Consider the following 288,358-nt stretch of genomic DNA (forward strand, 5'->3'; position numbering starts at 1 on the left):
CTGTCTTCTGATGTCTGAGAGAGATGGAGCGGCAGCAGGAATATGTATTCAGAGCGGACCTGTTCTCCAGCACACTACATGACACTGTGTGTAATATTTAAGTCCTGCAGGCTGGAGGACACGTTGGAAAAAGTGTCCCGCTCCCAGTGTCTCATTCACCTTTAATTAGAATTTAATCTCACTCTGGTTTGTTTTAGCTGATGAATCCTTGTTATGCCACAGAAGACACAAAAAGACAAAAAAAGACATAAAATGACAAAAAAGACGTAAAATAACGATAAAAAGACACAAAATTAATGAAAAAGAAATAAAATGACAATAAAAAGACATAAAATGACAATGACAAGACACCAAAAGACAATGACAAGACACAATATTACCAACAAAAGACACAAATAGACAAAAAATGACAAAAAAGACAGAAAGACGATAAAAAGACACAAAATTACCAAAAAAGACATAAAATGAAAATAAAAGGACACAAAATGACCAAAAAACCCACACAAATGACAATAACAAGAAACCAAATTATCAAAAAAACACATAAAAAATACACAAAATGACCAAAAAAAGACACAAAAAGACAGTAAAAAGACACAAAATTACCAAAACAGACATAAAACGATAATGAAAGGACACAACATATCCAAATAAAACCCCGCAAAAGACAATAACAAGACACCAAATTACCAACAAGACATGAAAGGACACAAAATGAACAAAAAAAGACACAAAAAGACAGTAAAAAGACACCAAATTAACAACAAAAGACATAAAAAGACACAAAATGACCAAAAAAGACAGTAAAAAGACACAAAATAACCAAAAACGATATAAAATGATAATAAAATGACACAAAATGACCAAAAAGGACATAGAATGATAATGAAAGGACAATAACAAGACACCAAATTACCAACAAGACAAAAAAGACACACAATTACCCCAAAAGACATAATATGATAATAAAAGGACATAAAATTACCCAAAAATGACATATGATAATAAAAAGACACAAAATGACCAGAAAAGACATAAAATGATCAAAAAAGACACAAAAGACAATAACAAGACACTGAATTACCAACAAAAGACATAAAAACACACAAAATGACAAATAAAGACACAAAAGGACAATAAAAGGACACAAAATTACCAAAAAAAAGAGACATAAAATGACAATTAAAAGACAACCTCACCTATAGGACCTGATCATTACTTTTTTACTTTGACTTACTGGATCAACATTTTGAACCTAAAAAAAAAGTCAGAAAACGCTGCTGAAGGTTTGACAGCGGGACGATTCAGCTTTAATTAGACTTTAATTTAATCTAACTCTGGTTTGTTTTAGTTGATGAATCCTTGTTACGCCACATTAACATCACTTAGCTGCTGTAGTTTCTATCCAGTGAATTGTTTCATTATTGTTTTTTAAATATTTCTTCTTGTTGTTATGCTGTGAACGTTGTTGTTGTTCTCGTAGCGTGACCTCATCATCGAGGGGCCACTGCTTTCATTTTTAGAATAGAATACAGACTCATTTAAGATGATTAATTCACAGTAAGGTACATTAATCTCATTTGCCTTCATTCATTTTTATAATTGGCCTGTTTAATCATCAAAATATTGTTTTCTAGAGCTGGAGCGAGTATCTATATGCATATTTAAGACTAAATAAGTAAAGAACTGAAGTGTTGGATGGATAAAAAGTGGAGAAATCTTGTAAGTCCTGTCATAATAATGACAATATAAACTTGTTCTATGAAGCTATACAGGATAATTGTGTCTGACCTTGATGTGGGGGCGGCTGTGGCTCAGTTGGTAGAGCGGTTTGCCCCCGACCGGAGGGTTGGTGGTTCGATCCCTGACCGTCGAAGTACCCTTGAGCAAGATACTGAACCCCCAAATTGCTCCCGATGCTGTGTTCATCGGTGTGTGAATGAATTCCCAATGGTGGCACCGTTTAGGATAGCCTCTGCCACCAGTATGAATGTGTGTGTGAAAGGGTGAATGAACACAGTCTTTAGTGTAAAGCGCTTTGAGTGGTCGCAAAGCGACTAGAAAAGCGCTATATAAGTGCAGGTCCTTTTACCATGTTGCTGCTGTTTTTCCTGCAGGTTTGTTTCCTCAATAATGTCAGAAACACTTTATCCAACATGATGTTAGACAAACATCAGTTTTTACTGATTATAATAAGACCTCAGCATGTTTTCATCCTTTTATATTTTCATTATATCAGAGGCATTAATTGGTCTTAACCCACCATCCAGCCAGCAGGTTTAAAACGTGTGTTTTCAGATTGTTAAAAAAAAAATCCATCGTTTATCATAGAAAGAAACTGTAAAAATAGACATTTTCATCCAAATTTTGAACTTTTTTGGAGGTCAGTTACGAATATTTTCCATTACAAAAAGTGACCAAAAATGTGTTTAAATGTGGTAAAAAGTTGATATTTGTGTCAGAATCTCGTTATTGTATGTGTGTCATTTAAAATAAAGCTTTTGCACTAACCAGATCCTGTGAAAAACATCACGTGACAAATATTCACTAAACATCTGTTTACACAGAGCAGAGAGGACAGGAGAGGCTGTTTACACAGAGCAGAGAGGAGAGGACAGGAGAGGCTGTTTACACAGAGCAGAGAGGAGAGGACAGGAGAGGCTGTTTACACAGAGCAGAGAGGAGAGGAAAGGAGAGGTTGTTTACGTAACAAGAACAGTTGTCGTGAAAGGCCATGATGGCTATTATTGATTTCCGGTGGACGTTATTATCAGCAGCTGGAAAACAAAATGAATGCAGAGAGACGTGACGTACCTCTGAGCAGCGGACTCATGTGAACGGGGTCATACTGAGAACATAATTTGAAGGTACAATTACTGGAAACGAACAGCATGGTGATTAAATTCACCTGCCTGTCAACAGGACGTACAGTACAGGAACACGGAGATCCAGCAGCACAATAACTGCTCAAAAGGTTCACTCGTACCTCAGCAGCTCCGACTCTGCTGCGCAGCTGCACTCAACGAAATCCAACAGCATATTGACAAAATATGCTCTCAAGCACAAATAATAGGCTGCAGGCAGCTGCTCATATGTAACTTTTTGCAAACAGCACAAATCACATGGAATCTGAGGGACAGAACCGTCACTCTGTCTGGACTTTGTTTGGACAGAAGGAGCCTCTTTGACCATTTTTTCCACTAACAAAAAACAGAAAAATATCTGAAAGCTGCTGTGTGGTAGAATCTACGCCCAACAGAACTAAGTTTTTAAAATCTGACAAACCGAAAAACAGAACTTTCAAAAGGACAAAAGTGGATATTAGCCAACATTAACTTGTTAACAGCCTCTGATAAACACAGAGTGCTAAAATAATTAAATTATATCTTTAAATCGGATAGTTTTAGTTAGAAACAGGCACTTTGTTCATGTTTCAGCCCCTGGTTTTCTGAAAGTTAATGTTAAATAGAGTTTCTGGATTGTAACTGCCGATATCTTGCATTTGTTTCAACTTTAGTCCTCTTAAAGCAGAGTTATACAGCATTCAACTTAATTAATTAGTTCAGAAATCATTGTGATGTTAAAATTACCTGTTTGGGGCAAATTTCAGCTTCCTTTCCCCCCCCCGACTGTCTCCTGGTGGAAAACCAGCCTTGCAAGATCTGTACTTGCATCCCAACATTGGAAGTCTCACAAAAATGAAATGCTTTAATTCGTCATGGCTGATCCACCAAAAAGACCTAAGAAAGGGTGTTCTGCGGAGGAGGTGAGGTAGAGGAAAAGAGCGAGGGACTGCTCACAGAATGAACCTCAGTCGGTGAGAGCTACAGGAGGCGGAGGGATCCAGAACAGATGCTGACCTGCAGATTCTACTCATGAGATTCTAAGTACCTCTTCGTTTCTGCTTATTTCTTAGCTCCAAACTACCAAGTATGCCTTTAAAAGTTCAGTTTTTCTGTTCATCAGAAACTAAATGCGTTTCTCAATTACAGCAAATATTGAACATTAGTGCAGCAGATTAGTATAAGAAATTGTTCACTTTGGTGTACAAGCATTACATTTGGTACAGATACTCTCTAAGGGCCATTTTTTTTAAATTAATAGAATATTAATTATTTAAATTGTTGAAATGGTGATGCAAGCATAAAATTAGGCAGAAATACTCTCCAAGAAACACTATTTTGGTAAAAGGTATGTGCCACTCAAAAACTTGCCAGGTATATCAAATCACATTGACACATTAAGTGTGTGGCATACACCTTTTTCCATGAGAATGTTCCTTGACAAATATTTGAACCAAATTTGATGATAGCATCACCATTTGAAAAATTGAGGATTCAAGAGAAATGGCGGCCATCTTGAAAAATGTTTGCCATCCTGAATTTTTGAGGGACAAGCACCGTTTTACAAAAAAAAACATTCTTAAGAGAGTATTTTCACTAAATGTTATGCCTACATCACTGTTTTAAGGATTGACATAATGAGCATGTGACAGAAATAGCGGCCATCTTGAAAAAGTGGCCACCAAGTTTAATTTTTGGGTGGACAAAGCCTTTTTCCAAAAAAGTGTCCCTTAGAGAGTACCTCTGCCAAATTTCATGCTTGTATACCAATTTGAACGATTCTCTCGAAATATGCCATTAATCTGCTGCACTACATTTAGTTCATAGATTAAAGGTGATTTTATGTGAAGACTTGGCCCGATCATGGTCACCAGTGAGATGTTTATGTTTATATTTCTCAGATATAAGTAAGTAGATGTTCCTGTGGCTGTTGTTGCCTTCTGATCAGCTCCGGTCCTGATGTGGCGTGCACCTGCAGCTTCCTGCCATCATTTGTGTAACCTCAGGGCCTCTTCAGCCCTGATGAAGAGCTCTCTGCTGCTCACGTCCACCGCTCCGACAGCTGCAGGAGACGCTCACAGCAAAGATAACAGCCATCCTCCGAGGGGCTGCAGTGGGCCTGGAGGGCCTGGAGGGCAGAGGAACGTAAACAACACGACTCGAGGAGAGAAAATATGGGTTGAGGTGTCTGTGGAGTGCAGAGCATCGAGCGGACGGAGGAGTTGAGGGAAAGCATTAATGAGCGAGTGATGAGATGACAGCAGCTCTTCTCTCTGAGAGCAGATTAAAGGGGCGGACGGTTTGTGATGATGGAGAAGGTGATTCATATAAAGAAGGACAGCGTGAAATAAATTAATAAGATGCTCAACAATCAGTCATTCAGCTGCATAAAAGACTCTACGAGTTATTCAGCCCCTAGACCATGTTTCACATTCTTTTTATTCTAAGAAAACTGTTAAAAAGCAACATTTTTAAAGCAATTTCTCACCTTCCAAACCGTCCTTTTAAGAATTAATTCTTGTCAACTTTTTACTTCGCTAATCCTCCTGAATTACAGACAGCTTATAATAGTTCCTGCTGGTTTTATTTGACTTTTTCTGAGGCTCTGTGATGTTTGTCACTGATACTGGATGTCTCGTACAGTGGAGGTGAATTAATTTTGATCCATGTTGCACCTAACAGACCTCTCTGTGGGCAGATTTTTGTGGAATATTTGTGGTTTTTAATAAAAACCTGCAGTGTCAGAAGGGTTTTTGAGACAGATTGTGTTTTTTTTTTATTTCTTCAGTTGTAGTTGTTTTTAAATACCTATAAATATATTATGGTGACTTTATGAAGTAGAGAAGGTGCAGTTGCCCCTACTTTACTCTCCTTGATGAGTTAAGTGTCACGACTGGTGTGCTCCCACTGCAAGTTCGTCACTAGTTTTATTTAAATTGTGCATAATGAATGTGTGTGTGTGTGTCTGTGTGTGTATGTGTGTGTGTGTGTGTGTGTGTGTGTGTGTGTGTGCGTGTGTGTGTGATGGTAAATTGCGATCCAAAAAAGGGGAAAAATATGCACATATGGTCTCATTTTTGGGTCAGAAAGTTCCCAAAACACTACAATATTTCAGCAAAACACACACACACACACACACACACACACACACACACACACACACATACATCAGTACTAACAGGTTAAAGGTGAACCCTGTGTGACAGTTCGACATGTTGAATAAATCTGGTTTAGTTCACCTGTTTCACAAAACTCAGTGAGTCTATGATGCGTCTCACTGCACCGTTCACTCTGCTGCTCTCTAGTTTTGTCTGTAACATCTGATAAAATCCAGATAAGCACTAAAGCTTATAATAAATGTAAATCAAACATACATACATAAAAAGGTCATTTTAAATCTGTAAATTAATATTACAACTTTCAGTTTTTATGATGGATAGATAATACATTAATCCCGTATGTGAATTTGTTATGTAACAGCAGCATATACGCAGCAATAGACGGTGTAAGATTAAAAAGAAAAAAGATAGAGTAAAAAAAATATAATAAATAGAGGTATGAAAATAGGGGTATTTATTGCAGTAAAACTTTAAATTGAATGTCTATATAAAAAAAGGAAATTGTAAAAAAAGTGCCACTTTAATCATATTAAAGTAAAAATAATTATTCTATAGATATATATTTTAAAATACAGATATTTACTATATATTATACATGTAAGGGCCAATAAGGGCCAGTTCATCAATAATAATTTAAGTTAAAAACAGTTAAAAATGAGTGATAATAATTTAATTGTAATTCATGCAATGCTAAGAGTATGTTAGTTTAAAATATACAATAAGAAATGTTTAAAGGGTTAAAAGTGTTTCTATGCCTTTACATTTTACATTGTGATGTCACTATATAGTGGTAACTATGGTAACTGACTGTGTATCTTATGTTTCGTTTTTAGTCAGAACATGGTGGAAGCAACACAGTCTTTTGACCGTGCGTCAGGCTTGTAATTTACTTTGTTGTTTTTAAGTAAACATTTTAAAAGACAAAGAAGTTGTCATGTCTCGTCGCTCGCGTGGAAAAAGTTTTTTTAAAAAGTGTTTTTATTGACTGACTATAGAAGTGGCGCAGTTAAGAAGGAAGACCAAACGGAGTGCCACTACAATATATATTTACGATATATTCTCCGTGTTTTAAAATGAATTATCTATAAAAATGTCTTATGGATGTTTATTGTTATTTGACTGTAACGGTTTGGCAACTTTTGCTGTGAGACTTTTTACAGTTTTTTTTTTTTTACATTTTTTTTTTTTTACAGTGCATCTTTAGATATTTTCCTGCAGCAGATTCTAGACAAAGTCTTTTTTTAGGTCAGTTGTTGGCTCTATTTGACCTAAAAGGACCATTCCAGGTTCAATAAATGGCAACATTTACAATAAAAAGTCCATAAAATGACATCCAATAATATTCCCCTTTGATTTAGAGGGACAGTTTGTTCTGGAGGATTTCAATATTTCACTCAATTAAAATGTGATGCGACTTCAATCGAGTGTCGAGAGAAAAGTGTAATCTCACTATGGAGCTGCTGAAGTGAATTTAAAAAGGGATTATAGGGACATACGGCTCCGAGTGGGAGAGATATTATAATGTTTTTATATATTTTCGTCTAATATTTCACAGTGTAGGGGATCATTTTATGCACAGAGTGGAGAAAACAAAAATTTAATCATTCTGTTTTGTGAGAATACAATATTGTGTGTGATCAGTGGCGTGCGTATGGTGGCCCTGAGAGTTCACAGCGCTGTAACTTAATAAAACACATGCAAATACACAAAACAGAAGCAAATTGAGAAAACATTTTTATCAATTTGACAACACAAGCTTCATTTAGAACGCAGCATTTAGAAAACACTGTAAAGACCAGAACACAACACAATAAGAAAAAGCGCTGCAAATAGACCACAACACAACATAATTGTTTCCAGAGGACACTTAAAAATGATGCACATGTCTGGACACGTATGTGATATTATCAAGTTATTTCAAGATAATGATACTTTCACATTATAACGTTATAACGTTATAGCAGCCGATCGATATGCTATGATTGGCCTAACGTTAGTAGGCTATCGATCGGCTGCTAACGTTAGCATGCTATCGATCGGCCGATAATGTTAGCACGCTATGATCGTTATAACGTCAAATTATCATTATCTTGAAATAATGTGATGATATCACAAGCGTGTCCAGACGTGTGTATCACTTTTTTGATTTTGTTGTGGTTTATTTTCTTATTGTGTTGTGTTGCGGTCTTTGCAGTGCGTTTGCTAAATGCTGCGCTTGTGTTGTCAAATTGATGAAGATGTTTTCTCATTTTGCTTGTGTTTTGTGTATTTGCATGTGTTTTCTTAAGTTGCAGCGCTGTGAGCTCTCAGGGCCACCGTACGTGCATCAGGAAACACAGAATATTGGGCCTAGGCGACACTGGCCCACCCATTTAACTCACTGGCCCACCCAGCCAAGTTTGATAAAAACATATTTTGTTACAAAAAATATAAACATGTATGTAAGATAGGAATTAACTGTATAACTGTATTTATGGTTGCCTTGTTATGTGTGCGTAATTTGTCTTCTGATTCAAACGGAACTAATGAATGAAGTTGTCGGAGGCCTCCGGAACATAATTAATTAGTTCCTATGGTTCTGACAGGGAGACTGGGCTGCTTTCTAGCTAGTTAGCTGGCTTTTCAGCTGATGTAGCTAATATTAACAGCCCAGCAATGGCTAAGCAAAGTTCGTTAACGTGTTATTTTAAGAAAGAAAGAAAAAGAAAGCAAGAGTTGAGGAAGAAGATGGGCAACTGCCTCCATCAACCGAGTCCAGTCAGCCCAGTTCTTCGGAGTCATTAACCCACTAGAAGGTTAGCCTGGACCCGGTGGTTAGCTCTCCGGGGCCAGTGTTCTCTCCCAGTCAGCTTAACGCAGGTTTATCCGCAGATCTGTCTGCAATTGATGAAGCACCTTCACAGCCAAATTTGAAGGTATTTCCTAGCGCTGTCAAGAATGGAAAATCAAGGTGATTCTCATCAAATGGTACGGACAGTTTTCTTGGTTGGAGTACAGTGTAAATAAAGACGCACTTTATTTCACATTTCCCCAGCTTGTCCTTTGAAAAAAAAACCTGTGACTCTTTGGACTATGGTGAGATCATCTCTGTATTCAATACAAAACCCAGGTGATTGCGAATTGTTTTGTAGGTCATGAAAGCAGCAAAAGGTAGGCCGTTTGCTTTATATTTTGTTGTTAAGGAATTTCATGTTAACTAATGTTGTGATGTGAATAAGCCATATGGACCGACTGTCCTTAATTGTTTTGAGTAGCTTATATTTTTGCACAGAAGCCAAATTTCAACCAGACGTCATTGTATATGGTCGATTTATTTATTTATTATAAATGAAAGCCTGTCTTCACAATTCATACACCTGCTGGTTGTTTTCAATCTTCGATTTGCTTTTCCGGCAAATTTGTATGATCGGTGCATGTTCTGTTGCACATGAGCTGTCCGTGGTACTGAAGCAACACTTGCCGTTAAGTTAGTTAAGTTTGTGAGAATTCTGTCTGATGCAGGATTATGTCATGCTGCGCCTTAACACCTACTGTTTGGGTTTATCTGTAGTCTGCACTTCATGCAATAAAATGATTTACTGTGCCGTGCGATAGAGCCGATAGGCATGTTTTTGTCTTTACTGTTGTATTGTTTACAGCCTTTATAGAGCTCTGTTGGGAGAGCTTGTGTTATCGGCAGTGCTTTGCTGTCATTTCCTTTGTAATGCATAATGTTGCAAAGTAAAACAGTCACTGTTAGTGAAAATAGTCACAATAAAAACAATTGGAGAAATAGGCCAAGTGAACCATTTACTTGGCAGCTTGAGCTTTTTGTGCCACTGAACATTACCCTACGTACAGTTTGTCTATATTTGTCATTTTTATAGTTCTAAATTTTTACGAGTCCCTTTTCTGGGAAAAGATGGCCCATCCACTTTTGTACTGGCCAAACCGAAATATTATATCTGCTTTCGCCACTGGAATAATATGTGATATATTTCCACATTAACCCGGACTTCACAGAACACAGAGCAACTTAAATAATAACTTAAACATGGAGTGGAGCTCCCTGCTGAGTGCTGTCTTATTAATGAAAGGTCCGACGCACAGAGATGTCTCATTATTTTTTCACGTATATCTACAGAGAAAATGAAATCTCCTCCCGAAACCTTTCAGCCTCACCTTCCCGTCGGAGGAGGAAACAATCATCAGGACGGGAGGAGCGTTATCAAGGCTCAGCGCCTCGTTCACAACTCAGCCGTCCTCTCACAATTTATTCAGCTCACTGAGGAGAAGAGAGTCTTATCTGAGAGGCAGAATAAAAGGGAATTAATGAGAGACACGCACACACTGAGCTCCAATCAGCTACTCGGACCGTCCTGATGCTCTCCAGCACTTTATTTTTCCTTCTTGTGACCCTTTTCACAGTGTCTTTAAATCTAGCAATAATCGTAATCTTTTGATGAAAGTTTCCATTAAATGGTGTCATATTTTAGTCATGAGATATTAATTAAACTGTAAATTATTTACTAATTAAAAGGACTCGAGACTTTAGTCAAATTGAAAAAATTTTCTTTTGATCTCTGCTTTCCACAGTTTTATGGCACATTATCCCTCTGAGGAGTGTGAGCGAGAAAAGACTTTAAGGTTGGCTCAGTCTGTGGTTCTTCAAGGTTTTTTAAATGGAAACTCCCACTCAGAGATGTGGAAATCATAGCACTGAATATCCTGCTGTGGACGCTTCGTTAGTCCAGAAGTCACACAATAAAACAAACAAACTGAAGGCGGTAACGTCAGAGCAGCCACTCCTGTGTTCTGTGAAGTAAAATGACTGTTTTTGTCAATGGAGTCTGGTGGCTTTGAAGAAAGCCTATATAACGGCTTCAGTCCCTTGACTTAAAGAGCTGTCTGAGGAAAGTAAAGTGGTGAAAATACTGTTAATATAGCGACACTTAAACAGATTTTTGTGGTGGCTGAAATATGTGTTGCTGCAGCTCTATTTACAGCAGGACAAATCGCTCTCTTCAAAGCCACCAGACTCCATTGACAAAAATGGTAATTTAACCATTCAGAACACAGGAGTTGCTCTTCATTAGTGCATGCTAGTTTGTAATTGGTATTATGAGACCTACTGTCTCTGATCTGAACTTACATGACGTCCACAGCAGGACGTTGTTTAGCTTCTACAAACAGGGAACTTACTGACAGCTGTCGCCAACACACACCTGCTGTGGATAAAGATATCAACGTAGCAATGTCATTATTCGGAAAACTACGTCAGGTCACATGGAGGAAAAGTTTTTAGAAGGGCATTTACACACAAACACAGCAAACAAAATGTGAATGTTTGAATTTGACACATAGAGAATACTGCAGCGCAGCTGCAGAACAGTTTACTTTTTTATGTACTTATATGCACTTATATAGCACTTTTATGCAAATCGCTTTACACTGCAGACTGTGCTCATTCACCCGTTCACACGCACATTCATACCAAAACAGTGCCACCATATATGTATATATATATATATATATATATATATATATATATATATATACATATATATATACACACATATATATATATATATATATATATGATTTTTGCACCATCCACATTAACAAATGTCATCAGTGTTCCTTCTCTGTCTGTCTGCTGCTGAACAGAGAGAGTACAGCGGCTGAAAACACTGAACCAGACAGAAAATGTTCTCAAAAACCTGAAGTCTTGGTGTAAGTCTGTGTAAAGCTGCAGAGTGTGTGTGTTTGTCACTGTGAGTGGCTCCTCTCACTACATATTCAGTAATTAAATCAGTTTTAAACAGACATTTTATTTGCAGGATGCAGGTCGTTCAGTCTAACACTGATTAATTCTGCACAGAGATTTTTAGAGGATTTAATCTCAGCTGCTACTAAACTATAAGGAAAATAAGTATGCATTAGATTTGCATTACTTTGATTGACACATTGGAGTAATAATCCCACCTTTGATTTTTTTTGATTTTTTCATATTCTTTATTACCGCTCTGACATTGTCTGACACCAACAACAACCTAGAGAAAATGAGAAACACAGGAGCATCTATCATCCTCTATAAGAGTTTATAAAAGCCCAGTTTTATCAGACAGGAGTTTAATGTGAACATACAGACGCCTTATCAGCAGACATCACAGAATGAAGCCTCCTCACTTTACATTCATCCTGTTCGCTCTGCTTGAATTTCAGCGTTATCGGCCGACGCTGGCAGGAAATCTTCTCCATGTGGAGTAACAAATTGAAAAAAGATTGAAACCCGCCGTCGCCCTGAACAGCAGCAATAAATGAGTCCGGAGGAAGCTGTTGGACTTATCAAGTAAACTAAACACAGAGGAAGATTTCTGACGGCCATTAAAGGAAATATGAACGAGCTTCACTAACTGTAAGCAGCGAGGTTTCTCCTGACGGCAGCAGCTGCTTTCAGCTAGCTGATTAATGTGCACCTGCATTTATTTCTTCTTCTCATGCAATCCTTATATTACCCAAAACTAATGAAATATGGTGATATACCTGTTTAACCCTCGGAACCCCAACAAGCTATTTGTGTTTTATGCTCTTTTTACATTCTCTCTGTGTCCTTGCGTTCCACTGGAATAAATATAATCTATATGAATCTATAAGTCCTGCAGCTCTATGGATCAGCACATTCATGGCTAGAAGTGGGAACATCTAAAACATGTCTTTACACAGTTAGAATTAATTCTTAATTGAAATTAATTTAAACGGAATTTATATATATATATATATATAAACACTTTGTCACGAATGTTGTGAAAACAACAAACATAAATCATAAAATTACCACAGAAAACCCACAAAAAATGACCAAAAAAAGACGTAAAATAACCAAAAAAAGATGTAAAATGACCAGAAAAACACACATTATAAAAAAAAGACACAAAATGACAAAAAAAGACCTAAAAAATGACCAGAAAAACACACAAAATTACAAAAAAAAGACACAAAAGACCTAAAAAAAAGTCGCTTAATGACCAGGAAAGACACAACATTATGAAAAAATACACAAAATTAACAAAAAAGATGCAAAATGACCAAAAAGGCCTAAAATAACTAAAACAGTTTCCTCCACATATTGTAAAATTTGAAGTAATGTCATGTTTCCAGCCTCTCCTGTCCTCTCCCCTCTGCTCTGTGTAAACAGATTTTTAGTGAATATTAGTCATGTGACCGTTGGTCTCAGCAGAATTAAACATGTCTTCAGTGTCTCTGAGGAGCAGAATTTAACAGGATCTGGTTAGTGCAAACGCTTTATTTTAAATGATGCATGTAGAATAAAGAGATTCTGACACAAATATCAACATTTAACACAAGTTTTGATCACTTTTTAGAACGGAAACTTTTGTAACTGATGATCCGTTCAAGGACCGTCAGAAAGTTCAAACTCTGACGACAATTTTTTTCTTTCTATGATAAAAGGTGGATTTTTTACAAACTTTTACAGAAAACAGACTTTTCAAACCCGGCAGTGAGATAATATGAATTTTCATCACATGTGACAGGAAGGTTAATGTTTCGATTCCTGTTGCATGTTCTGATGATTCGTCCAAGAGAGTTTATGACAAGCATTGTAGTCAAACCGTCCCTGATGAGAACATGAACATCATGGATACAGAATCACTTTAACACAGTTAGAAACTTTTTGCAGAAAGTTGTTTTGTTTGGATTGCAGCTTTTCAGAACCATAACTCCGCCCTGTTGCTACAGTTTACTGTGCAGCCTGTATTTTAATGTGTGTGTGGAAGAAACACCTGTTCTTCTTTGGTGCCAGATCCTTCTCCTGCAGCTCCTCTCAGCTCCTCTCAGCTCCTCTCAGCTCCACTGAGGCGGCCCTGACCCGAGAGGCAGATGAACAGATCAGGATTGGATCTGATATAAACCTTGCGTCTCTTTTTAAACCAATTTTAACCAATTATACATTCACTCTGACGTTAAAGTCACCTTCAAACTTTAAAACCCAATGAAACAGCAGCCCCCCGTGAGGCTGAAATCTGTCTATAAACACAGCAGAACAAAACTGTGCATGAGAAATCCAGAGACAGCTTTTCTATTCTTAGTTCTTTAAATTGGTGCATTCTGTGCAGTGTTTTACTGCCTGATTACATTAGATTAGGTGAGATTGTAAATTGGATTGTCACTGCACAGAGCTCAGGTGCAGACAAACAAAATGCAGATTAGCATCTGAAGTGTAGAGTGAACAAAATATAGAATAAATAGAATTTAAAATAAACAGTAAGGGGGTATGAATACAGTTAGAACATATATACTAGGCAGTGAAGTTTCAAATATTTTGTGCACTGTGTTCTTGCAAGTTATTCTAACAGTACACACTATAAACTAAATAAACAGCTGCAGATATAATATGACTATGGAGTTTATGCTGTTTTTACAGATCTGTAGAAGCCAAAAGTCATTAATTTTGTGTTATGCAAAATATGTATTACTGCTTGAACCATGCAGTGACCCTGACTCCCTGGTTGGGAATCTTTACTTTAGCATGCAAATTAAATATTTTAACACATGTAAGGTAGCCCTGAACTCAAAGTAAAGCTGTAGTAGATGTCAGCAGTTTTGTCATTTGTCATTTTGACAATTTTTTGAATCATTTTTGTCATTTTGTGTATTTTTGTGTATTTATTAGTCATTTTGTGTCTTTTTTGGCAGTTTTGCATTTGTACATGAACCAAAAAGATTTTAACCTGATGATGGCCCTAGATAAAATAAATGATTCTAATATAAATCTATCAAATAGTTGTTAAGCTGACAGACATTTCCATAGCAGTGGCTGCAAGATTTATCCTCTCTTGGATAAATATCTGAATCTATTTTCATACTAATCCATTAGATATTTGTCAAGATGTTTCTCTCTGAAACAAAACATATATGTTAACATTACATCAACATCCCAGATGGATATCTTCCAGAAAGATGGGGAGCAGTTTTTTAGTTCCTTCATAGAACAAAACAAAGCTGATTAATGTTTCTCACCTGCGGCTCAGACTGCAGAGCTGCTGTTAGAGTTCACAGAGGTCAACATCCACATTATACAACAATCTCTGTGGTAAAAACAATATTATCATCTGCAGCAGACAGTTTACTGTAAATAAACATGCCCTTTAACCTGCAGAGTGCCCACATAAAGATAAATATGTTTAATTTTTCAAAAGCAAAAAAATGCTTCAATGCTTTCATTTTCAGTAGCATAATAACTGAATTCTCCAGACAGATAACTCTGTTTATCCTGCAGTCTTTGCTTTATAAACTCTGAATTTTGTGTCTTGTTTTGGTAATCGGGTGTCTTTTTTGTCTTCTTTTGGTAATGTTGTGTCTTTTTTTGTGGTCATTTTGTGTTTTTTGGTGTTGTTTTTTGTCATTTTCTGTATTTCCTGTAGTGTTTTTGGTACTTATGCATATTTTTTTGGTACTTTTGTGTCTTTTATGATCTCTTTGTGAAAGTCCTGGGTTTGTTTGACCCTTCCTGTTTGCATCAATCTTCTGCTGGTTACATTCAGACACAATAAAGCAGGTTTACCAGTCACTAGAAGTCACTAGAGGCTAAATAAACCTGGAACATAATAAACAATAAATTCAACAGATAATATATCAAAAATAATATTTTGACCAAAAGAAAAATTATGTAGTCTGAAGCCTGAGTTTATTGTTTTTGTGTCTATGTGTCAATTTGATTTCTTTTTGGGTAATTGCGTGTTTTTTCCGTAATTTTGTGTCTTATTTTGGTAATTTGGTGAGCTTTGGTTTTGTTGAATTTGAGCTCTGTCAGCACTACTCTAAGGTTAGGGCCAAACAGTTCCTGATTAGGCTCTAAAAGACAGTTTAAAGTTTAAAGAGGAAATAAATGTAAATGCTGGAAGTGAAGTAGTTAGGAGAACGACGTGACTACTGGAAGTGACATAGTTCAGTAAAAACCTGATGCAGGAAGTTAAGAGATGTTTGAATAACATGCTGCACTTTGGTAAAACATGGACACCAACACTGCTCTGCTGGATCAGGGTATTTTTTTGGTCTTGTAGGTCATGTATGGGTCTCTTTTGTTCATTTTATGTATTTTTGGTAATTTTGTGTCTTTCTCTAGTCATTCTGTGTCTTTCTTTTTTGTCCTTTTGTGTCTTTTTTTGGTCGTTTTGTGTCATTTTGTCTTTCTTGGTTGTTCTGTGTCTTTTGGGTAATTTTGTGTCTTTTTTGGTCATTTTATGTCTTTTTTTGATAATTTGGGGGCATTTTGTGTCTTTTACTTGTCGTTTTGTGTCTTTTTTTCGTCATTTTGTGTCTTTTTTGGTAATTGTGGGTCTTTAGGTCTTGTAGTCCTTTTGTCCTGGTGAAAGTCCTCGTTTGTTTGACCCATCCTCCTCACCTCCCTCCCACCCTAACTGACACTTTGTGCTTTATACTCCGCCTTGCCGTCATTCACAATTACTACGGCTGCTAGAGGCACCACTAACTCCAAACGGGAACATGGGGAAGGATTGGTGATCATATGCAGCAAGATTAAATTTTGGCGTCTGTATTTCTAAACTGAAGTCAAGTTATTTGTATGCAGATTGAAGATGTTGAGCTGTGAAAACGGTGCTCGTCACATGTCACGTTTCATAGGAAATCATACAAACTCCTTCATGAGCAGACAGTCTGTCTGTTTTTTGCTGCTGGTTTCCTTTAACTGTGACCTCAGATGTTTCTTTACTGCAGCTAAATGTAACCAAACAGAGGCGCATCAGGGAGCTCGTCTGAAACATTTTTGTAACAGTAATGGTTTGGGAAGCAGAACTTCAGAGGAAAGAGTCTGTCCTGTCTGTCTGAGGTTAAAAGGCTTTCTCACTCAATAATTTAGGTTTTCTTTTCCTAGAAAATATTTCACCCACAGAACCTCAAAAGCTCTCGAGGATGAAAGGAAACGTTTTCTGAAAGGAGAGGCACTTTGTGTTCTCCTTTTCAATAATATTGGCTTTTTAATGAAAAGTAGGTGACTGTAGAGTCTAATTAATCACCTAAAAGCCTCGAGACAAAATGTGTGCCGTCTGAATAATTGATCACAAACCTGGAGTCCGGAAGTGTGTGTGTGTGTGTGTGTGTGTGTGTGTGTAACCTCGGGGCAGCCGAGTCATAATGCATCAGGTGATTTAAACATTAAAACTTCAAAAGAGGAGCAGAACAAAAGGAGGCAAATAACCACAGAGAGAGAAGAAGAGCTGAGATCTGACAGAAACATTTTTTATTCAAACGAAGCAGAGAGAGTCCTTCACTGTGACCCGGGGCTCAGGCGGACACTGTTAACACAAACTTTTCCTGTTTACAGCAGCTACATGCACAATTTATCAGGACATTTGAGATTAAAGAAAGCCTAAACATGTGTATATTGTTTGGGAGAAACATGATGGTTCATCCTGTAGTGCAAATGGTTTAATTTGCTGTAATATCAAAATTTTTAGTTTCTATTTTGTTACATTTTCCGACACACATGATATGTTCAAGGACCGTTGGACAGTTGAAGACAATAATGTCTGGTTATACACTTTCTGCCTTGGACAAATGTGTCTTAATTGCTCATTTTATGTCTTTGTTTGTAACTGTATTTTCTTTTTGTTGAAATATCATAATTTAAAGCTTCTATTGTGTTACTTTTGGAAAGTTGAAATTCAGACAATAATGTCTTTTATTAAACTTTTACACAAATGGTTTTGCAGGGTGATTTTGTGTCTCTTTTTATTTCATTTTGTGCCTCCTTCTGGTAATTTGCTGTTTTTTTGGACATTTGGTGGTTTTTTTGTGTCATTTTTTAGTCTTTTTTGGTCATTTTACATCTTTTTTTATTTAATTGGCTGTCTTCTTTTGGTCATTTTGTGTCGTTTTTTTGGCATTTATATTGTCTATTTGTGGCAGCTATATGCACAATTTGAAATATTGTTAAAATATCACAATTTAAAGCTTCCATTTTGATACTTTTTCTGACAGAAGTCACACATGGTGTGTTCAAGCACTGTTGGAAAGTTGAAACCAAGACAATAATTTAATAATAAAATAATAATAAAAATAATCTGTCGATGAAAATGTAAAAAATAAAATAAAAAATAAATGTTTTATTTATTTCAGGTTTTGGTGTCAGTGGGTAAAACAGAAGATTTAGGACTCTGCCCCCACTGTGACCTGTAGATATATTATAAGGTATTTATAACCCTGCAGAGGCTTCAGGTGTTCATTAACGTGTAACATTAATATGTAACTGTGAATAACTCTGTTGAGTCTGAGCTCTCTGTCCACATGTGAGGCAGGAAGTTAATTGTTATTCCTGGAAAGTCATTGGAGTTGCTCTCTGTGACCTTTTACCACTTTTTTAATGATTGATTCTCTCTGGAGCTCTGCAGAATAATCACGGACGAAACAAAACACCGGCAGCTCAGCGAGGTGAGGCATTAACTCTGTGGAGGAACCAAACCGTACTGGAGCAGTTATTCTGTTCTCTGGTTAAACGTGTTGTATTATAATGAACGAGTACTTAACAGAGTCCAGCTGAGGCTGATGGAGCTCTGTTATTTCTGCAGCTTTTAGTCATTAAATCACCTGATTCAGTCCATCCTGAGGGGACGTCAACGTCTGAACTAAGTTTGATATCAGTCCATTAAATTCACACGACCAGATGCTAAATGGTGAGATTTTGGACAACAGAGTTGTTGGAGGAGGTCACATTGTCACAGTGGGCGTGGCCTCAGGTACATTATTATTTATTCTATGGCCACTTTAGTCCTCGTTTTACTCTTCTTTGCACTTGTTTGTTATTTGTCCATGTTGACTGCATGTTTAAGGACTTTTATGTTGGTCCGTTGTGTTTTTCCTTTTCTGTAATTTATATTCACATCTTTTGCTTCTGTATTTGCTGCTGTGACGAGTAAATTTCCCCATTGTGGGATCAATAAAGTATATTCTAATCTAATCTAATTAAGTCAAAAACTCTGCATGAATATTTAGGATTTTAGTTCGTGAACTCGAAAATAAAACACAGCGACTTTTGTTGTTATGACCCCCACCAAAGGAGTTAAAATATAATACTTTATTAACAAATGATGAAACAGACAAAACAAACCAGTAACAGACATGAAACTACTGAAAGAAATCAAAAAGGTCTGAAGGGCTGGCAAAAATCAATAAAAGACCAACTAACAATGGGACAGAGAGTCCAAGTGAACGCCAGAACCATAACCTAGTAGAACAAGAAACAGAAACAAAATGTTGAGCCACCAGTCCCTCCAGAAAACAGAGGAACCGAACCAAACAAAAGGCCTGATCACCAACTACAAGCTGCTGCAAGGTGGAAGTGAGGATGGAGGACGTAGCAAATATATGTGACAGTGTGTAAATCAGCCATTATTACATAAAATTCTGCAAACCACAGATATGTTTATTTTGTCATTTTTGGTCATTTTCTGTCTGTTTTTGGTCTTCTTTTGTAAATTTGTGTCTTACTTTGGTAATTTGGTGTCTTTTTTGTAATTTTGTGTCTTTTTTGGAGTCTTTTTTAGTCTCCTTTTTTGGTAATTGTGTGTCTTCTTTTGGTAATTTTGTTGTTGTTTTTTTTTGCGGTAATTTTGTGTCGCTTTTTGGTATTATTTTCTTTTTTTTTTTTACTTTTTTGGTAATTGTGTGTCTTTTTTGGTAATTGTGTGACTTCTTTTGATAATTTTGTGTCTTTTTTTTGGCCCTTTTTGGTAATTTTTGAACAACAAACATATTGAATATTGTCACTAGCACCTATTGATGCACTAATAGCTCTTATTGCACTATACCTTGATTGTTTGCTTTTACTCTTCCTGTAAGTCGCTTTGGATAAAAGCGTCTGCTAAATGACTAAATGTAAATGTAAATGTAAATGTAAATGTAAATGAATATGAATGTTTCTGAACTGCTCTGTGATAACCACAACATGTTGTAAACATGATGATCACTATTATAAACACTTTGAAGAGACTTTAACAGGATAGTTTTTGCAGTGAGGTTGTGTGAGACAGTGTGTTACTGCAGGAGATGATGGTCTGTGTGTTCCCAGTTTGGAGAAGGAGACACTCCAGGCAGGAAACTGCAGACGGGGTCACAAAACATATTTTAACCACCTAAACAAAGGCCCACCCTGAAGATGTTCTATCTGTTTATGTGCACGCTATATTAACAATATATCCACTGATTTTTGTTGCTATCAACTGTTTCATTTGGCCTTACTTTCTCTCAGCTGTAGAACTTCCATGTTCCTAAGCTATGTAGATCCACTGTTTTGCTCCGAATCCATAAGAGACAAACAAACACAAGAAAATAACTTTAGTACTGCAGTGTTAAAGTGTTTTGAGTGGTCACAAAGACTAGAAAAGTGCTGTACAAGTGCAGTCCATTTACTGTTTAATGGGACAAAACACAACATCAGGCACGTCTCCACCAGCAGGACGAGAAATCTGCACGTCTCCATCTGAAGTCCTGAGCTGGTTGGTCTCTACCACCTGTTTGTCTCTTAACATCATTCTTCTTCTTGGTTTCATTTAGACACAAGAAAGCAGCTTGACCATAAAATCACAAGAGGCTAAATAATCCTGGAACATAATATACAATAAATACAACAATATTTAAAAAATAATATTTTGACCAAAAGAAAAATGTTGTAGTCTGAAGCATGATTTTATTATTTTTGTGTCTTTGTGTCAATTTTTATATATTGTTTTGGTAATTGGTATATTGTTTTGGTGTATTTTTTGGTAATTTTGTGTTGTTTTTGGTAATTTTGTGTCTTATCTTGGTACTTTGGTGTCTTTTTGGGTAATTTTGTGTCTTATTTTGGTAATTTGTTGTCTTTTTGGGTAATTTTGTGTCTTGTTTTGATACTTTTTGGTATATATTATGGTCATTTGGTGTCTTTTTTTGCTCATTTTGTGTCTTTTTTGGTCATTTTGTGTCTGTTTTTAGTCTTTTATTGGTAATTTTGTGTATTTTCTTGGTAATTCCGTGTCTCCTTTGGTAATTTTGTTTCTTGTTTTGGTAATTGGGTGTCTTTTATGTCTTTTTTTGGTAATTTTGTGTCTTCTTTGGTCTTTTTGCGTCTTTTATGTTCTCTCTGTGAAAGTCTTGCGTTTGTTTGAGACATCCAGTTTGCATCAATATTTTTGCCTTTTGACTTCTCTTGATATTATTTACAACAAACAAACTACACTGAGTTTGGGGAATTAGATTTTCCTCTACAGTCAAGAGTGTTTTTAGTTACATCCAACTGTATAACTGGTAGCATAAACCTATGTTTATACATTGATTACCAATAAAATTAAGTTATTTCAACTAATTTTCTGAGTTTCAAGATTTTTGAGTGGGGGGTTTATTTTCCTTATGAGAAAGTTATATCTTAACACGACTCAAAATAGCAGTGAAACAAAACAAACCTCATAAATTAGCTGCTGATAAACAAAGCAAAGACAGTTCATGACTGTTGAGCACAGACTTTCTATTTTCTAATGTTTGTTAACATTTTCTTAAACTTACACACATTAATACTCTTTCTCCTGCTGGAGAAAATGTCTTGAAGCTGCCCGGTAACACCTGTTTGAGTTATAACACCTGCTTAAATACACTTCAGAAAACTGTTTGTTTACCATCTGCAGATCTCAGAACTCTGAAGTGAAACAGATCAGTGAGAGCTGTAGCTGTAACGAGCTGATGAAGTGATAAAAGAACAAAGAAAATAGCTCTTTAAGAATATTTACCCCAGAAATCCTTAAACATTCTTCAGAGTGCTGCAGAATAAACTCTGCAGCTTTCTCTCTCTCCTCCATCAGTTGCATTGATTAGTGAGTAAAGCTCGTGTTAAATTAACTTACAGGTAGACGATCGATCAGCTCTGACAGCGGTACAGTGTGTGCAGCAGGAAATTATTTTCACATTTACCGATCTCAGGGCAGCTCAATGGGACAATCGATGCAGGTGGACGAATCGTAGGTGAAGAGTAATTTCACACTCCGCTTCGTCTCCATGGTCACATCCTGTCATGTGACTTGTGGAAGAGTGAGAGCTGCAGGCTGAACTCTTACAGGAGGAAACTGATCCTGTTATTAAACAGTCACTCCTGCTGGAGGAAATGTTAAAAGGAGCCTAAACTAAACTACTGCTAAATATTAGGCAGCCTGGATAACGATATGATTCACTAAACATCACATCAACGTGTACGATGATCAGAGGTGTCAAGTAATGAAGTACAAATACTTTGTTACCTTACTTAAGTAGAAATTTTGGGTATATACTGGAGTAATTACTTTTCAGCTTACTTTTTACTTCTACACCGTTCAAAAAACACACACAAAAACCCCTATTCAGATAAATTGCTCCATCCAGATAATGTGAATGTGATTGTGGTTGACTCATCTCAACTCAACTCAACTCAACTCAACTCAGAGAGGTAAGGCGGGGCGAGACCATTTAAAGATTTAAAAAACAATAAAATAATCTTAAAATGGACTCTAAAATGCACAGGCAGCCAGTGGAGGGAGGAAGTATAAAAATATACCATTCGGACACCCTATTGGTTTGAACCATCCATTGTACCTGCACCACTGCATCACTCTTCAGCGAGGGAAGCAGATGTATGTAGCCTAGCACCAAGATGTCCCTGGTAGAGACAAGGCTCTTAAGTGTCACGCACTGAGAGTGACAGTCGCTCATTTGGGTCTTTTGTCAAACACTCCCACCACACATTGTATTTCTCACGCATGAAAATGTATTGTGTGACGTCCACTAAGTATCACCATTATTTATGCAGTGGAACATAACTCAATCAGCCAGTCCAAAAATAACATACCGCTACACATGATCCAATTAGAAAAACGCATTGTTATATCCAATTTCTGACACAACTAAAATGTGTTCATTTTCAATGGGCATAAATGGATTTGAAACAGGTGCATCCCAAATGTTTCAACATTAACATTTTAATATAACATGATAGTCATTATGGCTTTTTTGGGGAGGTGGGATAGTGCACTATAGGCCCCATGGCCTAAGCTTTTGTCCTTAATGGGATTTTTTCCCTTTACATGACTTTTACCTTTATACTTTAAGTAGTTTTTAAACCAGTACTTTTACACTTTTACTTTAGTAAAAAGCTTGAGTTCATATTTCAATGTCTTTTTAAACCCTAGTATCTATACTTCTACTTGAGTAATGAATGTGAATCCTTTTGACACCTCTGACAATGAGTCCTTTCAGTCGTGTGAGCATTTATTATCTCAGTCCATCCATCCATCAGTGATCTGTCTGACTGTCATGTTGAAGCTTGACTTTTGCTTGTTTCCTGCTGAGCTTTGCTGCTTTTGGTGATATTTGTTTCTACCCTCTGATATGACCGACAGAAACATTTCCTGAATCATCGCTGCTACAGGTGGCAGGAGCTCAACCGAAATGGGTCATTTAAGAAAGTAACACCATCACACTGCTGCAAAACCACGCAGCTTATTGTCAAACTGCTGCATCTCATCTGAACGCAGCCTGAAGATTTTTACACACAGGGGGATATTTGAATTCAATACAATTCATACTAGCAGCAATGCAAATTTGTGATGGTTGCAACATTTATTCAATAAAAGGTTTGAATATATTCAACAACTAACCAAAATCCAACATGAACCCAAAGCAGACTGCAGTAACTTCACTTTGACTGTGATACAGTGTAGCCTTGTATTTATTCATTATGTTGAATGGTGAAGACAAGAATTATATAAATTACAAGTTTATTTGATAGGGAAATTATTATCTAGATAGTGATTAAGTAAAAAAAAGTGAGAAAAAATTATATTAAGACTAAAATACAACATTACTTTATGATATTAAGACTAAAATACACAAATATTTGAATTGAGTTGTTAAATACACTTATAACAAAATCAATTTAAAAATGTTTATTCACTGAAAACAAAATAGCATAAAAATTACATCATCAATACATGTAGAAATACGTGTCATATCACTTACCTACACCTATAACCTGTTTGGCTGGCCAGTTAAAAAACTTTAAAAAACTTTAAAGCAGTTTTTCTCAGTTTTACCCTTTGCGTACTTACTGCAGTTACACTTTGTAGGGCAGTGTAGCTGTAGTGAAAGAATTTGATCATCTGAACACGCTGAACACGTTCTCCATGTTGGCTTGTGTTCACAGACAGAAAAATAACAATACACAAATAAAGATTGGTTTTACTCTGTATAACTTCTTAGTGCGAGAACAAATCAAGAGGTTTGTAACTGTTCAACACTTCCTACTCATGTACTCCATCCACTCTGTGAGCCTCTGTGTGTTATAGTTAAACCCGTGTGCAGTGTGTTGGGTCGCAGCAGCAGCAGCTTTGTATCAGCATCAGGTGGATTTCTGCTGTAATATTCTCTGCAGCCGTGTCTGTTTGTGTTGTGCACGATCCTCCGGCCGTCCTCTGTCTTTGTCTCAGCCAGTGTTTCTGTGTTTCTGTGTTTGTGTGAGTGGCGTGAGCAGACGAGTGAGGAGACAACTTTGATGTTCAGTGAAGCGCTCCACTTCAAAGTTGTTCAGAGCTGCAGGATTAGCCCAGGAAGGAGATTACTGTAATTGGGGACCGCAGAGGTGGAACAAAAGGTTCTTCTGTCTGTCAGAGAGGTGGACACACACACACCCACACACACACACACGCACGCACGCACGCACGCACGCGCACGCACGCACGCACGCACACACACACACACACACACACACACACACAGAGGTACAGTAGAGGATGTTAGAGGGGAAATCCACTCGACTTGAACCCAGCTCTTTTTCATAATAACGTAACATTTCTCTGGATGAGTACGAGGACTCTGCAGCAGCTGGAGAACCTTCTGTGTTTATGCGAGATGAGCAGTCTAGTGTTTGTGTAATCACATTACTTTCTGCAGTAGGATCATGTTTTCAGCTAGTAATGTTTAATTCAAAGCTCCACTTATCAGTATTTTTTACATCAGCAATGCATCAAATAGCAACTGTTTTTCTGTCTGAATGAATTTCACGGACAAAAAGATTATTTATTAATATTAAATTAAGATATATATGGACAGAAAAAGAAGAATAAAGGATTTCAAGTTAATGCAACATGATTTTGTTACCCAGGAGATTACCCAGTTACCTCAAATCAAGCATAGGCATGGCAAATCAATTGAAACTTAAACTCCACTGAGCTTTTTAACCTCTTTTAGCTCCTGGTTTTGGTTTCGCAGCATGTTTCCTACACAGTAAAAAAAATCTGTTTAATTTAAGGTAAAATACCGGCAGCTGTGTTTGCTAGAACTTTACTGTAAAAAATACAGTGAGTGGGTTTTCTACTGTAAATTTAAATGTAAATATCAGCAAAAACTGGGTAATTGTGTCCTTATTGTGACAATATGGTAGTTCTCCTTTAATTTACATGAAAAAAATGTGTATCTACAGTTTAAAAGCTTTGTACTATTCCTTGATTCATAATTAAAACTCGTGTACTACTGTGATATTTAATTTTAAATTTTAAGCCCTCTTTCTGATGCAATATGACAGTGTTTTACTGTAATTTCTAAGAACATTTTTGATATAAGTTCATGTCTGATAAAGTTCACCAGCTCAGCAGCAAACAGCACACACAGACAGAAAAAAGTGGAACATCTAGCAGCTAGAGAGGCAGATATTTGTCTCAGGAGATGGTGGAAATCAAACCAGAGCATTTTTTAGGCAAAATGGATGGACAAAACCAAAACTACTATTTTACTGGTGTTGGTGAAGGATCTCAAAACTTCCACACCTCATTATTACATCTCTAAAAACTTTTCTCTGCATTCAGTACCAACACATAGTGGTTTGTCCTTCATGAAGCGTTGTGGAGAGAACGTTAGTCCTAAATGACAGTAATACAAACCTGTATTTTACTGGTGTTGGCACTTCCTCCTCTGTAGCATCTAACAGCATCTATTTTTGGTCTTTTTTTTGCCATTTTGTATCTTTTTTTTTGGGATGATTTTTCTGTCTTTTTGTGTCTTTATTGGTCAGTTTATGTCTTTTTTTTTAACTTTGTGTGTTATTTAGGTAATTTGGTGTCTTTTTTGGTCATTCCATGTCTGCATGGTAACACCTGTTTGAGTTATAACACCTGCTTAAATAAACTTGTGAAGAGTGTCTGTTTTAGAGGATCATCATCCATCTGCATATCTCAGAACTCTGAAGTGAAACATAAGAGTGAGAGCAGCTGTAATGAGCTGATCAAGTGATGAAAGAACAAAGAAAGGAGCTCTTTAAGGTGTTGGCACTTCCTCCTCTGCAGCATCTTACAGCTATAGTCAATCGATCACTTGGCAAAAAAAACTCAACAGAATTTTTCTCTCTTTGCTGAGAACGTCTCCTTGACTTTCTCATTTTACAGTCAATAAAACATGTTTCTGAAAACTTTTGAGGAGAGAAATAGACATTCCAGACACAGACATCTTGATTCATATTTGATCAGAGCTGCTGTAAGTCTGACAGTTTGTCTGCAGTTCACCAGCCAGTTGTGTCATCGACATGATTGACAGCTGCGTTTGAGGCTACTCTGCTCTGATTGGTCGTGATCGTTCAGGTGCGTTGGTTTCCTGCAAATGTAATTTATAGGCAGTGGAACATTATCTGTCTCATCTATTACTGTCAGGATATAATGACAGTTTGAACAGAACATGTAGCACGGCTGATTTTGATACAGGAGGCCAGAGTTTATGTACACAAATCTGCAAATATTGTTTGTCTTTTTATGAGATAGGTCTCCCCTCAAAAACAACGGTATAGGGCGTTTGTACAGGCATCGAAATACGACTCATGTTTATGTTTTAGGCTTTCCTCCACTCCATCTTGCTGACATATTTGTAGTTACGATTGACAGTGATGTGGAATTTAAACACTTGGAGAGGGAGGGGAGATGGACGGGTCAAACAATTGGAGGACTTTCACCAGGAGACGTAAAAAAAGACATAAAATGACACAAAATGAACGAAAAAAGACAAAATGACCATAAAATACATTAAAAATGACCAAAAAAAGACACAAAATGAAAAAAGGAAGATATAAAATGACAACAAAAGACCACAAAAGACAAAATGAGCAAAAAAGGACACACAAATTACCAAGAAAAGACAAAATGGCACAAAAAGACACAAAAAGACCAAAAAACACACAAAAGGACAAAAAAGACACAAAAACACCAAAAAACACACAAAAGGACAAAAAAGACACAAATTTATCAAACAGAACAAAAGACACAAAATGACAAAAAAGACCAAAAGAGACCAAAAAAAGACAAAATGAGCAGAATAGACATAAAATTACCAAAAAAATACAAAATGACAAAAAAAGACATAAAATGACACAAAAAAACTAAATTGATGAAAAAAAGATACAAAAAGACAAAAAGTGTTGGTGTCCCATGTGAGGAGGAGGAGGAGGAGGAGGAGGAGGAGAGAGAGAGGAGGAGGAGGGAGAGGAGGATGAAGAGAGAGAGGAGGAGAGAGAGAGGAGGAGGAGGAGGAAGAGGAGGAGGCAGTAAAACCTGCCTCCTCCTCTGTTACTCCTGTCTTTAGGAGTAACAGAGTGATTATTGTTTCTGTTTCTGTCTCTCTCTGTTTGTGCAGCGAGCTGTCGAGGTGGTAAATGTGTAACGATTTCTAATTGTTGGCCTCGCTGTGGAGATTATGGGCCGAGGTACTGGATGAGTTCCTAAGTGGTTTTGTGCTGCCTGGCTTCCCCCCAGCAGACTGTTCATGTGTAAATATTCACAGGAGGAGCACAGAGCCAGGTGGAGTCTGAGCTCACAGCTGATCCTGACATGTTCTTACTCATGGAAGAAATAATGAGGTGACAATCAACTTCTCCCCTGCTATTTCTGTCAGAGAGTTTCCTGTGTGCATATTATCCTCACAAAGTCATGTTGCACCAGTTCCAGCTTCTCTCTAGAGATGTGAGCAGAGAGGAGCTGTGGGGTCAAACCAGCCGACAACAAGCTGCAGGTTTATGTCGGCTTTTGTTTATGTTTGTCCCCCTTTTTGCATTTGATAATCTCACTAGAAGAGCACTGAGAAAAGTGAGTGCACATCTCATGATGTCAATAAAAGTGAAAAATTATTTGTGTCTCTGTGATTTAATGTGTTCTCCTACGACAGCGTATTAGGGCCAAATTTGAAAATATAAAATGACGATGAGATTAAAATGGCAAATCTACGAGAAAAAAGTAGCAGATTTACAAGATTTAAAGTGGAAAATTTGCGAGAGAAAAAAACTTGCAGATTTAGTCTCGATTAAGTCTGAAAAATTGTGTTTTGTCTTTGAACACACCACATACCCAGCCACCTTTCCGGGCGCCGTCTGTGGTGTGTTCAGGTTCCGTGACAAAGATAAAACACTATTTCTCCAACTTTTTTTCCCTCATATATTTTCCACTTTTTTCTCGTAGATTTGCCACTTTAATCTCATAAATTTGCAAGTTTTTTCTCTAAATATTACCCCCCTCCCCCGGATCTTTTTTTTTTTTTTTTTTCATACTTGGCCTTAATAGGCCTTCGTACTTATGCTGCATCCTTCAACCAGGTTTCATATAAATCAGGCAGGTAGTTTTTCTAAAATCCTGCAAACAGACAATCTAACCCAAAAACATGACCTCCTTGTTGGAGTTGGATAAGGCATTTGGATTTTTATAGCGACAGGATTTCTCCGTGACCACGTTTAATTATAAGACTGTCAGCAAGTTGTTTGTTCTGTATGAACACTGTTCTAGCAGCTGAAGTTTTTTGTAGTTTCCCAAATTTTAGTCTTGTTTTTGCAAAATATTGTATCTCAAGATTTTATCTGTGTCTCCAACTGAACACCAAGTATCTTTTTAAACACTGAAGGATAAACTGAGCAGTTTTATTTAGATTTAAACAGCAACAAAACATTTGAGTTGGAATAGAGACAACACACACTGTGTTTTACAAGTTGAACTATACTGCCAAGAGAAACATGTTTAATCATTTTGATGCCCTTTCAGTTTATAGAGGTTAAACAATCTGAGCACAGGATTTATGTTATTTATAGCAACTACCAGGAACTTTATTCTGTCCGAGCTGATCACAATCAGGGAATTCAAATCAATTTTAAAGGACAAAGAAATCGCTTCCCTTGGTCAGTGTGACTGCTCCTTATAAGTTGGTTACTGATGCTCACTCAGTGTTATGGTGATGCCTGTATTTGTATTTAATGTTTGTGATGATTGTGTTTAACTGTGTTTGTGGACAAAACATGACATTCTGTGAGTCATAAAAATCTTCATCTGGCTGCGAGGGCATTTGTTTTGCTGCTAGTGAAATAAAGCTGGAGGAGAACTTTCACCTCACAGCAGGACGTCGCAGTTTTGAATCCTGCTCCTTCTGTTTGCAGTCTGAATGTTTCTCATCTTGTCAGCGTGGGTTTTCTCTGCATCCTCCAGCTTCCTCCAACAGTCAGCTGCAGCCCAGGTTTAATAAGTGACTCTAAATTGTAGAGGTGGGTGAAAACATTGATACAGCATAGAATCACGATATTTTGTGTGGCAATATTATATCATTGATCCCTGCCAAGACAATGTTTTTGAAGGCCATAGCGGGCTCACAGGGGATCCTGGTATCATATGAAACTAGAAGATGTCAGGAATCTATATGCATCATGTGGTCAGGATGTATCGTGTCGGGAAGTTGTGGAAATAACACTGCAAAGTTCGGCTAAGTTTTGTGGGTTTGTTTTTTAAAAATATATTTTTACATTCAATCTAAAGTTTTAATGTAAGAAAAACAGTTAATCTGCCTTCAGAAAAAAAAGTAGAATTACCAGAACAAAAGTCAAAATGACCAGTAAAAAAGTAGAAATGACAAGAAAATATGTATACATTATCTTTTCTGTTGATTCAGAAACATTTTCAGCAGTGAAGCTTGTTGTTTGTGAAAGTTTGATAAAATGCTGCAGTTGTTGTTCAGTTCCGTTCAGTTTGACTGAATACTTTGTTGGTCAGTCTGTGGGTTTGACTCTCATTGTGGAGAAATAAAAAGACTGAAGTGAGATGAATACACTGTGAATTTTCTCTTATTAAACAGTTAAACAGTTAAATTTCAATATATTGAATCAATACTCACCATATCACACAATGCTTTAAATCACAATAATATCGTATCGGGAGAATATCGTACCGTGGAGTCGATACATTGATTCACACTGCAAAAAAAGATAAAAACACTAAATCTGAGAGAAATTATCTTGCTGCATGGACAGATAATTTCACTTGACAAGATTTCTTGATTTAAGATGGTTAAATCTAGAAATAAGCATGTTAAACACTTAAAATAAGAGATTAACTCTTAAAACAAGATACATTATCTAACACTTCTAAATTTTTTTTTTTTTAAATCTTGGTAAGAAACAAATAATTTGCAGTGCACCTCTACTAAATTGTCTGTAGGAGTGAATGAAAGCGTGAGTGATTGTCTGTCTCTCTGTCTCTATTAAAAAAACATGTTTCACAGTGTGTTTCAAATTAAAGTACATATGTGACACATCAATTCTCTTCAGACAAATATTACACTGTCATTGTCCCTTTTAGGTATTCTTTCTATCAGCCATAACCACAAAATACATAATCAAAAATAAAACGTAAAACATAAATAATCTCCTCCTGCTTCATTTTAACTGGAAAACGTTCGACTCCAACTGCCAAACTTTACCTGCTGTCATCATTTAAAGTCATGACTTCAGCGTATTCATGAAATCTAAATGTCAGGAGTGTGCTGGGCGGTAAAGTGACTTCTGGGAAGTAAAAGCTCGCCGTGTGTCTCAGGTGATGCTGCAGACGTGTTGGTGTAATGACGGCGAGACAGGAGATGCATCCTGCAGGCGGCTGCTGCTTATTGAGGTGTGACAGTAACACAGTCTGAACAGCCCACAGCTTCACAGAATCACTTAGTGGAGCTGTTTTCACCCCGGCCTGTGATCCTGGTGTGTGTGTGTGTGTGTGTGTGTGTGTGTCTGCTTAAAGCATCTGAGTAGTGTAGAGTGAGATTTCCCTCCAAGCCTGTTTGAGATTCATAGCTTTAGAATTGGAGTCTAAAGTGCAGGGCGGCCACTTTTTAAAAGCAGGCACAAAATCTGGCGCCTGTCTGGCGTTTATCCTCTGGAGACCCACTTAAAAGTTTTGGGCTTTTCAAAGTTTGGCATCTAAAAAATCAGCCACAACAACAAGAAACTGTGTGAGACGGAGCATGTTTGTTACCCGAGCAGCGAGCAGCGAGGACGCTGCCCGGCCTCGCCAAACATTATCACTGCTTTTAATTAAAAACAATCTCTGCTGTTGGTGTCATGATTGAAGACCAACTGACCTTCAAGGTTCATGTATCCTCAATTGCCCGATCTTGTCGATTCGCCCTGTACACATCAGGAAGATCAGACCTTACCTGACCGAGCAATTGACACAACTCTTGGTTCAGGCCCTTGTGTTATCCCGTTTAGACTACTGTCTTCCTGCTGCACCAACAAGCCTCTGCAGATGATCCAGAAAGCGGCTGCACGTCTGGTCTTCAACCAGCCCATCAAATTCAAAGCCTTGTCTCTTGCCTACAAAATAGCAACGGGCACAGCCCCTTCTTATCTGAACTTCTTGGTTCAGATCATAGACTGTATAAAAGGTTCAGATTCACAAACCCTCCCGTCCACTATGCTCCTCGAGTGAAAGACACCTGGCTCCTCCACCGCTGAAGGACTCTGCGTTTCAAACCAGACTCTTCTCCTCTGTAGAGCCGCGGAACCAACTTCCAAACTCCATCCGTTCTGCTGAGTCCTTCTCAATCTTTAAGAAGAGACTGAAGACCTACTCTTTACTGAACACCTTCACTCTTGACCTACACTGATGACTACGATAAGTATCACACTGACCGCTCTTGCGACCTATAAAGCACTTGTGTTCTAATGGACTCGAATTTAACCCACAGCACTTACTCTTGCTATGTTTCTTGACTTCATCCTTGCTTGTGTTGTATTACTCTCATTTGTACGTCGCTTTGGACAAAGTGTCTGATAAATGACATTGTAGAATTGTAGAATACATCTGAAACTTCTGGGCGCTGCCCGGCCTCACCAGCTCATGTTTTAAATCCCGCTCTGCTCTGTTCTGTGTTTCAGGGTCGGCCGTGTTCGTGGCTGCAGCTCTGTGATGCAACACAGAGGAGAGAAACCTGGACGTGGATCTGTGGAGCGAAACACGTCACACCAGCTGAACTGCACCAGGTAAATATGCAATTTATTCAGATGGATGTGTGGCAGTTTGTGCATGTAGAGTCAGTTGTTTCAGCCTCAGTTCAGGTGAGTTCAAGTCTCTGCAGGTCAAATGTGAGCTAAAGTTGGTGCACATTTGAGAAATTTATTACATTTAAGATGTTTGCACCAATAATCTTTCAGTCTTTTGCTCATAATGCAGGAAACATGCATGCTGACGTCCTGTGCGTGTCTTTTTAAACTGATGTTTGGCTGCAACTGAGTCACTCTCTGAATCACTGACTTCTGTCTCCCTAAAAGCATAAAACACCAGCAAAACAATCAACCACTGTATTTTTAAAATCAGAGGAATTAAGTTGATCCACACTGTTCACTGTAAAAAAAATCAGTTTAATTTACGGTAAAATACCGGCAGCTGTGGTTGCCAGAATTTCACCGTAAAAAATACAGTGAGTTGGTTTTCTATTGTAACTTTTAATGCAAATATCAGCAAAAATTTAGACTGAATAATCCTGTTATTTTAGGGTAATTGTGTCTTTGTGACATTATGGTATTTATCCATTTATTTTACATACATTTAAAAAAAATAGTTGTACACTATTCCTTTATTTACGGTAATTAGGTGTCTACGACAGTGATTTACAATTTTTTATTTCAAGCCCCACTTCTGATGCTATTTGACAGTGTTTTACTGTAATTTTTACAAACATTTTTACACTGTTTATCAGTCAGAGCTCTGGAGTCGGCTGGGGATGCCCTCTTCCTTCCTGTCACAGTCAGAAAATAAGAGTCAGAAAAAATGTTGAATGGTCGATGTGTGTGTTCAGATTTTGCTGTTAGTCAATTAAGAGAACGCTTAAAGTGACATATTTTGCGCTGTCAGGGTGATTCAAATTAGCAGTTCAGTCGAAAGTTTAGCAGAAAGAAACAATACACAACATGTACGTACAAAATGTCAATAATAATATTAATCCAGCAACAACAAGAAGCTTCTCCTAGATTTGCAGGGTGGTTTTCTGTTGTGTCAACTGTCTGATTTGACAACAGCACACGCATTTTCTTTTCTTCTACTTTTATATTTTCAACAGTTTTGTGGCACTTTGCAGTCATTTTCTCTGTCAGGATTCCTTCAGTGTTGATGGTTCAGCAGCAGAATTCTCCTCAGAGGTCTCCTCCTCTCCACAACACACACACCTGCTGATTAAAACCAGTAAAAACACTGAATAAAGCAGTTTGATGTATAAAAAAATAAAAATCAGAGTTTCTCTGGTGCAGTTTGGTGCAGTTTGGACGTCCCTGAGGGGCTGCGAGCCGAGCTGCTGCTAACGTTTGTTCAGCTTGTTTCTCTGTTTTAAAAAAATAGATAAAAATCCTGCAAATTGCAATTAATTGCAGCAACAGCTGATCCTGGAGCTGCAGAATCAATTCACAGCTACTATCTAATTACATTACAAGCAGTATATTTGGAGCTGGGGCTTTACAGAGTGATAAAAACATTGCTCACACTTGTTTCTCCCATTTGTAGAGTTGATGAATACCAACAGGAAATGTTTCCAGAAGCATTTAGAACAAAGTGAAGTGTTGGACAGGCAGAAACATTATTTCCCTCTGTGTATTTTTGAGATGAAGCTTCTCTCAGACAGCTCTGCGTCTCTGCTGCTCTGCTGCTGAAGCCCGTCATCACTCAGTGAAACACTCCTCCTGACAGGAAGCATTGAGCTCAGATCAATTTGAGAATTGAAAGCCTCTTTTTCTCTTTTCTCTCTGTGTGAAATATTATTGGTAAGTGACCTGCTACACAGCGATTGCAGCACTTTGTTTTGGGCCTGAGTCAGATGAGTTTCATTCTGTGTGTGTGTGGGGGAAGCTGCTGATGGATACTGTGCTTCTTCACAAACACTGACACATTTCTGCAGCCCACAGGCTCTCTGAGAGTTGCAAGCGATGCACTTATTATGTGCATCTTAATATACGACGGGAAGATTCCCATCTCTCCTCTGCTGCTGCTTCTTATTTCTTTCTCTTACTTTTTCCTCTCCTGGAACTGTGATTCTTTACGGTTAATGGTTCATGTGTTGGCAGTCTGGCTTTAATTTAACTGAGTGAAACCTTAAACGCAGAGTGTTATTATTCACAACAGACGGAAAATTAGTTATTGATTTTGAAAACGATCGTCTGATATTTTCCAAGGAAAGTTCAATTGAAGTGACCGTGGAGGTCAGATCGAGGAAAACAGGAACTGAGCCTTTTACATTTTCTATTAAAAAACTTCCATTCAGAAAATGCAATCAATACCACAGAAATAAAAAAATATATGAGGATTAATACTAATATTACTCCAGATGTTTTGTGAAGTATTGGGCCACTGCTGAGGTAATTTTACCATGAAAAAATCATATTAAATTCAACTCAAAATCAAGATTTATTTTAGTAAAACCATGTCACATGCTTTCACTGGGAGGTTCCATTAATAATAATGATAATAATAATAATAATAATAATAGTAATAATAATAGTGCTAGTAGTAGTAGTAGTAGTAGTAGTAGTAGTAATAATAATAATAATAATAATAATAATAATAATAAATAATGATTAAAGAACAACAGTTAACATTACATCTTACACTACATATTAAATATATGAAAACAACAATAAAATAATGATAGAAGCAATAACAATATATATTTAATATATAATAAAATCACTGACAGACATCATAACAAAACATTTATCAGCTAACACCAAATACTGAAACATAAATATAAATATAGTAATATTGATTAAGAATGATTTTTTTGTTACAAACTGAAGTGATACACACAATGTTTTTCCAGCAGGACCGTTACCATGGCAACTACTGCTTCTCCTCTCTCTTTCTCCTCCTCACCTCTGCACTCTCTCCTCCTCTCTCTCCTCCTGCTCCTCTCTCCACTCTCTCCTCGTCTCTCTCCTCCCCCTCTCTCTCCCTCCTCCTCTCACCTCTTCCTCTCTACTCTCTCCTCCTCCTCCTCTCACCTCCTCCTCTGTCTCCCTCCTCCTCCTCTTTCTACTCCTCCTCCTCTCTCTCTCCTCCTCCTCCCCCCCTCCTCCTCCTCTCTCCTCCTCTCCTACTCCTCTCTACTCTCTCCTCCTTCTCTCACCTCTCCTCTCTCTCCTCCTCTTCTCTCTCCTCCTCCTCCTTGTCTTGCAGTTGCTAAAGTTCCTTTACATGTTTCTAATCAGATTCACTGTTCTGATATAAACCTTGACTAGATCTCAGATATTCCACTGCTGATTTTTAAATATACACTACAGGCCAAAAGTTTGGAAGCAAGATCAAATTTGTACAAAAAAGATCATAGTTTCATTGGTGTACTTTGCAACAAAATAAACATGATTATTATATAAAGAATCACTTATCAGAATACATTTTTACTATAATTATCTGGTATTTGGGGTTTTCTTGTGTTGGACTCTGTGTTCTCTAAAGTAACCTCCTCTGGCTTTAACAACAACATGGCATATATGAGGCATTTGTTCCTCAATTTTTTTAAGATATGTGCCAGCAAGCTTTCTTAAGTTCATCAATGAGACACTGTTGATTTGTGGGGTGCACTTTTTTTTTTTTTTTTACATCATTTATATATTGTATCATCTTCTGTATTTTTATTGTCTGTTTGCCCTTTTTTAATGTGTGACATTTTTATTTTATTATCATTTTTATTGGAGAGCACTCTGAGCTTCACCTCCTCTATAAAAAGGACTCTATGAATAAAGTTTATTATTATTAATTCTGACGTCAGAAACAAAAACACCAGAAGAAATATTCTGACATCTGAACTCCAGTTAGAAGCAGATTTAAAATCCTGCTGCTCTCTCACTAAATAACTTTATTTATACAGCACCTTTCAAACATTAAACCATAAACAATAACACAGCAAACACACAGAGCAATAACAATAAAATGATAAAATCCTAGATGAATAAATAAAATTAAATAAATATGATTAATAAAAAAAACAAGCTCATGTCTAAACAAATTAAACCATAAACCAAGTATGGGAGATATAAAATAAAAATAGAATAATCAAAGGTGAAGGTAATAAAGTCAAATCCAGCCGGATCGTAACAAAAGTTGTTCCTGTCTCATCAGAAGTTGCTTTTCTTGTGTTTGATGAGAGTTTGCTCCAAACTTCTGTTGCATAATAACAGAAAACGTATTTTGGCCACATCTGGCCCGTTGGCCATGAGGCTACCCAGAAATTAGAAATCAATACAAGCGCAGTGCTTTTATTTTGAAGCCGATTTACGTACATATGTACGTGTGCATATCCACCTGCAAAGAAATTTGTTCCACAAAAAACACTGAATTACCTTGTGAAAAACACTTATTGCTTTTTGCATTAAATTAATAAATTGCTGGTTTACTGCAGAACATACTTGCTCTATATTGTTTTTGTTGTTTGAATGTATGTTGTGTTTAAAAATAAATGGAAACATGACATAATAATTGGAGCTTTCCTGCTATATTTGACTCCACATTAACATAGTCTTATCATAACATGTACTCATACCAGTAGTAGCTCAAAACCAAATAATTTACTGCATTTTATAAAGCGATGAATATTGAGCAGAAGGCTGGCCCTCCGCAGCCTTCTCAGTGTCTCATGTGACCCCTTGGCAAAATTAATTGCCCACCCCTGGCCTAGGGTGGCCAATAGTTTGGAACAAACTCAGAGATGCAGTCAGAGATTTGAAGCCATTTAAGGCCTTAATAACAGGTTAAATACTGATTTGCCATATTTGATTTCATAATGAGCTAAACCGTAAATAGTCCCAACTCTTTATATACAGTAAAGCTTGACAGGAATCCTCAAGGCAAACTTTGGTTCAACTTTTTGGCATCTTCCAAAGAGAAGAAGAGTTAGACTTTTGTAATATTTTGTTGTTTATGTTATCATGTCTTTTTCAGCACCCAGTCTGAGTTTACAGCAGAGGATCCTTACAGCAAACTTTGGTTTCTTCTTTATTTTCTGTGTGAATGAGAACAAACAACAGGTGCTGAGGCTGTGTTGGCTCACAGTTTGTTTTGGTGTCCAAATATGTGGGAGAAAAGATTTGCGAGTGCAGCTCCAGCAGAGCGTCCTGCGGCTGCTGCGACAGGTGAAATCTGCATCTTGTTAGTGCGTCTGCGGCTTAAAGGCTGACTGGGATCAGCTCAGGATGTGGTGGCTCGTTTGTTTGATGCTGTTTTGTTTCACAGATCTGACTCCTGCACTGGTTTTATTTCTGGATCTGACCACCTGTTGGTTTCCTGTCGTACCGACCCATTAATGGCGTTCACCTGACTGGAGCTGTGGCTGAGAACTTCTTTATTCATCTCCTTCTCCTTCATCTTTAAGCTCCTCCAGTGGCACAAACACATCCTGACACCTCCTCCTCTCTCTCACCCTCTCTCCCCCATCTCTCCTCTCTCTCCTCCTCCTCTTTCTCTCTCCTCCTCCTCCTTCTGCTCCTCTCTCTCCTCTCTCCTCCTCTCTCTCTTTCTCCTCTCTACTCCTCTTCCTCATCCTCCTCCTCTTTCATCTCTCTCCTCCTCTCTCTCTCTCCTCCTCCTCCTTTCTCTCCTCCTCTTTCTCATCCTCTCTCTCCCCCTTCTCTCCCTCTCTCTCCTCTTCCTCTTTCTCTCTCCTCTTCCTCCTCCTCCTTTGTCTCCTCTCTCTCCTCCTCCTACTCTCACTCCCCCTCCTCTTTCTCCTTCTCCTCCTCTCTCTCCTCCTCCTTTCTCCCCTTCTCCTCCTCCTCTCTCCTTCTCTCTCTCTCTCCTCCTTCTCCTCCTTTCTCCTGTTCCTCCTCCTCATCCCTCTCCTGCTCCTCTCTCTCTCCTCCTTCTCCTCCTCCTCCTCCTTTTCTCCTCTCTCCTCCTGTCTCTCCTTCTCCTCCTCCTCATCCCTCTCCTCCTCTCTCTACTCCTCTCTCCTCTATCTCCTCTTCCTCCTCTCCCCCATCTTCTCCTCCTCCTCTCTCTTCCTCTCTCTCTACTCTCACTCCTCCTCTCTCTCCTCCTCCAGGACCTTTAATTGATAACTTCTCTCCTCTTCCTACCCTCCTCCTTCTTCTTTAAACTCCTCCTGTCGTCACGTACACATCCTGACTCTGCAGAAAGTAAAAACATTTAGAATAAATGCTGATATTGAGCTGAATCTCTGTCAGACCTGTTGGTTTGCAGCTAACCTGCCTCTTATTCTAATAGCGTGCAGAGAAGGGAAGCAGCAGAGTTTGTCCTGGCTGAACCACCTTTATTATTGTGTCCCGGCCCAGTGGTCAGAGGTGACTGACAGCCGTTTTGGTGAGAGGGGCCAAGTTTCAATTAGCTTCTCCCCCGAGGAGGAGAGAGGCTGCTCGTCTCGTCTGCACAGAAACCTGCCAAGACCACTTTCATCTCCCCAGGTCCAGCAGAGAGCAGGAGGAACACAGTAAAACTCTCCTTCAGATACACTTCCTGATTCTGTTTCAGCGCCTGAAAGCTTCCCAGCAGCTGCTGGTGTGTTTTTTTTAATCTTTCGGTCCATTTCACAAAAGCATCTTAAGGCGAAAAACGATCTTAACTCACAGACTTAAAATTGTGTTGGAACAGCCTGCAGACAGGGATGTACTGTCTGTTAACGAACGATGTCTGCATCACGTATCCGGCGTCTGTGAGGAGCGTCTGCAGGAATAACGAAACCAGGCTGCAAGATACGATTTACACACTAAGGTAGAGGCAGGAGCTTCAGTTGGATTCTGACAACGGCCTCCATCATCTCACAATCGTCTCCTTCTGACCAGTTCAACAAATGTACCAATAAATTATTTATCTGAAGAGGACGAGAGCTGTTGGACGCCTCTGTGTGTTTAATCTTCTGGAGTGCTGGTGCATGACTTGTTGCTAACTGTCAAAACCTTCAGCAGTGTGTTTCTGCCGTCAGCTTCCCTCTAAAGTTCTGCTACAAACTCCATGAGGCCAGTTTATGTTTGATGATGATGGAACAAGTCAAACCGGAGATAAGGTCAAATATATTCAGGATAAAATATAGAACTAGATGTCCTCATTTAGTCTTTGTTTTTTGGTAATTTGTGTCATTTTTTGTAAGTGTATGTCTTTTTTGGCAAGTTTTGTGTCTTTTGTGTCTTTTTTTGTAATTTGGTTACTTTTCGTAAGTTTGTGTCTTTTTTGTAATTTGGTGTCTTTTTGTGTCTTTTTGGTAATTGTGTGTCCTTTTTGGTAATTTGTGTCTTTTGTGTTTTATTTCTAAGTTTGTGTTTTTTTGTGTAATTTGATGTCTTTTTGTAATTTGATGTCTTTTTGAGTATTTTTTTTGTATATTTGTGTCTTTTTTGGTAAGTTTCTGTCTTTTTTGTGTCTTTTTTGTAATTTGGTGTCTTCTTGTGTCTTTTTTAGTAAGTCTGTGTCTTTTTGTGTCTTTTTTGGTAAGTTTGTGTCTTTTTGTGTTTTTGTAATTTTGTGTCTTTTTGTGTCTTCTTTTGTAATTTGGTGTCTTTTTGTCTTTTTTGTAATTTTGTGTCTTTTTGTGGACATTTTTTTATGTCTTTTTGGTAATTTGGTGTCTTTGTATTGTCATTTTGTATCTTTTTTTGGTCATTTAGAGATAAGGTCAAATACATCAAGTATAAATATATAGAACTAGATGTTCTCCTTATTTTACCTCTTATGTTAGATTTGGAACCAACATTTTCAATTCTTCACTGAGCATCATTGAGTTCAAATTTTATGTTTTTGTCTGGGGTTTGGTGTTCAACATGTGGATCCAGTAAGTCAAAGTGAACAGATAATGATCAGGTCATATTGGTGAAGTTGTGCTGAAAAAAATGATCCCAACCTGGCGTGAAAAACATTTTTTAGGGTTAGGATAAGTCAAAGACGGACAAAATAGCCCAAAACTCCAAAGAGTTAATGGTGACTGTGGATTGGCTCTCAAACCAGTGTTTACTGTGTGTAAATTATCCAGCTGTATTGAGTATTTTTCTGATTTAGAGACTCTCACCTGCACAAACATTTCAGTCTCCATCTACCAGTCTGCTCTTTAAATTATCTATTTTATTGATGTTTTTTGAAACTATTTACTTTCACGATTAAAGCAGCTGCTTGTACATGTTTCCTTGCATGCAGTAATAATGTCACTTCACAGGACATTTAAGCATCAGAACTAAAAACTGTAGCGATAAACGGACAGAGGAAACACAAATAAACTTTTAGCTCCTAAAGTAATCAGTAAAGTTCTGCTGCTGAGTCTCTGTTAATGGGAAACACTCACCTGTCAAAAAATGAAATATGGCTCGTTGTTATGTTCATATTTTGCAGAATGTAAATAATATTTTCCTTATTAATGAGCCTGCAGATATAACTGCAATGTGTGCATCACTTTTTGCAAACCCCCGTATATATATATGACTACATAATTGTCTAAATAACTGTGTATTGCACCGGCAGGAAGTTCATTTGAATGAAGTTTTTCCTGAAAATGTCTAAGAATGCTGAATATCCCAGGTTAAGACTTTTGACATAACTCAACATATAAAATCAGCACATGAGATTATAATTAGTTATTTAATTGCATCACTCGTAAACCAGCCTTTATAGGTGCATCGTATTAAGTGAATATTGAACTAGGAGAATGCTGCATCACTGACTTTAGATCAGGTTTCTATTTGATCTAAAGTCGAGGTTTCTGCTGCATGAAGATGCTGAAAATGCGCCTGACCACCTCATGTTATGAGGTGCAGCATGTTATTATTATGAAAATGCAGCATGTGTCAGTCTGAAATGTGTCAGATCAGCTCTGAGTGTCTTTTTACTGATAATACTTCACACCTCAAGGTAGTAAAAAGAAGAGAGAGCTCAGGAGAGACCTCATCTCTGACATCAGAGGAGAGACTGATGCAGGTTAAACAGAGAGAGTGGAGGATGGAGGATGAGAAGTCGAAGGAGTGTTATGAACATTTTGGCGTGCTGTCTCGTCAACCAGACCTCCAACCTAAATGACAGAACAGACCATTTGTCAGCACCACCCATAGACTCCTATGAGCGTTTGGCTGCTCACGGTACGGAGCGGAGCATTCTAGAAATAGCACACACGTCATTCTACAGACATGTACGGTTCACTGCTGTAAAAAAAGCTGCAGTTTCTGTTCATTTAGGCTACAGAACCCCTGAGCTAGGTTTAGGGCAGAAACCTTCCTGGTTCGGCTCTAAAAGACAGTTTAAACAGTAAATAAATGCTGGAAATGCTGGAAGTGAAGGAGTTAGGAGGATGACGTGAGACATGGAAGTTACGTACAACCCCAATTCAAAAGAGTTGGGACTCTGTGTTGAATGTAAATAAATACACAAGGCAATAATTTTCAAATTTCATAAGTGAGGGATTTTATTCCCAATAGAACATAAACAACATATTGGATTTTGAACCTCAGACATTTTATCATTTCATGGAAAATATCGGCTCATTTTGACCTAAAAAAAAAAGTTGGGACAAAGGCAACAAAAGGCTGGAAAAGGAACTGATACAAATCAAAAACATCTGGAGGAGCATTTGACAATGAATGAGGTTCATTGGCAACATATCAGTTACATTACTAGGTATAAAAGGAGCATTTCAGAGAGCCAGAGCAACTGATATGTTCTGATATGTTCTATTGGGAAGCTTTTTGAGAATTGCAAATCATTGCATTCTGTTTTACTGTTGAGATACTGCCTCAAGTGAAGGAGTTCAAGTATCTTGGGGTCTTGTACAGCAGTGAGGGTAGAACGGAGTGTGAGATGGACAGGCGGTTTGGTGCGGTGTCAGTAGTGATGCAGGCGTTGTACCGGATCGTTGTGGTGAAGAAGGAGCTGAGCCGGAAGGCAAAGCTCTCGATTTACCGGTCCATCTATGTTCCAACCCTCATCTATGGTCATGAGCATTGGGTAGTGACCGAAAGAACGAGATCGCGGATACAAGCGGCCGAAATTAGTTTCCTCCGTAGGGTGGCTGGGCTCAGCCTTAAGCCTGATTTCCACCGGGCGCGTTACTGCAGCGTCACGTCAGCGTCGCGTATGCCGTTGCAAATAGGTAACACTCTAATCAATGAGAGCATTTCCACCGGGCACGTAGCGTAACGTTACAGCAGCGTCACGTCAGCGTCTCTACGCGAGCATTAGGTAGGACTTCTATTTCTCCGCGAGACGCTGCCAAATCGCGTGAATCTCAACAGAGCAGATCGCACCAGACAGGAAGTCCGACTCAGAATCAGCGTAAAACACTTCTGCCCCTTTCAAAATAAAACACAATACGCAGTTCATGCAGCCTAAAACTACTTCACATCAACATTATGTTATGACCGGGGCACCAGATCAGCAATCAATTAATCAAAGGGTCTCAGAGGATCGGCGACACAGACGACAAGAGACTGATTGTTGAAGTGGAACATCATACAATCATTTATGACATAACATATTGTTTTTATAAGGATAGATGGTCAGATCAACATATCTTTCACCTCAGAGAAGCAAAGTAAGTTGGTTTTTGTTGTTGTTGTTTACTTTATACACACAGTTTATCCATAGACTGTATAAATAGAGTTTAAAGTTTATCACGGGATCTTGTGGTCTCCCGTATGGTCAGGATTATCGCGTGATCTCGTTATCTCGCGTGTACACGGCCGGCTCGCTAAACTGACGTGCTGCTGCTGTAACGCGCCCGGTGTGAATTGACAGACGCAGCAAAAACGCTGTGGAGACGTGCTGCTGCTGTAACGCGCCCGGTGGAAATCCCCAGTAAGGTCGCCTTCACACCTATCTCGTTTGGTCCGGACTTTAGGACTTTTCAGTTTGATCCGAACCTAAATTCCAGGTGTAAAAGGTGCCGCGGACCATGGTCCGCACCAAAGGACCAAAGTTTGGTCCGACCAAAAGAGGTGGTCTCGGTCCGGACCAAACGAACCAAGGTCCGAACCTTTTGCAGTGTGAAAACAACTTTTTTATAGTTCGGACCTTCGTATCAATGACTTGCTGAATTACAGTACAGGAGACTCATCTTGCGAATACCAAGCACTCTCACGTATTGCTCATAAAGCTGGTGCTGCTGGTAGCAAAAGACCAGCAAAAGTATTTGTTGCGGCGATCTGCCTGGAGGTGCAGCTGCGTGTGTGTGACAGCGGCCGTGCTGCTGCATGCGCGCGACGCCGTGTGCGTTGCTCCGCGGCGCGCCTCAGCAGGTGAGCACAGTCACTAATCAGCGGGAAGGTACAAACATTTATTTGTGTGCACAACGGAGCTGAGGACAGCAGCAGAAACCTTTACTGCCACAAGACTGAAATAAGGCATGGGAAAAGGACTCAAATGGAGTAAAAGGTTCCTCGCTGGATTCATTTTGTGTAAACACGTTAAGGAAGTAACACTGACGTCAGATGCCGGCCGGCCTAACAACGCAGCGTAACCAAAACAAAATGAGACGCGGAAGTCCACAGGGAGATGACGTGTCCAGTAGAATTGTCTTGTAAATGTTAGAGCGTACAGCTTTTACAGCTTCTACCTCTCACCCAGGTTCTTTTTCCTAAACTTGGTTTACAAAACACTCAGGACAAATGAATAAAGTCAACCATTTATTGAAAGAATCATAGCCAAATGCAATGCTCAGCGCTGGACTCTGCCAAGTGACCCCAATGGCATCACAGGACAAAGTGCTTACAAGCAACTCTGATGTCACACATAGCTTCTTGGATTTTGGCGAAATCCCGTACAATGGGTGGGCTCTTTAACGCAATTGGTCAATTTGGAAATGATATGCACTGGTTACCACCCATTAACCAAGCATCTGGGGATTGAACATCTCACTGATTAAACTTTATGTGTGTGTGTTGTTGTCTGCTGAAGCTTCACATCCTATCCTCTGCTCCCCCATGTATACCTTTCCTGAACTCTGACCTCTCCTAACCGTAAATGACCAGTCCTGTCAGTGTATGACCCAGTTCAGGTCAGAATTTTAAGTCTCAGGCAACCTGAATGCCCCAACTCCCACATAAAGTCTGTTATTCCTTTTGCACTGTGAAACCAAAACTAACCGGACCAAATGTATACAATGTAAAAGAACACGGACCTTGGTTCGGACTTTCAGGTGTGAAAACGCCCTTAGAGATAGGGTGAGGAGCTCAGACGTCCGGAGGGAGCTCGGAGTAGAGCCTCTGCTCCTCCTTCGAAAGGAGCCAGCTGAGGTGGTTTGGGCATCTGGTAAGGATACCTCCCGGGCGCCTCCCGTTAGAGGTGTTCCGGGCACGTCCAACTAGTAGGAGGCCAGAATACTGTGGAGGGATTATACCTCTGGTTCGGGAGAGGGACGTCTGGAATGCTCTGCTTAGCCTACTGCCCCCACGACCCGGCCCCGGGTAAGTGGAGGAAAATAAATGGATGGATGGATGTATTCTGTTTTTATTTGCAGCGTACCAACTCTTTTGGAATTGGGGTTGTAAAAAGTTATTTACTTTTGTTTTTCACACTGGACACGAGCCCCTTTTCCTGGTGAAAGTATGCTGTTTGTTTGACTGTCTGAAATGTGTCAGATCAGACCTGAGTGTCTTTTTACTGATATAACTTCACACCTCAAGGTAGCAGAAAGAAGAAAGAGCTCAGGAGAGTCCTCATCTTTAACACTGGAGGAGAGACGGAAACAGGTTAGATGGAGAGAGTGGAGGACGAAGGATGGAAGATGGAGGATAGAGGATGGAGGATGGATAGAGTAGAGGATATAGGATAGAGAAGGGAGGAAGAAGAGAGTGGAGGATGGAGAGAGTGGAGGATTGAGGATAGAGAGAGTGGAGGATGGAGAGAGTGGAGGATAGGTAGTCAAGTGTGATGAACATCTTGGCGTGCAGTCTTGACGCTCTCAGCTGGCGTCACCATGGCGATTGGTCGGTGGAACCACCTGCAGCCGGATTAAAGGGCCTCTCTACCTGCTGGACGCGGCGCTGTGTGTTTTGATTTACTGCCCGCTGAGTGTGATGTATGGCGTAGGCGTGTGTTTGTCTCTGTATGTGCACATTGTGTGTGTGTGTGTGTGTGTGTGTGTGTAGGTGTTAAGGAATGGAGGGAGCAGATGGAGGCAGATGGCGACTCCTACTGCTGCAGTAAAATGGCATCTCATTACAGCTCTGCCAGTTTAATCTGCTACCAATAAAAAAAATATTCTCTAATAAAATAAGAGGAATAAGGCGGAGGGGGGCGGGGGGAACAGGTGGCGGTGGGAGGAGGGGTTGGGGGGGGGATCAGTGACGAGATAACAAGAAGCAGACTGACGAGGAGTGGAGACGTCTGTGACTACAAACGTCCAAACAAAACGAGGAGAAGTTTATTTTAACTCACCGACAGACTCACCGCGGGAAATTTCCTTCAACAGAAATATCACACATTACAGAAGTGTCTCATCGCTTCTTTATGGTCATCTGTGTCTAAATGGCAGAACACAGTATGAGAAGGTTTATTATTTCCCCCAAATTATCTTTACTCCAATCACTTTTATTTAATGTGTATATTAACCCTCTGAACCCCAACTAGCTGCTTCTTTTTACATTTTCCTCTCTGTGTCCTTTTATTTCAATGCAATATATAAAATCTATAAATCTATAAGTCCTGCAGCCTCTCCTGTGCTCTCCCCTCTGATCTGTGTAAACGGCCTCTCCTGTCCTCTCCTCTCTGCTCTGTGTAAACATATTTTCAGTGAATATTTGTCACGTGACCGTTGGTCTCAGCAGAATCAGTCATGTCTTCACAGTGTCTGTGAGGAGCAGAATTTAATGTTTTTAACAGGATCTGGTTAGTGCAAACGCTTTTTTATTTAAGATGACACATGTAGAATGAAGAAATTCTGACACAAATATCAACATTTTAACCCAAGTTTTCATCACTTTTTGTAACAGAAATTTTCATAACTGATGATCCTTTCAAGGACCATCGGAAAGTTGAGGGTTAACAATCTGTTTGTGTTGGTTGTAGAGATCCAAATACTATATTTTGACGATTTGATGAGTCCACTCACTCATTGAATCCACAAGAGTTTCAGCTTTCCAGTCAGACCGATCTATGCAGCTCACAGACTGTTTAGGGACCCTAGGATGCACAAAGATTCACACACAAGAGGACACAATTTCACATTTACTGCAGGAGAAAAACTGCATGTGATATGCAAAACGTGGGCATTAAGTGATGCCTGACTTATGCAGCTCACAGACTTTCAGAATGCAGAAATATTCAAATACATTAGGTAAAAAAAAAAAATTAGTAATGCCTGAGAAACTGCTGGTTTCTGCCTCAAACTGCTTATAATTAATTGGGTAAGCCTGTAAATAGAGGAGACTCATTGGTACCAAAAGAACCCATTTATCTTCAATAATCCTCGCTAAAACGGAGGCTCATTTTGGAGCGTTATTTCTTCCCCCTTCCTGACAAAATTACAGTTTATAAAGTAAATAAATCAATAAATAAAATAACATTTTTATTTGATGGTAAAATTAAAACAGCAGATCTGCAGCTGTTCTTTGAGTAACTTGTTGGCTTCATTTTGACATCAGCTCTCTGCTTTCACCGGAGGGGAAACAAACTTTGTTACATCTTTGTTGAGCTTTCTTGCTGCTTGACCTTCTCGTTTTACATCTGGGGGTGGGGTCTGGAGCTGCTGCTGGAGCTGCTCCCGGGGCCCCATAGTTACTCAGTAATGGAGGTGGGAGCGGACCAGAGTGGACTGGAGCGGACCGGAGCCGCCCTCCCAGGTCTTTATTACAGCTTCACTTTGGGAAGTCACAGCCCAGTAACCGTTCACCTCTGCTGCTCCGCCAGGCTCAGGAAATGTCACCGAGCCACAACACACAGACCTGATATATCACCACACACACACAAACACACACACACACACACACACATATACACACAGAGACGCTCAGCGCAATGACTTTTCTAAGGAACGGATCAGAGGGCACGCAGCCAATACAGAAGCAGAGAGAAAAGTGCTTCTGTAAATGGAATAAAAAGAGAATATTGGCTAACTGTCATCAGAGAGGAAAAGTGTCCTTGATAAAGCAGCTGAGAGCTCTTATTTTTCTTCTTCTTCTTCTTCCATTCTCTTTGTCTCTTATTAACTTAGGTGCGTGGGCACACACACACACACACACACCCACACACACACACACACTGCAGGAAACACAAGAAAGAGAGAGGCTGCAGGTCTCATCAGAAACGTTCAGTGAGATGATATCTGATACAAAAACATAAATAATGTGCAACACTTCACATTCATGCTCCACAGAAGATTAATTAGTCTGATAACAGATTATCTGACATGTTGTGAGTTGCTGGTGTAGCAAATGACCATTCAAGATAAATATAGATGAAATATAGATCATGCATTTTAGAAAAAAAGGTGACAGACAAAAGGGTTACACATATTACAGTTGTGTTTTATCTGTGTGATTTGTGCATGAAGATTCTCGTGCACTTTATATTGTGATGCGAGTTGAGCTTTCCCTGAAAATGTGCTGAATTTCTTGAGTGAATTTCTTGAGTGACTTTCCATCGTTCGTGTCCCATGTCAAACCAAAAGTAAACATTCAAAGTCACATTTTTATGTTACAAACGTAACTACTCCACTTCCAGCATTTACTCACATCTATTTATTTATCTTTTATAAGTAAGACAAAAAATGTAAATTGACCAAAAAAGACACTTCACCAGCATTTACATCGTTTATGTCCTCTTTAAACTGTTTTTTAGAGCCTAACCAGGAACTGTTTGGCCCTAACCTTAGACAAGTGCTGATGGCGCACAAATTCAACCAAACTGAGGCTTTTTTTTACAACAGTGAATCTTACCGATAGGGTCGCTGCTTTGAGAAAACCTCCTGTGTATCATATGCACACAGGATTGGATTTTGGTGTATGCCTTGCACACATAGACTATGAATAATGCACGTAGTCTGCATATGTCCTCCATTGATTTGAAGCATCAAGTTTGGCGTTTGTCTCCATGTTTGTTTGTTGAAACCAGAAGAGACCATATCTGGACTGTGGAGGAGCGAGGACGGGTGTATCTAAACAAAAACTGTTAACACTAAAACTAAATGTTTGTTACTTGGTCATTTTATGTCTTTTGTTGCTCTATTATGGCTTTTTTTTTGTGCTAATTTTTGGTCTTTTTTGTAATCTTGTTTCTTTTTTGCTCTTTTGTGACTTTTATAGTAATTTTGTGTCTCCTTCTTCGTATTTCTTTGTTCATGTTTTGGTTATTTTGTGTCTCTTTTAGTCATTTTTTCTCTTGTTGCTCTTTTATGACTTTTTTGCGCCTTTTTTGATATTTCTTTGTCTTTTACCAGAGAAAGTGAGCAGTGACTCCTTGGAGTCTTTCAGTCCAACCGAATGCTTAACAAGGCATTTTTAAAATAACGAAATGTTGAAATAAACTGTGATGACGTAAAACTCTGTGAAAGGGTCAAAGTTGTGTTTAGATGTCCACCTTGTCGTGGATATGCATTGTTCTGCTTTTATCCTGATGATAGCCACCTGTCAATCAAATCATACCCTGCTTTATCATCTGTTTTCTTCTGAATGGGACCATTATTTACATATTAACATCAGATTGCCTTGAAGAAGATAAACTAGAGATTGAGACCAGAATGTTGCCACCAGAATGTTTTCTGAGGTAATAAATCAGTTGAGAAGTTGTCTTAGTTTGTGTTGAGATAGATAGGACCGGACGGTGGAGAACCCTACTGGATGTTTGACAGAATGCATGCTTGCACTGCTTTTTCACCGGTCAACCTAACACCAGCAGCTGGAAACACCAAAATTCAATTTAAACTTTTGACAAAAACTTTTGACAATTTAAGAGCTGATATCTAGACCTTTTCCATGGTTTTCTTGATAATGATTTTGGTTATGATCAAGAAAACCATTGAAAATGTCTAGATATCAGCTCTTAAATTAAACTTTTATGATCTATATTTGTTGTTATCATTATATTTGTCCAAACAAATTTACTTTAAGTTGTAACAGGCATTAGGATAAACAGGAAAATTGAAGAAAACAATGGTCTAATCATTTTTTCCATGACTGTATATGGTCAACAGCAGATCTGCCTGCAGCCTCTTCTCAAGGTTCTTTTTTTTAAAAACTTTTTTTTAATGTTAAACCAAACATTAATCATAGCAGAGTATTTTTACGGGAACATGTCTGCAGGGAGACTTTAAGCAGCTAATTGAACTCTCTTATGTTGATGTTTTCTCTGGTATAATGAGAGCTGCAGCCTGTGGTCAGATTAAAGGTGAATGTCTCCGCCCCCTGACCTTAATGCTTCAATGTCAAACTAACTTCCGTGCAGGAAAACACAAATTCCTCCCACTCTTTATGCACAAACAGAACATTTGCATCTGGAGCTCGTGCGTCTGCAGCAGCATCAGCGCCAGCTGGTTTCTGTGTGTGACCTGCGGTTCATAGAGAAAGAGTCGCTGCTCCATCTGCAGCTCGTCTGCAGAGACTCTGGGGTTTGTTGATATGCAATCATCCGATCATGAAGGGAGGATTATGTGTTGTTCTGGATGCCGCAGGCAGCCGAAGCTACGATCTCATGGCTCTCCCAGCAGACCCGCTCATATGCAAAACACTGCACGCACACACACACACACACACACACACACACACAAACACACAGTGTTAATTCAGTTCTTTCAGCCTTCGGTTGTGACTCTGTAACTGCTGCTCCAGGAGACATTCTGCATGTTTTTACTCGTGTTTTCAGTTTTCTCAGGCTGATGGTTCATAATTTAATGATTCAACTATTTATAGTATAGTATCTGTTAGTATAATCAATATGCAACTGCTGTTTTGGACCGGTATCGTAACGACGGTGATCAATCTTTATTTTTTTAAGGTATTGAGAACGATTAGACTCACAGGAGATCACAAATAATAATTACAATAATTTTTGAGCATGTCTATTAAACAAACCTTTGTGAAACAAGAGATGAATGTATACAAACTTGTAAAAATGATGATGAAAACATACATCAAACTGTATTTTCTCTCCTGCAGACGGAGCGTTGGTGATGATGATCTGTAGTCGTATTTCCATCAGTGAATTTCTCTGCACATTTTGCAGATTCTCATGAGAAAAGATTGATGGAAACATTGTTTTCCTGTTTCTAAATGGTAATCATGAAACAGCTTGTTTCCTGATTTTGGTTTTCTCATTTCAAAATAAATATTTTTTGGCTGTAAAGGTCACGGGATGCTGATACGTTCAGATCGGAGCAAAATCGCCAACTTGCTTGAAGTGTCATTATCTTGATTCTGTCGTGTGGATCTGCTGAATGTGTTTTCTTTCATGTACTAAAGGAAAAAAACAGCAACACACGTTTTGAAGATTAGAAAAGCTTGATGGAAACACCAAAACTCGAGAAACTTTCTAAAATGTGCATAAAAAACACCTCAATCTAGCATAAAAACATTTGTCTTTAATGCTCTAAACTGGAGAGCGAAACCTTTTCTGAATAAGTTTTGAAACATTTAATGACAGACTGATCAGCTGTTTCCTCTGACATGAAGGAACTATTAGAAGTTGAATCTAATTCCTGAAGACTTCTCTCTATTTTCTCTCTTTTTGTTTTTGTTTTCTCTTCTTCTCCTGTTTCCTGACTGATTAGCCTCCAGCCACACGTCACACTGCCACCTGCTGACCAAAGGACGTTACTGCAGCTTTGTTTATTTGCGCTGAACCAGCTGATGGAAACTCACTAATTCACATTTTCTTTAATGACACATTTCAGAATTTCACTTCAAAATTTGATTCGACTTTAAAAGAAACACCGCTGGTGATAACTTCCAGGTCACAACAAAAAAAAAATCAACCAAACTGAGAAATAACATTTCAAGAGACATATTTTAACAACTTTTCAAAAATTTTTGTATTAATAAACACAAAAGACAAATCAGGAAACAGCTATTTTTTCTTTATTATTATTTAAAACAAAAATGGAAGAAAAAAACGGTTGTTTTCTGTTTTGTTGTTTTCTTATTTCTAAATGGTAATTTTGATTTTCTCATTTCAAAACAAATAAGCCAGATAAATCTCTCCTTGGAGCAAAATTTCTCCTATTTTCACCATTTTCACTTGCTTCAAGTTTCATTTTCTCGATTCTGTCGTGTTGATCAGCTGAATATTTTCTGTTTCATGTACTAAAGGAAAAAGAGGAAAATTTTTAAATGATCTTTGTGTTATTATTTGTGTGATTAGGTCTTAATGAGGCTGACTGAACAGAACTCAAACAGAATCATCTGTCAGACGGAGATATTCACGTTTTATTGCTCAGAGATTCTGAATATTTTTAAAGTGCCTCTGATGATTTAAATTTGGCTCCACTAATAATCCTCATCCATCCACGGTGGCTTGTTTAATTCTAGTGTTTGGCCCCAATAAAACATTCATTATCCTCACAAACTCAAAAACAATGTACAACCTACAGACACGCTGATGAGACAGTTAGTAACTGTAACGCGTCGGAGCTTCATAAAGAAAAAGTCTTTAGTTTGTTATCTGTGACAGAAAACATAATCATTCATGATTAAGGAGAACTTTCAACATTTCCATATTTTGGATTTTCTCTCCTGCTGTAGGACTCAGGTGCAGTTTTTCACTGATGGGCTCTATATTTCACTGTTTTAAAGCAATTTTAAGATAGAAAATCCTCTAGAAATCATAAAGTAAAATAAAGTTAAGGTTAAAATACGAAAATGTTCTCGAATGAGGCCCAAAAAATGCATGTAGAACATACTAAAGGGCAAACATCAGCACGCAAATATTATTATTATATATATTATGTTTAAAAGAGCATATGTGTTTTATTTATTCATTTATTTATTTATTAAAAAGTATTTGCTGTAATTTAAGATTCAAGACCAAGATTGCTCTTAATGTAGAAAATAAAGGGTATACATTCAGCAAATTTCTAGAAAATAATTTCCTTTTTACAGTGTCAGTCTGTAAGTACAAACAGAGAATGAGAACAAACTGAGACAACAATGAGAAATTCATGTTCAAGATCAAGTTCTCTACTCAAGCTATTTATAAGAATTTATTTTAAAAAAGAAGTTATATTGAGAAATTTCACATTCACATTATAAATTGTCTCTGTTTTTAGCTCTCTTTGTACCACAGTCTGTGCTGTAATATATTTTTAATAATTCCCTGATTAAATGTTGTTTTATCTGCAACTTTGAAAAAATAATTATAATAATTCCAACCTCTGTGGGACAAATTTGCCTAAATCCAGGTCCAATAACAATAATAAAAAATAATGATGATAATAATAATAAGAACAAAAAACAGACAGACAGCAGAATATTCCCTTTGTTCCTCCATCAATATAAAGTGTTCAACAAGTGTCTTTTCAGTTCATATTATCAGCTTCATGTTTGTTAAAATGTTAATAATAGATATTTAACGTGACAAAGAAATGTACTTACTATATAAGCAAATTATTTTATGCACAAAAACTAAAAACTAAAAAAAATGTAACGATGGGAAAATCTGAACTTCAATTCTGATATTCGCATCTGTTTCTGACACATTTTCATCCAAAGTCTCTTTCAGTCTTTGTCTCAGCTCAGCGTGTATGTGTGTCTGTGTGTGTGTGTGTGTGTGTGTGTGAGCAGCAGTGAATAATTGATGTGTGCGTCTGGCTCTTGACTTGTGTCTGCCATCGGAGTTGAGTTCTTTGATCGCAGGAACCTGCCATTGACACACTCACACACACATAACACACACACACACACACACACACACACACACACACACGCACGCACACACACACACACACACACACACACACACACAGACACACACACAGATCGTATGTTAAAGATGGTAATGAAAGGCTCTGCTCTGCCATCTGGCAGCTCATCAAATATTAACGTTGTGTCTGCAGCAGCACATGCAAAGATGCTGAGAGTGTGTGTGACGTGAGTGTGTGAGTGTCTGATGTGTGTCAGTGTGTGTGTGTGTGTGTGTGTGTGATGTGTGTTCATGTTGCATGTGACAACTCGTCCTTGTACTTGTAGAAAACTTTAATGTAACCTTGGAGACACAATGGGAAGAAGAGAGACAGAAACAGTCGTGACACATAGAGACTTTCTGCTCTCAGAGTCTGTAGTTTTAAAACTTCTGGTCATTTTGTGTCTTTTTTGTGTGATTTTGTTTCTTTTTTGGTCATTTTACATCTTTTTGGTCATTTTGTGTCTTTTCTTGGTCATTTTACATCTTTTTTGGTCATTTTGTGTCTTTTTTGGTCATTTTGCATCTTTTCGTCATTTTGTCTTTTTTGGCCATTTTGTGTCTTTATTTGATCATTTTACATCTTTTTTTGGTCATTTTGTGTCTTTTTTGGTAATTTTTTGTCTTTTTACATATTTTTGTCATTTTGTGTCATGTCTTTTTGGGTCATTTTGTGGGTTTTCTGTTTTTTGTGTTGTTGTTGTTGTTTTTTTTACAACATGCAGGAGACTTGTGGACAGTTGTTTATATATAAATTCCATTTTATTCCAATTTTTTGGCATTTTTTCTTTTTGATGATTCATGTCATAAATCAAAAAATATTGCAAGAATATGGAAAATAAAAATCTGGAGGCGTGGAGTGAGAAAATCAGCTGACAGACCTCTTTCACCTCGCCCCTGACTTGTGTGAGTGTGTGATGTGTTTGAAAGTGTGAGTGTGTGTTCATGCTGCATGTGACAACTCGTCCTTGTACTTGTAGTAAACTTTAATGTAACCTTGGAGACACAATGGAAAGACAAGAGGCAGAAACAGTCGTGACACAGAGACTTTCTGCTCTCAGAGTCTGTAGTTTAAAAACTCACTCTGACTTTATGTGTTTAGAAAATATTCATGCAAACCTGCAAACTGTATTTTTAAAGAAGATCTTTTGTAATTATCACCTCAATATTTTGCATCTCAAAGATTTTATAATTACAAGATCTGCATAATAATGAGAGAAGTGTCTAAAGTACAAGATATTTTTGATCTTCCGTCATTAAGGCTCTCTGGGATGTTTTCTCTTAATAATTACATGCAAAGTTATAACAAGACATATCTGTGAGAAAACATCTCCCTTTTTATTTCCTGTGAACTCTGATGGCTCATTAGCAGGCAGCTCATTTGCATGTCTTCTCTTTTGTCTTCTGACTTTCTCCTGAGCTGCTGCAGCGTGTTTACTGTGAGCTGCAGGAACATTGGGTGTGTGCAGAAGTGAAATTCTGTTCTGTTTCACGGAAAGCAGTTTTTTTGTTTCCAGAAACACCAAACACATGGAGGCAGCGTCACGTTACTCACGTTACACACGCACACACACACACACACACACACACATACACACACAAACACACACACACATGCACTCACACTCACACTCACACACACACCTGCACACTGCAGATAGTTTGTAAGTCCTGCAGAACTCTTGCAGGTTTGGAGTTTGTTTAAGATGCATAAAACATGTCAAAATTATCTCTTCTTGCAAACAACAGCTTGTTGCAGACTGGATACATCAGGGTAATATTGAGACATTTGTCCAAAAACCTTGACTTATGTCCCTTATTAAATGACAAAATAATTTTGCATTTCACATATTATCAATGAAACTATCCTTTAATCATTAAACAACCTTGAATCTGGTGTTGCATTATACAATCTATTGCTTAAAACCAGAGCAATATAACTTTAAAAAAATAATTGTAAAATGAGAGGCATTGCACTCTGACATACATTGACTTTAAACTGTGACATATGTTGCAAAGTAAGATGTGTGCTGAAAGCAGCCTTCACCCTCTGAACCCCAACGAGCTGTTTCAGGGTGTTTTTTGGTATTTTTTACATTTTCCTCTCTGTGTCCTTGTATTTACCTGCAACATATCACATCTCTATAAATCTATAAGCCCTGCAGCTCTGTGGAATCGGCACAATCATGGCTAGAAGTGGGGAGAATTCAAAAATGTCTTTGTGCGGAATAACAGTTAAAATGACAGAAATCATAATAAATAATAAATAAATGCAAGTTTTATTTCACCGATTTTGTTTTCCAGTATATTTTCCAAATCATCCCGAAAGTTTTTAGACTCTTAGATTCTCTCCTCAGAGGTAATTACTGTGGAAACAATTCAGAGAAAATATTCAGAATTATCAATCAGTATTTAGAACTGTTATGTTTTAGTTTTGGGGGATTAAAATAACTTCAATTTTGGTTTTTAAAATTAAAAAAAACTTTAAAGAAAAAGATGAATCTGTGATGATATGTGTCAAAAAATACATCACCAAAGTTTTAAATGCAAAAGATGAAGAAAAGAAAACCTGCAGAAAGCAGAAGGCAGGTCAGAGGAGGTTAATTATATTGTAAATGTGTGTGTGTGTGTGTGTGTGTGTGTGTGTGTGTGTGTGTTTCTACAGTAACCTGCTCCTGAGGACAGTTTTCCATCTGTCCTTTAAGAGTCCCATCTGACCTTCGACCCCCCCCACCAACACACACACACACACACACACACACACACTCATCACCTTGTGTGTGTGTGTCCAGTACCTGTGAGGCTGCTGCTGTGACAGGCAGCACATATGGGCTATTTGCATATGAAGTCTTTTCAGCCTCACCTTGAGTGTGTGTGTGTGTGTGTGTGTGTGTGTGTGTGTGTGTGTGTGTTTGTGTGTGTGTGTGTGTCTCAGTTGAGTTGAGCTGCAGCTCAGTGAAAGTTGTCCTCGTCTGATTTTTTTCCGTGCTCTTATAAAAACAACTTGTGTGAATTATTTATGATCTGCGGGTTTTTTTGCTTCACCTTCTTTTCCTGAATCTAAACTCTCTCTCTCTCTCTCTCTCTCTCTCTCTCTCTCTCTCTCTCTCTGTGTTTCGTCATCTTTTTTAACCTTTGTTTTTGCTCTGAACCTTCGTCTGACTATCATCATCACCTGTAGCTCTCTCAGCGTTATCTGTAGCTGACTCAGCATGTTTCAGCTGAGCTCTCTGATTGGACATTTGACATAATAAATGCATACAGTATAGGCAGGAGAGGCTGTTTATAATACTTCAATATGTACAATATGTGGAGAAAACTGTCATTTAACGTCTTTTAGGTCATCTTGTGTCTTTTTTGGTCATTTTGTGTCTTTTATTGGTCATTTTATGTCTTTTGGGGTCCTTTTTTCTCTCTTTTGGGTCATTTTGTGGGTTTTCTGTGGTAAGTTTGTGTTGTTTTTACAACATCCATGACACTTGTGGGCACTTGGAAAATGTTTATATATAGATTCCATTTTATTCCAATTTTTTGCATTTTTTTTCTTTTTTCATGATTTATGTCATAAAACAAAAAATATTGTAAAATGATGACATGACAGACTTTCGAGCTGCTGCAGAATTAATCAGCTGCTAAAACACCTGTGTCTGTGCCCAAGGAGCCTGGAGTCAGCGTGCATTGTGCGTAATGTAGTCTGGGCTCTGTCAGGAAGAGGAATGGAATAAATGCAGCACAGTCTGTTATGCTCTCTCAGTGTTATCTGCAGCTGACTCAGCATGTTTCAGCCAAGCTCTCTGATTGGACATTTGACCTAATAAATGACTGATGTCAGTGCAGGTTTTAAAACAGGTTACGTGCATTTCTGCACAACTTGCAGCACAACAGTTTGTCTGTAAAATGAATGAAAGCTACAGAAACCCTGCAACACTTCTCAGGATCAACTGAGAACAAAACTTTGTCACTCAGAACACGATGACCTAAAAAAAAATACACAAACTTTTTATAGAAGCAAAGATTCTTTTACAGCAAAAAGCATCTTTACTGCACAGATTGTGTTACATTCTGCAGAATGCTTCAGTGCACTAAACTATAGTCACTCCAGTAAAAACATGTTCTGTATTTACAACTCAGAGAGAAGTGAGGACGCTGTAAATAAAAACAGAATGTATTAGATTCAGAGTGGATGTGTGGGGCTGAGGGAAGACTTGGGATTGAATCCAAAAACAGGTTGATCCAAAGCTGAAAATAAAAGAACTTTGAGGATTCATTTGAGAGGAAACACCTTCTAGTTTCTGCAGTTGTTGAATGCTTTTGGCCTCTTGTGTAGACACTTTGATGCTTGCTCTCACCTTTGCTTACATTTTTCCTGCAGATTTTTTTTTGCTTTTCTTCTGTAAAAAACTACTTCCACTTTTTTTTGTCATTTTGTGTCTTTTTTTTGTGGTCATTTTGTGTCTTTTTTGGGGGTTATTTTCTTTTTTGAAATTATTTAAAAAAAAGAAAATAACATTTTTTAGGTGTTTTTTGTAGGTCTTTTTTGATCACTTTACGTCATTTTTGGTCATTTTACACACACACACACACACACACACACACACACACACACACACACACACACACATTGTGTAGCAATATCATATTTACAAATATAGTACATTTCAGAAATTCAGGTAGCCTTTAGGTAGGTAGACCTTCTGTAAACTAGCTATGTTTTGCATTGAGGTGATACTTGAGGCTCGATGTGTTGCGGTGATATGTGAATTCCTTGTTGCATAGCTTGCACACAACCATGCTCTTATCGACGCTTCCATCCATTTGTTTTTTGTAACAAAATGTCCCATCATCCACGGGGCCAACCAAATCGCTCTCATCAGCTTCTTCCTTCATGTTCACTGTGGTTTGTTGTTGTCTGAACTCATGAACACTAGTTGGTGCTCCAGTATAATCGGTCCTCCTTAAACTCATCCAGTGAGAAACGTTCCGCGGTGCAAAAATAAGTGCGATTAAATTGCGTAAATTTTTTTAACGCTTTAATTTTTGTGTAATTAATATTATATATATATATATATATATATATATATATATATAAAATAAACATTCAGGAGACTTGGGGGCACTTGTAATAGTGTTTACATATAAATTTCATTTTTTTCCAGTTTTTGGTATTTTTTTCTTTTTCAATGATTTATGTCATAAAACATATCGCAAAGTTATTGAAAATCTGGAGAAGTGGAGTTAGAAAGTGAGCTGACAGACCTCTCACCTCGGCTTACAGTTTTCTGCAGATTTTCATGCTTTTCTACTGTGAGAAACTACAAGCAGAGGCTGAGACAACGTCCCAAGTTTTCTGGGAATTATGGTTATATATTCAGTAAAGTAGATCTCTGTTTATTAGCTCCTTATATGAACATTTTCAGCAGATATCAGCCTCATATGTCTGAGTAAGAAGGTACCTGCCCCACCTACTATACCTGCAGAAGGTCGTTATCACACCATTAAATGAACAGTCACAGTTACATTTAGTTTAGATGCAAAAACCATGTGGTTCCTAACGGTCAAACGGTCACGTGACAAATATTCACTGAAAATCTGTTTACACAGAGCAGAGAGGAGAAGACAGGAGAGGCTGTTTACACAGAGCGGAGAGTAGAGGACAGGAGAGGCTGTTTACACAGAGCGGAGAGGAGATGACAGGAGAGGCTGGAAACATGACAATACTTCAATGTGTACAACATGTGGAGAAAAATGATTTGGTCATTTTACATCTTATTTGTCATTTTGTGTCTTTTTGGGGTCATTTTGTGTCTTTTTTTGGTCAATTTGTGTCATTTTTTGGTCTTTTTGTGTCTTTTTATGGTCATTGTGTGTCTTTTTTGGTCTTTTTTTTGTCATTTTGTGTCTTTTTTTCTTGCAAAATTACTGAAAATAAAAGTCTGGAGGCGTGCAGTGAGAAAGTGAGCTGACAGACCTCTGTAGCTGTTGCAGAATAAATTACCTGTTAATTAACTTTAAACACCTGAATCTGTGCCTGAGGAGCCAGGAGTCAGCATGCATTGTGGGTAATGTAGTCTGGGCTCTGACAGGAAGAAGAATGGAATAATAAATGCAGAGTGCGACCCTGAGTCAGCGCAGTGTGTTATCAGTGTGTACTTGTGTTGTCTCGTAGGTTTCATTATTCACGCCGTGTTATCTCGGAGGCCGTTCGGTGTCTGATCATGTTTATTTATTCTCTCAGCTGTTTAGAAAAATGACCGTCTATGGTGTGTGAAGCTCTTCTAACTGCCCCCCAAAGGTCCTGGCTGATAACACAAACAGCTCCTCCTCTCTCTGCTCCTCTCTGAGGCAGTTCTCAGTATTATTCAGAGAAAAAAGAGCTCCCGAGTCGCTCTGAAACTGAACATGAAAAGATCATAAAGCTTCCTACACATGAGATTTATTTCCTCCTGACTTCTCTCTGCTGTTCCTCAGACTTTGGACTGTTTGTCTACAGTCTCATGTTCCTGTTTGTTTTGGCGCATTATTCACCTCTTCACCGGAAGAGATCGTTAGTCTCAGTGAAGCTGATAACTCAGGTTCACTTAATGGTTCTTACTGTAATAACCTCACAGGATTCAGTTTACTTTTTTCTTCAAGTAAAAACTTTACATTTAATGTAAAATAATAATAATAATAATAATAATAATAATAATAATAATACACCATAATACATCATAATTGTAAAATAAAACCTATAAAAAGTCTGGCAGCAAAAGTTGCCAAATATTTAACGTCACATTAAAATAAAAAATAAAAATAAAATTGGTTATTCTACAGAAATTTACTGTGTTATTTTACAGGGTTTTCCTTGTTTTTTTATTAGGTCCAAATGACATAAAATTACTTTTTTACAGTGTAGTTCAGTAACTCAAAACATCATCAGAAAGTTAATTATTGACCAGCCTGTGTCAATAAGCCATCAAAGATAATTTAAAGGTCATTTCAGGCTCAAGGTTAAAACTATTCAGGCCCTAACTGCAAACTATCAACTCTATCTGGCATATTTTCACTATGTTGCTCTAGCAGGAAACATTTGTACTAGAAAAGGTAACTCAGTAGAGTTCAGATCTCCAGCAGACGTTCGCAGAGCTCTGATAAACCAGACTCCATTCAGAAAAACATCATTTTAACAGCAGCGTTCTTGTGTTCTTGGAGACAGACCTGACAAAGCATCAATTCGTTAATATAACTGTTCAACAATACATAAAACTCCCTAATAAATGACATCCATTGATTTATAGCTTTGATTGAACAAGACTCCGTTCAGAAAACCATCGTTTTAACAGCAGTGTTCTTGTGTTCTTGCAGACAGACCTGACAAAGCATCAATTCAGACTTTTTCCACATCAGCATCATGTTGTAGTCATTTCAGCATCCTTTAGATCCATTAAATCACATTATATCTCTTTATTTTGGCTTCATATTGATGTATTAGTGCTGTACCAACAGTCATCCAGACACAGCTCCTTCAGAAGATGATTAAATTCCTTCGGATGATATTATTAATCCAGACATGATGCTGTATCTGGGACTTGCAGGAGAATTATTTCAGACATAGAGCATGACAGAAAGCAACATGAATGTTTTTGTTGTTTACACTGCTGTGTCATGATGAATAGACACAAATTTGTTGGACAGTTCCTCTCAGCGAGTCCCCAGAACTGTTGGGCACAAAAAGGCCAATAAATGTACTGAAGAAAACTTTGGGTTCCTGATTAAACTTGCTGAGTTGGGCTCCTTTGGTTTCCTGATCAAAGTGTGCAACATGATATTGGACAAAAGGTTTTGACTCAGTCTACAGTGTGAAATCTCTTTCATGCACTTCAGTCAGAAAGTGGCAGAAGTGTTTCTCCAGCTGACTGAGCCTGAATGAGAGACTGTCTGCTTTTATTAGAGGGTGAATATCTGTGATTGGCTCCCGGTGTGAAGCCGAGTCTTTGTCTGAGTCGCCACAGTGTCTCAGAGCGAAAGAGAGAGAGATAATAACATAACAAAGCCCTCACCTCCACAGAGACTCAGCAGCTTCAGGGGAGCCCCATTAGAATAAACCAAACGATAAGAAATAAAAAGAGAACTACTTACGACATATTGGAAAGAATCAACCAAAAAGCCAGAGCAAATTAAATGCTGTTTGACCTTAAAAAGAGAATAAACAGTGTACAGTAGAAACCTGACCTCTGAGATGAACAGGACATCCTGAAGAACAAACAGTTCACCCACTAAACTCAACATGAGGCCACCATCTGCACCCAGACACCCGAGACAGACAGTACACTCACAGATTAAACAAAAACAGTTTAACAACTTAATTTTATAAGAGAAACTTTGAAATAATATTCTTTTATACTTACCAGCTGTATTTTGACCCTTTTTTATTTTCTTCCGGAGGCCGTGGTGGGCTCAATTTTAGGAATATACTGGAGATACTGGTCACCAGTATGAGAGAGAGAGAGAGAGAGAGAGAGAGAGAGAGAGAGAGAGAGAGAGAGAGAAAGAGAGAGAGAGAAGATCAGACTTTATTTATCCAGCTCAAGATAAAGACACATAGATATAGAAAACAGAAAAAAGAATTAAAAAAATTAGATATATACATACATTCTATATACATTCTATTCAAACATTTCTGCTATTTGGCATTTTTTAATATGTTTTGTGTGTGTGTGTTTTCCTGAGACAACATTGCATTTTTACAGATGTTGCACATTAGAGAAAAATATTTTTAGCATGTTAAAAAAGGTTATTGTATGTAGTAGTATGAACATCAATGAATAAATGTATATAAGTGGTATATGACATAATATAGAAAAAAATAAGGCCTGATATAGGCCTAAAGAGGTTTATATTGATGTTATATTCTGGAGGGTTTAAAAAAAATAATTTTTATCCATTCTTGGTATGAATAAAATTGCATAATTCAGAACCAAATGTGTGTAACAAATAGCATCAACCCAAAAATTGCTGCAATAACTTATGGGACATAGTTGTGGTGGACTTCTAATGAAAAATATGAATGTTATGAAACCTTATACACCTTAATATGTTTCATTAATTTATTAATGATTTAAGTCATGTTTATATATATTTTGACCGGAACAACTTCGCACACAGTGCTGAGCTGTAGAGGTTCACAACGTCTATGTGGCATTAATAGTTGCCCTACTATCTCCACCTAAACATCCACTGCCCACAACCACCAATTCTCCATAAAAAAAATGACTTTGAAAGATAAAAGGTTAAACAAAATGTTGTTGTGTTTACACAGTTCTTACTTATTTATATTAACATTTTTAAAATAACTTGTTAATCATAATGTTTCAGTTTTTCTTCACTACTTAATAGAATAGCACATAATGGTTGTAATCCCTAAATTGGACTTTTTATTTGGATTTTTTTTTTAATTATTCAATTGCTTCATGGTCTTCATTGTTGAATTACTTTTTAACTTTTTAATATTTTACAAAAAATAATGCTTTTAAAGATATAACGTTATTGTAATGGATTATTATTATTATTATTTATTTTTTATTTTTATTATTATTGTGAAACTTAAACTTATTTCCCCAGTATGGTTGAATTGCTGAAGTATCACTATAAAAATTATTTTATTCATGTATATTATATGTTATGTAACAGAAATTCACCGTATTATTTTAAGTCTTGTTTTTTACTGAATTAGTGCAAATGCCATAAAAAAACTAAATTTGTAGAAACCTGTAAATTATTATATTGGGACATTAGAGTTAAATTATTATTATTATTATTATTATTATTATTATTATTATTATTATTATTACCATTGTTATTATTGTTATTATTTGTACAATATTATTCAATTATTTAATGGTCTTGAATGTTTAATTACGGTAAATTCTATGTAAAAAAATTATATTGCTGACTGTAAAACTTTAAATGTAATGTAAAAAAAAGAAATTAAAAAGAGATCCTAAAAAAACAAAACGCTTAAAGGTCTGGCAGCCAAAGTTGGCAAACACAAACTATCATGTTAAAGTAAAAAAAAACTTTAGTTATTCTACAGATATATTTAAATACAGACATGTGCCGTATATTATCTGTTCAATACAACAGAGTATTAGGGCCAGATTTAGAAAAGAAAAAAAATTTGTAAATATTGAATTAATTAAGAGAATAAAGTCAAAAATATTTGATTAATAATGAGAATAAAGTCGTGAATATTTAATTAATTATGAGATTAAAGTTGAAAATATTGAATTAATTACGAGAATAAAGTGGAAAATATTCAATTTATTATGAGAATAAAGTCAAAAATATTTAATTAATTAAGAGATTAAATTAATTACATTTTTACTTTACTTTACTTTTAATTACGACTTTATTCTTGTAATTAGGTAAACATTTATAACTTCAATCTCATAGTTATTTAAATATTTATTTATTCTATTATTTTTCATTTTCTAATTATTTTTTATTATTATCATAATTAATTAAATATTTTTTACTTAATTCTCGTAATTAATTCAATATTTACGACTATAATTTTGTAATAATGTTTTTTTTTCTAAATGTGGCCGTAATACTCCGTCGTAGTTCAGGCACTGTTGTGAAGTTCAAGTTCCGATAATAATGCCTCGTTTCTTTCTGGGACAAATGGTGGATATATGGCAGTTTTTAAAAGAAAACTGACGGACTAAAAAATCTCTTCCATGTGTGAGATGGTGACTGAAAGGTTTTCCAGTAATTTACCGGGAATTCTGTGTGAAAGAGATTAAAGAGAGAGAGGGAGAGAGAGAGAGAGAGAGAGAGAGAGAAAGAGAGAGAGATCCTGGCTTGCTATTGGCTGAGCCGTGCGGGGGGCGGGGCTTGTCCCGGTGGGGGTGGTGCTGCTGCAGTGTGTGTGTCTCATTCTTCAGGAGGAGCTGAGCAGAGACAGCGGAGTGTTTCTCCTCTCAGCGCCCGGCTCATGAATGAACAACACATACACACACACTCACACACAGAGACGGGACTGTTGAGACCCGCGGACTCGGTCTGACAGCGGCGCCGTCCTCTCTCCTCCAGCCCGGCCAGGGTGCACCGTCTTCGGGCTGCTCTCTGCGCGGACCCTCTGTGTTCTTCCGGAGCTCCGCCACCTGGCTGCTGGCTGCCCGCCCCGCTCCGCTCCGTGCTCTCTGCATGTGGGTGTTCGTGTGAGCGTTGGAGGACAGTTTCTCAGAGCTGCTGAGAAACACACACACACACACACACACACACACACACACACACACACACACACCTTGTGGATTGGAGGCTACGCAGTGTTTCCCCGTGTTTCTGGATGGATTTTTGATGGTTTACAAACCCGCTGGATTAACATATGGACTGACTGAACTACAGTGGAAGTAACAACCTCCAGATCTACACACACACACACACCACACACACAGGTGAGACACATTTTTCACTTTGTGTCGCTGCAGGAGAGAAAGAAGCAGTTTAAATCTCTGCGCTGTGATTCTGCTTTTGATGGATTATGTGCATGTCTCAGTGTGTGTGTGTGTGTGTGTGTGCGTGCGTGCGTTTCTGTGTGTGTGTGTGTGTGTGTGTGTGTGTGTGTGTGTTCTGGGGGGAGTGGGGGGGGGGTCTGAACATGGCTCAGCGGATAAGAATGTAGCTCAGTTAGACCTTAGCCAACACACAGGTCACATGGACCTGACACACACATCAACACACACACGATTGTACTCTTATAGAAGAAATTATTTTCAATCTAAATATTTCTGCGAATAGATAAAAGAATAGAGATTAATTGTTTGTTTGCTTGCATGAAAAGGCTTTAATTCGCTGACATGTTGAGGTTCTGGCTGATGACCTAATTCCTCTTGGATGCATTTTAAATCACAAAAACAAACATGCAGCAGCTGTAAATGTCCTCATGACACTGAGACCAGCAGGTAAATGTGGACACACACACACACATCATGTTTATTCACAGATTAAAGAGAATAGCAGGAGAGACTGGCGGGGAGCAGCAGATAACTGAATAACTGCTCCTTCAATGCTTGGACTGTAAATTCAACATTTTTGCACAATAATCTGAACATTGTGTCATTCTCACTCTGTTTTATCAGACTTACTCTTTTTGACAAAAGTGCATGTTTCACTTACTGATTTGTCCATTCTGGGTTTATTCAAATTCTCATGTTTTTTAATGTTTTGCTCCCATTAATGGAAAGCAACAGTCATAACTCTGAGGCAGTAAGCGTATTTTAAACAGCTAAACTTAAGGTTTTTGCACATTTTGTCTCCTCATGAGGAGAATATTTGTTGCTTCTGATGTTCTGGAAGGTTTATCGGATGAAACAGATAAAGAAGGGTGTGGATTTTCATTGTTTCAATAGTTAAAACTGTCATTTTTCAGCCCCGGTCCTGTGTGCTGTGCTGCAGTGAGATGTTCTGTAGCTGCTCGAGGTGTTTGAGCTCCTCGCTGTGTGAACTCCACCTGCAGTCACAGAGCTGCCCCCGAATCCACCAGGACTAAAGTCTGTAGGATTATAATGTTGTTTATAGTTTGTTTATTCATAAGAGATGAATCAACGCTGACATTAAACATCAGATGTGCAGTGGAGTTAGCTCAGCAGCTAATGTTGGCGTGACACAGAAATATGTCCAAATATTTCAGAGGACAAACATAATCATCTTCTCGCTGGACTTATTTAAGGCTCTGCACACTATTATTAGCTGGATATTGATATTGACTGATGCATTTTTTTTGTTATTGACCGAAATGTTTCCCAAAAAAACTATAAACGCATCAAGTGTTTGCTCACATTCTTCATCTGCTTCACATTTTTTCTTTGATTTAAAGACATTTTGCCGTTTTTAGATCATTTCTGCAGGTAAAGTGTTTGCACTGCTGCTTTGTTTGAACATTTTGGATTTTCGTCAAAGCTGCTTTATTCATTTTTGGGCCACACAGAGGCAGTTTAACAGACTGTAAACACAACACTGAGCTGTTCAATTCAAATCAATCAATCAAATGCTCTTTATTGTATAGAGTCAACTATACAACGAAATTGGGAGTGCCACTGCTTAAGGTGCATAGTTAAAGCAGTCATAACAAAACAAACATGATGAGTAAAACATTTGAAATACAGTAGAACACTGAGCTGAAACGGGGACAAATACAAGGACGTGTGATATAAATAAATATAAAAATAGATAATTTACCACTAAAAATTACAAATGGTATAGACAAGGTAGATAGTGTGTTGCACATATTTATCATATTGCACATATCATTTTTATTACACAATGGGGCATTTAGAATGTAGTTTTTGTATCCTGCTTTTTTATTATCCTTTGTGGGTGTTCATGGTGAACTCTTTCTTTTAGCTCAGGTTTTGGTCTGATCATGGCTGATCAGCCCATGCACAGTTACCAAAAAACACTTTCTGCTGCAGGAAACTTGAAATCACATACTAGCATCATGCCTACTCCATCATCATTATGCAGCTAAGCATGTGTTATTTGGATAAACTGGCCATATCAGGAATCTAAATTCTCAATTTCATGTCTGAAAACATGTTGTATGAGACATTAAGGATGTGTAACCTGACTCATTCTGGGATGGTTGAGTGTGTACAGTACGCACTATGCTGTGTGAACACACTATATACTCAGTTTTACGTCATATTTAGAATGGTAGAGGAAAATATCCCACAAAGCTACAAAAGGTCTGAAAAGCTAATTTGTGAAAACTGTTTCGTTTGTACAGGCAACAAAATACGACCTATGTTACCATTTGGAGTTAGTGGAGTCCTCTAGTGGCCATAGTGATGATGACTGATGTCGAGGTGCAGTTTAAATAAAGGAATTCACACTCTGGGGAGGTGGGTCATGTGTTGATCCATTATTTCTGATATGCTGTGATCAGACAGCTGTTTAAGGCCAACCTCCATGGTAAATATTACATTATTCTGATCAGTACGTTGATGATTCTGCAGACTGAAAGTAGCTTTAGCTCGGTGTTAGCCTACAGAGAGAAGCTGAAGGACACCAGGTTCATCTTCATGCTCTGATGGGACCTCATGATTTGATTAGGAGCCTCAATCTGCTGCGTTCTGCTTCGTTTCCTTTAATTGGGTTTGATCACGTTCACAGTGAATCTCTCTCAGGAGGACCGGTTTGTTCTGGTCCACACCAGAGAACGACTGAATCGTTCAAGTGACCATACCAACCTGAACAAGGATTTAACCAGCAGAGTTTGATTGGAACAGACTAAACGTTGGCTTCTGAAATCGTCTAGGGCTGCAAAATTCTGTAAATTTTCCAAGTAGTAAACTTTCAATGGGAATATACAGGAAAAAAACAGGAATTTACAAAATTGAAGATTGGCAAAATTGTCATACTTAACTCAACATTCATGTTCAATAAAATAATTATAATAAGTTGATAAAGTTCTAATTACAGATAAATATATTGAAATGTTCTTTTACATGGATGTAAAAAATATATATATATGTTTGTGTTTGGATATGATATTTTGTTTAAATTACCCCCTAATTTCCAGTTAATTCCCAAGAATTCCGATTCCCGATTTGGAATATTTCCAAAATTCCCCAGCTTAATTTCCCATGGAAAGTTCCTGGAAATTTACCATCCATTTGCAACCTAATTCACAAGCCACTGCTTTGTTTCCTTTAATTGGGTTTGATCACGTTCACAGTGAATCTCACTCAGGAGGACCGGTTTGTTCTGGTTTCACACCAGAGAACGACTGAAGCGTTCACAAGTGACCAAGCCAACCAGAACAAGGATTTAAACCACCAGAGTTCCACTGAAACGGACTAAACTTTTGGTTGTGAACAAGCCTAGTGCTGCGAAATTTAGTGAATTTACCAAGTTGGAAACTTTCCATAGGAATAAGCCAGGAATTTACAAAGTTGAATGTTGGCAGAATTTAAGAGTAATATTTAACTCAACACTTATGTATTTGTTGTTTTGATTGTTTAAAAAAAAAAAATTAAAACTTGTTTGGTATGATACAGTTCGTTTAAATCATCCCCCAATTTCCAGTTAATTCCCATAAATTCCCATTCCTGATTTGAAATATTTCCATGAGTCCCGTCTTTACTTCCCATGGAGAGTTTCTGGAAATTTACCAGACATTTCCACCCCTTTGCAACCCAGTACACAGACCACCAAACAAACCGTAATAGGGATTTAACCTGCAGAGTTTGATTGAAACGGACTAAACTTTGGGTTGTAAAAACACCTAAGGTTGCAAAATTCCCTGCATTTTCCAAGTTGGAAACTTTCCATGGGATTAAACCAGGAATTTACAAAATGAATGTTGGCAGAATTGAAGGTAATATTTACCTCAACATTAATGTTTTTGTTGTTTGATTGTTTACTGAAATAATTAAATCTTAAAGATAAAGTTCTACTTGCAAATAAATCTATTGGAATATTTATAAGTTGTATTATTTTGCATTGTGTAAACAAAATGTTTATATATTATATATTTGGATATGATACAGTTTGTTTAAATTCCCATTTCCAATTTGTAATATTTCCAATATCCCCTTAACTTCCCATGGAAAGTTTCTTGAAATTTACTGGAGATTTTCTACCAATTTGCAACCCGATTCACAAGCAACCAAACGAACCGTAACATTTTAAGAGATTTCCTTAATTGTCATTGTATTAAAAAAGTATACAACAAAATTTACATGTGCTTCTCATGTATTCATTCATTAACCTTAACCGCTTATCCGCAATCGGGTCGCGGGGGGCTGGAGCCTATCCCAGCTGACACTGGGCGAGAGGCAGGCTACACCCTGGACAGATCGTCAGACTATCTCAGGGCTGACGCATAGAGACAGACAGTCACGCTCTCATTCACACCTACGGGCAATTTGGAGTGCACATGTAATAAATAGTCTAAAAAGATAAATAGTTTAAAGGTAAAAGATAAGTGGCGATGGATGCAATGATGTGTTATCGTCCATTTAGGGTGAGTGTTGCTGTGGGATACACACTGCTCCTATGTCTGTTTGTCCGTGATTTGTGTGTTCTGTAGCAGCAATTTAACCAAACTGCAGCCTTTTTTAACATATAATGACGTGTGAGTTATTTTTAGAAACACTCCACTCATATGTGTTGTTCTGTGTGGTGCTGACAATCTGTCCTGTCGTTTAGGTTATGTAGGAGATCTTGTTGTCAGTCACTCTGAGGGAAAGTGCTGAGTCAGGAGATAAATCTCTGTTTCCGTAGCGACCTTTCAGCTTCTATAAAATATTGATGAGAGCAGATTTTATTGCCAGAAGGCTTCGTACAAAAATGTATCAACAACCTAAAGCATCTGCTCTAAACCTCAGGACCACAATATAAAAACACCCATCGCTTAGAATAAACATCTGCATGTTACACACACACGCGCACACACACACACACACACACACACACACACTCTGCTCCTCTGTGGGTTTGGTTGTAACAGCTGTTCTTCTCTGACACTCTGCTGCTGCTTCCTGTCACTCTAACTTCCCGTCCTGAAAGAAAACTCTGCTTGTTTTCCCATTTGGCAGCTGAAATGCATCATGGGAAATATCTGACTCTCTTCCACTGTGGAAATGTTTAAACTCAGACATTTTGTTTGCTTCTCTCTGTCCCTCTTTCTAATAACGGCGTGCATGTTTCAGAGAGCAGGATTTAAATATTCATCACTTGTTAGAAGGTTTGCCATCGCTGCAATGTGCGGGGACGGGCGCCGAACCCTCAGCAGCAGCACTTGGCCGCAGCCGCCATCGCCACCGCCGCCACGACTGACTCCACACTTAACCCGTCCAGGCAGCGTAAAATCTGATTTAGGAAATGAGAAATTCCATTTACATTCACTCGGAAATCCCTCAAGTGTGCGATTGGAATTCCTGATGACTCGCCTTCACACTGCACACTTCACCTCCAGCACTTTATGTTAATGTCGGTGGAGGGGAGCGATGCTGTCAGGGCGCCGCCACAGCTAGAGCGCCGCCACAGCCAGGAGGAAGCTGCATGTGGGCAGTGAGGAGCTGATGGGCTCGACCGATACCGAGTGTTAGAGGCCGATATTGAGGATCATTTAAAGGGTCAGCACTGGTTTTACTCCTGAGGACGAAGTAACATGTCATGAGGAGTAAAACTACTGATACTACTGATATTACTACAAATAATACTACTAATACTGTTGATACTACTGATACTGCTGATACTACTGATACTACTACTACTACTACTACTACTACTGATACTGCTGATACTACTACCACTACAACTACTACTACAACGACTAAAACTGCTGATACTACAACCACTACAACTACTACCAATACTGCTACTACCACCAATACTACCGATATTACTACCACTAGTTCTTCTACTACTTCTACTAGTAATTCCAATACAACTACCACTACTACAACTACTGATACTGCTGACACGGCTGTGGCTCAGTTGGTAGAGCGGTTCGTCCAGTAACCGGAAGGTTGGTGGTTCAGCTACATGTCGAAGTATTCTTGAGCAAGATACTGAACCCCAAATTGCTCCTGATGCTGCATTCATCGGTGTGTGAATGAATTCCCAATGGTGGCAGGTGGCACCAGTGTGCCCGGCCACCAGTATGAATGTGTGTGAATGAGCGTAGTGTGTAGTATAAAGTGCTTTGGATAAAAGCACTATATAAGTGCGCCCCATTTACCATTTACCCCCATTTACTACTACCACTACTACTAATACTACTACTAATGATACTACTACTACTACTACCACCAACACTGCTGATGCTACTAACACTACTACTACAACTGGTACTGCTGATACTACTGCAGAAACTACTATCACTACTACTGCTGATACTACTGATACTACCACTACTACTAAAAATATTGCTGAAACTATACTGCTGATGCTACTGATACTATTTCTGATGCTGCTGCAGTCGTGTGATCTGTTTAGTGACAGAGTTATTTCACTTTGGGCTTCGAGTTTTTATGTTTCTGCACAAACCTGCAGGTTTTCGAGTCCGAAATCGGTGGCTGTGCAGGGGTGCACACAGATATATTTATATATATATATATATATATATATATATATATATATATGTATATAAAATTTTTGTTTATTCGTGCACTTTTTCTCTAATTTATGGCTCAGTTTATTCTGTGTTTAACTGTTTGTATTTTTCTATGGAGTCAAATTCCTTGTATGTTGCACACAAACTTGGCCAATAAAGCCGATTCTGGTTCGGATTTTGAGTCCATAACCACTGTGACATCATCCTTTGGTTTGTTGATGACTGTTTTTTGAAGTCTTGAGTTTAGCCATTTTACTGTCGCCTTCCTGATTTTTTGTTTCGGAGCCACAATCATTATGTTTGGACGATATGGTGGAGCTGAGTTATCGACTGGAACTAGCAGGGTTAAAACATGACCTTGCATACATTTAATTGTATGCAAGGTGCCAGAATGAATACAAAAAGCATGAAAACAGAATGAAAATATATCAAACAATTATCCTAAATAGTGCTTTGTAGAATCCTTAAAAAGATGGCAAATGTGAAAGTTTGAATGAGGCAACTCTATGAAAAATGGACAGATTTTGAGTTTGTTCATTATATTTACACCAGGGCCTGGTGTCAATTCTTGTGCCAAGTTAACTTAATTAAAATGCCAACGAGTCAATTAATTTGCAAATTAAAATTGTACCCATTGCAAAACAGGTCTATTTGGCTCTAAATGGACTATATTTTACTAAATGAACACCATGCTGTATAAACTAACCATTGAGACCATAAACTCATTATGAGAATGTTTACTGAGGTCACAAATCAGTTTCTCATAGACTTTTATACAATCTGACTTCTATCTGCAGCCAGTAGAGTTGCCCCCTGCTGGACGTTAGAAAGAATGTATGCTCTGGCTTCACTTTTCAGGGCTGGAGGTTGCCTTTTGGAAAGGATGCTATCATGTTGCATAGTGGGAAATGTAGTCAGTGCTTTGTCTAACTGATGCTCTTGTGTTTGAACTGAAAAAGATCCCTGCAGCAGGAGAAAGGAGGCTGAATGTTCAGGTGTCCAGTGATGGAGCTGATAATATCTGTGATAAGCTATCGGTCGACTCTTGCTGCCTTTGTGTGTGTGTGTGTGTGTGTGTGTGTGTGTGTGTGTGTGTGTGTGTGTGTGTGTGTGTGTGTGTGTTTATGTGTGTGTGTTTGAAACAAAAGTGGTCTCGTTGGTGAACATGTGGTGACTCACTCTGCAGTGTATCCGAGCGAATAATTACAGAGGCGTGTGTACACATGTGATTACGCTTCACAATCGATGGTCATTTTGATCGGTCCACCATGCTGTGTGACCTGTTCCTGTTGGTGCCAGATGGCTGGGTTGGTAATTAATCATAAAGAGGAAGGAGGAGGACGAGGAGGAGGAGGAATAAAAATACAAAGATGGAAGTTTAGACAAAGAGAAGAAAACAGCAGATGTCCCATAATTATTCTGCAGAAACATCTGGGCCGGATCAGGTGTGTGCATGATAAAAGAGATTATTTTCAGTTTCTTTTAATTTGTGAAAATGAAAATGCACAACCCTTATTTTTATGTCCGTGTCCGTGTGAAACCACCGTGTGGGAACCTGGGGTCAGGTCAAACAGCTCAGACCAGAGTTTAGAAATGAGCATCTGGTTTGTGAGCAAACTGAACGAACGTGATGAATTAAACAGTTTATGTCCTCCTGGCTCCAGCTAACAATGGTTTTATTATTCTAGTTAGTGATAATGTGTCAGTTATGTGATCCTCTGTGGTGAAACATGTATGAGATGCTCTTTCTGGAGCTGTAAATGAAAGAATGTAAAAATGATTTTCAGTGATTAAAGCATGATATGATGTATGACACACAGGTTGTGTTGTGATGCGGCTGTCAGTGTGTGAGATCAAAAGCCAGACTGTAAATCTTTCCACACTGGAGGAGTTTATGGCAGCATTATAAGTGTATAATTTTAAGGAGTATAATTATACTAGTTGTGGAGTTCCTCAGGGTTCCTTCATGGGATGTGTGATGTTTTCTGATGAACCTCAGCTGAGTTTATTTATAAAAATCCTGTTAAAAAAGTGGGTTAGCTTGAGTCCAGTTGGTGGCATGTCGTTATGGTTTTCCGAAAAGAAGGAGAATAAGAAAAATGAATGCCTGTTTTGAAGAGGGCTGTGGTCAACAACATTATGCTGCATCACCAGGACCACCTGGAGTTTGGGAAATGTGCATGGGTGGAAATTCCAGGCTGATGTGGATCATTAATTGCAGTACTAATGCAATGGCGTGCATGCACACGTGATCAGAACAAGCTGTCTGCAGATGCAGAATGCACAAAATCTGTCCGAACCTTAAGACGGTCAACAAGTAATGAAAAGTTATTAAGTTAGAATATATGTGGTGTTGCATTTAAGTAGTCATATGTAACAATATTGCAGAATTAGTGGTATATAAATATAATTTCTTGGAGACAAGGCTGCCTTTCAGATGTTCAGACCAATAAGATCTCCAATCTGAATGACAGAACAGGTCTATACCACCAAAAACGACTCATACGAGTTTTTCTAGAAATAGCCGACACTGCATTATACATAAACGTAAGGTTCAAAAAGCTGCAGTTTGGTTGAGTTTGTGCTCCGTCAGCACTTCTCTTAAGGTTAGGGCCAAACAGTTCTTGGTTAGGAAAGAGTTCAAAGAGGAAATAAATAACGTAAATGCTGGAAGTGAAGTAGTTAGGACGACGATGTGACTACAGGAAGTGACATAGTTCAGTAAAAACGTGATGCAGGAAGTTAAGAGATGTTTGAACCACATGCTGCACTTAAACATGGGAAACCAACACTGCTCTCCTTGTGAAAGTTGCGAAATTTTATGTCTTTTTTGGTCATGTACATTGTTGTGGTATTTTGGTGTCTTTATTGTTAATTTGGTGTATTTTTATAAATTTGTGTCTTATTTGGTAATTTTGTCTTTTTTTTGGCATTTTGACTGTTCTTTGTAATTGTGTGTCTTTTTTGGTCTTTTTGTGTCTTCACCAACTTATGTCTTTTTTGTGCTCATTTTATGTCTTTTTGTGGTCATTTTGTGTCTTTTTTGTTAATTTTGTATCTTTTTTTGGTGTTTTTGTTTCATATATGTCTTTTTGGTCTCCCACCCTAACTGACACTTTTGTGCTTTAACTCCGCCTCGCTGTCATTCACAATTACTATGTCCACTAGAGGGCGGCACTAACTTCAAATGGAGACATGGGGAAGGGGGTAATTTTTAAGGGTTGGACAGTCTCGTTCAGACGGGGTTCGTCACATTCAGTCAGCTTCTTACACTTCATCCTGCGTCGTACAGGACCAGATATAATCAGACCAGGAGGAGCCAAAACAAGGTTGTCTAGCTGTTGAAGTGTTTACTGAGAGTCTGAACATTACCAAGGTCTTCATCTTACCTTCACCTCCAGAGAGGAAGGACAGCATACCATGGTCATGAACAAATCAAACATTCTTTATGTCTTATACAATATTCTTCCGCCGCACAACCTTGTGAACCGTATAGGAGAAAGTGTGTGTGTGTCTCCAGGTTGAGGAGGTGACCCTGCTGTTATTACCAGAAGAGACATTATCTAACTGCCGTTCAGCTTCCAGTTGGCTGCAGCGTCGGTTCAGTATTTTATTGATCAGTGAGAGCGTATGAATAGTTCAGAGCAGGTTTTTAATCCAAAGCTTTTAAGCCTCTAAAGCTGTAAAGTCACAGATCTACTGAGCTAAAGTTCAGTCGCGCATATAGACTCAGAGCAGGGGAGCAGAGCCGGTCTCACTCTGTCCACACCTATAATAATACTCCAGCAAGCACCTCTACAGCTTATTATTACCTTCACACAGGACATTATGGTTCAGCTTTTTGTTTATGCCCCTTTGTCTGTTTGTCAGCAGAAAAACTGCAGGTGGTTTTCATGAAACCTGGTGGAAGTTTTTAGCATTTTTCTGAGGAAAAAACAAATTATGTTTTAGTTTTTTATCATTGCGAGATAAGACATTTTGTGCTTCATTCATGTGACGTTTGAGTAAACAGACAAATGAGTCCCCAACTGAGCAAATTCACGTCACATTTTTACCATCATTTAACAAACAAGATCTCCAACCTAAACTCGAGAATACGACACAAAACGACACATATTGAGCTGTTTGTACAAGGTTTGTTGGGTCATATTTTAGGGGAGAACAGTCTGCATTTAACACACTGCAGCCATAATAATTATACTGCTAATTATACATTTGTAGAACGTTTCTGGGTATGTTTTCTGTTGTTTTAGAACGTTTTTTTTTTTTATCAATACTAACATGGAAAAGGCTGTAAAGGGCAGTAAGTAAACACAGTCTGTCATTACTTTCGGGCAGTAATTCAGAAGGCACCGTAACTGTAACCTCCAAGTCTGGTTATTAGCAAATAGAGAGCAAACGAAATGGCGATTTTTGTTGGCTGATCCTGAAGTTAGCATCATGGGTCTGTTAGAGTTCTCCTCTGGGATTTTGCATTATTGCAGAAAATTAACATTTCTGATGCTGACATGTTTCGTTCAGCAGGATAATCTTCACAGATGAACTCCACTTTTATGATGTTTGACGCATTAATAGAGCGACAGAGTCTTCAGACGCTCTTAGACAAGCTAACCAGATATTAGACAAACTAGCCAAACTGTAGCCAGATAAATGGTTTATTAACATAATCTGTGAAAAAACAGGAGGCGGACTAGTGAGAGAGTTCCTGTCTATGTCCGGTGTGGTGACGTTTAATGTCCCGACAGCCACTGTTGTCTCATTTAGCCACATGTTAGCAGACACATTTTTTAAGGAGATTCACCAGTGGAGGTATTTACTAGGGGTGTGAATCCCCAGAGGCCCCACGATATGATTTTATCCCGATAGTTGAGTCATGATACGATATTATTGTGATTTTAATCATTGTGCGATATGGTGAGTGTTGATACAATAGATTGAGATTTAACTGTTTAACTGCATTTTGTGTCCACAAAATTAAATTCAATCAAGAATTGTTTTTTCCAATCAGAGAAAATTCTCAGTCTATTCATCTCACTTCAGTCTTTTTATTTGTCTACAATGAGAGTCAAACCCACAGACTGACCAACAAAGACTGAACTGAACTGATATCAAACATGTATGGATGACAACACTTGCAGCATTTTATCAAACGTTCACAAACAACAAGCTTCACTGCTAAAAAATGTTTTTGAATGAAACAGAAAAAAAGACCAACTTTGCAGCGTTATTCCGACAACTTCCACACAAGACATCCTGACACTCAATTTCTACATTATCTCTGGTAAATTTGAAGAAATTTACAATTTAGACAATTTTTTTTTTTGGTAATTTCTACTTTTTTTCTAGTAAATTTAAGCTTTTTCTGGTAATTCTGCTTTTTTCTTGTAATTTTGACTCCTTTTTTGGTCATTTTGACATTTCTCTGGTAAATTTGACTTTTTTCTGGTAATTCTACTTTTTTCTGGAAATCCATACTTTTCTCTTGTGATTTTGACTTATTTTCCTGGTAATTCTATTTTTTTTCTGAAGGCAGATTAATTGTTTTTCTTACAGTAAAACTTTAGATTTAATGTAAAAATGTATTTTTAAAAATGGTAAAAAGAAAAAAAAAAAAACAACAACAAACTTTTAGCCTTACTTTGCAGCGATAATTCTACAACTTCCCAACATGATATCCTGACGCATACGGAGCATATAGATTCCTAGACATCTTCTAGTTTCATATGATACCAGGATCTCCAGGATATTCATAAAAGTGAGCCCGGTATGGCCTCTGGAACGGCAGAAAAGGCAGGCTGTCGGAATGCTAAATATAGATACTTGGCGGCCATGAATTGATATAATGTCGCCATGCAAAATTTTCGCGATACTGTGATGTTTTGATATTTTCCCCCACCTCTAGTACATACTAACGTGTTTTATGTCGTACAACAGAACACGAGCACCTCTTCAACTCGTGTTAACCACAAACCTTATTTCAGCTTCTAACCACCAACACATTCAGAATTTTCATTGTAATTACTGCCACCTACTGACATAAAAGGGCATTACAGGACGTTCAAATCGGTTCTGGTTAAATCATATTTTTGTGATCTAATTCATGACGTCTGTGGAATCAGACTGATGGAGATCTGTCGTAGTGATGAAGAAGTTTATCTCTATAAGAAAGTGAAAATGTGAAATTATTTCTTCAAAGCAGCAACTTTTTCTACTAAAAATTGCATTTTTATGTCTAACTGTCTTCATTCAGTTCTTGGATGATAAAAATCCAGAATAATGACCCCATCACTGTTTTATAGAACTCTCTTCTTGTTTTATTTGATCCTCCTCCTTCATCTCTCTTTCTCTCCGTCTCTCTGAAGAGCTGCAGTGGTGTTTTAACTTCCCCTCCGCTCTGTAACGAGCTTCCTGCTCTATTGTCTGCATTACAGTAAAGTGGACCTAACCATTAAAATATGGCTGATCAATATTTCAAAGCTATATGCTGTATAATATTAATGTTACAAGCTCTGCTGAGTGAGCCTGGATGTACTCTGCAGCTCTTACAGCTGATACTATAATAATACGCTTTATTCTTCCTCTCTAAACCCAGAGACTTCTCCTCCTCCCTCTTCTAATAATAGACATAAAAGTTCTGACTTTTAGGAATAATAAAAATCCAATTTTCTTCACTCTACACTCCGATTTCACTTCCATTAACCCTATGAAGGCCAGCGAGCTGTTTCAGGGTGCTTTTTGCTCCTTTCCCTCCCTATTTTTTCCTCTCTGTGTCCTTGTATTTCACTGCAATACATAAAATCTTTAGGTCCTGCAGCTCTATGGAATCAGCACAATCATGGCTAGAAGTGGGAACAACTCAAACATGTCTTTGTGCAGAATAGCACAGTTAGAATGACAGAAATCAGAAAAAAAGTCAAATTTTTATTGGAATAAAAAGTAATTTATATATACAACACTTTTCACAAATATCACAAATGTTGTAAAAAAAAAAAAGACAAAATTACAGAAAAAAGACACAAAATAACCAGAAAAAGACACAAAATATCAAAAAAGACACAAAATTACAAAAAAGAGAAGTACATGTACATGTGAAGTATTGTCATGTTTGCGGCCTCTCCTGTCCTCTCCTCTCTGCTCTGTGTAAGTGAATATGTGTCACGTGACCGTTGGTCTCAGCAGAATCAATCATGTCTTCACAGTGTCTCTGAGGAGCAGAATTTAATGTTTTGAACAGGATCTGGTTAGTGCAAACACTTTATTTTAAATGACATATGTAGAATAAAGAGATTCTGACACAAATATCAACATTTTATCAAAAGTTTTGTTCACTTTTTGAAACGGAAACTTTCATAACCGATGATCTGTTCAAGGACCGTCGGAAAGTTCTAATTTCGATGATAAGGTCTGTTTTTATGGGGGTTTTTTTAATGATAAACGGCATATTTTTGGCAAGTACATTAAGAAAACATATGCTTCAATGTTGGGTCCAGAGAAATTATAAAATAAAAGTTAATAGTTTTCTTGTCAGCAAATCCAGATCAAAATCGACAATCAGCTGCTGAGAAAAGTCCAACAAATGCTCCGTTTCCTCGTGTTTGTTTAGTGACCAGCTGTTCCAGGAGATGACTGAGTGGAGTTATGTGTGTGTGAGATATTTCCAGTTTATATCTCCTTTTATTTGATATGATCCTGTTTTAATTGCTGACCCGTCTCCAGCAGAACGCAGCAGGGCGGCCTACAGATTCATAATAAGCTGAATTAACAACTATTATGTGCTGATTATGCCCATGGCTGCGTCCTACTGCTCCTCCCTCTTCTACCTCTCTACCACTCTGTTGTTTCCATCCCTCCCTCCTCTCTCTCTCTCCCCCTCTCTGCTAATGGTTTCTCCATTAACCCCACCTGACGGCTGTGTGGGTAATTACAGATTTATTTACGGCCCACAGCCACACACAATGAGAAATAAATAACGTGTTTGACCAAGCAGAAAGAGACATTAGCCAGCCGTGCCTTTCACAGATTTAACCACACACACACACACACACACACACACACACACTGACTTTAATGGAAACTGTTGCCAGAAGGTCTGTCGGTGCCGTCCTGTACAGTTTTGTCTCTAGGTGTCCTTGTTGCGGCTGAATCTCTAGTTTTATTTCTCTGTCTCTGCTGCTCTGCTGTGCTACACAGTGTTTTAAAATAAAATCAATAGAGACTCTGGTGCAGGTGTATATACAGTTTATACTTTATTTAGTCAGAAAGTCACATTGAGATCTGAGTCCTGAGTCCAGAGCTGTTGTCGCTGTTCTGTCTTTTGGCCATTAGGTGGCAGCAGAAACAACTTAAAGACACAACAGTGACATATTATCACCTTTTAAAATTAGGGGAAAAAGTTACAGATCAACATGATGATTCATTAGGAGTCTTTTGTTTGTTTGTGTCAGCTGATGAAAACCTTTTTATGTATTTGTTTATTTGACAGGAGAATACTAGAGTTGGCTATCAGCTCATTTTCATCTATAGTCCCTAATAAAACAAAAGTACGATAAAATTAAAGCTCAGGTACACTGTAAATTTTTTTTTGTAGAAATGACAGTAAAACACTGTCAAATTGCATCAGAAATGGGGCGTAAAATAAAAAATTTATCACAGCAGTAGATGCTTTTAATTATCGTAAGTCAAGGAATAGAACAAAACTTTTAAACTGTTGAAAACACACAGTTTTGTCATGTAAAATTAAAGGAGTTTTTCAGTCTAAATGACAGTTTTTGCTGTTATTTACATTTAAATTTACAGTAGAAAACCCATACACTGTATTTGTTACGGTGAAATTCTGGCAACCACAGCTGCCGGCATTTTATCATTAATTAAACAGAATTTTTTTTTTACAGTGTAGTATTCAAGGTTGTAAAGAAAGGAGAATTAAATTTTCACTAAACAACAATCACACTGAGATGCAACAGGTGTTAGTGTTGATCTACGTGGACATGATCGGGTTGTTTTTAATGATTTAATGCTTTCAACTTCACTTTAAAATCAGCAGAGGTGTGGCATTCTGTATCAGTCCAATATTCTCTCTTTTTGCTCCGTTTTTTCTCCGTCTCCACCACCTGGGCAATTATATGATCGCAATTATATGATCACGATTAGTGATCGCGATAAATTTCAGGTCGATTACGATGATCGGCTGTGAGCATATTTACTTGATCAAACATGTCGGAAATGTGCGTGACAACAGCCTTTCAGAGAAGTAAACAGAAAGACCGAACATGAAGCTAAACGAAGAGCTGATATCAGCAAAATTGATGTCAGCCAGAAATAAGTTATTACTGAATGGAACTTTGTCAAATCTCACAATTTGTTTATTTTGAGTCTTATACCTGCAAAAACGCTCAGTTCTGTAAAGTAGTTCACTGTGTTATTTTCTATTTTTCTACATTTGTTGTACTGTGAAGTAAAACTAGTTTTTATATTAATCTATGCTTTGTGATTTACTTCGTATGTTAATAAAATATTGAAGTAATCTCTAGTTTCTTCAGTTTTCAGTACAGATGTTTTAAAAAATATTGATAGTAATCGAGATTGGATGATATAAAAAATATATATTGTGATCTTTTTTCTTGCCATATTGCCCAGCCCGATTCTGAGGTCAATGTGTCTCTGTAGCTACTAAATGCAGTGTACGGTGGGTTTTTACAGCTTTTTTGTCTGAAAATGACACTATGAGAGCACAAAATCACTTGAAAGTAAAAAAAAAAAAAAAAAAAAAAAAGACTGAAAATGGTTAGGAGCTACAGAAAGACACAAAATTACCTTAAATAAATGCAAAAATGCTACAAAGAGATACAAAATGGCTACAAAGACTACAAATCACCAGAAAAGAAGCAAAACAGCTACAAAAGGGGCTCAAAATGATCAAAAAGAGAAACCAAACATCAACAGAGAGACATAAAACGATGACAAAGATCTGCAAAATAGCCAGAAAATGATACAAAATATATGCAAAACCACTACAAAGGGATGTAAAAAAGGCTACAAAGACACTCAATCACTCAATCACTCACTCAAATTTCCGTGAAACTGACACGGATTTCGCTACAATGCAAGTTAATGACAGTCATATCCCGTGGCTATTCCAACATACAAAGTGATTATGTACATTCACTGAGTGAATATTTAGAAAATAAAACGTATATTTCTCGCTAGAAATGTGATCAAAATCCATTTTTATGCAGAAACTCAAAAAGTCAAAATATTGATTTTTTTCACTAAAAATGAGAAAAACGCCATGTTTTTTGTTCTGACCGCCGGGACCTTGAAAGTCACGTGACTTGGACACAAACCAATAGGAAACCACAGATTTTGAGTTAAGCAAATCTGTGGCTATTTCACGGATTCCTGTGAGACCAGGTTCCCTGTGTGAGTCATGCAAGTGAAGGTCACCTCTAACACTCTGAAGGTCGGGACACAGGATTAGTCGTGACAGGAGGTCGTGAGAAAGACTCAGCCTGGAGCTGTGGTGCTTTCTAACTCTCCATACTAAAGCCAAATACTTACACAAGTGTTTTGAAGTTATTCTGTAACCTGTAACAAGCATAAAAACTGCTGATCATGTCAGGATTTGATGTTAAATTATTTACCTGTGTACAGACAGTTTAAATTAACTGGTTTTGTCTGTTAAAAAGAAAAAAAAAAAAAAAGTCACAGTTGATAATGGACTCTTTATTTCTGCTTTCTGAGTGTTAATTGGAGGAACCTGTTAGTCATATGCAGAGAGAAACGGAGAGAAAAGTATGTTTTCAGCTCCAGTCAGCTCAACCTTTCGTGTTTTTTGTAGTGGTTTTGTCTCTTTTTTGAAACTTAGCAGTGATTTAGTGTCATTTTGTGTCCTTTTGTAGCCATGTTGCAGATCTTTGTAGAGGTTTTCTCTTTTCAGTCATTTTGAGTCCTTTAGAAGCTGTTATGTGTCTCTATATAGAAGTTTTGCATATTTAATGTAATTTTGTGTCTTTTTTGTAACCATTTTCAGTCTTTTTGGGGGTGTTTTGTATTTTTTCTGTTAAATATCAGTGTCTTTGTAACTGTTTTGCATATGTTTAGCGTAAATTTTTATCCCTTTGTAGCCATTTTGAAGATCTTAGTAGACATTTTTGTTGTCTCTTATGCAGAGAGAAACGGAGAGGAAAATATGTTTTCAGCTTCAGTCAGCTCAGTGTGGACATGGTTTTAGACCTGACTCAGTTTGTGATGTTTCCGAGGCCTAAACACAATAAAACAGCTCCTGTTTGTTGTTTGTAGACAGGAAGATTAATGTTGGCTGCTCATAAAATGATTGATGCTGTTTTCTTTGCCTTAAAAAAAGTAACTATTGCTTTCAAAGACTTCCAGAAGCAGAGACGTGTTTGCCCACTTTTTTAATCTGTTATTTTTATTTAACGTGCAATAATACATTTGGCCTCATGCAAGAACAAACACATTAGATCTCAAGTGTGTACAAGAACCTGCTGCTTCTGAATTTACATTTCTTTTAGACTCAAACACTTTACCATGTGTAGGCATGTCAGGCTCTAACTAAAGGACTGCATGGGTCTCTTCTTGTCTTTTCTGGTCATTTTTAGTGTCTTTGTAGCAGTTTTGCATATATTTAGCAGGCGGCAACCTCCGTGCCTGAGCATGTAGGCCACCAGGAAGTGCATAAAGCCTGCAATTCACCGGAAATTCCAGTAGTGGATGCTAAGTTTGGCTGCAAAAGAAATCTGCCCATTCATTTCAGTGCTAAATTTGAAAACTTCTCACTTGATTTATTACCTCAGAAAACTTTTTCAGGGACAACATTATGGTCTCAATCGCTAGTAAAAAATCTTCTTCAAGACAATTTGATGTCAATAGTTCTAATACTGGCCCCATTTAGAAGAAAATAGAAGATAAAGAATCGTATGATTTGGGGCGTGGCTACAGGTCACTGACAAGACGAGCCGTCACCAGGAGAGGAGCAGAGCAATGCGTATCCATGGAAACGTGTCAATAAAGTTATATATAACGTTATATAGATAGAAAAGAGGACGTTTACCGATTTGATCTCATAACTTTGACCCTTTCACACTGTATTTTCACTTAATGACAGTTTATTTGAACGTTTTGTTCAGTAAATATGTCTTGTTCAGCGTTTGGTTGGACTAACAGACACTCCAAGGAGTCGCTGCTCAGTTTTCTGAGGTAAGAAAGATACATTTTGTTTTTGTTTTTTTGCTAGCCAAAACTAACATCCCAGTTAATGCTCCAATTTATGCTAACATGAATTAGCAGCAGCTTCTCTCAGTCGGGTTGCCGGTGTAGAGAGGCTGTAGTCAGTGTCGTCAGATCCTTCGTGCTCCGCCACAGTCCAATTATGGTCTGCTCCGCGTATCGGAAACAAGATGGCGACGCAAGATGGCGACGAGTGTAACGCTGAACTCGAGGCTTCCAACAGGCAGTCCACAAACCAATGGGTGACGTCACGGTGACTACGTCCATTATTTATATACAGTCTATGATATTTAGAGTCCTTTCTTGACACTTTGTGACTATTTTGCAGATCTTTGTCATCATTTGTCTATTTGTTGATGTTTTGTTTTCCTTTTTGGTCATTTTGAATCCCTTTTGCAAGCGTTTTGCGTGTCTTTGTAACCATTTTGTGTTTTATGTGTCTTTGTTGATGTTTGGTTTCTCTTTTTGGTCATTTTGAGCCTTTTCGTAACTGTTTTGCTTATTTTCTGGTTATTTTTAGTGTCTTTGTAGACATTTTGTGTCTCTTTGTGGAAGTTTTGATTATATTTTGTATCTTTTTTGTGCCTTTGTGGCCATTTTGCAGATCTTTGTTTTATTTCTCTTCGTTGATGTTTGGTTTCTCTTTTTGGCAATTTTGAGCCCTTTTGTAGCCGTTTTTCTTCTTTTCTGGGCTTTTCTGGTAATTTTTAGTGTCTTTCTCGCCACTTTGTGTCTCTTTGTAGAAGTTTTGCATATATTCAGCCTAAATTATTGACAATTTGTAGCTATTTTTTTTTTAGATCTTTGTCGTCGTTTTATGTCTCTTTGTTGTTTCGTTTCTCTTTTTGGTAACGTTAGAGCCCTTTTCGTAACTGTTTTGCTGGTCATTTTTAGTTTTATTGTAGTTGTTTTGTGTCTATTTGCAGAAGTTTTGTATATATTTTGTATCATTGTCCGGCCATTTTGCAGATCTTTGTCGTTGCTTTATTTGTCTTTGTTGATTATTTTCTCTTTTTGGTCATTTTAAGCCGCTTTCATAGCTGTTTTGCTGTTCTGGTCATTTTTAGTGTCTTTATATGTCTTTGTAGACGTTTTGCGTATAATTAATGTAATTTTGTGTCCTTCTGTAGCTCATTGTAACCATTTCCAGCCTTCTCTGTTTCCTGCATTTGTGTGAAGCCTACACACGCACACACACACACACACACGCACACGCACACACACACACACACACACTCATCAGGATGTCTCTAGCCTAATCCTCCCTGTGAGGAGTCAGATTTGTGTGTTTGTATCTTGTCTTTTCTTGGCGTCTCCTGACTCAGATCCTGAGCGCGCGCACACACACACACACACACACACACAGACACGCCTGCTAATAATCCCTGCAGCTCTGATTGTTTTCAGGTCATTATCTGTTTGCTGTTTGTGCTGCTGAGCTGTGTGTCACGTTTATGATGGCCAGTTCTGAGGATTAAATGTTAACCAGTGAGCGAGCCTCTGCGCTGTTTGGATGTTTATCTCTCTGTTACTTCACATTCATACACACTCCGCTCTGATTTACTCTGCGTCGTTAACACCTCCGCTGATGGGAGTTTTACTGTTATTTATCCAATCAGGAGCCGGCTTGCAGAGCCTTTCTGTGGTTTAAAGACCTGCTGACGTTCAGAGATTGATGAGATTCAAATAAAATCTGAGAATGATTCTTTGTTCCTCTGAGTGGTTTGAGGTTCTACTTTTGTTTTTATTTCAGCTCCAATAAGATTTTCAGTTGATTGCATGAAAAGTGACAGAAATAGTCGTAAAAAATGAGTGTCAGATTCTTAAAGTTACAGTAATAAAAACCGCAGAAAGCTTCAGGTTGTTGCTCTCATGCATCAGAAGAACCTTTCTCCTCTCTTCTCTCCGAGTCCTGTCCTCCTGGGTTTCAGCCCGTATGGCTGAAAACTGAAATACAGATATTGGAGCTTTAAAATGTTTTTTTCATGCTTAACCCTTTATCGGGCAAAGAACTATATTTGGTAACCTCAGTGGATATCAAAATGAGGTAAAATCTGTGTGAAAAAAGTCACAGATTTAAGAGAAAAAAGTGGGAATTTTTTTTTTTTTTTTCTCGTAGATTTGCCACTTTAAACTCCATTACCATTAATTTTAGATTTTTTTCTCATAAATTTGTAACTTTTTTCCCAAAATATTACCCCCCTCCCCCGGGTCCGTATGTTTTTTACACATTCTGGCAGTATGTAATATCCTCCAATATTCTCTAGGGTTGAAATTTGGAATTTGCAAGTATTTCAATGAGTGCCCTTTTAAGGGTTAAGGAAGGTTTCTTCCTGTCGAGCATGAACAGGATTCTTCCTGTGGGATCTAGCATGATAATCCTCCAGTTAACCTTGAATATTAAGTGGAAATTTTAGCCTGATGGCAGCAAAAACATCCTAAGGTTGACTGCAAACTGCAACAAAACTCAGAGATACTGTTTGTGTCTCAGTAGCATTGTTCAGGTGAACAACAACTCAGTTTATTTTAACAGCTCTTTTCAGGCACTTTGAGTCAATGTTGTGTCTCTCTTTGGACATTTTGTCTTTTCTGGACATTTTATTGTCTTTGTAGCCAATTTGTGTCCAGTTATAGAAGTTTTGCATATATTTGGTGTAATATTGTGTCATTTGTGGCCTTTTGTTGATCTTTATAGCTGTTTTGCATCTCTTTGCAGATTTTTTGTGTCTGTTTTTTAACGTTTTCTGTTTTTCTGTCATTTTTCATGTTTTTGTAGCTGTTTTATGTCTCTTTGTTGAAGCTTTGCAGAGATTTAGCGTCATTTCATGTACTTTTGTAGCCATTTTGCAGATCTTTGAAGACACTTTTTGTCTCTTTGAATTTTTGAGTCCCTTTTAGAAGCTGTTTTATGTCCCCAAGTTTTAATAAAGTTGGTGTATTTTTGTGTCCTTTGTAGACATTTTGCAGCTCCTTGTAACCATTTCGTCTTTTCTGGGGGGTATATATATATATTTTTTTTTGGTAATTATTAGTGTTGTTTAGCTGTACATATTTAGTGTATTTCGTGTGATTCTGTTCCCATTTTACAAAGCTTTGTTGCTTTATTTGGTCTCTTTGTGAATGTTTTGTTTGTCTTTTTGTGTTTTGTGTTTGTGTTTCTTTTTGGTTGTTTGGTCTTTTCTGGTCATTTTAAAGTCTTTGTAGATGTTTTGTGTCTATTTGTAGCGGTTTTATTTTGTGTAATTTTGTGTACGTTTGTAGCCATTTTGCAGCTCCTTGTAACCATTTTCAGTCTCTTTTTGGTGGTCTATTCTGGTCATTTTTAGTGTGCTTGTAGGCACTTTATGTATGATGTTTTGCATGTATTTAATTTAATATTTTATTTAATTTTGTTTCCTTTTTGAGGCATATTACAAAGTCCTTTTTTGTCATTTGTTATGTCTTTGTAGCAGTTCTGTCTCTATGTGGTCGTTTTGTGTCCCTTTGTGCTGGTTTTGCATCTTTGTGGTTGTTTGTCTTTCCCACAATAAATATTGTTGTGATATATTAAACATTATAGGATCCATCTTGTGGAGACCCTGATGTCAGTGAATCTGATGTAAATCTGACTTGCAGCTGTTAAATCTCTCCCTTTGGATGTTCAGATGAACAGAAACATATTTACTGTCTGCTGCTCAGTGTGGAAAATAATGAAGAAACAAATCTGCTGTATTGAATCTATTATTAAAGATAACAAAACAACATTTACCTGGACAGAGAGAGAGCCGCAGAGAATTCATGTGATCCTGTGTTCATATCTCATCTCATCAGTGTGTGAAGGTGTGATTGGATGGAGGATGAAGCCTGACCTGTGTGTGTGTGTGTGTGTTTCTGCTAGGATCCTCCACTTCAGTAGTTTTAGTTTTAGTTAGTCTCCAGTTTAACTATAATCAGCAAAAAGTTGTTGTGCAGACGGGTCCTCTGTGACTCAGGAACATCTGCAAGGTCTTCACCTTACCTTCACCTGCAGACACTCACAGTCCTTCACAACAAACCACAACATGAGCACACACAATAAACAAACCTGCAGATCTATGCCTGTTTCATGATTCAGGCTGCTGTTTGGCTGAAATGTTCCACTGTTCTCAGGAAATCTTCTGAGAAAATCAGAGGTGGCAAATGAACCCAATCATACAAAGCTTGTATATATTTAGTGTAATTTTGTGGCCTTTGCGGCATTTATGCAGATATTTCTTGCCATTTTTCTGGTCATTTTTAGTGTCTTTGTAGCCATTTTGTGTCCTATTTTTGTGACAAGTTTTGCATATATTTAAGGTAATTTTGTCTCCTTCTGGAGCCATTTTCAGCTCCTTGTAACCATTTTAGTCTTTTTTGAGTGATTTGTCTCTTTCTGGTAATTATTAGCATCTTTGTAGCCATTTTGTGTCTCTTTGTTGAAGCTTTGCATATATTTAGCATCACTTCTTGACACTTTGTAGTCATTTTGCAGATCTTTGTCTTTTTGTGGGTGTTTTGTTTCTCTTTTTGGTCATTTTTTTGTGCCTTTGTTGCCATTTTGTGTCTCTCTTTGGGTGTTTTGTCTTTTCTGTTCATTTTATTGTCTTTGAAGCCAATTTGAGTCCATTTGTAGACATTTTGCATATATATTAGTGTCATTTGTAGCCTTTTTGCAGATCTTTCTAGCCATTTTGTGTCTATTTTAAAACGTTTCGTCTTTTTCTTGTCTTTTTTTTGTCTTTTTGTAGCTGTTTAATGGCTCTTCGTTGGCACTTTGCAGAGGTTTAGTCTATTTTTCTGTCCTTTTGTTTTGTTTTTTTTTCTATTTTTTTGTCTCTATGGAAGTTATGATTCTCTATTTTGAGTCCTAGTAGATTTTTTGTGTCTCTGTGGATGTTTTGTGTCTCTTTTTGGTTATTTTAAGTCCATTTTCTATGCCTTTGGATCTGTTTCTGGAAGGAGAGGTCAAATGAATCAGGGTTATTTTTTATTATTTTGGCCTAATATGACTTCTGTTTGTGCCTGAATCTGATATCTTTTCTGGATTTGAGCTGAAAACAAGCAGAGAATTAATCAGGAAGATAAATTACTTTGTTATTGGAGAGGATAAAGATAAAAACCCACTAACATGTAGCTTCTGTCTTCAGTGGGAAAAAGTTAGTCATCATTCATTCCCTGAACAAACGACTCTGCAGAAGTCTTTATCGGCTCCAGTTCAGATCAGCAGAGATGGAAACATGACACTCTGCTCCAATTACTAATTTTCTCTCTGTTTCCTGCTCGATGCTTTGACTCTTTGTCCTCTCAGCCACAGATTCATTCCGTCTCCGTCCAGCAGCGCTCCAATATCGTTCCAAATTAGTTGGCACAGAGTTTGAAACAGAGACTGAAGTAACATTTATAAATATGTAAAAAAAAAAAAAGAATAACTACTGAAACATTTTCACTGTCCTCCATGCAGCTTTCTGCTGTTTACTAACCCTGAAAAACACAGAAAGGTAGACTCCCCTCCTGGCATTTTAAGTCCGTCGCTTGTTTTGAGCGGCTTTTACCTGCATTAAAAATAATAATTTAGTGGGAAAAGGGCATTAAAAAAACCTTTTAGAAACCCATTTAAATGTTCATATGCACTTTAACAAACCATTTCTGCTGCATGGCGTGATGAAATCAGATTCTGGTTGATTTTAGTGTCTTTTTTGAGCCACTTTGTGTTTATTTGTAGTAGTTTTGCATGTATTGTATTTAGTGTATTTTTGTGCCTTTGTGACTGTTTTCCAGATATTTGAAGCCGTCTTTTGTCTCTTTGTAGTGGTCCACTGATACAGGTTTTTTAAGGCCGATGCCGATACCGATACTGATTATTTTGACATCAGTCTTAACCGATTCCCGATATGTGCTGCTGATTTTTTTTTGGCCGATTTTTGAAGCCGATATTGCCTTTTCTCCCTCCATTTACATGATAAAAATGGCACAATGATAACAAATGTTACACAATTCTCAATTTAAACACAAAAAGAAACATTTATCAACAAAACAAACAAAACATATTAACAGTTGGATAGCAAACAATGTGTTTTCTTTTTTCCGGTATCAGCACCCAGCTCACCAGCGAATGACAGATGCTGCACCGAGCCTTGCCTGGTGTTGGCTCAGTGAAATGGGTTAACTGATCAGCTGATTTGTCATTTCATGTCCCTTTGTAGCGATTTTGTAGATGTTTTTTGTCTCTGTGGAAGTTTTTTTTGTGGTAATTTTGAGTCCCTTTAGAAGCTGTTTTGTGTCTCTATGTAGACCTTTGCATATATTTAACCATTGTAACCATTTTCATTGTCTTTTTTGTGGTGTTTTGTCTTTTTCTGGTAACTATTAGTGTCTTTGTAGCTGTTTTGTGTCACTTTTTAGCTTTTAAAAAAATATATTTGGTGTATTTTGTGTGCTTCTGTTCCCATTATGCAGATCTGATTTGTTACCTTTTTTGTCACTTTGTGCGCGTTTTGTTTCTCTTTTTGGTCATTTTGAGTCCCTTCAGCAGCTGTTTTGTGTCTCTTTGTTGAAGCTTTGCAGAGATTTAGCATAATTTTGTGTCCTTCGTAGCCATTTTGCATCTCACTGTTACCATTTTCAGTCTTTTTGGGGTTTTTTTTTCTTCTTCTGGTAATTATTAGTGTCTTTGTAGCTGTTTTGTACAAATTTAGTGTATTTTGTGTGCTTCTGTTGCCATTTTGCAGATCTTGTTACCTTTTTTGTGTAGCCGTTTTTGTGTCTATTTGTTACTGTTTTATTTTGTGTAATTGTGTGCCCTTTTGTAGCCATTTTCAGTTCCTTGTAGACATTTTTTTGTCTCTTTTAGTTAATATGAGTCCATTCAGTAGCTGTTTTGTGTCTCTATGTAGAAGTTTTGCATATAAGTTTTGTCCCAAATTTTAGTTAGTAAACTGGAAGAAATATAAAAAAATATTAACAATTTAAACAAAAGGAAAATCTAATTGAGGAACATTATAAACAGTGTAGACAGAGTCAGCAGTTGATGCAGATTTCTGTTCTTGGAAGTTAAATGTCAAATTGTTCTGTATTTTCTTGTTCTTCTGTGAAAGGGCAGATGAAGTGTAGAACAGCGCTGAGAGTTGTTGGGGGTGAGCTGCTGCTAATGTTCTGTGTCCTGCGTGCTGCTCACATCAGGACGGCTGAGTGTCGGCCTGTGGAGGGGGGGCGGGGGAGGGAGGGGGAGTCCTGCAGGGGAATGTGAATGCAGCCTGAGCTCGGGGAGGGGCCGGGGAGGGGGTAAGGTGTTTGAGCCTCGGGGGGTGTCGGCTCTCTGCAGGACACTTCTTTTGTCCTCGTCGTCAGCCTCTTCACATTCAGACGCGCTGTTAGAGAGAAACATGAACTCAGAGGATCAGTGAGGCTCGGGGTGAAGAGCTGTATGTAACACTGATGTGTCTCTGCTGAGGTAAGACTTTCAATCACAACAGTTTTATGTCAGTTTTCAGTTTGTGTATGATGTGACTGCAGCACAGAGATACAAAAACAGAAATGTGATCAAGATATGATATTTTAGTTTAGGATATTTTCCGTGCCTAGTCCTCACATCATATCACTACATCACATTTCAGAGTAGATGTCTTTTTGTCCAGTTGAAGATCAGACCTCTGGCACAAAAGACTCACTGAAGGATAAAGTTGGCGTTTTAGAGTTGATCTGATGACTGACAAATACTGGAAACAACTCAAAGAAACTTCTACCTGATGCCTGATTGATGCTGTTTTTTGGGCATGATATGTGTTTTTTAGTTTAAACTACATAAACTATAGAGAATATCTGTTATTAATTTATATTTTGTGGTGTTTAATCAGCTCTGGATGAGCAGATCTGTAGGCTCAGTGCTTCTTGGTCCTGATTGGTTAAATGTTTTGCACATTGTCTTTGATTTTAAGAAGTTTTAGCGGCTGAGATGCACACAGAGTTTGCTGTAGTTTTGCGTCTCATCCAGTGTGTGGTGGACTGTCGTGCATAGTCCTCACATCATTTCATTAAATCATCTTTCAGAGTAGATGTGTTTTGTCAAGTTGAGGATCTGAACTCTGGCACAAAAGACTCATTAAAGGATGAAGTTGTTGGTTTAGAGTTGGTCTGATAACTTTTTTTAAAACTTTAAACTACATATGCTATAGATAATATATGTAATTAATTAATATTTTGTGGTATTTTATTTGCTCAGGATAAGCAGCTCTGTAGCTTCAGCGTCAATTTGTGTCATTTTGTAGCCATTCTGCAGATCTTTCTAGACAGTTTTTATCTGAGTTTTCGGTCATTTTGAGTCCCTTTAGTAGCTGTTTTGTGTCTCTTTGTTGAAGCTTTGCATATATTTAGCAACAGTTCTTGTAGCCATGTTGCAGATCTTTGTTTCTTTGTGGCTGTTTTGTTTCTCTTTTTGATCATTTTTAGACTCTTTCATAGCCTTTTGTGGTAATTTCAGTGTCTTTGTAGACATTTTGTATCTCTTTTGCAGCTCCTTGTAACCATTTTTAGTCTTTTTTTGGGGTGTTTTGTCTTGTTCTGGTAATTATTAGCGTCTTTGTAGCCATTTTGTGTAATTTTGAAACTGTTTTGTGTGTCTTTGTTGAAGCTTTGCATATATTTAGCATAATTTCTTGCCATTTTGCAGATCTTTGTTTTGTGTCTCTTTATAGATGTTTTGTTTCTCTTTTTGTCAATTTTAAGTCCCTTTTGTATGCCTTTTGTATCTCTTTTTGAACTTTTTTTTTTTTTTTATCATTTTATGACTCTCTGAAGCTTTGCATATGTTAAGCATCATTTTGTGTCCCAGTGCAGCCATCATACGAATCTGTTATCACAGGAAGAATCTGAATTTAGGATCTACTTCCATTGAAATTATTGTGTTCCTCAGCCAGGTGCTGCCGTGTGTTTTACCCAGAGACAGGTGAGCAGGAACACCTGGTCTCATGTGAGAGCTCTGTGATCGTGTTGCTTTAATGAGCTGTGCATCACGTTGTCAGGCTCCATCATTCACTCCACCAGCTGATAATCACTCTGCGTCCACTGAGACACCTTTTATTCTGGGGACTTGGTGGCAGCTTCCCGTCTGTAAAGTCGACGTGTCAGATTTGTGATTTTTCATGGAAAATAACATTTTGTGCTAATTTGTAATCTGAGAAAAAAACCTCCACACAGCCAGATGTTTGGTAATGAAGTGACTCAGTGTGTGTAAACAGCTTGTTGTTGAGTTTCCTCTGCAGGTAAACTACTTTACTGAATAAATCATTTTCTGACACAGGTGTGTTTTACACTGCAGGCAGACTGAAAGATAAACTTCCAACATGCTGGAAAAAATGGAGCATATAATAGAGTTCAATACAGTGTATGTGCAAGAGTTTATATTTGTCAACTCAAGTGAGAAAAATGTCTGAAGCTGTGTCGCAAAAGCCTTTCAGTAAACGGGATTCTGTGCAGAACTCCATTCAGAAAACCATCGTTTTAACAGCAGTGTTCTTGTGTTCTTGCAGACAGACCTGACAAAGCATCAATTCAGACTTTTTACACATCAGCATCATGTTGTAGTTATTTCTGCATTCTTTAGATCAGTTTATTCACATTAAATAACTTTATTTTGGCATCAGACTAATTAATGCTTACGCATTAATTAGTCTGATGCCACACAATTAGCCAAATAACATGAAAGCATCCCTTAATTTATACCTTAAATGATCTAAATATTTCAGTGAACTTTGTGTTGGTTTTTTTGTGTTTCAGCCTCTTAAAAACTCCTTAAAGTGTCCAACAATCCATAAGAAACAGTTGTTTACAACATTGTTTACACCAGCATTTCTTGTTATGTGAGGCAAAAATTAGCTTCATATTTGGTGTGAACGTCAGAATCTGCAGCCATTTGCAGCAGCTCTGGTGCTTTGAGCTAAATGCCAGTGTACAGAGTGTAGATGTCCTTTTTTAAGCAACAAATCTAATCTGGATGAATCAGAAAACTGTGAAAAGTTGCATCGTTTGTGCAAAACTTTCAGTCTTAACCAAACAATACACAAAATAACCCAAAAAGACAAAACGACGAATGTCCTGCATCACGGTTTTACTCACTTCCAGTAGTCACGTCGTCCTCCTAACTACTTCACTTCCAGCATTTACATCATTTATTACCTCTTTAAACTGTCTTTTAGAGCCTAACCAGGACCTGTTTGGCCCTAAACCTAGATTAGTGTTTTGTAGCCTAAAGATTTTGGTTATTATCAAGAAAACCATGGAAAATGTCTAGATATCAGCTCTTAAATTAAACTCAGCTATTTTTGTTATTATCATCATATTTGTCCAAATGAATGTACCTTTAGTTGAACCAGGTATTACAATGAACATGAAATTGAAGAAAACAATGGTCTTATAATTTTTTCCATGACTGTATATATTGTTACATGTATCAAAAGGTTTTAAATGTCGACGTCGTGCTTCAGTGCTGCTGTAAGTCGTCCCCCGACTCCCCGGAGACGACGTGTCATCCTCCCTGAACGTATTCCGTCTCGTCTCCGCTGTCAGTCCTGCAGCAGCTGAACTCTGCTCCCAACGTGCTTTTATTGTCCCGATGATTGACAGCTCGGTCCTGGTCTGGTCGTCAGGTCTGACAGCTGATGATGGATCAGCTGGAGACGATGTGGTTGTGTCAGATTGAGCCTTTTGTGGCCTTTTTCGTTTGCTTTGTTTCCTCTCTGTGACGTTTCGATAGGTTCGCCTGTTTGTTCTGAGAGCTGGCGGATATCGCTCACATGAATCAGAGTTTAATGACGGAGGAAGAGGAAACAGATGATCCATTTGTTTGATATGATCATGGGCGTAACTTTGAGTTGAACATTGGGGGGAGGTTGAGATATCCGCCTGTGAAGCAGGTCTGAGGACATGCCCTGCATGAGAAAATCTTTAACTAGAAAATTTTGTACATCTATAAGAAAAATGTATCAATCTTGTGCAGTTTAAGAGCTAAATGACAGCAAACACCTCACATAACATTTTTCACAGTCGGGAGATACCGTATTATAGAATCTTTGTTATCCTACTGTGTCATTTTAAATTGCCGTCAACATGCTTTCCACCGCAGCCAGCCAGTGTGGATGAATAGCTGGCTAGGGATATTTTTTTTCCCATAAAAACCCAAATTTGGTGCCTCTCACACATTCTGATGTCACTATTCTATTATATACCTTGATCTTAATGATTGCATTATAACATATGCATATTTTAAGAATTATTTTAAAGAAGAATAAGGGTTCTTGTATATTTTATGTAAATTCTGTGGTCGGGTTCTGTGCTCTTATTTTGAAAGCTGCATGTGATTAGCAACAGGAAGTTATTCAAAACTTGCTGTCTTCATATCACCATGGATACATACACGGGGAGACGCTGGGGGCAGGACGCATGGACAGGTGTGAGGTGGGCAAAACCAAATCTCAGAGTGGGAGGGGGCGCAGACAAACGTCACTATTTTTTTACTGCTAAATTGAGAAAATCTACCACATTGTACTGTTTATAATACTTAACATTTATTATCAATAATTATGGTATAATATTGTGTGGGTTGCGACCCCCCCTAAACCTTTCCAAACATCAATCGTAACATTGTCAGATCAGAAAACGGTTTTATTGTTGTAATAGTGTTTTGAAATGGCTGTGACGGAAATGCTTCAGTGTTATTTTAGACATTATAAATGCAATAAAAGTATTTTATTTTGAAGCAGCTTTTAGATATAAAAACCCAAACTTCCTCTCTTTGTTAGAGTGATGGATGCAGTGCAGACATGACAGACAGTTCTGCAGAGAGACTCGTGTTGACACCAGATCTGTCGGCTGCTTCACAGAGAAACGAAGAGAGAAGAGTTTCTCTCCTCTCAGGCTGCAGCAGTGAACACTTTTACCATTAAAAACTGATTTAGTGACTAAAGTGAGAGCTGTTCTCTCTAGTGGATCTCCTAATCTAGTTTCTCAGTTTCATAATTACCTCCATCAAGGAGCTTTGGTTCGGTTTGTTTGTTCGTCTGTCAGCAGGATCAGAGGAAAACGGCTGTCTGATTTCTATGAAACTCATTAGAAGTGAGCAGCGGAGACCAAGAAGAGTCCGTTAGATTTTGGAGTAGATTCGATCATGGGGTGCGCACAAAAATTGATTTTCACTTTTATTAACATTGCAAGATTGGGCATTTCTGCTGCATTTACTTGGTGTCTGAATAATAAGAAAGATTAATTCCCAATCATATTTTAATGTTCACTTAGGACACCAAGGTGGACATGATGTTAGAGAGTGTAAAAACAAAGTGGGAATATGGAGTATGAAGAACAACAAAGTCCACTTCAGCTAGGTGTGAGGGGAGCTTTATGGGTCAAACAAACAAATAAATAACTTTAACTCAGGAGATTGCCTAATGTATCTTAACTACCAGAAGTGAAGTAGTTGCGTAGCTGACTTAAAGCGCAGTGCACGGAAGTTAAGTCCATTTATCAAGCTTTTAACCATCTGTTGTAACACCTAACCATGCACTCTTTTCCTAACCTTAACCAAGTCGTTTTGCTGTCTAAATCAGACCAGACTGCGACTATTTCACAACTTTAAAGATATATTTTAAAGGGATACCATGAAGTTGGTGTAAGAGATGTGGAGCTCCTTCCAGTGGTTGAGGCGAACATTTTTAAATTCCCATGTGGGTCTATTTGAGGGTAAAAACATGATTTGGTGAGTTCTTGTTGAAACGTGAAAATGAAACGCTGGACTTTCACCCAGTTTTTTTACATAACTTCTATGGCTCACGTCGTCCAAAAAAATACCAAAAAAGACACAAAATAACCTTAAAAAAAAGACATACAATTACCAAAAAAACCCCACAAAATGACCAATCTCCTGCATTACGTTTTTACTGAACTATGTCACTTCCAGTAGTCACGTTGTCTCCTAACTACTTCACTTCCAGCATTTACATCATTTATTTCCTCTTTAAACTGTCTTTTTGAGCCGAACCAGGAACTGTTTGTCCCTAAACCTAGATTAGTGTTTTGTAGCCTAAATCCACAAAAAAATGCAGCTTTTTTACAGCAGTGAACCGTACATGTCTGTATAATGATCTGTGCTATTTTCTGTACCCTGAGGCACCAAACGCTCATAGGAGTCTATGGGTGGTGCTGACAGACGGTCTGTTCTGTCGTTCAGGTTGGAGATCTTGTTGAATCAGCTCATGCTAAGTATTCTCTGGTTTATTAAACCGATTTAATTTCTCTGCGGATAAGATACGGCAACTAAACTGCTGTAAGTAAGGAACAACCAGATGTGCATTTATTATCCTGTTTAGATATTTAAGATACAGAAATGTAACTTTGTGCTACTGCAGTGTTTATATTAATCTGACAGATGTCAGTTCAGACTGTAATGTTGAGTTTCTCCGTCCAGGCTGCTTATTGACACAAGACGGATGAGTTAAATAGTTAAACGGCTCACACAGTGAGGTCTGACAGCTGCCTGGAGGAGAAGATATAAAGTATCTGATCCGTCTGTGTGTTTGTGTCGATGATGGAGGACAGTGGACGCTCTGAGTCTGTCTCCTCTTGTTGTTGTGTCCCAGGCTGTCAGGCAGCAGCCTGAGGCCGCGCACTCAAACTTTTATGATCTCTCCAAAAAGTCACTCAGCCTGATCGGTCACAAGTCTGAGTCCCTGAGTCTGAGTCTCAGACATCAGATCTGTGAGTCTACCACAGTGTTGGAGTTTAGATTATCAATTTTGAAGCGTTTTCAAGTCATCTTGTGTCTTTTTTGGTCATTTTGTGTCTTCATATGGTAATTTTGCATCTTTTTTGTCCTTTTTTGGTCCTTTTGTGTGTGTTTTGGTCATATTGAGTTATTTTTTTTTGGTCATTTTGTGTCTTTTTTGGCAATTTTATGTCTTCATTTCTACATATCTAACCAATGTTTTGGCAATTTTGTGTCTTTTTTTGGTCATTTTGTGTCTTTTTTGCCCTCTTTTATGTGGTCATTTTGCTCAATTAACATCTTTTTTATACGTTCTCCTGGGTGAGAATCCTAGGGTTTTTTGACACATCCACCTCCCAAATTCTGCGATGTTCAGGACCATCTAAAACCTAAATATGGGTCATATTTTGCTGCTTGTAGTAATGATCTGATCTGCTCCCCGCCCCCCCCGATCCTCCGTGAGAATGATCTAGGAGGAGGAGGAGGAGGAGGAGATGCTGAGTCAACGTGCAGGGTGACAGGAGGAGCTGCTGCTCTCTGTGGGTGTTCCTCCTCGCTCTGCATCTTCAGAGTCTCAGTGACGTTCAGCTGGACATAAAGAGGATTTTAGAAAACCTTTCTCAAATTATTCAGAGAGTCGAGTCATGTAGGAAGCCACACGTCATGTTTTCATGCTCTGTAAACGCCACACACACATGCAACAGCTCAGAAAACACACATTTAGAGATGCAAATACTGTTTTAATAGTGACAATTATGGATTTAGAGGACTAGAGTTTGCTTCTTTGGTCCGCACCAGAGTTGGTTTGAGTGTTCACAGCAGCAGAAACCAAACGGACTATCAGAAAACCTGCAGAGTTCCTTTAGAGAACAAATGATCCCTGATTTAGATCTCTGGAGCCCACCTGGTGTGAGTTGAGTTGAACTCTGTGTGGATATATTGCTGTGTTTATGTCTTCTTGAATATGTGATGCTGTAATGTTACTATTCACAGTCAGTTACTTGAGTCTATTTTTAGCTGAGTGATGCTTGTTGTGGTGCTTGAAGCAGCAGAGTAACATAATGAACATATGAGTGTCCTCCTGTCTGTTTTTATCTGTGTGTGGGCCGCGGCTCGCTCTGCTCTACCTGCTCCTACATGATGCTGCTGCAGCGTGTGTGTCAGGTGGAGGTGTGTGTGTCTTTGTGTGTGTGTGATGAGATGAGATGGTGATTCGTGACTGTTGTCTTTCCTTCGTACGGCCGCTCAGGTTTCCTCAATATCTTTGTCATGCCAGTGTTAAGCACCGGTTTCTTGATCGGGAAGCAACTTACAGCTAATGGGCCTGATGTGGCCTAACCAGGTCCTGGTTAGGCTCTAAAAGAGTTTCAACAGTAAATACATTATGTAAATGCTGGAAGCCCTTACGAGAATGGCCATTCTCCTGCTCTTAGTTCATGTTTTTTTCTGTAATTTTGTCATTTTTGGTAATTTTTTGTCCTATTTTTGTCTCTCTTTTTTGGTAATTTTGTGTCTTTTGGCCATTGTACGTCTTTTTTGTACGTGGAGCCAGTACCCACCACCACTTCAATTTAACTTCTACATAAAACAAAATAAAAGTAAAGAAGTTATAAAACAATAAATAAATTAATATAAATATTTCACAGTCCACCAAGGCATTTATTAAAGAGTCTGATAGTGAAAAAAGTTTCAGATATCCTCAAGCAAACTTTAAACTCCAGTTAAGATTTTAAAGATTCATAATAATAATCTTTATGTATAGAGCACTTGTGAAATATTAAGAGGACCTGAATAAAATATATCAAACATGGATCCTGATAAATAAATGTAATTAAAAAGCCCAAAATTAGGATAGGAGAGGGATTAAAAATGAAAGCACCCTTCAGAAAGTTACTGTATTAAATTACATATTTTTTCAGGTTTTTTTTTTTCAACATTAAGTAAAAATTCCAAAAAAAAAGTAAGTCATTTTTATAAGAAATATAACCTTAAAATGGAAGTTTAATTCTGCTCTCAGTTTATGTCTTTTTAGGTAATTTTGTGTCTATTTTGGTCTTTTGTGTCATTTTTTGTTTGTTTGGTTTTTTTTTGTGTCATTTTTGGAACTTATACATTCTCCTGGGTGAGAGTCCTGGGTTTCCACCTCCCAAATTCTGCGTCGTTCAGGTCAGTCTATGTGAATATAAGTCGTACTTTGCTGCTTGTAGAAACGATCTATTGGCTCCTTTTAAACGGGAGACCAGGCTGGTTGTTTGAATTGATGGTGCAGCCATTAAAAAGATGCACTTTAAAGCCTCTAACAGTGTGAAAGTGGAGCTGATGTGATCTCTGAACACTCGGCTCGGCCTGCTGAGATCAGCATGAAGACGTGTGTTTCTTCATTTTCCATGATTGATGATTTCCCTCCGCCCGGCTTGTTTTTCCTTCTAAATGACGACGCGCTGCAGAAAACAGAAGAAAAATGAGCTGCGGTCTGAAAATGGTTGGTAACTGGTGATTAAATTTTTTTCCAGAAGCTCAAAACACAAAACAAAGTGCTCCAACAGTAAAACTGACTGGATGCTGGAGTTGTTTCCATGAGAACAGAGATGTGTGTGTGTTGTGGGTGTTTCTGTGAGACCACCTGTTTAACTTAAACAGAATAAAGTTTGAGGCAACAGCAGCTGCATCTTAAACTATTTATTAGATCCCATTCGTGTTTCAGTGCAGAAACTTTTACTGAAATTATTTAACACAAATATGCAAAAAGTTAACCAACTCTGCTGCAGACAGAATGATTCATCAGTAAGCAGGAGGAGCTGATTTAAATAGATGATTTTGCGGTACACCTGAGCGATTATATGATCACGATTAGTGATCATGATTAGTAATCGTGATAAATTTCAGGTCGATTATGGTGATCAGTTGTGAGCATATTTACTCGATCGAACACGTCAGAAATGTGCATGTCAACAGCCAATCAGAGCCGACCTTTCCTGCTCCACTTGTGTTTGTAAGATGCTGGAGAAGTAAACAGAAAGACCGAACGTGGAGCTAAACGCAGAGCTGAGGGCAGCGAAATAGATTTCAGCCATGACTTGGAGCAATAAACCAGGGAGGAACAGGTGAATGTTGGGAAAGAGCAAAGGAAATTACAATCTATCAACATTCACAGCACGGCAATTCACACACAGGTATGGTGCATTGAATAGCTAGTTAGTTTTTCGGTATAGATGCTTTAAAACTGGCAGTTTACAAAACAATATAAAAAGTCATGATAATAATCTAGATTGGACAATATGAAAAAATATATTGTGATACATTTTTTTGCCATATCGCCCAGCCCTACTTTCTGGAGAGTTGAAGCACATGGATGCTTGTAAACAAGATGGTTTCTGGTGATTCTAGGTCATATTTTCCTGCACAAAACAAGAACAAGAAGTTTGAGATGTTTTCATGTTGGTTTAAAAATGCTAGATGCATTTTTTTGGTTACGTGCCTTTTATTAAATGATGATCAGGCAGTTTGGTGCAGAATCTGCAGTGTTATTGGTGTTCCAGAGCGTTGTGGTCCCTCCCATTGGAGGTTTTCTGGGAACTATTATGTGACCCAGAACACAGTGGAGACATTGTAGATCTGGTCAGGCGTGGGAACACCTCAGGGCTCCCGGGAGGAGTTTCTGTAGAGGGAGAAGTCTGGAATACCTTGTTTACCTGCTGCCCCCGTAACCCGGCCCCAGATTGGCTGATAAAAATGGAAGGTCGATGATGGTAGTGGGGGGTGTAGGTGAAGAATTGACAGGAAGTGAGGAAAAGAGATGCAGATGTTGCCAGATGTGACATGGTGACTAACTAACTGCAGAAATGCAAATTTTAAATCTATGTCTAATCTATGGACGGCAAGAAAAAGGAAATAAACACATTTTAAAATGTGTTCAAATATGTTTTTCTCCTGCACACTTTATCATTTGAATGGGTAATCTACCAGCACAATTAACCTTTTTATCGTTCAAACGATAAAATGTGAAAAATAAGTGAAAGATTAACGTCAGAACCTCAGATGACATCTTCAAATGTCATATGTCATATTACATATTTTATTTTTTTATGTAATTTTTGGTCTTTTTACATCTTTTGTTGGTCTTTTGTGTCATTTTACGCCTTTTTTAGGGAATTGTGTGTCTTTTATGGTCTTTTTGTGACATTTTTGGTCTTTTTGGTCATTTCACGTCTTTTTTGGTCTTTGGTGTCATTTTTGGTCTGTTCGTGTCATTTTTGGTCATTTTACGGCTTTTTTTGTCTTTTTGTGACATTTTTGGCCATTTTGTGTCTTTTTTGGTCTTTTTGTGTCATTATTGGTCATAAACTGTCTTTTTTTTAGGGAGATTTGTGTCCATTTTGGTCATTTTATGTCTTTTTTTGGGTAATTTGGTGTTGCGCGAGAAAAGCACCACATTTTTAACATTTAAGAAGCTGGAACATGAGAATGTTTGACATTTTTCTTCCATTGATAACAGCCATTATCACCTGTTATTAACGTTGTTGATCATTAATTTCTGTAGCTCAACTTAACCACCAGTCACCTCACCAGCTCAGCTCTGATTTAACTGTTCTATCCTCATGTTTGCTTGTTGTAAAGAGCAGTTTAGTGAACCTCTGAGCCTCAGAGTCATGATCCAGCCTCGCAGTGACTTCCTGTTCGGTCAAGATGCAGTTTACTTTCCCTCCATCAGAGAAGAAGAGAGTGACGAGGTTAATCTGTGTGTAAATGTCACAGCAGCTTGTTTACGTGTGTGTGTGTGTGTGTGGTCTGACCTCTGTCACACTGATGTGTGACTGTATTGTGTGTGTGTGAGCGCCTGCTGCAGTTTGTCTGTAAATCACCAGCGTTTGTTCTTTTCTTTAGTGGAGAAAATGTGAGAAACTGAAAAAACCTGTCAGATAAACATGAAGTCATGAGTCTGAATCACCGTCTATGCTTCTGAACAGGAAAGAAGGAACACTACACTCTTTAAATATTTTTATTTTATTTAAGTACAAGCAACACATTTGATAAAAAGTAAGATTCTGTGTGGTGGAAGAGGAAAAAATTCTTCTGAAGTTATTCACCAAAATAAATGAGACGATTTTGACAAGAAAAGACAAAAAAACAAGAAAAGTTTTTTGATTATGGAGAAAGTTTTTCACATTTCATTTTTCTATTTGACATTTTTGACAAGAAAAGAAAAAAAGCAAGAAAATATATTCCATTTTTTTAGAAGCTTTGCTACATTTTATTTTTCCAATTTCACGTTTCTTTAGTTTTTGTCCAATTTAAGATATTCCATCTGAATCAATCAAAACTTCATTACCAAGTGTAAAATGTTTGAAGAGTTTAAACTCCTCTGCAAAAAATCTCAAAATAGAATTGGGAGTTTTTCTTGATTTTTCGTGAGCTTTTCTGATTGAAATAAATAAATGAATCTATGTTTTATTGTAATTTGCGTCAGTGATTCTTCTGTCAGATCTCCCGTGAACCCGTCTGTCTCCTGCTGGAGGTTTTCTGATGCGGCGGTTCAGTCTGAGGTGAAGTTTGTGTCTCATTTCTGAGCAAATCCATCTGTCAGAAATCTCTCACTGGCAGAGTCTCTGTTCAGAGCGACATTAAACAGTTTCAGAGGTGAAAATATCAGCTGAAGGTGAACAGTCAGTCACAGTTTCTGCACTCTGCACTCTGCAGGACCAGATGTGAGTTGAGTCTGTCTCTGTTTGGCAGATTTTCGAGATCTGGAAGTTTGGCTGATGTGGGATCAGCTGTAGATCAGCTGTGGGCGGGCGTTCATGATGAATCCTTCAGAAAGCATCAGATATAAACAGCTGCTTTGCTGAAACACTGTGGCTCACCTTCTAGATTTTGTATCTATTTATCCTCCATTTATGGAGTATGTCTGTTTTGATACGATACGATTTTGGCCAAAATGAACTCTAGCACCCAATAATGTGACACTTTCCTGAAATAAAATGTGCACTTAACCCGTTCAGATATTTAATAAACCTAATAATCTAATAAAAAACAATGCTTTTGTTTGTTAGTGTATGCAGACATGTTGACATCATAATACTGTAATTGTCCTGTAGCCTGAAGATACAAACATCTCACACTGATTTCATGATCTGAAACTCTTGGACTTTCGTCAGTTGATTCAGTCTCCGTCAAAATTAATTCATTAATTAATAAATTTAAATTTGAAATGATGAAAAAAGCTGACCTTAATACATTTTATCACATCATTAGTACAGTTATTTCATTATTGGGTTATTTTACATTTTTATTTCGATTAAGTCTGTTTTTTCATGACATTTTCAGGAAATGATTGAATAACTGGGTACTTCATGGCCCCATAAAGTAATTTAAAAAATGTGAAATTAAAGATTATAAACCACAACTGTAGTTTCTGTCAGCAGGTTTTAAAAGTTTTATAGGGTGAAGGTGTTGGACACACACACACACACACACACACCCACACAGGTACACACACACACACTGGTCAGAAAGTCACAAACATTACAACTATCCTCAGTCAGCAGCCTGAAAATATAAAAGTGAGCGGCTTCTCCACCCGACCTGCAGGCCTGAACTCAGCAGCTCCTGGGTGGAGCAGTGTGTCTGTGGTGTGTGTGTGTGTGTGTGTGTGTGTGTGTGTGTGTGTGTGTGTGTGTGTGTGTGTGTGTGTGTGTGTCGTGGTGTATCAGGATATCTGGGAGCTTGTGGTGTAATGAAGCGAGCAGCGATGCTGTGATAACCTCATTATTCTCCACCGCTCGCTCCAAAATACTCTGCCAACTCCACCAGCTACTGAAGCAGCAGAGAGTCCACGGGTTAATCGTGCATGTAGAGAGTGTGTGTGTGCTGTGTAAAATGTTTATGTTGCAGAATTACGTCTGAGTGTTTTGTACTCAGAGTTTCAGCAATTTATTTTAAAAATATCAATAATGCAGAAATAATCCTGGTATTAATGGGATTATAAAATATCACAAAGTCCAGGAATTCTGTATCTTGCACATGGAAACATGTTCAGCAGTTCTTTGGATTTTTGTCCATACTTTTTTCTCTATTGAAATAGTTTCTGATCTGGCTGTTTGAAATGTATGTTTTCTTGAGAAAATCACAAGAAATCCAGCGTTTATCGTAGAAACAAACTGTTAAAACCAGCATTATGGGCAGAGTTTGACCTTTCCGACGGTCCTTGAATGTGTTATTTAAAATAAAGCGTTTGCACTAACCAGATCCTGTTAAAAACATTAAATTCTGCTCCTCAGAGACACTGTGAAGACAAGATTGATTCTGCTGAGACCAACGGTCACGTGACAAATATTCACTGAAAATCTGTTTACACAGAGCAGAGAGGAGAGGACAGGAGAGGCTGTTTACGCAGAGAGGAGAGGAGAGGACAGGAGAGGCTTTTTACACAGAGCAGAGAGGAGAGGACAGGAGAGGCTGGAAACATGACAATACTTCAATATGTACAATATTTGGAGAAAACAGATTTAGTCATTTTAGGTCTTTTTCAGTCATTTTGTGTCTTTTTTGGTAATTTTACGTCTTTTTGGGGTCATATATTTTTTTGGTAATTTTACATTTTTTGGGTAATTTTGTGTCTTTTGTGTATGTTTTGGTAATTTTAGATGTTTTTTTTGCCTTTTATTGATCATTTTAAACTTTTTTGTTCATTTTACGTCTTTTTTGTCATTTTACATCTTTTTTGGTAATTGTATGCCTCTTAGGGGTCATTTTGTGAGTTTACAACATTCATGACACTTGTGGAAAAATGTTTATAGATAAATTGCATTTCATTACAATTTAAAAAAAATTATAATTATCAGAGAAATTCTACTTTCTTTATCATTTCTGTCATTCTAACTGCACTAATTCTGCACTAAGACATGTTTGAGTTGTTCCCACTTCTAGCAATGATTGTGCTGATTCCATAGAGCTGCAGAACTTATAGATTCATATAGATTTTATATATTGCAGTAAAAAGAGCAATCATGGCCTGAAACTGCGTGTTGGGGTTCAGAGGATTAATCCAGTGAAGCTCAAATCTTTGAATAAATCAGTTTCACATGATCAGCCTGTATATATATCAGTGATGTGTCTCTCCTATATAGAAAGCAGGATCCGCCCCCCTCTCCCCTCGGCTGTGTGCCAGCAGGAGAAGAAGTATATTTGAAGCTTTTAACCCCCCTTGTCCCCCCTTTCTCCTCCCCCACCTCCCACCAAAGCCAGAATCTCTCCCAGAGTCCCTAAACTCATCTAAAAATCTTTCTTATCTCTGCTCCTCCCTCCCAGTTTTCCGCCCAGCAGCAGCCGTGTCCTTGACTCTTTTTTTTACTGTACCGAGATTTGGAGAAACTCTGCCCGAAACATCGAACCTGAGAGCTGCTGCTGATTTCACAGCGAACATGCAGAGAATATGAGAGCAGCCCTGCAGCCTCTTGCTGCTCCGGCCTGTTTTTCCAGGGGAGAGAGATGCTGTCTGAACTCCTCTTGTCAGATAGAAACACTGAGCTGCAGCGAGCAGAGAAGGTTACCTGACCTAACTCTAGATGCACATATTCACTCAGCTTCAGCTCCAACACTGAAGTTTATTCAGTTTCTTGAATCTTAAATTAAATGCACAATATGTCATTTTCTACCATAACATGTCTCTTATGGAGTTTAGTGACATTGTGGCGTCTTTACAGTCACTTTCTCTGTCAGGATTCCTTCAGTGTTGATGGTTCAGCAGCAGAATTCTCCTCAGAGGTCTCCTCCTCTCCACAACATACGGACCTGCTGATAAAACCAGTAAATACAAAGAATACAGCAGTTTGAAATAAAAAAATTAGTGCAGTTTAGTGCTCACAGGATGGCCTGTGAGCTCAGCTGCTGCTAACGTTTGCTATGCTTGTCTCTCTGATAACTTCACATCCAGACGTCCAAGTTTTTAGTCACATTTTGACGATACACTTAGATTTGGTGGTTTTTAACTGTATGGAAAGTCAGTTTATGAAGCTTCGGTCAGACAAACACATATTACAAAGATGAAAGGATTCTTGTCCGAAACCGAACATACCGAAACACTTGAGCTAATACCTAGTACAGTTGCAGTGGCAGTTTTTCCGATTTTTTTGCTATTTTTTTCACAACTGCATAAATTAAATGTGTGTTTTTTGTGTGCAAAACTGCAATTTAGAAATATGTATTGAACACTGAACATTTTCTAACATTCTTGCAGGCATTATACCAAAAAGCAATAATATTACTTAAAATAAATAAATGAATAAAGCAAAATACTTGTATTTCTTTATGAAAAGTATAGCTTCTCTGCCGTCTCACAGGTCTATTCCTCTTCTTATCAATGAGGAATACTTTTGGTTGCTGAACATTCGCTGCATCCCTTGTTAACATGACTAAATTGACAGATTTATATGGCTTGAACATTGTTGGAAACATTTAGGGTAATATCAATAGGTACACAATTAAAAAATAATACATAAATGTTGCATATTATAGTTTTAAATCAGCTTGTTTAAGATTTGTCTATAAACCAAGTGTCATTATCTTGAGTCAGCTGCAGAAATCTAATTCACTTTCTCATTTCAAGATACCTACACTTACTTCTGGAATTTAACTTCATTGGAGATACTTTTAAAGTGGTGCACAGTGACTATTATCTGTCACCCAGTGCTTTCTGGGACATTGAGACCCACAGATTTTATTAATTAATTTTTCAATTTGTGATAAACAGTGGAAGTTTGATATGAAGTCCTGCAGCAGGCTGGAGAAAAGAGAGACTCACTAACTCTGCACAACTGAGGCTGTTTGCTGCAGTAATGCTGCTGAGTTTTAATACTGTGCACTGTTTTTAATATTAAGGTTTTGACAATGCACTCAAAAAACAACAACAGTTATGTGCACTTTATGGAGTGAACTTCACGTCTGTCGTCTCTGTTCTGTTACTTTCTTCTCGTGACCGCTCCTTTTCTCTGTGGTGATGTAGCAGCTCGTTCCTCTTGACACATTCAGTTATTTTTCACCTTTTTCAAGCGGCTGCACCTGCAGTTTGATCAGCTGATTTGTCCTCTTTGTCGTCTGCGTCGTGTTGCTTTGAAACATCAAAGTGCTGATGGTCAGACCTCCTCCGCTGCTACAGGAAGACGATAATTAGCTTCCAGTCCGCCGTGACTCCTGCGTCTGTTTGTGATGATTCTAAAAATCAAAGTCATTTTTAAATTTATTTTTCTGTCACCAGTCTCTGATCTCTACATGTGTTCTCACCCGCTCTGAGAAAAATGGACATCTGTGCTCCTTTTATGATAATAACGAGTTTATTAATATCTTTTTATGATCCTTTTGGCTTGATAAAGGAAAATAATGTGGATGTTACAGATAGGCAAAGGCTCACAGGTGAAAATAGATTCATTTCACTTCTAGTGCTACTTTGTTTGATAGTCAGACTTGTATATTATATATTATTTGTAATATGTAGATGCATCTCTGCACCACAGCAACACTCTCTGTGTCCGAAGTCTTTGTCCTGCACTCTGTCATGGAAAGAAGAAAATAAATCAGTTTCCTCCATAAGAAGTCTTTCAGAAATTTATTATGCATGATGCTCGGGTTGCAGGTTTTTGCAAAAACATATCTAACTTCTAATCTTATCTAATGTGATTGTTTTGACTGATGTTGCACATAGAATATGATTTATTTATTTTTTGCATCATTAGTCTCACTTTCATTGAAAGGATTTGCATCAAACTAATTTATTTTCTACAGTCTTTAGAAAACAATCTGTTGCCTGGTATTTTGACGAATATTGCACCTCTTGTGATTTAATAATCATAATAACTTCTATTTATATAGCACCTAGAGAAACTCAAGGACACTTTACATGAGATATAACTGAAAGATGGAGAAAGTGTGATTTGGTTATTACTTGAGTCCAGTCCTGCAGCCCAAAACAGAAGGAGCCTCAGTAGAGACTTATAAGGAGCAGTCATACTGACCAAGGGAAGACATTTCTTTGTCCTTTAGAATCCATTTGAATTCAACGACTGTGATCAGTTCAGACAGTTTCAAGTCCTTTTGCAAATTATTCTATGATAAAGGGGCGTAACGAAAATCTTCCTTACCTAACTCAGTTCTCCCTTTTGGCACCTGCATCTGTACAGTATTTTGCGAGCATGGACCATGTTGAGTTTGTCTTTGACACGTGTATGTACACAGGCAAGAGGGAAGCAGCCCAAGAATAGATTTATAGATAAACACTAACCAATGAGAGATAGAAACTAACCAATGAGAGAGCCTGCGAACATACAAAGACAGTATTTCAGCCGTGGCATACAAAGCACAATGATGTGTGTGATTTTAACAGCTAGTAATGAAACACTGAGCACAGTGATGAACACAGTTCAACCTCTTAAGCCTCTGATAAGTTGCATGATGAATTGATGAACTCAGAAAAAGCAGATTTGTCATTTCACAAATGTCTTTGCTGCTGTAATGCGAATGGAGTTATTTGACTCTCCCCTGTTTCTGTTTCCTGTCAGCTCAGTCAGAAAGAGACAGAAACGTGTGTGTGTGTGTGTGTGTGTGTGTGTGTGTGACCCTCCCCCTCCTCCCCCAGGTCGTATTGAGCTTTAATGGCTGCTGTTGTTTGACACTACGAGCCAATCTGGCGGTGCTCCTGCAGCCATCAGAGGGCTGTTAGCACACAAACAACAGCAGCACTCGCTATCAGCTGCAGTGAAAGCAGCCCGGGACCTCCTGCGGTTCACACATACACACACACACACCCTCCTTGATGTGGATGCAGATTAGACTGCCGGCATGCGGGCCGTGGTTGTCTCAGGCTCGGGCTCAGATGAGGCTCCGGGGCAGAGTTTGGTGGAGCCTCTGACAGGCGTCATGTCGCTGCAGAGACGAGCTGCCATCTGGACGGAGCCAGCGAGTGCCAGGGAGGACAAAATAAAGACAAGACTCTCTTTTTTTTCAGGGTTTTTCTCTCCTCTCCCCCGTCTCGCTTCACTCCTCCCATCTGCCTCTCTGTCCTCTGTCCCCCTTTGTCCTCTCAGAGCCTCGGCACACAGTTACCTTCCCAAAAGTCAGACATAATGAGCTCAGCCTGCAGACTGGAAGCCTGTTGTTCTGGTTACAGTAACAGTCAGTCATGAGTTTATCCCAGTAAGTTCTAATTCTGCAACCCTGAACTTACAAGCATTATCCTAAGGATCTGTATGTGAGGATGCAAATGTCTGAATCAGTTGGTTTGGACACTAAACACTTTATCCTGCCGGCTCCAAGTGCACAGGTTGTGTAATTGATTGTGAATAGAGCCGGTCTTTTTCTACAGAATCCACACTGAGCAAGGTTGCATGTTGATGATACAGTCATTGAAAAAATGATTAGACCACCCTTGTTTTCTTTAATTTCTTGTTCATTGTAATATCTGGTACAACTAAAGGTTCATTTGTTTGGACAAATATAATGATAACGACAAAAATAGCTGATAAGAGTTTAATTTAAGAGCTGATATCCAGACACTTTCCATGGTTTTCTTGATAATAATTTTGGTCGTTATTACCATTATTATTACTATTTTTGTTGTAATCATGCGTCAGGATATCGTGTGGGGAAGTTGTGGAAATAACGCTGCAAAGTTTGTTGCTTTTTCAGTTCAGTTTGACTGAATACTTTGTTGGTCAGTCTGTGGGTTTTACTGTCATTGTGGAGAAATAAAAAGACTGAAGTGAGATACATTTTTAATTTAATTTTAATTTAATTTTGTGGACACAAATTTCAGTTAAACAGTTAAATCTCAATATATTGTATTAATACTCACCATATCGGAAATGCTTAAAATCGCAGTAATATTGTATCATAATATAGTACCAGGATAAAATCGTATCATGGGGCCCATACGCTGATTCACACCTTTACCGTTATCAGTGATCTGCAGTGTTTTAACTGTACCTTTTTTATTATCAGCTCAGCTTTCTTGGAAACTTTTGCTCATGGAAAACCAGAAAAGGAGCTGATTTTGTGATGCTGAATCAGGAAAAAGACACAAAGATGAAACAATACTCAAGAATTCCTATGGATGGATGGATGGATACAGTACTGTTCAAAATAATAGCAGTCCAATGTGACTAACCAGATTAATCCAGGTTTTTAGTATATTTTTTATTGCTACATGCAAACAAGGTACTAGTAGGTGCAGTAGATTATCAGAAAACCAACAAGACCCAGCATTCGTGATATGCAGCTCTGAAGGCTGTGCAATTAGTTGAAAGGGGTCTGTTCAAAAAAATAGCAGTGTGGCATTCAATCAGTGAAGTCATCAATTTTGTAAAAAAACAGGTGTCAATCAGGTGGCCCCTATTTAAGGATGAAGCCAGCACTTGTTTAACATGCATTTCTCTTTGAAAGCCTGAGGAAAATGGGTCGTTCAAGACATTGTTCAGAAGAACAGCATACTTTGATTAAAAAGTTGATTGGAGAGGGGGAAACTTATAAAGAGGTGCAAACAATTACAGGCTGTTCAGCTAAAATGATCTCCAATGCTTTAAAATGGAGAGCAAAGCCAGAGACACATGGCAGAAAACGGAAGACAACCATCAAAATGGATGGAAGAATAACCAGAATGGCAAAGGCTCAGCCAATGATCAGCTCCAGGATGATCAAAGACAGTCTGGAGTTACCTGGAAGTGCTGTGACAGTTAGAAGACGTCTGTGTGAAGCTAATCTATTTACAAGAACCCCCCGCAAAGTCCCTCTGTTAAAAAAAAGGCATGTGCAGAAGAGGTTACAATTTGCCAAAGAACACATCAACTGGCCTAAAGAGAAATGGAGGAACATTTTGTGGACTGATGAGAGTAAAATTGTTCTTTTTGGGTCTAAGGGCCACAGACAGTTTGTGAGACGAGCCTCAAACTCTGAATTCAAGCCACAGTACACAGTGAAGACAGTGAAGCATGGTGGTCCAAGCATCATGATATGGGCATGTTTCCCCTACTATGATGTTGGGCCTATTTATCTCATACCAGGGATCATGGATCAGTTTGTATATGTCATGTTGCCTTATGCTGAAGAGGACATGCCCTTGAAATGGGTGTTTCAATAAGAAAATGACCTCAAACACACTAGTAAACCAGCAAAATCTTGGTTCCAAACCAACAACATTGATGTTATGGAGTGGACCTTAATCCAATGGAGAACTTGTGGGGTGACATCAAAAATGCTGTTTCTGAACCAAAACCAAGAAATGTAAATGAATTGTGGAATGTTGTTAAAGAATCTTGGAGTGGAATAACAGCTGAAAGGAGCCCCAAGTTGGTTGACTCCATGACACACAGATGTGGAGCAGTTCCTCTCCCCATGTGTGCTGTATTTTCTCTCTCTTCACACCCTGTCTTCCTGTCCTGTCTACCTTGTGATATTGTTTGTGGGTGTATTATGCGTTCTGGACGGGTTGATGGCTCAATTTCGTTGTACTTGTACTTGTACTCTGTGCAATGACAATAAAGGGTTCATTCATTCATTCATTCATTCATTCATTCATTCATTCATTCGTTATAAAAAACTGTGGTCATACAACTAATATTGTGTATTGTAAAGTCAACAGCAGACACTGCTATTTTTTTAACACACCCCTTTCAACTAATTGCCCAATTGCACAGCCTTAAGAGTGTGCATATCACGAATGCTGGGTCTTGTTGGTTTTCTGAGAATCTACTGCACCTACTGGTACCTTGTTTGTCATGTAGCAATAAAAAATCTACTAAAAACCTGGATTAATCTGGTTCGTCACATTGGACTGCTATTATTTTGAACACTTCTGTAGATGGATAGATGGATGGATAGAGGGGTAGATGGTTCCCTCAGGAAACTGCCCTTCCAGCAGCAGCAAAACACCAATACAGTAAAATAGAATAAATGTTTAATATTAGTATAAATATGCAAAATTAGAGAATGCAAGAGACAATAAATATACAAATACAAGGAAATAATATACAAGAAGAAACACTAAGATATTTACACGAGGGAATACTTAAACAGTGCAAAATTAGTGCAAGATCTCATGATATATTGATGAATGCATGATGTGATCAGATTCAGGCGTGTACTTCCCAGGATGGTCTATGTGTTTCCGTAATGTATCTCAGAGAATCACAGTGTGTTAAGCTTCTATCTGCCTCTCTCCGCCTTTAGCAGCTCCATCTCACTCTGTGATTGGAGAGCGGCTGCTGAAAGGTTAGCAGGCGTGGGGTCTGAAAATAGCTCTGCGCTGAGAAACACAGGAGGCTGCTGGAGACTGTGGGTGGGGGCGTGTTGGGAAGATGAAAAACGAGGCAGCAAATCAAGTTTGAGTTACAGATCTGTGAACATTAAAGCAACAAATGACACAGGATCATACAACTGTGGGAGAAAACAGTGGCAGTTTTTATTTAAAGGGAAATGTCATGAAAAACTCCCTGTTTTACTTCTTGAATACATACGTTTGTGTATGTGGAGTTCCTGCCACCCACCAGCTGTGGAATAAATCAACTCAGTGGGTTTTGTTGCTGCCTCGATCAGAAATCATGTGATTCAAGATCTTTCTTTCACATGAAGCTCATTAGAATAAATGTATACCTCCACCCACGGTTTGAGAGCTACATTTGTAAAGGTGCACCATATATTTAGAGAGGGACTTTTTAGAGTGGGAGGCTTCAAGAGACAGGAGCTTAAACAGAGAGAATGCAGGTTTATTAACCTACCGACCTGCTGGGGAGTTTGGAAAGTGTTTTCTTTTAAAACATGCCAAAAATAAATAGTTCATCGTAGAAAGAAATTGTAAAAACAGACATTATCGTCTGAGTTTGAACTGTCCAACGTTCCTAGAACGGATCATCAGTTACAAATGTTTCCATTACAAAACTTGTGTTAAAATGTTGATATTTGTGTCAGAATCCCTTTATTCTACATGTGTCATTTAAAATAAAGTGTTTGCACTAACCAGATCTTTGTTAAAAACATTAAATTCTGCTCCTCAGAGACACTGTGAAGACATGATTGATTCTGCTGAGACCAACGGTCACGTGACAAATATCGAATGAAGATTTGTTTACACAGAGCAGAGAGGAGAGGACAGGAGAGGCTGTTTACACAGAGCAGAGAGGAGAGGACAGGAGAGGCTGGAAACATGACAATATATCAATCTGTTCATTATGTGGAGGGTTTTTTTGGTAATTTTGCATCTTTCTTGGCAATTTTTGTTTTATTGTGGTTATTTTATGACTTTTTTCCATAGTTGAACATTTTTTTTTGGGTCTTTTTGTATTTTTTTTACTACATTCGTGACACTTGTGGGCACTTGGAAAAATGTTCATATATAAATTTCATTTTCTTCATATTCAAAATAATTCCTCAGAGAAATGTAACTTTTTAAAAAGAATTCTGTCATAATAGCTCTATTATTCTACACATTTTCCAACAGTCCTTTAATGGATCATCAGTTACAGTTGAAAAAAGATGACAAAATAATGTGTTTTGTGAACATTAAAGCATGTAAACCCAGAATACAAGTACATTATATATAATAGGTCAATTTTAAGTCAGTGATGATTTAACACTTAAACATGTGGTTGTAGCTTCTATTGTGTGTTTTTGATGCGTTTGAACATCACATCCTTCATGTGCTGTTTTTGATTGACAGGTGAAACACTGATGAGTGGTAATGACGGCAGCAAAACCAAGATGAAGTTTAGGAAAAAGATCTTTCGATTTCTCTTCAATTTTGACAGAAAATAAACTTTCTGTGCCGTTTGACTGACAGCTCTATTGATCTCGTGCTGATATTCAGCAGTTTTTTCCTGCACAAATCTGCATCTTTTTGCCTATTTGTTATTTTGAGTAGATTTGTATTTGATTTCTCGTATATATTTTTCATCTGACGAGTCATCTCGCTGTCACGCTGCATCTGTCATCTCACACCTGTCTGTCTGTATTTATTTATTTCTCAGGCTGGATTTTCTCCGGAGGTTCCTGCGACTGAGCTGCTTCTCCTTCACAGTTTTTTTCCCGCTGTGGGATTTACATCTGCGAATCTGGTGAGGAACAAATGCTGTTTTTTTTACTCTTTCTTGCTTCAGATGCCACACGCTCCCTCTGCTCAGTGTGTGTGTGTGTGTGTGTGTGTGTGTCTGTGTGTGTGTGTGTGTGTGGGAGTGTGACAAGGTTTTATCGCTGGGAAGGAAAATAAGTGCATGTGAAGTGTAAAAATCAGCGTATCAAGACAATAGCAGGTATGAGTTTGTGTGCAAGGCTCAGGAGGAGCACATGCAGGCTGCAGAGGCTGTTTGCCTCTTTGTTGTTGATTCCTCTGCGTTCACTTTGACGTGACTGGCTTTCTGATGCTGTTATTGCCTTGTTAATACGACACGAGGAGCATAAAACCCAGAGCTGCTTTATAAAAACACCTGGTGCAACACAGAGGTCATCTGATAAATATTGTGCCGTGTTAATGGGGCTTTATGAGGAATTTCAGGCAGTTTTTTTCTAGGTTTTCTCACTTTTTCTCACGTCTTGTGCTTCAGGAGTTACACAAGCTGCAGTGGAAATTATTAATGTGAGCTCCCGGTGTTCAGAGGGGTGAGCTCTCTGAAGAAATATCTCGAACAAATCAATACTGCAGTACATGTGGCGCGTATACTCAAAGAACACCATTGATTCTTTGTTAAATATAGGTAGTGCAGTATTTTGTACTGAAATACAAATTCTGTTTGTCTCTTCCCACCGGGTGGAAAAACAACGTTTGAGCGTCAGAGATGAGATTAGGAACGGTGATGTAATCTCTTTGAGGCAGAAAATAATGATGGAATGGGTGTTTGCAGCTGGAGGTCAACTTCTGGAATTATTAACTCTTTAACTGACGAGATCTGTACTGTGACAGATGTCAGATCATGTTTCAGGGTGAAAGTCTTCAGGTTCTTCTCGCTTCTTAATGAAAATGTCCCCAGCTGTTATATTTGCTGGCAGCTGCAGATCTGTTCAAACAGATCAGGGTTAATCAGCACAAAGAGAGAAGAACACAGAGATCTCACTGAGGGACGTTGGTAACAGATTTACACATGTACAGAAATTGCAGGCCAAATTCAAGGATTTTTTTGGGTAAAAAGCAACGTTGCTCTGTGGGGGTTTTTTGTTTTGTTATTTTGAATAGATTTGCATTTGATTTCACATATTTTTGTATTTGATTTCTCGTGTGTGTGTGTGTGTGTGTGTGTGTGTGTGTGTGTGTGTGATACAAGAGATACAAGAATTAGAATTAAAAGAAACATTTCATATACACATTAAAATATAGGTGAAACAGATTAAACCATAAAATTGTGATGATAGCATAACACGATGCTACATAAAAGCCAGAATAAAAAGATAAATAAAAGAAATAAATACAAGAAATAAATGACTTAATTAATTAATGAATAAATAAATAGATAAACAAATATGCCATCAAGTGTACCAAAATAATATTAAATAAAAAAATACATACATGCATAAAAAAATATAAAAATCCAAAAATAAATGGGAAATTAAATAGTAAAGTAAATAATTGGGGTATTTAATATAAAGAAAAAAAACAAAGAAGCAGATTAAAACTGATATTTTTGTTACATTTAATAATTTTATTCATTCCCATTTTATTTCTAATATTTATTTATTTATCCCTTAATTTATTCTATTTTGGCAGCTTCCATCCTCCAGGTTGGTTTTCATTCCAGAAGTTCTGAAATCATACTAAAAAGTTAGGCACAACTTTTAATTTTTTTCCAAATATTTTGGAAACGTTTTCTACGCCTCTTTCTGGTGCGATGAGCTGTATCGGGCTCATTACTGCCCCCTGATGCCAGAGAGCAGAACACACCTACACTGTCAATCTCAGTTGTTGTTGATATTTTTAATGCAATCAGCAACGAGAATGTTCCACGCACAGCCGGACTTAAACTGGAAAACAGCCCTGAACCCTGCATAAACTATTTTTCATCAATCACTAACAATGTTTGGGAAACAGCCTTGTGCAGGATCGCCATGCGAGCATCAGAGCTTTCTTGTTTGTTGTCCCCAAACGGATCAGATCGTGTCCCAGCCTGCAGACAGAACCAGCAGCACACAGCTCACACTGAACCTCAGTTTGTTTACAAGAGAAAAGGCTTCAAGGATGAAGAGTGACTGGAAGATTTATTAGTTCCCTGTCCTTCCTCTGATGAAGCCCAGAGAACAGAAAGCCTCCAGGACTGTTTGTGATGCAGCAGAGACAGTTTTTGTCTCCTGCAGACTCCTGTAGACCTGGTGGGGGGTGGAGCTCCTGTTTCCTCCTGCTGTGGACTCTGTCAGACCCCCACGTCTCCTCTGCTTTGTTCCACCCTGCTTTAACACATTCACCACAGGGCTTCGCTTCAGATTAGCCCTCATTTAACTTTAATAACCCTCCACACACCCTGCTGCATGCCTCTGTGTGTTCTCGCTGCAGAACGAGGCCATGGTTTCATGTTTTCAGCTGCAGCAGCGTGTGATCCGCTCTCCTTCACTCCTGCAGCTGCAGCAGATTATTCAGAGTTTTAGAGTAAAAGGCCTCTGAAACATGTGCAGCTCGATGCACCGGCTGCTGTCAGCATCACAGCACAGGAAACACAGGAGTGTGTTAAAGGATCCTCTAACATGTTTCTGGAGGCATTTCAATCCCAATTTAACCAAACAAGAAGTATAATGTGGTACCTGTATAGCCTGCAGCTTCTCTCCTGTAATATATGTAGTAAATAAATCCACAGTGAGCTCTGATTTGGTGATTTGCAAGTTCAAAGGTTTTCTAGCTGTGGTGTGGCTTCTGTCCCAAATAAAGTAGTCAGAATGATCTCCTCTTCTACAGACTAAAACAGTGGATTTATGCCTCCACATTTGAAGTTTGAAGTTTTTATTTTGCACAATAATAAGACAAAAAAGAAAAGGATAAAGAAATAACAACAAAAGAAAGGTGCAAGGTAGCGGCAAGAAACCCAAAAGGGCTTATACGGGCCTTTAAAAATCACCCTGTAGTGTTCAGTACTTATTTGTATTCCTGATTAGCTGTGACACTCACGGTTTCTAGAACAACATAGAAAGAGAAATTTGTGTCTCTCCAGGCTCGCTGGTGAACAGGGACGTTACCTGAGCTCTGCCTCAAAGACTAAAATCAGGGAATAAGTCTCCTGTGTGAGTCGATGCTGCAGATTATATGAAAGACAGAAAGATGAACGGCTGCTGTGGATCTCTGCAGGGAGGTGAGCGGCCCTGAGGAGCGCCTCTACTGATTATCTGCGTATAAACATGATATTTAAACACCAAATGCTGCTGAAATATCAGTTGAATGTCATCTAAAAGATAAAAAAGTTGACTTTCTAACCACTTTTATCACAGTTTTAACTACTAACTCAAAGTTTATTGACTCACAAACACTAAAGTTTGACATTTAACTGTAAAGCAAGTTGTTTTTCAGTGTCCAGTAACCCACATTAACCTATTTATATGCACATTTTTGGATTTGCCATCTCTAGATTGAAGGTTTTGTTCAGATTTAGGCAACAAAATCACCCAGTAGAGGTGAAGAAGAGATTGTAGTCGTGTATTATCTCTGACAGATGAGTCAACAGGCAACTGTAAGTCCAGAATTTTTCACCTCAGAGTTTTTCAGAAACATATTTTGTGATATTTAGCTGCAATTTGAGAGGCTCTCTTGTGTCACTCAGGTCCTCATCATGAGCTTTGTTGCTCTGATTGGTTGTTAATCTATGTAGAAGGATTTTTGTCTGCAGCCGTTCGCTTGGAAATCCAAAATTAACTGAGAGGTTCCCGACCAGTGTGGCCACAGTTACTTTGAAAAAGTAATCTGATTACTGATTACTCCTTTAAAAAGTTACTTAGTTAAATTACAGACTACTTGATTTTAAAAGTAACTAAGTTAGATTACAAGTTACTTCATTAGTTACATTCAGCAGCTGCTTTGTTGACTCTAATGTGGATCTACTGATCCAGTGGAGCGTTACTCCCATTTAGCTTCTGTTGTTACCTGTCCAGATATCCGCGGCCTTCTGATTTCTCTCCATCTCTGCATACTCCTTAGCCACATAAGAAGAAAAATATGTTCTGTGAGGCAGCTCATTGATAGTAGGGATCTTGTTTATAAATGTACGAAACAAGGGAGAGTTAACGGTGCTGCCCGACCAACTTATTCAACTCTCCCACTTATCGCTTTTGAACCGAAGTCCAGTTTCGATTGTTTGGAGGGTGGGGGTCCTCTCTGCTTGGCACCAGGTGGGACGTGCTCTTTTAGTGTGTCTCTGCCATGCTGCAACTCTAAATGTTTTTTTAAATTGGACGTTGTATTTTTGAAGGTTGTTAACACTTTGTCGCCACCACAGAGTGTAAAAAGAACCTTTATGTCGCCATCTTTTGCTGACACAAGGTCAAAGTAATGGCTGTATTTCCATCTGGAAAACGCGCATCTCTCTTCCTCCCTCCATTGTTTACGTTTGTGTCGCGGTAGCCTACTACACAAGAGCTGACCTCCTCATGGGGAAACATGATTTGTTGCGTAGCCTACGTCACCCCGAGACTCAAGAAGAAAGCAAATATTTATTATTTAATAATAGTGGGGCGGCATAGCTCAATATATCATAACAATCGTTCATTTTTTGATAAAAGCACCAAATTTGGCAGATGTGTTGATAATTATATTGGGAACAAAACTGGATATTGGGCCATCACAAATTCAGACCCTGGTTGCCCTGGCAGCCATTTTTAAAATGGCAACCAGCAGTTGGTTAAACATTCCTTTCCCACTGGGCCCACGTGCAATAATGGAGATATTCTAGGTCCTGTAACCCTGAGAACCAAATCAAATACTCACTCACACTTTTACAGACTTTACAAAGTAATTGGTCATCACATTATGTAATAATGTTATTATATATTGCAGGTGGAACAAAGGAATGCCAAGGGGTTCCATTTATTAGTGTAACATACAGAGGCAATCTCAACATTTTGTTGCATTTTCTTTAATTTTTTATTGTTGTACATTGTCATAAACTATATTTTCACTTGAACTTTTATGAAATTAATATTTGTGGTGTTGAAAACATGTAACAGCAGCTTGGAGGCGGCCCAGGTTCTATCTACTTGTAACAGCTGGCCGCCATTTTCCAAAATGGCGACCATGGTCATCAGATTGCGAATATGCGACAGCCCAATATCCAGTCTTTTTCTAAATATATTAAGCTATATGTGTACCAAATATGGTGCTTTTATCACAAAATAAACAATAGGTTAGCTATGCCGCCCCACTATAAGGAAAAGAACAAAAAATAGTGATTTGGATAAGTTACTTTAATCAGACTACTGTTTTGGAAGTAGTAACTCATTACTGAAAAAAAGTAGTCTGATTAGAGTAACGCGTTACTAAGTATGTGTGTTATGTTGTATGTGTGTAAAGTGTGTTAGTGGCATCACTGTTCCCGACTTATATGTATTTGCAAATTATTCTGGCGAGGCCCAGCAATGAAACAGGATGTGAAACAGTGTGACACTTTGTTGGTGTTGCAGTAAAAAACTCCAGCTTTGCTCCTGATCAGTCATTATTTAATGAGTGCACAAGGTCACATGTTATCCCAGCGCCGCCGTGTTTGAACAGTGTTTGAACAGTGTCTGACGTCTCTGCTGACAGTTTGTCCTCCTGCCGTTGAACTACATTTCTCATGTTTCTGACATTTGGAAGTGAGGTAAGTTTGACGTTGTTGGACTGACTGTAGAAAGTCTCTGAAACACTTTAACCTTGTGCTTCACCTTCCTTCTTAAATTGAAAGTTCTGGAGTGCAGCGATAAATCACTGTCAGACATCTCCGCTCTAATACCAGCTGACTGTACTGACTGATTCTAAGAACACTTAACTGTGAACTCTGTGTGTGTGTGTGTGTGTGTGTGTGTGTGTGTGTGTGTGCGTGTGCGTGTGCATGTCTGTGTCTGTGTGTCTGTCTGTGTGTGTGTGCAGCTGAGCAGGTAGAGTTCACTAATCACTCCATCACAGCGAGGTTTATAAAAACAGCTCAGGGCGAAGCCAAAACAAAGAGCTAAAAGAGGCTCAAAGGTCCACAGAGCTGCAGAGAGATGTATTTCACATCACATTTAGTCAATTAATTCGTTGGTAAATAAATCTTATTCATAAATGATCAAAAAAGACACAAAATTACCCCAAAAAAAGATGTAAAATTACCAAAAAAGACACAAAAACACAAAAAAAATTACAGAAAAAGTAATTAATAAAAAATATAAAATAAAAATAATAAATAAAAAAATAAAAAATCTAACAAAATTACCAAAACAAGACATAAAAAAACAAAAATGACACAACATTTAAAAAAGAGCCATAAAGTTTCCAAAAATGACCAAAAAAATAAGTCCACATATTGTACATATTGAATTGTTGTCATGTTTCCAGCCTCTCCTGTCCTCTCCTCTCAGCAGAATCAATCATGTCTTCACAGTGTCTCTGAGGAGCAGAATGTAATGTTTTTGGTCTGGTTCTGACACAAATATCAACATTTTAATACAAGTTTGGTCAGTTTTTATAACGGAAACTTTCATAACCGATTCATTCATTCAAGGACTGTCAGAAAATTCAAATTCTGATGACAAATTTTGGCATTTTACAGGGTTTTTTCTATGATAAATGGTGTATTTTTGCAATTTAGAGTGTTGTGGTGAACTCATATTGTCTACCTGCCGCACCTGCTGTGTGCAGAAATGTGACTCCTGTGTCTGATTGATGTGCTCGGCTCACGGCTGCAGATGACCTGCAGGACTGTAATGAGCTTTTACAAGGTGACAGAAACACACACACACACACACACACACACACACACACACACACACACACACACACACACACAGTCCCCACAGTTCCCAGAGAGACAGAGGTGTCCTGACATGTCCACAGGGCAAACACCCACAGTGCCTCACTCTCCCACTCCTGATCCCCTGACCGCTGCCCTCTGACCCCCACCCTGCTCCCGGCCTCTGATTGGTCAGATACGGAGCATGTGATGTGCTGACAGGGTCGTTAGGGCCCCAGGAGGCTGGAGGCTCCGTGTTTAATTAGTTTGTGGTCCCAGCAGAGGGACAGTTTGTGTCCTGAGGGTCACAAGGTGAAATAAAACCCCAAATTAGGGACCGAAACACTCACACGGATCAATATCTGATTAATGACGCAGGTTCCAGTCTTCGAGGGTTCTGCTTGAAGGATGATTTCATGTATTTTATGCTCTGAAAACACTGAGAAACAGTTTTCAGGCCGTGCTTTTTTAAGCATCCTCTGCTGACCTGGAAGTAAACTGACTGCAGGGATTGCTTTTTTAAGTGCTGCTAAATATTTTCTGAGTGCTGTGAAGCCGCTTTACAACTTTTGAAATGCTGTGACATTTAACTCTACTGACTATCGGAGAGATCTTAAAGAATAAATAGATAAATAAATACATCTTTCTTCAGCAGAAACTCCAAAATCTGTGTTGGAGAGAAACTGACTGACAACTGTGTTGTAGCCAAATAATTTATCGCATGCAGATATGCAGCTTTATTGAAACCTTTTCTACAATCAATAATGCAGAAAATCATACAGACTGTCGATATGAAAACAACACGTATTAAAGCCTTTTTTAAATTCTCCATGTTGGCAAAACAGCCTCTTTTTTATACATGCTTAATGACCTGCAACTTTATGGAAAACACTACAGATTTCTGTAATTTTACGTACATTTCCTAATTATCATTATCAGGAAAGATCTGTAAAATTACATCACATTTTACATAAAATTACATTTGAATATGAAAGAAACATGTTAAATTACCTTTAAAAAACTGTAATAATGTCATATTATATTAGTGATAATTACATGTAATTCTAAAGGTAAATATCTTCATCTGATAAATTGTTTGGCTATAACACAGCAAATTTGCCACTTTAAGTCTTGTAAATCTGCAACTTTTTTTTTCGTAGATTTGCCACTTTAATCTAGTAAATTTTGCAACTTTTTTCTTGAAATATTACCCCCCTCCCCCCGGTCTGTATGTTTATTGTCTTTTTTTCATACTTGGCCCTAATACGTCGTTGTAGTGTTGTCATCTCAGCTACGAAAATAAAATGTTCCAACTTAGAAATCATCCTGCACATCGGGAGAATAAGACTCAGCCCATGGAAAAATCTTTCAAGGTTGCCAGCACCTTCTCCTCCTCCTCTTGCCCCACCTCCTCCCCATACGGAGTAAATGATGAAGCTCCTGCAGCGTCCACTACATCTGTTGCGACTGTCGAGAGATGAGAGGAGGAGATTGAAGGAGGGATGAGAGACGAGACGAGATTGAGAGAGACAACATGTGATTCTTCCAGTGAAAGGCTTTTATTAATGGATGTGATCCTCCTCCTCCTCCTCCTCCTCCTCACTGTATCCACTATCACTGCCCACACACACACACACACACACACACACACACACACACACACACACACACACACTCCTCCCCCAGCTGTCAGAGAGATGAATCTCTGTTGGTGGAAGAGAAGAAATGGAGCTGCAGCTCTGCAGAGGAAATGAACTCACAACTATAGTTAATCATTCACCTCCACCTGCTCTCTCTCTCTCTCTCTCTCTCTCGATCTCGCTCTCTCTCTCTCTATCGCTCTATCGCTCTATCGCTCTCCCTCTCTCTCTCCCTCTCTCTATCGCTCTCCCTCTCTGTATCACTCTCTCTCTCTCTCTCTCTCTCTCTCTCCCTCTCTCTCCCAATCTAGCTCTATCTCTCTCTCTCTCCCTCTCTCTTTCGCTCTCGCTCTATCTCTCTCTCTATCGCTCTCCCTCTCTTTATCGCTCTCCCTCTCTCTCCCTCTCTCTATCACTCTCTCTCTCTCTATCTCCCTCTCTCTCCCGATCTCGCTCCCGCTCTCCCTCTTTAGCCCTCTGTCTCTCCCTCTCTCGCTCTTGCTCTGTCTCTCTCTCACTCTCTCTTGCTCTCTCTCGGTCTCTCCCTCTCTCGCTCTCGCTCTCACTCTCCCTCTCCCTCGCTCTTGCGCTCTCTCTCTCTCTCTCTCTAGCTCTCCCTCTCTCCCTCTGTCTCTCGCCCTCTGGTCTCTGACATCTGAGCCACAATCTCAGAATCTGATCCTGGAGCAGTCTGAGTGAACAGCAGCTTCCTAAAGGGACGGACAGAGTTTCTGAGGGTTTCTGAGGGGCCTGATGGGCTGTTAGGGTGAAATTAAATTTCACAGATTTTCTGGATCTGTGTGATGTTGCGTAATTGGTGTTGAAATAGGATGGAGTAGAATGAACACAATGTGAAGGCTTGGAGGGAAGAAGAAGCTTCTCTTGGATGCAGTACAGATTCAGTGGGATGTTTCTGCTCAGAAACGTGTTATAATCTAAACTTACTTTATTCATATATAAACATTGTGATTAATAAATACATTTGATGGAAAACACAGCAGATCCGTCACCTCTCCGTGTATCTGCACAGTGAAGATTTGTAGTTGAAAGAAATCAGCATTGAAGGTTAATAAGACATGTAAATTAGTTTTTAAAGGGTAGTTACTTTTAAATCTGACACTACACAAAAACAAAAAAATGCATCAAAATCAATTTTGTTCTTAAAATTTGACATATCTAAGACTAACATCAATGACATTGTGTAATCAAACTGGCATTTAATGGGTTAAAATGCCAAAAATGTTTAAACATTTTGTAGTTTTGAGCAGGACAGAAGTTCTTTAAGAGGTTTATGCAGAAAAAAAAGTAGAAAAAAATATATTAATCTGTAAAGTTTTTATAGCTTTTTTTTTTTGTTTTGAAAGTGGACATTTTTTTCCTTAATAGTCTTAAAGGGTCTTAAATTAAAGTGATCCCATAGGGTTAAAGAATTAAATCTTAAATTCCAAAAAAATATAACAATAATAATTATTTATTTATTATTATTATTATTGTTATTAATAATAATAATAATAATAATAATTTTAAATAAATTAACTGTATTATTTTACAGGGTTTTTCAAGGTATTTTCAAATGCCATACAAAAGATAAATTACTTTTATTACAAATATTAGCCATGAATTAAAGTTCAAATCTGTGAATTAATATAATGGGATATCATAGGCAATGTAAATAAAAATAAAATTAAATTAAATTAAATTAAATTAAAAAAATGCTAATAAAAGATTTGGTTGTTGGCGTCACTGCGGCACACCTGCTGTTACTCTCATGATAAGTGACGTGTCGACAGAAGCGGCCAAATATATTTCCACGAGCTGCTGACTGGATCTGATGCCAGACAGGAGCTGCAGCTGACGAGGCTCAGCTGGACGACACACATTTAAAAAAAAAAAGATTTCTGGTAGAAATTAGCCAACAAACATAATGAGAGCTGGTCTCAGACAGACAGGGAAATATTTAGCTGCGTTTTAACAACACAAACAAACATGGAACATTACACTTTTATGTGTTTTATTATTCTAAATAAGAAATATTCTGCTCTTTCACATACTCATACTTGTATTTTACATATTTGGCATGCTTTAAGGTAAAGAAAAACATTATTCATCCCATATGGTGTGTCTGAATATACCTTTACTTCTCTGTATCTCTGCACCATTATTGCAGCCTGGTATTAACTTTTAACATTAAATTCAATTACAGTGAATTTTATGTAAAAATACAAAACATTTTTTTTTACAGTGAAACCTTAAATTTAATGTAATGTAATAAGATAAATGCAAATAAAAGGTATACATTCTGTCTGCAAAAGTCATAAAAAAGTTAGAAAATAAACCTTTAGTTCAATCACAGTGTTTAAAAGCTGCAACAAATAGGTATGTAATCTATTTCATCTGACACACACAACATCAATTATTTAAGCAAAATAACAACAGTGGCAACATGACAGACCCCAGACACACAAATTATCTTTGGACAAATCACCTGAAGACGACTTATTCTTACTTGCTTATTTTACTTATAACTGGTGGATTAAATTGATTATGACAATTATCTGTTTGTGTAAAAAAAGAGAATAAAACAGTAAAGACTGTATTAGAAACATGCCGGTGTGGATTAAACAAAAAGAAAAAAGTAATCAAAGGAACATTACACTTTAGAGTTTTATTTTTCTAAAGGAGAAATATTCTGCTCTTCTGCTGGTTCCTTCTTGTATTTTGCATGCATTCTGAATATACCTTAACTTCCCCATGTCTCTGCACCATCATTGCAGCCTGGTATTAACTTTGAACAGGCCTGTATCGGCACTTTCTACTTGTATATCATAAGCAGTGTTTTAAATTTAATTGCAACATTTAAGCTGTAATGTTTTGTCGTTTTAAATGATTTTCAACTGACAGAAAATAGATTAATATCTTGAAACATAACTGACCTTTAACCAAATAATATATTTAAATATCATAGGTTTTTGGTCTTTGTCACAATTCTCCAAATCCACGATTCAGTTAGATTAGATTTTAGATTATAAAGTCACGATTTGACTGTATTTTTCATTTAAATTTTGCAATTCTTCCAGCACTTTTGTGTTTTCACCCAAAAAAAGGACTTTTTTTCCCCCAAACGTGTAAACAAACATTTCTGCTCCACAGTGGAACATTTTTAATCCCACATTTATTCAACTTGTAATAAAACATTTTTTTTTGCATTTGAGAGCAAAACTGTCTTCATTCCACCATTGATTGATTTGCTTTTAAAATCTATTTTTTGATTGCAGAGTGGAAAGTTTTGCTCTCAGACTTATTCTGTTTACAAGAGTAACCACAGACGAGTGGACAAATTAATCTGCAAAATATGTTTTCAGATTTGATCTAGAGTTGTTTTTTAGCAGCTGAAAATAAATTTTCATATTGTTCTTATGTTTCACTGCTGACAGAAATGTTTACTGAAACAACTTGGAAATGATGCACAAAGTGATTAAATGATGGAGTCTGTCAGCTGGAGATGAGCTGCTGCATCACATCATCGCATGAGAAGTCGTCCTTGTGTTGTTGTCCTCGGGGGAAATCTTTTCTACAACACTGTACACATCAACAACAACATGAAAACAAGCAGCACAGTAACAACATACAGCAGCACGTTCACATGCTCACTAATAAACAGATTATATAGGTGCTGATGTAAACAGCATAAAGTCAGTTATAAAAACACAGCAGACTTTTCTTCTTTGTCGCATGTTTACAGTTAATCAGGTTTCTTTTTTTCTTTTGATGTTGTTAAACGTGAGTGGATGCAGTTCCACGTTTTATTTCTGTGGTTCAGTCAGAATGGAGCGCAGCAGCAGGAGAACCATCAGGAAACTTTCTATGCTTGAAGAAAGAAATTAGAAACCTGAACATTGTTCATCTTGTAGATGTAAAGAAGTACGTAATGTACTGTAGAGAGTTCTTCTGGGTTCACTTCTCATAAATTTGTAATTTTTTCTCTCGTAAATTTGTCGTTAATTTTGGTTTGGTTTCTGTATGAAAAAAGGCCTTGGTCTGTTGGACAAAATCTATGAGGGAAAGAGCTTTTTTTTCTCCTGAAGTTGAGATTTTTTGTAAATTTGATGGGTTTTTTTCATGTAAATTAGGGATTTTTTTCTCGTAAATTTGTCATTTTTTCTCGTAAATTTGTCATTTTTTCTCGTAAATTTGTCATTTTTTTCTCATAAATTTGTAAATTACTTTTTTCTTGTAAATGTAAGATTTTTTCTTGTGAATGTGGAAGTTTTATTCTTGTAAATTTGAGATTTTTTATAGTAAATGTAGAATATTTTCTTGTAAAATTTGGGATTTTTCTCTTGTAATTTTGACATTTTTTTCTCGTAAATTTGTCTTATAGATTTCATCTGCTTGAAATGTATTTATTTAAATTAAATCATATTTATCACTTAAAATGAAACCGTACTGTCTGATGTAAAGTCACAGGACAGCAGAGATCTGTTTCTTTGTTTTTTTTTGTTGCAATTTTTTCCAAGGAAATATTGTTCAAACCTGCAGAACTTTTACCTTAAAGTTTGAACAGAGATCCTGAAAGCATTGAGTAAAAGTGTGTATAGTAATGGTAGAACATGAGATGTTGCAGCTGAAGGAACATGGAGACACAAAGCTTCAGAGTAGGAACAAACAGAAACAGACATTAACGGGTCTGGACTAAAACAGAATACATTTCACACATTTATTGCAGCAGAACTGTGTTGAGCCCACTCTGTTCCACCTCTCTGATCCTGTTCAACAGACGACAAGAACAAATATCCACGAAGCAGAAGAATGACGTGTAACATGGTAAAATTGCTCATTGAAAACCATTGAAGACACAGTTTTTGACTTTAGGACGGATGTCATCATAGATGTCCGGTGGCCAGTTTAGGACATTTTCTGTCTGTTACCTCTGCAGCCTTCACTCTGAGCTTTATGGAAACACATGTCCTTTGTCTGTCAGACAGAATCTATGAGGGAAAGAGCTGACACTTTTTTTTTCTCGTAAATTTGAGAATTTTTCTTGTGAATTAAAAAAAAAAGTTTTTTTGTTGTTAATTTGTGATTTTTTTTTTTTTCTCGTGAATGTATAACTTTTTTCTGTGTTTTAGTCGGCTTCCTTTCTTTGGTTGGGACTGTGTTCTCACCTGCAGAGAACCGACTCTGAGAACCCAGACCCCCATTTTTAGAGGAGCAGAATTCTTCTTTGGTCACCAGATTTTAATGTCAATGTTATGTTCTCTGACTAAAGGTAGCGGTGGTGTTTGAGGCTCGGGGTGTCGAGGTTCGTGCAGATTGATCCTTGGGTTTTTATCTGTTGGAGCTCTGAGATTGTCGTCCAGTGAATCTGGCCTTACCACGGTCACTGCTTTGTTATGAAAACTGTTAAAGTGATGAGAAATAGTTTCTAGAAGGACAAGACTCAACATACCAGAAGACATCCTGGATCCTTCCATCCTGATTTATTTGAATAATTTCATTTTCTAACCAGGCTGCAAAACGTTTCTGTTAGATTTAACAAGCTACACCCAAAAGACACAACTTGTCAACATAAAATGTATTTCTTCATCACATGCAATCATGTAGAATAATGTAGTGAACTTCAGCCACTTGAGGTTAATTTTTTTGCTTAAGGACGGTTCGGCATGCAGACACGAGGAGCTGAGAGATTCAAACGTATGTTTTCTTTAAGTGATCACCAAAAATACTTTCTGACTGCCCTTGAATGGATCATCGGTGGTTTTCATTCTAAAAAGTGACCAAAACTTGTGTTAAAATGTTGATATTTGTGTCAGAATCTCTTTATTCTCTATATGTCATTTAAAATAAAGCGTTTGCACTAACCAGATCCTGTTAAAAACATTAAATTCTGCTCCTAACAGACCCTGTGAAGACATGATTGATTCTGCTGAGACCAACGGTCACGTGACAAATATTCACTGAAAACCTATTTACACAGAGCAGAGAGGAAAGGACAGGAGAGGCTAATTCAATATGTGCAATATGTGGAGAAAACTTTTTTTATGACTCATTTTATGTCTTTTTTGTGACATTTTACATCTTTTTGGTCATTTTGTTTCTTTTTAGGTCATTTTTTCACAACATTCAGGACACTTGTGGGCACTTGGAAAAGTGTTAATATATAAATTATATTTGATTCCAATTTTTTAAAAAGTATTTATCAGAGAAATTAATCTTTTTCTTATTTATCTGATGTCAGTCATTCTAACCGTGTTATTCTGCACAAAGACATCTTTGAGTTGTTCCAATTTTGCTAATTCCACAGAGCTGCAGGACATATAGATTTATAGAGACTTTATATATTACAGTAAAACACATGGACACAGACTTGATGAACAGCTGATAGCTTTGCATGGAAACATTTTTTATGCTTTTAATATTATATAGAAAAAGCCAGAAACAGGTGATGATGCTTCTGCAGTAAACTGGTTGCTGCTTCTGTGTTTTTTGTCCCTGTTCTGTTGTGCACACACACTTTGTCCCCAAAGCGAACAGAGAACTGTAGAAATAAATCATCCTGTGACTCTGGACAGAAGCATGTTTCATATTTGAACTTCCTGCAGCAGGGCAGGGACGACTCCTCATATGTGCTGGTGACTTTGAGCAAACTTTTTAAAAACTCCTCAGATGAAGTTCATGTTGTGTCTGCAGGGAGGAGAGAGATTTCAAAAAACAAGTTTTGTGCAAGAAAGTATAAAGGCAGTAGTGTGAGCGATGGTTGAGTCATCTCATCGATCGCCAGCCTGTAAACCCCCACAGATATATTACGCTCTGCTCACTCCGCAGGACATCATCAACCTGCTCATGCTCACCAACAGCAGGTGGATATACACTGCAGCTGATTGCTGATAATAGATTCTGTGCAGAACCTCTGACCCTCTCTGTGTATCTGAATGTGCAGCGTGTAGGCAGCCGGAGCACAGAGCAGCAACAAGAGCTCTCCTGTGTGTGTGTGAGAGTGTGTGTGTGTGCACACTGTGAGTGTATTGTGGTATTATTTATACAGTGGGTGTAGGTGGGCAGCTGAGCCAGAGGGCAGCACATGTTTACACTGAGAGATGGAGAGAGATCCTCTCTGCAGCCATCACACTCTGATCCTCTGAATCTAAAGCAGCAGCAGCGTTCGGCTGGAAAGGAAAAGGTTTTTTTCAACAAGTTCTCCAACATAAACGACAGAACAGTTTGTGTGTCAGTACCACAAATTACAGCAAGGAGCGTATCGCGGTGCGGGCCGGCTTGTGGCACGTTCTAAAAATAGCACAAATGTACGGTCCACAGTTTTAAAAAGGCTGCTGTTTCTGTGGATTTATGTTGTAAATCATTTTAGTGTCCTCACAGGAGTATTTATTGGCTCAAGAAGTGCAGAAATTGTTGTTTATAATTATACAAATGGTAAAGAATGAACATGGTGGCAGAGCATCACTGTGCATTGAAATTCAGAATTTACTTACCTGTCTTACTGTACACATAAAACTGTTAAAACTTAATTTTGATGTAATATATACACTAATTCTGAATTTTTAAAATATTTTATGTTGCACAGTGTCCAAACTTTTTTGGATTCTGGCTTGTCTAAATGGTTTGAGTTTTTCTGATGATTTAACATTTGTGTGGCATTGAAGGGCAGTTAAACTTATATACATATGCCATGGAAAAAAATATTAGACCATTGTTTTCTTCAATTTCTTGTTAATTTTAATGCCCAGTACAACTAAAGGTACATTCTTTGCTGATATCTAGCCATTTTCCATGTTTTTCTTGATAATGATTTTGGTTATTATCAAGAAAATCAGCTCTTAAATTAAACTCTTATGATCTATTTTTGTTGTTATAATTATATTTGTCCAAACAATGTACCTTTAGTTGTACCAGGCATTAAATTAACAAGAAATTGAAGAAAACATGGTGCAAAACATTTTTTTCCATGACTGTGCGTGAAGTCTGTTTTGGTGGTTGGCTTTTTAATTTAAATCTCGAGCTCAGTGTCTGTGGTCTGTGAGCTGTAACTGAAGCTGGACGGCTCGTTTTTAGCAGAAGAGAAGAGGAAGAAGAAGATAAGACTGAGAGTCTGCAGGAGGAGGTGCAGCAGGTGTTTGGGGGAAACCAGACTCCTCCCCCTCCCCTCCACTGTCTCCTCTCTCTATCTCTCTCTCTTTCTCTGGACCCTCCCTCAGTCTGAGAGCTGCCAGCCTGCAGTAACTCCCCCCTGTGGGCCAGTTAACTGACCCCTGACCTCATAACAAGGAGAGAAGTGTTGCTGTTAAGTTGCAGAGGCGTCTGGAGGACAGTCACCTGATCCTCGCTCCTCGGCTGCAGCGGGACATAAAACACTTGTTGTTTTGGTCGGAGCAAACTGCAGAAAGTGTTGTTGACCTACTGACCCGGGTCTGTTAAAGCCTGTTTTTATCTCAGAGGAGGAGTGAAGCTGCACTCTGCAGAGCTGCTATCTCTGTTTCCTGGATATAAAAAGTTAAAGACACCACAGAGAGGACTCAGGAGCAGAGCATCATGGACAAAGTCAAACAGAAACTCAACATTTATGCTCAACAGTGTCCATTTCAGCTACAGTTTGTTTGTTCCAGTCAGACACAGAACCAAACAGATGGGTTATTAGACCAAAACTGATTTTAGAAGGAAAGACATATTACTGCTTTGGGGACCTTACACCATGTTTGCATTTAAAGTTTTATATACTACTAATTAGAGACAGAAAATGTGTTTTGAATGGAATTAAATGACACCTGGATCACATTTTTAACACATATAATGAGGAAATGTTGATCCAAATATATAGTATTAGACTTGTCCAGGGGTTTGATCTCCCTGCAAACATGTTTTAAAGTTTAGTGCATAATTCTGGAGCAATTTGAGAGCCAAATTAAGAGGAGAAAACGATCAAGAAATCTTGTGAATAACTTTATAATAAACAAATTGGATGTATATGAATGTCAGCAGCTGAAGCCTGAACAGACACCAACTGAATAATATTTGGGTTCATTATGAAACTGGCGTGTCGACCCAGACCGTACATTGTAAATGAGGAACACTGGATCAGTCATGGAAATCAGGAAATGTCTTATCAAGCAGCAAAAAAAAGTTGTTTTAGTATAAGTTTGACATTTTGACAGTTAATTTGCCCGACGTGACATCGAACATCACACAGACAGTTTCTATCAGAACGATGTTGTGCAGCTCGAGATTGAGTCAAAATAAATTCCAGTGGGTTTGTGTTTATGGTGATGAAGCAACATGTGCAGCAGAGTGGAAACACACACACACACACACACACACACACACACACACACACACACACACACAAACACACAGGATGTGTTAGATACCTTAATTGTTGGTTTTGGTGTTTTAATTGGATTATTGACAAGAAGGAAACTACAAAATATCTCCAGAAGTTTTGTTGTCTGCTGCTCTGTGTAGCTGCAGTGAGGTGTGTGTGTGTGTGTGTGTGTGTGTGTGTGTGTGTGTGTGTGTGTGTGTGTGTAGCTGCAGTGAGAGGTGTGTGTTGTGTATGTGTGTGTGTAGCTGCAGTGAGAGGTGTGTGTTGTGTGTAGCTGCAGTGAGAAATGTGTGTTGTGTGTAGCTGAAATGAGAAATGTGTGTTGTGTGTGTCTGTGTGAATGTGTGTGTAGCTGCAGTAAGAGGTGTGTGTGTGTGTGTGTGTGTGTGTGTGTGTAGCTGCAGTGAGAGTTGGTGTGTGTGCTCTTTAATTACACTGATACAGACTGAAACATGAAGCTGCACCTTCAGGCCTGCAGGAAGAGACTGAACTGAATCATGTTCAGTAAATACAAGCTACAAGTTTATTCCTGCACGCTGCAGTTTGTTCATCAGGATGAGTTCAGATCACAGACAGAGCAAGTCAACATCAATCACCAGAGGGCTGTTCCATCTACGTGGATAAGGAAAAGCCTGGCTTATTTTGATAAGTCTCGCTAATTTAAGTGAGAGATACATTCCATCAAAGTGGCTTATGTGACTCCCCGCTCAGTAACCATGGTAACTTACACCACTGAACTAGCCTGCTTGGGGGCAGGCTAACTGTCGAGCTTACTTCATGTCACATAGTTCCCGATGGGCGGAAACAATATCCCAAAAGACAGTTCTGCCATGTGTCTGTTCGCGCGTGTGTCACTTTTGTCATGTATGTGCGGAAAGTTTACACTTAGTTTTTTTTATGTTACAGTCTGGTTTAGACCTTTTTTCTCACAATGTGACGAGGCATGAATTTACACACCTATTTCAGTCAATCTGTTGTTTAATTCATGCAACACGTCTCACTGCAGCTACACACACACACACACACACACACACACACGCACACGCACACACACAAACACACCTCTAACTGACCGGGCTGATCTCCTCTTGGAAGGGTCTTGGTGCAGGTGTTTCTGTCTGCACAGAGTTTGATTACTTTGTTCACACCTGCACAAACGAGCCACACCAAGGCGGCAAAATGAGCCAGAGTCTGATTTAGCCGGTATAAAACTGTTTTGGAAGGTCACATATGGGCCTGAAAAGCCTTTTTGTTTTTGGAGTTCCAGTCTTACCATCACATGCAATAGTCAGAATAATACAATTTCACATGAATTACATTTATATTTGTGTCTTGTGTCTTCTGGTTTGTAAAGCTGTTATCAAGTATTTCTCTGGTCACACTGAAACCATCTGATGGCTGTTATATTATATTGCCCTGGAGGCAATATAAGCATCAAAGTTGTCTAATTATAGCGATGTTAGGTCGGAACTGCCTTTATCTTTTTGATTCAAACAGCTCTGTTGTTGTTGCTCATTGAGGAAACACAGCTGACCAATCAGAGCTCTGCAGGCTGGATTAAGAACATAGAAGTTGTGTTCCCTGGGCCAGAGCCAGAACCCTCAGAGACAATGGTGACATGTTTGTATGAGATGTTTGCAGCTGATAGTTGGTTTGCACAAATGACAGTTCTTAAAATGACAGATTTCTGAGCTAACTGCTCGTAGCAGCCGCTGCAGCTTCTGTGTGAGCGGCTGCAGGCTGGAGGCTCGACTCACTGAAACAAAATGACCTGAACATGCACACAGAGTCAGGCTGAACAGCAACACAACTTTCTTTAAGTCCAGAACTGAACAAATCCCTCCTTCTTGTCCACCAGTTGCAGGTGTTTGCTTTATTGGTTAAAGTGAACAATACTGTGCAGGATTGTGCAGAGGCAAGCGAATCCAGACACTTCTTTTTTTCTGTCTCAGAGACTTTTGCATTCCACAGCTTTAAAAAAAAGAAGACAAAGCTCTTCTCTATTATTCCTGACAGTATGTAAGGTGACACCCCTCCTCTCTCCCTCCTGTTTCTCCTTTTTCCACCTTTCTCCTCCCATCTGTCTCACGGAGCTGAACTCGTTTCAGTAAGAGCCCTGAGAGGAGGAAAGAGGAGAGGAAGGAGAGGAGAGGGGGCTGAAATCAGAGCCGTTCCCTCGGAGGTGGAGGCGATTTATGGCGTGTTTGTGCACGGGGGAGGAGGAGCAGTGGGAGGAGAGGAGAGGCGCACAGCTAAGGGAAGGGAAGGGAAGGAACGTAAAGGAGGGCATGGAGCAGCGACAGAGGTTGAAGAATTGGGACAAAAGTCTGCTGAGAGAAAGAAAAGAACTCTGGAGTTTATTGTCGGAGCTCTGAAAGAGGAGGATTAGGAGAAGGAGGGAGGAGAAGGAGAGGAGGAGGAGGAGGAGAGCTGGATCGCTCTGAGCTGCTGAGCTTGGACTTGTAACCACATGATACGATCCGAGAGCGCAGAAGAGGAAATATGAGGTAGGACGACGGGGAAAAGGTCCCTGCTGCATGTTTCTGCCTCTCTGTCTTGCAATATTTTGCCTGGCGATATAATATAGATTCATGGCTGCTATATCGATATTTAGTGTTTTGGCTGGGTCTTTTTTTCTGGAGGCCCTAGCGGGTTCACTTTTATTAATATCCTGGAGATATCATCTGAAACGAGAAGATGCAAGGAATCTATAGGCTCCATGTCGTGTTGGGAAGTTGTGGAAATAACGCTGCAAAGTTAGGTTTTCTTTTTTAAAACATTTTTTAAAATCTATTTTTACATTATATCAAAAGTTTTAATCTGCCTTCAGAAAAAAGTAGAATTACTAGAAAAAAAAAAGTAAAAATCACAAGAAGAAAGTATGAATTACCAGAAAAATTTTCAAATTTACCAGAAAAAAAGTAGAAATTACAAAAAAAGTCAAAATGACCAGAAAAAGTCCAAAATACCAGGAAAAAGTAGAATTACCAGAAAATAAGTCAAATTTTCGAAAAAAAAAGTAGAAATTACAAAAGAAAAAGTCAAAATTACAAGAAAAAAGTCAAATTTACCAGAAAAAGGGTCGAAATTACGAAAAAAGTAGAATTACCAGAAAAAATGTAGAAATATATCTGTGTCTCCTGCTCTCTGATTGAAGACGCTGAAAGATTAAACTTGAAGCAGTAGGAGCAGTGAGAAGGTGTAGGAGGAGGAGGAGGAGGAGGTGTGCAGAGCGTTTGTAGTGCAGATTGTTCTCTCGTCAGCTTTCTGTCTGTTGATTCATCAAAGCTTTTTTTTCTTCATCTCTCCCGCGAGCGCTGACTCTTATTTATCTGTTTTTGCCTTTGAGACGTTCTCTCTGCTGCTGCAGGAGCTGCTGCTCCTCTTCGTGTTGTGATGTCTTACAAGCAGACATGCTGCTTCAGCTTCACCTCCTGTGGTTTCTGCTTCATTCCTCCACGTTTTGAGACATTAGTGTTCACTTTAATACAGTGGAGATGAGTTTAGTTTGGGGCTCAGGGCTGTAAATGACAGATCTTTGTGGAAACAGTGTCCCCTTCTCTCAGATTTCAGATTTCTCTGGATTTAAGTCGTTCTATTGAGTTTTGAGCTCACAAATTATATTCTGTTGACTATCATTATATTGTGGAGTGGGAGGGAAGCTCGGTGCTGCTCTAGGCTTCCTCTCCAGTACTCATGCATACACTTGAGTATATTTTAAACATGTATTGTTTCCTCCAATATGGCAGAACATGCATCCTTCGAAATACAATCTCAGGGAACATTGGAAAAGTTTTGAAGGTTGTACAGCCATAAATTCTGTCTAAAGTTTGTGTCTTTTTTACAATGTATTTGGTTGGAGTGTCCCTTAAAAAAGCATGGTGTTTTTATGTGCTACAAAACATATTATGAGGTAAACAAGCAGCCATTTCATTTAACTTGTTTTTAATCTTGAGAAATCATTGAGGACAAGAACTCATTTTCAGTGATGTGAAAGGTACAATTATAACAACTCAAAAAAGCTCAGAAAAGTTAGCAAGAAAACAAACAAAAGTCACCAACAGAGTGCAGATAAAACAGAGGAGAATGGTTTGTAATCATGTTTTTTTAATACCAGCTACTGCAGAATATTGATGACTGATTAAAAACAGATTCACAAACTGAAGAAACTTCCAGTAAAACTTGCAAATCATTTAACACTCTGCAGCGAAAACAAAATATCAGAGGAGTAGGTGGCACTGCAGATCTGTATGTGGCATGTTAAATTTCACTGCAAATCAGACAATGGCAGAGACGTGTGTGTGTGTGTGAGTGTGTGTATTAATATATTATAAACATGCAGCTGACTCAGCAGTTTATATAGTTGTTCTATACTTTTATTCTTCATGAACTATAGAGACTGTATCCCAAATCGGACACATCTGTAATGCTGCACTTTCCGGTGTTTTCACGGTCATTTCGAATTAGATCGCCACCACCAGTGTAGGTATAATTGATTGATACATATTTAACAATCTACGTGTGAAATTTAATTTATGTACATGGAGATTTACATGTCTAATTACAATACGAAAGTAAATCTGATGAGAGAAAGCAGTAAGGATGCTTGGGCGACACTCAGGCGACGACCTTAAAAGTACATATTTAGTTTTACTGTACTGTATTTCATTGTGAAGGACAGAAGTACGGTCCGGGTGTGTTGATAATGATGTCATTTATTTGACTTACCCAGAAACATCCAATTTCCCCTGAAAAAGTCATTGTTTTACAGCGAGGAGATCTAAGTGTCCGATTTGGGCTACAGTTAGCGCTAGGCTAATTCACCAGCGTTAGCGTCCTTTAGCCGACTCTGGTAAACCCGAGGCTAACGTATGCGGTTAAAACAATATACGGTTGGAAAGATAAGAAAGTAGACTTTAGTTTCACAACATTTAATGAATTGGAAGCTTATCATGATGATTTATGTTAATGTGAAATTTTGATAGAATCTTAGCCGAACGGTGTCCGATTTGTTTTTTTTACGCAAAATATGTTTTAAACACATCTTTAATGGAAGGGAAAGTGAAAGTATTTCTGCCAAAGTATGAAACACAAAGCAGGCTGCTCACTGACACACTGTCCAGTTATTGTTTGCATTAACAGAACCAAATAAATTAGTCTAATTCTGCATTATATTAAACTGCATAGAAGGCACCAGCCCCTCCTCCTCCACATCAACATGTGAGGCATACGTTGCATGCTATTAAATAAACAATTCTTATTTATTTAATCGTTCACATATTGTTTTTTGTGCAGCTGCAGGTTTGAACAAATCAGAGCAAAAGAGAATTTATTCACATGTCTCATTTAAACCGACGAATGCACTTAACTTTATAGTTCGGAAACTCTTATAAGGTATATTCAGATCATGAAAACTTTCCAGAGCATTTTAAGACTTATTTTAAATGTAATTTTCAGCTTCACTCTTATCCAAAGCGTCAATCTTTAGATCTTCATCCTCCAAGATTTCTTACATGCAGAGGTCAATTTAATGTTAAATTTAGTGGGACTAAATTATGGAATACCTTTTCCCATCTGGCAAAGCACTCCATCTCTATAAAATGTTTCAAAAGATGTCTAAAAGCCCATTTAACTGCTGTTAATAACATTCTAATTCACACACAAACCCACTTTTATATCATGTTCATATTTTATTTTTATATTGTTATTTTTGTTATTGTCGTTATAACTTGTTGTTGATGTTTTACATGTGTTTTCTTATCTATCAGTTTGTTATTACTTTCTTATAACTAAGTTATTACGATATATATGACATATATATATGAATTCATATGAAATTATGAAATTCATTATGAATGGCAAACTGGCAAATAAATAAACCTAAACCTGGTTTGTGGAGAAAGAACATCACAACATTCATAACGCTGCACATCAAAGCTCCTATAGCGTGTTTGTTTGTGCACATATAGTATCTCCCCGCCGTTCTGCAGCTTCATGTTTCTCTTTCAGAACTTGCTACATATTTAATGTTTCAGATTTTTGGCCTCAGACCAGAGAGGCACACCCCTCATATATAAACTATATATAATTACATGTTTCACAACCACTAACACTCAGCCTCTGCAGCCACAAGCTAACAAACAACATAAACAAATAAAAGATGCTCACTAAACTCTCCGTCCTGATGCTGCTCAGCGGTTTTGTTGCACAACAGATTCATCTGAGTCTGCAGACAGAGCCGGCAGCTGTGGTGGGCGCGCCCCGAGGCGGGAGGAGAAAATTTCCAAACTTTATTCAGAGCTTTATTTCTTTACTTTTAATGTGGGTAAACCATCTTAAACTAAATATTAATCATAGCAGAGTATTGTTACATTTCTTTAAACCTGCCTGGAGGAGAGCTATTTATTCTATATCTATAGTTTAGTACATTGTTTATTCATATTCACAAAACAGCAAAAAAAAGTGATTCTGATTCTGAACAATCTGAATATTTAGGACATCTTCAGCTTAACACTTGGTTATTTACAAACAATATGACCTTGTTTGCAGAAACTATGGAAAAATGATCTCAAAAGTGCTTTGATTACATTTTGTTTCATAATACAATTATAATAACAATAATCATGCAAAAAAGTTGATTTTTCCAAACCAGCTGTGGAATGTAAGATTAAGATCTTAAATCTTAATCTTATATTCCACAAAATCACTTTTTTTGCACGATATTACCACAATTCTAAAGTCACAATGCAATATTATGGCAATTTTAAACATTTGCGATATCATCAATTGAGATTGATTACAATTGTATTATTTCCCCAGCGCAAAAATCCTGTTTATTCTGATAAGATAATGTTTTTATAGTATGTCACTTAATCAGTTTCATACAGCAATAAAACTCATTCTGATTTTGAACAATCTGAATATTGAGGACATCTACAGCTCAGAACTTAGTTATAAACAAACATCACGGCCTTGTTTGCAGAAACTTTGTTGCACAAATGATCTAAAAAGTGCTTTGATTACATTTTGTTTCATGTTTTTATTCCCAGTTGCATTCCTGAAAAGAAGTGCAATTGTCCAAATGCATACATTGTGCTCATCTCTAGCTTGTTTATGTCTTCTATTTATGATTTCATAAGCCTCTTAAATCAGTCTTAGCTTTTACATTTCACAGACAATCTGCAGGATGAGTTCACAATCCTCTAAACTCGTCGTGATTGATCGACTGACGGATTAGAGAGAAAGGAGCATGATGTTTCACCTGCAAACATTCTCTGTTTGTATTGTGCTGGTTAATGATTAGTATCATGCATGTGATGAATACAAGCAGTTTAAGGTGCAATATGTTAACCCTACAAAGCCAAATGTATCATATTTTGAGACCTCTACATCATCAGTGTGATATTTTTTTTCCTGAAAAACCTGATGCGTACAATCAGAAACATGCAGTAGCTGAATAATCCACTAGGAATCAGTAATTAATGCATCAGAGGGCATAATGCATAATACTTCATATTTTAATTTATAGTAAAACCATGTTGAAAATGTGTGTGTGTTAAATTTGATACATTAGGAACTCACAACAACTTATTTGAAATGTTTTGCATTTCACACATTATGCATTAAATAAAGCAACATAAAGTATTTTCCTCATTCAGGTAAACTAAGTAAAGGTTTAACTGACATAATTAGGTATATTTAGAGTAAAACTGAGATATCTCTCAAACAATTCAAAGAAATACATTTTTTTTTTTTTTTTTGGTGTGTATTTTTAGATGGCAAAAAAAAAAAAATTGAGCATTGTAGATGTGATAAAAATAAACAAACTGGGCAACAAATTGCACAAAAGTACCAGATGTAGCAAAAATAATTCGCTGGTTTCACTGGTGGATCCGTCATTTCTGCATGAAATATTAGGTTTTATATGTTTTTGTTGGTTCAAGAAAAACAAACTGTGAGCAACAAATTGCACCAAAAGACCTGATGTATGATACAAATTAGAATTCATATATGCAAATTGATATTATTTATTTATTTTTTTAATTGTCAGCAGGTTCAATAAACACAAAAAAAAATGTTAAATTTTTTTGCAATTACTTCACGGTTCAGGCTTTATAGGGTTAAAAATAGAGCCTCTAAATCTCACTGTAGCAGCAGCAGCACTGGTGGTGAAATGTCCTGCAGCCATGCATCACCGTGGGCCGGCCCGTGTCTGTGGGACTCTGCTGGGAAATGAAATGAAAAGGTCGTCCCCGGTCACAAAGCCACTAATCCCACCTCAGCTTACTCTGATAAATCACAAAGAAATACACGGCGCAGCCCGGCAGAGAGCGGCCCGACAGGACGGCAGATTAAGTGGAGTACGCTGCCGTGACCTGAAGGAATCAAATTAAAATCAGAAGAGGAGAATCGAGCTAGCAGTCCATTTATTAAGTAGACTGAAAACACAACAAGAGATGACAGGAAGCGCTCAAAGAGTTCTATTTGACTTGTGAGTCTGTGTGATGAAATATGGATGCTGTGAGCTGTAGCTGCTCTCAGATCTGTCTGTTACTAACTAAGAGCAGCAGGTAAACCAGAGTAAATATATTTCACAGCAATACTGTGTTATACCACTGAAATCTTAAGTGTAATTTTTCTGAATAAAACAAAAATCTATCCAATCCACTGTATTTAAATAGCACGTTTCTAGCAAACACAAGGTTTCCAAAGTGCTGCACAAAAAGATAAACAAAATGAATAGATAACACAATAAAAGCACAATAAAAAATATAAGTAGACAATAAAACGTTAAAATACAAAAAGATAAAAAAGTAGAATAAAATAAAATAAATAAAATGCACAAATCTACCAACTTATATCATCTTGTGTCATGTCAGGAGCAGAAATGTGTTTAAATCAACATATAAACACAATATTTACTAAAACAGGGGTAGAGATTTATTAATATACTTAACTTTAACATTATATTGTTGTTGTTTTTTTACGCAAAAGGACAAATTAGGAGGGGGGAAATATTTGTTTGTTTCTCAGAAAAAAATCTCCTATATATATATGTATATATATGTATATATATACATATATATATATATATATGTATGTATATGTATATATATATATATATATATATATATATATGTATGTATATATATATGTATATATATATATATGTATGTCTGTATGTATGTATGTATGTATGTATGTATATATATATATATATATATATATATATATATATATATATATATATATATATATATATATATATATATATGTATATATATATATATGAGATTTTTTTTCTGAGAATCAAATTTGATATCAGCATCATTTTCTAGAGCCACAACCGATTTTTGAGGCCAATGAAATTTATTGATAACCAATTACCGTAATTCTTCAGATCTGGGATAAAAATTGACTATTTTTGTGTGGATTGTGCAGCGATTTGTCACCACTCTGCAAATGCACCCAGAATGCTACTTTTTTCAAACATAAAACCTTATTAACCCTTCATGACCATAGAACAAGTCTGCCAGAGCAGATCTTTATATTTTTACATGCTGTGGTGCCATTTTTGGAGCATTTTTATATGCTCTACATCAATACAACCCTTACATCCAAAATGTTAATAATATGTATTGACTTATGTTTATACTAATGAAATAAATTGCTAAAAAGTGCACAAAAAAACACACAAAAAATGATAATCATTTTTTCTGCTCTTATTTTTCTGGATACAGAAATGTCACAGCTTTATCCTTCAACAGTGTAAATGGAAAAATGTTGCCCAAAATTCTTTCAAACCACAGGAAATTTATTTTGAGTGTGTTCATAACTTAATTATGAGATACACTCATTTTTCCCCCCGCTCCCCGCTGGTTTTTCAGGGTTAACAGAAAAAATAAAGAATAAATAGGAATAAAATAGACAGCTAAATAAACATTGTTACTGTCACCAGCTGACACCATTTCTAAATCACGCCAAGCAACATTTTCTGCATTATATATTGTGGAAAAAAAGGGCACAAAATGCCACATATCAAACACATATACACAGATACTGAGAGACATTTGACACGACAATAATATCTGTCAGCAGATTTATTGTCAGGCTTTAATCCACATGTTCAGTCAGAAGCTCTGTGCTCTTGTCTTTTATCCTCTCTTTTATTTCATTCTCTGACTTGATTTCACCGGACGTAGTTGCAGCACGCTCGATAATTCTTCTGTTTCCAGACTCAGAGTCGAGCATCTCAGAAGCAGCTATTTGCTCTGATTTTAACCAGGATGATGCATCCTGCAGCTGCACTTTCTTCTGCCTCGATACAGTCGGTGAAGCAGCTGACGTAGATCTCATCTCTGGCAACTAGTTTGAATATAGAAGCAGAGGAAGTGGGAGGAGGTTAGGTGAGATTTCCTGCAGGTTGTATGCAGATTCAAGACTTAAAACCAGCAAAAAAAGGTTATTTTTTGCTTGCAGTAACATGCAATGTGCAAGCATGAGAATTAAGTCATGAAGGGAAATAAAAGTGGATTTTCTACACAGATCAGGACGCACTTTATCTCCCATCATGTTAGTTCAGGCTGAGCTTTAGTGCTGCATATTCACAAACTACATCTACAACAAGTAATCCAGACACATTAGTAGCTTTTTAAGAGCTTTCAGAGGTGTTTAGAGAATATTTTCCCCTCTGTTTTCTAAAATGTTTACAGTAGCACTTTAATTCTGGAGCTCCTGCAGTTTTATGCTCATGTGTCGTTTCCTGCACTGAGAGTTTAATGGAGACGTGTTACTCCAGAGGATTCGTTGTGTTTTCACGGTGCAGGACAGAGGAGAAGGTCTCTCCTGCTGCAGAGCTCTGAGCTTTTTGGGGGAGAGGAGCAGCAGCAGAGAGATGAAGCCGAGGCTGAGCGGAAGAAATAGGGCAGGAAGATGCTGAAACATGATAAACAGCATCGCTGGAGGCAGCCAGCTCTAAAGCTACACACACTTTCTCAGCTCTGACTCGGCGGGAGCAGGAATCCTGAAGATGAGGAGCAGCTTTATGAAGCTCCTGAAGGTTAAAGTTTCTGTGGACAGACTGCTCAGTCGTTATCTTTAATCGCCGTCTCATCCCCTGATTGAACAAGATTTCCCAGCAGACCCCGGGCCGAGCGGATAATTACTAATATCAGTATTCAGACAACACGCCTCATCGCCGTCCAGTCGTGATCGCAGTTTAATCGTTATTGATGTCGGTCCGGCAGGTCGCAGCTGCGTGCTGCATTCATGAGATTATTAAAAAGTTAATAGGACATTTAAGCGTCTGCAGACCTCAGGTCAGCCGGACAGCATCAGGAACTCTGTCGTCTCATCAGGACGACTCAGCGGATGTTTTCAGTGTGAAGCTTCCGTCTGTGCTGATAGAGCTGCATATCTTTAATACAATAACTGTAGTTTAATACTCTGACTGGACTCTTACTCATCTGAGTTTAGCATGTTTGCATCTATATTCCACAGCTAGTTTAGGAAAATCATGCAAAATCATGCAAAAAAAGTTGATTTTCCTTAACCAGCTGTGGAATATAATTAGATTTAAGATCTTTATGAAACTCATGCAACAAATCATGCAAAATCATGCAAAAACGTTGATTTTCCCAAACCAACTGTGGAATATAAGATTAAAATTTAAGGTATTTAGGAAATTATTAAAAAATGTGATGCAAAATCATGCAAAAAAAACAACATAATTTTCCTAAACCAGCTGTGGAATATAAGATTAGGATTTAAGATCTTTAAGAAAATCATGCAAAAAAAAATCATGCAAAGAAATTAGTATTAAAAAGTATTTTTTTTTATTTTAGGAAAATCAACTTTTTTCATGATATTATGGTACTTAAGTCCCAATACAATATCATGTCAGTTTTAATTAGTTATTGTTTGCGATAACATAAATTGACAGTTATTACATTTGTATTATTTCCCCAAAATCAAAACACCTGTTTATTTCTGATAAAATAAAGTTTTAATTCTGTCACTTTAATCATTTTCATACAGCAAAATACAGATTATGCATCAGACAGACTGACCAACACTGTCCTCAAATACTGTCATCGTTGAGCTTCGTGATCTGTCAGCTCGGTCAACATCAAAAACAAACGGCATTAAAACAAACAAAAATAATAATAATACTATAATGATGTGGTTGTTTCCTGCAGGGCATGAACACAATTTAATGCACATAATCTGCAGCTGAGAGAGATAATTAGATTACTGCACATAAACATGGAGTTTAATGCAAAACGGCAACTTCAAAAGAAGATCAGTTTTAATGTCTCACAGACACACAGACACAGACAAACACACACAGACACACACACACATACACAGAGGAAATCACAAATGAATGTAAGGAGGAGAAAGTGCTCTGCAGCTCTTGTCTTGTCGCACATGCATGTGCGTGGGTCAGTGTGTGTGTGTGTGCGTGTGTGTGCGTGTGTGTGTGTGCGGGCGCGTGGGTTAGTGTGTGTGTGTGCATGTGTGTGTGGGTCAGTGAGGTCAGCTCAGAGAGTGAGTGCAGTTGATTACCCGTCTCCTCTCTTATCTGTGCACGGCTCTAATGCAGGAAGCTGCTGATTATTCCCTTAATCAGGACTATCTCCTGTGTGATTAGCTTGGTGCTAAGAAGCCCTTCAGTTTGAAATGGGACGCGGCCGCTGGACCGCAGCGCTGCTTTTAGCTCTTAATTGCATTATCATATGTTGGTGGTGCATCCCTGAGTGGCAGGGAGACTCCCTGCAGGTGGAGTCTGTTTCTTAGGAGGTTTCTCTGTTTGTCTCTGCAGCATCGATCACCACACAGGAACCTTTTAGCCACATTTAGTGCATGTTTTAACATAATTTTCCGAGAAATCAGGGTAAGAAAATGCAAATGTATGTGTTTCCGATGAGGGGCTGGACACATCAAGAAGTTTTTTGAAACATTTAGAGTTTTTTTTCCTAAATATTTGCATTTCTCAATCAAAAATGTGAATAAAAACACACAACACCAAATTTAAGCTTAAAATGTTGATATTTGTGTCAGAATCTCTTTATTCTCCATGTATCATTTAAAATAAAGCGTTTGCACTTAAAACATTAAATTCTGCTCTTCAGAGGCACTGTGAAGACATGTTTGATTCTGCTGAGACCAACGGTCATGTGACAAATATTCACTGAACATCTGTTTACAAAGAGCAGAGGAGGTGAGGTGAGATTTACTGCAGGTAATATGCAGATTCAAGACTAAAAAACAGCAATTTTCCTGCAAAAGTTGATATTCCTAAACCAGCTGTGTATAAGATTAAAATTAAAAAGGTAATTTTCAGCCCGCAGTAACATTCAACATGCAAGCATGAGAATGAAGTCATGAAGGTAAATAAAAGTAGATGTTCTACACAGATCAGGACTTTGTCCTCCATCATTTTGGTTCAGGCTGAGCTTTAGTGCTGCATATTCACAAACTACATCTCATTTAATCTGTTTACACAGAGCAGAGAGGAGAGGACAGGAGAGGCTGGAAACATGACAATGCTTCAATATATGGACTTTTTTTTGGTAATTTTACATTTTTTTTTTGTCATTTTTGGAAATGTTGTCGTTTTTGTTCCCACTTCCAGCCATAATTGTTCTGATTCCATAGAACGGCAGGACTTATAGATTAATTTATGTGCAATTAAGTTTTATAATGCAAAAAGAGCTGGAAAAAAAACACCCTGAATCAGCTAGTTGGAGTTCAGAGGGTTAAACTTGTCGCCACCTTCACTCTCAGAACCTTTGGCAGCATGCTGAGCAGAACCGGTGTGATATTCTTTCATTTCCAGCCATTAGACAGAGTTATCTGTTGTGCCGCCCACGCGGCCCGGCCGTCCCTCCCGTGCTGAGGAGGCTGCAGAGCGCTGCGCTCCTCGTCAGCCGACTCTTTTGTTTTTAACGGCTACAATTAGAGCCCAGAAGTGTAAGCGCTTTGTGCAGCTCCTGCAGAATCAACAAAAGCAGCCTATTAAAGTCCTCTTTAGTGGCTCTGTCCCTCACTTTTATCCCCTCGCTGGGTTTATGAGTGTTGGAGGCTCAGAGGCCGATTCACCTCCACAGCTCAGCCCAGACCTTATTTACTCACTCTTTTCTCTCCTCTTGTGCACTTTAATCTCCTCTCTATTGCCTAAATCTTCCTTTATTCTCTTCTCTTCTCTCTATTTCGCAGCTTCTGCATCTTTCCTTCCCTTATCTGCTCCTCTGTCACCATTTCTCTTCTCTTAGTCTTTGCTTTCTTTTATTTTCCTCCCATCTCTGCTGCTTTCCAGGTTTCTCCCCTGTCCGTTCCTCTTTATAACCTCTCTCCTCTTCTTATCTTCCCTCGTCCTCCTCTCTCTCTCTCTTCCTCCCCTCTCAGCACCTTTCACTGCTCTTAACGACATACAGCTCATACATCACCCTCACTAATTAACTCATAAATCATCTCCATGCACTTGGAAAGTTTAAACTCTGGCAGGGCGTCGGAGTGGATTCCTGCACTCAGTTTGATTCACATTTACAGCAGATAATCAGAGTGTTTTTAATCACGAGACACTTTCCCCCCTTGTAGTGTTGTCGTTAACTGGAAATTACATTTTGTTTTAAATCTTTTTGCTCATTATAAATCTTTTGTTTTGTTCTCCTCTGGAGTTTCTGGCTGCAGAATAAACTTTAAAAGTTCGACAATTTGTCTTAAAAGGTCAGAGACGTGAACGCATCTCAAGCAGGTTAAAGGTCTGATCTCCATTTCTGTCAATAGTTTAATCACAGAATAAAGATCAGGTCGTGGAATATCACTTTTGTTTTAGCTGATCATCAATGAAAATGTCTGATTTAGTTTGTTTCCGAGGAATTGTAACTGATTTTTGTTCTTTAACATCATCACGAAACATGGTAACTCAGATTTACTGCTGTTGCTTTATTGAAAAGCCTGTCAGTCACTACTGAGGGCAGCTTTCTTTGTTTTTGGTTGCTGGTTTGATTCCCTTTGACTTGAGTGTTGAGTGGATGTTTTCTGCCACTAGAGTAGCTATTATCTGTTTCTTTAAGTTCATGTTAATTCTTGGATAATTTTTGAGAGCTCTACAACAGCTGCTTTATTCATCTTGAGGTGAACTTGTTTCACCAAAAACTTCTGTTAAGGTTGATGCTTCTAGCTGCTTCTAGCTGCTTCTAGCTGTGTGTGTGAGTTGCATGAGTTTCCTGTGTTGTCTCTGCATGAAGACGTTGTGTTTAAGAGCCGGGACAGTTAGTATGAAAGGTTTTCATATTGATCTGTGGAGCTGCTCAGGAGATGATGACAGGTGATTACAGATCATCATGATGAGCCCCCAAATCTGTAATTGAGCCGTTTCTACATCCAACATTTTCCACAATCATTCAGAAAACATCTGTGACAGGAAAGGCAGCAGAAAAGGACACGTCCACAGTCATGGACTTCTAGAGAAATAATACAAACAATGGTAAAAGAGCTTTGGTGTAAGCCAACACATTCTTGACATGGCTTACAAGGGACTGGTTGAAAGCATTCTACAGTTTGATATAACTACTTGGTTTGGTAATTTGAGTGTGAAGGACAAGAACACGCTTTTCCACTGTTGTTCAGACTACACTTATGTGTATTTATGTTTATTCAGAGATTGTATGTTTTTATGTGTGTTATGTTTGTATCTTACATATTGTAGGAACCAAAGACAAATTTTCACCACGGTGGACAATAAAGTTCTATCTATCGATCTATCTATCTATCTATCTATCTATCTATCTATCTATCTATCTATCTATCTATCTATCTATCTATCTATCTATCTATCTATCTATCTATCTATCTATCTATCTATCCATCCATCCATCCATCCATCCATCCATCCATCCATCCATCCATCCATCCATCCATCCATCCATCCATCCATCCATCCATCCATCCATCCATCCATCCATCCATCCATCCATCCATCCATCCAAAAGCTGATTTGTGCAGAGACTGAGAGAGCTCAGCTGTTCTTAGATCAGTAGAATTTAATCTGAGGGCAGCATTAGAGGAAAGGACATGACTCATTATACTCTGAATGGATCTTGTCTTTGGTATGTAATTTATTGAGTAGATTTCCTATCAATCTTTTCATTAAATGTTGGTATTTGTTCTGAAAGATTGAAAACGAAGGAGGCCAGAGAGTCACCAAGAACACCTGACATCCAAACAAGAAGGGTTTGCTTTCAATGCTAAACTTTTTGCAACATGGAGGGGAGGGGAGGTGGATGGGTCAAACAAACCAGGACTTTCACCAGGAGATGGAAAATTACCAAGAAAGACACAAAATGACAAAAAAGTTGGAAAATAAGACACAAAATGACCAAAAAGATAAAAAAAAATAAGTTGTAAAATGACTAAAACTACTAGCCTGGGTATACCCATACTGCCTTGCGCGCTCGAATTTAATTTCGAACCTCCATCCAGTCTGGCAACCAGGGCCGTTTCTTAGCCCTGTTTTAGGGATCCGCTGTCCCCCGGCTCGTAGCGACATCACCGGCGCTACCGCAACGCCGGTGATCTGGCTACGAGCCGGGGGACAGCGGAGCCGCCGAGAGACCCGCAGCAGCTTGTTTATTGCCCATAAAATCCGTGGATGTGTGTGGCTGAATGACATGAGGAGGAATAAAGCGTGAAAATAAATAATCTTGCAGAAAGCGAGAACTGGACAATCAAAGCAGCAAGCAACACTCTCTCACAGACACACACACAACAAACATCCATTTCTGTAGCTCTACTACGTCATCTGGTATAACTGATACGATTGGCTAAGAGCTACCTACGACGCTTTTGATAGACATTCTAAGCGCCCAATAAACGGCTCCGGAGGATCGTAAACCACACCTCCTCTACGGAGAAATGCATTGTTGGTTGCCAGACTAGACCTCATTTGAGAATAGTCTGGTGTTAGCCAGGCTATAAAATTACCAGAATTTTACCCTAAAAATCCACTAAATGACCAAAAAGGACACAAATGAACCAAAAAAAAATACACAAAATGACCAAAATAAAGTAATACAAGCCAAACAGAGGACATATCATGACCAAAAATGACACAAAATGACCCAAATAAATATGGAAAATGACCAAAAAAGACAAAATTATCAATAAACAGAAAATTAGCAAAACAAAGTTATGAATCAAAAGACATACAATGACTAAAAGACTCACAATGTGAATATAACAAAGTCCTAAAAGGCCAAAATAGTCCTTAACTGTCTCCCAGCAGAGCATAGTTGGTGTCCATGTTTTACCAAAGTGCAGCATGTGATTCAAACATCTCTTAACTTCCTGCATCATGTTTTTACTGAACTATGTCACTTCCAGTAGTCACGTCGTCCTCACGTCGTAAATTATTAGATCACCCTTGTCTTCTTCAGTTTCTTGTTCATTTTAATGCCTGGTACAAATAAAGGTACATTTGTTTGGACAAATATAATGATAACAACAAAAATAGCTGATAAGAGTTTAATTTCTTAATTGTCAGCATCCTGAAAGAGACATATGAGAGTGGACACAGAGCTGCAGATCATTAGTAACAACATTCACTCTGACTGACTCTTAGTGTTTCTCACCTCTTCTCTGTGTTTGAATCTTTGATGTTTTGAAGCTGCAGAGGCACAAAGTCAAGCTGAAGTCTCACCTTGCTCTTTGTTTTTATTTTATCTCTGAAGGTCAACTGTGTTTTGTCTTCTTGTTGTTTTTATCACTGCGTCCTCCAGAATGATCCAGGCATTATCTAAAGTTCATGAAGTATCTCTTAAACACACACAAGGTCATCCAAACAGAAAACTCATAAATCGTTTGGTCCTTCGGTTCTCTTTCAAACCATTGAAACTCTCACAAAATACTATTTTACAACAATTTACTAATAAACTAAACTGGAATAACTATCTCAGAAAACCATGATTGCATCTCTAGTTTCTCTATAATTGACAATTTACAAAATTCTTTTGTGGAAATTTCCTAAAAAATTAAACTAAAATCACAGACGTGTGAAATAAACAGATTAAACAGACTCAGCGCTGTGTGTGTTTGATGTTCTGCAGATTTCCATCAGCTCAGTTCTCATTTAACATTTAACCAATAAAAATCTTAAAGTGCTCAGGAAAAAAGGAAATTTGAAGATCCACAATCCACTAAATAAACGTGATGAATGGACTTTGTGATGAGAACCAACATTGAATCTCAAACAAAAAAATCTATATTTTTTAAGTGAATTAACAAATTGACTTGAACAATTATATATTTATAATTTTTGTCATATTTAGATCTCATGTAATGTTTCGTCACAAAAAAAAATTCAAAATCATGTTTTCACAAGTAAAAATGTTTAGAAATCCCCTATTGTGGATTTTGTGATGAAACAGATGTTTCCAAGGTCAACAACGCACAAAAACATATTTATAATTCAGGAGTGAAATAACAGACTCACTTGCACAAGAAAATATCAATTACATATTTGTCAGTTTTGTCATTTTTAAATCTTGTGAAAACACAAGTTTTACTTGTGTATTTTTTGTGAGGGAACATTTCATATGTAAAAATGTGTGAGAATCACCAGTTTCTGCAGCAAGGTTCCCACCTCAGAGGTTCAGTTTTATATAATAAAACTCCTGAGATAATTGCATAAAAATAACTTCACTGTGACGCGTCAAAAATTTGTGAAACTCCAAGATTACCAACTGGTGTATGTGTTTATGTGTTTAAATCGTCCTGTCACCATAGTTTTGATGATCATTATTATTGTTATGTCTGCAGCATGAAGCGTGGTGCAGGTCGTGAATTTTACTCCAGATGTGAGCTGCTGGATTTCTCCTCTGGGTTGTTTTGTATTAAACTGCTGCACAAAAGTGATGCTTGTTAGTTTCACTTTCACTTGGCCCTGTTTAACCTTCTTCACTGAGACAGACAGAAGTAAAGACTGTTATCCTCTAGACTGTGGATCATTGTGCTGTTGGTTCTTCAGACAGTTCTGGTGAATCCACTGATGCTGCTGCTGAAGTGATGCAGTTTTTTATTTATGCAGACAGAAACAGATGAAACGTGTTGACTCTCAGAGGATTCAGCTTAAAGTTTCCTCCTCAGCGATGTGGAGTCACACTCTGTGTTTTCTCTTCAGGCTTCTGTCTAATTAAAGTGGGATTAATGATAGAGGCTGTAGAACAAAGGGTTCAGGGAGCTTCACAGATCTTCTCTGAGTTCTTCTTCAGGTTTTCACCAGTTTAGGTGTTACAATGTGACACTGTGTGTGTGTGTGTGTGTGTGTGTGTGTGTGTGTTTGTGTGTGTTTAACAACTTTCTTATGAGAAAATGGACACTTATTTCATTTAATTTTATATCTGATGCAACAAGAGACCAGTAACCATCTCTATCAGATGGACAAATAAAGGAAGGAGTGTTGTAGAGACTGAATTAAGAGTTTCAATGTGTTAGATTTTAAATAAATATGTAATGTTCTATTGAGAGAATATTAAAGATATTGAATATGTATAGATACATCCATATTGATAAAATACAATAAAAGACGGAAATATGTTTTTGGATTGCAGTGATTTCAAATAAAATAAATAAATCCAAATAGAATAAATACATGTATACATACATTTTTTTAAAAGATAAATATTGTATAGTTCTGCATTGTAGTGATTTAAATATAGAAAATAATAAAATAAATAAAAATACAAGAATAATAAAGATATAGAATGTGTATATACAAATAAAAAAAGACAAACATTGTATATTTTTGCATTGCAGGGATTTAATTATAATGAGAATGCATAAATAAATAAAATTAGTTTATTAATTAAATGTAGAATATAAAAGATATAGAATTTATATACAGATATTTTAAAAAAGACTAATCTTGTATTTTTTTTGCATTGCAGTGATTTAATATAATTAAAATAAGCTGGGTTCGAATCCGGCCTGAGCTCCCTTTGCCGCATGTCTTCCCCTCTGTCACCCCCTTTCACTCTGTCACTGTCAATAAAGCTTAAAAATGCCTAAAAAGTAATCTTTAAAAAAAAAAAAAGACAAGATAAGGAAAGCAATATATATATAAATATATATATAAAAATAAATAAATATAAATATAAATAAATAAAAATCTCTCTCTCTCTCTCCTCTGTAGATGAAAGGATGCTGCAGGGACCTGACGAGGGACTGAGCCCAACCTGAACCCCTCCCCCCTCTCCTCTCCCGACCCTCAGAGCCCTCAGCGCCGCCGTCCCACCATGAACCTGCTGTGCCGCGGGCGCCTGAAGCTGCTGGTGGCGTCGCTCACGGCTGTCGTGCTGCTCACCTGGCTCTACCTGCTGGCCGGGAACCTGGAGAGTGAGTATGAGACACGTGTTAGAGCGAGAAACGAGGCCACTCTGTTTGCTGGGCCCAACCCCAGGAACTCACTGAGCCGACTGGGTTTATAGAGTCAGAGTGTGATGGATAATGAGCGCCTGCAGCTGTGGTGGTTCAGGAGTCACAGGAATCCAACCAGCCACAACACAAAACATCAATTATCAGACAGTTTTTCTGCAACTCAGCTCAATTTCCCTTCGATCCAACTATTAAGTTCAATTTTTAAACACATGGAGCTGATTTTCTGTTGGTTTGATTTCTCATTCTGACGTCCAGAGCCCGCCGCAGTCAGCAGTCAGCGCTTTCTGTCTGGGTCAGCTCGGAGAAATCCTCCGCCACACACACACACACACACACACACACACACAGACAGATACACACACACACACAGACAGATACACACACACACACACACACACACACACACACACACACACACACACACACACACACACACACACATACACAGTCACAGCTTAGTCTCAGACTAGTCTCAGACTGAACTCCGTAACATATAACTTAATGTTGCAGAACACATGATGCTTTTCTACATTATTCACATTATAGATCCATTACTACACAGGTTTTCTGGGTAGTGACCTGTCAATCAAGGCGTAGCCCCGCCCTAACCCCTTCCCTGCTTTCTTCTCTGTTTTAACTCTAAATGGATCATAATTTACTAAATAAACAACATGCTGCATTGAAGAAGACTTGAAACTAACTATTGAGACCATAAACTCATTATGAGAATTTTTACTGAGGTCACAAATCATCTGACTTCTTTGCACAGAATGCAGGTTTTGGGCACTTCTGCAGTGGATTCAGACCTGCATGTGTCCCCTGATTTATTGAGTTTTGGTCACACATTAAAAAGGTATCAAATCGACCAGCTCAGCCATGACAAGTGTGCTATGACTTTTCTAAGGGTTTCAGCAAACGGTTTTCAACTTTTTCAGCAAAAATATGCCAAAAAATCTCCCCAATGTTACCCTATGGAAGGTCTAGAGAGTATGACATCATAGCTAGAGTGCAGAGAGAGAGAAAAATTTGTCAAATACTAAATTTGGAAACTGCATGCCAGGCGGCAGATGCCACTCTACACTCTAATTTATACATAGAAACGTAGGGAAATTTGTCTTCTCACTCACTTTCGTCTGCTAAAGCTGTCAGAGTTATAGTTTGGGCGTAGATGCGCCACCAACACTCACCTACAGCCTCATAGACCAAAAGGCGGCAAAATTTCTGCACTGCAAAAAAGCAGGGTTTAAAAACAAGATAAAAACACTAAATCTGAGGGAACTTATCTTGCTGCATGGACAGATAATTTCAATTGACAAGATTTCTTGAATTAAAATAGTTAAATCTAGAAATAAACATATTGAACACTTAAAATAAGCAATTAACTCTTAAAACAAGATAAGTTATCTAACACTTCTAAATGGAAGTTTTTTTATATTGGTAAGAAACAAATAATTTGCAGTGTGGAGGAAAGCAGAGGTACCAGTTTCTTCTAATCGCTCTAAAAAGAACAATTTCTTCATTTTTCTTCACAAAACACATATGTGGACATTCGGTAAGAACTCAGGATGCTCAAAGTGAAGTCGGATCAATCATAAAAGCTACAGTTTGGCCAAAAACGCCCTTGAGGGGAACTCTCACCTGTTTTCGCTCTCTGTCAGTTGCTTCACAGGAGCAATTGATAATTGATTTCAGTTAATTGCTCTGCCACATCATGTTATTATGTGAAGTAATAAGATGTCCAACTGTCAGTGTGAAACGTCCTGCAGACAGTTTCTGCTCTAATGTTGCTTTTAAAGACCCATAAACACTCTGATTCGTCATGGTTGGATACAGTATGACTGCAGGCTGCATATGTTTGACTGAGATACCGCACACACGCACACACACACACACACACACACACACACACACACACACACACATTTACTGTACATGCTGATTGTCAGAGAGCAGGAGAGCAGAAAACAGGATTCTCCTTTTCTGATGATCGACTCTTTACTCTCACTGGAACATGATGACTGATGGTGTCACACTCTCACTCTGTAGTGTGTGTGTGTGTGTCTGTGTGTGTGGCTTCAGAAATAACCTGCGTCTATCCGTCCAACTGACTGCAGATCAGATTTGAGTCACTCTATCCTTCCTCTCAGATTCAGATTTGCTTTTTTTGGCTCGACCGAACTTAAACACAATCCTGCCAAAGTATTTTTTGACAGCATTTATGACGCCAGTATAATAATTCATAATGATTTACACATCATATACACTACAGACAGTACACGGTGCTGCAAAGGACATTCATATACTATAAGTGCAGATATTTGAGACTTGCATATTTTAATGATTCTGCTGTGCGACATTTATCTGACAGCTTCTCCACAGATTAAAGAAAAGTAAAAAGCTGAAAGGAGAATATAAAATGCATGACATTAAATTGAACCACCAAACTGCATATGAAATACCTTTAAATAGCTCCATCTCAGCAGCTGCAGCAGTAAAATGCTGCTTATATGTTAAAGCTGCTGTAATAATAGTCCAATCGGACAAAACATATTGATTTACAGTCAGTTTTCTCCTGCATTGTGAGTACTTTTTAAGTAAATTTTGCAGATGATACTTTATAATATTTTAATATTTTATAACTTGAGTCTTCATATAAATCTATCTATCTATCGATCTATCTATCTATCTATCTATCTATCGATCTATCTATCTATCTATCTATCTATCTATCTTAAACATATATAGATATGTTTGTGTACATAAAAAAACAAATATTGTATATTTTTTATATATATTGTAGTGATCTAAATATAAAAAGTAATTAATTAAAAAAATGATATTTGGAGAATAATAAAGATACAAAATATGTATGTATCTATGTATGTATGTATGTATGTATATATATATATATATATATATATATATATATATGTGTGTGTGTGTGTGTGTGTGTGTGTATATATATATATATATGTGTGTGTGTGTGTGTGTGTGTGTGTGTATATATATACATACATTGTATATTTTTGCAATGTAGTGATTTAAATATAAAAAATAAAAATATACATCAAGCAGATAATGTCTGCATCTCATTGAGTCCTGGAAGAAATGTTATGTGTGCATACAAGAATGACTTTTCAATATATATAATAGATCAGGCTCAAGTTTGGTCGATAAAAATGTCAGAAAGTAGTGAAAAATGTTCATCCTCTTTAAATGTTTGTTTTACTCTGTCTTAACCAAAAATATATTCAGTTTTAATGATACATAACAGAGAAAAGTCGCAAATCTGCATATTTAAAATGCTGAAAACAGCATTTTGTGACATTTCTTGCATGGAAATTTCCTTCAACACTTCAGAGTTTTGTCCCTTTTTGACTCATTTTCATTATACGTCTCAATGTTGTTCTTCAACATCACAGATGATATTTCCTGCAGGGTTTGTTTGTTTTATAAGCTGCTGCATTCAGTCTGATTACTAATCAGCTTCTGTGCAGCAACAAACACGACTTTATTTATTTTATAAATATTAATATATGTACATTATAATTTTGCTTTTCTGTCAGTATCAGGACGTTAATACTTCTACTACACAACACTTTCTATTATATTTGGCACAAATGATAAAGAATAAGTGATAAAAGCCTTTATGTAGGTAAATATATGATGAGAATGTGCAGAGCGTCTCTCTGTCGTCTCCTCTCGCCCTCAGATTAGGGTGTGAACATTCCCAGCATGCCTCACTTCAGCTGTGGGCCAGCTGCAGCTCCAACTGGGTTAGAGAGAGGAGGAGGAGGAGGAGGAGGAGGGGAGAGAGAGGAGAGGGAGAGAGGAGGAGGAGGAAGGGAGAGAGAGAGAGGTGGGGAGAGGAGGAGAAGAGAGGAGAGAGAGGAGAGGGAGAGAGGAGGAGGAGAAGAAGAAGAGAGGAGGAGGAGGCGGAGGAGAGGAGAGGAGGAGAGGAGAGAGGTAGGAGGAGAAGAAGAGAGGATGAGAGGAGAGAGAGAGGAGGAGGAGAGATAGAGAGAAGGAAAATAAGAGACAGAAAGGAAAAAGAGGAGGAGGAGGGGAACAAGAGAGACAGACAGTAGAAAAAGGAAAATAAGAAATAGATATGATTAGAGATGAAGAACGTGATGAAGAAGAGGATAAATAGATGAGAGGCGGAGAGGAGGACGAAGGAATGGAGAAGAATTAGAGTAACAAAGAGGGAAGGAGAGGGAAGACAGAATAAAAGATAGGGATGAATAAATTGGGAAAGAAGATGGAAGAAGCAAGAAGGAAAGAGAGGGACGGACATGTTTATCGTAGTTTTTATTCTGGGTGTAATGCTACAGGTAACCCACAGTATGGTCTGTACCTCAGTTTTTGGGCTAGGGTTTTGTTTCGATATATGTTTAAGTTTTTTTCTCCCAAAATGATCTCTTTATTTTGCTTGTCAGGAAAAACTGCATAGGCTATCTCAGTAAACAAATTCTATTACATTACGTCACTGTTTATGTCATCGCCCTCTCGGCTCCTGGCTTTGTGAGCCTACATTGGCATCCAAACACGACATGTACAACACATCTGTGCTGCTCACCTTGATGCTATGGACGCACACATATTATTAGTACTGAACGTGAGATGGTAATGTTGGACTTTTTTTAAGCTAACGCTAGCCCGCTAGCCCGCTAGCCCGTATCAGTCACATTGCAGTTAAACAAATCAAATGAATGAATGATACATGTTTTAGTTGTCTTGTTGGTCAGATAATCGCACTTCGGGTCTCTCCTGGGTTTTGGGAGCAGAACAAGAACAAAACAGCTACTGCACTTTGGAACAAGCCCCCAAAAAACGCAACTCGCAACTTCCAATATTTACAAGCTATTTTTCAAAACAAGAAGCCCAACGCACCTTATAATAAGCAGACCTGTTTTTATATATTTTTTTTAAGGTTTTATATTTTCTTAAATCTATGTATTTTGCTATTTGAACTATTTGTATATGTACATGTACAGTATTGTGCAAAGGTTTTAGGTGTGAAAAATTGCTGTGAAATAAGAATGCTTTCATAAATAGAAATGTTAATAGTTTATTTTTAGTTTATTCAGTGAACTGAATAAAATATACCACGCTTTTGCACAGTTGTGTATAAACTTCAGTTTATTTATATTCTTGCCGGAGTGAAAAAAGTTTTTGAATGAAGCATTTCTGATTCTGATTATCAGACAAGAAGGAGGAAATGTTTGGAACTATTTTCAGCGGCGGATTAATCCACATTTGGTGCTGTAGTGTGTGTGTGTGTGTGTGTGTGTGTGTGTGTGTTCATGCAGGAACATGTCACCCCACATATTGTTCTGTAGCCTCAGGGTGAGCTCGAGGTTAGCTTGTGTGTGTGTGTGTGTGTGTGTGTGTGCGTGTGCGTGTGCGTGTGTGTGTGTGTGTGTGTGTGTGTGTGTGTGATGCATGAAGCTTCTGGCAAATTTAAATTTTCACCAGAATTCAGAAACATCTTGTGAGCTGTGCTCTCTCTCTCTCTCTCTATCTCTCTCTCTTGCTCTCTCTGCGGGTTAAACAAGGAGACGGCAGTGAGCCTCGAACTGTTTCTGTTTCTGTTTCTGTCTGTTAGAAATAAAAACCATGTGAGGAAATGATCTCAGCAGGTTCCAGAGGCTAAACGAGATGTTCCTTTAGTTTCTTCTTCTCTCTGTGGGGCTGTAATGTACGGTGGCCCTGAGAGCTCACAGCGCTGCAACTTAAGAAAACACATGCAAATTGAGAAAACGATAATGATGATTCCACCTTATAACATTAGCAGCTGATCATATCGTGCTAACGTTAGCCGGCGGTCAATAGCGTGCTAGTATTAGCAGGCTAGCAAGACCAAGACCAACACGGTGCCGTTGAGAGAGAAAAATTAAAACATGTTTCATTCATTTATTTGATTTGTTTAAGTGAAATGTCATCGATACGGGCTAGCGGGCTAACGCTATATATCACGTTGTAACATGAAAATATCATAATCATGAAATAACATGATAATTTTAATGTCATAACGTGAAATTATCATTATCTTGAAATAACGTGATAATATCACACATCCAGATGTGTGCATCACTTTTTAGTGTCCTCTGGAAACACTTCTGTTGTGTTGTGGTCTTTGCAGCGCGTTTTCTAAATGCTGTTCTTGTGTTGTCAAATTGATGATGTTTTTTCAATTTGCTTGTGTTTTGTGTATTTGCATGTGTTTATTAAGTTGCAACGCTGTGAGCTCTCAGGGCCACCGTAGTAATAAAAGAAGCAGACTTTAACCTGCAGTTACTGAAGTTTCTGTCCACTTGTTTTCTGCAGAAACGAAAGTGAAAACAACATAAACAAATCATCACTTTTTTTAAGTTGATAATCGAGCAGCTACAGATCAACATGCAGCTGGTGTTCAGTGGGTTTCTGTTTCTCTGAATGATGCTGTGAAAGCATTTGAGATTCACTGGGAACAGAAAAGTTGTAGCCGGACGGTTAAACAGTGAGATAAAATTCACTTTAAAGATAAGATAAGATCAGATCAGACTTTATTCATCCTGCAGTGGGGAAATGTAGTTGTCACAGCAGCTCAAGATACAGAAACATACTGTAGATTAAGAAGACAGAATAAACAAAATAAAAAATTAGACGTACAGTCATGGAAAAAAATATTAGACCAGTTTCTTAAATTTCTTGTTCATTTTAATGTCTGGTACAACTAAAGGTACTTCTGTTTGGGCAAATATAATGATAACAAAAATAATAGCTGAGTTTTATTTAAGAGCTGATATCTAGACATTTTCCATGGTTTTCTTGATAATAACCAAAATGATCATCATACATACACTCGATATACATTATATACATACATTTATGCTATTTGGCATTTACTATTAATACATATTTTTTGTGTTTGTTTGTTTGTTTGTTCTCCTGAGAGTACTTTGCATTATTCAGATATTGCACATTGGAGAAACTCTATTTCAGCATGTTAAATAGGCTAAATAGGTTGTTGCATGTAGTATGAACATCAGTGAATTAATCTATTTAAATATATGCAGAGATATACACAGTATAGTATGACATATATAATATAGAAATATAGAAAGTTCCTAACAGGTGTGAGGAGTTACGGCTTCAACACATATAAATCGTTTAGTTTCTCTTTTTTTATTTTTTTTATTCGCCCTCTCTCCATATCTTTCCTTTCAGACTGCAGTCAGGAAGTTGGCTGCATAATGTGGAATATTTTGGCCTAAATGTCAATAAGCTCTATGAGAAACTGCTGTTTCTCGTCCTGACATTATTCTGTGGGTGTTGTTTACATTGCAGAACAAGTTGTCTCTGCTGCCAGGATTCTGTTTGATTCATCAGTTCCTGTTGTTAGGGAACGTCTTTGCCAAAAAGTTTATTGATCAGCTGAATTTGAGTTGCAACAGCTGCAAATTTAAGGTTTGTCTGCAGAGTTGGTGTCTGGTTAAATCTGAGCGAAATAGTCTCAGTGGCGAAGCGTGAGGCTGAGGGATCTTTAGTCTGAATCAGTGAATTAGTGATAGTGACAGCGATAGTGTTGGCTAATACCTCTGGCTAGTGTAACCTTAAATAACACGGAAACGCTATCTTCATGCTTAGCTGTCAGTTAATAAAGTTTTGTTTTTACTGTTTTCAATGGATCAAACTGATGCGGAAGAAAGAGCTTAAATCTCCGCTTAGCATGCTAATCATGAGATAGCACATCATGCAGTATGCTGCACTAAAAGTACATTAACATGAACCCAATTTGCTGATATACTACATTGCATGTAAGCATCTCATATCAAATGATTATGGGCTTTACGCTAAGCAACACGAATGTCATCCCTGAATTACATAGTAATGCAACATAAGAAGTGAATAAAGCTAAATCTCTGCTTAGCATGCTAATCGCGAATAACAGAATTTGCACATTACAAGCACACCACTACAAGGTCTGCAACTCCATAAAACACACTATTTGAATATTATTGGAAAATCAAACCCTGCAGCGCACTTTAAAACTCAGAAAGATAAATAGGCTAAATAGACTTACAGATGAGATGAGTCAGGCGTGAAAATCCAGAGCGAGTTGGGTTACTGACCAGGTGGAGGCCTATCACACAAGGGGGCGGAGCTCCCCTAAAAGGCGTCCGATCGGAAACAGTGCAATGCTGCAACACGTCCTACGTAAATAATAATGTTTTTTTGAAAAATGAATTCAAAAATCTTCAAAATTGAGGATGCACACCTTCGTGGCATGCGCAAGCCACATACGAAATCTGAGGTCAGTCTGACTAACGGTCAGCGAGATATGCCCTAGACACACACACACACACACACACACACACACACACAGATGCTTCTTGCTTTTATAGGTAGATGTCTTTACTTGTTGCCTCAGTTATTTATTTCAGGAGTTCCGTCCTAGGTAGGGCGGAATATCAGAGCAACATTTAGAAATTTTTTTTTACAATTTAAGTAAAAAATGTTTAATTAATTGCGAGAATAGAGTCATAAATATTTAATGAATTATGAGAATAAAGTCAAAATTATTTAATTAATTATGATAATGAACTCGAAAATATTGAATTAACTACGAGAATGAACTCGAAAATATTTAATATTTATTTTATTCTCGTAATTAATTCAATATTTATGACTTAAATTTCGTAATTAATTTTTTTTTCAAAATTTGGCCCTAATACTCAGGCATATTTATTTATATATGTATTTGTATTTATTGACTTAAATTTGACATCAGAGAGCTGATCAATCTGAGCCGTGTTTGGCCGACATGTTGTTTTATTATTATTATTATTATTATTATTATTATCATTTTATTATTATTATTGTTATTATTATCATATTATTTAATTATTATATAATTATTATTAGATTTGACTGTGATTCAGTGGAGCTCAGTATAGCTGCTGCAGAGTCAGTCTGAGTTACACTTTGAGACTCAAACAGTTTCACTGTAAGTCCACTAAATTCTTATCTTCAGCCTCAGAAACAACTTCATGTTATTCAGAGCTCATGCATCTCTGTTCACACTCGTATTTTTAACGTGTTTAGTAACAAACGTCACACAGCCGGTCTGTCAGCAGAGAGAGGAGGAGGAGAGGGAGTGAGATGAACAAATCTTCAAGTGTGAGACTCAGGAGAACCAACGTCTCTGTTCCATTAACTGGAAAGACACGAGCTCATGCTGAGTGCAGGTTTACACCTCCAGGAGACAGAGACGTTAACAGCTGCTATATTCAATATGATAAAATATTCATGTTGCCTTTTGGTGAAAACATCTGCATTCCCTTCACATGCTACATATATAGAAAAGTGTTCAGTTTGGAGGGTTTTGTACTTGTTTCTTCATGTCCAACTAATGTCTTTAAATATTTGTGTTCACTGTCCAAACCCAAAATATATTCAGTTTAAATGATACAAAACAGAGAAAAGCAGCAAATCTGCATATTTAAAAGGCTGAAAACAGTATTTTCTGATATTTTTGCATGAAAAATTCCTTCAACACTTCAGAGTTTTGGGCTATTTTGTCCCTTTCCATTCTGACTGTATATACCACTTAACAAATGTCGTCTCAGTGTTGTTCTTAAACATCATTATTTGTTTATTTGTTTCATAAGTTGCAGCTTCACATGCTTTATAAAGAGTAAAGTGTTCATTTTGGAGGTTTTTATTCTTGAGCATGTACATGTGCATGCACTGGGCGCAGACAGTGAAATGACAGTAAAATAATATTTATGATCCTCCCCAGATGGCCGCTCCCTCCTCCTGGCTCCCTGTCTGGCCGACACACCGGCGGCTCAGGTCCTGGAGCGAGCCGTGCTGGAGTCTCGGGTCCGAGAGGTGGAGGAAGAGAACCGGCAGATCCGGCTGCAGCTCAGCCAATCACAGGGCACCGCCGCCCAGCCACAGGAGGGTAACTACGGCAACCAGCAGTGGGGAGCATCCGCTGACACGGGACCCGAGGATGGGGACAACACGGCCGAGGAGAAGAACAACCACACGGAGTGTCCTCGATCGCCCACCGTCCAGAAGTGTGAGGTCGGGAAACACTTAATAATACACAAAATAACATATGTTTGTGGTAATTTAACCCTCTGAACCAATGTTTTCTTTCAGCAATCGCCAGAAATCTACCATGTATTGTAGAAAGAAACTGTAAAAACAGACGTTATCGTCAGAGTTTGAACTTTCTGACGATCCTTGAATGGATCATCTGTTTCTAAAGTTTCCGTTATAAAAAGTGACCAAAACTTGTTTTGAATGTTGATATTTGTGTCAGAATCTCTTTATTCTACATGGATCTTTAAAATAAAATTAATAAAGCGTTTGCACTAACCAGATCCTGTTAAAAACAGGATTCTGCTCCTCAGAGACACTATGAAGACATGATTGATTCTGCTGAGACCAACGGCCACGTGACAAATATTCACTGAAAATCTGTACACAGAGCAGAGAGGAGAGGACAGGAGAGGAGAGGCTGTTTACACAGAGCAGAGAGGAGAGGACAGGAGAGACTGTTTACACAGAGCAGAGATGAGAGGACAGAAGAGGCTGGAAACATGACAATACGTCATCGTGTACAATATTTAGGCAATTTTCTGGGCAATTTTGTGATTTTTTTTGTCATTTTATGATTTTTTTTTGTCATTTTGTGCCTTTTTTGTCATTTTTACAACATTTGTTACACTTGATGAGACTTGGAAAAGTGTTTACCATGTATATAAATCTTATTCCAATTTTCAAAACATTGTTTATCAGATAAATTCAACTTTTTTCTGATTTCTGTCATTCTAACTGTGTTATTCAGCACAAAGCTGTAGCTGTGGGATTTAGATTTTTATATGTTGCAATGAAACACGAGGACACAGAGAGGAAAAAACACCCTGAAACTGCTCGTTCGGGTTCAGAGGATTGAGATTGAGTCTGAAGCTTCATGTGTATATTTACAGTAAACACAACGCAGCGTTTCATATAAACTAAGGTACACAGAGCCCGCCGCAGGTTGACAGGGACTGAAATCTGAGGGAGCACACCCATAGCTTTGATGTGGTTTCCAGCCTTTGAGCTCCAACTTTTCAAAGGCTTTTTGCTGCTGAAAAAGCCAATGACGTGAAATCATACATATCTGAGAGGCTAAATATGAAATTTCACATCAGAGGGGAGAGTCAATGTCCCGGCGACTGCTCGGAAACCAGAAAGTGGAGCTTCAGTTTTTTTTGCTTCACAGAAGCAAAAAAACTCCCTGAGACGGATCGCTGTGGTCGCACAGAATCTGTCTGCAGAATCTGTTAAAGAGACGCTGTGATGAAAGCTGTCAGCCCGGGGTGAGAGCTGGAGACGAGTGAAGTGAGATGACTTCTAGCTGTTAAACTTGTCCTGTCTTCTGTCCCTGCAGCTCATCCATGTAGCGTGCGTTTGTGCCGGTCACAATGCCAGCAGAGACGTGGTCACGCTGGTCAAGTCCATCCTCTTTCACAGGTGAGTCGCTGCTTTCATGTTCCCACGCTGAGCTTTCATCCCTCACTGTTTTTTCTTCCTCTCTCTGAAGCTGAAGTGGACCAGAGTCTTGGGAAGTCTTCAGTGGTAGGAAACTGTAAAAAAGAAAATCCTGATAGAAGGATTTTAGAAATGAAAGGATGACCTTTTAATGAAAGCAGCTGAGAAACCCTTAACTCTCTCAACAGCTTTTCTCTCACTTTAAATAAAGATTAACCAGAACGTTTCTCAGGAAGTTGTGAGTGTGCCGGGTACTTAAAGGCTGACATTACCAGTACAAAGTGTTAATATCAGAACCTGAATCTGTGAGGCGTAGAAGCTACATGCTGTGGGTGTTAGAGAGTTTCTGTACTGCCTACATTGTGTGGACTAGAACAAGTTTTGAGGACTTTTCAGCCTTCTTTCAAGGTCTGTTTGAGGGTTAAGAATTCATTTCAAGGTTCATGCTGCAGTTAGGATCATGGTTGGGGTTTGGCATTGTGATGTAGCTCATTAAATATAGAGACTTTTCAGACCCTGTTTGCGACTTTATTCATAAAAAAAATATGGTGAGATGGTAATACTATGTCGAGCGGGGCTCTTTTACAGTAATATCACGCTCTTTCCCAGCAGGTCATTGGGTGGGAAATTCCAACAAAACTGATTTAAATAATAATAATAACTTAAATTTATATAGCACCTTTCAAGAAACCCAAGGATGCTTTATAATTCAATACAGTAGGATGACTATAAATTGGGCACTGATGAGGGGGTCAGTGAGCCAAAAAGTCTTTGTGAAGAGATGGTGCTTGAGAAGTTTTTTGAAAATGTCTAAGGATTATTTAAAACAGGAGAAGGAGTCACTAACACATCCTCCATTTACAGTCACAGTACCAGCACTTAAAATTACCGACCTGTACAAATTAACCCTACATAAACATGACAACTATGGTTAATTTGTACCGGAACATTATAAAAAGAAACAAGAATAAACATCAGAATGAATGGATGAAGCATCATGGGATACCACATCTCTACGAGATCCAAAGTGTTGTAACTATAGCACTATGAATATTTTGAGGAGAAATGTTCTTTTGAATCCAATTAAGCAAGTTGGTGAAATGCTTTAATTCACACAAAAAAAATAATATCAGCCAAATTAGTGGAGATTAATTTAATTGAGCAGTCACATATATAAAAGTCAGACCGTGCATGCACAGTGACATCATAAATATGCAAATTTGCAGATTGCGTTTTCTGGTGACTTTTAGCATCTTTAGGAGCTTTTGTGTCAACTAATTTCATTGGAAAACAATTGGCAACTCTGCTGTAGATGCAGCTGTGATGAGTGTAAAAGGTCTATTAGTGCGCTTTCACAATCCAAAGATTAGTCCGTTTTAGTCTAACTCAGCTGGTTAAATCCTTGTTCCAGTTCGTTTGTGAACTCTGGTTTGGTCCCCGACCTCCTTTGAGAGGGTCTCTAGTACTGGTTCCATTCACTGTTAACGTAATCCGACCAGAATCTGACCAGATTAAAGGAAATGAACCAGAACGCTAACTTGTCATTGCAGAATGGTCAACATATTTCTCACAATAACAGAATATTTCCTTGGTGGTAGATCAGATGGTGGTTGGAGCATCAAGGCTCTCCTTCTCTGGTTCTACAGCTGTATGATCGCAGCACATCGTCTGTGGAAATAATGGATGTACACGTTGTTGACGCCCCTGAGCCTCACCAGGAGCTCCTTCTGACCTTTTCGCTCCACGTTAGTTTGGTGTACACCAGAGCAGATTACGGATGGTATAATCAAACAGACTCCCTTTGTGATCGATTCCACCTTGCTTTGTTTACATTCTTCACCGCCAGCTTTCCAACCAATCAGAAATAATAGTGCGAGTGTTTCAGCCTTCCACCTTCGTACATGCCCCTCTGCAAATCTTTTTTTTTGGTCCGTTTACATTTCTGCTCTGTGAGAGAAACCATACTGAATATAAAAGCAACCAAATGTATCAATTTCACTTTGAATAAGACAAACCAAACTGATTGGGGTTGTGAAAGAGCCCTAAAACTCCTAAAACACAACAGCGGTATAGGGTTAGATCAGAAACACTGTTTGTTTGTTTGAACTCATGTAGTCTCGGTTGTGTTTCAGCCACGTGTTAAACAATTTTCAGAAACTAGAAGCTGTGACCTTTCAGATGAAGCCTCATACATGTATTTAGCCCTCACAGTTCTTCTGTTATAAGCTTTGACTCAAAAACATTTTTTGTTCCAACCCTGACCCTAACTCTCCCCTACAGGTCGGCTTTGAGACGGTTATGAAGATTGCACTTTTCAAATTCAACATTTATTCCAAAACCCAGTCACAGAAATATAATTACCATGTGGGAGACAAAACTTGGCTGAACATGTTGATCTAGATTTCATGTTTGGAGGAACTGAGCAGGACAGAAAACTGTGACGGTCTGTTCTGTCTCAGTTCGTACAGAACTCCTGTAACTCGTCTGTTTATTCCAGTTTCATGTCTGCAACCACAACACTTTTTCCTACATTTTCACTGAAAATAATATATTAGATTGTGGGAAAGAGAACACGTTTTCTTGCAGTTTTCCAGCTCCTGGCCACTCCATAAACACCCCTTTTAAGTCTATGATTGCACAAAAACATAAACTGCAATTTTGTAAAAACCTGCTTTAGTAGCTATCAAAATGGTAATTGAACCCAATAAAGTCCAGAGTCTTGCAAACCATGTATTTGAGGTTTGTTCATGCCATTTTTCCATTACTGTGTTTTGTAATTAATCCCATTTTTCAGAAAAGCTGCATGTTTTGATCTATTTTTTGCACTTCTTGGCAAAGCTGCAAGATGAGTTAAAATATCAAGCATTCTGTCTCATAAACACCCATTAAAAATCTATAACAGACTTATAATTGCACGAAAACATAAACTGCAATTTTGTGAAAGCTATCAAAATGGTCATCGATCAAAATAAAGTCCCAAGTCTTGCAAATCATTTATTTGAGGTTTGTTCATGCCATTTTCCCATTACTGTGTTTTTGGAAATGAAGCAGATTTTGCAGAAACAGTGCATGTTTTAACGTATTTTTTGCATGTCTTGGCAAATCTGCAAGCTGCAAAAAATCGTTATGAAATAGTTATGACAACTATTGGACCTTTGCACATGAGACAAGCTGGAGAAGATGTCAGGGTTTTCTTGCAAATCTTACAGCTCCTGACCACTCCAGCATTCAGTCTCATGAACACCCTTTAAAAATCTATAATTGCACAAAAACATAAACTACATTTTTGTAAAAACCTACTATAATAGCTAGTCTTGCAAACCATTGATTTTTATGTATTTTTTTAACATGTCCTTGCAAAGCTACAAGAAATGGAAGCCCATTTCCGACAGTTATAAAAATAAAAGTAAAAACTTGGCTTTTTTTCTCTCTCCATATTCCAATTATTTAAAACTTTTTTTTTATCTGATAATCTTCAATTTTGTCTTATAATTTTGACTTTTTATCTCATAATTTAAACTTTTATCTCATAATTTCCACTTTTTTATATCATAATTATGAATTTTTATCCTATGATTATGACTTTTGATCTCATAACTTCGACTTTATCTCATATATCTCAATTTTACATTTTTATCTCATAATTTACATTTTGATCTCATAATTATGGCTTTTTTTCTCATAATTATAATTTTTTTATCTCATAATTATACATTTTTATCTCAAAATTATGAGTTTTATCTCATAATTATGACTTTTTATTTAATAATTATACATTTTTATATCATAATGATACATTTTTATCTCATAATTATTACTTTGTATCTCATAATTTTGACTTTTTATCTCATCAGTTTTACATTTTATCTCATAATTATGACTTTTCATCTCATAATTTCAACTGACTTAATATGGAGAAGGGGGAAAAAAGCCAAGTTTTCCTTTTTTTTTTAACTGACGGAAATGGGCTTCCATAGTAAGATGAGTTAAAATATCAATATGAAAGATGAAGAATAATGAGAATAAGTATGACAACTAGTAGACCTTTGCACATGAGACAAGTTGTAGAATATGTTTGCTGTCCTACTTTTGTGTTTTTATGTTCAGGATTTATATGTTGAGCAGATTTCAGGGTTTTGTTGCTGTTTTGTGGATTCCTCCTGACCTCAATCAGCCATGCTCTCATGGATTTGAAACGCTTTTAAAGATTGAACCGTCATGTGGTTGTGTTTTGTTTCTGTGTGACCTCTGCTGCAGTCCCAGCTTTATTTTAAACTGATTTCTGAAAGCTCAACCTCTCAAGGGCGAAGCTTCATGTCTGTCACGTCTTTATCTGTTTAAAGTAGGTTTTGGCTCAGTGGGGTTAATGTGTTTTTTGTTGTAACAAAAACACTAATGCAACATGTAAAGCTGCTGGAGTTTGTTAAAGTTGAATGAGGAAGGAACAAGCTGTTTCAGTGGAACATAATCAGGGTTTTTTTTCCCAGCAGGAACCTCTTGACCTTGACTTCTCGTTTTCTTTTTCCGTTTCTCAGGAGAAATCCTCTCCACTTTCACTTCATCACCGACACAGTAGCCAATCGGATCCTGAGCTCTCTGTTCCAGTCCTGGATGGTCCCCTCGGTGCAGGTCAGCTTCTATGACGCAGATGAACTCAAGGTGAGAGGCCACACACACACACACACACACACACACACACACACACACAGAAACAGAGACACACACACAGATGCACATACACACACACACATACACACACACACACACACGCACACACACACGCACACACACAGACAGACAAACAAACACACACACACACACACGCACAGAAACACACACACACACAGCCACACACACAAACACACAGAAACAGACACACACACACACACACAAACTCACAGAGAAATAGACACACACACACACACACACACACACACAGAAACAGAGACGCACACACGCGCACACACACACACACACACACACACAGAAACAGAGACGCACACGCGCGCGCACACACACACACACACACACACACACATACACATAGGACACACACACACACACACACACACATACACATACGACACACACTCACTCACTCACTCACACACACAAAACCAGACACAGACACACAGAAACACACAGACCAACACACACACACACACTCTCTCTCTCTCTCTCTCTCTCTCTCTCTCTCTCCGTGCTCTGCAACGGGCCAAGGTGAGCCAAAGTCACTTCCTACATTTACCACATCAAAGAGAAACTGCAGCAGTGAGTGGAGTTAAATGTATTTATAAATCTCCTTTAACAGGAGAAAGAGATTCACATCAGAGCATCAAAGAGCCTGAAACATCAATACAGAGGCTGCAGACGCGTCTCTAATTCTAAAACAGGAGGTCGCAGCCCGCCTGTCACATGCTCCGTCACATTAACACATCACAGCATGTTTAAGCTGCAGCAGCGTTCACTGTGTTCCTGCTGCAGGTCAGTCTGCAGGTTAACCTCATTTACACTGACAAGAAGAGCATTTAAGACATTAACATCTAATGTCTGATAATTCTAGAGATGTGTCCACCTCTGTCTGTGTTAAATGCTTAAATAGAATATTAGAAACACCATTCAGTACATTAACACTTTGTCTAAACTAACCACAGAGGGCAGAGCGGGGCGGTCTGAATAAACTCTTATCTCACTTTACTATTATAAGGATATGAAATAGCACCAAATCAGACCTTATAAATAGAGCCTGACGGATATTATCGGCTACCGTATCGGTTATTGATTAATTTCCCCCTCTGGGATCAGTATCAGTTTAAAAAATCACTTCTTAGAAAGGTCTTGTTAAGATCAGGTGTTGGTCAGAAGTTACCAGTTTACAATAAAGGATAGTTCAGGATTGTGGACATAAAGTTGCTTGTCAGAAGTTTTGTGGATGCAAAACTTTTAGTTTGCTTTCCGAGCTCCGGGGTCGGAGTTCTGATCGTAGGATATAAAGTTCCTCCAAGCTGTCAGCTGCTAGCAGCTGCTGTGTGCTGAAATGCACCAAAAATATTTTTTCCTAACAGCCAGCTTCTCTTCTCTTGGGTGCTCCCGCTAAAATAATTGTATACGTTTAAATGTAATAGTTTTAGCTAGAAACTGACATTTTGTCAGTGTTTCAGCCCATGGTTGAATATTGGGGCACTGATTGTTTTCCCCTCTGGTGGGCGTGGAGCTCTGTTTCTGCAGCCGTGAAATAATTTTTCATTTTATCTCAAATCATGGAAGCCAAACTATAGCCCCTTTCATTTTGCCGTTTCATGCTGGGACATTTACAGCTCTGTAACATCTCATCTCCACTATTATTTTTTTCTGCCTCCAGAGGAGGAACATTGGTGGGACTGTTGGAAGCGGGACCACTATGAATGGGACATCCCGGCCAGCCAGGATATTTAACACACACCTCCACCTGGTCCAACAGTCATCCAACCACTGTTCACTGCAGCCGCAATCACTAACTTGGCACAGCGCCTGCCGCTAATTGTAAACAAACCAGCATGCTAACTGTACATGTGGTGTCCGCCGATGATCGTTAACTAACTGCCCTCGCTAACTGTGCACAGAGTGTCTGGTGCTTGTTGTAAACAAACGGAGGTCACTAAATGAACACATGCTGCTGCAGCACATATATACTGTACTGCTACAGAGCTAACTGTGTAGACTATTAGCATTGTGCTTCTGCACAGCACTGCTGCTGCTCTGACGACCACCTCTTTCCCCTCTGGTGGGTGTGGAGCTCTTTTTCTATAGCTGGGAAATTGTTTATCTCAAATTATGGAAGCCAACTTTGTTAGCAGCGACATCATATTGTGAAGTCAGGAGCTGTCAGGTTGGTGTTATAGGTCAGATCCACTCTCTCGTCCAACTATTGTCACCTCTGGCTCTAAACAAAGATGCCGACAGTCACAATGCCAAACTTGAGGCTTCAAAACTGTCTACAAAGTCCAAAACCGCTGGGTGACCTCACAGGACTAACATCATGTTGACACCAGCATGAACGACTGGATCCAGTCACATTTTCATGTCTTCAGATGTTGAAGGACGGTTTGATTCTCTGCACAAAAAACCTTGAATTCAATCAAGTATTCAATTTCACTCTCAGAGAGAAAAACTGAAGAATTAAAGGCGTCTAATTCAAGTGTTCTGAGGTTTCACTCAACAAAACCACAAAAGTGCTAAATTACCAACAAGAGCTTTAGATGCACTGAGAGGTCGCAGCAGCAGGGTTCGCTGTGAAAGCTCGTATGTGAAGCTGTGTGTTGACCGCGGGGCTCACAGTGGATCCATCAGATTCTGAGCTGCTTAAAGTTAAAGGATGGCAATCAGCGCTGCGGGGGTTACAAGCTTTTCTCCTGACAGCAACAATCAGTAATTGAGTCAGACGAGCTGTTGAAACACTTTTCTCCCAAAGTCAAGTGACACTTCAGCACAAAAACACCAAATCATTTATTTTAACGTCAAGTTGATGAATGTGCTCTCGAGAGTGACGCCGATGTAAGGAACGGGCTCGGAGGAGAGTGTGTGTGTGTGTGTGACTCCTGCACATCATCACATTCTCCTCCCTCTCAGTCTTTGTGCTGAACAATGAGTCCTTTGTGCTGTCAGATGCTTCGACCTGCAGCCTCTCTCTTCAGTTTTCATTAACTCACATTAAAGTGCAGAGAAACAGACAAGACTCTAAGCCGATTATATTTGCAGATGATGCACTTATGCAGATCCAATTACTCTGAATCAAGAGAATTAATTAAAAGACACTATTTGCAGATTCAGAAAGAGGAAAAAAAAACACATTGAGCCCCTGCCAGAATATGCTGAATGCGTCTTTGTGTAAACCCACACACAGAATGCTGCTCATAAATACTGAACACTGGATGCAGAGGAGGCTGTAAAGAACCTGGAGGAATGAAATGTTTCCTGTCTTCTTGTGTGTCTTGTGTTGCAGTCCGAGGTGTCGTGGATACCCAACAAGCATTACTCAGGTATTTACGGCTTGATGAAGCTGACGCTAACCAAAGCTTTGCCCTCAGACCTGAGCAAGGTCATCGTCCTCGACACTGACATCACTTTCGCCACCGACATCGCCGAGCTCTGGGGCATCTTCAGGAAGTTCACTGGTGAGACTGTTTATACTATAATAAAGAAATCCTGAATATTAAGTCTGTCAATACAGTGTGAAGACCAGGGGTGAAAGAAGTATTCAGATCCCTTACTTCAGTAAAAATACTAATACCACACTGTAGAATTACTCCACTACAGTTTAAGTTCTGCATTCAAAAGTACAAAAGTAAAACTACAACGGTATCAAAATGTACTTAAAGTATCAAAAGTAAGAGCACTTGTAATGCAGAATGAACCCACTCGGATTGTTTTATATATGCTAAATATATTATTGGATTATTATTTTTGATGCATTTATGTAAGCAGGATTTTAACTTCTAAATCTACTGTTACGAAGTTTAATTTAAAAACATGTCTCATTTTAAATTGATCATGTTTTTATGTTAAATCTCGACCTGAAAAGTAACTAAAGCTGGCAGCTAAATGTAGTGGAGTAGAAGTATAAAGTTACATAAAATGGAAATACTCCAGTAAAGTACAAATACCTCAAAATTGTATCAAGTACAGTACTTGAGTAAATGTACTTAGTTACATTCCACCACTGGTTAAGACTTTGTAGGAGGATCAGTTGTGCAACACAAAGTTTTGACCTGATCATGTTGCTGCAGCACCTTATAAATCCAGTCAGATTGTATTGAGTCCCTTATGCTTCAAATGAGCTCATGACGTCACAATGCATTCAAGAGTTAAAGCAGTTTGTGTAAAATATGCCACAACCAGTTACAGGGAAGTCATACATAGGGTTGCAAAGGGGTAGAACATTTCCGATAAATTTCTGGTAAATTTCCAGAAACTTTCCATGGGAAGTTCAGCTGGGGAATTTTGGAAATTCACAGAATTCTGCAACCCTAGTCATACAGCATATTTAATATATATTTTATATATATATATATATATATATATATATGTGTGTGTGTGTGTGTGTGTGTGTGTGTATATATATGTATGCATATATATATGTATGTATACATATATATATAAATATATAAATGTATATATAAATTTATGTATATATAAAAGTGTCTGCAGTTTATGAGATAAACAGCAAACTAAAAATCATATTTTCAGCATTACACAAATACTATAAGTCTGATTGACATGAAACTTTTTGTGGAATTTTGGAGTTGATCTGTATCACAGAGCAGATGCACAAATTATTTGTTATAGGTCGGAATGCTGGAGACATTCATCCCAATCCCACTTTTCCAACTATTCCTTCTTCTCAGACATTCCAGGCAGCATGGCAGCTATTCAGCATCCAACATTCCAACCTCAGTTTCTACAGATGTTGCATTCTTTAGTTTTTGTTAAAGTTGTGGAAAAAAAGGCATTTGTGCTGCATTCATGTTGTGTCTGGATTATCAGAAAAATGAGTCCCAGCTGGGAAAAGTCTCATTAATGCCTTGTGAGAAACAAATAACATCTAATCTCTGTAGCGCTCATCACAATTTAAAGCTCATGAACACAGCGAAGTCAGAAAAACAACCTCAGGAAACAGATTCCCTGAAGAAACATGTGAATGCACTGTTGGTGGTTTCTGATTGTGTTCCAGTTTCATTTGTATTAACTTGTCGCCGAAACCAAACCAGCAGCTAAACTGTGAAACAAGAGGTTCTCTTCTATTTGTATTATTCATATCGTAAACAAGAGCATGTAGAGAACAAGTATGTAGAAATAATTTTAGAAAGTAACACCTGGAACTTTGAGCTGATCAGAGCTGTTGTTTGTGTGTGCAGATAAGCAGGTGATCGGCCTGGTGGAGAACCAGAGCGACTGGTACCTGGGGAACCTGTGGAAGAACCACAAACCGTGGCCGGCGCTGGGACGAGGCTTCAACACGGGTAACAGCTGCTTCACCGGACAGATCCTCACAGACACATTCTGACGAGTTCATTACAGAGAAGAGGCTGTAGTGGCAAATTAACACAGCTCACAGCCCTGAGGTCAGATTACAGGCAGAGAGCCTCCCAACTTTGATAGAATCAAAAAAGTAGCAGGAGATGTGTTCAGAGGTTCATGCAGCAGAGTTTTATTCTTGCAAAGGTCAAGAGATCATAACTCAATGAGTTCCCTGGTTGAAACCACATGAGACTGAATAAACAGCGTTAAAACATCAGTTTATATGTCATACAATCTTCCTTTTTCTCCTTCTCTCATTGGTGGACTCTCCCAGGCCCCCCTCTTTCAATATGTATCCTTGTAAACATGAGATGTGGTTTACACCCTTTAGGTGATCATACTACTGTGTTTTCTTTGTTAGAGTGGTTTGAGGCTATCAGGCGATGGCTGGGTTCATTTTGCCTGTTTTTCATCTGTGGAGGACTGAAGTTTCTGTTGGTGTCAGCATTTTTACCTTCCATATTACCTTATATGGGCACTAAGACTTCTTGTGTTTTGTTCTTAATACTAGATGAGTTAGGTTAATTTTTCTTTAAGAATAATCCCCACTAATTATGATAACCTTCAAAAACATCCTTTTCGAAGTGATTGCTCAATGTATCTCAGGTTACAGCTCTCAGTATGACACACACTCTTGGATTAAATGCATACACTGTTTTGTAATATTTTCTCAAACAAGGCTGACATGCGAGTTTCCGAAGAGTTTGAAGTCCTGTTTGTGAGTTATTTCCTTCCTTGCTGCAGGCGTCATCCTGCTGTACCTGGAGCGGCTGCGGCGGATCGGCTGGGAGCAGATGTGGCGGCTGACGGCCGAGAGGGAGCTGATGAGCATGCTCAGTACGTCTCTGGCAGATCAGGTCAGTTCACCTTTCTCTACTCTGCGTTAACACTCGTCAAGTCACTTTATCTGCTCGAGGAAGGGCCGACGTGCCAGACTTCATCTTATGTAGAAGAAGACATTCAGAGGTCACCAAACATGTCAATTTATCTTCTGTGATTCGTGAATCTAGACTGCCGATCTCAAAGAAATCTGGCCAGAAGTTTTGAGGAAATCTGTCTTTATCTACTTCATGTAACAAAAAACATCCTTCACACTGATTTATAAAGGCTGCACATTCTGGTGGTGTTTATATTTGGAGTGCAACTTACTGTTATTTATTTTTTATATTTTGCACCGAACTCTGACTCTTTTATATATAAATGTACTTTTTGAACTTTGTATTTCAGCGGCTGCACATCATGTTAAAGTTTTATTTTCTCTTATGATCTGCAAGGTCAATACTTTATATTCAGTAACTTTTTTGAAAAATAAACACAGAAACACCCTTTATAAAACCACACTTGTTGCATCATAGAGTGGTTTTAGAGAAATGCAATTTTAAATGTATTTTCTAGAAAATCACAAATATGCCTGAAAGACCTTTACAGCATAAAAAACCCTCCAAATTATAATATTTTTTGCATTTTTGTTTGTGCATTTCAAAGCATCAAGGACACGAACAGGCAAAGTTAAAAACAAGCTGCAGAGTAGCAAAACATTGTAAATTGAAACAAACAGTATATTAAATCAATACAATAATCTTATAAAAGTTTTAGCCACAGAGACTGAATCAGACAAGGAAAAAACAACAACTTTTAATTTCTTTATTAGTCCCACAAACGGGCAAATTTTCAGTGTTGCAGCAGCAAAAATAGAAAGAAGCATAACTAAAATAACAATAAATAATAAACTACAAGAAATATAAAAATATTTAACAAGTTAAACAAGAAGAAATTTGGAACAATATCTACAATATAGTTGAAATTGCACCGTTACACAGAGATAGTTAGATTTTATTTGTATTCATTAGTTTGTCTCAAGTATCTACATTTCATAATATTGTCAGTGCTGTGCTGTCAGGAGTATTTATGTTTTATACATACAGTATAAATACAGTCTGAGTCTGAAGTGGATCGTCCTTCTGTCACGTCTTTGTTGTTCAGTTCAGTTCAGTTCAGCTGCGTTAAAGTTGTGCAGAATGATTCTTCTGTGATCTGAGCTGCATCATCTCAGTCTGTTTACACTCAAACATCAGGATCTGCAGTGTTTGTCTGTCGAGCTTTGACCGGCGACGCTGAATAATCCACACATCGTCTTTTATAAAAGAGCCTACAGAGAATAAAATACAGCTCAGGGTTGCCAGGGAACCAGAAATATATAATATGGTTTATTTTTCTCGTGAAGAGTCGAGCTGCAGCGTTTCAACCAGGGCAGAGACTTTAATGCCACAATGACTCACACGCTGTTTACTGGTTCAGGAGAAATACAAACAAACAATGGGTATCAGCAGCTATCTGCCCCATCATTAAGGCCTATTCACTCATTATATCACAGTGCAAACACGCCCAGAATGTTTTGAAGCTCCTTTTTACGCATGACTGCAATGATCCAAGTGGCAGAGTTTAACCCCGTAAAGCCAAATGTATCATATTTGATACACAAGTTTTTGAGACATCTACATCATCAGTGTTATATTTTTTTCCCTGAAAAACCTGATGTGTACAATCAGATACATGCAGTACCTGGATAATCCACTAGGAATCAGTAATTAATGTATCAGAGGGTCTCCACTTGAGACATCCAATATATTCAAGAATATTTTTTTCAATTTTGAAAAAGTTAAGATAAGAAAATCCTTCAAATTGTTACTGATACTTCAATATGAATAATTAATGGACTGATGTAATGTTTATTAATTAATATTTCATAACTTAATTTATAGCAAAACTGTGTTGTGTGTATCAAATTTGATACAACAGGTATTAACAACAACTTATTTGAATATATGTCAATTGTATTTTTTCTGCATTTCACACATTATGCATTACATAAAGCAACATTAAGTCTTTTTCTCATTTAGGTGAACTAAGTAAAGGACATAATTAGGTATATTTAGAGTAGAATTGAGGTATCTCTCAAACAATTCAAAGATATACATACATTTTTGTGTGTGTGTGTATTTTTAGATGGCAAAGAAATTGAGCATTGCAGATGTGTTTAAGATAAACAAACTGAGCAACAAATTGCATAAAAATACTAGATGGTTTCACCGGTGGATCCGTCATTGCTGCATGAAATCTTCATATCAGCAGATGTATGATGTTGTGTTACATGGGAAAAAAAATATTCTGTATGTTTGAGGAAAATGTTGAAAGGAAAGTCATAGTTTTAATTGGTTAAAAATGTTAGGTTTGTATGTTTTTGTTGGTTCAAGAAAAACAAACTGTGAGCCACAAATTGCACAAAAAGACCTGATGTATCAAAAATGATACAAATTAGAATTCATATATGCAAATTGATTAAAAAAAAAATGTTTTCAATAAACACTCCAGTTTAAAAAAAATATATATACTTTTCTGGCAATTATTTCATGGTTTAGGCTTTATAGGGTTAAATGCACCAGAGGTTAAAGCGTGCAGCCTAAATAACTCCCAGTCTGACACATACTTTGGCTGCTGTTTTTGCTTTAATGAACCCGACTCTGCTCTTTTAACTGTAAATATGCAGTAAGTGTGTCTGCAGAGATCAGAGAGGCGCAGCGGGTCTCCATCGATTATTTAAATCTCCACGGTCAGAACATGATTTAATATTAGTTCCTGACCGATAAGCTGGTCTGTGTTGATGTACACAATACTGTGCAAAGGTTTAGGCAGGTGTGAAAAAATTCTGAAAACAAAAGAATGCTTTCAAAAAGCGACTCTTTGTCTTTCCCACTACGTTATTCCTCTCTCCTACAGCGCCCATTACAAGTACATGCACATGGTAAATATTTATGCAAATTAGGTGATGACATCATTTAGTGATTTCTAGCGACTTTTAGGACAGCCAATAGCCTTTCCTTACTGAGGAGTTGGCAACACTGGCTATGGACATCACGAAAATCAGACTGAGCCAGAAATCTATTCATTTATTAACCTTATTTTCCATTAATATCATGTATTTTAAAAATGACCCTTCGGGAGCTGAGAGGAGCGTGCTGCCACTGAATGAGTCAGCCTTATATTTGTCCTTATAATTACACTTCATTTACCACCAGCTTTCTGCAAACATTAATGATTTCCCCCTACATATTACAGTTTATATGCAAACGAATTTTAGTTTGCATATTACCTCATTTAAATATGTGCAAATATAACCGAAGCACAGAGCACGCATTTGCTTGGCAGCACGGTTAGAGGTGCAGTTTACTCTTTCCAGGTGATTTGAGTATTACGCTGTTTGTTTTTGCCTAATTTGCACATGTTTAGCACAGTTTTTTTGTGAGTCATTTCTGTGACCATCCACCAGCAGAACCTGAGTACTGCTGTCAGTGTGTTACAGCTGTGTGTGTGTGTGTGTGTGTGTGTGTTCTCTATGTCTGCAGGACATCTTCAACGCCTTCATCAAGCAGAACCCGGTCCTGGTGCACCAGCTGCCCTGCTTCTGGAACGTCCAGCTGTCGGATCACACTCGCTCCGAGCAGTGCTACACCGAGGTGTCCGACCTCAAGGTACACACACACACACACGCAGTGATTTAATGCTGCTCAAATAACTTTAACTAAACACCTTTTAGTGTTAATACTTTAACTAACTTGATAAATATTAACACCAAAACATATTGAGTCACTGAGTTGTCATCCTGCTGTGTGTCAGGTGATCCACTGGAACTCTCCAAAGAAGCTCAGAGTGAAGAACAAACATGTGGAGTTCTTCAGGAACCTCTACCTGACCTTCCTGGAGTACGACGGGAACCTGCTGAGGCGAGAGCTGTTCGGCTGCCCGAGTCAGGCCAGTCCGGAGAGCGCCCAGGTTAGAGACACACACACACACACACACACACACACAGAAAAGTGCGGTCAACAAATATATTTACATGCACGCTGAATTTTACCAGCTGAAGCCGTTATATTTTTTTCAAGGATCCCAAATTAAATTATTCAGTGTGCAGCAGGTTTTTTGGTCGGGTTTGCCAAATCTTGATCCAAATTTGTTTAATTATTATAACTCGTCCTGGTGTGTTTACAGTCTTAGGTGCCAAAACTGGCCCAAGGAGGAGAAACCTTAATGCTAAATAAAAAAAAATATCCAGTCCCAAGAAACAAATGTGGCAGGAAAGACCAGGGAATAATCATCAGAATTTTCTATCTCAAAGAAAAACTCTTCTTGGATGCAAACCAGTAAAAAGTTTGGTTGTTTTGGGTGTTTGTGCACCAGACGTTGACTCTAACCGGTGCTGTCTGTGTCTCACAGCTGCAGGCAGCGCTGGAGGAACTGGACGAGGACGATCAGTGCTATGACTTCCGGCGGGAGCGACTCACCGTGCACAGAGTGCACCTGTACTTCCTGCAGTACGAGTACACGCCCACAGGGGACGACACCGACATCACGTTGGTGGCTCAGCTCTCCATGGACAGGTACACACTGTCACTGCATCGAATCAGCCCTGAAATTAGATTAGAAATGATCCAGGTCAGATAATTAGCATTTCAATAATCAAAACCTGCAGATCTAAAAGTGAAGAAATGATTTAACAGCTTCAGGGTGACTGTGAATCCTGCAGCACTCACACTGACTGAAAGGGATAGTTCTGCTATCCACAGCCGTTTCATTTGGCACTTCTTTTTCTCAACTGTAGAGCCACCAACACACACAATTGTTGCAGAGACTCAAAGTTCAGTGGAAATAGCAGTTTCCACAAGGTCCTTTCAAGGTCAACTGACATTTTTCTCAGTCAATATACAAGCACAAAAGTAAACACCAGTAAACTGAACATGTTTGGGTTTTGGACTGTTGTTCGTCCAACTGTTGCTCAGATGTTTGGAAAAGTCAGCTTGGGCTCTGGCTACCTGTGATGGCTTTTTATTTTTGTTTACTCCAGTATTTTCTGATGTTTAATTTATTAAAATATGCTCAATTGGAAAAAAAATAGGGAACTGATTTCATATTGGAAAGAAATGATAATTTGTAGCCCTAATCTTCAACATCTCCAATAATGCGACTTTATTGCATTATTATCATCTTTTTTTTTGGCAAGACATGCCCTGGGTAGCAGTCAAACACTAGGATCGGCCAGGCGTCCATGCTCACGTGAGCTACTGGGAACCGAATATGTTCAGGTCCTTCCTTCTGAGCGATAATACCTCTTTTCAACCAAGGCAGTTGGAGGGCCAGTTCAATCTCGAACCAGTTTTTGGTGTTTAGACAGCTCTGCAGGAAAACTGGTTCCAGATCGGCACCAACTCTTTGCTGCTCTTGAACCATGAACTACTTACATCAGGGGCTGGAGGCGGGGCTATCTTACCAACAAGACCAATTAAAACCTCTCATAGCGCCATCTATAGCAGCACAAATGTGTTGTACCAGTCGTGTTTGGATGCCAGTGTAGGCTCGCCAAGCCAGGAGCAACATTTGTACGATGTAGTCCACTATTGTTATTATTCGGAGACAAATACCGTGACTTAACGACGTGGCTCTCTAGCCTGTGGAAAGCAAACAGTTTCTGAGACGGTTCACAAGTTGAACCAACTGCAAACTCGTAGCGCAGCACTATGACTAGGTTTGTGTTGGTCCAAAAGCGGTATGAGTTATCCCGACCTCTAATCCAGGTGAATGCCTAACCTCAGACAATCCAACAATGACACGAGGCAGGTCTTGCCATGAAGAAGTAGTGAAATTAATAATCAGGTACCTTTCTGTCCCCCTGCAGGCTGCAGATGCTCGAGGCCATCTGTAAGCACTGGGAGGGTCCCATCAGCCTGGCGCTCTACATGTCCGACGCCGAGGCTCAGCAGTTCCTGCGTTATGCTCAGGCCTCTGAGGTCCTCAAGAACCGAAAGAACGTCGGCTACCACATCGTCTACAAGGAGGGCCAGTTCTACCCCGTCAACCTGCTGAGGAACGTGGCCCTGAAGAATGCCAACACGCCCTATGTGTTCCTGACCGACGTGGACTTCCTGCCAATGTACGGCCTCTACGATTACCTCAGGTACGACCAGCCGCCTTCACAGTGTTCTGTAACCCAGACACACCAAAAAGAAGCAGAAAAAAGCACCGGAATAACTGAGAACATTAGTGATGCTCAGTTGTGTCTCACTAAGGTCAGACAGACATTAACTCTGCATAAGGAAACACAGACTCTCATTAATTTCACTGACACCTCTTTGGACTACAGATTTACAAAATTGGAAATAAAATACAGAGTCATCAGCAAACAAGTTGAACACGTTTGACTCAGCTGGTGCACATTCCCTGCAGGTTAGATGAATATATATTCATCCTGTTTATCTGGTACAGAATGCTGTCTTTCCTCTGTGCCGTGATGTATCTGATAAAGCTTCAGATTCATTGATCTGTTTCTGTAACTGATCAAATTTAATTATCCCTCCTTCCTGCAGCAGTCACACAGCACTGCTCCCAGTGGATCACACACACAAAAAACTGACAATAACTGCACTATAATGTACAAAAACTGTGCAATATGAGTACTTTCCAATAGTTCAATCATGTACGTTATGAGTCCACTTTGCAATATAAATACTTTTCTCTGTGTAATGGTGCAATTTAAACCGTTGAGTCGGTCTATATTGTTCCAGATTTATTCTTGTTTTAATTGTTAATACTTTATGTTTCTTGTTTATATGGCTTTTACTGATGCTTCTTTCTATTATTGCTGCTGTAAGAGTGAACATTTTCCCCGTTTTGGGACTTATAAAGGAATATCTTATCTATCTTAGCACCTGAAACAACACAATATGTGACTCAGCATGGACAACAGTAGCAGAGCTCTGAAACAGGCTGATATTAAACAAATGCATCCATCATCAATATGAGTATACTACAGCTGAGTTGTTTCTGTTTTAAAATGTCAAATTGTTTGAAAATAGGCATGAAAAATGTCTAATGCGTCCATCTTTGTGCTGAGGAATACAGACATCTGCAAACCTTAATTTACCAAATGGAAAATATTTGTTTGAGATTCAGCCCGATTCTGTTAAGAAACATATTCATTCTATAAGCAATTATACCTAGCTTTGTTTTATTTTATCATAATCAAAGAATGTTTATTGTTTGTTTTTTTTCCCCTCCTGATACAAAACGTTGAGTAGTAGAGTAGATCTGCTGCTGAATGTTTTATGTTCTCAGACATCAGAAGTTCTTTTGAGTGTGACTGCCAAAAGCAAACTTTGCAGACAGTTTACAGTCTGCAGCCGTCTGCTGGAGTTCAGATCAGAATATTCTGCATCCAATAAGAGAAATGCAACAACTGAAGAATACCTGAGATAATAAGAGTATTTATTACATCTCAAGATGTATTTTTTATTTGTTTTACCTGTTTTATAATATTCAACATAAATGCAGCTTCTGTATTTACTGTCTGAATCATCTGATGAGTTTTCGACATGAACACTGAGTCCATGGTGTTCAGTTTTAGTCTCACCTGTTTTTCACCTGTGTCTCACATGTCCTGTGTCTGTGCAGGAGGTCTGTGGTGCAGCTGGACATGGCTAACACTAAGAAGGCTCTGGTGGTTCCAGCCTTCGAGACGCTTCGTTACCGTCTGATCTTTCCCAAATCCAAAACCGACCTGCTCCCCTTGCTGGACGACGGGATTCTCTACACCTTCAGGTACGTAAACACAGACAGACATATCAGTGAGTGATGATCAGGGGGGAAAACAGTCTCATCACATCCTTCTCCTCTGCAGGTTTCACGTGTGGCCTAGAGGTCATCTTCCCACCGACTATGCCAAATGGCGAACAGCCACCACATATTATAAGGTGGAGTGGGAGCGGGACTTTGAGCCGTACGTGGTGGTGAGTCGGGACTGTCCAGAGTACGATCAGCGATTCGTGGGCTTCGGCTGGAACAAGGTGTCCCACATCATGGAGCTGGACGCTCAGGTAGAGAGGGCGGGGCTTTATTCTGACAAAGAAGGTCTTCAAAATGAATGTAGGTTTTTTTTATCATGGGCTATATGCTAAACTTTCCAAACAGCAGCCCAACAAATGACAATTGTTGATTCATTTCCACAGGTGGTGTCAGCTGGGAGACGTGTTCGAGCTCTCCTGGCTTTTTTTAGTCTAATAAATAAAGTCTGGCATAGAGTAGTAACACAGTAGTCAACAGTGGTCGATAACCAGCCCACTCAGTGAAAAATTGTTGCCATGTACATTTCTGCAAACCACAGATACGCTGACCTGAAATGGGGTTTTTGTCCCTTGACAAAGTTAGAGCACTTAGAGTACCGTAATTTTCGGACTATAAGCCGCGCCTTTTTCCCCATTTTTCGATTCTGCGGCTTATATAGCGGTGCGGCTAATCTATGGATTTTTACAGCTAACGGCCACTAGGTTACCTCCTAAATCTATGGATTTTACAGGTTACAGTCCACCAACGTTAACTCTATGGGCTCTATGACAGGTCCGCGAGGAGCGGCGGGCTCCAGCAGGAAAAGCTGGAGGCAGGTGTACGTACCAGATCGGCTCGGGGTCCTTCATATACTATTTTAAGTATATGAAGCTATTTTTCACTTGTCTGTGTGTATTTGCGTCGAAAGCTACTTAGTTTGTCGGAGTCGCCGTGCCGTAATCAGCGGCAGATGAAGGACCCCGAGCCAATCTGGCAGGGCGCCTGAAAAGATTGAAACAGGTAGCGCGCAAAAGTAAAAGTGAAACCGAGAGTGGTACGAGAGACAGAACGAGAGCAAGACCGACATTACGAGAGCGAGATAGTTTGTGCAAAGGAAGTTTTCATGCACAAACCATCATTATGGAAAACAAACGTAGAAATGCATATGATGCAGCTTTTAAGTTAAAGACAGTCAATCTGTCTGTAAAAGAAGCTTCCTCAAGCAGCCATCTCTATCCCGACAATCCCCTCTGTGCACGAACCCTTACATATGGTAATTAAACATTAAAACACCTGCGGCTTTTAGTCCAGTGCGGCTTATATATGTACACATCATTCAATTTAGCTGCTGCCGCTTATACTCCGGTGCGCCTTATAGTGCGGAAAGTACGGTAGTTAGAGCTTGTCTTTGGTGATTCATCGAAAATGGCAAAGCCACCACACCTACACCATTAAATGAAAACGCACAGTTTCCTCTAAAAAGATGTCTCAACATGTTGAAGCTTTAATTTCAAATGAATCGGGTGAACTGATTCGGAGCAAGACATCCCAGAGTAAGACCTGAAAAACGCATATTACCGCGGAGTCTCACCACGTGTGAGAAATTTTGGACAGATTGAAAAATACATGCTGAAGTTATTACAACTTCCTGTTTTATGGAAAAACACTATATTACGCCGACATGCCATGCCCACATACTTAAAAAAAACAAAAAGTGTAAACAAGTCATTATCAAACAGGTCTTATGATGGGACTGACCAAGTTTGACTTGATCAGGTCCAAGCTGTAGGAGGAGGTTGTTAATGTACGGAGCCTGGAAATGGCCAAAAAATGCCAAAAATCAACATTCAAGTCAAGATGGCTGACTTCCTGTTGGGTTTAGAGTATGGGTCCAAGAGGCTTTTTGGTGCGTCTCCCCATGATACATACTATGTGTACCAAATTTCATTAGTTTACGTGAATGCTCCCCAGAAGGTACCCTTAACATACATAAATTTCGGCGTCTTGGCCGTCATGCAAGGGGTTGCAACTTTTTTAAATATGATAAAGCCTCCAAAAAGGCAATTCTGTTTGTATAAGTTATAATTAGTATTTCTTATGTGAATAACACAGCAGTCTTCATGTTTTACAATGAGAACAGGCTGCAGCGGTTCAGAAACATTCATATTCAACATATCTTTGGTTTGTGGTTATGTGACTTACTTCATCCAGTAAGTTTGAACTGTTCTCTGTGTGTTGTCTCTGTGTGTTGTTTGAACAAACGTTTGTGAGAAAATAAGTTGTGACGATGAGAAAAAAATGCTGTAAAAATTTAAATCTAGCAGCGCAGCAGATCTCTGAAAGCTGTTCTATATTTAAACAACAGCTTCTTCAGGTTTGTTTAAAAAAGCAGATGAGAAATGAAAGAAACAGTGAAATAAATTTAGTCTCCGTAACCTTTCAGCTGCGTGGGAGTGAATGAAGTCTTTCTAAAAGTTGTTATTGAGATGAGAAAAGACTAAACTGTGTCATTATTTCCTCTCGTCAGGAGTACGAGCTGGTGGTGCTCCCCAACGCCTTCATGATCCACATGCCCCACGCCCCCAGCTTCGACATCTCTAAGTTCCGCTCCAGCTCCAGCTACCGCAACTGTCTGAACACCCTGAAGGAGGAGTTCCACCAGGACCTGTCCAGGAAGTACGGCTCGGCGGCGCTCAAGTACCTGAAGGCTCAGAGGAACATCTAAAGAACCCAGCTGCTGAGAGCCGGCGAGTCCGTCAGCCTCCGAGCTCCTGACTGACGGAGGAGGCCCGAGAGCTCGGACACGAACTGACGCAGCTCTGCGTCGCGGGCCGCCTCGCCGCACGGCGCAAACACTGACGGTAAAGCTTTACAGCCCTTTGGAACTTTCTTGGGCTCCTGTGCATTAATTCTCCAGTCGACTCCACCTCAAAGTGACGAGGACGAGACGCAGAGACGAAAACCCGGATGGAGGGACGGCTGGCTGGGCTGAGAGGGCAGACACTGACAGGACTAGCTTTAAGGCCGGGAAATAACAACCATATTCTTACAACTTGTTCTGACAATCAGGGCTTTTTTCCAGAAGACACACAATGAGAAAGTCTGTGCACGCGGACACCTGGACGCGACGGGACCTGTGTCCTTCCTGGGAAAGATTTAAAAGAGAAGACTATATTTGAATCATGTCTGAGGCCAGTCGAACTGGAGAAAGATTTAAGCCTTATCACTTTCCATGGTATTTACTGAGATATTTAATATTTTCTTTCTTTCCTTTTTTTCAGTGTAAATCAGAACCAATGAATAACCAACATTGGCATTTACAATGTTTTGATTACGACTTTACATAAGAATCAGTTTATTTTTTCCTTTCTATATTTTCTGACCTCTTGAAAAGAAAATCCATCTTGTCCCGGGCGAATAATTTCAGATTTTCTGTGAGCTTCAGGGATGTGCTTTGTGTGTGTGTGTGTGTGTGTGCGTGTGTGCGCGTGTGTGTGATCCAGCTGCATCATATGGCTCGTCTTCAAGCTTACTGATTGTCGTCGATGTCATTCTGGCTTTTTGTCTTGATCACATATTTGTTTGCATGTAAAGAGTTGCACTACATGTTTTCCCGTGAGAAAATAATCTTTTTTTGTTTGTTTTTTCCAACATTCATCAAATCAAATCTATTAATGATAAGAGACCTATCATTACTGATTGGGACCAACTCACCTGACCACTACTGATACCTGACAGTGAGTTGTTGTTGATGAAGCTCTTCGCTCTGAAATTAAACTGCAACTTTTTGGACGAAGAGCAGGAGCTGATTTACTTTCTCGTGTTTGTGCCGTTTCATCTCTAAAGAGTCTGATCACTGGATAAATGTGCCATCTACTGTTCCCCTCACCCTACCCTGCTTTTATTTTGGAAAGTCCAACTGAAATAACAAATCCATATCTGTCTGCAGTCATTTAGTTATAGATGAGAGTTTTCTTTTGCGCTCCTTTAGCCTCCTAACCAAAACAAACAAAAATTAGCACATTAATACAGAATCTGTAGCTACGGGACAATATTTTAGTATCAGAAGCGTTGTGGTTTTGCATTAAGGCAGAGTTTAATCAATATTATCCATGTGGAGAGTAAAAGACGCAGATTGGCTAATGCTGATGACTTAGCTTTTTTAAAAATGATCTGCATTTATATTAGGGTTGGGCGATTTGGCCCTAAAAGAACATTACGATATTCCAGGGTATTTTTGTGCAAACGATATTCTTGATAATATTAGAAAATACTAAGGAACATATAGAGCATTTGACTTCTTAAGTCTGTATAAATAAATAAAAACTCATAAATCTCAAATGTAGTGTAAAGTGCAAATCTCAACAGTTATCAAATACAAAAACTTTACTCTTGACTAGAAAAATGGAAGTATTAGTTAGGTAATTAATGGGAAACCCTTACACATCCACATCAAGAGTAGGAATTTTGACAATATCGCAATATGCATTTTTTTTATCATATAAAAATTATTCCAGCATTATCATGAAGGATACAATATGGCACACCTGTAATTTATATTCAGATATCCGTTTATAGGGATATGCCATGCAGAAATGTCGTGTGAACTTAAAACACGTACAGAAAATACCAATTAAGTTGCTAATTGGACTTTAAACAAATGTCAGGTTCCCATTCAAGTCAAAGAGAATTTTGAAGTGAAATTCTGAAATGTGGCATTAAAGGGAATGTGAATTAGTGAAATTCTATCAGCTGGTTTAGAACGAATAAAGAAAGCTGCAGTAACATACTTTGGTCAGAAGATGGCAGTGTAATGTAGCTGTAGGCTAGCAGACATAACTTGGCGGAAACTTAACATAATTTAGCTTCTTCTTCTTTAAACAGCTGATTGGTCAGTTGAGTTAAATGTTCACTACGTTACGTTACTATTTAAAAAGGAAAAAAAAGAAGACAAAAAGACCTCAAATGAGTGTAGAAACTTTCATGCACATTTTCGAGTTTCCGTCAAATTTTTCTCATGAGAATCTTCCAAATTAGTTAATGGAAACTGATGGGTTCCAAGATTATTAGCCTCCAAAACCAATGGCGACAAGAAGCCACCACCATTAAACCAAACATATAATATTAAAATATAAATAATTTCGATGCTGATAACAGCAGGCCTGTAATTTACAGAGCCAGTCTGTAAAATAACACATTCAGTTGGACTTCCATCTTCCTAATTTTCATTGTTTTAATACATACTTCAAACATATATATGCATTTTGTGGATGGATGACAGTGTTGTTTGATTCCAACACTTCCAGTTAAGAGTGTTTCTGTCAGCACTGGACAAACTTTATCTTTTTTTTTTAAGCTTTAACAAATGAAAAGATTTACTTTTCTTTTCAATGACTCATCTCCTCCCTACCCGGCTCGCTCGCTTCCATTTATGTTAAAACATTTCTGTCCATCACATTGTCTGTTTATTTCTTGATCGTCATCTGCATTCAGACAAAAGGCAAGTCGAGAAGAATTGATTGAAATCTAGTAGAGTTTCCACAGAGACGGAGGCAGATTTAGATGCGAGTGCCGGTGTGTGTACCGGTGTGTGTTACGAGGGCTCTGACAGTTTGTGACTAGTATGAGCTGAGACGTCCTGCCCCCCACCCCCCCCTGCTGCCATCCACGCCGCCCGCCTCCATTGACTTGTTGTTGATTGTGGTAAATGCTAGTGCCTTTGCTGTATTGTGAAACTGGATATTGATTGTACTGTTGTACCGACAGGGCCTGGGGATAGTCAGGCACTCTATTTATTATTGTTGACTCAAATCAATCATATTTTTCTATGTAAGTGCTTTAAATAAATTTGCCCTTTTTTAACATGTGGTCTGGTTTATTTCGTTTTTCCATATTGATTCAGCCTCCTCAACAAACACCGGTCAAACTTTAATTACCGCTCTGGCTTCATTAATGTTGATTTTTGATTAGCAGAACCTCGAGGATATTTAAAATTCCTACCCCTAAAGGGTGAATAATATCTTGGGATATCCAAGAAATTATGTTTACCAAGGTCAGTGATTTTAAGCCTGTGTGAACCTTCCATGTGTATAATTGGTCCAATAAACATTTTCAGATGATTTGGATGAATACAGAGGGTCCCATGATGATTTCTTGTAATTTGCATTTCAACAGTACGAGAACTAATTGGATACATGGATTTCCCTGCAGAGTGTTGAATGAAAAAAAAAGACTCTTCAGGTTACCAACTGAGTATTTCTGAACAAAAGTAACACAGAACATTTTGTGTCTCTTATCCATGAAAAAAAGTGACATTATAGTTGTAGCATACTCTCAAAAGATGGTGGACCCGACTGATGGTTTTCACAATGTTTATTTCCATACAAGCTCCTTATTAAATCCGTAAATCAAGGTGAAACCAACGTGAGAACTGTAGTACAGAAAATAAAGAAAATACAGTTACATTCCGTTCCCACTACTGTATACACAAAGCAATACACAACAACAGCAGGTACGCAAAGTTAGCTTAGCATAGCTTTCCAACACAAAAATAAATATGACCACAAACACTAAACACTCTACCTTGTGCCTCCTTGGGGGGTTGCTATTACAGTCAGCCTTCGCCGTTTTATTCTTGTGTTACCGTCACGGCTTTATTTTCCTTTTGTTTACTTTATTTACTTTAGCTTTTACTGCCTTTACGTCAGCTCGTACCGTTGCAACTGCTTGGTTTTACCGCAAGACACAATACCGCCAGGAAGTAGGAAGAGAGTTAGCGATCCTTCAAAACAAAAGCTCATTACTAACATTAGCTCAAAAACGAACAATAGGCACATAAAAAACAGATGAATTGCATTTTTACCATAAACTTAAATCATGAATAACATTTTTATACCCAAATCATGTTAGAATGTATTTTAAACACACTTTTTAAGGACTTTTTAAGATTTAACCCATACTACAAACACAAGCTGCCCTCTAGTGGACAAAACGAGAAACAGCATTTCACAAAACCAAAAAGTGGTTTGTTACAACTAACCCGGCTAATAATAGGAGCAGGCTATTATTTGAAGGAGGCTTTTATTAAAAAAGAAAATCAGAGCAGCTCTGACCGGCACTTTTTAGAATGTTACACAGCGCATTGTAGCCAGTTACCCAGATGTCAGCCATATTGGAAGCACTGGGATGTAAACAAACAATGAACAGCATGCTGAATGTTCATTTTAAGCAGGATTTAAAATGTCTAAACTACTAAAAAGCCCAAAAGAACGTGCGTAAACGGCGCAACTTTACAGAGAATGACTAGGACAGCGGGAGAAACAACGATATTTACCTACAGTACTAACTCGTGTGGCGAAACTTCAAAATACAGGTGTTGTGTCGAAATCTGTTACCCCGTCAAATGATGTTTCCTGAATGGTGTTCTCCGTAGCATCACCTCCGCGGTAGGAGTTAGGATTTAAGTTTAAGGTTAGGCCTTGTCGAGATAACTGTTTGGGGTTAAGGTAAACTTGGGGTCATGTTAAGCAACTTAAAGGAGGACCGGTTGGGGTCAGGTTGGTGCAGGTTAAGGTAAGGGGTTCACATATCGACGGGGGGGGAACAGACTTTGACATAACACCGGTAAGACACCCGGCTTATAAAAGAGGCTGGCTTTTATTTACTAAAAATTGTTTTTACACCCGGTTACTAAATGAGGCCGGTCATTAATAGGGGCCTGGCTTTAAATTGAGGAAAGAGGATATATCGTTAAAATGTCATTAAAAAAGTCATACGGATGTAAGTCATCCAAATTTCATTAAAAAATGTCATAGTATAGTATGACGATTTTTGTCAACAATGGTCAAATTTTAAAATGCCTAAAAATCTTCGAAACAGCTCAATTGTAGTATGTTGATAAATATTAGAGCATGATATGCCCAGAAATGACAGAAAAGCACCATATTATGGGATGTCTAAAAAAGTTTTTCTGTAACTTATGGACAAACTTTACAACTATAATGTATCAACAAACTATTTTTTATACTACTTTTTGGATTTTTAGGCATTTGAAAATTTGAAAAATAAAAGTATGACTTTGACCAATTTTTCGAAATCCCATAACATGTTGCTTTTTCTGTCATTTCTGGGGAAAAAATGCTCTAATATGTGTCAACAGACTATAATAAAGTCATTTTTAGGCATTTTAAAATTTGACAATTTTTGACAAAAATTAACATGCTATAGTGTGACTTTTTTTGAGGGGGTCAATATTGGACATCCCATAATATGGTGTTTTTCTGTCATTTCTGGCCATACTATGCTTAATATGTATCAACAGACTATAATTGACCAATTTTGAGCATTTTAAAATTTTAACATTTTTGACAAAAATCGACATACAGCATATGACTTTTCTATTTTTGTCAAAATTTTGGACATTCCATAATATGTCTATTTTTCTGTCCTTTCTGGAACATCAATCAACAGACTACAATAAAGTAATTTATAGAATTTTTAGGCATTTTAAAATTTGACCTTTTTTGACAAAAATCAACATATTATACTATGATTTTTTTTCGTTCAATTTTTGGATATCACATAATATGGTGTTTTTCTGTTGTTTCTGGACAAACTATACTCTAATATGTATCAACAGACTATAATAAAGTAATTTTGAGCATTTTAAGGCATTTTAAATTTTACCATTTTTGACAAAAATCGACATACCACATGACTTTTTTGTACAATTTTTGGACATCCCATAATATGGTGCTGTAATTTCTGGACGAACTATGCGCATACAACATGTATACTTCCAGGAGCTCTTATGCGTGTCCTGTAAATCTTCTGTGTTGGAGAGCAGCCCTGCAGCAGTTCTTCAACAATGGCACCAATTACATAAATGTAATATCAGCTCTCCTCGAGCTGTCAGTTCACAGCGGAAAGACAAGCACTTCTTCCCTCCAGGATCTGAGCCACAACTATCAATTATTCCTCAGCCTCTCTGCATGTAGGCCAACCACCGCCATATGTACAGAACAGAGTGTCATTAGACATTCATTCACACACTGTACACTGATTTATGCCGTATATTATTCGCAGAATATGTGACACATGCATGTTAGTGGGGAAATATATACATTAATGGATAGAGAGTGTTAGTATTCCAGGAACATAAGAGCCATGCGGATGAAACATTCTTGGTGACATAAAAAATATATTTCTGTGCATTATAATAATAAAAAGTTGTTATTCTATTTGGAAGATCATAATAAAGCATCAAGTTCTGGAAGTACAACTCCAATAGTGCTTTGAGGAGCCCAGAGCATGTTTACAGTTTGCAAATCTGCAACATTTATTTTCAAAATCATGTTGTATTCAGTAGTAGTAGCTGCTGTTTGGATGCACATATTTTGAACTGTTATTTTGTTACTGAAGAAAAATTGAAAGCAAAGATTATGATCATGTAGAGACTGTCTATTTATGAGTTCTTATTTGACTGAGTTAGGACTGAGTGCTTTTTGGGAAATTTATGTCTGAACTGACCATGACAAGCAAAGTGGCTTTTCAAAATAAACTTCAGTGTTGACAAGAAACACTGACAACTTAATTTATGACAGGGTTGGGTTTAAAAACAACAACTTTCACACTTAAGACATTTCAGGCATTCCTGTATTTTCTGTCAGTTTTGCTCAAAACTGGATGGTAAAGTGTGTATGTCTGTAAAGAGGAGGTTCGTGGGTACCCATGGAAGACTAAATTTGGCGTGTTTTTTGCATACTAGCATGATATCATGATATCTCCACTGTGAAAATGAGCCTGCCTCAGCCTTTGAAGAATGGGAAGTAAACAGCAAATTGAGAAGAGTTGAATTCTTGGTGTTAAACTAGACATACACTAGTAGAGTTAATTGTACTCTGGATAGAGTTAATCCATTATAATTAACTCTCAGTCGATAAATAGTTGTTGTCAAAACCGAGTGTAAAAAGGAAGTGTCACTAAATCAAACCTGTAAGTGTAAATGTTTAAATATTAACTCCGAAATTCTTACTCTAAACTCTGATCCTGTATTTCACACCTCAAGTGTTAACGTCGCCCCCCTACACCGTACAACACTGCTCTGCTGTGTGTCAATCAGTCTGCTGAAGATAGAGCTACATCTCAACTTTTAACGGTTACACTGTTCAGTAAGTACATGAAGTATCTGATAATGTTGTATTTTAATATTAATACTAGAAAATTTCCTCTGGGGGAAATTTTGAAAGGGCCACGGGGGCTACTGCCGGTGTGTGTACACTATGATGAGATTCTTCAGAGATTTCAAACAATTAATACTAGTAATGTTATGATACTATTCCTCTTCAAGTATTTATTTATACAGCAACCTATGCCCTTTAACCTCAAAATGTGTGTGTGTGAAACATTTGTATCTGGAGGAGTGTGCGCGCTTACGCGCGCATATGTGTGTGTGTGTGTGTGCGTGCGTGCGTGCGTGCGTGCGTGTACCTTTAACTGTTATTACATTAAATGACCAGTGTGTGTGTGCGTGCGTGTATCTTTAACTGTTATTACATTAAATGACCAGTGTGTGTGTGCGTGCGTGTATCTCATAGACTGTATAAATAAGGTGTATCTTTAACTGATATTACATTAAATGACCATTGTGTGTGTGCGTGCGTGTATCTTTAACTGATATTACATTAAATGACCAGTGTGTGTGTGTGTGCGTGCGTGTATCTTTAACTGTAATCACATCAAAACATCAAAGCGTGGGGTCGACCAATCAGAGCAGAGCAATCAACGGAATTAACAGCTGTGGAATCTTCTGGCAGAGTGAAAGCAGCCAGAGGTGGGCAGAGTGAAATTTCTGGCCTCGAACAGAAAGCATTTTTGGCAAAACCATAATACCTATCATTGATCCGACTTCACTTTGAGCGTCCTGAGTTCTTCCTGAACCTCTACATATGTTTTTTTTTTTAAGAAAAATGAAAAAATAGCTTTGTTAGAGCGATCTAAAAACACAGTTAAATCTCACTTTTTCTGAAATCTTCCTGCGTTTTTAATATGGGACCCAATGAGGCTGTTGGTGGTTTTGGTGGCGCATCTTTGCGTCGTACGCCCAAATTATAACTCTGACAGCTTTACCAGAGGATTGTGAGTGAGAAGACAAATTTTCCTACATTTCTATGTATAAATTATTTCTGTAGAGTGGAATTTGCGGCCTGGAGTGCAGTTTTCAAATGTATTTTTTGACAGTTTTACCTCTCCCTCTACACTCTGAGCGATGACATCACACACTCTGACACGAACATTCCGTGCAATACACACCCATTATAATCTCAGAATTTCTCCAAAAATGATCATGGTCATTGAACAGGGATTGCTAAAAAAATATATGACCTATCGAAACGTGGATTAATACACCGATACACAAGACTTGTGTCTACTGTTTAAAGTTTAAATGGAGTCTCTAGGTGAAATTATGCCGGAGAAGTAGACGTCTGAAAATCTTCAATTAATGTTCTTTTTTGCTCATTTTCTTTCGGCCGTCCCATTCATTTCAATGCAAAATTTTGGGCAGTTTTTCGTAATAGCACACCGATCCCGATCAAACCGCACGTTTTGATATATAATTTGTAGCGGGACGAAATTGCGTCCGGAAGAGGAATAAGAAGAAATCCACAGTATAACAGTAGTGTTATACTGTGGATACTGGTCCCTACAGCTATTGCTGTATGGGACCAGTGCTCGGTGCGATTGCCCCGAGGCCCTAATTACTCTTCGGGCACCCGGTCATTTTGCAGTGGTGAGCCATGGTATCTTTACTCGTCACGCTGTTACTTACTACCCGAAAAATTGAGTAACGGCAGTAAATGGTAAGTTTAGCTTGACGTTTTGGCTGTGTGAGACGAGTAATGCACTTTGTAACCATAGATATAAAACGTGATAAAATGATGCTATGGTTCAGAGTTGCTAGCTAGCATGCTAAAGTGGTGCTAATGCTAGCAAGCCCTTCGTCCAAAGTTATTTCTACATTTTTTTGTTGTTGCGAAAATAACACAGCTCTTGGTGAAGTATAATATATTTTTTGTCAATAACAAACACACATTGTGAAATTGCGGTTTTGGACAGACTGCTCATGTTTACCGTGCCAAAACAGCACCATGTCTTTTTACTGGGTCACACCGAAATATCACTATTATTTTGAGAGGGGGTTATACTTCTAAGTGTCATATGGTTTATCTTGGGAGACACATCAATGTCGGTTCCCTCAATTACATGAAAGTAACTAACATTATTTATTTCTGTGCCTTATCTCTTTTAAATGTGTACACAGTAAAATCAGCATACCCAAATTAACACTGTGACTGGGGATTTCCACCGGACGCGTTACAGCAGCAGCACGTCTCCACAGCGTTTTTGCTGCGTCTGTCAATTCACACGGGGCGCGTTACAGCAGCAGCACGTCAGTTTAGCGAGCCGGCCGTATACACGCGAGATAACGAGATCACGCGATAATCCTGACCATACGGGAGACTGCAAGATCCCGTGATAAACTTTAAACTCTATTTATACAGTCTATGGATAAACTGTGTGTATAAAGTAAACAACAACAACAAAAACCAACTTACTTTGCTTCTCTGAGGTGAAAGATATGTTGATCTGACCATCTATCCTTATAAAAACAATATGTTATGTCATAAATGATTGTATGATGTTCCACTTCAACAATCTGTCTCTTGTCGTCGATCCTCTGAGACCCTTTGATTGATTGATTGCTGATCTGGTGCCCCGGTCATAACATAATGTTGATGTGAAGTAGTTTTAGGCTGCATGAACTGCGTATTGTTTTATTTTGAAAGGGGCGGAAGTGTTTTACGCTGATTCTGAGTCGGACTTCCTGTCTGGTGCGATCTGCTCTGTTGAGATTCACGCGATTTGGCAGCGTCTCGCGGAGAAATAGAAGTCCTACCTAATGCTCGCGTAGAGACGCTGACGTGACGTTGCTGTAACGTTACGCAGCGCGCCCGGTGGAAATGCTCTCATTGATTAGAGTGTTACCTATTTGCAACGTCATACGTGACGCTGCAGTAACGCGCCCGGTGGAAATCAGGCTTAAGAGTTGATCTTAACACTTTTAAAGTGTCTATATGGGTCCACACCTCAGAGTGTTAATTTAACACTTTTTCGAGTGTTGGTACCTTTACACTGAGTTAGTGTAAATTTGACTCTTTTTGGTGTTAAATTTTAACTCCAAAAAGAGTCAACTCTTACAGTGTTAATTTGGGTATGCTGATTTTACTGTGTATAGGTAGAGGACATAACCACAGAAACTCCTTCATTGTTAGTGTTGGTAAAACCTCTCAAGCTAATATTAAATCTTAACCTAATCTTGGTTTTCAACTTTTCCAATGACAAGGATTAACTGAAGATGAACTTTTAAGACGACATGGACAAGAAGTATTCACAGTGATCAAAACATCGGTGATGTGCTAACTTTATCTAATGATTAAAATTATATGATGTGATCAAATAAATGCAGTCCTACGGTGGCCCTGAGAGCTCACAGCACTGCAACTCAAGACAACACATGCAAATACACAAAACACAAGCAAATTGAGAAAACATCTTTGTCAATTTGACAACACAAGAACAGCATTTAGAAAACGCACTGCAAAGACTACAACGCAACAGAAGTGTTTCCAGAGGACACAAGACTGATGCACTTGTCTGGACATGCATGTGATATTATCAATTTATTTCAAGATAATGATAATTTCACGTTATTTCATGACAATAATATTTTCATGTTATAATCAGGCCAGCACGGAATCTGCCGCGGTGCTCCGACGAAAACTCCGCGGTAATTCCGCGGAATTTTGAACACCTTGAACGCCTCTCGACCCTTCCCCTTTGTCTGTGAATTTACATTTTCCCGCCCCTTGCCCTCGCCCCCCGCCGCCCGCCGCTGTGAATATTGTGTCAGGTGGAACAACAAAAGAAAATAACGTAGTTTTAATCAACGGTAGGCTAAATTATGTCGAAAATCAGATTTACAGCAGAAGAGCTGAGGCGTCGTCATTTATTGACACGGATCACCGCGGCAGACAGGGCATATGAATATGCCAATGATTTTTATGCGGACGGGGGCGTGTTATTCTGTAAAGTGTGTCAGCACTCGGTGGATTACCTGAGGAAACAGACCATATTAGAGCATCTGAAGTCCCAAAGGCACAACAACAGGAAGAGGAGTGGATGTTAAATTCATTTAAATGTGTTGTCACCGTGTTTAGACGACCTCCGGTTGTCACCACAGAGGGCTGTACTTCGAAGCGAGTTTAGTGGGTTAGCGAGCTATGTTGAGCCTAAAGCCAGGCTTAACTGTAATACTTTTATCTGTGATTAGGATGACTGGGTGTGTGTGCTGTGTGATGTCTGGTGCTGACCAGGAATGTCCCCTTTGTGTTACCAGGTACATATTGTGTTTTTGTATGCATATTGGTTCTATTTTTATGGAAATTGTGATTGTAACTGTAGGAAGTACTTGAATGAGCCAGGTCAGTGCACGAGGAGCGTGCCCGTGGATGACTAGGTGTGCGCTGTGCTGTGTCTGTGGCTGACCAGGAATGTGTTACCAGAATAAATCTGAACAAAAGACAGCAAGTGTGGATTCTTCTACATTTTTCAAACACAACGCAGAGTCTGCATAGGTTACAAATGCATCCGCCAAAATCCAGGGGTGTTTCTACACATAGTGACCATACTGGCTGAATGATGTAAATGTTGGAAATTAAGTAGTTAGAAGGACGACGTGACTACTGGAAGTGACATAGTTCAGTAAAAACGTAATGCAGGAAGTTGAGAGATGTTTGAATCACATGCTGCACTTTGGTTTCACATAGGACACCAACACTGCTCTACTGGTGAAAGTCCTGGTTTGTTCCACCCTCTCACCCTCCCTAAGTGCAACTTTTATGCTTTACGCCTCACTGTCATTCATAATTTTTTTATGGCCAATAGGTGCCAACATTATATGCGCACTTTCAATTTTGGTGTATGTAATTTGAAGGTCTAAAAGCTCCAAAGCTGCTAATAAATGGATGTTGAGGTTCAGATTGTTTTATAAACAAGCTTTCTAATATAATTTAGGCCATACACACACACACACACAGACAGATGTCTTTAATCATTTTAGGCGTTTTAAAATTTGACCATTTTTGACAAAAATGAACATACACTTATTGTCCAATCATTGGACATCCCCTTATATGGTGTTTTTCTGTAATTTCTGGACAAACTGTGCTCTAATATGTATCAACAGACTATAATAAATTACTTTCCAGCATTTTAAAATTTGACCAATTTCAACAAAAATCAACATGCTATATAGTATGACGCTTTTTATTTTACCCAATTTTTGGACATCCCATAATATGGTGTTTTTCTGTGATTTATGGACTATTTATGAACTATGCTAATATCAACAGATTATAATAGTCATTTTTCACAGAGACACACACACACATACACACACCTGACCCTAACCTTAACTGAAACCTAATTATAACCTGAACCTTAAAACCAAGTCTTAACCATCAGACAGGCCTTTGAAGAAGTGAGGACCAGCAGAAATGTCCTCACTTTTCAAAAATTTCCTCACTCTGTTACTTTGTAAAAAAAAAGGTATTTTGGTCCCCACTATGTAGGAAGAGCAAGTTTCGGTCCTCACTATGTAGGAAGAGCAAGAACACACACACACACACACACACACAACATTCTAAATTCTAAATGTGACATCATCAAAGGCCTTGATGCTTCGGTGATGTCACATTCTTGATGCTTGATGATGTCATATCTGATGTCACCAACAGAAACACAGTGTTTGGTTACAGACAAGTCCTGTGACAGGACTTGTCTGTAACCAAACACTGTGTGGACAGCAGACAAACAGCCGTCTACAACAGACAATCTGAAGTCTTCAACAGACAAACAACTGTCTTCTACTTACTCAAGTCTACTAAAGGCAGTGCCATGGAAAGATTGACTGCTCTTGAACGTGCTGAAGAGCAGATGGATGAATTGAGGGAGGAGGCCAACACCATGGCGGACGGGAACCTGAAACTAATGGTTCAAAGCAGCAGCTTCTGCAAAAAGTTTGCCCAGGCAGAGGAAGGACTGAAAGACCTGAGAGCAGCTCAGAAAAGGAGTGATGAGACCATCTCAAGGCAAGAGGCAGAGATCGCTCGCCTCAAGAGATGTCTTCAGCTCCAGCAGGAGAAGATGGAGGCCGCCCAGCATCAGATGAGACAGGAGTTTGACAGGACCGTGGCAAGGTATGATGCTGAAAAACAACAAGCCTCTGACAAACACAACCAGAATATCTCTGTGCTGGTCGAGTTCAAGAAGCAGGTAAGTTGGATGAAGGAGAACATCCACCAGAGAGACATTAAAATCGAGGACCTCAGCCAGCAAAAGAGCTTCCTCTGTCAGAAGGTCGAGGAGACCTCAAACCTGCTGAAGAAGAAAGAGGCTGTCTACCTGAAGTGCAACAGAGCCTGGCAGGTAAAATACACCACTCTGGCAAAGAAGACCTGGAAGGAGAAGGTGATGATAGAGGCACGCTCTAAGTCAAAAGTCCAGGTGATGGAGAAGATAGTCAAACACCTGGAGAAAAAAATCAATCAGCTGGAGGAAGACAAAAAGGAGCCGTCAATGAAACCTGTCCAACTGTCTGAGTTCAAAATCAGACTGTTGGAATCAAAAGTCAAACAGCTAGAGAAGGACAAAAGTGAGCTGTCCAAGAACACTCTCCAACTGTCGGAGTTCAAAGTTAGACTGTTGGAATCAAAAGTCGAACAGCTGGAGGACGACAAGAGAGAATTGGCTGACGAACTCAGAAACGACAGGTCCATGAAACAACAGAGCTGGACAGCAAAACTCCAACAGCTGGAGACACAGCTGAAACAAGTCCAGGATGAAAAGGTGGAACAGGACAAGAAGCTGCAAGACGACCTGGCTGAGAGACAACGGAGCTGGGAAGTCAAAGTCCAACAGTTGGCGGACAACAACGTGGAACTGGCCGAGAAAGAAAAGAGGTTAAAGAGCCACGTGACAGATTGCCAGAACATCAACAAAACCCTGGAGGGGAAGATCAAAGAGGCGCTGACCACCAAAGAGAAGCTGGAGAGGAAAGTCCAACTGGTGGAGAACGAGAGGGACACTCTGGCTGATATCTGTCTGTACATGAAGAGGAAGAAGGAGAGAGGGGGCTGCTTTAGGTTCTGCACCAAGGACACGACCGACGACACGAGCGAGGACAGAGAGGCAGAGCTGAAGGAAATGATCAGCCAGATCCAGGAGAAGGAGAGAAAGAAGCAGGAGAAGAATGAGGAGGCTGCGAGGAAAAAGGAGGCAAATAGGCTGGAGAGGGAGAACAGGAGAGGGTTTTTGAGCTGGATACGAAGGGGCACAACATCCTAGCTAGCTTAATCCCCTTTCCATCCCCACTTTCATCCACCACCCTTTCTTCCATCACTCTCACCCTCACCAACTAAGTGAGTACACCCCTCACATTTTTTCAAATATTTTAGTATATCTTTTCATGGGAAGAAATGACACTTTGATATAATGTAAAGTAGTCAGTGTACAGCTTGTATAGCAGTGTAAATTTACTGTTCTCTCAATAAAACTCATCACACAGACATTAATGTCTGAACCGCTAGCAACAAAAGTGAAAATGTCCAAATTGTGCCAAAAGTGTCAATTTTTTTGTGAACCACCAGCATTTTCCAGCACTGCCTAACCTGTCGCATTGAGTTCACCAGAGTTCCACAGGTTGCCACTGGCATCCTCGTCCACTCCTCCATGACGACATCATGGAGCTGGTGAATGTTAGACACCTTTGCGCTGCTCCACCTTCCGCTTGAGGACGCCCCACAGACTACAATGGGTTTAAGTCTCGAGACATGCTTGGTCAGTCCATCACCTTTACCCTCAACTTCTTTAACAAGACAGCGGTTGTCTTGGAGGTGTTTTGGGGGTTGTTATCATGTTGGAATAATGCCCTGCAGCCAAGTTTCAGAAGGGAGGGGATCACACTCTGCTTCAATGTCACAGTGCATGTTGGCATCCATGGTTCCCTCAATGAACTCCAGCTCCCCAGAGCATTCATGCAGCCCCAGACCACAACACTCCCACCACCATGCATGACTGTAGGCCAGACACATTTGTCTTTGTACACCTCACCTGGTTGCCGCCACACATGCTTGACACTATCTGAACCAAACATGTTTATCTTGGTCTCATCAGACCACAGGACATGGTTCCAGTAATCCATGTCCTTAGTCTGCTTGTGGGAAATAGCCAAATTGTGCCCAATTAGCTATTTAGCCACATTCCTGTGGTCTGATGAGACCAAGACAAAGTTATTTGGTTCGGATGGTGTCAAGCGTGTGTGGTGGCAACCAGGTGAGGAGTACAAAGACAAGTGTGTCTGGCCTACAGTCAAGCACAGTGGTGGGAGTGGCGTGGTCTGGGGCTGCATGAGTGCTCTGGGGAGCTGGAGATCATTAAGGGAACCATGGTAAAGAAACTGAGGGTTAAGATGATGGACTGGCCAGGCATAAGCCCTAATGTGAATCTGTGGGGCGTCCTTAAGCAGAAGGTGGAGGAGTGAAAGGTGTCTAACATCCACCAGCTCCGTGATGGAGGAGTGGACGAGGATGCCAGTGACAACCTGTGAAGCTCTGGTGAACTCCATGCCAACAAGGGTTAAAGCAGTGCTGGAAAATGCAGGTGGCCACGCAAAATATTGACACTTCGTACAAAATTTGGACATTTTCACTTAGGGGCGTACTCACTTTTGTTGCCAGCAGTTTAGACAGTAATAGCTATGTGATGAGTTATTTTGAGGGAACAGTTAATTGTGTGATACAAGCTGTACACTGACTACTTCACATGATAACAAATGTCATTTTTTTCAGTGTTTTTTTTCAGTCATCTTCAGGGCAGCACAGTGGCTCAGTGATTAGCACTGCAGCCTCACAGGGACACGTACACCTGTGTGGAGTTTTTATATTCTCCCTGTGTCTGCGTGGGTTTTCTCCTGGTCTTCTGGTTTTCCTCCCACAATCCAAAAATATAAATGTTAGGCTGATTGGACTCTCTAAATTATCCCTATCTATAATCACATTTCACTTTGGGTTTTCACCTGCTTTCACCAGGTATTTTTCCCACTATCCCCTGCTCCCAAAAAACTTTCTGCTAATTGGACATTTCAAATTTCTCCCAACAATACTTTTCTTTTTATCTGATTTCTGTGGGTTTTCACCTGGTGCCTCAGGTATTTTTTCCCACTACCCCCTGCTCCCAAAAAAAAAAAAACTTTCTGCTAATTGCACATTTAAAATTTCCCCCCAAAACAATACTTTTCTTTTATTCTGATTTCTGTGGGTTTTCTCCTGGTGCTCAGGTTTTTCTCCCACAGATATCAACTGTTAGCTAATTAGAAAAAAAATCCATTAAACAATAAAAAAAAAAAACTAAAATACAAGTTAAATATGTCTGTAGAATACATTATTGTGTAACATTTATTTGTAATGACTTAAGCTACACTAAAGCTGGTCTTTAGTGACCACTGGCATCATTTAATTATTTGATATTCTTTCATTTAAAATTTAAATTAAGTACAAACACAATCGATTGCACCCTGTAAACACAATGCAGCTCAAAAACAACACATACACCAACTAATAATAACACATTTTATTTCAACACCCACTTTTCATAACACCGATACAAAGAGCTTTACAGAACAAGATAAAACAGTATAAGATAACATAATGAGTTTTTGTTTAGTTTAAACAAATAGGAAGACAGAGACTTTATTGAGACTTTTTTCAACGGCGGATTAATCCACATTTGGTGCTGTAGTGAGTGTTTGTATCAGCAGGACGGTGATTCTGCAGCAACCTGTCATATGGAAATTTAGGAAACAATTGGGCTTAAACATTTGTGTTTATGTATAGACATGCTTTTATACCAAATAATAAATATCTCTAGAAACTTTACCCGCAAAGTGTTCGAGGACGGATATTTGAATTTTTGATTGTAGTTCCTAAATATATACAAAGGGAATCTGTAAAGGATTTAAATCAGAAACATTTATTTAACTTATGGAGTCTTGAACTGGGACACATGGCTGTTTATGGAAGTTTTTACCCTGAACCTTAAAACCAAGTCTAAGCCCTCGACAGGTCTAATTTTAAATTCTGATTTTGTCGAGACTTGCAGGATTTTCGCCAGTGTTACCTTGAATCAGCATAACCTTTACGGATACTTGCATGTCATGAGGAAAACAAGTTAACCTGGATTTTAATTTCATTTTACTTTAGCTAGAAGTTGTTTATTTGGATGTCCCTTGATAAAACTTTCTTTGCGTAACATAAATGAGCTGAATGATATGTAATTAAGTTAGTATTCTTACCGTAGATGTTGGATTGATACTGGCTTATGATTATTATTTTTGCCTATTAATAACTTCTACTCATAGGTATGATTATCCCAAACTTATTACACTAGAAAATCTGCAGGCTGTTTCTCAGTGCATGTGCATGTAGGTTAACATGTAAAATGATAATCCCCCACAGCGCTATTAAACAGTATGCATTTATTGTTATGATGTGACACTGACGGGCTGACTGGGATTATTATCTGGAATATCAATTAAAAGAAAGAAAGGACATTTTACATTTATTTCTTTCAGTACATTTGTCAATAAATTTAATCTATAGTCTTGGTAACCTGACTTTACACAGCTGACATTATGATCACATTATTTTTCTTCAGAGGACAGCAAAATAAATTCATTTGAAGAATGTTTTATATTTTTGAGATGTGAACCATTTTTAACTTAAGTTACATGAATCATGTTTTTTATGTAACTTGCCGTAATCACGTGACCCTTGTAACTACTTCTTTTCTGGCATTTATGTACCTTTATTTACTGTTTAAACTGTCTTTTATAACGCCTTACCAGAAGTTTTTTGCCATAACCCTAGGGTCAGTTGTTTTACAACATAAATCCACAGAAAATGCATTCTATTTTACAACCGCCAACCGTATGTGTGTGCTATTTTTAGAACGAGCCATTGTACCGCGATACATATATGTGCCATGAAACGCGAGCCGTAATACGTGCAGTAATTTGTGGTACTGACACACGACCTCTTTTGCCGTTACATATATACAAAGGGAATCTTTGAAGGATTGAAATCAGAAACATTTATTTAACTTATGGGGTCTTGAACTGGGACACATTGCTGTTTGTGGAAGTTTTTACCCTGAACCTTAAAACCAAGTCTGAACCCTCAAACAGGACCTTTTGACGAAGCCAACAGAGTGTGAAAAAAAAAAAGGTATCTCTGTGCTCACCAAGAAGTGCAAACACTAATACACACACACACTCACTGACACAATCACACACACACACTCAGATTAAGCTATTTTCCGTCAGCTGTTTCCTGTCCTGACATTTATTGCCACAGCCTGGAAATTGAATTGTCGTCAGCAGTCATGTTGCTTGAATAATGGTCGTGTTCTCCAGTTTTCTTCCACAAAACCAAATACACACACACAAAAAAAAACCTGGGCAATTGAGCATTTCCTCATCTTCAATATGTGCACAGACATCTGAGGCGCTGTGATAATCATCTGCTGCAGGAGAAAAAGCCTCCCGACTGCACCGCTCACTCAGCACTGCTCAGTGATGTACTGTTGCTAAAAACAAAGAAAGTGGAGGAGGAAGAGTTTCACGCTGTTTTCTAACACATTTTAGTCTAAACGTGCACAAAGACGGACTGAGACACTGATACTGTTGAGTGCTGCTTTCCATCTATCCATCTGCTGAATCTGAATTACAAATTAATGATTGCAATGCATGCTTGGCCTTCTGAACAATCCTTCCATGGTGCACACACACACAGCTGCAGAAACATCACCTCTGGGCTAACCCCGAGGCTACAGTACAAAATGCAAATTCCTGAATTCATCAAAGGTCTTTGGGGTATCAAACAGTGTGTCTGTCTGCAGAGCTGACAGGCGGCTCTAAAAACTTTGTAGATTCAAAGTTACAATAGATTCTGATTCAGAAATATTAAACATGGAGATCACCTCAGAACTGCAACATATTCACACAATATATAAACCTAATAAGACAACCTTTAAATCCGTTTTGAATGAACTTAAAACACCAAAATTATCCATCTTGCTCTATGTATATCCTTTATATTATTAATAATTATTCTGTATTTTCGTTTCGCTCCTTAAGTGATTTTCACCCTTTAATTAATGTTTTAACATTTTATAATTATTAAATTTCTTTTTTTTTTACCTAGAATTGCAAAAAATATATGTAAAATCTGGAAAATTAAAGGTGCTTTAGAATGAATTTAAGTCTTTGCTCTGATTGACTGCACACTGCTCTCTCTGAAATCACAAGCAAACATGGACCAATCACAACTTAATCGTGATGTCACATCTCCTTTTTATAGCCTCAAATAATTAATTAAAAAACAAACTTATCAGAAAAATCTACACCTGGAAGATCATTGGACAAGAATAACCTGAAATAAATGAAACTATCTTTGGGGAAAAAAATTGTTTTTACGTGCAGCTTTACGGAAGCGCATTGCATTCACTGGATAAAAAAAAAAAAATAGACACCTTTTACGAGATCAGGATCTCGTAATTACGAGATCCTCGTAAGATAAAGAAAAAGGAAACGTCTGTAAATCCTCTCTTAGTGGCAATGATGGCGCTATCGCAGTTAATCTGCTACTACTACCTTCTCGGTTTGAGACACTGGGAAATACTGATGTTTCTTAAAAATGAGGATGGTATGAATATTAGTTTGTCAACACTGAACAGGCATCTCAAGTCGTTAGGACTGTTCAGGCGGAAAACCCAGTCTGACGTGCTGGATGTCACTCTCTTTCTTTGTGTGGTTTGGTTGAAGTGGTGAAAGTAGCAGAAGCACTAAAGTTAACATGCCCCGTTTTCGTGTTTTTGTTACATGCCCATCTAATTTCGTCGGGATTGAACTATGTTTCGTTTGGGTGGCAATGCTTGGTAACTTCTTTTAGCTGAGTTTCTCCCCGTCATTTTGATATGCTACCTGTTAGGATTGGTGCTTCTTAGCAGACACTGTTCGTCTGTATTGTGCATGCATCTCACGCTGTCCCCCGTAAGGGAGGCTCTCGGTTTGATCTCGTAATTATGAGATCAGGATCTCATAATTACGAGATCAAGATCTCATAATTACGAGATCAGGATCTCATAATTAAGAGAAAAGATCTCGTAATTACGAGAAAAGATCTCGTAATTATGAGAAAAGATCTAGTAATTATGAGGTCAGGATCTCGTAATTACGAGAAAAGATCTAGTAATTATGAAATAAGGTGTCTATTTTTTTTTTATCCAGTGAATGCAATGCGCTTCCGTACAGCTTTCCATAGATGGTATACATATACATACACAGGGCTTGGTGCCTGCCTGGGCTCCACTAGGTGGGTCCGGGTGATAATCTGGTGCACTTCCAAGGTTTCAAGGTTTTTAATAAAGACATATGTATGAGCACTTCTCCAAAACAAATACTGCATAACTGAAAAACTGACATTCTTACAATGACTGAAATCATTAACAAGATCAAAATTCAAAATCCTGTCAAGAATTGTGTTTCGGGGGCGTCGCGGTGGCTCACACTGGTAGAGCGCTAACCATAAAGGCTGAGTCCTTGCTGCGGCGGAGCCGGGTTCGAATCCGGCCTGAGCTCCCTTTGCCGCATGTCTTCCCCTCTATCACCCCCTTTCAATCTATCACTTTCAATAAAAGCAGGAAAATGCCAAAAAAATTATCTTAAAAAAAAAAAAAAAAAAAAAGAATTGTGTTTCGGAGACATTTTGTCACATTTTTCATGAACAATGAAAACTTCTCAAACATCTTGAAGCACAAGAACGCGCAGGAAAACTAGGGTCCTGGCATCTTAGGCAGCCTGGCCCCTGATAAAATCTTATAATAATCAATAATGAATGCATGCATGCTTGTGTGCATGCATGCATGTGTGTATGTATGTATCAAAATAAAATACAATACAAAATGAAATTAAATAAATAAGATACAATACATTCATTATTATTATTATTGTTATCGCTAACCGCTTATCTGCACTCAGGTCGTGGGGGGCTGGAGCCTACCCCAGCTGACATTGGGTGAGAGGCGGGGTACACCCTGGACAGATCGCCAGACTATCGCAGAATACAATACAAAATGAATTAAATTAAATTTTTCTTCCCTCATAAAAACAGTTACACTTACCGTATTTCCTCAGTTTAAAGCCAGGCCCCTATTAATGACCAGCCTCATTTAGTAACCGAGTGTAAAAACATTTTTTAGTAAATAAAAGCCAGCCTCTTTTATAAGCCGGGTGTTTTACAGGTGTTATGTGTCATTCTCTGTAAAGTCGAGCTGTTTATGCGCGTTCTTCTGGGCTTTTTAGTAGTTTAGACCAGTGGTTTTCAAAGTGGGGGCCGCGGCCCCCTGGGGGGCCGCCAGGGGGCGCTAGGGGGGCCTCAGAAAATTGGAGGGAAGATGAGAAAAAAAAAATAAAAAAAAAATTATTTTTTATTTTTTTATTTTATTTTTTTAATAACCATTTGTCCTGAACCGTACAATACGTAAACTGCCGTAATCGTCGGATTCTCAAGTTCAGCTGCAAATTCGGCATGACGACATCATAATCTGTGTAGACCGTTGTTATCAAGCTGCTCTGCTCCTCAAGCTAGCGTGTAGCTAGCTAGCGCAAAATGGACAGGTTTTTGACAACAAAAAGACAAAAGGAGAAGACCAACAGCCCTGCCGTGGAGGACTCGTTTTTTTGTAGCATTGTCGGTGGGTTTGGGGGTCCCCGGCCAGAAGCTAATGCTATTTGGGGGGCCTTGGCATGGAAAAGTTTGGGAACCCCTGGTTTAGACATTTTAAATCCTGCTTAAAATGAACATTCAGTGTGCTGTTCATTGTTTGTTTACATCCGAGTACTTCCAATATGACTGACATCCGGTAACTGGCTACAATGCGCTGTGTAACACTCTAAAAAGTGCCGTCAGAGCTGCGTTGATTTTCTTTTTTTAATAAAAATCTCCTTCAAATAATAGCCTAAGGATAGATGGCCAGATCAACAGATCTTCCACGTTGGAGAGAGTAAGAGTAAGCTGTTTGTTGTTGTTGTTTACTTTATACACACAGTTTATCTCGTGGTCTCCCGTATGTTCAGGATTATATCGCATTCTCGTTATCTCGTGTTTATATGGCTCCAAATATGTTGCCGTTATGCCTGGTGGGAATTGACGCTGGGCAGAGGACGGAGCAAAACCGCGGCAGAGGTGTTCCGCAGACGGTGGAAATCCCCAGTATGGTTGACGTGTGGAAGAGCGCACGCATGGACCGTATATAGCCCTGTTTCGACTAGGGGGAAAAGTGGCCACCGGGAAAGTCTCAGGCCACACCCTCTCAAATGTCCACTCACTCTGCGTGTCTCCACTACAAGTTAGCCCCCAGAGGGATTTAAAAGACTCCAGAGGTGACCTATGGTTTTCGCCATCGCTAACTGTGCACAACGTCAGCAGCTGAAAGCAGCATGGCTAATTATGCACAGCATCTCTGCTTATCGTAAACATAGTGATTGTGAATTAACGGCGCCTCTAACTGTGCACAGAGTGTCAAGTGTTTGTTGTAAAGAAACAAAGATCGTTAAGTGAACACCTCCTGTAGCAGCAGAACACTGTACGGCTACAGAGCTAACTGCCGCTAACGGCGGCTCATTAAGTCGTTTGTCTCCAGTCGCTTTCTTGAAAAATAGTAATGACCTGTGTCTAAAGCACGCTTGGTGATTCGTCTTCTTGTTCTTTTTCTCCGGCAGGATGTACGCTATCCAGCGAAGTGCTGCCCTCTACTGGTCATAGCCAGATCTAACTAACTCGGGGTTTTTGGTGTGTTTTTTAAAAAATGTTTAAAAACATGATATAAACATTTTTTTTATTAATCCCGAGCCGGATTTCCGCCACCTTGCCGGGGGTCTTCAAGCCCTGCATACATACATGAACTTATGTTCTTATGAAACATTCTCTGATATTTTAGGTGAACTTTGGGCTGGATGGACCAACAACTTCTCCAACAAAACGGCAGAAGAGGTTGTGTGTCAGTACCATAAATTACGGCACGTAGGTACGTTTCGCGGCTCACGGTACAAAAAAATTCTAAATTCTTACTCTCATTCATAGAACATATGGTCAGGCGGCCCTATTGTTGAACTATTTCACCCACATCTGTCAGCTCGGCCTCTTAGGTCAAACACACTACATTTTCAAAAAAAAAATGGTATAATTTTGTTTTCACACGCAAACCCCACTCTCCTGGGTGAAAGTACGCCAGTTGATCAACCTATCCACCCCAGCATCCGCCTTTTTAAATTCCCTTCACCATCAATCGGTGAAATATGTCAATATCGCACGTTTTTCGCTGCCTGTACACACGGGAGAACAGGCCAGATGCACAGTCATCCAGCAACAACGTGATTCAAAATCCTGTCCACATGAACACTGGGCTGCAGGTTTGCGGTGGCGCAAGTGGCATTTATTGCTTATTAAAAAAAATAAAAATTTGCAAGTGCAACTGAAGGTGCACACCAGGGCTGTCACTTATCACCCTCCAATTAAGTTTGAGGAAATCCAAAATAAACACAAATTTATTCGAACTAATTTGACCTTTTATGTCTTTGCATCACACTCGCTGGTCACCAAGAAAACTATTTTGTTAGCTAGTCGAGTCTCAACCTAGTCGGCTATTTGATGTCATTGTTAGCTAACGCTAATGTTTAGCTAGTAATTAGTTCGTACCGGTAGCATGGAGCCACATAAACTAAAATGTTTTCGGCAGATAACTGCAAATGGAAACATTGTTCACATCTTCTCCATCATATTCCTGCCTCGCTATAGCGTTTTTATTTATTTATTTATTTTATTTTATGTTAAACCACCAGCAATTACTGAAGTTAGCTAGCTTTACTTAGTTACCTGCTGTTGACAGGGCGCTCCAGTGTCTCCGCTCGGACATCCTTCATGGACAGCATGGCCACCTCCAGGCACAGTAATCCAAATGTGCGAACGTTTGTTATGCATCTTCCACCACGCATAACATGATCCAGGTCAGCCTCCTGACAGCAGATGGACTCCACTATCATGAGCATTGCCGTACAGCAGCCACACCGACACCAGGTAGTGCTGCCGACCTGCTCCGCCCCCCAGACGAGCACCGGTTCGACTTCCTCCTCCTCTCTCTGTACCACTGATCGCGGCACATGCCGTATTGGCTCGAAAGCATAGGCAATTGGATTATGATGTTCAATAGCCCACTCCAAAATGGCGGCGCGCTGTCGAGCTAGCTAGGCTATATTACGATATTAAATAGGTAATTTCTGTGGTTTTATCTATTTTGATTTGAAAAAAAATTAGGCAGGGTGTTTTTTAGTGTATATTTGAACGACACAAGTGATAATTATTGCACGCTTCACTTCCACTTTAATCCTCTCAACCCTCCAGACACAATTTCGTTTCCAACTGTAAGGCGGCACGGTGTCCATGGCCGATTCTTAGCCCAATCACAGAACGGGGAGGGACGGCAAGATTAAGATGCGTACTATTTGACAGACGGATGTTGGAAGGATCCAACATGGCTGCAGCAGACGCGAAGCTCTCTTTTGAGCTAGCAGTAGACAGTGTTCTAGATGGTTTAGAGCGAAAGTTTATTTTAAAAGAAGAACAATGTTTGGCTTTATCACCACCAAAAAGGATGTTTTAGCCTTGCTTCCAACAGGATTTGGCAAATGCCCTAATCTACCAACTAGCCCCGTTATTTGCTAAGCTAATGGGGTTTAGCGAGACCCCGGTCGTTGTGGTTGTGGAGTCTTGGGCGACTATCACTCTTAATAATGGTAACCTCTGACATGCATGTTGTTTTTTTTTGGAAAAATATATGTCTGAAGAGTGTGCATATGTGAAATGTCCTTCTTCCTTCATATATATGTTGCACAAACGGTAATAATCATTCGGCGCCATCGTGTAAACATCAGTCGTCTTCTGTCACTCTACATAAGTCATCTGGTATAATTGATACGATTGTCTTAGAGCTATGTACAGACGCTTATGATAAACATTCGTGCCGCCCAATAAATGGCTCTGAATTGTCTGGCATTAGCCAGGCTAGAAACAAAGAGATTAAACTGGAAGAAAGATGACTTGTATGTTATCCTTTTATTTTAAAAAAAAGTTTTTACATAAGTCTGTATTTGAAAAAAAAAGATTTAATAATAATAAAATAATAAATATAATAATAAATTCCAGCTTGACTGATAAACCACTGACAAACTCTGTTTTTATCTATTCTATTTCTAAATGTAATAGAAAGATAGATTGTAGTTTTGGTGACGGGGATTAGAACAGGACACGATGCAGTTATTCTGTCCTCATGTTGAGACTTTGTGGGTGGAAATCAGGAGACGGCAGCTTTATGTTTCTGCTGCCTCCAGACAAACAATCCCACTGAGATTTAAAAAGTGAAGCCTTAAATACTACTGTACTTCTGGCAAACATATCAAGTTTTTTGAAGTGACGACAAAAGAAATATTATGCTTTCATACCAGAAGGCATCATTTCATAGACAAAGAGACACTTTGAGGAAGACGGAAAATAGGTTTCAAATGTTACAGAAAATAAGTAATATGTGAGATTGTTAACACGTCGAACCTGACGAGTGAGGACAGGAACACAACAGCATCATTGAAGTGCAGGTGAAGATGATTTAACTCTCTGTACAGGCGACCTGCACATGGCTCCACCAGGAGCTGCAGAGGAGGAATAAAACTCCCCCTGCGATCATAACGGCAGTCATTCCTTCCCCTCCATCATAAAACTCAACCCAGGAAGAAATACAGCTCGTCACCTCGTCCTGTTTCTGTCTCCCCTGTTACAGGCAGAGCTTCACCACGCTCAGTTTACTGACTGAAACAAACCGTGAAGTTGATTTTAAAAGCACAATATGTCATTTCTGCTGCTAATTGTCACTAAATTAAAACAGTAACAAAAAACAACAAGATCTCCAACCTAAATATTTGTCAGTACCACCCATATGACATAAGGTTATCTGCAGTTTGGTTGAATTTTGCTCCAAAAGAACTTCTCGAAGGTTAGGGCCAAAAAGTTCCTGGTTAGGCTCTAAAAGACAGTTTTTAGGATGCATTCTTTGTAATTCTGCCCAGCATGTATTCATAAGCTCAGCATAAACTTAAACTTAGGGATTTGTGTAATTGAGGAATAAGACATGTGTCTCCTCCGTTTGCATTTGACGGTGCTAATTTTAAAGGTAACACGTATGCAAATACACAAAACACAAGCAAACTGAGAAAACATCTCCATCAATTTGACAACACAAGAATAGCATTTAGAAAACGATGCAAGGACCACAACACAAGAGAGTATTTCCAGAGGACACTTAAAAGTGATGCACACGTCTGGACATGCTTGTGATATTATCATTTTATTTCAAGATAATTATAATTTAATGTTATGTTAGCGGCTAATCATAGCGTGCTAACATTAGCCGGCGACTGATAGCATGCTAACGTTAGCCAGCGATCGATAACGTGCTAGCGTTAGCTGCTGATCATAGCATGCTAGTGTAAGCTGTTATAATGTTATAACGTGAAATTATCATTATCTTGAATTAACATGATAATGTCACAAGTGTGTCCAGACGTGTGCATCACTTTTAAGTGTCCTCTGGAAACACTTTTGTTGTGTTCTGGTCTTTGCAGCGTTTTCTAAATGCTGCGCTTTTGTTGTCAAATTGATGAAGATGTTTTCTTAATTTGCTTGTGTTTTGTGTATTTGCATATTTTTTTAAGTTTTCTTAAGTTGCACCCTGACAACTACAACAACAACCCAATGAAGATGCTAACGTAGCTGACACAATACAGAAACTAATCAGAACACAAATTTGATGCTAACGGTGTTCAATGACCAACATATAACGTTAGCAAGTAGATACAACTTATATTTTCATTTTCATGCTATCCCAGCTGCAGCCAGACTGTTTTTTCAGTAACTTATATTTTTTACCTAATATCCGTGGCTCACGTCGTCGCCGTAACTACTTCACTTCCAGCATTTACATCATTTATTAATTTATTTGTCTTTTCGAGCCTAACCAGGTACTACAGCAACTTTTTTGTGAACTGTGAACCGTACGCGTGTGTATAAAGACGTGTCCACTCTGTACCGTGAGCTGCCAAACGCTCATAGGAGTCTATGGGTGATGCTGACAGATGGTCCGTTCTGTTCAGGTTGCAGATCTTGTTGAGTTTCCTCCCCGTACTGCAGGACAGGACTCTGTTCTGGGACCTCCCAGGCCACATAAGGGATAAATAAAATGATCTAAAAATAGCTGCACTGATCCACATTTTTTGATGAACCTGTTTTATTGATCGGCTGCTGAGTCCTGAGCTGAGCCGATCGATCAGAGCGATGCTATGCAGCAGCTTCTCTGCTGAGTGCACCTCTCTACTTTATTTCCTCTGAAGTCATTCAAACCACAAACATCTCCTGTTGATTGATCCGCAGCTTCATTACAAGCTTTCTAGTTTCACTCTATAATCAATACACAAAAAATCCCCACTTATTTTCCTCCTATAGAAAGGAAAATAATTTCTTTGCAGTGGACAGATCGATAGTTCTGATGAATATCTGCTGCCTCTGACATGCAATGACATGCCTCAATGAAGCATCATTAACTTCACACTTCAACAGAAAATCAAATGGTTCTTTTTGATTTTTTTATTGATCGATTGTTGCCAGCAGAGCTCACAGTCACACCTGAGACGTGCAGGAGCAGGTCTGACATCACAGCCTGCAGGAGGTGGATTATCATGGAGACAGAGCCGTGTTGAGCTCTTTGTTTGCAGGACTTCTTCCCGTCCCTGTGACGGCTTTATCTCCTCCTGGTCCCGAGCCGGCGTTGAGCATGGAGGAGGTGACGGAGCCACCGGGGCCGGGCACAGGCCAATTATTAGTGTCAGAGCAACGGCAGGATCGATGTGGCTCCGACAAAAACCAACTCCCACCGGCGGCCCAGAGGACGCCTCCTCCTCCTCAGATCAATGGCAATAACCGCTCCTTCCCTTTCTTCTCTCCTCCAGGAGCTCAATAAAAGGGGAGGCGAACACTCTGTCTCTCTCAGCAGTGATTAGGCTCACACAAGGAGAGCAGTGATGTATCTATCATATTTACTTCGGCTGGTTATTGTCCTGTCTGTGTTTTATTGACTGCTTCGGTCTCTGGAGACTTTGGCTCCGTCCATTGATAACCATAATCCTGCTGTGGGAAATGATGAAGCCACAAGAAAGGAAACATTCACACAGCAACATATGTACAATATAAGATAACTGTGACAGATCAAAGGTGACACATTCATTTCAGTGTTAATATGGAATTGAAAATCTGAACACTGCCACAGAAATATTAAACATGATGAGAATGTAACTCTCTGTGATTGATTAAGACCACTTAAGATATAATACTGTAAAATACTGTACTCTAATCCGACTCAAGGAGTGAGGGGAGGTTAGTACATGAAGTAAACACAAATGTTTATTCCCACAACAAAAAGTGAAATCAGTTTAGATTCAGAATTCCCAATGGAATTAATAATAGAAAAATAATAAACACAAAGAGAATAAATTGTCCTCTGACAGCTTGTGGCTGTTCTGATATCAAAATTCAAAGAGTCCAGTCCAAAGTTCAGTTTTAATCCGTGTCAGTCCAAGTCTAGTCAGTATATGTATATGCTATGCTACCCAGGTAGTATGTTTGTGTTCAGGCTATTCTCCTCCAGGTGCGACTCTTCCATGAAGACGATGAAGATGGAGGATTTGGCATCCTCTCCGATCCCGCCACACCTCGGACGGAAAACCCGGTTGAAATCACCGCTGTTGTTAACTCGATGTAGATCCAGCTCTCGGCATATAAAAAAAAACAATCGGAGTCCTTTGTTGAAAAAAACAAAACAAATTGGTTGCTCCGGTCACAGCCGTTCGGGTACTCTTTCATGAAAAAAACTCAAAAACACATACAGACTTGTATTTATGAAAATAAAACTGTACTCTTTCAGATAGCATCAAAAACCTTGCTCTGTAATATTTCGTAGTAGCATCAGTATCGGACCATTCTAGCTTGACTATTTCCCAGCATGCAATGCCATGACTAGATTTCCTTCATTGAACACACATGAAGCGCCGTCCTGTGGCCACACCAAGCAACTACAACCATACTCTTCATGAATTTACACCAAAAAAATAGCTGTTTAACATTAAACCCAACTGTATTTTTATAGGGGTTACAAGAAGTTAATAAGACAACATTTTAAATGTGGATATATCACAGATTCTCCTTATCAACCCAGCCTCACCTCACACAATTAACACAACTTTACACTGTCAAATTACGTACCATGAATACAACAAAATCCAGTTTTTCTTTGACATGATAAACACAGGAGCATTTCTGAAAAAAGTGACCCTACCGCTGCAGAATGTTGTTTTTTTAATGTTGTAAAAACAGATTTTGGCCCCCAACAATGGTGGAAAACAGCTCAGCAGGCTGAAGGTGAAGCCAGTCACAGCTCCTGTTCCCTCTGCTCTCTCTGTTCAGGAGGTAATAATAAATCCACATTTCCAGGTTCTCTGAGAGGCAGAACACAGCACAAACAGCATTAATGAGGCAGCACATTATTACGATGTTAAGAGAAGAAATACAAGGCAGGTAGTTTGAGTATACATTCATGATGTCATGACATTTGCCTTGTGCTGTGTTTGTCCAAGTAAACTAACATTATGTGCTTACAAGAGTGAACTAGCATAGATTAATGATGCAGTGCATTGAAGAAAAACTAATCCTGTTGCAGTCTGTTCTAATGAAGGTTTCTTCATTGTCATCTGCTTCGATTGAGGAGAAAGTACGTGAGAAACTAAGCTGAAAGAAGGACAGACCGGCAGCCACTTTTCTCAGGGGATGGAGGATGAAACTCAAGGAACTTGATTACAAAAAGCAACAAGATCTCCAAATGATCTCTAAATGACAAAATAGGTTCACTAAGGACTTTCACAAGGAGAACATAAAAAAGAAAGACGCATGACCAAAAAAAGACCCCAAAAAGACCATACACAAATGGAAAATGGTCAAAACAGACACAAAATTAAAAGAAAGACAAAAAACAGACACACAATTACAAAAAAGACACAAAATTACAAAAAAGACCAAGAAACACATAAAATGACCAAGAAAGACACAAATTGAACAAAAAACGTCGTCAGGTCGTCCTCCTAACTACTTCACTTCCAGCATTTACATCATTTATTTCCTCTTTAAACTGTCTTTTAGAGCTGAACCAGAAACTGTTTGGCCCTAACCTTAGAGAAGTGCTGACGGAGCACAAATTCAGTACAACCCTACCATGATGTATAATGACGTGGCTGTCAATTTTAGAAAAGCCAGTGCTGACAGACGAGCTGTTCTGTGGTTCAGGTTGGAGATCTTGTTGTTTACTCTCATTTGGACAGCAGGTACAGCTCACTATATAATAAATAAATGTTAATTTGAATATCAGAGTTCTCAGTTCAAGGGCTGTCATGGATCTGTCGATCTTCTTCTCATAAAAAATGTAACTGAAGAGGAATTTCACCTCATGAGAGTCAGAGGCTGTTTGATCAATATGTGTTATTTGTCAGATGTACAGTTACATGAACAGCTCTTCTTAATGGCATGGACTGACAGCAGGCTGAGCCTGTGGGCAGAAGCTTTAATGAGTTCATGTCATTTAGAAATACTGATCTAATTAGTTTACAGCCAGGAGGGTCCATGCATCTGGACAGCTGCTCCTCACACACACACACACACACACACACACACACACACAGTTTATCAATGTTTCAATAAGTTCAGATATGTCTCAATCTCGCAAGGGAGGTTATATTTTTACATCAGCTTTCATTAAAAAAACAAAAAACAAATAAAAAACAGTTCTAGTAGCATCAAATTCATTCATTTTTAGTTGGTGTCCATTCATTCTTATTACAGTTCAAGCTCCAAGATAACAACATGTTTCTCCTGATTTTAATTTAAGATAATTTTAAAACTTGTCCTTTGAACAGATGTCTCTTTAATAACAGTGTTTAATGGCGAAATGATTTCTGAGCTGCAGTGGAAGAGACGTCCCTATAACTGCTGCACTAAACAAGATTGATTGTTTGTACCAGAGTGATTTAAATTAATAACATGCAGCAGGTTCATTTCCTCAGGATAATGCCGCCATTATTACTATTCATTATGTTTATTTATAAATGAATTACACACATCAAGTCAGATTTTATCTGAAGGACGTTTAGTTTCCACACGAGGGAAATAAACTGCAGAAGGGCACGATTCAGACGATAGAAGCTCTGATCAGACTTATAGTTTTATATTTTTATATTTTACTGACAGTAACGCTTTGTGTGTTCTCCTGATCTTAGATCAGATTCATTGATAATCTGTTTGACTTTCTTTTGTTCTGTTTCGTGTAAAACAACATCAGTTTGGAGTTAAACAGCTTTACCTAACTTTTAAAAACAAATGTCAGATAAATATATAGATGTACATTTATTAACAATTAAAATGTAAATAATAATAATAAATACTATGACTACTAGTATATATAATAAATATTACTTCTTCTAATACTACTACTAATAATATTATTAATCATAATCATAATGAAAATTGATACTAATATTAATATTATTTTAAATAAAATAAATACTAATAATAATAATATATTATTATTAATACTTTTATTAAAATTGTTGTTATCATTATTATATTATTAATTGTATTATTATATATAAAATGCTGATTGGATACATAATATATATGTAATAAATACTACTATTAATATGTATATTAACAATAATAATTATATGTATATTAATAATAATATTAATATAAATATTACTTTATATTAGTGCTAATGTTAATATTTTTTAAATTAAAAAAATACTACAACTACTTAGTATTTTTACAACTAATGATATTAATAATAAATACTACTCCTACTACTAATATTAATAATAATAAATACTACTACTACTAATAATAATAAATATCTCATTATTTTCCGTCCTGATGGAGTCGAGGAGAAAGTGAGTGGAGGTTGAGATGACATCATTTCTTTCTAACTCTTGTTTCCAAGGGCAACAATGAACTCTGCTGCTGAACTTTTATCAGAACAGATGAAAAGTTGTAAAGTTCATAAAATCAGATTCAGATCCGTCTGATGGAGACGGAGAGACAGAGAGCTATATCTCCACCAGCATCAGCATATTATTATTATATTATTAGACTTGGAGAAGCTGCACGCATGCATGCACACACACAGACACACACACAGACACACACACGCACACACACTCTGACCTGCACCTGCATCACCTCACTCTCTGCATCAGAGTGAGGCTGAGAACCACACATTATTTAATTCATCAGGACACCAATAATCATATTACAACTTCTGACTAAAAGCAATGATGCTGAATATAAAACAGCTGCATCTCGGCAGGCTGATCAGTGGACTAACATGATTAGAACGTTTTTGATTAATTCTTGATATCATGAAGCTCTCACTTACGCTGTCAAAAAAAGCGTAAAAAGAAAATAAATCCTTTTATAATAATTCACAGATTTCAACTTTTATTTAATGGTTAATATTTGTAATAAACGTTATTCACATTTTTTGGTGTTTGCACTTAATGTCAAAAAAATAAAAATAAAAATAGGTTTTTGATCTGATTTGATCTGACCTCTGTCAACAGCTGAATAAATGATTAATCATCTTATTTAACAAAAAAAAAGCAGGATCTGACAGGCAATAAAGGGGAAAAGACAGTTTTATTGTTCTGTACAAACACGTTGTCTTGTCAGAGACAAATTAATCTTAATTCATAAAGAGCAGAGAGATGAATCATGCACTAAGAGCCTGATGAGTTATGATTATAGCTGCATATTAATTGTGTTCAGTTCCTTTGAATCCTGACAGCTTCGGTGTTTTTATGCTCTTATTTCGCCACAGCAGGTCGAGAAACACGAGAATAAAAGAGATTATAATGTGCCTAAAAATCTGATCCACCTTAATCATGAATCATGCTTTAGCAGACTTTACGGAGTTTTCCTTACTTATTCAATAGTTAGTTATTTCATCACTGGATAGCTCAAATTCTGTTATTATAGTTTGTATATCATTAAAAATGATAGACAGTATCAAGTATGATATAACTTTTATTTTTTGGGTGGAATTAACCACACTACGGCCATACAGTAAAATGTAAATAATTACTTTTCCTGTTTTAGATTTTGATCATTTAAATTAAAAGCCAATTACGGTCAGTTAGTGTGGTTTAGCTAGTAGTAGCGGGTCGGTGGAGGCTGCAGGAGGCCGGTGAAGGCTGGTGGTGGCAGGTGGTGGCAGGTGGACGCGGGTGGCTGCGGGAGGCTGGTGCATGCGGATGGATGCAGGTGGAGGCGGGTGGAGACAGGTGAAGGCAGGTTGAGGCTGGTGGAGGTGGGTGGAGGCGGGTGGAGGTGCCTCTCAGCAGCCGGCAGCTGTGGATCACCATCATCACATCGACCAATCAGGAAGCAGCAGCAGAGCGCCGCTTAATGAGGGCGAAGGGGCGAACACGCATCTACACCATAGAGTCATTACTGAGACATACTGCAGCATTTGGTAAATGAAGCTCAAGCAGAACAGTGTGTGTGTGTGTGTGTGTGTGTGTGTGTGTGGCCCCAGGTCTCCAATTACAGACCAAACTTCTCATCTGGAACAGAGGCCAAAACACCTGCTCACAACATCTGCTGACTCCCTGCAGGAACTCTCAGTGTGTGTGTGTGTGTGTGTGTGTGTGCGTGTGTAGTAGTAGTAGTAGTACTTTGTGTGCATCAGTTTTCCGGTGTGTGTGTCGCTGCTCTTGAGGGAATGGAGCCATTTTTAACACCATAAACATTTTTTCCCTCTGATTTTATGAGTCAAACATCAAAGACGTGGCTGTTTACAGGAAGTCTGATGGACGTTACCATGGTGCATTATGGGAAGTGTAGACTCCAGAGTTTAAGAATTAAGTCTTCATTATCTCAACACAAGCTGCATCAAAAACATTCAGGTGCACTCTTCTGAGCACTCAAAAGCATATATATATAAAAATATTACTTATTGATTTTTGATGTTGTGGTATATTATTTATAATTTCATAGGTTTCGGTTTATTATTTATATTGTTTTGTTGACTTTGGTTTATTGATTATTTTTTTGTTGGTTTTGGTGTATTATTTATTTTTTTCTGTTGCTTTAGGTGTATTATTTATTTTTGTTGTTGTGGTTGTGTAATATTTATTATTTTCTCTTGTTTTTCATGACGGCTCTCATATATGTGCATGGAGGAGTCTTCTCTGTATAAATCAGCAGCAGTAGTTTGTAGTTGTAGTTTGTTGCTGTTTGTGGTTCTTCATTGTTGTTGTTGTTTGCTGACTGAAGGCTTCGACCTCGACTGTACACAACAAATCACATTTACATAATACTAATTTGCAACAACAAATAGGTTTGGAGAGAAACATAATGGCGGCTAAATTAATTTCAACGTAATGAGATGTTGTTAATTAACATCTGCAGAGCTACAAAACGTTCACTAACAACTTTAATAATACAATATCCACTCACAGCAATAAAGATAATGAACACTTTACGCTTATATTCAGCCACTTTATGATTAAAAGGCTAAAATTAAAGGTTTAATATTGGAGAGATTGAACAACAAACTGAAAAACTTTTCTGGAAAAAGAAATGAGCAGAATATAATCAGTTTATAAGACAAAATCTGTTAAATCCAACATTACACTGAAGAAAAAGTCAACGATTTGAACTTTTTCTGCCTCTACAAATTAAACCAACTGCAGATCTTTCCTAAAACTCAGCGGTCTTGTAAATTCATCCACCCAGAAGCTTTCAGCAGAGACCAAGGATTGTTAATTAACAGGTGAAATCTGCATCATCTAATGAGAAATTAAAAAGACAAACAGAAAAGTATCTGAACTCTGCACACAGACATCTTTGACGTTTGGTCAAGTAAAAAAGCTTTAAATGAGACGTGACACTGATAAAAAAATAAAAAATAAAACTTCCCTATATATATATATATATATATACATGATCAGATTTTAGTTACATTAAATTGAACCATTTTCCTCAATTTACCTTTAGGTATACATTACAGTTTTTCACAACCGCTATGACCCGTTGTTCAATACTTTTACCGCTTTTTCAAAACTCTTCACACAGTTACCACAACATCAGCCTGTGTGGGCGATACAATTAACACAATTCTTCTTCTTTTGACACAAAATACACACATTTTACACATTTAAAATTAGTTTAAACTCCTTTTACACACAAGCTCAATCAAGACCAAAACAGTAGATGTTAACTGGTGAATTTTCAATTGTTTTCACACGGTTTGTCAAAACAGAAAACCTCATGTTCAAAACTAATGAATTGAAGATTACATTGATCAGCTTCTGCTCCTTTTTCTTTTTGTCTATTTGGCAATACAGTAATGAATGACAGCTGATTTTTTTTTACCTCTTTACTCTACTGTAAGTCATTTTAATTTGCAATACAGTAAAGTGTTTACTGCAAATCCTGTCATTCACTATCTTCTTCTTTCATACGTAAACATTCTGCAAAGCTGCTCTGACATGGCTCGTTCACTTTCTGTACTGAGTGTTGTACAAAAAAGGACCAAAATTCATGGCCAACAAATGAAAAATGAAGAACATCATCACAAACATTGTCTCTATGGAGGCTATTTTGTCCATTTTTGAACCATTTTCATGTCTTTTCATGTCTTTGTAAGTCATTTTGTGTCTTTTTTAGTCCTTTAGTCCAACATAAAATGTGATTTTGAATCTTTTTTTACTTTCAAAACACTATCATGCTCAAAAAAGAATTTTACTGTAAATGTTGCAAATGTGAACAAAGGTCGCAAATACAACATATACGTAAGAGGGTTCCATCCAGTTCTATCATTTCATACTAAATCTATTTGAGCTTGTCTCCAGATTTACTTGGTATATCATCATCAAACTGAAACTGGCCTCATGGAGTTTACAGCCAGAACTTTAGAGGTAAATTTACAGTAGGGCTCCACGCTGCTTTGTTTTCTAGTCTGGATGATGAAGATGTCATGCTTTGGAGCTTTTGGAGACTCCAGAGGGTTAATTTACATGTATGATCAATACAATAATCTGTTGATTGTAAAAGAAAAAGGAAAAAAAGTAGATAAGAAACATGCAAAGTGATTCGGTTTGTGTTCTTCCATCAGTTGTCAGTGTTTTTTATGACACGGTGCTGTGACTGACTAAATGTTTCTGTTGGAAGACAACGTGTGTCAGTGTTTTGGTAGATTTGGTGAATTGTGTTAGTGTATTGTTGTATTTTGGAAGTGTGTGTCTGTGTTTAGTTACACTGGGTGATTTTGACCATGAAATTAACTGTTTGGGGGATTGTGTGTATCAGGTGTGATGTGCGTTAACAGTTTTGAAAAAGTTTTTAAGGTTCTGACAAACGGGTCATAGCGGTTGTGAAAAACTGTAATGTTACCAGGCCATTGCTGAATAAATATTAACAAAAGACAAGAAGGGCTTAGTTTTAGGGTTGAGAAGATGGAGTCACAACTTCAGTGCAAAAGTAAAAAACAAATCGCAATTTGCATTACTCACTTTAGCTCTTTGGCTTTTGAGAGTTTGGATACTAAAATCGCAATAAATCTCAACTGTGTTCATATCTCTGACAAACTACCACAGATGACTGGAAACAAGTTTTCTGGACCGACGAAAGCAACTATTTGGTTCAAATCACAGTCTATGTCCGCAGAAAAACTGGTGACGTCTTAAAACACCTGCATAACACTGACAATAAAGCATGGAGGTGGTAGTGCGGTGGTATAGGGATGTTTTGCAGGTGATACAGTAGGAGATTTGTTTTAAGTAAAGGGTATCATGAAGAAGGAACAGTACCACTCCATCCTCCGGTATGATGCAGTTCCATCTGGACTTACACTTGTGGGTCGAAAAAATTGTTTTGCAGCAAGATAATGACCCTAAGCATTCTTCCAAGCTCTGTCAGGGTTACCTAGACTAAAAAGAACAGGAAGGTGTTCTTCAAAAGATGGTTTGCCCCCCCAGTCTCCAGACCTCTCTCCAATTGAGCTTGTGTGGGACGAATTGGATCGATCAGTCATAAAAGTGCGCCCCACGAATCAGCAGTCTCTCATTGATGAAATTAAGAAAGCTTGCTGGCATTTATCTTAAAAAGCTTGAGGAACAAATGCCTCATATATGCCATGTTGTTGTTAAAGCCAGAGGAGGTTACTTTAGAGAACGCAGAGTCTAAGCAAGAAAATGGGAGAATTGCATGGAATAAATACAAATAAATAAACAAAAAAGACAAATAAATTGAAAAATAAATACAAATAAATAACTGTACAATAAATGTATACATAAGTGAATACATAAATAAATAAAAATATAAATAAAATAAGGAATTTAAATATCTATGTCAAAGCTTTAGACTTAACAAATGTCAACATTTATTTTCAATATTATCTTTGGTAGATTTAATATAGTATAAGTATATTAGTATAAGTATATATAGTATAATAATTTATTCATCAAGTCTTTTATTTATTTAGTTATTTTTACATTTGGCAGCTGACGTCATCCATACAGACGAACAGACAGAGACCGACAGGTGTCCCACCTGTCAATCAGACACCAGATAAGCACCTCCACAGACCTCTGATTTTAAATCCAGTAATTCAATTAAAACCTGCTCCTTTCTGTTTGATTGACCAGCTGCTCTGTTGCGACATGGAAGACTTATAGATGTAAATAAATATATACATTTTCACTCATCACAATACACGTTTACCTTTGCCTGCAAAGTCTCAGCCTCACACCTCCTCTTAATCTCCAACAGTTTAAACTGCATGTGATGAGTTCCAGATGCCAGTCTGTGCTGGTGAAGAACTCATGAACTTGGTTTGTTTTTATTCCCATTTCTAGTCTTCTGCTCCCATCTCTGTCTCTGACTCTGTCCTCAGTGTCCCTGTCATGTTTTCAGACTCCTGTCAGACTCCACAGAGACCAAAGAATCCAAACTCTGTCTTTCACAAAGTAACAATGTTCTGTTTTATATTATTTGGCAGTTTCCCCACTATTTCTACCCTCTGGTCCTATATTTACTCCTGACAGATCTAACCTGATCTCTGCTCTGAGCTCACCTGCTGCTGCTTACTGTTCATCAGCAGCTCTGCAGGAGGAGGCGGAGCCTAACCTAATTTTTTTTTGTTTTAGTTTTTTTTTCTTTTCTTTATTCAACCAACATGTCACCTACTATAATACGAACTGAGCTTATGCCCTTGGCAGTTACTTAAGTTTATTTTCTTTTTTGTTTTACTTTTTTCACATTTTTTTTGTTTGTTTATTATTTCTGTATCATTTACTTATGCTCCTGCACCTTATTTGTATCTATACAATTTCATATATATATATATATATATATATATATATATGTGAGTGTTAGTGTGTGTGAGTGTATTTTTTATATATGTGCGTATGTATATATATATATATATATATATATATGTATGTATATATGTGTGTATATATATATATATATACGCACACACACACATATATATATATATATATATGCACATGTATAAAAAATACACTCACACATTTGAAGCAAACAATAAAATAAAAGAATTAATATTTTTTAACATGTTTTATTTACAGTAATAACTTTATTTATATATGATATGTAGACAAGCTGAGAAGGCCAGTTGAAAGTGCAATCATAGGAGTTTTCAGTGTGCTATTAATATTTCTAGACCATTTTTAAAATGTCAATTTTCTTTCTACAATGAAAACTATTACTATTTTTTAATTTATATGCAAATAGACTGTTTTAGTGTTTATTATTTTTTCTGCTGTTTTTGTGTGTATAAATGTTTTTTAAAAAATGGTACATTTCCATAGACACCTGTGTCCTTTGTTTGAATTTTGGGTTCCTGGCAGCTTTATACTTTGTTAATTAAAATAAAATGAAAAATCTGACTGATAGCCAAGTTTGTGTGGAGAAAAAGGAGCCATGCATGTGATGTAAGGACAGACTGAAAGATGCTTAACAGAGACATAATGCATAGGAAGTTGACAAATTTCAACCAAAATCTCCTAGACTTCAGAGGTTTAACCTTCATATTAACCGTGTGGTCTCCCGAGATTTGAATATTTTTCGTGAGAAAGTCCTGGAAAAACAAACAAAACAAATAATAAACAATAAAAGAGCTGAAACATGGAGGGAAAATAAACCAGGACCGTGAACCAGCACCAGGATGGTGGGCCAGGACCATGGACCAGGACCATGGAGCAGGACCAGGACTGTGGATTAGAAAGCAGGACTGTGGACCAGGACTGTGGATCAGGACTGTTGACCAGGACCAGGACCGTGGATCAGGACTGTGGACCAGGACCATGTGCCAGGACCATGGACCAGCACCAAGACCCTGGACAATGGACCAGGACTGTGGATTGTAGACCAGGACCAGGACTGTGGACCAGGGCCAGGACCAGGACCAGGACCCTGGACTGTGGACCAGTACCAGGTTCAGGACTGTGGACCAGGGCCAGGACCAGGACTGTGGACCAGCACCAGGTTCAGGACTGGGACCGTGGACCAGGACCAGTACTGTGGACCAGGACCAGTACTGTGGACCAGGACCATGGACTGTGGACCAGCACCAGGAACAGGACCGTGGACCAGGACCGTGAACCAGGACCAGGACCATGACCAGGGTCATGGAAAAGGACCAGGACCGAGTACCAGGACCCTGGACCGTGGACCAGGACCTTGGACTGTGGACCAGGACCAGGACTGTAGACCAGGACCAGGGCCATGGACCAGGACTAGGACCGTGGACCGGTACCAGGACCGTGTCCAGAGGCGGTTGCAGGGCGCTGCAGGCCCGTCAGTGTTATCTGGACTCTGTTTCCAGGCCAACAGTGAGGGAGCTGCTCGGCACACAAACTGTGTGTTTGAAATTGATTAACTCATTTATATTCATGCTGCTGCTTATTTGAGACAAAGAGGAAGTCCCTTCAGCAGAACAAGGACAGCAGACGAATAAATCACTGACAATGGCTTCTTTTAACACGCCAACGCATGTGAGACGCCGTTTATTTGGTTCTTTCTGAGGATGAAACCGGGTCAGAGGAGAACCAGAGAGGAGGGCAGGTTCAGGGGATCGATTGGATCATTACAGCTTCACATGCTGCACAATTTCACATACAGACGACTAGAGAGCAAACTATTTTGGTGGATAAAACCAACGTTTCTGTCAGTTTAACTTTGGTGCATGCTTTTTAAATGAATTCACCAACATTCCAGTGGGAGTTTTGTTTGTGGGCCTGAGCCTGCAGGGGGAAAACAGGACAACTACTTTCAAACACATAGATGACAAGTGTATCTTTACATATTAAAAACCCTCTGACGCCCAAACACATTCTCCTCTCTGTGTCCTTGGGTTTCACTGCAATATATAAAATCTATCTAAATCTAATCTAATATCTATCTAAGTCCTGCAGCTCAATGGAATCAGCACAATCAGAACAGCACAAGTTGAATTTTGCCGAAAAAAATATTTTTCAATGTCATGACTGTTGTTACAAACACAAAATGATTCAAAAAGCAACAAAAAAGACACAAAATTACCTAAAAATGACACAAAGTGACCAAAAAAATACACCAAACAAGGCAAAGTTACCCCAAAAGACATTAAAGAGACCAAAGAATCCAAACTCTGTCTTTCACAAAGTAACAATGTTCTGTTTTATATTCTTGTCTTGCCAAAAGACATTAAAAAAAAGACACAAAATGACCAAAAAGTGACACAAAGAAGACACAAAGTGAACAAAAAAAGACACAAAATGACCAAAAATATGACACAAAATTAACAAAGAAAATTAAGCAAAATAACCAAAAAAAGACACAAAATAACAAAAAAGTGACCAAAACAGTTTTCTCCACATATTTCATGTATTGAAGTATTGTTATGTTTCCAGTCTCTCCTGTCCTCTCTGCTCTATGTAAACAGCCTCTCCTGTCCTTTCCTCTCTGCTATGCGTAAACAGCCTCTCCTGTCCTTTCCTCTCTGCTCTGTGTAAACAGCCTCTCCTGTCCTCTCCTCTCTGCTCTGTGTAAACACATGTGACACATGTGGATTCTGACAGAAACATCTACATTTTAAGACAAGTTTTGGTCACTTTTTATAACGGAATGATCGCTTTGGAAAGTTCAAAAATCAAAGATAATGCCTGTTTTCACAGTTTCTTTTTATGATAAATGATGTAGCTATGTTGATCCTTTCAAAAAAGGGTTAAAATGGACCTCTGGTTCAGGCTTTCTTTTAGATTTTGGAACCTGGCTGCAGGAATTTGCAAACTATTATCTGCAACCTCTGAAACTCAACGGGTAAAAATAGTTTTCAAATAGTCCCCGTGAGAAAAATTTACAAGACAAATGACTTTGCAAGTTTCAGAGGGTAACGCATCAAGTTGCTCTGTGAGATGCAGACTGCTGCAGGAGTCGACTGCCCTTTATCACTGATGGAGACATTTGAAAAACTTTTATCCAAACAGTTTGAACCTGGAAGTCTTTTGACCTGAAAATCATAAAAATCGATGCTGATTGAGCTGGAAAGGTCAGCGGTCCGTCACACACAGACAGGAAGACATTCACACCTGCAGCCAGGTTAGTTACCAGCTGCAGCTCTGCACACTGATGTCAGACAGCAGGAGCTCAGTGACCTTTGACCTTTGAGTTTTATGACCAGAACAAAGATAAGGCGTCTAATGCTCAAACTGGGAAACTTTTCTTTTTTATAAACATATAAACTCACTCTGAATTTGATGCATTATCTGTTTTCATTTACATTTACACAGTGAATTACATTTTATGGAATCAGAGTTATATATCTTGGGTCAGTTTTAATTTTAAATGTTCATGCATTTTCTTCTTTTCATGCTGGGTGATGACTTTGTAACATTAAAGCCATATTTTTACTGTTTACCTCACTAACCATACCTTACCATCATTATGCTTAAATATAAAATAGTTTTCTTCAAGCAGAAGCTATAAGAAAGTGTTTTTGGGCTCCATGGCTCCATGTGATGGACCCAGAATTTGTAATTCCACCCTTTGCCACTAAATCAAATTGGCTTTACATTTATACGTTTATTTATTTGCTTGTTATAACAACATAAAATGAAAAAGATAACAAATAATGTAAAGTGCAGGGAGAGGCAGAAAACCCAGATGGGCTTATTTAAAGCCTCCACCTAAAATTTCATAATTTCATAGCTATAAGATAGTTATAAGAAAGTAATAACAAACTGATAATGGAAAAAAAATATAAGAAAAATAACAATATAAAATCAAATATGAACATGACACACTCAAATGTATTTGTGTGTGACTAAGAATTTTAAAACAGCAGTTCAATGGGCTTTAAGACATCTTTTGAAACATTTTTATAGAGATTGAGTTCTTTGCCATATGGGAAAAGGTATTCCATAATTTAGTCGCTAAATTTAACAACAAATTGACTTTGCATGTAAGAAATCTTGGAGGATAAAGATCTAAAGATTGACGCGTTGGATAAGAGTGAACCTGAGAATTAAATTTAAAATTAGGCTTAAAGTGCTCTGGAAAGTTTTCATGATCTGAATATACCTTATAAATAAAAACACATATTTGAGAGATATTGATGTCATGAACAGCAAGTATCTGAAGTTTCTGAAAAAGAGGCTTTACAGCTCGGCGCTCTTTCCGGGGCTTCATGTTTCCAGAGCTGAGCCCTTTATGGAACAGTAACAATCGTCTGTTTGGAAACCATACAGTCTATGGTGGAAACACAATGTGCTGCTGTAGTCATATGGTATCTATGATCATATGGTTTCTATGATCTCAAGTTCCTTGAGGAATCATTTCAGCCTCACTCCAGAATGATCAGACTTTAGACCTTCAAATTGCGTGCAATGCAGATGCCAAAATAACATTTAGTGTACATATATTGACCAATCCTTCCCTATGTCTCCGTTTGGCACCCTCTAGTGACGTAGTAATTGTGAATGACGGTGAGAAGGAGGTGGATGGGTCAAACAAACCAGGACTTTCACCAGGAGACGCAAAAAAAAAGACAAAATAACCAAAAAATGACACAAAAAGACAATAAAAAGACACAAAGTTATCAAGAAAGACACAAAAGACCAAAAAAAGACATGACAAAAAAAGACACAAAAAGACTTTTTGCAAAAAGCACTTAACTGTCTCCCAGCAGAACAGTGTTGGTGTCCATGTTTTATCAAAGTGCAGCATATGATTGAAACATCTCTTAACTTCCTGCATCACGTTTTTACCAAACTATGTCACTTCCGGTAGTCACGTCGTCCTCCTTAATACTTCACTTCCAGCATTTACATCATTTATTTCCTCTTTAAACTGTCTTTTAGACAGAAAAAAAAGACCAGAAAAAGACACAAAATTTAAAAAAAGACATAAATGACAAAAAATGTAGAACCTGATAATGTAATAACTTCCCAATAATGTAATAAAGTGCATATCCCAATAATGTAATACACAAAAGCTTCTTGAAATCTAAAGGTGCTTGGTGTTACACTTTATTACATTATTGTTTAAAAAAAGTGTATTACATTATTGGGAAATGCAGTTTATTACATTATCGGGAAGTCATTACATTATCAGGTTTTATTACATTTTCAATGGACTCAAGTGCAGATTTTTATTACATTATCGCGTTTATTACATTATCAGGAATTTATTACATTATCAGTTTCTTCAAGGCACAAAGAGACCTAAAAAAGACACAAAAAGACCAAAAACAGACATAAAATTACAAAAAATAAACTCTTTAAACTGTCTTTTAGAGCCTAACCAGGAACTTTTTGGCCCTAGCCTTAGAGAAGTGCTGACGGAGCACACATTCAACTTTAGGTTTATTTATAATGACGTGTGCACTACTTTTAGAAAGGATCGTGTGCGTATCATATGTAAAGTTGTGTTATTTGTACAAAGATTGGTGGGACTGGGTCGAGGTGACATTGGACAAATCAGACTGCAGCAGTTCTTCAGTTTTCTCAAGAGAAAATAAATATACCAATGCATCTTTTGCATCTGCTACTTCACTCTGGCACTCTGGGATAAAAAAGTCTGATATTATGAATGCCTGTATATTGAAACTCCCTTCCTTGTAGTTCTTATCTAAACACTGTCTTATTAATGCTGTTTGCCTCTCAGAGAACCTGGAAACATGGATTTATTATCACCTCAAATTGAGACGCACTGAGCCAAATCTGTAAGTCTGACTGATTCCAGAGTTGGACCAGCACAGATTTCTCTACAATCTGGCCTAGATATGATTTATAAAAAGTCAAAGTTGTGGGAAGGAGGCCGGGTTGTTTGAAAGATTTTCAGATAATTTCCCGGCCTCTCTCCACTCTGAGTGGGACATCATCCGCTCTAGCTCTGAACATTCCGTGCAATACACACCCATTATAAACTTTGAAACGCTCTGAAATAAATCACAAAACTAAAACTGTGATTACGTGAAAACCATGTGAGCGATCAAAATGTCCATTTGGCCCAATGTAGGCCGGAGTCTTGCGACCTTTTTACAATAATTTCTCGACGTTAAATTCTAGCGAATGGGCATAGACTCAGAATGAGGTGTTTCTGAGCTCTCTTCACGTTGATCTCCCATTCATTTCAATGGGATTATTAACTCTGTAAATGTCAGATGACGTAATATAAAGAGTGAGGAGGACGGGTCAAAAACACAGGAGAAACACAGAAAAAATAGAAGTAAACAACTTCTACATCACATATTCTACATTCTTTTTCTGAACTTATCTACATAGTTTTGGTGCCTTCTGAACAGAGGGAACAGAATCTGTGACTGGCTTCACCTTCAGCCTCCTGTTTAGTCGTTTTCCAAAATTTTGGGGGCTGAATTTGACCTGAACACAAGAGGAAGTACAAGTCAGGGGCTCATTATGTTCCTGCTTCAGAGATTACCGGTAATTTTCATATTTGATCAATTTAACTTAAGTGGAAAAAGCCCTACAGAAACATTCACTCTGAGAATCATCACTTTACTGTAAAGTAGAAGTGATAAACTCTCTCTCAGTCGAGTGAAACCAGACTTCTTCTCTTCGTTTCCACATCAGTGTGATCAGATGGAGAGTTTCGCCTCAGGACTGCTGCAGCTCCCTCCCTCACACTTTACTTCTAAAGCATCAATACAACTTCCTGTTTAGCTCGTGCATCACAGTTTATGACAGCCTAAACAAGAACTCGTATGGGAAACATTTATAGACTGGAACGCTCTTCATCTCCTATTCATATACTGAATGCTCTGAACAAACATGACAGGGAGCGGGATGATGATAGTGCCAATATCTCAGGAAATAAATGTCAGCGCCTCTTTCTCTCTCAGTCGCAGCCGTCACCACACCCTCCGCCTCTCCGTCTTCGCCGTGTCATCTCAGATTAATGGCCTGTGGAGAGGTGCAGGGGAGGATGTTTTCCACGGCGTTTCACAGAGTTAATCTCGGTGGCAGCGTGTTGTCAGCACTGCCGATATGTGGGGCGATTTCCCCCGGGGCGGTCTCCTATCTCTCTCTCTCTCTCCCTCTCTCTCGCTCTCTCTCTCTCGCTCTCTCTCTCTCTCTCGCTCTCTCTCTCTACCTCTTTTCTTCCTCATCTCTCTTTTCTTCCTCCACTCTCCCTATCAGTTTGTGAGAGGAACAGACTCACAGAATGCTGTATATCTGGAAAAAAAACAGGAACTACAAACACTGAAAAGAAATGACCTCAGGGTTACTTTTGACAAAATCAATTTTGTTGCAGAGCTGCATACCATTTGCTGACATACATATATGTGTACACTTTCTATTAACCTGACAACAATACATGGGGTCATGAAAGTAAACAAACAAATAGAAGCTGTTTTATGTCCACACTGAGAAGGAAATAAAAAAGAGTTTCTAAATCTAGGTTTCAAGTCTTTAGATGCGAAAATCTGAATCAGTTTCATTGCCAAGTAGGTTTTCACATACAAGGGATGTGCTGTGGTGTATTGGTGCAGAAAAACAAAGTACTAGAGATATAAATAAAGATAAAGGTTTTGCAGTGCAGCACATCCTGAGCTTTTGAATTACTTTACTTTGCAACAAGTACTCTTGGAAATCTTGGAGGATAAAGATTGACGCATTGGATGAGAGTGAACCTGAGAATTAAGGCTTAAAGTGCTCTGGAAAGTTTTCATGATCTGAATATACCTTATAAATAAAAACACACACTAGAGATATAAATAAAGATGAAGGTTATTTTGCAGTGCAGCCCATCCCTAGCTTTTGAATTACTTTACTTTGCAACAAGTACTCCATTCCTGGGTTTGCTGTTCAATCAATCAATGTTCAGTGGTTTTCTTGATAATAACCAAAATCATTCTAAAGAGAACCATGGAAAATGTCTAGATATCAGCTCTTAAATAAACTTGCATGGGCGATTTTTGTTGTTTTCATTATATATGTCCAAACAAATGTACCTTTAGAGGTACCAGGCATTAAAATGAACAAGAAATTGAAGAAAACAAGGGTGGTCTAATAATGCTTTCCATGTCTCAGGCTTTTATTCTACTAAACTACCAAGATAAAGTTACTTTGTGGGGCTGTTATTTTGAAGGCCTAGGTAATGATGGCTAGTTGCTATGGTGATGACTTACTTCACACACTTATCAGTTGAAAATATAATATTAATATAGATTATATAACGGCTGAGAAGATCATTTAACCCTTAATAGGGCACTCATTGAAATACTTGCAAATTTGAACCCTAGAGAATATTGGAGGATATTACATACTGCCAGAATGTGTAAAAAAAAAACACATAAGATTAAGGTGTCAATCTACGAGAAAAAAATGTGCAGATTTCTGAGATTTAAAGTGGTGAGTCTGCTTGAAAAAAGTTGTTTTTTCCCCACTTTTGTCTCGTAAATCTGCGACTTTTTTCGAGCAGATTTGCCACTTTAAATTCTCTTAAATCTGCAAAAAAATTTCTTGTAGATTTGGCACTTTAATCTAGTAAATTTGTGACATCATCCACTCTAGCTCTGAACATTCTGTGCAATACACACCCATTATGAACTCTGAAACGCTCTGAAATAAATCACAAAACTTAAACTGTGTTTTGTGAAAACCATGTGAGTGATCAAAATGCTCATTTGGCCCAATATAGGCCAGAGTCTTGGGACCCGTTTAAACTTTAAATAATTTCTCTACGTTAAAGTATAGCAAATGGGCACAGCCTCAAAGTAAGGTGTTTCTGAGCTCTCATCACGTTGATCTCCCATTCATTTCAATGGGATTTTTAACACTGTACATGTCAGATGATGTAGTATAAAGAGTGACAAAGTCCGTTTAGGGAGGAGGACGGGTCAAAAACACAGGAGAAACACAGAAAAAATAGAAGTAAACAACTTCTTCATCACATATTCTACATGAAGTACAAACATACTTATTTTAATCTACCTTTTTTCTGAACTTCTGAACTGAAGAATTGCTGGATAATGTCAACTTTACTAAAGAAACCAGAGGCAAGACGACACAAGTTCATGTTCAGCAACAAACATAAAACCATTCAGGATTCTTTAAAGGAAGAAAAATGCAGTTAAACTTCAAAAGGACAAAAATAAAAAAACATGAAATAAAATAACCAAACAAGGATGAATATATATTTCAATACAGTTCAGTTCATTCAGCAAGTTGATTGTGATTTCATTAAAGGGAATTCTTACAGTTTCACCACAGGGGTTTACAGAAAGCACAGCAGCTGCAGAAATAATGACCTGTAATTAATTCGTTTCATTTCTTGCAGGAACGGATCAAACCTGGACTGGCTGAGACTCTGAAACCACCTGGAGGACAAAAGGAGTTCTGTATATGAAATGAGTTTAAATTAAACCACTCAAACATCTGAATATCTATTATAGGAGCTCTTCAAAGATGATTGCCGTTAAATTGACTCTCCTGTTGAGCCGCAGTTCATTCAGCGTTCAGCAGGTGAGCCAGTCGCTCTCGAAGGATTTCACCTGTTTATAGTTCAGGATTCATAGTAATTGAGGGTATCTTTAACAGGTTATGAACACTGTACATGACTTACAATTCATATAGAGTCACCAGTCATGTTTTTTTCAGCTTTAAACATAGAAATGATTCCTCCGTGATTGATTAAATTGCAGCCGAGGCGGCAAGGGCGTCTCCTGAGTGGATTGGAGGATCGGGAGGATTTATTTGTCGTCCTGTATTTGAGCCATGCTGCTAGATTACACAGTCATTCCCTTCTGTAATCACACACAATCCTGTTATCTGAGGAGGAGAGGAGCGAGGCTCTAAACACCTTCTGCTGCAGCGTCTGCGTCTGTTTGTCGTCTCACAAACGCTACAAAGACGACGACAAACTTCTCCAGCAGCCTGAATCAATATACACAGATTAGAGCGGTGGATCTCAACCAGGGGCCACAAGAAAAATACATTATTTCCAATATTTAATTCACTATAGAAGTCAGTCTGATAAAAAAGTATAATAATATAATAATAATAAAGTATTCTGGTCTTAATGAAATCTAAAAACCAAAATTTTTCAGCTGGAGGTCCTTAAAGCTAAATCTTATCAAACAGGAGTATGTGACCTAATGTGGATCAATTTGAGTGTTTGAAAGAAACAACTCGATTTGAGCATGAACATACATCATTTTTTGGTGTTTCCATCAGTGAATTTCTCTGCACATTTTGAAAATTCTCAAGAGGAAAGCTTGATGGAAATACCAAAAAACGATAAATGAAAAATGGTTTTTCTCTAGTCCAGTTTTTCAACTTTGTTTCTGTCAAAGGCACAAAAAATGATCCACTTTAGGTCACAGATCTCTATTTGATACGATTTAGCTTGAAGGACCTCCAGCTGAGAAGATTTTGGTTTTTAGATTTCAATAAGACGAGAACTCTATTGTACTTTAGCACAGTCAAGCTTAAAAAATACGATGGCTTGAGGTGTTTTTGTCTTTTTCGAAAAATAGTAAATGGTCTAAACAGGAGAAACTTTTTCTGAATAAAATAATTCTGATGTAACGAAGATTTAAGTCACATGACCAGCTGTTTTACTCTGACATGAAAGAACAATTAGAAGTTGCCCAGTTGTCATTTAAAATAAAGCGTTTGCACTAACCAAATCCTGTTAATACGATGGTGAAAGAGGTGATTTTTAATATCTGTTGCTGTTACTTGTAAACTGATGGTGAGAGATCCAGTTTAAGTAGAATAATTCCCTCTCAGTTGTCCTGATGGAGAAAATTGTTGTGACTCTGTTTTGCATCAAGTTATATTTGATATGTGATGAAGATATCTGTCTGTTTATATATTTGTATCTGTCTGTGATAATGATGTGTCCGTCAGTGAAAAACTCTGATTAACAGAAAGGTCTGTTGGTCTGAACACAACAAAAGGCTGCACCCACCTGTGTGAATGTAAATTCCTCTCCTGGACTCTAACCTGATTATTGTGTTTTCGCCTGTCGGCACGGAGGGTTAACCAGAAATAATTAAATGTAGCTTGTGTTGAGGATATGGGATTCATCCAGCGTGAAGGAGTGTGTGCGTCAGGCTGAAACTGAATTACACTGAAAAAAACACATCAGTGTAATAATAAAGAAGAGACAATCATTGTCGGCTGGAAAATGGATTCCATTTGTGTCGGAGGCACATTTCATTGTAGTTCAGACAAAGAATGACACAGTTCATGCAACCGAATTCATCCATTAATCTGCATCCACCTCCATCACTCTCTCTCTCTCTCTCTCTCTCTCCTTTCTACTCTCTTCTTCTTCTTCCATTGTGTTCGAGGCGGTCCCACATTTTCATTGTTGCCTCTGAGTGGCACCTCTCCATTTTTAATCAAGGACTTCAGGACTAAAGATAGCGTCGCGCTTCAATCCAGTCAAAGGGCCGCGGCTCTGTTATTGAATTATTCTATCACTTTTCTGTCTCCGTCATAAAGAAAAGATTCCATTGTTGAGAAACAGATTCTCATTTGGAGGATCTAAATGGGAGCGTGGGAGAAGAATGGCTCCGTCATGTTACCAGCAGCCTCATCTCCTGAGTGCACGCTGACTTTAAATAGATGGGGGATAACATCAATGTAGGAGGCAGAGCGAATCAATTTAGCAGCTCTGTCAGGTGGAAATATGATGAACTGCGTCCGTCCCCAAGATTAAAACTAAACGATTTGTCGTCAGGACATTGTGGGGATGTGAAGCAGTGACCTGAAGGGAAGCACAACAAGAGAGTGCAGGGCAGAGAGTCAGAGCACCAAACACTGATGAGATAGACAAGACTTTCTCAGGAAATGAAGACAAACTGCAGAATGAAGACTTCATGTGTTCATGACTGATGAGGAGATTATTTCTGCTGCTGTCGGAGGAAAACGTCTCCAACAGGTGTAAATGAGCACAACTCCAGAACTAAAACCTGAAACATCAGGAAAAGTCAGCAGCAATTGTAGTATATTATTTTTTTAATATCTATGTATTTGATGTCAGAACTTAATATATTGGACACAAAGACCAAAAAAGACACAAAATTACCAAATGAGTCACAAAAAGGCTAAAAAAGACAGAAAATGACCCCCCCCCCCCCCAAAAAAAACAAAAAGACAAAAGAATTGTCAAAAAAAGTCATACCTCCCCCAAAAGCAACCTGGTCTCACAGAATTCCGTGAAATAGCCACGGATTTGCTTAACTCAAAATCCGTGGAATAGCCACGGAATCACTCAAATTTCCGTGAAACTGACACGGATTTCGTTACAATGCAAGTTAATGACAGTCATATCCCAACCTGGTATTTTTTCCTATTGGTTTGTGTCCAAGTCACGTGACTGACAAGGTTCCGGCGGTCAGAACAAAAAACATGGCGGACAGTTATCTCATTTTAAGTGAAAAAAATCAAAATTTTGACGTTTCTGCATAAAAATGGATTTTGATTACATTTCTAGTGAGAAATATATGTTTTATTTTCTAAATATTCACTCTGTGAATTTACATAATCACTTTGTGGCGAAGATCTCGCCAGTCACATGACTTGGACACAAACCAACAGGAAAAAATACCAGGTTGGGATATGACTGTCATTAACTTCTGTGTCAGTTTCACAGAAATTTGAGTGATTCCATGGCTATTTCAAGGATTTCTGTGAGACCAGGTTGCCCAAAAGACATAAAACTACCCCCAAAAAATCATAATAACAGAAAAAAACATAAACTGACAAAAAAAGACCAATAAAGATACAAAACTACAAAAAAGACACACAAAAAATACATAACATTTCCAAATGAGACATAAATAAAATTTCCTCAAACATCAGGAAAAGTCAGCAGGATTTTTATAATTTTATTTTTACTATTTGTGTATTAAATTCAAAACAGTGCAGATTAACAAATCTGTGGTTTGTACAAACATCATGTGTGTCTTTGTGTAAACATAATTTCTTGAAGACAGAGTTGAGAGAGACCACAGCTCCATTGATACTAGAAGTAGGGGGAAAAAATCAATATAGCAAAATAGCGCAATATTTTGTGTGGCGATATTATATAGATTCATGGTGCCAAGTATCAATATTTAGTGTTCCGACGTCAATATTTTTGCCATTTTCATCCTTTGGAGGCTGTAGTGGGCTCACTGTTATGAATATCTTGGAGATCCTGGGATCATATGAAAATAGAAGATGTAAGAAATCTATAGGCACCATGTGGTCAGGATATCATGTCTTGAAGTTGTGGAAATAATGCTGCAAAGTTTATCTTTTTTCCTGTTTCATTCAGAAACATTTTTAGCAGTGAAGCTTGTTGTTTGTGAAAGTTTGATAAAATGCTGCAGTTGTTGTCGTCCATACATGTTTGATATCAGTTCAGTTCAGTTTGACTGAATACTTTGTTGGTCAGTCTGTGGGTTTGACTCTCATTGTAGAGAAATAAGAAGACTGAAGTGAGATGAACACACTGAGAATTTTCTCTGATTGGACAAAACAATTCTTGATGGAATTTAATTTTGTGGACAAAAAATACAGTTAAACAATTAAATCGCAATATATTGTATCAATACTCACCATATTGCACAATGCTTAAAATCGCAATAAAATCGTATCGTGACTCAAGTATCGGGAGGTTTGACCATCAGAGCACATCCAGGTAAACGCTGTCAGGTAAACAGAGCAGAGGATCGAGTGTCTGGAGAGAAACATTGTCTGTGTTTTCACTTCTATGTTGTTGCTCATTCAGACTCACTGCAGGCTGAGGTTCATTACATGATGTGGTCATAAGTATGCCACTGTTCTCTCATATTGGTTCTCTGCAGCACCTTTGGGATGTAGTGGAACAGCGTCTGTGAGCCAGGCCTTAAAATCAAAGATACAGCAGACGCCACGGAGCGAGCCAGATGTTGTCGTCTCACCTTGGAGAGTTTTTTCTGTCTTGGAACGGTCGCAGCAATGTTTCACTCTGGCTTTTGGCTCGACGCGGTCGCTTCCCTCTCCAGCAGCTCGTCTTCCTCTAAGTGATGAATCTGCTTCTTTACCTTGGACTTCTTCCCGGAATACAGAATAAAAACCAGACAGCAGGTGGTTCAGATTTGATGAAATTTGGACCTCTGATGTGTAACTGCAGAGCACAAACATTTATATATTACTTACTGTTTTAAACTTAAACTCATATTTCTGAACTGGTGCATGAAAAGATTATAACATTAACTGATTTATTGATTAACAGAAAATGGCATCATTGTTAATAGTGTTCTTTCAAGTAAAATGGTTCAAAATTATTTTATTGGATTATAAACCAAAGACTTTAGACTGTTGGCAAAATAAAATAAGGATTTCTACAACATCACATACGGTTGCAGTAATGTTTGGGGCCTTTTTGAAATAATAAAAATTACAAAATAAAAACAATAAACTGGATAAAAACTATAATCCCCAAAAACATAATTGTAAGTTGTAGCCCAACAGGGATGAAACTGATAAACCTGATCTCTACAATTCTTTATGTTTGTGTGTGTGTGTGTGTGTGTGTGTGAAACTGCTTACCTGGAGGAAATTGTCAGTTTGATGAGCCCACTGTGACCCCCATCTCCTCACTCTGTCACTTGCTGACATGCGCAGAAAAGTGGGATGGGTTTCTGTGTGTGTGTGTGTGTGTGTGTGTGTGTGTGTGTGTGTGTGTGTGCGCGTGTTTATCTTGTTGTGATTTCCTGGATGTTATGGCCTGATTTTGATGATAACAGGCCTCTGTCAGCAGTCTGCAGAAAACCTCCTATAAGCATTTCTGCCCCTTTAGTACCAACACACACACACACACACACACACACACACACACACACACACACACAGTGGGGGGTTGATGCTGCCATATATCAGACACTTCTGTGATCTTGGCTGCTGTTTTTTTTCTCTACATTTTAGCTCCCCGTAATGAAACTAAATTAAAAACGAATTTATTTCAGCTTCAGTTGAAGTTTATCTGAACTGTTTATGTTAAAAATTATCAAAAAAATATACATTTGTTTGTGTTTGTGCGAGACTATCTTCCCCCCAAACAACAACCTTATATGTTGTTTGTGCAGCTGATTATTAAGACCCATATTTATGTTTATTGTTAGTATAAAGAACAACAAAGTCCACTTAAGGCAAGTAAAGTCCAACAAACACAGAAAGGAGCCCTGTGTTTGTGTCCCCACCGAAACCAAAAGTCAATCTTCTGTCGTTGAGGTTGGAGATCTTGTTGCATATAAGAGGGAACCAACAAACAACCATATATGTGGTCGTAGGGGTTGGAGGAGTTGTTGGTTTGTGCAAACTGCTACATTTTAAATCCTCTGAACTCCTCTGAGGTCTTTTAGTCCTGCGAGTCTCTCCTGATTGAAAAACAGATTCAAATCATTATTTTTTTGCAAACTGAATCTATCACTCTCAGTTTCTTACACTCATTAGTGAGAATGAATGCAGTCAGGTCCGTTATGATTAATATTCATTTGTAGCAGCGGGCGCATGGGTGTGTGTGTGTGTGTGTTTGTGTGTGTGCTGTTGGAGCCCCCTGCTGTGCTGCTACACAGCTATTGATCTGCAATCTGAGAAGCAGTAGTAAGTGGAAGGTAAACAAGCTGCTCGAGGCCTGATGGAAGTCTTGTTATCCAGATTGGATGGCGAGTGAACGAACGCAAGGCGTCTCCGCCCGTCTCCTGTAAGTGTTTATGGTTTCCTGTCGGCCTCACGCCTCCTCAGTCAGAGGACCTGATCAAAGAGCAGCTCTCTCTCTCTATCCGTCTCCTCAGCTACACTCAGCTCAACGTCCAATCGGCTGAATGCTGTGAGGAGAAGGGACGGCGAGGAAACTCTCAGAGCTGATTGTTTCCACTGACGGGGTGAGAGGACTGACAACGAGCAGCTTTACGATCATAACAACCACCCTGACATCATGCTTTTTATAATAATGCTTGTCAAAAGTCTGATTGAATCATCTTATTCTGTTTGAGTGTGAGCCGACAGTTTCCTTCACAACTTAACTAGCTAACTAGGGCTCTTTTGACTTGATACACACATTTTTAACTAGTTTTTTAAACTAATTTAGGTTAAACAATGACTAATTAGTTAAAGTCTTGAGTGTCTGACCTCACCAGTAAACTAGTAAGGCTGATAATGTTTACTTGTTTAACTAGTAAAGGCCAAAATACCCACTAATAAACTACTCAAGACAAAAAGCTGACTAGTTAACCAGTCAGAAACCCTCTGACCTTTACTAGTTACACTAATGAGGCTAAAAATGTTTACACGTTGACTAGGACAGGCAAACTGTCCACTAGTTACACAACAAGTTAACTAGATGTGTGTTTTAACCTTATAATGCCATAATATTTCACTATTAACACATATGACAGTTGCTGCACTTTACTAGTTAATGAGTCAAAACAGACCTCAACTAGTTAACTTTAGACTTTTTGCCTTGACTAGTTAAGAAACCCAACCAGTGTGACATTTTTATAGCCTTACTAGTTAACTGGTAAGGTAAAAAAAAAATGCTTTAACTTTTTAACTGTGCAACCACTACTGAACTAGATGGACTATCTTTTGACTTTACTAGTTGACTAGATACACACATTTTAAACTAGTTAACTAATTAATGTCAAAACAGACCCCAACTAGTTAACTTGCCAGACTTTTTGCCTTGACGATTTAAGAAGCCCGACTAGTGTAACGAGTGTATATTTTTTAGCCTTACTAGTTAAATTGTCAGGTCAAAATGGCTTTAACTTTTTAACTTTGCCTTCACAAGTTGAAGCAAACCTGTCTCTCCCGTCAACTAATAAAGTAAAAAAAACACTTAAATGTGTCAACTAGTGAGCATTTTTACTTTCTTTAACTGGTAGGGCTTGAAATGTTTACAAGTTGAATAAGTAAAATCCAAAATACTCACTAATAAACTACTCAAGACAAAAAGCTGACCAGTTAACCACTCTATACCTCCTCTGAACGTACTAGTTGGACTAGAGAGGCTCAAAGTGTTTAATAGTTGACTAGTACAGCCAAAATATCATAGTAATTTGGTTTGCTTTATTTGCTTTAAATTCACGAGTTAACTAGATCTTAAAATATTTTACTTGTTAACACGTGGCTGCAGCACATCACTAGTTGACTAGTATGGTCAATCAGAACCAAATTAGTACTTACTGGTTAACAAGTACTGGTTAACAAGTATTCATAAAGACTTTAAATATGTTTATATACATACAATACTACAAAATAGTCATGAGTTAAAAAGATAAAATCTACTAATAAACTAGTTGGCTTCAAAATGTCAAGTTAATATGGGCTGTTTGACCTTACAGCTGCAGCTACGTGTTAATTAGTGAAATATTTTAAGAGCATACGTTAACTAGTGAGGTAAAAACAGACCACAGCCAGTTAATTAATTTGTAGAATAAAATGTTAACTAATGGAAAAACAGACAATTTGGTGTAACTAGTGGACAGTTTGCCTTTATTAGTCAACACGATGAGCCTCGCTAGTGCAACTAGTACAGTGAAAAGAGGTTTTTACTTGATAACTAGTCACCTTGAGTGGTTAATTAGTGAGTATTTTTGGCCTTTACTAGTTACGCTAGTAGACCTTTCAAACATTACCAGTTAACTGGAAAAGAAAAAAACGTTTTGCCTTCACTAATTAGCTAGTTGAACAAAATGTTTGTGATTATTCTAATCAATTACTAAAGTCAAAGTACACTCTTGTTAACAAGTGAAATTTTTGGCTCACACATTACATGGTTGATAATGTCTGATATTAAACATATCGAGAAAAAAAATGCTCAAACAACTCTGGAGGTCTTGGACATGCATTTTCTTAACCAGCGTTGCCAGAGAAAGCTTCTACTGAGCATGCTCTGCGGACCAAAACAAGCAGTTTGGTAGCCTAGGTATACCCATACTGCCTTGCGCGCTCGATTTCATTTCGAACCTGATCCAACATGGCTGCAGCAGACGCGAAACTCTCTTTCGATCTAGCTGACGGCGTTTTAAATAGTTTAGAGCGAAAGTTGATTTTTAAAGAAGAACAACAATTGACTTTACACTCCTGTTTCACCGCGAAAAAGTATGTTTTAGCCTTGCTTCCGACAGCATTTGGCCAAAGCCTAATCTACCAACTAGCCCCACTACCGCTCGCTGCCATAACGCCGTTGATCTCGCTACAAGCCGGGGGACAGCGGAGCCGGCGAGAGCAGCTTGTCTATTGCCTATTAAATCAGTGGATGTCTGTGGCTGAATGACATGAGGGGAAATAAAGCGTGAAAATAAATAATCTTGCAAAAAACGAGAACTGGAGAAGCAAATAAGCAAGCAACACTCTCTCACAGACACACACACACACACACACACACACACACACACACACCAACACTGCCGGTAGACTGTGAGCTGAAACTATAGAGCAGCCATAACCAGAACATGCTGCATAAAAATGTTGCAGAAGCACAATTGAGCTTTTTAGTCTCAAAGTAGAGATGCTAGAGGGCTAGCCCGGCTATGTAAACATTCATTTATGTCGCTCTACATATGTTATCTGGTATAACTGATACGATTGGCTAAGAGCTACCTACAGACGCTTTTGATAGACATTCATAGTGCCCAATAAACGGTTCTGGACGATCGTAAACCACGGCTCCTCTACGGAAAAATGATTCTGGTTTCCAGACTAATCTCATTTGTGATTAGTCTGGCGTTAGCCAGGCTAGCAGTTTGGTTGAATTTGTGCTCCAAAAGTGTCAAACGTTCGGCTGGAAAAGGACTCTACTGAGAATGTTCTGTGGATAAAAACATGCAGAATCGTGTCGAGGCTTTTCTGATGCATTCGTCCAGAGAACAAGGCTCATAGGAAAAAATGGAGCGCTATCTTTTAATATCCAGTTCTACTTTATACATATGAGTAAAATTTAACACTGTTTTACCAGAACCTGTTATCTGTGTGCCGACTCGTATTGTTCTGTAGTAGTTTTTCTTTTGAAACAAGTAGTTAATTTGTGTTCCTGGTGTCTGTGTGTTTATTGTTATTGACCTCTTCATCCTGCTGTTGTCACACGGTGTTGTGCTGCTGCTCTGAGGCCAGACTGTCCCTCCAAATGTTTACCTGTGAAACACAAGGCTCAGTGTGCGGTTCACTTCAGGTCGAGTGTGAGTGAGCGTCTGTCTCCTGGGTGGTTTATGAGGACACGATGCTGCACTCCAACACTTTTATCACTCGATTTCTCACCTGAGGAGCCGATCACTGCAGCTGACTGAAAGAAATAAAGAAATGTGCTTTTATTGTGTTTGTACAGCAAAGACAAGACTTAAAGTGGCTCGTGGATGTTTTCTGTACGTGCATTCGTTTCTACAGAAGAAGACAGTCTGACATCTGAAAGGAAAATAAGTCAGCAGAGGATTGAATCTGGAAAAAGTAAGCTGAGTTAAGAAAACCTTGCCATTAGAAACACAAAAGCAATCATAGTTTCTGTGTCCAATTTCCTCAGAGTTTCTGTGTATTATTTGCATTTGAGTTTTCTCGTTCATTTCACAATCCTTCAACATCTCCACCGATCCCGCCTCAGATCTAACGGACTGTTTTCTGAACGACGGCGCTCACTGAGTCAAAACGGCGGACAATATCCAGCCCTCATTTCTCTGCAATTTATTTCCCTGTGCTGTTTGTTTGTTCATTTATTGGCCGTTTGTTTGTCGGGGCTGCTCAGTCATGCTCTCTCCACGCCGCGTCACATCAGCCGTGCAGCGAGTCTGGACCAGCCGTATTTATAGATCAGCCTGTCTGAGGACGGAGCCAGCAGCCAGAGAGTAATGATGCGCTACAAATGGGACTCATCCAAAACTCGTTCTCCCTCTGCCCCCCCACGCAGCCCGATTAACCTTCACACACACACACACACACACACACACACACACACACACACACACACACACACACACACACACATTTATGGTATCTTTTTTATAGATTAAAAGCTTCGAGCGAACGTTTGCCAAGTTCTGCATCAACCTACAGGAGGCACAAAATAATCAAATTATATTATGGTGCATTAAAGTTGGACATTAAAACACTTTGCAGCTTACGGAGCCTGCAGCGGTTCAGACGGGCCCCGGGGTCATTTATAGTCATGCCATCCATAAACCATCCAATCGTGTGAGTCCACGACCGCTCGGTTACTGTATATAAACAGTTGGTGCTCATGCAGAGTGCATACAACTACACTGAGCTCAGAGTAAGTGACATTCTGTATAAGTCAGGCGGGATGGGGTTCTAAGTTCAGGGACAGACTGTGTCAAACCATTCTCAGCATCTGTGTGCAAATAACACGACTTTACACTTTCAAATCACCTGCAATGTTTACGCCAAAATCCACGTTTTGCACTGAAGTGTTCCTTAAAGTAGAGACCCTACCAGTTGCAAGAGATAGACATGTCATTACATGTCATTGGATATTGGAGTATGCATTGCATGTAATTTAAAGGTCTAATGTTGTGTTATTTGTTTGCAGATTCAACATAACTGGCAGAAATCTCAGTTAAAAATTCAAACCACGACCTGAGTGTCCTGACTGGATTATAATGTTTTGAACAGTGCTGGAGCTGCTTTTGCTATTTTGCTTTATTGCTTAAAAAAATCATCAGTGGTGGACTTAGGGCAACATCAGCCTAGCTCTTTTTATTCCTTCAACAACCTTCTTGAAAAAGTTGCATGTGCATTTATCGAAAAATCAAGTTGATATCCAAGTCTTTACCCAAGTTTCTCCTTCTTTTCTTTTGCAGCTCTACCCCAGAAGTCCAAACTGTGAAAACCACAACTGACCCAAACTGATACAGATTTTTGAATGTGTGTACTAAAGAATGCTCCAAAAAGCTGAATAAAATCAGCATACCCTGCATATCTTATTCTGAAAATGCTCCATTTGTAAAAAAGGCTTTTTCAGTCCATCCAAATGGAATATGCTGCTTGCATGACATGTAACAAATTCAGAATATTGTCATATTTTGAATAATAGTGGAATATCAACGTGTATGTGAACATGTCAGTGTTAGTGTTCACTTTCTAAGTGTTTGTTTCTGCAGAAGAAAGAACAACTTCACACAGTGGACGTCAGTAAACTGCTGTTGAGACATCTGACCATCTGCCTGTAGCTGCAGACTCCTCGTCTTTACATTTATTGATCCATTTATTCCATTCTCCCCCCCTGCTGTAGCTCTGTGTGCCACACAGCTGGGATCAATCATCACTCATACAGAGTTCACCACATATAGGCTGCAGGAGATTTATGTCATTTGAAAGGCAGACTGCTGAGATTACACTTCACTCTGCAGGCTGGAGGAACTGAAACATCTCACGGTTTATGGTATGCATGTGGGGTCGTGTCTTGACGTGGATTTGACAAAGGTCTCTCTGAGTTGATGTGGATTTTTTTATCTTCACGTCTGCAACAGCTGTCAAGACATTTCACTCTGTTCCAGTGTGGAGCGACCAACAGAAAGACTTCTGTCCCTTGAATCACGTCGCCAACAGGACTAAAAATATAAAAAACCCACCTGACGGTTGAGAACATGCTAACTTTACTCCAGTGTAGGTGGAGGCAAAAAAAAACATGGATGCTGGGAGGTGTCACTGTCTGTGACTCACATGGTTATGTGGAGAAACTGGTTTATTTCCTCTTCTCCAGTTTTTATTGTCTGAGTAATTCCAGAGAGCAGCTCTGTGTTGAATCACTTAAACACTTTCAGCTGCAAAACTCAACCTGAAACATCTGGAGGTGACACATCATCTGCAGGTGTTTGATGGTGATGATTATTCAGGAACTTACACTGTAGAACACTGAGAAAAACTGGATATTTAGCAAGGAGGAGTGAGAAAGAGAGACAGTGAGGTTGTAATTTCATAAAGCGTGACACAGACGTGACATAAGTGAAGTTACGTGACATCAAATAACAATGTTGACTTGTTATAATGATGATAATAACAATAACTAGGCCTGCAAGCAGGACTGAACGGGACCGAGCCGAGTGGAGCCGTCGGGGGAGGCCATGTCAGCGGAGGCCACGTCGGGCGCGGTGCTGTAGGCTCAGTCCCTATGCGTACCAAATGGTGTGTCTCCTACCACTGTGCTCGGGGTAGGGGTAAAACATGTTACTTGCTGTTGCCAGCAGGGGGCGCTATGAGTGTGTGTCAATATTGACATGTGGGTGTGTTCAGGACTGGACCCTCATCACGTGTGCGGAATTTGGGACAGATTGGACAATGTATAGTCAAGTTATCCAGTCTGGTGTTAAATGGCGAGACGCCATATTTGTCACCATGGCACGCCCACATAGTGTGACCGTCGGGAAAGATTTGAATAACTTTTGATCCCAAAGGCCGTGTGATGGTATTGACCAAGTTTGAAGTCAATGGGGTAAAATCTGTAGGAGGAGTTCGTTAAAGTATGCGACCTGGAAATGGCCCAAAATGCTGAATATTGCGATCTTCAAAGCACGATGGCGGACTTCCTGTTGGGTTTGAGGTATGGGTCCAAGAGACTTTTTGGTGCGTCTCCACATGATTCATATGTGTACCAAATATCGTGTCTCTACGTGAAACCTACTGCTCGGGCTAGCTGTAAAACATGTTAAGTTCTGTAGCCAGTGGGGGGCGCTATGACTGTTTGTCAATATTGACATGTGGGTGTGTTCAGGGCTGGCCCCGCATCACGTGTGTGAAATTTGGGACAGATTGGACAATGTATGGTCACGTTATCCAGTCTGGAGTTAGATGGCGAGACACCATATTTGGTGGCCATGTCACGGCCACATATTGTGAAGGTCAGTAAAGGTGTTGATAAGTTGTGTTCCCCAAGGCCTTGTGATGGTACTGACCAAGTTTGAAGGCAATGGGATTAAATCTGTTGGAGGAGTTATGTAAAGTATGCAACGTGGTCATTGTGTGAAAGGGGGCGTGGATAAAGCATAAGGGGCGGGGCTTGATGAAAGATGGTTATTTAGAAGTGTTAAGGGCTGGACTCTGATGAAGCATGAGAAGTTTGGAGCAGATGGGACAAAGTATGTAAAAGTTATAAAGATCTGTTGTTTTTTGGCGAGACGCCATATTTTGCCGCCATGCCACGGCCACATAGTGTGAGCGGCGGTAAAGATTTGAATAACTTTTGATCCCAAAGGCCTTGTGATGCTACTGAGCAAGTTTGAAGTCAATCAGAAGAAATCTGTAGGACGAGTTCGTTAAAGTATGCGGGGTGGAAATGGCCAAAAACAGTAGTAAACACCGTGTTCGACTCAAGATAGCCGACTTCCTGTACGTTTTCGGGTATGGGTTCTTGAGAGTTTTTGGTGCGGGTGCCCTTGATACACATATGTACCAACTTTCGTGTGTGTACGTGAAAAAAACCTATATTGTGAGGCTGTTTTGAAATTTTCAAGGGGGCGCTACTGAGTCATTTCGCAAGGTCCATTCGTGCGACTACCAGAATACGTAAATTTCACGGGAGATTGATGTATCTCCCAAAAATGGTGAGTTTTTGAATATGAGAAAGGCCCCAAAAAGACAATTCATTTCGGAAAAAAATAATAATAATAATAACTAGGACTGCGCGCAGTACTGAACGGGCCCTCGCAGTACACGCGTGTCGGGGCATGCTGCCGTCAGGGTTTGTGCGTTACAGGGGCCAGTCTACACCACCCCTATGAATTTCATTGCCTTAAGTCTTATGGTCTGGGCACAGTGGCACCTATTAAAATAAACTGCCGCCAGAGCGCCACCTAGGGGCCGATCAATAACACCTTCAAGGGTTATCCTCAGGAGGGCATTGACAACAAGTATACCAAGTTTGGTGTTAATCTGACCAACCGATGTAGAGATATAAAATACTTCAATTTAAAGAGCGCCACCTAGTGGTAATCGGCCAGAATTTTGAAGAGAGCCTCAGTGGCTCATGGGGAAGTAGTAACCTGAGTTTCATGTCATTCAGACACACCAATGTGGAGATATGCAACACTTTGTGTTTTGTGTTGATAATAGCGCCACCTGCAGGAAGTTGTTACTTAATAACTTGAGTATTCTTTGGGTAATCAAAATTCTTTTAATAACTTTTTGTCATGAGGGTCCATAGATGCTGTGTGCAAAGTTTGGTGCAAAACGATGAAATTGCCTAGGAGGAGTTCGAAAAAGTAGGTTTGCGACATTTTGTGAATTTGCGAAAAAAAACGGTAGGCGAAAATGGGCGTGGCCTATATCACGAGATTCAGCACAACCCAGTGAACGCGTGGATATACGTTTTTTGAATGTGCGACAAAGTATGTGGGAGTTATTAGCCAAAACGCGCTTTCCTTTATTATAGCGTCACCTAGTGGTGGAAATTCAGGATGACAATAGATTATAAAATTTTTCGCCAGGTGTGACTTATATTCAAAGTTTCATGAGTTTTGGGGTATGTTCAGGCAGTGAAATATGCGATCATTTGGGTACGAGAATAATAAAAAAAAAAATAAATAATCATTCGAAATACAATAGGGACCTCGCAGGTCGTTGCCTGCTCGGGCCCTAATAATTCCTTCAATTACAATAGGGTCCTCGCACCATCGGTGCTCGGTCCCTAATAATAATAATACATTTTATTGATAGACACCTTTCTAAACACTCAAGGACATTGTATAATAATTAGAACAAGAAAAACAGGGAATGAAAACAGGACACAAGAAATAGAAACAAAAAAATAAAGTACGGTGCAGTTTGACACCTCTCCTCAGCCCTCAGCGGACTTTGTTGTTCTTTATACTCAGTTTTCCTCACATTGCCTTTGCTTTCACACTGTAACGTCACTTCTCCCTTGTCGTCCTTTATAATTACTACAGCCACTAGAGGGCACTACTAACTACAAGCAGGTCATAGCAAGCTGCTGTACAAACGAGCTGCAGGGGTATCTGGGGAGGACAGTCTCGCAAATTATTGTACTTTGTAATATAGCTTCTAAAATGCCTATTTCTTTTGCAACTCAGTCTTATCAATCTGCATAAAAATTACACAACTTTAGACCTATAAAGTACATGCAATGCATATGCAAAAATCTAATTTTGCATGCATATTATCAGGAGCTATTCCAAAAATAGCGACCCTACCGGCTGCAGGACATAAATATAAAATGCTTCAGTTTGGTGGAATTTGTGCTCTGTCAGCAATTCTCTAAGGTTTAGGACCAAACAGTTCCTGTTCGGCTCTAGTCGACAGTTTAAAGAGGAAATAAATGATGTAAATGCTGGAAGTGAAGTAGTTAGGAGGACGAAGTGACTACTGGAAGTGACATAGTTCAGTTAAAATGTGAAGCAGGAAGTTAAGAAATGTTTGAATTACATGCTGCACTTAAAAAACATGGGAAAACATGGGACACCAACACTGCTCTGCGTGGAAACAGTTTGTCTTCTTTTGGTCTTTTTGTGCATTTCTTGGTCTTTTTGGCCTTTTTATGTCTGTTTTTGCATTTTATGTCTATATTTTTGTATTTTTGTGTGTCTTATTTTTGGCAATTTTGTGTCTTTATTGATAATTTTGTGTTTTTTGGGGGGTAATTTTGTGTCTATAATGGTAATTGTGTGTCCCTTTTTGGTCTTTTTAAAGGGTCTGGTGTCTATAGCTGATTCTTAGCCCTGTTTTAGGGATCCAGTCACAGAACGGGGAGGGATGGCTAGACGATGACGCGTACTATTGGACAGACGGAAGCTTGTAGTTTTGTAGCTTTCTTACAGATTCAACATGGCTGCAGCAGACACGAAGCTCTCTTTCGATCTAGCTGTAGACAGTGTTCTAGATAGTTTAGAGCCAAAGTTTATTTTAAAAGAAGAACAGCGTTTGACTTTACACTCCTGTTTCACCACGAAAAAGGATGTTTTAGCCTTGCTTCTGACAGGATTTGGCAAAAGCCTAATCTACCAATTATGATAGACATTCGTCTATGGCTTTGGAGGATCGTAAACCACGCCTCCTCTACAGAAAAATGAATAGGTTGTATCCATATCTCATTTGTGATATAGTCTGGCGTTAGCCAGGCTATTCTTTTTTTGTAATTTTGTGTCTTTTTTAACGTTCTCCTGGTCCAGAGCTGGCCCGTGGCATAGGCCGTATAAGCAAATGCTAAGGGCGGCGTCCACGTTAATTTAAATGCAAAGCAAAGACTATTTAATAGAAATAATATTATATGTTTGTAATGTTATAACATTCATTTTATTCCTGGAATCAATTCAAAATATTGTATTTTTAATTTGTTTTAAACTTGTTGACACATTTTATTTTGTGTTTAGTGAGATCTTATACTTTTTATATGCTATTTATGTATGTACTGTATGTAAAAATGATTGTATTTCATATATTTATTTTTTGTATTAATTAATTTTAGTTATAATTTTTTTTTATCTTGTTAACTATTCTGATTGTGAATTTGCTTTCTTTAAGTAAAAAAAAGGTCAAAGACAAAGTTATTGGGTTTCTTGTGAGTATATACACACTACACTGGCGATGCAAGGGGGGCGCCACCTAAAATCTTGCCTAGGGCGCCAGATTGCTGGTGACAGTCTGACCCATCCACCTCCCCTCCCTCCCACCCTAATTGACACTATTGGAAAAGGACTGGGGAATCACATGCTTGCAAAACTGGATTTTGGTGTATGCATTGCACGTAAATTATAGTATAATGTCATGTTATTTGTACGCAGATTTGAGAGGATGGGCTGCCTCATGAGGAGTGGAAAAGAAAGACAGTGAGGTTGTAATTTCAGCTTTCTAACTGGGACTGATGAAGGACACCTCAGGTACATTTCATAGGAGGTGAAGGACGGGAGTTGTCTTGTTGATCATTATACGACCTCCTGAGATGATAACAGAGACGTCTTCTTCCTCTCCAACACACACCTGACTGTACTGAAGCACATTCAGAGTCTTTAATCTGAAATGCCATTTATCTAAATTGTTTCTCTGGCGTTATTTAATTTGATCATTGTGCAGCAACATTACGACGTCTGTTTCTGCAGCTTCGTGTGAACACCTCCAACAAAACCGACTGCTCATTTAAAATGTCAGCCTGTGTGAAAGGTGCAGACTAAACCTTTTATAAATCCTTTAAGGGGTGGAAGTTTGACACAAAGTAGATAATTATAGTTATTTGAATTGAGACCAGTCAAAGATGTTTGCTCTCTCTTATCTACAGTTTGACATTTACATTAACAGTCTGCAGCAGCTTTATGCGCAGAACTGCAGGTGAGGTTTGAAAGCTCCGGCATCTCCGTCTTATTTCACCTTTAAAAAAGTTGCAAAGCAGAAATGAAACGAACAAGGTGACAATATTTCTGACTTGAGGTGAAATCAGTTGATGTTCAGCAGAAATGAATAAGGAAGCCACAGACAGAAGCAGCAGCAGCAGCAGCAGAGGAGTCCCACTGAGGGAAAAGTGGATTCCCTGTACACCTACATTACATCAGCTCGTCGCCTCGTCGGTCCTGGAGGGAAGAAGAAGATCCACAGCTGGAGTTTCTCTTTAAACGTGGCCATCAAAGGCAGCAGCGCCTGTAGGAAGGAGCTGCTACAGCTCTGAGCTCATTATCACCGCAGCTGTTAATATGTTCTTTGTTTCATGTTCGTGCTCTTCATGTTTCCTGCTCTGCTACAGTGCAGTCGCTCTCTGATTAGATTATTTTTGGACTTTTTTTTCTCATCTCAAACAAAAGACTCCTAAGGTTTCTTATAACTACGTAATCATTAGCCATGTTTCCATTAAAGTCAAATCGAATTTTGAAGCGAAATGTTGAAATGTTGCATTGAAGAAAATGTGAATTATTGAGTTTCCATCAGCTGGTTCGGAGTGAATAAACAAAGCTGCAGTAATATCCTTTGGTCAGCAGGTAATGTATTGCTGTAGGCTAATCCGTCAGTAAACAGGAAAAGAAGAAAGAAGAAGAAAGAAACAACAACAAGAAGAGAGAAAATGGAGACAAGTCTTCAGGTTGAAGTCTAGATTCAACTTCTCATAGTTCCTTCATGTCAGAGAAAACAGCTGATCAGTCATGTGAGTTCGGAAAAAAAGTGTTTCCATCTCCTGATTAGAGCATGAACTATTTTTCAAAAAAGATAAAAACCACCTCAAGGGAGCGTAACAACTTGTATGCGCATTTTTGAAAGTTTTATCAAATTTTGGTGTTTCCACCATGCTTTCCTCACGAAAATCTTAAAAACGCTCAGAGAAATTAGTTGATGGAAACATGATAATTGGGAGGATCATTTATGACAACTCTGAACTGCAATTATCTACTTTAAAGTGACAGAAGATTATATGCTACTGGTGAGCTCCACTCAACAAGACAGATTGAGACAAAAGCTGCAACCTCCAGGTCTGAAAAGTGAAACCAAAGCTGAAGTGCCTTAAACCTGCTTTCTATCTACTGACCAGCAGGGGGGCGACTCCACCGACTGCAAAAGGAAGTCTATGAGGAAATGGTTTTACTTCTGACTTGATTTCTGACCTCAGTAAACATTTTCTGAACTTTATGGTCACAATCGTCTTCCTCAACAGCATGATATTCATTGAGTAAATAATGGTCCCATTTAGAGACAAATAGACAATACAGCAGGGGAGAATTTAGGGTGAATCAAAAAGTTGCTACCACAGTGTTGTCTGGTTTTGGCCTAGTCCCTTCCACGCTGTGTTTTCAGTTCATCAAACTTTATTGTAACATTTTGGTTGCCCATAAATAGTCTTGTTTAGCATTCTGTCATGTCTCGATAATGCACAGAACCCAGAAGTGGAGGCAGAGACAATGAGTAGATTAGGGAAATTTATTTAGTCAAAAATGGTGAGTAGAGGTGGAGGAACAGGCAGGCGAGGGGGAGCAGTGTTCTGAGGGATAAGGTCCAAAGGCTTACAGGAGGAGTGGTGGTGAGTAATTCAGTTTCTGAGTCAGCAGGGAAAAAACTGAAAACAGGATGAGTTTGGGGAGAAATACTACAAAGAAAAAACAGACTACTACAAAAATCTGAGACTGAGGTACTGTAGCCAATGGGTAAATAACAATCCGGAGCTGAGTTGTGGAAGCACCAGGCTTCAAAGGCCGCGTTCAGACTGCAGGCGAATCTGATTCAAATCAGATTACTACTCAAATCAGATTTTTAGGGCTGACTGTCCAAACTATTTTTAGCAAGTGTCCAAATCGGATATGGCTCTGTTCAGACTGGGCCACTTAATCGACTGACAGGTTGCCATAGTAACGTCGTCAGAGCGTCTGACGCGTAGAGTGACGTCACAGACAGTCAAAACCGATCTGAGTGTTTGGAGCGGTTCAGACTGAGACGCATCTGTCCAAATGCGATTTGAAACTACCTCCCGAAGGTGGTTTCGATCCGGTTCGCAAAAATCGGATTTCATGTGATTTGTGACTGTTCAGACTTCAAAAGAGCCATTCAGCTCCAATCTGGATGGGCTAAAAATCGGATTTTGGCTGGCAGTCTGAACGCGGCCTTATAGTGCAGGGAGGTGATTGCCAGATGGGAGACAGGTGCGGCTCAGAATTGGAGGGAAAACAGACAAAGGGAAGCCACGCCCAACAGGGCTGTGACACATTCAGCTGCATCAAAAGACACTTCAAGGAATCGGCTCTTTGTTTTGGTGCCTTGGAAACCAACAACATCTCCAACCGAAACGACAGAACAGGTTGTCTGACAATACCACCCAAGAACAAGAACACCCAGAACAAATGTTAAAGCATGTCATTATTCATACATGTATGGTTTTATGGTTGTAAAAAAGGCTGCAGTTTGGTTGAACTTAGGCTACAGAACCACTGACCTAGGTTTAGGGCAAACAAGTTCCTTGTTCGGCTTTATAATATACAGTTTAAATAGTAAATAAATGTACAAAATCCTAGGTGAAAGTCCGATTGTTGGTTGACCCATACACCCGCCCAGAGTGTGGCTTCCATCATTTATACTTACTATACTTACCATAATTACTTACCCATTACTGCAGCTGCTACACAGCGGGACATGGTAGTCTAAAACGTAAATATGGGTCATAGTTTGCTACCTGTACAACTGACCTATGGGGTCAATTTTGAGGGGAGACCAGTCTCTGCAAACCAAGCTTTAACTAGATCTAAACTCTCATCCAAATATGGTCACTTCTGGCTCCAAAAACCCAAGATGTGAAGGCAAAAAAATGACAAACTTGAGCCTTCAAAACAGTAGTCTACACAGTCCAATTCTTGTATATATTTGGCTGTGGTTCATTTCTACTTGCAGAGATAATCCTGGACAGAACACCCATATTGGACAAAATGTAAAGATTCAGCTCAGCCAACTTCAGCCCCGGACATCTGGCCGACAGCCAAAGGTGGACATACCTACAGACCACAGTCCACTGTCATTACAACTGTTAAACATCAATAAATCTCCATGAGACAGAAGAGATGACTGCTGATATATTAGGAATAAAAAATCTCATGTGGAGGCTCAGCTGTGCCACATCCTGTCATAGAAAGACAGAACAGCTCTCTAACGCTGACGAGACTAATGAAGCCAGCAAAGGTCGCCAAATAAGTTTGCATCATCAGTCTCTCCCGACCTCCCACTAAAACGGTGCTTCTACGACCATTAACATGCCTCTGTCCTGTTCAGGGCCATTGCACAGGGGGGTTCAAAAACCAGTCACAGGGGAAATCAGAAAATTCTATCAGAAATAAATACAGCTTTGGAAATTGGCTCAGAAAACATTGTGCAGAGTGTGAAGGCTCTTGTGGAGCACCTGTGAGATCCTACAGGTGGTGTTACATGAGAATTGGCACCATAAAAGATCCGAAATCATCACTGGTACTCCAGTCTAATGGTGCCGCATCATCCATCAGTTACTCCACAAAAAACTGGCAAAGAATGCTTTTAACTCACTAAATTTAGCTTTGTTAAATGCCAGGTCTTTGGCAGGCAAGTCATTCATTCTAATTAATGATTTAATGATCAACCCAACTTCAGTTTTATGAGTGAAGTTAGAGTACATTAGAGGATAGGAGGAGTTGTCATTCTGCAGACACCTCGTGGAGAATTAGCTCCGTTGAATATGTTGTTCTTCAGTTGAATTCCTGCATTCTTTAACATCACACAAAAATCAAGTGCAAAGTTTTGATGACTTTGATAAACTTCTGTCCATCATCTGCATAGATTTGTTTGTCAAAACTAAACCTGGGGAAGCAGCGTTTAGTTATTATGCTACATATATCTGAAACAAACTCCCAGAAAACTCTACGCTCTATTAAATCAGGGCTTAATCTTGCCAAAGGTTAATGTTGAAACTGTTTATTCATGGCACGCTATGCAGTGAAATTTGTATTCTACAGTTTAATTAGTTTTATTGTATTTTATCTTAATTTAATCCTCTATTTTATTGTGTTTCATTGCTTGTGAATCATATTTATGTGTATCTTTTTATTGCCTCGTGTTTCATCTATTTTTTCTGGATGCCTTTCATGTCTAATGTAAAGCACTTTGAATCACCATGAGGTTGAGAGGTGTTCTATAAATAACTGCCGTCAGCTTCATTCACCGTGTCTGCACACAGCAGCTCGTCCTCAGCTGGCCTGGCGCCCAGCAGCCTGTGGACGCTCTGTGAAGCTTCAGTGAGTTTCCTGACACCCAACACATCCTGTTTAATGTGCAACATGACTGATTTTAACATTAAAATAGGTGAAAATAAATGTTTTGTCATGTCTACCATGTGTGTTTATGCTTTAACTTAAATGTCAAAGGTCTCCTACACACGATGGTCACCACAATCTCTTTGTGTCAGCTCGAGCTGTTTAGGTTATGGTTTCTTTTCACAGTAAGAATAACATAAAAATGACAAAGATAACATATAGTGTAAAGTGCAGGGAGAGGCAGACAGATAGGCTTCATAGCTACAAGAAAGCAATAAACTGACTAGAATAGAAAAAACACATGCATAATATCAACAAAAAGTAACTTATTGTGTATTACTATGACCACTAAAGAGCTAACTACAAGCCTAAATTAGGGGTTGTTTTGTCCCTCTGGAGTCCACAAAAGTGCTGGTGAATGACATCATCTTCCCTCTAAAGTTCTGGTTTCAAACTCCAAAGACTCCAAAATGTTTAAGACTTTTCTCTGTCCTCTAGCAGTATAAAGCAAAAAAGTGTCAGTTAGGGTGGGAGGGAGGGGAGGCGCAAAAAAAGAGAGATGTAAAATAAACCAGAATGACCAAAAACGCCACCAAATTACAAAAAAAGACCAAAAAAGACAATTTTAAAAAATGACATACAATTACCAAGAAATGACATAAAACTATATAAAGACACAAAATGACCAGAAAAGATAAAAAAAGAAAGAAGAAAAACACAAAAAGATGAACTAAAACAACATAAAATGATCAAAAAAGACAAAAAAATCACAAAATGACAAATTGAAAAGGAGACAGTGACCGAGCAAGAGGCCACTAGTCAAGAGTAAATCTCGGACTGACTTTGCTGGGCGAAATAAAAGGCTGCAGAAAGACGCTGTGCTTGTCTTCTTACTGTTGGACTAGAACATAAAATATTAGATGGTGCTGGTTCATTTTAGCGAAAACAACCGTAAAAAAATACAAATTTGAACCTGATCTCGATATCGATGCTGTGATTCCACATGTTGGCACAGCTGCTGTACTACTAACTACTTTAGTTCCAGCATTTAGTTCTGGTTTCAAACTCCAAAGGATAAGCTGGTGTATAAAAACTACCTGTGGGATTGTTTTCTGGGAGGACAGTCTCATAAGTAAATAATTGTTTGTCTTTGTAATAATGTGTCTAAATATTCAGACTTCAATCATTTTTATCGTATCCTGAAACCGATCCGTAGCCTCTTCACACAGTGCTTGGCCCGGCTTGAACTTCTCTCTCCAGCTCTCGATTTCATTCTTCACACAACCACATCTGTCATATTCTGTGTGCAGAACCAGCGTGAGAGAGTGTCTGCAGGGCTGTGCTCTTATCTTCATTTGTACCATTCATCCCGTCTCCCCTGTGACAGCAGACGTGTTCAGAACACACTTCATCCCAACAATTTCGTTTCTCTCCCTTTTCTTTTTTTTTGACATGCTGTTTCTATGCACAGCTGGAGTTGTGTGTGCACACTATCCAGCCTCTTTTTCAACATGTATCAGCTGCTGCTGGACAGGTTTCTATGCAGCAGCTGTAAAGAGATATGAAAGTGAAATATTTCAGTGCAAAAAAGATGATTTTTTCTTTCTTTGAAGCAAACTTTGATTCAAACTCATTGATTTATTCATCCAAAATATAAAAATTACAGCTATTTTCCATTGTGTGGGTGGTGAGTTGGACTTTACATGATATATTGGACTTTCAGACCTGCATGATATATCACAGTGCAACTTTATAACAAAATCCAATGTTGTCAGCAGATGAGCAAGTCAGGTACGATGGATTACAGCTCCTGATAAATAAATACGTCTGCAGACCTTTCACTGGGATGAAGGTTTTGCAAAATACATGCAAAGATTGTCAGATTTTTCAACACAAAAACATTGTTTCAAGTCTTTCAAACGGCAGGAATAAATCACTTTATCTTCTGTCACTGACTGGTAATTTCCCCAGCAGGCTGCAGAGAAAATGATAAAGCCAAACAGCAAAGATAAACATATTTTATCCCAACAGAAGTGCAGAAAAGGCAATAAAAGACAGACCGCAGTTTACATAGGAACCCAGTGAAGCGTGTCGGCACCTTGTGAGCCAGATGGTCTCCAGAGATCCTCATCAATACTCACTAAACTGCACTTTTCCACCTCAGCCTTCCACTTGATAAGTTTTATGTTTGTGAGAGGAAAAAAGCAGAGAATGCAGCACGCAGCTCATGATTAAATGCAGAAAGTAAACACCCTAAAACAAAGATGTAAGAGGAAACAAATGGAGGAAGTCCCGGGGCTCGCTCAGTCATGTCAGAATAAAACACCTCTGTCAGCACATCAGCGCCGACACTTCAGATACATCCCCGGAGTTCCAGCACAGAGGAACTCCACACAGCGTCTGAATATAGAGAGAGCTTCACCCACAGGCTCTGACACAAATATATACATAAGCACAGAGAGTTGGAGATGCTCGGTGACGGAGGAGGCTGCGAGATTAGCTGAATTATTTCAGGTTTCTCGAGGGAAATCAGCCGCCGAGCACAAACACACCTTCAGTATCTGCCAGCTATTAAAATCAGACATGATGGAGTGTGTCACCGGATTCCACGTTATTCTCACTCTAATTATTATTCTAATTCTCTGAGTACATCACCCTTCCCTGAGTCTTAATGTGTCTCACTGCTGCGGGCTGACGGTGAAGGCAAGCTGCAGGCTTCAAACTTCAATTATTAATAATTTTAACACAGCAGCCGGAAAGAAGTTGACGATGATGGTTTTTAATGGTGAAACAATCTGCGCTGATGGTTAAAGACGCTGATGGTGGTCTCCGGATGTCATCAGCGGTGAGTTGTGGGTATTGACAACGTGGATAAAGAGCTCGTGGTCTCAGCAGAGGAGATAATGTGACTTATTGACCGTGAGACGAGATTTAAAGGTTGTCATGGGAACGTTTCAGCCCGCCGTCATGCAGAGGCGACCAAGGACCCGTGAAGGTCGTTGTCTAACAAGATCGACCTATAAGCATCATATGGACACACACGCACACACACACACCCACACACACACACTGGCAGGTGACAGCGCTGTGTGATGAATGAAGGGCCTCATCAGACGTGATGGGATGATTAGCACGATGTTCTCTGAAGATTTAATCGCCCTTTATTTATGCATCCTGTAGAATTCCTGCTGCTGCTTGATCAATACTCAGTGTAACAGTGCCGATCATTGAGCTGCACTGTATCAGGTGAGGCTGCGCCGCTTTGCTCCAAGGCACTGCGTCAGCGTGTGAGCCAGACAGAAGAGAGAGAGTTCATTATTTAGTCTTTTTCTTTTCATTTTTTATGGCCAGTTTCTTGAGATTTGAGCTCTCTGAATAGTGCAGAAGGTTTTGAGAAGTAAAAGGCTAAGAGGTTTGATTTAGTCTCTAAATTAGTCATGTGTGTATTTTGTGCCTAACATGAATAAATCAATCACAGCAGACTGTTCTTCACTCAAAAACAAACCTAAAGGTCATTTGTGCAAGCAGAAAAATACGACCCATATTTATGTTTTAGACTATCCTCCTCTAGCAGTATAAAGCAAAAAACGTGTCAGTTAGGGTGGGTAAAATGACCCAGAATGACCAAAAAAGATTTAAAAAAAAAACACAAAATTGGAAAAAGACAAAAAAATGATCACAAACATACAAAAAGACCAAAAAAAAGACACACAATTAGTGTGATGATCCCCTCCCCCTCTGTGTGTTATGGCATGCTTTCTCTCTTTTCTCCAGTCTCCTCCAGCCTCAGCAGACTGGAGGAGTGGCCTGACCTGTGGCCCCTCCTCCAGTCTGCAGAGGCTGGAGTAGGCTGGAGAAGCACACCTGAATCCAGTCTCAATCACTGAGGCTATATAGAGGAGCTCTCTTGCTCTCTCTCCTCCACAGCCACCACCTTGGTTTGTTTTAGTTGGTCTAGTTTAGTTGTTTTTTTGTTTAGTTACTTTCAGCTTTTACGCCTGCATTTCACTACATCGCATGCATGCACACACCTCACCACTGATATACTGACTCACATAATTAAGTATGTGTTGTTTTCAGTTAATTAAAAAACATTATTTTCTTATAACTTGAATACATGGGTGATCGCCCTTGTTTTGTCATGATCTATGAGCCGGTTCATGACATTAGCTAAAATAAAAGACATAAAATGACCAAAAAAAACAACATAAAAAGACACAGAGACCAAAAAAGATTTAAAAAAAAAAAATGACCCCAAAATTGACATAAAATGACAAAAAAAGACACATAGACAAAAATGTAAACATATAGTGACAAAAAAAGACACATTGAAATGGACGTTTAAAATGAGAAGAAAAAGGAGACGATAACCAAGCAAGAGGCCGCCAAACAAGAGTAAATCTACCTCTGACTTCTAGTCATTGGGTGGCGAAACAAAAGATGCTAAGATTCTGTGCTCGTCTTCTAACTGTTGGACTAGGACATAATATTAGATGGTGCTGGTTAATTTAAGCGTAAGTGACATGTCTAGAAACAACCGTAAAAAACACTAATTTGAACCTGATCTCGATTTCGAGCTCTGATTCCATCATTGCCACAGCTGCTGTACTACTAACTACTTCACATCCAGCTTTTACATAATTTATTCACAGTTTTAACTGTCTTTGGCCCTAACCTTAGAGAAGTGCTTTTGAAGCACAAATTCGACCAAACTGCAGCTTTTTTTCTGTTAATGTAGAATAACTTGTGCGCAATTTTTTTTTTTTTTAGAAATGCTCTGCTCTGTACCAGTGAAACTCTCACATGGGTGGTTCTGGGTGCTGACAGATGACCTGTTTTGTCGTTCAGGTTGTAGCTTGTTGATCACTGTCATCTCTCATTCCCTTTAAGTCCAGGTGTGCTTGCATAAGCGTTGAAAATAACTGCGTTTGTCTGAAATTAGCAATAACAGTTGCTATTGGCTGTTCCACATTTGCACACCTGCAGTAATCTTGGTTGTTTTGGATCGATATACTGTAACTCTGGCTGCTGGAAATCTTTTAAAACAGAGAGAGACCTGACACATCTGCCACACAAGCTCAAAGAAAATCCTCAATATATAGAAACTGCAAGCTGCACAAGTCTGATTCATTGGTTGCACACGTTGTTTTGAACCACCCGACAGATTTTAATTTACCTTCCTGCACGACTTAAACGTACTACACTTCTATACTCACTGTGTATGATCAGATGGTGACGACACGCAGCTTCCACCGAATGTAAACACAGGACTCTTTCTTCTCTTTCTTCCACTGACAAAACCAATAAATTTATGCAAACAAGATGGGTATATCTTCAGCTATGTTGACAAAAGGAGAAAGCCAAAATGAATTTGTGCAATGCTAATATGCTATAAAGTAAGAATGGTAAAGGAAAGAAGAAGAATCAAATTAAATCAAATCAAGTTTATTTGTATAGCCCTTTACAGTAGCCAGAAGGTACCCAAAGTGCTTCACAGGAAATCCATAAAAACAATACATAACACATGCATAACATATAAGTACAAAATAAAAGTGCTGCAGTGCTGCAAGGTAGTACGAGCCATAGACCATAGCCATACATAGAAAGGAACAAACAAAATGAGTAGACCTAAGAAACAGAGTTGGCAGAATTAAATGCCAACCTAAAAAAGTGGGTCTTCAACTTTGATTTAAAAAGGCTGAGATCAGAAGTGAAACGAATGTCAGGGGGCAGTTTGTTCCACAGCCTTGGAGCAGTGACGGCAAAAGACCGATCGCCCCACTGTTTAAGCCGTGTCCTCGGGACCTCTAAGAGAAGTTGACCCGAAGAGCGCAGGGCTCTGCCACAATTGCGAACAGTTAAAATCTCTGAAAGATAAGATGGGACCAGTCCATTAACGGCCTGAAAAACAAATAACAAAAGTTTAAAATCAATTCTAAAACGGACTGGAAGCCAGTGGAGTGATGACAGCACAGGGGTAATGTGTTCCCGTCTCGATGTGCCTGTTAAAAATCGGGCAGCGGCGTTCTGTACAAGTTGAAGACGAGAGATGGAAGACTGGCTGAGGCCAACGTAGAGGGCATTGCAGTAATCGAGTCTCGAACTGATAAAAGCATGGATTGCCTTCTCGAGATCCGGCCGACTGAGGAAAGATTTCACTTTGGCCAAGAGACGGAGCTGAAAGAAGCTTGTGCTGACAACAGAACTAATCTGTTTGTCGAATTTGAGTCCATTGTCAAATATTACACCAAGGTTTTTAACATGTGATTTAAAAAAGGGGGCCAGAGTACCAGAGTTTGTGGCGGAAACAATCGACGAAGATGGTGAACCAAACAAAATGCATTCAGTTTTGCTGTCGTTTAAATGCAAAAAGTTCTGTGCCAGCCACCGCTTTATATCAGAAATGCAGTCCAGGAGCTAAGTGAATGCAGTGTTATCGTTAGGACACATGGGCAGATATATCTGCAAATCGTCTGCATAAAAGTGAAAAGACAAATTGTGTTGAAAAAAAGTCCGCACCGGCCGACAACACGGAAGCAGCACCCCGGTGTCGTGGAGAACCGGCCGGAGCCACCGATATCTGTACTCCGAGGAACTCCGCAGATCGTAGCCCCTGTAGACAGTGAAGGATCCGGCTGGTGGACGACAGGGATCGTGGAAAGAGGAGACCAGGGACACCTTCAGTTTAATGAGGACTCCGCCTCGCTTTCCGTGTTTTCTGCGGCGTCTGTGTCGAGGTAACCAGCAGGAAAACCGCCGTAGATGCGGCGGTATAGACTCCAGGAAAGGCGGAAGCCTCTTTGAGTGCCCAGCAAAGCCGCAGATCGGCAGTTTTTCCAGAGACTCACGGATATCAAGAAGTGTCAGGCGATCATACACCTGCAGCGGTGACACACTCCGTACAACAAACAGCAGATACAGGTAAAACAGTAACATGCTCAGCAGAGGGAGACGGCCAGCCAAACACAGGGGCGCCATCTTCCTTCCAGTAATTTCCCAGTTTGGGATCCAACTTAACAACTTAACAACTTAAGAAGCTGCAGATGAGTCGAAGATGCTTTTTAATCCGTTTTCTATTCTTGTCTTAATTGGCCAGTCACTTGATATTAACGCTGTCCTAATATAATATCTCAGGGCAAGTTATTCATCCAAGTTTGTCACATGCATCTTTACAATCTGTGCAAAGCTAATATAAGGTAAAGTTAGAATAAAATCGTGTTGACGCTCCAGACTGTCTGATCTGTCAGTTCTGCAGCTGAGTTCAGTTTAATATCACAGCTGAGTGGATTTCAGTTTCAGCCACAACATGTGAAATATTTTTTGCATGAACATTAAAAAAAAGCCCACCACAGTTAATAATGGATCTTCTGACAGCAGCCATGTGGGAGATCAAATCCAACTGATCGTCTGATGAGCAGATTGTTGATCATTCAGGCAGTAATCACACATTATGACTTCAAAATGCACATCAAAAAACCATTGATTTGCGGAACAATCAGTCCCTGTGGACAGGGATAATGGCCAGGAGGCCCACTAACTAGTTGGGTGTGGAGAGTATCTTTCAGTCTCTGTACCCAAGAAATCACAAAAAAACAAGATTCGTCCTCTGACTGGAATCTTCCTTGTGGTCTGAGCAGCTATGAAATCACTCAAAATGAGTCAGAGTGATATTGTAAATTTCATGAACATAGCGTGACTTTATTTAACCTTTGTGCCTTTGGTTTGCCGTAGTTCTTCTCCTCCAGTCGGCTCTGACTCCACAGCACCTTCCATAAAGTCCTTCTGAATGTGTGATTCACAGGAGCAGACGGAGGGCAAGTGGTGTTGAAAATAAATCATTTTCAGTGTGAACCTCAGAGTTTCAGACGCACCTCTGCAGGTTATTATCTGCTCCGGCACTCCACAGTTCAGGTGACGTGACGAGAGGATAATGACGGGCTCCGGCTGCTTGTTGCTCCGCTGATTTACTGCATTTAAAAAAAAAAAAAAAGACAAGCTGTTTAAAAAAAGAAAGGACAGAAGCTCTTTGGCTGCATTTTAGGGAGAATCTGTTTCATCACACAGTCTCTCAGCCGTGCAGACTCCCGGCAGCGCCTGTCTGATTACCACCTGACCCCCGACTCTGGTGTCAAGTGGTTTCCTTTCCACACTCAGTCTCTGCAATCAGCTTACAACCCTGAACAATGAATGTAGATGGAAATGTCCTCTGATTCTGGGCCTGGGCTACAGCTTTCTCACACTGTTACAGCTTCTTTAATTCACAAATGACAGACGCTAACCGATGACCAATCAAGGTTCCCTCTTCCAGCTCACTACTGGGATCTTCAGATTGACCCGGCAGGTCTTACATTTAGCTCCACTAAATGCATATAGACTATTCAGACTCCTCTAGAGACTTTTTGTCTCTATATTTAGACTATTCAGACCCTCTATAGACTCTTTGTCTCTATATTTAGACTATTCAGACCCCTCTAGAGACTCTTTGTCTCTATATTTAGACTACTTAGACCCTCTAGAGATTCTTTGTCTTTATATTTAGACTATTCAGACCCCTCTAGAGACTCCTTGTCTCTATATTTAGGCTATTTAGACCCCTCTAGAGACTCTTTGTCTCTTATTTAGAATATTCAGACCACTCTAGAGACTCTTTGTCTCTATATTTAGACTATTCAGACCCTCTATAGACTCTTTGTCTCTATTTTTAGACTACTCAGACCCCTCTAGAGATTCTTTGTCTTTATATTTAGACTATTCAGACCCCTCTAGAGACTCTTTGTCTCTATATTTAGGCTATTTAGACCCCTCTAGAGACTCTTTGTCTCTTATTTAGAATATTCAGACCGCTCTAGAGACTCTTTGTCTCTATATTTAGACTATTCAGACCCTCTATAGACTCTTTGTCTCTATTTTTAGACTACTCAGACCCCTCTAGAGATTCTTTGTCTTTATATTTAGATTATTCAGACCCCTCTAGAGACTCTTTTTCAAAAAAGCGACTAGTGACAAATCTAGCAACTTTTTTTTATCGTGTAATTGCAGTAGGGTTCCTCGGACGGACCGAGACTCTTTTACAGGAGGTCTGGGACCTGTTGTTTTGTTGCACCAGAGTACGATTGGAGCGTTCACAAGTGACCAAACAAACCGTAACAAGGATTTAAGCACAAGCGTTAAGTTTGATTGAACAGACTAAATTTTGGCTTGTGAACGCTCCCTTAATTTTGCTTTTTCTTTGGACCAGTTGCCAAAATAAAAAAATACAAAACAACTCTAAAGCTCACTGATGAACATTTATCTTGTTTTTTTACAGACAGAAATGAAAAAAAAAAAAAAGGCAATTATTGGTATTAAGTATTTCACTTCTGGTCTTCTGTGCTTCTTTCAGTTCAACGTATCCTCATTAACAGTTGGATGATATCTTATAAGACCATATGCACAACAGTATGACATTTATTCAAAACATATTTACAGAATTTGTCGGATTTGGGTGCAGAGTCTAACACTTCTAAATACCTGAGCCAAATGAAGAGTAAAAACTAAACAGAAAAATGTTTTGCCGTCGTTTCTGGTCACACAAACACACACACACACACACACATACACACACACTGTGCTTGCTACACAGTGAGAACCAGGTAAAAATACAGACATAGTGAGGACCAGCATTTCTATTTCACATGCAAACACAAAAAAGTACACACATTGTTTTTTGTCCCATGCATCCACTCTGACCTCCTCCCTGTGCAGACTTTCTCAGTCTTTATACTACATCAACTGACGTTTTACTTCATTCCTGTCATAATTTCAATGGCCACTAGAGGTTAACAACAACAATAAATGTCAATGTGGTGCAAATTTACAAATTTGAGTTGCTTTTTGCAGGTATAACAACAGACAGTAAATGAGAACAGCCTGTTCAGTTATTAATTGTTGTAAAAATCAGAACGCATCATGCATGACTGAGACAAAACAAATAAATAAACTGTAACTCTGTTCTTAAGAGAAAGTGACAGGCTTCAGTCTGAGCTGCTGCAGACTCCCCACAGGGATGAACGCCACATACAAACTCCCATCAACGTGGTTATTACTGTTACAGAACAGCACAATCTATGCGCTGTAACTGTATAAGAAGCTCCTTCTCCTTCAAGTACCTTTTAGCATGAACAGTGAATCTGTATGAGGCCTCGTACTGACACAGCAGAGCTGCTTTCTGCTGCTCTTGTTTACATTTTATAAGACTGGCTGTCCTGCAGGAATGATAGATGAATGCCATCGCACAGATGCCTCTTTTTTACTGGACCACTGCTGCAGGATGGACTGCCTATTGATTGCTGAGAGCCAGTAACTAGGCCCTTTTCTTTTTATGAGGTAACGCCGCGATGGTAAATGTCAGGGAAAAGTCAAAGCCTTCTGGGCTCCGATTAAAAGCGAAGCTGCGAGGTCAGGCGGGAGTCAGCCATTACTGTGGCACAGCATCCATTGTGCAGACGTTTCTCTGCAGACTGAGAAAAGGCCAGTGTTTGGATATTTAGCACAACTTGGCTGATCTCTCCTGAGTCCTGCTCGCACAGACTCAAGCATGGATTAATTTATGGGTTCATATTGTATCACAGAGGCAAATATAACCACATAAAAGACAGAGCTGACAACAAAAGTGGAGTGAATCTCACAGATGGCAACTTAATTGGTCTCAGGAAAGTTGAAGTGAAGATGATGTAAAGGCAGAAAAGAAAAAATTAACTGGCAATACATCAGAGTTGTTAAACTGCAGCATGTATGGTCCCATTTATTCACTTTGTTCTTCATTGAGTCTCACTTCAAGAGAAACATGATGGAAAATAGATGAAATACACCAAAAACATGAAACATTTTTTTCTCCCGTGATTCTACAAAAACATTTATTTTCCACAAATTCCTCAAAACATGTCACAAGTATCAGCTCACTTTTTGTTATGTTTAAATGTGACGATCATAAAGCTTGACTCAGATCATCGCTGTCACACACACACTTTCTCAGAGTTCTCGTATGAGATAAGAGAAATCGTCTTTTTTGTGACTTGAACTTGGCGAATAAACTCTGCTTCAAACATCCTGCCTGTGATTGTGTGTCGGGACTGTGACAGATGTGATCGTGTTGACACCTTTACAGCAGAGATTAAATATGGAGACAGCAGGCATGCTTTGTCATCACAGAGGAATGAGCCAGAAGGTGCACATTTTGTGAGGATGGATGTTGGGATGATAGACGAGCCACAGAGACCAATAACGGCACAGACACTTTTCATCTCGGCTCTGTCTTCTCTTATTCAGCTTTATACCAGAGACACTGAAATATATTGGTTTTGCGGCCACGCTGTAAACGTGATAATACACTCTGAGGTGTCCTGATATAGAAAATGACCATGAAACTAGAACGGCACTTGGAGAGGAAAGTCCTCGGCCGAGGACTGTGGTGCATTCACTGACTCCTCACATGGTCCGAGTGGGAATTCGTTCTTCTGATATTGGTGTGTTCATGAGCTTTAATCTGCATTTTGTAAACAACATAGATGCTACAAATTGTTTTCGGTCAGATCATTTCAACAACACAACTTCAGATGGGCTATAAAATATGATTATTATTATTATTTTTAAATTGTATCTTTATTTGGAGTGGACATATAAACACACCAGTATAACAACATTAGTAGAAATAAAAGCAAATGTCCTTCTGGTTTGTTTTGAGTCTAAGAAAGAACACATCACCAACCATCCAGTCCAAAGAGAGTATAGTCACGGATCATGGATCAGATTTCGTTCTTCCTTTGTAGTGTCCACTCATCTCTAATAACTTAAATTTCACAGAAATTGTGATATTGAGATAACAACATCAGTGGATGCACATTATCCTCTTAAGGATGGTATTGACAATTTGCCCAGAATAAACAGACACAAATAATATGTTCACTAAGAGATAGCTCTGGTAAAACTTAATTGTAAGTAGAACAGTTTACATGAAACTATGTACAGGAACCAGAGTGGACACCTGCTGCTGCTATCATAGAAATAAGAATAACAATTAAATAATTAAATAACAAAACAATATTACCAGTGAGATCAAATAAAGTCTGCTCTCGTGGGGGTTGAATAAAATCCAGTTGTTCCAAATTTGGTAAAATTTGTCCTTATTCTTAATCGATAGGTCAGTTTTTCCATCCTAATATCTCTATAACTATTCCAATCCAGTCATCCAGGGTAGGCTGAGTCAGGCTAAACCATCTCCTTGTAATTGTTTTCTTACTTGCCACCCAGAGTAATTGCAGCAGCTTTATCTCGCTCCTACGTTCCAAAAAGGTGACAAAACCCAAGAATAGAACATCAAAACTCAGAGGTATATGAGTGCTAAAGACCGTGCTCTATGATTAATTTTAAAGATATGTATGCTTATCATAATATCTGTATTTATATTCAGGCCACTCCACGTGGGAAGTTACTTACGTTTATAACCTGATAACATATTGCAAATTACATGCGAGCGAATGATTGATATGCAATATGTGAATTAACCATTAGCATGTTTTTCCCATCCATCCAAAGATGCACTTTATGGTTTCAACCATTGATCAGCATTGACTGAATATCTTGCAAGCTTAGTATTTGATCTCAATTCAAACCTGATTTAATTTTAGTTTAGAAAAATTAATCATTTTTTGTTTCATATTATCTTCCCAGGCTACACGGTGGTGTAGTGGTTAGACGATGATTGGTTAGCACTCTTGCCTCACAGTAAGCATGTATTCAGATACAGAGCATGATCTTTTGTGGTCTCAGAGTTTAACTGTCAGCCTTCAGGGCAAAGGAGGACTTCAGAATCCAAAGTACACAAGATTGGTTGCACTCTTGCCTCACAGCAAGAGGGTCACCGGATCGACTCCGGCCTGTGGCTCTTCTGCGTGGAGTTTACATGTTCACTCTGTGGGTTCTCTCCGGGTCCTCCGGCTTCCTCCCACAGTCTCAAAACATGCACTTGGGTTTAATTGGTGACTCTAAATTGCCCGTAGGAGTGAATGAGAGTGTGATTGTCTGTCTCTATGTGTCAGACCGGGATCAGCTCCAGCCCCGAGAGTGCGGAAAAGCTGTTAAGGATGAATGAATTATGAAATCTTAAGAATAAGAGGTAAAAATGAAACACCAACTAACTGTTTTCATTTTAAAAGTGCTTCATCATTTCAAGTGTTAATTTTAAAAGAAGAGATTTTATTTTATTTTGTCTGCCATGTTCCTGCAAATTATGATGTCCACTCAGCAAGTCATGGACCAAAATTGTTACAGACTTTCTGTCTTCTAGTTTCAACTTGACGGACTGATCACATGCAATTTGTCAGTTGGAAAATAATTATTTTATCCGCCCCAGTGATTCCAATGTATTCCAAAATTTGAAGGGTTCTTTCTCTGCCCATGGTTCATTCTTCCACCAAGTTTCATGATATTTGGACCAGAAGTATTTCTGTAATGCTGCTGACAAAACGAAGACATGCACTCCTTGTTGCTGGTAATGAGCTGCTAATATTTATGTTCCCCAAAAGTTGACTCCTTTAGACTCAGGAGACCACCAGACCATCAGGACAAAATTTCCATTCCATTTGAAAACAGGAAATATTTAAATCTTATGGTCTTAATTTCATGGAATAACAGAGCAGAGAAATTCAGCATGCTGGACATTTGGCGACCTTTTTTCAAAAGGTGTAGTGTGACTTTTCCACCAGGTGGGGCTGCAGTCCTGTAGGTTTCTCTACTCATTTTGGCCATTTTTGTATTTTCAAACATTCATTTTAGGGTTAGTGTTAGAAAAGACATTCTTGTAGTCTTGTAACGCCTGCTGTAGCCTTCGAGCTGTCACTGCAGTGTTTCCAAGTTTGTACCCCCAAACTTATTTTTACAGACGTAATCATCCTACAGCCGCACAACAGGGCAGGGAAATGGTCAAATCTGGCAACATTTCTTGAGTTAAAGTCTTCCTCCCCAGAGCCAGTTTATTTTCAGCAAGTTGGGCCGCCACCAGGAAAATCTGACCATATTAGACACAAACTGCCCTCAGACGTAGAAAACAAAGACAAATATAATAAATAAGAAGAGGATTTTTCATTAAATTGTGTATTTTGCATCTGCAATTGCAGGATTGGCTCTTAATGGACCCAAAGCCACTGCACCTGCTCATTCACAGAGTGATTAACTCTTTAGTTTAATCTTGTGGAGTTTTCTTCTAAACACAAACAACAAAAAATATTTTTTCATTCATTCAAGACATTATGGAACAACTACAGACTGTGTGGGTGTCTGCAAGTGATTTATTTATTTACTGGCAAACTCATCCAGGTCCACAATGGATAAGCGGATAAAAATGAATGGATTTCCTCTATGTATATACTTTACTGTTCTTCTGTTTCTTGTTTCAAATGCTTATTTTTCTTTACAGAAGTTTTTTTTTTTCTTTGTTTCATAGGTTTATCTTTTGCCATTTTTTTTGACTGAAATAAATCCTTTTTTTTTTTTTCAATTAAAGGTTGTTTTGGGGAGTTTTTTCTAATCCCAATCAAGTATTTAAAGATAGAGGGTGTATAGGAGTTTAATCTGCTGTACAGATTGTAAAGCACATTGATGCAAATTTTAGTTTTGTGATATTGAGCAACATATATAAAAGACTTGCCTGCTCTCCTCTTCCAGCTCCTCTCCCAGCCTCACTCATTGTAATATTTCCTCCGAGCTGACCCTTTCACCCCTCAGTGTTCTCCGCTCTGTGTGATGTATGGAAGACACTTTAAAGGCGTTCGCCTACATGTGGTGATAATGGTCCAGTACCTGACGCCGGCGGTGCTGGCGAGGCTCAGAATCGGCTCCATCGTTCCTCACGGAGCGGGTGGAGGCAGGGGGAGGAGCTGGATGATAATGAAATATGGAGGACATAAATCAGCTGAGTGCTGTGGCCTGTGTGACCTGCAGCTGTATATCTGAGGAGAAACCTGCCTGACAACGACGACTTTTCCGCGTCACCCCGTTAGTTTCATACTGAGAATATCCTGAGTGGAGGCATTAAACGTCAGCGTTGGCTGATTAATGATGCATCAGGCATCTGAAGCCCAGTGAAACAGAAACCGCAGAGCACATATTCAGATACAGAGCACTATCTTTTCTTTTGTGGTCTCGGAGTTTAACTGTGAGCCTTCAGGGCACAAGAGGACTTCAGAATCCAAAGTACATGATGATTCAGAGATGTCTGCTGAGGCGGTGCAGTGTCCCGGGAGCTCTTGCATCCTGTCTGGCCTCTTTCTCACCCGCGGACACCAGCCGCCTCTGCACTCTCCATCTTTAGTTGAGAAACTGTTTTTTTAATATATTTTTTTATTGACAACTTGAAGCTGTTTGGATGCAGAGAGAGATGATAATCAGTAGAGTTTTCAGAGTGCACAGCCTCTGAAAACGCATTAAAATGCTTCTATCAGGAAGCGTCCCTGGATTTATCAAACCAATGGCAACTTCACAGAGTCAAGACTTCGGTTATATTAAGTCAAAGGCTGACTAAATGCAGCTGGAAGGAGTCTAAACTGTTGGTTGTTCGGGAACTAGAATCTCTGCCACAGAATTTATTAATAATTTATTATTACTTCTTTTATGAAACTGACAGTCAGCGTGGCTCTCGGGTCGCTCCACCACTTCAGTCCAGACTGAAATATCTAAGATGATATCCTGACTTTTCCTCTAGTGCCGTCATGAGTTTGATATTTGTGTTTTTTAGTAAAATGTGTCAACAACTACTGGATGGGTTCCCATTTAATTCTCTGGAGTCACTGATCTTCATGACTTGTTGACGTCTCACTGTAAAACCTTCAGCAGCGTTTCTGCTGTCAGCTTCCCTCTAAAGTTCTGCTTTATACTCCATGAGGCCAGTTTGTGTTTGATGATGATAGAACAAGTAAAAGGAGATAAGGTCAAATATATTTAGTATAAAATATACAACTAGATGTTCTCCTCATTTTACTTCTAAGATGTTTGGTTTGGAACCAACGATTAAAACTCTTTACTTAACAGGACTGTGTTTAGAAATCATTTTCAAAATCAAATTTTTTGGATTTTTTTGGCTGTCAGTCAAAGTGAAAAAAATAATCACCAGATCATATAGGTGATGTTGTGCTAAAAGAAATGATGGCAACATGGCATGGTAAATGTTTTTTAAGTTAATATACAGGCAGAATGAGAAGGAGTCAGAAACTGACTAAATAGCCAAAGACTATAAAGGGGTTAATGTTGCCCAAGAGTGTATGATGCCAACCTCTTCTATGCAAAAAACTCCAAAATCCTTCAACCTTTAACCAAAATTAGCTTATCAATATGTGTTATTGTTATTTAGTGTATTATCAGCCATAGTTCCAAATTGATAGTTTAGTAATTTAATGAAACTGATTTACTTAAATTGACCATCTTTTCTCTGTTTAACAGACTGGTTCCCCATCTGGAGGAGAAATGCAAAATTATAGGACTAGATTTTCTCCTCATTTTACCTTTTGTTTGCTACATTTGTAACCAACATTTTAAACTCTTAATTGAGCATGATTGTGTTCTGAAAGTAAAGAAAAAATAATTTTCAAAGCTTGATTTTATGTGTTTTACTGGGTTCAAAATGTTGATCCAGTAAGTCAAAGTGAAAAGTAATGATCAGGTCATATAGGTGATGTTGTGCCGAAAGAAATGATACCAACATGACATGGTTAACATTTTTCTGGTGGTATATACAGGCAGAATGAGAAGGAGTCAGAAACTAAATAGCCAAAGATTACAAAGGGTTAATGTTACACAAATCCACTCTTCTATGCAAAAAAACTCCAAAATCCTTCAAGAAATGATATTAACATGGTACACATATTTTTTGGTGGTATATATAGGTCAAGTCAAAAACTGACTGTATAGCCCAAAACTCCACAGGGTTAAATTGTTAATTATCATGGTTCGTGAATCATGTTCCCCCTAGGGTGAACTCTAATAACTGTAATATATAATTTTAGCATTAAGAGCATGTTAGACTGTAGACTCTTGGTTTAGCCATTGGAAGGATGTCTTAATTGTAGGTTGTCTCTTGTAGAAACCAGTCCTCTATGTGGACTGTACCATGCAGTGGGACTGGTTTATGCTCTGACTGCTGCTGGGGGATCCTCCGCTCAGACTCCCGGAGGTTCAGGATGATTTATCACTGATTCACTGACAGTCGGAGGATAAATCTGGTTTGTGCTTTGGTCAGTGCCGACGCTTCAGAATGGTGATGTGAGATACAAACATGAACCTGCTGGCAGAAGCATCATCACTTTTTTCAAATCAGTTAATTCTTGATGGGTTTTTTTCCTCCTGCTTATCAATAATATATATTGCTTTTAATGTTTTTGTGGAAATTGATATTTTGCAGCACAGCCAGATCATCCACTCCTCTCTTCTTTAATAGCTAATCAGTTATTCATTTTTCATTGGCCTTTCCCCCGTTGACTTATGCCCATTCTGCCTCTTTAAATCATCCAGTCAGACACTTTTACGACCCGCGTGCATCTGCCAGAGACGATGCTGCTGCTATGAAAACCAGGACAGTTCACACACTTTATCACCTTGGCTTTATAGTAAAACAAGGGTCTAAAATATGAGCTAAAATACAACCTACAAATATTTTACGACACTATGAAAGATCAAATATGCAGGTATCAACCATTTATACGTGTACAGAGATGCTTTTCTTCTCTTCAGGGGACTAATGAAAGTGGTCAAGTTTTTACTAATAAATAAGTTTGTAACTGCCACTCCTGCTGCAGTGTTTTCACCACTCCAGATAACTGTGAGGGTTATTATGGCCAAAAAACATAAAATTTTGAACCTCTTATTACTGTATGTCAGCAGATTATCATATCAAATAAAAGCAATACATGTTATGTCAATCTCTGAACATGTTTCTTTTGAGAAAATGTTATTGATTTCCACAAAAAACTACACATGTTGAGCAAACATGGCCTCTGGAGTCCCCCAGGGCTTTATTCAAGGCCCTATCATTATTAGATATTTATTTATTTTCTCTCTTTTTTTAACCTTATTAATATTGTAGGGGAAATAGGTTAGTGTTTATATCCCTTGAACCTGAGCAACGGTTTAAAAGTGTGTTCACATGGCTATCAGAATTATTAATAATTATCAGAAAAACATATTAATTGTAATAAATTATATGACTTGATTTACTCTAAGTCACCTCAAGTTGGGGCACCAATTTGTAAAACAGAGAAAAAAGCCAATTCACCAAAATCAGTCTCATGAAGTTACTAAACTATCTTATTAATATACTAATTATAATCAAATTACCATATTCATATTTTACATTAACATGATTTGTATTATGCATTTATCTACTTATTTACCTCTTTGTTTATTCAAGTTTTACCACTGTTACTCATGATAAAACACATTTTGCAGGAATGTTAAAAGAATGAAGAACATGTTATGTAAACAGATGTAAAGTTCTATTTATTTCTGCAATAAGGTATAAGAAAAGAAAGCGTTGTATGGCCATGATTGTGATTGAGTATGAGTTGCTGCATCACAAAGCTTCTAGAAATCATATTTCATAATAACATGTAGATTAACTTTGCTGACTATTTATAAACAAAATAATCTGCTGTTATGCACATGACACTCTTCTGTATTTTCTCATTAAAACTGCCTCAGACTCCAATTTATATGCTGGATGTAACAATATTTTACAACTCAGTGACTTATATTATAATATTTTGAATAAAATGTAACAGGAGATGCATGTGGAATATTTTATTTTCTGTCTTCTTCTTCCTTTTTATATATCGTTGTATTAACACAGGGCTACACGGTGGTGTAGTGGTTAGCGCTCTCGCCTCACAGCTAGAGGGTCGCCGGTTCGCCTCCCGCCTGCGGCTCTTCTGTGTGGAGTTTGCATGTTCTCCCCGTGTCAGCGTGGGTTCCCACCGGGTACTCCGGCTTCCTCCCACAGTCCAAAAACATGCACTTAGGTTTAATTGGGGACTCTAAATTGCCCGTAGGTGTGAATGAGAGTGTGATTGTCTGTCTCTATGTGTTAGCCCTGCGATAGTCTGGCGTCCTGTCCAGGGTGTACCCCGCCCAATGTTAGCTGGGATCGGCTCCAGCCCCCGCGACCCGATTGCGGATAAGCGGTTAATGGTAATGAATGAATGTATTAACACAGTAGACTTACATTATATTTTAGAGTTTCAGCCATAACTAATATACACATCACATGTTAAATTTGCACAATTGAAGAAACTATATTACATACAAAAGACAGAAACAAACATACAGAAGATTTGGATGATATAAACTGAAGCACCGTGTTCAGCCTTTAGTTGAAAATTACAGATCAACTCGGGTTTAATTCTTGTTTGAGAATAGCTCTTTTGACTTCAACTCTGAGCATCTCCAGATCCCCCCCCCCAATGTTGTGGAGGATTGGGTCACCATTTCCGATTCACTGTTCTCCAGGAAGTCAAAATCTCAACGTCAATGTTTTGGACTTGCTGATTATCTGTAACCTGCAGTGACCTTTAATCAGTGCCCTGCTGACTCCCACACAGTCTGATGTCAATGTGATTAAGTCTGATTGTGCTTTTCCCCTCAGCGCTCATATGACTCATATGTTGACTAACCAGTATGACAAAGAACCCACCTGTGTTATATACACCTATAGTCATCATGCTTCTCATATAATCCATGTTCACACTTGTAAAATTATTGAATGAAGTATAATAAAAAATGTCAGCATGGGTGCGAAACTGACTTAATTTGACTGAGGTGTTGATGTCAGTAATACAACCCACAGAGCTGCTCACAGCTGGAGGGGAGAGGAAAACAATTCAAACAGCTGCAGTGACGGAGCACAACACAAAAACATATAAAGTAATACTTGCAAAATCCAGGTATCGGGGGTGGGGGTGGATGGGCTGGGTGAGGAGTCAACATAAATTGGCAGAAAAATATTGTTTGAAAGAATACAATATCTAATCTTTACTCAGGAGTTTTTAAGAAACTGAGCTGCCCTGGTACTCATATAACCAAATAAATAGAAGAGATAAACACGGCTCAAAGTAATCTGTGTCAAGGTCCCTGTCTGTTGTTTGAAGGGGAATCCTGTAAACTGAATTTAAGAGAGACACAGAGGACAGTTACTGATATCAAATAACAGTTACCAGAATTGGGGTCCTTGGATTAAAGCTCACATGGTCTCAGGTGGTGGGATGGACTCCAGAGTCTAGGTCTAGGTTAAAATAAACAGCTAATTCACAGTGTTTTTATCAGTTACATTCACTGTAGCTAATAACGTGCAGACAGACACACTTGTCCTTCATCATCTTTCTCTGTTTGTCCTCTTGGGTTCGAACAGCCCAAACTATCCATGTACAAATAACATGCCTTGACACTTTAAATCTGATTTTGCATGCATATGACACGCCAGTTGGTCCCCATGTTCCAGGACTTTCACCGGGAGAATGTAAATTGTAAAATGACTAAAAGAGACACTAAATTACCAAAAACAAAGTCATAAATAGCAAACAAAATACATAGAATGTATACATAGAAAAAGACACAAATTGACAAAATTACGTAAAATTACCAAAACCAAGTCATAAAAGACCAACAAATGAAAAAAAAGACATTATGCATGTGATTCAAACATCTCTTAACTTCCTGCATCACGTTTTTAATGAACTGTGTCAATTCTAGTTGTCACGTCGTCCTCCTAACTACTTCACTTCCAGCATTTACATAATTTATTTAAAACCTCTTTAAACCATCTTTTAGAGCCGAACCAGGAACTGTTTGGCCAAACAAGACCTCCAAGCTTATAGGATATAGGTCGTTAGTCAATGCCTCTCTAAGGTTAGGGCCAAACAGTTCCTGGTTAGGTTTTCACAAAATTAAAGTGTCTTTTTGTCAATTGATCTCTGTTGTTGGTCTTTTATGACTTTTGAAGGTCATTTTACATCTCTACTGATCATTTTGTGTCCTTTTTTGTATTTTTGTTGTTGTTTTTTGGTAATTTTCCTCGGTTTGTTTGACCCATCGACCTCTAACTGACTCTTTTGTGCTTTATACTCGCCTTGCCGTCATCACCTCATCTTCATTCACGTTGGACACCAACGGCATCCGTAAATATGGGTTGTATTTTGCTGCCTGTCAAAATAACCTATGGGGTCGTATTTGAGGGGAGACCAGTCTCTTTTTGCCATAACCTTAGAGAAGTGGTTTTGTGACGTAAACACAATGAAATTTCAACCTTTTCACAACAACGATCAACACGTCATTTTACATAAACGTGACGATGTCCTGCAGCTAGTTGGGCCGCTATTTTCAGAAATGCAAAATTGGATTCTGGCATATGCATTGCATGTAATTTGAAAGAGAAAAGTTGTGTTATTCTGACGCAGATTGAAAAATTGAAAGAGTTTGGTTTGAACTTTATGGAGCAATTTCAGATGAATGAATGTTCCCTCTGCTCTGTCCTCTGTATCATTTATTGTATGACTTCCTCTCCTTTCTCTCTCGCTCTGTGTCCCGGGGGGTTCAGTGCCAGGTCAGGTGTTGTTCGTCGTGCCAGCAGAGACGCGAGGCCATTAATAACAATCCAGGTAGGTGAAGCCACAGCTGCTAACCTTGACTCTGATCCTTTCAAACTGAACAGCGGGGCAGTCGTCAGGGGAGCTGTTACTAAGCAACAGGAAGATGTCACTGTTAACTACGTTTGTGTGGAAAAATCTCCCCGACACGTTCATCATACAGCACGGTGAGTCTACGTGTTAAAGATTCACCGCTTTGGGATTCTTTGGAGTCCTCAGAGACGGAATCAAACCTCCGCCAGTGAGGTGATGTTTCCACTTTGTTTGTTTGTTTGTTTGTCAGCGGGACTATCAGAACAACTGCTGGCCTCATTTTCATGAAACTTAGTGGAAGGTGCAACATGAGCCAAGAAATAACACATTGAGTCTTGGAGCTGCTCTGTGAGATCAGAGTGTGTGTGCCCTTGTGGTTGCACTGTGGTTCGGTGTGCTCGCTGGATTTGAGATTAAAAATGCCCGTTCACAGCAGGAGAGAACAAAACAAAATGCATCCATGTTTCCTCATGAACAGTTTTTGCCTGTTTTTAAATTTCCACCTGAACTCCACAGTGATCAGCAGCTCAACTTTAAAAACAAAGTTGTGTGATACTGTGCAAGGTCACAGTGAACACCGATGAAGTGGCTGGATACTGTGGACCCCCAGCTGCTGTTTGACCTCATGAATAAAACTAATAAAACCACATGACTCTCTTGAAAAGAGTGCACATAATCCTGAGTCCCCTGTCAGCACCATGAAGGCTCATAATAAAGTCCAAAACATGATTTGTGGTGTGTAGAGTATCGTGGTGTCGGTCTCTTTATCTCTCTGCAGGTTCAGAGTAGGGACGGACTGGGACTTAGAAACGGCTCTGGACTTTGACTAGACCCAGCCCAAAGCAATTGGCCCGCGGAAACTCAACAACAACAACAACAACACCTGGCATGAATGTCACAATACTTTAATTGTGGCTCATGATACTATACCATCCAAATTATCCAATTGGTTATAACAGCATATCATATAATGTAATCCATGCTATATTAAAATGAATTTATTACTTAATAATCTTAATTTATGCAGTAATTAATCTTACCGCACAAATTATATTACTACATTTTAATGAAAATACACCATTACAAATGTAACTTCTGTATTCAAACTCTTAAAAGTTTGTAAGCATTAACTGTGACGTAACCAAAACTTTAAAAAGTAAAAGCACAACATATTTCTTAATATTAGCTACTACTGCATGTGGTGTTTTACAGCTAAAATGTTTAAGTTTAGCTATTTTAACTACTGTAATCATTATTTCATTTCATTTTGTTTTGTGTTTTTACTGGCGTTATTATCCATATCGTTTCTATGACGTCTTTGCTGCTGCTGCTGCTACTGCTTCTTCTTCTTTTCCCTAATTTGCGGGCGGGGCAGCTGGCATCCAACTTAAAGGTGCACTGCTGCCACCTACTGTACTAGAGTGTTAAACAGTAGATTAGCAGGGGGGAAAAAACAGGTGATAACCGTTTCTCAGGTTAAGTTTAATTCATGACTACTGTGTTATAGGAAGTTTAATGTTTAATGTATGTATCTATGTATGTATGTATGTATGTATGTATGTATCTATCTATCTATCTATCTATCTATCCATCTATCCATCTATCCATCTATCCATCTATCCATCCATCCATCCATCCATCCATCCATCCATCCATCTCAGCTTTTGTACAACCCCAATCTGATTTTATTTGGACTTTGAGTTGGTTTTCATAAAATGATGATAAAACTTCAACTAGACAAAGTGTAACAATGGGAATAATAAAGAACATTACTGTTTTCCCAGAAACTACTTTAACCCTCAACCTGCTTATGGGTTTAAACAGCAACATAATTTGCATAATCAAAAAAATGAAATTAGCCAGATTTTTTAAAATCATACTGTCAAGAAGATGAGGTATGGGACACAGCAGTGGACTCTGGGTATCGTAAAGTTTTCCCAAAATCGCAAGTGTCTAAACTTCTAATAAGAAGAGAAATAACAAGCCATTTTATATAAAAACTTGTAGGAGGAGAAGGGAGAAACTAAACCACCACAGCCGAGCAGCTGACTGAAGAAACTAACTCTGGTGAAACTCTCAGTGAAAAACGAGAACACAGTGAGTGGAAACTTAAGGTTTAACTCACCTAGACGCACAGTGTTTAAACATGATCCTGTAATTATCATGCATTCACAATTCTCTCACAGCAGTTTGTTTCTAATTTGTACCATCCACAAGTAAAACAACACAAGTCTCATCATCGTCACTGAAGCTACAGATTAAAACTTAATTCTCTGTTTGTGTTGCTGCATCCTAACAGTTTACTTTATTAAATCCCCTAAAATCTCACATAAAAACACATTCTCTGACGGGGCGGATTTTTAATTGTGTTTATAGTTCTAACGGCTATTTCAAATGTAACAATAGAGGAGAAGATATCAGGATGAACAACAGACGGACTGAACAACGTTAATATGAGAGAAAGCTGAAGAGCTCATTGTGTTAAACTTTAAGTGATTGCACAGAAACATAATGATCTGTGTTTTGCTGAGACAGACACAGAAACTGTGAAACCAACAATAAAAACGCTGTTTTAAAGTAATTTAAAAAAACTTTTATGGGAAAAATAAAAACAAAAGATTAGGAAAATAGGGCTGACACGGGAATAATGTGTAATTATGAAATAATTGTGCATATGTGTGCAAAATACCATCATGTTTACATCCCTGAAGTCGACACACAACAAACATTCCCTCTAATAGAAACCTGAAACCTGAGTTAGCATGGAGCCACTTTAACCCCCAGAACAGCACTAACAGCTCACTGCAGAGGTAAATATGTCACAAACAGGTTTAGTCCATAAAACTGTTCAAACTCAAACAAGTTTAATTATATGTTCAATCAACAGCAAGAAACATCATCATACATTTCCCTCATGTGTCTTCACTGGAACGGTTAGACAGCAAATTAAGGAGCTAATGACAGAAACATCATGTGGGATTATTAACCCTCTGAACCGCAACCAGAGCTGTATCAGGGTTGATTTTTACATTCTCCTCTGTGTCCTTGTATTTCACTGTAATATATAAAATCTATATAAATCTATAAATCCTGCAGATCTATGGAATCAGTACACATAGAACAACTCAAACATATCTTTATGCAGAATAACACAGTTAGAATTACAGAAATCAGAAAAAAGGTTGAATTTCTCTGATTAATTATTTTTTAAAAATTGGAATAAAATAAAATCTTTATACAAACACTTTTCAAAATGCCCACAAATGTCAGGAATGCTGTAAAAAAATGCCAAAAAGACACAAAATGACCAAAAGAAGACAGAAAATTACCAAAAAGGAAACAAAATTACCGAAAAAGACACAAAAAGACACAAAAAGGACAAAAAAGGCGTAAAATGACAAAACATTTGCGTAAAAGACAAAATCCCCCCAAAAAACCCACAAAAGTTCAGAAAAAAGTAAAACGTAAAATGACCAAAAAGATACTAAATGACCAAAAAAAGGTGTAAAATTACAGAACAAAAGTAATAAAATTTATGAAAAAAGCTGAAAAAAGACACACACAAAAAATTACATAAAAGACACAAAATGACAACAAACAGTTTTCTCCAAATATTGAAGTATTGTCATGTTTTCCGCCTCTCCTGTCCTCTCCTCTCTGCTCTGTGTAAACAGCCTCTCCTGTCCTCTCCTCTCTGCTCTGTGCAGTCTCTCCTGTCCTCTCCTCTCTGCTCTGTGTAAACAGCCTCTCCTCTCCTCTCTGCTCTGTGTAAACAGATTTTCAGTGAATATTTGTCACGTGACCGTTGGTCTCCGCAGAAACAATCATGTCTTCACAGTGTCTCTGAGGAGCAGAATTTAATGTTTTTGACAGGATCTGGTTAGTGCAAACACTTTATTTTAAATGACACATGTAGAATAAAGAGATTCTGACACAAATATTAACATTTTAATACAAGTTTTGGTTACTTTTAATAACGGAAGCTTTCATTACTGATGGTCCATTCATATACAGCGCACATAATGTTGAATTTTAAACAATAGACATGATTCTGAATATCTGTATTCCCAAAGAAGAACAGTCTGGATGAAAAACCAGGACTCTTACAGGTCAGGTCAGGGTTTATATAGTGACTAGTTGACATTTAACTGGAGCCTTTGAGCCATTTCAGTGTTGTGATGACACCTCCCACTCTGCAGCCTCTCTTTCTCACTCTGCTGCTGCTTTTTTTGTGGCTTCAAAAGCTCCTGAAGGGGGCTGAACGTCAAGAGCCTATATTAATAAACAGAAGGATAATGAAAAAACAAAAAGTCTTGTTCAGAGTTTGGTTGAACTAACAGACACTCCAAGAAGTCGCTGTTCATTATTTTAGGTACATTTAGTTTTTGTTTCTTGCCAAAACTTACATCCAGTTAATGCTAACATGAATCAGTCAGGTTGAGGTGTAGAGAGGCGTGTAGTCAGTGTCGTCAGATCCCTCTCACTCCTCCACACTCCAGATATGGTCTGCTCCCTATTGGAAACAAGATAGCAACGAGTGTAACGCTGAACTTGATGCCTCAAACGGGCCACAAACCAACAGGTGACGTCACGGTCACTACGTCCATTATTTACACAGTCTGTGATGTTCAACACGTTCAGATCACAGACTGTTACAATCTGACAGAAGTACTTTCCTGTACTTCACGTGTGTAGCAGCAGTTTAAGCAGTAGACACCACCACACCATCTGTCTGTCCTATAAATAATTTTCTCTGGTGTGAAGACGTGAACTGCTGACCTGCTGTCAGGAAGCCACTTCTGACATTTAGTCTCCAGCATCCCCAGAGGGACACAGATCAGAGGAGAAGGAGGAGGAGGAAAGGTGTGTGGGCTGTATGTGTGTGTGTGTTTCTGCTGGAGGAAGTGATAAAAGATGGCGTGGCGGCGGCGGGTTCGTGTCAGTCAGAAAAGCCAGTGTATGAATCTGACCTTTCTGTGACCTTTTGCTGGTGGAAGGCTATTGCTCTGCCTCTCTCAGGTTAATGACCTGTCAGACTGACTGATCTCTGAGAGCGCTGGACTGTGACAGGCATGCTACCCAACACACACACACATACACACACACACACACACAGAGCCATAGTTAATCCAGTGAATGTCTTCATGAGATCACCTTTCACACGTACAAGATGCTGACCACTTTAAAGTCCTCATTCCTGTCCTGTTCTAAAGACCTTCTTCACCCAGATTCAGAGGACTAACTGCACAGTCATTGTCAGCTGCAGACAACTGCAGCCAGCGAAGAAAGCTGTGAAGCTGTGTTAGTGGAGGGGAGATCCTCAGCAGCATGCAGCATCCTCAAGGGCCTTTCTAGCTGCTGCTCTTGACTGGCAGCCAAAGGTCGAGTTAGGCTGCAAACACAGTGAACCAGGAGTTGCAGTGATTAGTGCAGATTGTTGCAGCAGTGTGGGAGAGTCAAATAAAGGACTATTGGTATGAAGTCATGTTTAACCTCCCAATCCAGAGGGTAAACATAATGCACCTGCAAGCAGTGTGTGAAATGCCTTTTAACAGTAAAAGAGAAGAACTTCTAAATTACATTACATATAATTTAGCTGACGCTTTTGTCCAAAGCAACTTACAACAAGTGCATTCAACCTGGTGGTACTAGCCTCAGACCACAGGAACCAACTAAGTACATAACTTTAAGAGCCATCTGTAATCGCTACAGGAGTGCTTTATAAGTGTAACACAATATGCTAAAGAAGAAGAGCAAAGGAAAGAGGAAGAAGAGAGTTTTCTTTCTTCTTTTTTTTAATTGGGCGACTGTGGGGACCCCAGACAGTTTAAAAAATACCAATATTTACTTTTAGCTTCAAAAAGTACTTCAACTATGATCAATTTGATTTGAGAATCAAATAAGTCAACAATCCGCATTCACTGTCAAGATCACTTCTTTGTTCAGCTGACAAGAAAGAAGATCTTTGCAGAAATTAAGTCACACGGTAGAAAGGACAGTTGGTGCAGAGCAGGTAGACACAACAAACAGAAGCTTCCGACTCTCCAAATCCATAGCATTTTATAGTTTAGAACCGCCTTTTGGCTTTACTCTGATTAGTCACTTACTATGTCATTTCACTTTATTTTCCACTTATGCACTTACAAATACAAGGAATTTTATCTGGGCACACTGTTTCATTTTTTTCAGAAAATAATCACTCTTTATTTTTCTTCTCTATTTAATGGTCCGTTGTTCCTGGGAGACTAAGGAAATGTTCCCATCAGCATAAGTCTTCCCAAGGAGTTCACAGATGTTTCTGGAGTTCAAGTTGAGAACACCGTCCTCACATTGAGAGGGGAAAACAGTCCTCATAGTAACGCAACCACAACACTACCATGACTTAACTTAGGTATTGTTGGAAGAGGTAGGTCTTCAGCCTGTGGTGGAAGATGTACATGCTGTCTGAGGTCCTGATGTCGGTAGGGAGCTCGTTCCACTATTTGGGTGCCAGGACAGAGAAAAGTCTGGAAGTGGTTTTGAGGTAAGTTGCCCCACGCAGGGTGGGAGTCGCCAGCTGTTTGGCTGATGCAGAGCGGAGAGGACGGGCAGGAGTGTAAGGTTTGCCCAGATATGAGACACAACACGCCATGGACGGGCCCGGTGGATTTTTGGTGTTATCATTGTCATCTGTGTAGATCAAGTGTGAAGGTGTTTAGTTAAGAGTTGGGTCTTCAGTCTCTTCTTAAAGATTGATAAGGATAACCTCTGACCTGGCACTTTTCCTCCAAATCACGTCCATGAACACAACAAATGGATACAAACCAAAGGAAGCTGCTGGTTATTTTGCAGCACAGACTGAAGCCAGACACAGACGTCGAAAGTAAACACAATAACCGAGCGAGGACGGTGTATCATGTTTGGTCCTTGATATTCTTGTGCCTGATAAGCCTTTTTTTTTTTTTTTACTCTTTTTGCATTTTCCTCTCTGTATCCTTTTCTTTCTGCAGCCTAAACACACACCGCCCACATTCAGATGGATGGAGGGAGCAGCATTTGTCTCTGAGACAAACAGACTCACGTATGCAGACTCAGAAGGTGAGGACGGTGTGCTCGTCGAGGCTGAATGTCGTCCTCCTGCAGAGCCTTCAAACGTCTCTGATGCTGCACAAAAGGCATCGACGTGGCTGTGGATGAACTCGACCCTGACTGAGTCACCAACAGGGTTCTACAAAGCGAGGCACGTCGAGCTGTGAGGCTGAACTGAGAAACTTGAACACATTTTTAAACAGCATTGAAGAGGACAGAAATGCATGCTTGTAAAATATGATGGGAGTTGTCCTTAAATCTCTCCTCAGTGTTTATATTTTTCAGAACAAATCCAAATCAAGTTTTACCCTTGCCAAGGAGGACATGTTTGTCGGTTTTTGTGTCTTGTACTGAAAAACTATTAGTCTGAATTTGAGTGAAAATGGGATGGAAAGGTGTAACTTGAGTAAAGGAAGAACCCATTGGATTTTATTGGATTGGATTCACTTTCGTTTTTTTTTTTTTTTTTTTTAATTTTTATCCCACGATTTTGTAACCCATTTTATTTATCACCCAGTTTGTCCTATCTTGATCCTGGGCGCTACCTCGTCCCTGTCGGTCTGGGGAGAGCCCTGAACTGAACACATGCTTCCTCCGATACATGCAGAGTTGCGGACTGCTTCTTGACACCTGACGGGGAGATTCCCCAGTGGGACGTAGCGCGTGGGAGGATCACGTTATTCCCACCGGTTCCTCTCCGCCCCGTCAGGCGCCCCGACCGACCAGGGAGGCTGTATAGTGACCAGGATCAATGCATGTTTTTGTGAGAGGTCCCTGTAAGGGGATCCTCATCAGAATGTTAAGACAAATGTCCTAATTAATTTCAGGAATTTATATTGTTGTTTTGTTGAAAATAAGTATGACTAATATATGACTACTTACCCCCAAGGAAGCAGGTTCTCCACCATGATGTTTTCTGATCATGTTGAGGAAACGATGAAAGATAGCCTGAACCAAATCATGTGATCTAGATACTAATGCCAGACAAGACTTTTGATAAATGCTAGCTTGATTAATGAAAACCTCCTAGCACACCCCCTACAGGATGTTAAAGAGAGTGTATCTCCTGGTGCACGTCACCTGTTTAAGGGAAGAGGCGGCTCTGCCCCTTTTTGTAGAGAGTGTCTGTGTTTAGGGAACAGTCCAACTTATTATCCTGGGATACACCTAGATACTGAGAAGGTATTCACTGGCTGAAGGGGGGGCTTGAACCTGCAGAAATCTCTCATCATTTCCTTAGTCTTTGAGGTGTTCAGTAGGAGATAGTTCTTGTGACTCCAGTCACTGAAGGCTTTTATCAGATCCCTATATTCAGATTCCTGTCCATTCCTGATACACGCCACAATAGCAGTGTCATCCGAATACTTCTGGATGTGGCAGGACTCAGAGTTTTATTTGAAGTGCGCTGTGTACAGTGTGAACAGGAATGGAGCCAGAACAGTGCCTTGTGGAGCCCCTGTGCTGGTCATTAATGCCCCAGAAACACAGTTCCCCAACCTGACATACTGTGGTCTTCCTGTCAGGTAATCTGTGATCCGGGAGATGAAGGAAAGCTCCACTCCCATCTCTGTGAGCTTGTTTTTGAGTATGTTGGGTTGGATAGAAGAAGAAGAAAACATCAGAACCCTGATTCTTAAAGCTCAACATCCTGATGATTTCTTGGAAATATATGCATTTCCTCCTCAGTGAAAAGAGGATGATGATGATGACGTGATGGTGACCGGTCTCAGGTTGAGGCCTTTGTAAAAGAGACGAGCCCTGAATAGTGACACAGCTCCATTCCTCCGCACCCAAACACTGAGACACCAAATGTCATCAAACAACAGCAGCACGGCAGCTCCCGGGCTGAGTCAGCAGCTCCTCTTCCTGAAGGAGGAGGAGGAGGAGGCGACAGATAGAGAGGGAGAGCAGAGGAAACTGCTGTGTCTTGGTTTTGATAACCAGCCAACAGAAGTGCTGAACCTTTCATCCTGGGACCTTGGCAGGGTGGAGTAATGTGTTTCTGCTCCTCCGTCCTGTTTCTGCTTCCCTAAGACAGTCAGACAGAGACGCTAATCCATCTTCATCTGTTACGGCTGCAGCGCTGTGTGCAAACCACGGCCTCTGTAGGGAAATACATGGAGAGCACACACACACACACACACACTCTCTGCTCTCTAACACACACACAGTTGCTCCTGTGTGTTTGCTGAGTCGGTGCAATCTGGTTAAAAACGTCCCGTTGCATTTGAGGATGCGGAGTGACCCTGGCCTCTAATCCTCAGTCTGATGATATAATAACTCTGTGCATCAAACGTACGGAGCTGTTTTGCTTGCTGATTAAGCTACGAGGAAGAAAAAAAAGGGAAATGAATGTGATTGAAGCTTTAGATGATTTGGGGGCTCTGAGACACGAGGCGGTGCAGACTGTACAGAATGTGAAATTATACACTTACAGGGTGAACTGAGACTCTGATTTTAGAGAGCTCTTCTATCTGCTTATTTACTGAACAACTGTAATCAGCTCAGAACCAACAGATCCGGGGACTCTCAGTGCACAGTGGAAATCAAAAGAAGAATAATGATATGAAAATCAATAATGCATAAAAACCAACTGGCAAATATATTTGACAAGCAACAACATTTCCCCCCTCAAAAATGACCACATAAGTTGTTTGTACAAGCAGCAAAAACATAAAATACCCGTAATTATGTTACAGTCTGTCCAAACAAACCCAGGACTTTCACCAGGAGACATAAAATGACAAAAAAATTGCAAAATTAAAACACAAAATGACCAAAAAAGCTAGATAATGACGAAAAAAGAAAAAACAATTCACAAAAGTATCAAATAGTGGCACTTAATGACCAAAAAGCTACAAAATAAGAAACAAAACGGACCAAACAGACAAAAAAAGGCTGTAAAATAAACAAAAAAGACACAAACAGACCAAAAAAATTACAAAATAAGACAGAAGGTTACCAATAGACAAAATTAGCTGTAAAATTACCCCCCAAAAAACACAAATGGACTAACAAATACATAAAATGACGAACACAAAGTCATAAAAGACCAACAAAAGCCCTTGATTGTTTCCCAGCAGAGCAGTGTTGGTGTCCATGTTTTCCCAAAGTGCAGCATGTGATTCAAACATCTCTTAACTTCCTGCATCACGTTGTTATTGAGCTATGTCACTTCCAGTAGTCGCGTCGTCTTCCTAACTAATTCACT

At 38.6% G+C, this 288,358-nt stretch overlaps 1 protein-coding gene across 1 annotated transcript; it reads left to right on the plus strand.

The window, feature by feature from the left end:
• The first annotated feature begins 63,976 nt into the window (after nucleotides 1-63,976).
• large2 (LARGE xylosyl- and glucuronyltransferase 2) lies at nucleotides 63,977-188,614 on the plus strand. Its single transcript, XM_059348364.1, has 16 exons — nucleotides 63,977-64,541; nucleotides 114,203-114,289; nucleotides 152,268-152,470; nucleotides 162,300-162,589; nucleotides 163,947-164,029; nucleotides 168,583-168,706; nucleotides 172,029-172,200; nucleotides 173,941-174,045; nucleotides 174,848-174,960; nucleotides 178,507-178,632; nucleotides 178,778-178,933; nucleotides 179,375-179,538; nucleotides 180,831-181,109; nucleotides 182,603-182,749; nucleotides 182,829-183,024; nucleotides 185,280-188,614. The coding sequence occupies exons 3-16, from the start codon at nucleotides 152,371-152,373 to the stop codon at nucleotides 185,475-185,477; spliced, it is 2,253 nt and encodes a 750-aa protein (XP_059204347.1). The 5' UTR covers nucleotides 63,977-64,541; nucleotides 114,203-114,289; nucleotides 152,268-152,370; the 3' UTR covers nucleotides 185,478-188,614.
• Nucleotides 188,615-288,358: the final 99,744 nt, after the last annotated feature.

This window comes from Centropristis striata, chromosome 2 (assembly GCF_030273125.1).
Source record: "Centropristis striata isolate RG_2023a ecotype Rhode Island chromosome 2, C.striata_1.0, whole genome shotgun sequence".
Classification (NCBI taxonomy): Eukaryota; Metazoa; Chordata; class Actinopteri; order Perciformes; family Serranidae; genus Centropristis; species Centropristis striata.

What these genes read in the sequence shown, in the direction of transcription:
- large2 (XM_059348364.1), top strand. Translation starts at nt 152,371, where the DNA reads ATGAACCTGCTGTGCCGCGGGCGCCTGAAGCTGCTGGTGGCGTCGCTC. An exon ending in ATGACGCAGATGAACTCAAG is followed by an intron (nt 168,707 to 172,028) that starts GTGAGAGGCCAC and finishes CTTGTGTTGCAG; the next exon opens with TCCGAGGTGTCGTGGATACC. An exon ending in TCATGGAGCTGGACGCTCAG is followed by an intron (nt 183,025 to 185,279) that starts GTAGAGAGGGCG and finishes TCCTCTCGTCAG; the next exon opens with GAGTACGAGCTGGTGGTGCT.